Consider the following 238127-nt stretch of genomic DNA (forward strand, 5'->3'; position numbering starts at 1 on the left):
TTTATCCAAGTTTATAAGTAGCATTAAGTAGTTTACAAAAACACCTTAAAAATGATATTTCTAAAATTTGTTTTGAGGGCTTCCCTGGTGGCACAGTGGTTAAGAATCTGCCTGCCAATGCAGGGGACACGGGTTCGAGCCCTGGTCTGGGAAGATCCCACATGCCGCGGAGCAACTAAGCCCGGGTGCCACAAGTACAGAGCCTGTGCTCTAGAGCCCACGAGCCATAACTGCTGAACCCGTGTGCCACAACTACTGAAGCCCACCCGCCTAGAGCCTGTGCTCTGCAATAAGAGGAGCCACTGCCTACACACCTCAACGAAGAGTAGCCCCCGCTCGCTGCAACTAGAGAAAGCCCGCGCGCAGCAACAAAGACCCAATGCAGCCAAAAATAAATAAATTAAATAAATAATTTTTTAAAATTTGTTTTGAAATAGTTATAGACTTACAAGAAATTACAAAATATACAAAGTTCCCGAATACTCTTACTCAGCTTCTTCAGTGATATTATCTTACATAACCATAATACATCATCAAAACCAATAAAATAACATTGGTATAATACTGTTAAGTAAACTGTAGACCTTATTTGGATTTCAATAGTTTTTGCATGCATTAATTTGTATGAGTTTTGTTTTGTTTTTTGATATATAGAGTTCTAAGAAATTTTATCTCATATATAGATTTCTGTAAACCCCACCACAATCGGGATGCAGTATTGTGCCAACACAACATCCTCCTGCTACACTCTCCCCCAACCCTGACCCATGGTGACCACTGATCACACTCCATCACTCCAACTTTGTTATTTTAAGAATGCTATTAAAATGGAATCATACAGTGTGTATCCTTTGAGATAGGCTTTATTTCCCTCAGCAAATTGCCCTTAAGATCCATCCAATTTGTTGGGTGTATAAATAGTTTTACTTTTTGTTACTGACTAGTAATCTTTTGTATGGATGTACCATGGGTTTGTTTATCTGTTCGCTGTTGACGGATGTCTGGGTTGTTTCCGGTGTTTCACTCTTTTGAATAAAAATCTATGAACATCTGTGTACCCAATTTTATGTGAACATAAGAATTTGTTTCTTTGGGATAAATACCCAGGAGTCATATGTATATGTTACACTTGTGTTTAACTTTGTAAGAAACTGCCAACTTTTCCAGAGTGGCTGTACTAATTTACATTCCCACCAGCAGTGTATGAATGCTCCGGCTGTTTCATGTCTTTTCTAGCACTTGGCACTGTCATATTTGATTCCAGCCATCCTATCAGGGGTGTGGTAGTATATAATGATGGCCTTACTTTACAATTCCCTAACAGCAAATGATATTCAACACTTATATACAAATTGAGAACCATATCAGGTAAACTTGTCATGTTTGCTTTCAACCATCCAACATAATTTTTAAAACTCAGAAGGAGAATAGCCTATTATATTTGATGATATATTCACCCTTTCCATTCCTTTTTCTTCATTCCTGATGTCACATATGTTTCATATGTTTCCTTCTGTTATTTCTTTTTTGTCAAGAGTCTCCTTTATCAATTCTTTTTGAGAAGGTCTACTGGCAACAAATTCTTAGTTTTCCTAGCAGTAGGGCTCTTCTTCTCTTGTCTCTATCCAGAGTTATTTCTTTGATATAATAAGGATATTTAGTCCAGTTTACAAATGGTGAGTCCTGCTTTTGGGGAGGGGGGAGAAAAAGGACATCTGCCAGACAGTACTGTGGCAGTATTCAATCCCCAATTCTATGTTGAGTAATTCATTCCTTTAAAAATATTTTTTGAGCATCTAGACTGTGCCAGGCACTGTTTTTGTCACTGGAGACACATCAGTGAACAAAACAGGCAAAGCCATGGCCTTCATGGAACATACAGTCTAGTGAAGGCGACTGAGTAAAATAAACACACATCAGAATTTCAGTTCTGTTAAATGCTGTGGAGAAATATTAAGCCTAGTATACAGGCTGTAATGGAGGAGCTATTTTAGAAAGGTTTCCAAAGAAGGCTATTCTGCACAAATGTAATTTGAAACAATACCTAAGTGTACTGAGGGGAGCCAGCCAGCATAATATTTGTGAGCCAAGAACACTCCAGATCTGTTTCCAAGTGTTTTCTCTGGGCTTCCTGCCTCAGGATTCTCTGAGAAGCTTGTAAAGGATGCACGTTCTTGAGTCACACCACGACCTAAGCCAGAACCTGTGGGACTGGGACCCAGGGCTCTGGGTTTATAAAATGAGCTTTCTGATCTATATTTATTTATTTACTTGATCTATATTTAAATTTGAACATCTCTGCCCTAATTCCTGGATTAGTGCTCCCACCCCCACCCCACACTGTCACAGGATGGATTCTGGGCAGATATTCTACAGCAAAGAATTAGACATGAGGGCCCCAGCAACCAGGCCCTCAGATGCTAGTATCTTGTCCTTCTGTGAACCTACACATGCTGCCATGGCAAGGTCAGAGCAGCTCAGTCCTGAAACTGATCAGTCAGGATCCCAGAATGGGCTGCCCAGGCTGCCCTGAGTTCTCTGGACCACATGTGTAACTCTACTTTCAGAGCTTGACATCTCAGGTGAATGAGGCTTAAAATTTAATCCCTGAAGGGAATGTAATATTATTAAGAAATTATGAAAACAATAAATTCTTAATGTATAGAAATTAGAAAACATATATAAACAATAAAGAAAATTTAAATCACCCATATTGTACCTAAGAGCCAAACACTGTTAACAATACATTCTCCAAATTTCAAATGCATGTAAGTATATTTTTACAAAAGAAAAATGAGACTAGTCTCTTTATATTTACTATATTATGAACATCTACATCATTCAGTATTCTTCTAAAACGTTTCTAAAATCGACATTTTTATAATACTAAAGTAATACATAATTATTATACAAAGATATATTAACAGTGGAGAATTGCAAAAATTGGGAATGTGAAAACTTCTGATATGCTCTACCCATAAGCAAAAACCCTAAAGTAATCCAAGCTAAATATTTTATTTAACTAATCGCAATTTTCGAAAAGACAAACACTTATGGTTTGTTCCCATAAAAGGATCATAATATATGTACTATCCTGCAGATGCGTTTTATCCTCTGAAGAATATTTACCTTTCCTTATTTATACTGACAATCTTTCATTGTTATATACTGTTATGTTGAGTGGATGTTCCATAATTTACCAAAGTATTCATCTATCATTGTACATTTAAGTTATTCTTTTTTCTTTTTTATTACAAAAGCCTCTTGGTTAATATTAAGAAAACTTTCACCAAATAAATTGTTGGAATATAACTGCTGGGTCAAAGAGAATGAAAAATTTAAACTGGATCCAGGTTGCCTTCTAAAAATCCTCTTTAACTTAAATCCTCTACAATTAAACCTCCCACAGCTGCATAAAAAGAACATTTTAAAGTGTGCTCTATTTTTAATTTGTGAACTATGCCAAGTATGATAATTGCATTATCTCATAATTTTATATTCTCAAGTGTCCCACTGTCACCATTTATTTTTGGAAGGAAACATGTAGTTCACTCATTGGCACCTTCACTTCATCCCCTTACCCACTAGAGGTTGCTATGTAACGATCCCACGCAGGTATTAGCATTTTTATCGAACTCTGCCTTATTGGCTACGCCTGTACAAAGGCTGTCTTAATTCCTTCTAAACTACAAAGGCCTTACCCACTCCACACACAACCGCTCTCTCCACAAACCTAAGCTATTAAGTGACCACTGCTTTTGTCAATTCCGTGGCCCCCGCCTCTCCAGCGATGTCTCGGCTTCTACCTTTTTTAATCTTCCCAAGCAGCCGGGGGTCTAAGCCCTTTTCTGCCATAGGGACACCTGCCTTCTTCTAAGATGGCCGCGCCCATGGCGCTCCAGCGTAACGAAGCAGCTCTAAAGTGCACGAAGGGCGCCGCCATCTTTCTTTGTTCCTCAGCCGGCTGAACGCGCCATGTTGGCCTTGGCTGGGCATAGGTCTCTGAAATCTAACGCAGTTAGCACAGCATTGTTGACCATCCCTCGCAACCGGCAGGTATTGATAAAAGCATTGAGAGGGCCAGGAATGATTTCGATGTCTTCCTACAGCCGTTACGGCCCCCGCCCGTCGGAAACGCCGAGGTGGGCGGGGCCATGTTACGTCATAGAGCAGAGCGCGCGGTCGGAATTCGGAAATCCGGCAGCGCTCCAAGGTCCTTGCCAGATGCCCTGGTCCCAGCCGGTTCAGGAGGGCATCCGAATAGCAGGTGGGCTCAGCCTTTTGTCGCTGCCAGTGGTGTCTGGAGGGGTTTGGGATCAGGTGAGTCGGGTTGTGGGCTTGGATTCACGGCCTGTTGGGTCTGTGAAACGTGAGCGCGTGTGAAGGACCTTAATTGGGATTTTATTTAGAATCATTCCCAGAGACGTCTGGACGTTAGTGATGGGGCCTTTGGCAGTCAGTGATTAAGAGTCTGAAGAAATCATCGACCGAAAGTCCGACTCTGTCAGAGTTTGGAGTCCACTTGGAAAACTCTGCCTGTGGGACCCAGGGGTTGAGAGCTGTAGTGGAAAGTTTGTATCGGTGAACGCGGTGTCTCGTCCGGGTTCGCGATTTAACCTGGGACTCAGTGTTAGAGAGGCCCGGGCTAGGGAGATGTCCCTGTTGGTTTCTTGGGCATGCTTGGAGTTTAGACTGGCAGTTAAAATAGAACTCAGTCATAGAGACGCCTGGTGGGGACTCTCAGTATTTGAGGAGGTTCAGGGTCAAACCTTGAACGCCAGAAACAGACTTGAAGGCTGCATTTCCCCAGTTCATCCAAGTACAGTTCACTCCTTCTAGTCTGTCCTCACGGACCTTACTAACAACTTTGTCTCCTCACATCACCACTCTTCTCGCTGTCCTCACAAAATTCAGTGTGGTTCGGAGTGATCTAGTGCTAAGTTTACTATTTTTAATGAAATTTAATATAGTTTTCGTTCTTCTTGTCTCCAAGTTTACTATACTTCTTTTGGATATTTCCGTTTAGGGTCGTTCTTACTCAAGTAAAAGCATTTCCTTTACCCTATATTCTGTTCCACAGTGAGAACTTTTTTCTTAACGCTAGGTTTTTTTTTACATTTGGGATAATCTGTATAAACATAAGGACAGTTGATTGTATCACTTAATTTCTCCGATCTCAACATATTTGCATTTGATATATTTATACTTTTAAAAAATAGTTTCAGGGACTTCCCTGGTGGCGCAGTGGTTAAGAATCCGCCTGCCAACGCAGGGAACATGGGTTCAAGCCCTGGTCCGGGAAGATCCCACATGCCGCAGAGCAACTAACCCCCTGCGCCACAACTACTGAGCCTGTGCTCTAGAGCCAGAGAGCTGCAACTACTGAGCCCGTGTGCCACAACTACTGAAGCCCGGGTGCCTAGAGACCGTGCTCTGCAACAAGAGAACCCATTGCAATGAGAAGCCCTCGCACCACACCCCTCTTGCTGCAACTAGAAAGTCCGCGCTGCAACGAAAACCCAATACAGCCAAAAATAAATAAATAAATAAATTTAAAAAAAATAAAAATAGTTTCAATAGTATCAACACAGGTTGGTGAACCAGTGGCATGGTGTCTGGAATCAAATGTATTCATTAATGTAAGTAGTATTGACATACAATATTTTAAAGTATTCAATTATAATTTCAGTAACCCATTTTGACTTTCTGATTACTTTCTGATTCTACCACTCCACTTAAAAATTTATGGTACCTTTTTTGTTTTGTCCCAGAGATTTCTGGCTACCTTTATTTCTTGGTAAACTCTTTTCCTTGACCTTTTTTTGCAATTTCAGTTGGTGGGTTTTTTTGTTTTGTTTTTTTGTACTGTAGAAAAGGAAGTCTTTTATTTATTTATTTATTTTTGTCTGTGTTGGGTCTTCGTTGCTGAGCGTGGGCTTTCTCTAGTTGCGGCGAGTGGGGGCCACTCTTTGTTGCCGTGCGCCGGCTTCTCATTGCGGTGGCTTCTCATGTTGCAGAGCACGGGCTCTAGGCACGTGGGCTTCAGTAGTTGTGGCACGCAGGCTCAGTAGTTGTGGCTCGCGGGCTTAGTTGCTCCTCGACATGTGGTATCTTCCCAGACCAGGGCTCGAACCCGTGTCTCCTGCATTGGCAGGCGGACCCCCAACCACTGCGCCACCAGGGAGGTCCTGAAAAGGAAGTCTTTTTTGTTGTAGTTTTATTTATTATAAAATTCACCAAGTATAAGCATACATTTCAGTAATTTTAACTGAGTTTCTAGGGTTGTACAACCATCAGCACAATCCAACTTTAAAACATTTCCATCACCCCAGAAAGTTGTCTTGATCCTCTGTGCACTCAGTTTCCACCCCTACCCAGAGCCACACACAACCACTGATCATCTTCCTGCCTCTATTGATTTGCAATTTCTGGACATTTCATAGAAACAGAATAATAAAATATGTAGTCTTCTGGGGCTGTCTTTTTTTCATTTAACATAATATATTTGAGGTCTATCTATATTATAAGTATCAGTAAGTTTTCCTTTTCTCCCCCCAAGTGATTTATTGAGGCAAAATTGACAGACAATAAGCTGCGCATATTTAAATCGTACAGATTAGTAAGTTTGACATACATACTCATGAAACTATCACCACAATGAAGATAGTGAACATACCCATCACCTAAGAAGTTTCTTTGTGTCCCTTTTTAATCCATCCCTCTTATATTCCCCACACCTCCCCAGGCAACCACAAATCTATTTTTCATTACTATAGGTTAGTTTATAGTTCTTAAAAGTTTTATGTGAATGGAATCATACAGTGTACACTCATTTTTATTCTGACTTGTTTCACTCAACATTAATATTTTGAGATTCATCCTTGTGTGTATTCATAGTTTCTTTTTATTGCTTTGTATTCCATTGTAGGAACATTAGTTCATTCTATAGAGTTTATTAATTCACCTTTTTAAAAAAATTATTTATTTATTTATTTGGCTGCGCCGGGTCTTAGTTGTGGCACGCGGGATCTTTGTTGCCGTATGTGGGATCTTCGTTGCAGCATACGGGGTATTTAGTTGTGGCATGTGGGATCTAGTTCCCCAACCAGGGATCAAACCCAGGCCCCCTGCAATGGGAGTGCAGAATCTCAACCACTGGACCACCAGGGAAGTCTCTAATTCACCTGTTGGTGGGTAGTTGTGTTTCCAGTTTTTAGCGCTTACGAATAAAGCTTCTGTGAACACTCATGTTCAAGTCTATAGTTACATGTGTCTTCTTTCTCCTGCATAAATCACCAGTAGTTGAATGGCTAAATCATGTGGTAGGTGTATGTTTAACTTTTAAAGAAACTGCTAAACTGTTCCCCAAAGTGGTTGTACTATTTATATCTAGGAGAAGCAGATGGATGGCTGTTGGTTGGCTCCACATTTTGTATCGTCTGTCTTTTTCTTTTTTTTTTTAATAATTAATTAATTAATTTATGGCTGTGTTGGGTCTTCATTGCTACTCGCGGGCTTTCTATAGTTGCGGCGAGTGGGGGCCACTCTTCACTGCGGTCCGCGGGCTTTTTATTGCGGTGGCTTCTCTTGTTGCGGAGCACGGGCTCTAGGCGCGTGGGCTTCAGTAGTTGTGGCACGCGGGCTCAGTAGTTGTGGCACACAGGCTTAGTTGCTCCACGGCATGTGGGATCTTCCCGGACCAGGGCTCGAACCCATGTCCCCTGCATTGGCAGGTGGATTCTTAACCGCTGCGCCACCAGGGAAGTCCCAAGAGTATATATAGTTTTGTAAGAAACTGCCAAATTGTCTTCCAGAGTAGCTGTACCATCAGCAATAAATTAGAGTTCCTGTTGCTTCATATCCTCTTCAGCATTTGGTGTAGTCATTGTTTTGAATTTTGGTTATTCTAATAGGTGGGTGATGGTATCTCATTGTTTTTTTAATTTGTTATTTCCTAATTACATATGATGTAATTTCCTAATTACACATGTTTTCATTTGCTTATTTGCTATCTGTATATCTTCTTTGGTAAGGTGTCAGTTCAGGTCTTTTGCCCATTTTTCAACTGGGTTGTGTTTTCTTATTGTTGAGTTTTTAAGAGTTCTTTGTATATTTTGGATAACAGTCCTTTATCAGATATGTCTTTTGCAAATATTTTCTCCCAGCCTGTGGTTTGTCTTCTCAATTTCTTGAGGTAGTTTATATTTTTAGCTATTACGTTTAAATTTATTATCCATTTTAATTTAATTGGAAATGGATATTCAGTTGTTCCAGTATATTTGTTGGAAAGACCATCTTTTCCCTCATTGCTTTGTCTTGCACCTTTGTTGAAAATCAGCTGACCATACTTGCATTTATTTCTCAATTCTCAATTCTGTTGCACTGACTTATGTATCTATCATTATGTCAATAGAGTACCTATTTTATTACTATGGGTTTAAAATAATTTTTTTTCAATTTATTTTTATTTATTTATGGCTGTGTTGGGCCTTCGTTTCTGTGCGAGGGCTTTCTCTAGTTGTGGCAAGCGGGGGCCACTCTTCATCGCAGTGCGCCGGCCTCTCACTATCGCGGCCTCTCTTGTTGCGGAGCACAGGCTCCAGACGCGCAGGCTCAGTAATTGCGGCTCATGGGCCCAGTTGCTCCGTGGCATGTGGGATTTTCCTAGACCAGGGCACGAACCCGTGTCCCCTGCATTGGCAGGCAGATTCTCAACCACTGCGCCACCAGGGAAGCTCTAAAATAAATTTTGAAATAGATTAGTATAAGCACTCACCAACTTTATAATTCTATTTTACAATTGGTCTAGCTAATCTAGATTCTTTATCTTTTAATGCAAATTTTAGTATCAGCTTCTCCATATTTATAAAATTCCTTTGTACCTTTGATAGTGATTTCATTGAATCTGGGGAGAATTGCCATCACCATACTGAATCTTCCAATCTACAGGCTTGGAGTGTCTCTCTATTTATTTATATCTCTTTAAATTTGTCTCAGAAGTGTTTTACAGTTTTCAATATACAAGTCTTGCATTAGTTTTAATTTATTCTTAAGTATTTTTTTTCTTTTTGATGCTATTGTGTGTGGAATAGCTTCCTTAATTTCCTTATTGGCTGGATCATTGCTAGTATAGAGATATGCAATTTACTTTAATATATTGTTACTGTATCCTGTAACCTTGCTAAACTTATTTACTAGTTCTAATACATTTTTTTGCATGTATTTCTTAGGATTTTCTATATACAAAATCATATTGTCTATGAATAAGAACAGTTGTACTCTGTATTTCCAATACAGATACCTTTACGTTTTTAAAATGTATTTATTTGTTTATTACCTATTGAACTGGCTGGAACCTTTAGTATAGTAATGGTTAAAACGGGTTAAGGCAGCTATCCTTGCATTGTTCTCAATTCTAGGAGAAAAACATTCAGAATTTTACTATTAAGTATGATGTTGGTTTTGGTTTTTCATAGCTGCCCTTTATTAGTTTGAGTAACTTCCTTTCTGTTTCTAGTTTTTTGAAAGTTTTAATCATGAGTGGGTATTAAATATGGTCACATACCTTTTCTGTATCCTTTGAGAAAAACATGTGGGTTTTGTCCTTTATTGTATTAATTTGGAGTAGTACATTACTTTATTTTCCCATGATAAACCAACCTGGCATTCCTGGGATAAATCCCCCTTAGTTGTTATCTATAATCCTTTTTGTATTATGCTGCATGTGTTTTGCTAATACATTGTTAACAATTTTTCACCTATGTTCATGAAGGAGATTGGTCTATAGTTTTTTTTTTTCTGTGATGTCTTTGTCTTGCTTTGGTATCTTAGTAATCCTGGCTTTATACAGTGAAGCCAGTTGAGAGTAGGCTTTTTTTTTTTGTGATGATTTTTTTTTTTTTTAAAGGAACTCCTTTGTTTATTTATTTATTTATTTATTTATTTATTTATTTATTTATGGCTGTGTTGGGTCTTCGTTTCTGTGCGTGGGCTTTCTCTAGTTGCGGCAAGTGGGGGCCACTCTTCATCGCAGTGCGCGGGCCTCTCACTATCGCGGCCTTTCTTGTTGCAGAGCACAGGCTCCAGACGCGCAGGAGCGTCCAGACGCTCAACCACTGCGCCACCAGGGAAGCCCCTGTGTGTGATGATTTTTAATTACTAATTCAATTTCTTTACTTGTTACATAGGTATTCAAATTTTTAAAAATATCTTATTGCAGTTTTGTTTCTTTCTAGGCATTTGTCCATTTCATCTAAGCCATATATATATATACACACACAACATTTTATACAATTTTTAAAGGTTACACTCCATTTACAGTTATTACAAAATATTGACTATATTCCCCATGTCGTATACCTTGTAACCTACCTTTGCTTTGAACTTATTGACAGTTTTATACCCTAGTATATGGTCTTTCCTGGAGAATGTTCCATGTACTTTTGAAAAAATATATATTTTGTTGCTGTTGAGTGTAGTGTTAAATAAATGTCACTTAAGTTGATTGATTATATTGTTCAAGTCTGCTGTATCCTTGCTGGTTTTGTTTTTGTTTTTGTTTTATCATTATTGCCAACCAGGGAGAGCTCACCTAACTCTTAGTGTCCAGCGTTTTTACTGGGGCCCAGTGAACATAGACATGATTGGCTGAACTTAGTCTCCAGCCCCTCTAGAGGTCAAGCTGATACCATGTGGTCCAAGGCCCCTCACCATAAATTACATCATTAGCGTAGACTATCTTATATGGCCCAAGCCTCCCAGGTAAGCAAAGCCATTCTTATCAGGTGGGGCATTCCAAGGGCTTATAGGTTCCCTCTCAGGAACTGAGGGCAAAGCCAAACCTCTGTTGGGCAAGATTAATCCTTTAGTATACAAAGAGAAATAAGACAATCTTAATGATTTGCTTAGTACGGTGGTCTTCAAAGTGAGGTGTGGGGACTTCCCTGGTGGCCCAGTGGTTGGGACTTCGCCGTCCAATGAGGGGGGTGCGGGTTTGATCCCTGGTTGGGGAACTAGGATCCCACATGCCTCGTGGCCAAAAAACCAAAACATAAAAACAGAAGCAGCGACTTCCCTGGTGGTGCAGTGGTTAAGAATCTGCCTGCCAATGCAGGGGACACGGGTTCGATCCCTGGTCCAGGAAGATCCTACATGCCGTGGAGCAACTAAGCCTGTGTGCCACAACCAGTGAGCCTGTGCTCTAGAGCCCGCGAGCCACAACTACTGAGCCCACACGCCCAGAGCCCATGCTCCGCAACAAGAGAAGCCACCGCAATGAGAAGCCCACACACTGCAACGAAGAGTAGCCCCCACTCACCGCAACTAGAGAAAGCCCGTGCGCAGCAACAAAGACCCAACGCAACCAAAAATAAATAAATAAATAAACTTATTTAGAAAAAAAAGAAGAAACAATATTGTAAAAAATTCAATAAAGACTTTAAAGAAAATGGTCCACGTAAAAAAAAACTTTATAAAGAAAATACTTTTTAAAAAAAACTGCGGTGTGTGTACCTACTGAGCATATACTTTTGAAGTGGTACCTGGGCACACATACTTTTTAAAGGCACAATGTCCAGCTCCTTGGAAACTTCCATGTGGCCTCTTCTGGAAACTTGATCTGCTTGAGCTCTCACCCGAGGCATCATGTTCTGCTGATTCTGCTTTCCCTCCTTCCCTTTAATAGTCGTGCCATTTCCTCTTCACAAAAGAATGACATACCTTTCACACATTCAGAACCTTGTTTTATTGCCCCAGAGTATGAAAGCCTCTGGGGCACCAAATAAAGGAACAGTTGGAAATATTGGGATCCCTTATTTAAGGATAAGTGACAGCATCTGGGCCCAGAGGGAATGTACACTCAAAGTCAATTTGCTCTTCAGCCCACAGGTCCTGGCTCCCCAGGAGAAAGAGTGATCAAGTGAAGGAGTGAGGGGAGAAAGAGGAGATTCTTGGAGTTGGATATCATCATTTCTGAGGACATCTTTAACTGGACACCAAGATTTCTGTCTCTAAGAATTACATGGCAGATGCAGAAGAAACAAAAGACAGAATCCATGTTACTCACTATTTCCTGAGCGTAGAAGAAGATGATCAAGGTCCAGGTGATTTTTGGTTTGTTAGATCTTTCTTTTGTTGTCTAATGGATTTGTGGTGACCTGAAAAAAAATCAGTTCAACTAAAAGAAGTATAAATTGGGGATAATGGGGTTCTGGGGAGAAATTAACTTAGACTCTGAATTCAAAATCAGGACAAAGTGGGATCAGGAATATATCGTTCACAGGGGCCACATCAAGTGACTAATATTGGAAGATAATGTGTGACTGTGGTGGACCCTGTGGGTTACATCAGCTGTCACTTTGCATTATCTGTGGCAGACGTCACAACCAGAGAAACACGAAAAGCTCCGTGGTATGTGTTGACTATGAGGAAAAAGCAGACCAGCTCCTTGAGGGATTCAATGGTTTATGTCACTTAGGTGAATGGAATGATACTCCTAACAACATCGATAACTCTTAGGGGCTCCCCACTAGCCAGAGTACCACTGGCCTGGTACCAGTTGAGCATCTAAAAGAAAGATGAGTGCAACTGACTGAAGAACATTACCTATATAGCTATATAAAATTCCATGAGTTTATAGTCATACTCAAAAAAGCCGGTTACAAGGTAAATAAGTACTAGGGATGTAATGTACAACATATGACTATAGCTAACACTGCTATATGATATATAGGAAAGTTGTTAAGAGTAAATCCTAAGAGTTCTCATCACAGGGAGAAAATCTTTTTCCTTTTTTTCTTTTCTTTTTGTTGTATCTACATGAGAGAAGATGGATGTTAGCTGAACCTATTGTGGTAGTCATTTTGCAATATATGTAAATCATACCATTATGCTATACATCTAAAACTTATACAGTGATATATGTCAATTATTTCTCAATAAAACTGGAACAAAAAACCATTGGAGTTTGATAGGAATCAAATATTTGACCTTTGAAATGATGAAGTAACATAATCAAACCTATGTTTTGGGGAACAGTGGTGGAGATTCACTCTCAGTTTAAGAAATAGATTCAGTGTGAAATAATTCAAGCTTCACAGATAACAGATCAATACTCCTTGACCATGAATTACACTCATATACGAACCACCTCTGCAGGGTGAGCCGCCATTGTCATTTTCATGACATCCTCCAGCCTGTTTTCAGTGTACTGGAATTCTTTACATTTTGGTGTCTACAGGCCAGCTTTCTTCTTTTTTACGTGATGCAATGAACACCAAATGATATATGTGTGATAATTCAATAATTCACGTATTGATGAATATTTAGATATTCTTGTTATTACAAACCATGTGACATTAAACATTCTTGTTAATGGCTTTTTGTGAAGTTGTATCTGTACTGCTTCGGAGTGGCTACAGTTTCCACAATCCCTTCCTCAGGTTTGATAATTTGCTCAAAAACTCACAGAACTCAGGAAAGCACTTTTCTTAATTTACAGATTTATTTACTTACATTTACATGATACGACTCAGGAACAGTCAAATGGAAGAGACGCATAGAGCAAAGTATGGGGGTGTGTCACCCTTCCAGTACCTCACTCTGTTCACCAACTTGGAAACTTGCCAAACCTGTAGTTTTGGGGTTTTTTTGAAGGTTTCATTACTTAGGCATGATTGATTAAATCATTGGCCATTGGTGATTGAACTGAGTCTCCAGCCTCTCTCCCCTCTCTGGAGGTTTCATCACATGGTTTGTTCCTCTAGCAACCAGCCCCCATCCCAAAGCTGTCTGGGTGCCCTCCCCCTACCTGTCATGTTATTAGCATTCAAAAAACACTTATCGGTGTGGAGATTCTAAGTGTTTTAGGAGGTAGGGTACCAGGAACCAGGGACAAAGACCAAATGTTTATTTTTGTATCATATAATTGCTGAGTACTTTGTTTCAATGTCTATCGTGTGGCTGCAATCAAGGTGTAAGCCCTAGGGTGGGGTCTGATCTGAAGGCTCAAGTGGGGAAGGATGCACTTCTAAGCTCACTTACATGGTTGTTTGCAGAATTCATTTCCAGAACTCAAATGAGATCCTCAGTTTCTACCTGTCTGCTCATGTAAGACCACTGAGTTCCTTGTCATGTGGGCCCCCCTAACATGCCATCTTGTTTCATCAAAGTCATCAAAGGACAGATTCTGTTAGCAAGCTGGAAATCATATATAGCCTAATTTAAAAGGGGTATCTCATCACCTTTTCTCTATTCTTTTTTTTTTTTAGAAACAATTCAGCCCATGCTCAAGGGAAGGGTACCTCACAGGGGCATAAATACCTAGTATGTAATAAGGAATTTGGCTGACTTTTGTCTCTGATTCCTGGGAGGTAACCTCTAAACCCTTGGAATTACCCATGTGATAAGATTGTCTTTGTTTTTCATCTTGGACCACTGGGACCACACTTTATAGTTTATGCTATGAGGTGACTCATGTGGGCCCTAGATGATTTGTGCTCATGAGATAACTCAAGATGAGGGCTGTCCATGCCAAAAAGACCAACCATGTGATTAGAGGCTTGTGGCTTTCAGCCATATGTAACCAGTCTAGCCTCCAGGAAGGGGGAAGGACCTGTGTTCAGCCATGTGGTCAGTGATTCAATAAATCATGCATATATAATGAAGCTTCAATAAAAACTCTGGACACTGAAGTTCAGGTGAGCTTCCTTGGTTGGCAGTACTCCTGAGGACTGTCACACATTGTGGCTGGGAGAAGATAATGCTGTCCAGGACTCCATGATGAGAGTCATGTGTTTCAATACCAAGTGGCCTTCATGTCTGACCTTTCTGGCACAAAAATCAGAACTTTGAAGATAATATTCCATTTTTTTTCTGAGTTCTATTGTTTCTGTTGTAGGTAATCTGTCTTTTGTCTCTGGATGCTTTTATAGTTTCTCTTCATATTTTGTGTATTATAGTTTTAGTCTGATGTGCCTATATATAGACTTCGTGCTTGGAATTTGTTGGGATTCCTGAGTCCGAAGTTCAGAGTGTTTAATTAGTCTTGAAATTTTCACCTTTAGATCTTTGGATACTGCTTCTCCATTACTATATTTTCTCTTTGTTTTTGTTTTCAAATCTTCCTAATCAACTTTAATGGTCTTTTTTTTTTTTTTTTTTTTTTTTTGCTGTGGACGTATCTTGTATAGTTTCTGGGTTTTTTTACATTTATTAAAAACACTGTTGTAAATTCTGGATGTAGAGGCTGTTCATGGTTGATTCTCATATTGGCTGTGAAGTTTCATGGTAATGTAGGAATACTTTATTTGTCCTGGTGTCATTTGCATATTTTTAGTATTGCAAATGGAAATAGGTGCTAAAATATATAGATAGAAAGATAGGATTTTGCTTCTACTGAAATGTATTTGAGAAAAGTATATAGATGCAGGCTATACAGTGAAAATTAGAACAACTTCTCTCATGCTTCTTCCATATTGATAAAAAGAATTCCCATCATATTAAACTGGACTCTGTTATTACAGGAATTGCTGACACTGGAGGATGTGGCTGTGGAGTTCAACTGGGAGGAGTGGCAGCTCCTGGGTCCTGCTCAGAAAGACCTATACCGGGATGTGATGTTGGAGAACTTTAACAATTTGGTGTCACTGGGTAAGGACAGCTCCCTGTGTCACTTAGAGGTGCCCAGTCACTGGCCTTTTCTCCATCACCTGATGAAAGCTTTGCAGTCACTGTGGTCTTCCAAAGAGTTAGATTTTCAGTCCCCTCTCTGGCCCCAAACAAAAGGGTATAATCTCCTGTATGCTGAAGGAGAACTTTTACTTTGCATACAAGAAATTTTGTCTCTAAAATGCAATATTTTCCCATCTTGACATACTGTACCCCAGTCCCTGTATCTAAGTCTTCTATCATTTCTCACGAACAGGGTATCAAGCTACCAAATCAGATACACTCTCCAAGTTGGAACATGGAAAAGAACCATGCATAACAGAAAACGAAATCCAGAATAGAACCCGTCCAGGTGAGTGAGGGAGAACCAGCAAGGGGAGTGGTCAGGGAGGTCATATTCTAGTCATTAAGAGAAGGAGTCCCAGGTGTGAGGGTGACTGAGGCCCCCACAACAGCTGCTCCACATATTCATCTCCCCAGATGAGCACTCTTTCTTTGTGGGTATTTAGCTTTAAATATATTCCTTGTCTCTTCTTGGATCTGATATTTATTTCCTCTTACATCTTTATAATTTTGTACTGGGATCATATGGTAGACAATAAAGATCCAGTCCCCCCACTATATCATCTTTTAAGCACTTTCATTTCATACCACTCTTGTGAAATAATTTATCATTTCCTTTTTTTCCTAGGAATTGGGAAAGTTGACAGTCATCTGCCAGAGCACTCTCAAGACCAAAGATTTCCAAAGAGCCCGCAACAATGCAGTGAACAGAATGCATTTAGAAAGAGTGTTCATCTGAGCAAAACACGTTTAGCCCTAATACAAAATCATACGTTTGACTTATGTAGAAAAGCTTGGAAATCAAGCTTAAGTTTAGTTAACCAGAAGAGAAGATATGAAATAAAGAACCCTGTGGAGTTTAATGGAGATAAGAAATTCTTTCTACATGGTGATTGTGAACAGTTGTATTCTGGAATTGAATTTCCTGAAAGTATAAAACACATCATTGCTAAGTTCCAAGTCCTTAAGCATCAGAGGACTCACAAAATAGAGAAATCCCAGGCCTGCGTTGAAAGTGAGAAAACATGCATCAGGAAATCTCAGCTTATTTCTCATGAGAGCATTCATATAGGAGACAAACTCCATCGGTGTGATCTGTGTGAGAAATCCTTCTCCAGAAATATCACTTTCACTAAACATCAGAAAACTCAAACACAAGACAAACCCCATTTAACTAGTGAATGCAGAAAAGTCTCTACTGTGAAGAGCAGTCCCACTGTACATCAGCAAACCCAAACAGGAGAGAAATCCTACATATGCAGTGAGTGTGGAAAAGGCTTCACAGTGAGGCGCTATCTGATTGCACATCAGCGAACTCACAGTGGAGAGAAACCTTATGTGTGCAGTGAATGTGGGAAAGGCTTCACCGTGAAGAGCAATCTCATTGTGCATCAGCGCACTCACACAGGGGAGAAACCCTATGTATGCAGAGAGTGTGCGAAAGGCTTCACTATGAAGCGCTATCTTGTTGTACACCAGCGAACTCATACTGGAGAGAAACCATATTTGTGCAGTGAATGTGGGAAAGGCTTCACCGTGAAGAGTAATCTCATCGTACATCAGCGATCTCATACAGGGGAGAAATCTTACATATGCAGTGAATGTGGGAAAGGCTTCACTGTGAAACGCACTCTCATTATACATCAGCGAACTCACACGGGAGAGAAATCTTACCTATGTAACGAATGCGGAAAAGGCTTCACCACAAAGCGCACTCTTGTTATACATCAGCGAACTCACACGGGAGAGAAACCCTATGAATGCAATGAGTGTGGAAAAGCCTTCAGCCAGAAGATATGCCTCATACAACATGAGAGGTGTCATACAGGAAAGACGCCCTTCGTATGTACTGAGTGTGGAAAATCCTATTCCCACAAGTATGGTCTCATTACCCATCAGAGAATTCACACAGGAGAGAAACCCTATGAGTGCAATGAATGTGGAAAAGCCTTCACCACGAAGTCAGTACTCAATGTACATCAAAGAACTCACACAGGAGAAAGACCATATGGATGCAGTGATTGTGAGAAAGCCTTCTCCCACTTGTCAAACCTTGTTAAACATAAGAAAATGCACATAAGAGAAATGAGTAGATTTGGTCAAGTTGGAAATTCCTTTAACAGGGAGGCACAGCTCATTACTTATGATTGAACAAGAGCCCCATTAATGCAGTGACTGGGGAAACGCCTTCTGTGGCAGCTAAGACTTTGTTTAAACACCAGTGTTTCTAGCAGAGCAGAACGTAATCATGGTACTGCCTGTTATCAGATGTGTGCCCTGAGGAGATGAAAGGATTTGCGCAGGAGATAAACCTGGTGAATATATTGAATGTGGTAGTGCCTTTGGTGATCCTTACCTCACATTTTCTGTCAATGAAAACATGTTGGAAAAACTCTGATACATTCATTGTGGAGATGCCTTGGGCAAAACTTTCTGACTTCATTATATGTCTGAAAAGTATATACTCTATATTCTCCAACAAATTCTGTGAATGCAGAGACTAGGAAAGTCTTCAGTGGGAAGACAGACTTTATTATCAGGGATCTTCATTGATCATCAGTGAGCTCATTGTTCATAGAAATATGATTTTTTTTAAAAAAAGGAAATGTGATGACCATGGGAATGTCTTTCCCCCAGAAAGAAGACCTCAATGAGTGTCAGAGTTCACACTGGAGAAAAACTTTTAAGAGGATAGTGTATGTGGCAGGATTTCAGTGACACATTCTGCCTCATCATTTGTCAGGAAATCATATAGAAATTAAAACCTTTATGAACATGCTAAAGGTAGAGCATCTTTAGTTAAATATCAGAGGACTTAAAAAGGAATGAAGTCCTGTGAAAATGATAAATGTTTGAGTGCTTTTTGTTACAACTCTAACCTCATCATATATCAGATAATGCACCTGAATTCTCCTTTCTGGTTGCCTTGTCAGTAATTCCATAGTTTTAAAAAGAAGTCTGCTTTTCTCATCACTGATTTTTATTGTTATATACGATGCAAGAGTGTTCTTTGCTTACCTTCATATGTGATTAGCTCTTACTTTTCTTCAGCTATAAACATAATTGTAAATTTAGCATACTGAACTTTAAAAGGAAACTGAATATGAACACGTACTTGCACTTGCTTAGCTAAGTTTATAAATATGACCAAATATTTTATAAAACCACCTTCAAAGTTATTTTTATAAAATTTATAATTTGAAATCATTTTAACTTATAAGAAAATGCAAAAGTAGTCCAGAGAATTCCCTAGTATCCTTTCTGCACCTTCTTCCAGTAAAAACATTTTATGTAACCATATTTTATTATCGAACCCAGGAAAATGATATTGGTAGTATACTGTTAACTCCTAACCTTTGGAGTTTAGATTTCACTAGATTTTACATGAATTTTTTAATCATTTTTTTTGTAATTCTAAGGTGTTTTATTACAGATATAGATTTCATTGTAACCGTCATCCCCAGGATGTACAACTGTTTAATCAACACAGACACCCTCATGCTACCTTTTTATGCTCACATCCTCTATCCAAACCTACCTCTGGCAACCACTTGTCTGTTTTCCATCAATATAATTTTGTCATTTATGAATGTTATCAAAATAATTTTTATAACTGGATTTTATATAAATAAGTTGTATTTATACAAATTTACAATTTCTTATTAATGGGGGACATGTAAGCTTTTTTTTTTTTTGTCCTTCAGCAAATTGCTCTTAAGACTTATTTGAGTTGTACTGTTTTATTTTTATTAGTGAGTAGTATACATACTGGATGTATTAGTTTGTTTATCCATTCACTCTTCAAAGAAGTTTGTATTGTTTCCTGGTTTCAACTGTTATAGGGAAAGATGCTGTAAATCGGCATCCAGGGTTTTGTGTGAACATAAATTTTCATTCCTCTATAATAAATATTCAGGTGTGTGTTTATTAGGACATATGGTAAGTTGTGTTTAGCTTTAAAAGAAACTACCAAACTCCTTCCAGAGTGGCTATACCATTCGACATTCTCACCAGCAGTGTATGAAATCCACTTGTTCCACATCCTCTCCAGCATTTGGTATTTTCAGTATATTTTATTTTAGCCACTCTACTAGCAATAGATGAGAGATTCAATTGCTCTTCATCCTCACCAGCACTTGGTATTGTCCTATCTTACATTACTCATTCTATTAGGTTTGTGGTCATATATGATCTTGAGCTTAACCTGCATTTCCCTCATGGCTAACAACCCTGTTATTGTTGTTGTTATTATCATTATCATCATCATTTTTGGACTTACTTATAACTGGAAATTTGTACCTTTTGACCACCTTCACCATTTCCACCCTCCCACCCCCTTCCAGCCTCTGGCAACCACAATCTGTTCTTTGTTATCTACAAGTTTGGGGGGTTTTGGATTCTACAAATAAGAGAGATCATACAATATTCGTCTTTCTCGGCCTGACGTATTTCACTTAGCAAAACGCCCTCAATGTCGCAAATGGCAAGATTTCCTTCTTTTTATGGTTGGATAATATTCCATTGCATAAATACCACGTTTTCTTTATCCATTCATCTGTCAATAGACATTTAGGCTGTTTCCATGTCATGGCTCTTGTAAATAGTGCTGCTGTGAACATTGGGGATGCACGTATCTTTTCAAATTAGAGTTTTCATTTTTTTCTGGATATATATACCCAGGAGTGGACTTGCTGAATCATATGGTACTTCTATTTTTAATTTTTTGAGGAACCTGTATACTGTTTTTCATAGTAGCTGTACCAACAACAATCTTCTTCATTCTTTTTTTTTTTTTTTTTTTAGTCTTCAAATCTAAGTTTAGATCTTCCTTCCTGGAAGACTTCCCAGATGCCCTCCAAGGCTGAGTTGAATTACATAGCCTTTTTTTTTTTTTTTTTTTAATTTATTTATTTATTTATTTTTGGCTGTGTTGGGTCCTCGCCTCTGTGCGAGGGCCTTCTCCAGCCGCGGCGAGCGGGGGCCACTCCCCACCGCGGCGCGCGGGCCTCTCACCGTCGCGGCCCCTCCCGCTGCGGAGCACAGGCTCCAGACGCGCAGGCCCAGCCGCTCCGCGGCACGCGGGCTCCTCCCAGAACAGGGCTCGAACCCGCACCCTCTGCATCGGCAGGCAGATTCCCAACCACTGTGCCACCAGGGAAGCCCTTCTTCATTCTATGTCTGCATAGTGTTCATGAAGAGACATCCCATGCTTTATTTAACCCGTCACCTACTAATGTACATTCATGTTGGTATTAGTTACCTTTGACTGCATTACAAACCTACCTCTCTAAAACTTAATGTCTAAAGACGACAAACATTAATTATAGTAAATATTAATTCTCTTATGTGGGTTGACGGTTGGACTGTCTGGTGTGCGCTGTCCTGACTGGGGGCTACATGATCTAGGTGGTTTTTCTGATGTATCTGAGCCTCCCCTGGAATGGTTGAGGCCACTTTTCACATAGTCTCTCATCCCAAGGCTAACCTGGGCTCTATTACAATGTGTCAGAAGAGCTCCAAGAGACAAATAGAACATGCCTCAGTGGGCAAGTCTATTTCTGTCCTCGGTGTCAAGCTTGCTATTGTCCCATTGGACACACTGGTCACAGTTACTGTGCAGGAGCACTATCCAAAGGTGTGAATGCAAGATGCAAGAGTAAGTTTTTGTAACAATCACAGGATTATTTATTTCCTTAAAATTGTCAAAGTTGATGCCATGAATATCCTTGTACATGTTTGTTCTCACAAAAATAATTTCTACTGAATTTCAATTCTTAAAATTGATTGGTGGCTTTAAGACAAAAGTTTAAATTGGGTAAGTGCAAGTTGTACTCTAAAAACATTTTATTAATTTTTATACTCTAGACTCAATCCTGCCCCCCTAAAAAACATACCAAACGTCTAACACGTAAAATTTATTGGTGTGCATTTTTGGAACTAGATCTATGACAAGCTTGATAATAACATATCAATTCATTCAAAGCTGTATGTGGTGGGCACCTCTGTTATCTACTGTGCAGATGAGAGACAAAGCCCAATAGAATACCTTTATCCCATAGCCTGAGACTGAACATTATTCATCATTCACTCTTCATGAATTTGAATATTAGTAAGACTGGCATTTAAAAAATTAAGTATTTGCGATTTTTAGAAATAAGTGGCCAGTATATTATTTAGCTATTAAAAATTTTAGGTTGGCCTGGGCTTCCCCAGTGACGCAGTGGTTAAGAATCCGCCTGCCAATGCAGGGGACATGGGTTCAAGCCCTGGTCCAGGAAGATCCCACATGTCGCAGAGCAGCTAAGCCCATGCGCCACAGCTACTGAGCCTGCACTCTAGAGCCCGCGAGCCACAGCTACCAAGCCCACGCGCGGCAACTACTGAAGCCCGCACGCCTAGAGCCTGTGCTCCACAACAAGAGGAGCCACCGCAATGAGAAGCCCATGCACAGCAATGAAGTGCAGCCCCCACTCGCCATAAGTAGAAGAAAGCCTGCGCGCAGCAACGAAGACCCAACGCAGCCAAAAATTAAAAAATAATTTAAAAAGTAAAAAAAAAAAAATTTAGGTTGGTCATCTTTTTCTTATTCCTTTTAAAATCTCTTTATAACAAATCCTAGTGAGGAATCAGAGAAAGTGGATCTCATATATCGATGGTGGGAATGTAAAATGATCCATTGAGTCTGGAGTAGTTTAGACATTTCTGTTTCAATACACTCATATCTCTCTCTCTCTCTCTCTCTCTCTCTCACACACACACACACACACACACACACACACACACACGGCATTTCCTTTCCTTTTCCTCCATTCTTCCAACGGGTTTAGTTGGAACCACAGTTACGGTGTTACATTACTATGACTTTGTAACGCTATTTGCAACTGACTCACGTAGTGTAACACGATTACTCTCTTTTTTTTACACAACCTTTTATTCTTCTTTAAGTCACATTTCCCTAATTTTTGACCCTTGGTCTTCAGAGCCCTGCCTTTGTCTTTGGACCCCAAAGGAAAACTTCCCCCTTCTGTCATAGGTACCGCCCTTCACATTGGGCCCGCCTTCAGTGGCCTTTCCCCCATACATACGAACAGCTTTAGCACGTTCCAGCTGTTTTTATTTCCTAACCTATGGCCGCCATCCCTGTAACGTCAAAGCTTCTCCAAGCCCTGTGCCGTTCAAAAGTCCCTTCAGGCCAATTTCTCTAGAAACTTGGCCCAGATATCCTCTACCGGACGGTTCACCTGTTCCCAAACGCGAGTTGTGCTGTACGGATTCCTCCACTTCCTATAAGATGGTTGCGCCCACTGGGCCGTTTCCTAACTTCCGTACAAACTGGATCAACGTCACTGCCATTTCAATTTTCTTGCCAGCTCGCAGAAAGGGATTTACCCCCATGCCTTTCTTGTTTGGTGCAAGCTCGAGCTTATGCGCATATGTCCGTTTTTATTAAGGGTTCAGGTGCCCCAAAACTGACAGTTTCGGTGACCTTCCGTCTTCCCAGTCCTCCCCGCGCACGAGCGCAAAACGGGGCTCTTCGCTCTTCAGACGCCCGATCCCCAAACATGGCCGCGCCCACGGGGCCACGCTAGGGGGCGCGGCCAAGTTACCTCTGAAGAGAAGCCGGAAATTCGGTTGTCTTTTTGCGGCAGAAACGTCTCAGATCCTCGTTGGCCACCGTACCGCGGTGATGAGGGAAGCGACGAAGTTCCGCGAAGTAAGTTCAGCCGTGGATGGGTCGCTATCGTCCCTGGAGGAAGTCAAGTTAGTGGCTGGGTCTCTTCGTGTACAGTGGGGAGGGAGGGCCTGTCAGCGTCCGCGTTGGGTGATGCGTGTGGAATACAAGCGGGAGGACAGCGTGAATGGGTGTTCTTTTCCAGGGGAGCCCTAAAGGGTGGGTAACAGTGTATGTGTGGTTGGGGTACTTCTGGCTTCAGTCAGGAGATTTTCTTGTGGTTAGTGGTTAAAGATTCCTAGAGGTCAACGATTTACTCCCGAGGGCACGTGTTGAGGTCTTTGCCGTTTACTCTCTGTAGGGCTCAGTGATTGCGAACTGGAGGGTGGTGTTTGTCAGTGAATGCTGTTTATGGTTCGGGTTTTGTTTGGGGCTAAAAGATGGAGTATCTGTTTCGGGATTAATGGACAGGAGTCTCTGAGATTAATCCGGGTGGTGGTAGTAATCGTTTGGGGTCAGATGCGTGTACGGGCTGATACTTTGGAGGCCCGAGTACCTGGCCGCTGCGTGTGTTGAGCTCCAACCTCGGCCTGTGTAACAGATGTGATGGACGTTAACGTTACCCTTCTGCCGTTTAGGTCGGTCCGAGTCCCTTCTTCACCACTAGTTTTAAAATCCTCTTTGGCACCCAGCATCACCCCTTACTCTTAAACTCTCAGAAATGAAGGTTTTTGGCGAGGTGAATGATCCAGAGCTCCACCAGATGAATATCTAATAGCAGTATGTTTTACGATATTTAAGATGCAGCTTTTATCCTTTGTCCTGCAAGACTCCTGCACATTCCTCTTGGATATTTCTTTTCAGATTCTGTCTAAAACAAGTAAAATAACATCTCTGTCACCGTGAGTTCTGTTCCCAAAGGACAATGCTTGTAAAATTTTAGTGTAATTCAGTTTTAGGCGTTTATATTATGTCCTTAATATTCATAATTCAGATAAATTGCGTAAATGGTACTATGATTTTCTCTTTCACTTTATTTCATGGAATATAGATTTACAAATTATTTTAAATGCATGAACTGGTGGTATTATAAGTAGGTTTATATTAAGTGATTGCATACATTTATATAGACGTGAAATATTTAAAATACTTAGATGTCATTTTTTGGAACATTTTATGATTATGCATTTACCCATGGATTTGTTCCCTTGCCTTTCATCTCCAGCCTAGACTACGTATTTTTATTGCAATTGTAAACGTATTATTATTTGCTAACTCCCGTTTCCTTATAATTTTCTACAACATAAAAGAGCAGTTGACTTTATTTATTTATTTATTTTTGGCTGATTTTTTAAAATTTGAAGTATAGTTGATTTACAATATCGTGTTTCACGTGTACAGCACATTGATTCAGTTATACATGTATATATAGATATGTTTTTCAGATTCTTTTCCCTTCTAGGTTATTACAAAATATTGAGTATAGCTCCCTGTGCTGTACAGTAGGTCCTTGTTGGTTATCTATATTACATATAGTAGTGTGTGTATGTTAATCCCATCCTCCTAATTTATCCTCTCCCCACGGCCCCCAGCAATTAACTTTAAATATTTATGTTTGGTCACCTTACTAAATTCTTAAACCTACAATATCTTTCTTTCCACCCAACATTTTAGTGTGAAAATTTTCAAACATACAGAAATATTGAAGGGATTTTATATTAACCACCCATATACCTACCACTTAGGCTTTATTATTAATAGTACTAGACTTGCTCTACCAGTTAGTTACCTAACCCTCTGTTCATCCTTCTGTTCATGTATCAGTCTTTTGTTATTGTTGGTTTTGGTATATTTCCAAGTAAGTTGCAGACCTCTACCATTACTTTAAATACTTATTCAATCACATGATTCATTAAAGTTCTACTAACAGCCTTTTACTTGTTTCTTTTCTTTATGTAATGAACAGACATCTTATTTACAAATAATTTCGGCCTGGTGTAGAGTGAAAATTAATTTCGGAACGAGATGAATCTGGTTTTTCAATCCAAATTCTGCCTCCTGCTCATTGTGCAGTTTGTGTGACCTCTTGTCTGTTTCCTTCTTAGAAGAAAAGAAAAGAAAAGCAATTAAAATCTCTCCCTTAGAGTTATTTTGAAGATTCAGTGAAGTAAAATACCTTAAATAATGAACTGTGATGGCAGATGCATAGCATAGCTGAGTAAAAAAGCTGCTAATTTCCCCATATTTGTGACTTTGTGTTTTGTAAAATTTGTATTTATAACTCATTTTCTCTCTCCCTGCTTTCCTCCTTGTTTTCCCTCTCTATTTTTTTTTGGAAAGAAAACTTCGAGAGCCATGAACTTATATTAATGACCATGCTACAGCAATTTTATTTAAAGTACACTTTAATACTGATACTTTAATACTGCTGATATCTCTCTGATTTTTTTTTTCTTCTTCTTTTTTGGCTGCATCAGGTCTTAGTTGCGGCGCAGGCTCTTCGTTGCAGCATGCAGGCTTCTCTCTAGTTGTGGCCTGCGGGTTTTCTCTAGTTGTGGTGCGCAGGCTCCAGGGCGCATGGGCTCTGCAGTTTGTGGCATGCGGACTCTAGTTGAGGCGCACGAGCTCAGCAGTTGTGGCGCGCGGGTTTAGTTGCTCCGCGGCATGTGGGATCTTAGTTCCCTGACCAGGGATTGAATCCGCATCCCCTGCATTGGAAGGCGGAATCTTTACCACTGGACAACCAGAGAAGTCCCCTCTCTGATTTTTAAAATATACATGCTCTTATGAAAAATATAGTGAAGAAAGTAAAAATGACCTGTCAAATATCACACTTCTGCCAATATTTCCCTTTCAGAGATACTTAGAAATGGATTTTTAGGTTACCAGTTGATAGTTTCATTGATCATTTTCGCTTGAATGTTAAATTAGTCCCAGGAAACGTTCTTTTTAAACAGACATTTGACCTGTGTGTGCTTTAGAATCGTATAGAATTTTTCCATTTTAATTTTGTAACCAGCCTCCTGACTAAACAGATGTATAGACATATTAGGCAAATACAATTTGCCTCTCCTTATATTCAAAACTCACCTTTTATTATTATTTTTTCAAACTGCATTGCAGTGGGTAATGTATCCAAACTCAGATTCTCAACCCTGCTATTATAGTGTGAAAACAGCCTAAGACAATAGTCAACAGATGCGTCTGGCTGTGTTCCCATAAACCATGATTTGTAAAAAACAGGTGGTCCAGGCCCTGGACAGTCTGTTACTCACTCTTGATTTAGATGATCATATGGCTTTTCTGCTCCAATTCAGGGTTGGACACCTGGAGCCCATGGATTAACTCTGGTCCAGTGCCTGTTTTTGTTAATAAAGTTTTATTGGAACCTAGCACACCTATTTTTTTGTTTTTTAAATATGGCTGTTTTTTGGCCACATTGCATGGCATGTGGAACTTCCCCAACCAGGGATGGTACCCGTGCCCGCTGCAGTGGAAGCACGGACTCTTAACCACTGGACCGCCAGGGAAGTCCAAAAGTATGACTGCTTTTGAGGTACAGTGGTAGAGTTGAGTAATTGCCACAGAAGCCATGTACATTACATTTTCTGTCTCTTTTAACATAGAAATTATGTATGTTTTTAAAAGTTATTAGTTTTATTCTGACAACAGAGATTACAAATAATATACAGCCTTTATTTGTCAAAGTGTTACTGTAATTAGTACTTTTATACTCTATCTATACAGAGATCTTAGAACACTCATTCGTTTACCCACCTCATAATTTATATGCTATCATGGTAAATTTTAACTCTATTTTTTTTAAATTAATTTATTTTATTTATTTGTTTATTTATTTTTGGCTGCATTGGGTCTTCATTGCTACACGTGGGCTTTCTCTAGTTGCGGCGAGCGGGGGCTACTCTTCCTTGCGGGGCATGGGCTTCTCACTGTGGTGGCTTCTCTTGTTGCGGAGCACAGGCTCTAGGCACGTGGGCTCAGTAGTTGTGGCACGGGGGCTCAGTAGTTGTGGCTCACGGGCTCTAGAGAGCGGGCTCAGTAGTTGTGGTGCACAGGCTTAGTTGCTCCGCGACATGTGGGATCTTCCCGGACCAGGGCTCGAACCCATGTCCCCTGCATTGGCAGGTGGATTCTTAACCACTGCGCCACCAGGGAAGTGGTGGTTAACGCTCTATATTTTTAAAACCTCCTGAGATATGATCATTTTCCCAGCTGGTACTCATTTAGACTTAACTGCTTATTTACCAGTTTAGTTCCTTTTCATTCCTTGGTCTTCTGCTTACATTGGAGGACCCTTTCCTTTTGCTTGAAGAACATGTGCATTTGCTGTATTACAGGTATTCTGATGAAGAATTCTCTCTGGTTTTGCCTGAAAATGTTTTTTTTTTTTAATTGAAGTACAGTTGATTTACAATGTTGTGTTAGTTTCAGGTGTACAGCAAAGTGATTCAGTTGTACGTACATATATATCTATTTTTTTTCAGATTCTTTTCTCCTACAGTTTATTACAAAATACTGAATATAGTTCCCTGTGCTATACAGTACGTCCGTGTTGGTTATCTGTTTTATATATAGTAGTGTGTATATGATAATCCCAAACTCCTAATTTATCCTTCTCCCCCCCAACCCCTGAAAATGTTTTTATTTCAGTTTTATTCCTAAAGGATTTTTGGCTGAGTATCCTTTATAGGTTTATGTTTATAATACTCTTATCGAGGATCAAGAAGTGGATGGTAATGAGAAATTACATGACGGCGCTTCTTATTTGCTTAGCATGATGTTCTTCAAATTTGAGGGTGTGAACCCTGGGATGTAAAAAGACTTTTGAAGAGGTACGTGGACGCACGTGGTTTAAAAGAAGAAAAATGTGTATATCCTATCTGTGTGTCCTCTTTCCTAAAGTTGATCTACCTGTGGATTTCCCTGCCAGTGGGGCATTGTGCTGTGCTGGTTCTCCTTCCCACATCCCCTTTCACAGTCTTACTGCTTCCACTTTACAAGAGAAAGGTGTACTTCCCAAATATTCGGAATGTTGTGTTTTATTGGCCCAGATGTAAAAGCTTCTTAATAAAAGGACCGATCAATCTTTGGGGGCCTTAATTTAAGGTGAGTGGCCAGCAACACTGACAGGATCTGGGCCGAAAGAGAATGTGCCACTCAGAGTAATTTGCTCTTCAGCCCACAGGTGCTGGCTCCCCAGGAACAAGAGAGATCAAAGGAAAGAAGGAGGAAAAGATTCTGAGACTTAAGTACTGTCAGTTCTGGAGACATCCTTGATTGGAGACTGAGATTTTTGCACAGAAATTTAGAGCTGATCCAGAAGAGCTAAAGACAGCATCCCAGTTTGCAGCCATTTCCCAAAGTCAGAAGAAAATGATCCAGGCCCAGGTGACTTTTGGTTTCTTTTACTCTTTCTTTATTCCCCAGTGGCTTTGCCTGTAAAAATCAGTGCAGTTAAGTAGAAAAGTTTAAATGGATCCTAGCAGGATCTGGAGAAATCTTGGTAAAGTTGGATCAGGAATATATTATTCATAGGATTCATATTCCATGACTCGTGTTGGGATATAATATGTGAATGTGCAAAATCCTGTGAGTTATATTAGCTGTCAATTTGTGTCTAATATCTCTGACAGCCATCACAAGAGAGTCATAAGTTACATGATAGGCAGTACTACAAACTGTTTCTACTCCCAGCACTTCTGGCACCAAATGTGTGGGTCTTTCCGGACCAACAATCACGTCTCCAACTCTCTAGATACCAGCTGAGCGTCTACAATTTAATTCAATTCCGACATTAACTACTGCAGTTACTGTCAGTCTCCACAGGTTTAAGGGCTCAATCCCACAGGACTGCCCTCACTTTGGATGCCAAGTATTGGCTGCCCACAGTACCCATACTTCTGACTTGGTTGCAAATCAGGGGTTCCCGAAATCCCTTCCTCAGGTTGGATAATTTACTACAACGGTTCACATAACTCAGGAAAAGACTTTGCTTACCTATACTGGTTCATTATGAAGGATACAGCTTGGGAAGAGCCAAATGGAAAGATACTTAGGCAAGATATGAGGGAAGGGACAAGGACCTTCCATGCCCTCTCTAGGAGTGTCACACCCCCAGCACCTAGATGTGTTCACCATCCCGGAAGTGCTCTGAGCCCTGTAGTTTAGGGTTTTTTTATGGAGGTCTCATTGGGTAGGTGTGGTAGATTAAATCAACGGCCATTGTTGATTGGCTCAGTTTCCAGTCCCTCCCCCCTCCCTGGAGGGCTAGAAGTGGGGCTGAAAGTTCCAACCCTCTAATCACAAGGTTGGTTCCCTGGGCAACCAACCCCCATCCTGAAACTCTCTAGGGGTCCACCAAGACTCACCTTGCTAGCATAAACTCAGGTATGTTTGAAAGGGACTTGTTATAAATAACGCAGAATGCCCCTTACCTCTATTACTTAAAAAACTCCAAGGGTTTAGGAACAATTGTGTTAGAAACTGGGGCTGAAGACCAAATATATGTTTCTTATTATATCATATATCATAGGGATCAACTGTGAGGAAATAGCAGACCAGTTCCTTGAAGGATGTTAATGTTTCATGGCACATGGGTCTCAAGTTCACATAGGACTTTGACGGTTCTCCATAGAGGTGATGTGTTGGTCCTTAACTGCAGTCCTTGACTGTCCTTACTTCTTTCTTTTTTTTAAATAAATTTATTTATTTTTGTTTATTTATTTTTGGCTGTGTTGGGTCTTTGTTGCCGTGCACAGGCTTTCTCTAGTTGCAGCGAGCGGGGGCTACTCTTTATTGCCGTGTGCGTGCTTCTCACTGTAGTGGCTTCTCGTGTTGCGGAGCACGGGCTCTAGAGCTTCAGTAGTTGTGGCACGCGGGCTCAGTAGTTGTGGCTCGCGGGCTCTAGAGCACAGGCTCAGTAGTTGTGGCACATGGGCTTAGTTGCTCCACAGCATGTGAGATCTTCCTGGACCAGGGATCGAACCCATGTCCCCTGCATTGGCAGGCATATTCTTAACCACTGTGCCACCAGGGAAGTCCCTGTCCTTACTTCTTATAAATGTAAAAATATGTTTCCTACAGCTGTTTCCTCATTTCATCTAATATGATATTAACCCCGCCTAATGATATACACACATATATGTGCATTGTCTCTGTTCATATATATATATATTCTTTAAAGAATAGTTTTCTTATAAATTTGATCATCTAATCTTTCTTTTGGACTTTTTATTCTTTTTTTGTTTTTTAATTTTTTTTATTGAAGTATAGTTGATTTACAATGTTCTGTTAGTTTCTGGTGTATAGCAAAGTAATTCAGTTATATGTATTCATATTCTTTTTCATTATGGTTTATTACAGGATATTGAATAAAGTTCCTGATCATCTAATAATCTTTTATGCTTTATACGTGTTTTGTACAGTTTTTTTTTCTTCTTCTTCTTTTCTTTTCTTTTTTTTTTTTTTTGGCCACATGGCTTGCAGGATCTTAGTTCCCCAACCAGGGATTGAACGCAGGCCACCACAGTGAAAGCACCGAGTCCTAACCACTGGACCTCCAGGGAATTTCCTGTACAGTTTCTCTTATTTTGTTTAGTATATTGACCACTGAAATTAGTATGTATTGTCTTCATCTACTTGTAAGTAGCATATAGTTTGATATTAGTGAATGCTTGTGAGAGAGCAGAAAATATGTATTGATCTCTGCCCCCTGTTCCTGGCACAGAGCTCCTAAAACCCTTGTGATTCCCTAAGTGATAAGAACACTAGGGGCATCTCCTGTTCTAATATTGGTCTTTGACCTCTGTTCTTGGCACAGGGCTCCTGAAACTCTTGTCATTTCCTGGGTGACAGGAGTGACTTTGTTCTACCGAGGTGACTCTGAGTGAGCTCCTGGATGAGGGCTGGTAACCGGAAAGACCAAGCCATGATGAGAAGCTTGGCATTTATAACCCTGCCTTACGCATCTATTCCATCTGGAAGACTGCACCATAACATAGTATTTTACTAGGATTCTTATTCTATCACAGCGTAAGAAGGAAAAAACCCACCAATTTCCTATATGGCAAAAGTGAGCAGAATAATTTCCTTTACATTTTTCCATGTCACCCAAAGAACATCACTTGGCTAAATGTGACTGTGTTATGACAGGAATCCCTGACGTATGATGACGTGACTATGAAGTTCACGTGGGAGGAGTGGCAGCTCCTGGACCCCGATCAGAAGGACCTGTACCGGGATGTGATGCTGGAGAACTATAGCAACCTGGTGTCCGTGGGTGAGGACAGCTCCCCTGGGTCCCTCAGTGGGTGCCTGTCAGTGACCGTTCCATTCTCAGCCTCTTAACTCTTCAGACTAACTGCATTCCTCTGCAATGGTTGAGTCTCAGATCCTTCTCTTGCCCCAGACTAGAGGGTATAATCGCCCCTCTCCTGAGAGAAAAGCCTTGAGGTTACAGATGTGAAACCTGTTTATTCCCTCCATGTACCATTATCCCTTCCTGCCGTATCCCAGCCCAGTTCGATACGTCTAAGTCTTCTATCATTTTTCATGAACAGGGTATCAAGCCAGCAAACCAGATGCTGTCTCCAGGTTGGAACGAGGAGAACAACTGTGGCCAGTAGAAGATGACAGCCACGGTCGAATCTGTCCAGGTGAGTGGGTGAGACCCAGCAAGGTGGGCAGCCAGGGAAGTCGTACTCTGGTCAGGAGAGAAGGCGTCAGAGCTGTGATAGTGTCTGAGGAAACATAAACAGCACTATCACCTACCTCTCTTCCTGTATAAGAACTCTTTCTTTGTGGAAGTTAAGAGGAAAATATAGGGCTTCCCTAGTGGCGCAGTGGTTGAGAATCTGCCTGCCAATGCAGGGGACACGGGTTCGAGCCCTGGTCTGGGAAGATCCCACATGCCGCGGAGCAACTAGGCCCATGAGCCACAATTACTGAGCCTGCGCCTCTGGAGCCTGTGCTCCACAACAAGAGAGGCAGCGATAATGAGAAGCCCGCGCACCGTGATGAAGAGTGGCCCCCACTTGCCGCAACTAGAGAAAGCCCTCGCACAGAAACGAAGACCCAACACAGCCATAAATAAATAAATAAATAAAATGTTAGTTTAAAAAAAAAAAAAAAAAAAGAGGAAAATATATCCCTTTGTTTTCTTCTGAGATTTTATCCCTGCTTATTTCTAAACCATGAGTGTGTGTGGTTTTTTTTAATTGTCTTTATTATTTATTTATTTAATTTCAGTTTTAAATTTTTGGCTGCATGGGGTCTTAGTTGCGGCACGCAGGATTTTCGTTGCGGCACACGGGCTCTTCGTTGTGGTGCGCAGGCTTCTCTCTAGTTGTGGCGTACGGGTTTTCTCTTCTCTAGTTGTGGCGCGCAGGCTCCAGGGCACGTGCTCTCTGTAGTTGTGGCATGCGGGCTCCAGAGCTAGCGGGCTCTAGTTGAGGTGCGCGAGCTCAGTAGCTGTGGCACTCGGGCTTAATTGCCCCATGGCACATGAGATCTTAGTTCCCTGACCAGGGATTGAACCCACTTCCCCTGCAATATAAGGTGGATTCTTTACCACTGGACCACCGGGGAAGTCCCTGATCCCCGCTTATTTCATATGCATCTTATTTTTGTTTGTTTGCATAGTTTTCTTCTTCCTTGGATTTTCAAATCTTCCTCTCCTTCGTCTACCATCACAAGATCTCTGTCTGTATTACCGCCTCTCTTGCTGTGATATCCCACTTTCCAGGCCTCTCTGGAAAGAGAACTTTGAGTTCATCATACTCTTCTTACCACTGTACCTTCTTCCTGCCGTATGAGGAAATAACGATTTCCCACCATAACATGCAACCCCACCTTGGATGCTGTGTCCCCATGATAACCTGGTTTTTGCTGTGCATTTGTGTGGTTCTTTGGTCCCCACCCCCTTCCAGGGTTTTCCATACTTTCATTTCCATTTTCTTCTCAGTTCTCGTAAGTCTTAAAAGTTTCTTCCATTCCCATGAGTTAACCTCTTTCTGTTCTCTGAAAGAGACACCCCCAAATTGACTTCTCTCTTAATATTGTCTAATGTACAATTTCTTTCTACGTATTTTATTCTTCGTCATGGCAGCTGGCCTGTGACTTCCTATTTTGTGTGTGAGAACAGAAATCTTCTCTCCATCCTTTTAAAAATTGAGGTTCACTTTCAGTTCTACACATTTAAAAGAAAAACATGTCTTAGTGTAAAAATTGCTGTAAGGAAAATTAAAGCAGCTAATGGAAAAGTGGGTGTTGGGGCTTGGAACTGCCCTTTTGGAATGGGAGTGGCTCTCTGATAAGGTGCCTTTGAGCACATAGATGAGGGATATGAGTAATCTTCCTGGGTGAGGAGTTTTCCAAATGTGAGACAGTGGGAAGTTGAAAGACCTGAATCTGGAATGTGTTTGAGGAACTTCGAGGAAACCTACATGGGTAGAAGGGACTGAGCAAGAGGGAAAATGACTGGAGTTAAGGGTAACAGGGTAGTAGCTGGGGGTTTTGGTACATAGGTCACAAACTGCCTATCAAGGGCATTCAAGACCTTGACTCTTTTCTGAATAAGTTGAGAAAACAGGGGATTTTGAGTAGAGGAGTGGCATTATACAATTTTTAAAGTGGATCACTTTGCCTACTTTATAGAAGGTAGACATTATTGGGGAGGGGAATGTACTTTTATACTCTGGGTTACAATGTGTGACAATAAAATAATAAAGATTAAAGTCATCAAAGATGAAATGTGCATGGGAAAGACTCCAGGAGAGGCTGCACACAAGCTTCCCGGTTGTCCTCTACCAGTGGAGTCATGTGAACAGTGCTGAATTTTCCCAGCAATGATGTTTGAATGTTTGACAACATGTGTGAAGTGTTGCCAACCAGGGAAGTTCACCCAAGCCTGGTGCCTCTAGACCCCAGAATCAGAATGTTACAGTGTTGTCCAAAGCCTCAGGCATACAAAAACAGGCATCTACCACAAATCACATTGTTAGCATAAACTCTATGATATGTCCTAAGACCTCATGCCTAAAAAGACATTCTCATCAGGTGGGATATTCCAGGGACTCAGAGGTTATCCTCTGAGGGCCAGTCCTTTCTTTGCAATGTTCAGGGATGGAGTAACTGCATATCATCGTTCCCTTTTTGTGTAGGAACATAGGAGAGTATGTTCCAAGTAGAGTATTAGTTCGGAGTGTTGGTTACAGAAGATTTTATCTATATTTGATGTTAGTGTTAGTGCTTTGCTAGAGTTAGGTAAATGGTGGTCTGCAGAATGAAGAAGAGGGCAAGTTGTTGGAGTATGATAAACCTCAATAGTTTATCACATTTACCTTGAAATCAGATGCTAAGGAGACACATTCTTACTTGCCATTGTATTTGTTCTATACACCTGGGTCTGCAAGTTTGCACCTGATCACAATTGTCAATGTTTGGTTCTCTTCAATGGACTTGATTGAATTTTCAAACTCTACATGTTGAAATGGCTAAAGCCTTGGCCCTGTGCCTTGAGCTTTTATTATACATGTTTCCAAACATAGTCTTATCCAGTACTCTGTCTTTGAATACTCTGGTTCTTTTTAACAATTTTTATTTTATATTGGAGTACAGTCGATTTACAATGTTGTGTTAGTTTCAGGTGTACAGCAAAGTGAATCAGTTATATATATATACATATACATATATATGTTCTTCTTCAATAATCTATGTTGATGATATCCACATTGCTATTTTCAGATAAGACCTTTTGAAACATTTATATATTCAACGCGTTTCTTCATGTTTGTACTCAGACAAGTAATAACCTCCTTAAGCTTTGTTTCACAATGTGTGCTAGATTTTCCTCTCATTCTGGACTTCAGTAATATTCTTCACATTATTAAGAGGCATTCCACCTACCCAGTGGCTGAAACCACATAATTCTTGGAATAATCCTTGAGTCTGAACCTCTTCCGTGCTTCTCCCATTAAGTCCAGCAGTGAACCTTGTCTTTTCTTTGAACATATCCTGATTTCCTCCACCTCTTACATATTCATTGCTCCTTTAACCATGATTCACAGACTGCAATTGCCTTCTTTATTCCTTTGCTTCAGTTGTCTATGCCCAGAATTAAACCTGGGTGTCCTACAAATTTAACTCATTTCTGATACTATCTACGTGGAAATAGTGTCAGATCCTACAAGTTAAGGGTTCAGTCCCACAAGATTTTCCCCATGTCAGATGTCAATTGCAACTCCAGATTGTTACCTGTGCTTCTGACCAACTGGCTATAAATTGAAGGTTCTCATGACCCCCTTCTTGGGTTCAATTAATTTTCCAGGGTGGTTCACAGAACTCAAAGAAACATTTACTTATGTTTACCAGTTTACTATAAAGGATACAGATGAATAGCCAGAGGAAGAGGTACATAGGGCAAGGTCTGAAGGATTCCTGAATGCAGAAGCTTCTGTCCCCATGGAACTGGGGAGCACCACCCTCCTCGCACATGGATGTGTTCACCCATCCAAAGGTTGAGCAAATCTTGTTAAGAGTTTTTATAGAGTTTTAATCTCTAGGCCCTCTCTCCTTTCCCAGACGCTGCTGGGTGGAGCTGAAAGTTCCAACCTTCTAATCACTTAGTCTTTCTGGTGATCAGTCCCATCCTGAGGTTATGTAGGAGCCCTATGCTAAGTCACCTCATTAGCATAAACTCAGTATTGAAAGATACTCATGTCACTTAGGAAATTACAAGGCTTTAGGAGCTCTGTGGAGGAAGACCAAATATATTTATTATATCACACATAGAATTGTCACTAAATAGTTACTTCACATGAAGGCATTTTTTGAAACAGTTTTCTTTCCAAATTAAAATTATGAGAGATTGCGGAATGATTCCTTGTTCTCTTCTTTCCTAGAAATCAGGAAAGTTGATGACCCTCTGCACCATCACTTGCCAAATCACAGCATTCAAAATACTGTGGAACAATGCTGCGAACATAATACACTTGCAAATATTGTTAATCAGAGCAAAAGTCATTTCCTGTTAAAGCAAAATTGTGATATGTTTGACTTAACTGAAAAACCTTTAAATTCAAATTTAAGTTTTGAAAACCAGAAGAGAAGCTGTAACTTAGAGAACTCTGCTGAGTTTAATGGAGATGGGAAATCCCTTCTCCATGCTAACCATGAGCTATCTTTTACTGAAATTAAATTTCCTGTAAGTGCAAAACCCATCAACAATAACTCCCTGTCCACTAAGCAACAGAGAACTCACAACATAGAGAAAGCCCATGTATGCAGTGAGTGTGGGAAAGCCTTCTTCAAGATGTCTCAGCTCTTTGATCATCAGAGAGTTCATACTAGAGAAAAACCTCATGGATGCAGTCTGTGTGGGAAAGCCTTCTCCAGAAAATCCAGGCTCACTGAACATCAGAGAACTCATACGGGACTGAAACATTATGAGTGCACTGAATGCGATAAAACCTTCTTCGAGAGATCGCAGTTCAACGTACATCAGAAAAGTCATATGGGAGAGAAACCTTACACATGTAGTGAATGTGGGAAAGCATTCACCAAAAAGTGTCGGCTCATTTATCATCAGCGAACTCATACGGGAGAGAAGCCCCATGGATGCAGTCTGTGTGGAAAAGCCTTCTCTACAAAGTTCAGTCTCACTACACATCAGAAAACTCATACAGGAGAGAAACCTTACATATGCAGTGAATGTGGAAAAGGCTTCATCGAGAAGAGGCGTCTTATTGCACACCATCGAACTCATACAGGTGAGAAACCCTTTATATGCAATGTATGTGGGAAAAGTTTCACCTTGAAGAACAGTCTTATCACTCATCAGCAAACTCACAGAGAAGAGAAATTGTATATGTGCAGTGAATGTGGGAAAGGCTTTTCAATGAAGCACTGCCTCATTGTACATCAGCGAACTCATACTGGAGAGAAACCCTATACATGCAATGAGTGTGGAAAAGGCTTCACCTTGAAGAGCCCTCTCATCAGACATCAGCGGATTCATACAGGGGAGAAACCCTATGTATGTAGTGTGTGTGGAAAAGGCTTCACCATGAAGAGTGATCTTATTGTACATCAGCGAACTCATACTGCAGAGAAACCCTATGTATGCAGTGACTGTGGGAAAGGCTTCACTGTAAAGAGCCGCCTGATTGTACACCAGCGAACTCATACAGGGGAGAAACCCTACGTGTGCAGTGAATGCGGAAAAGGCTTTCCAGCCAAGATCCGGCTGATAGGACATCAGCGAATTCATACAGGGGAGAAACCATATGTATGCAGTGAATGTGGTAAAGGCTTCACAGAGAAGAGTCATCTCAACGTACACCAGCGCACTCACACAGGAGAGAAACCCTATGTATGCAATGAATGTGGCAAAGGCTTAACTGGGAAAAGCATGCTGATCGCACATCTGCGAACTCATACTGGAGAGAAACCATATATATGCAATGAATGTGGCAAGGGCTTCACCATGAAGAGTACTCTGGGTACACATCAGCAAACTCACATTGGAGAGAAACCGTACAAATGCAACGAGTGTGGTAAAGCCTTTAGGAAGAAGACATGCCTCATACAACATCAGAGAGTTCACTCAGGAAAAACTTCCTTTGCATGTACTGAATGTGGAAAATTCTCTTTGCGCAAAAATGATCTCATTACCCATCAGAGAATTCACACAGGAGAGAAACCATATGAATGCAGTGAATGTGAGAAAACCTTCACCACAAAGTCAGGGCTCAATGTTCATCAAAGAAAGCATACAGGAGAGAGGCCCTATGGATGCAGCGAGTGTGGGAAAGCTTTTGCCCACTTGTCAATCCTTGTTAAACATAAGAGAATTCATAGGTAGTCACTCTGGGGAAGCCTGTTGCCAGTTGTACGCAAGATAATAGTATGCAGAGAAGAATCACAATGCAAAGAATGTGGTGTTATCTTTAGTGATCAATTGCCTCATATTTTATGTTGATGAAAAAATTTACAAGACAACTTAGACACAATCAGCCATGGTGAAAATGTTTTAGGACATTTTATTGTCTAAAAAGTGTATACTGAGGGCTTCCCTGGTGGCGCAGTGGTTAAGAGTCTGCCTGCCAATGCAGGGAACACGGGTTCGAGCCCTGGTCCGGGAGGATCCCACATCCCGCGGAGCAACTAAGCCTGTGCACCACAACTACTGAGCCTGCACTCTAGAGCCTGCGAGCCACAACTACTGAGCCCACGTGCCACAACTACTGAAGCCCATGTGCCTAGAGCCCATGTTGCACAACAAGAGAAGCCACCGCAATGAGAAGCCTGCACACCGCAACGAAGAGCAGCCCCCGCTCTCCGCAACTAGAGAAAGCCCGCGCACAGCAACAAAGATCCAACGCAGCCATAAATAAATAAATAAATAAATATTTTTTAAAAAGTGTATACTGAGATAAAGCCTAAGAATGTGAAAGACTAGGAAAGACTTTATTGGTAATAGACTCTATCATATGTGGTCATCATAGATCATGAGTGAAAGAATATTTCTAATTGGTAGAAATATAATTGTGGGAAAGCCTTTGCCCAGAAGTAACACCTCAAGAGATGTCAGTTAACACTAGAGAAGTACTTTCCTATGGTGATGAATATGGCAGGGTTTGCAGTAATAAATATTGCTTCATCATTTGCCAGGAAATCTGTGCAATAACACATTCAGTATGGTGGCCTTTAACAAAATATCAAACAACTTAATGAAGGAAAGAAGCCTTGGAGAAATGATGAATGAGAACATTGTGTTACAGGTCTAAACTTAAGGGATAATACACCTCACCAACAACTGGGGAAAGGATACCTTCAGCCGTATTTCTAAATGCCTTGTCATTGATCTTATAAATTTTACATAGTGGCAGTTACTCTAATCATTGATTAAATTTTAATATATACGGTGCAGGAGTGTTCAATTATCTAATTAACTTTTGCGTTTCTTTGGTTCCAAGTTTAAGTGTTTCAATATTTGAAGTACTTCAAAATGAAACAATATATTCATTTCCTAAGTATAAGTCAACATATTTGGTGTGTTTAACCAAGTTTATAAGTAGCAGCAGGGGGGTTATAAAATTAATATAAATGTGATGTTTTTATAACTTTTAATTTTGAAGTAAGTTTAGAATCACAAAAACTGAAGTATTCCAGAGATTTCCTAAATCACCTTCAGTCCACTATTCCCAAAGGTAAAACCTTATATAACCACACAGTTTACTATCAAATAGAGGAAAGTGAAATTGTTACAGTGCTGTTAACTACAGGGTTTATTTCTATTGCACCAGTTTTAACATGGTTTTTAAATACCACCTTAAACTTTATCACATATGTAGGTTCCTGTAACCAACACCCCAGTTAAAATTCAGAATGCTTTGTCAACAAAAACTCCCTCATGCTACATCCTCATTGTCACATCCTTTCCCTGACACTAATCCTATAATTTTGTCATTTATAGAATATTAGAAAAATAGAATCGTTTAGGATGTATCCTTTTGAGGTTGACTATTTGAGCTTGTGAAATTGTAGAAAATAGACATATTGGTCTCTGCCCCCGGTTTCTGGCACAGAGCTTCTGAAACCCTTGTAAATTCCTGCATGATAAGAGCATGTGGAGCATCTCTTGTTCTATTGATGGGACTCTGGGTGGGCTCATGAATGGCTCCTGGATGGGTGCTCGTCCCCAAAAAGGACTTGGAATTTTCAGCCCACTCCCCATCCTCCGGAGAGGGGAGAGGGGCTAGAAATGGAGTTACTAATTGATCATGCCTAACGTGAGGAAGCTTCCATAAAATCCCAACAATAGTAGGGGCTGTGGAGAGCTTCCAGAAGGGTGAACACATTGAAGTACAGGGAGTGTTAACACACCCCCAGCTCTATGGGGACAGAAGCTCCTGTGCTTAGAACGCTCCCAGATCTCACTCTGTTTCTCCTCAGCTTGTTGTTCATTTCTGTCCATTATCATGTCCTTTAATAAACTAGTAAACACAGGTAAGTGTTTCCCTGAGTTCTGTGAGCCACTCTAGCAGATTAATCAAACCCAACAAGGGGCTCATGCAAACCTCCAATTTGGAGCCAAGTCAGACAAGTTGTAGGTAACTTGGGGACCAGCTATTTGCGATTAGTATCTGAGGTGGGGTGGGAGCAGTTGTGGGACTGAGCTCTTAACTGGTGGGATCTGGCACTATCTTCAAGTAGATAGTGTTAGAATTGAGTTAAAATGTAGGATCCAGCTGATAGGAATTGCTTGGTGTGTGGGAAACCCACACATTTGGTAACCAGAAGTGTTGAAAGTGTGTGTGTGGCAACAGGGTGAGAGTAAAGGAGAAAGACAGGAGGAAGTCTGAACTGTAGCTTTTCTCAATATAGACTTCAAGTAAATTCAACCTTAGATCCAACTAGAAACTCTGGGCATTTTCTCTGCCACAGAATATCAGACTGTAATAGAGGCGGGGCAGGTGCGTAGCTGTTAGTGCATGACCGGTAGCCGTCCCACTCAGCCATTGACTGGCATCGCAATGGGTCCCTCCTCCTTCCCTTCCTCTGTGTAAGCGGATCCCACATTCAGACTGAGGGAAGATGGTTTTTTTGAGACACTAGTCTGCCGTCTCTGTCGGCTGGCTTTCCGATTAAAGTCGTTACTCCTTGCCTCAACAAGTCATCTCCCGATTTATTGGCCTGACCTGCGGCAAGCAGAGCGAGTTTGGGCTCTGTCCGTAATAAGACTCCAGGCAAACTGGTAGTACCCAAGGTGTTCCTGCCTAACTGCACAAGGTCACCATCATCTTGCCACTTTTATCCAAAGTGATGACTAGAATGCATCTCACACCACGTTGGCCTTGGATTGGTTCTGGCCTCTGAAAACTTAAATTAGCTCTGTGACTGAGACTATCTCTTGCAAAGAGGAAGGCACTGGGGTGCCCAGAAGACATTTCCATGTCTTCTCACCCAGCAGTCTTAGCAGCTTTTATGGCCACTCCTGTTGGAAGCGCCAGAACCTCTATGAGGTCACAGAGCTGTGTGTCCTCACAGAACCTGTGCAAGTCTTCTGAAACAACAAGAGCCCTCTGTGTCCCTAGCAACAGCCAAGGAGGCATTGCGGGGAGAGCGCATCAGAATCAGAAATGGTTTTGGACCAGGTTCAGCCTTTGGCAGCTACTGGAGGAGTCTTCAGAGACTCAATATCTGCTGAGCCTGATTCTGGGCAAGGATCCCCAGTGAGGGGCCTGTGGGGTCAGTGAAGAGGGAATGTGTGTCAGTGACCGTATTTGGGGTTTTATTTGGCTTCAGTCACTGAGGAATCTGGGCGTTAGTGATGGGGCCTTTGATTGAGGCTTAACCTGAAGAGATTAATGATTGAAGGTCTTGTTGGTCAGGGTTTAGGGTCTATACGTTAGGTCTGCAAGACTCGGTAATTGAAAACTGGATGGAAGGTGTGAAACCAATGAGCACTGCTTCTCCCCTAGGTTAGCAATTTAACATCCAGCTCATGATCAGGAGAAGCCTGGAATTGCGGGAGGAGTGTCAATGGGCAAGAGTGTCTGTGGTAAATTTCAGATTGAATTTGAGGTCAGTGTTGTGTAGGGAGTGCAGAGTTTGTCTGTTTGAGAGCACAGGAGTCGGGAAGTTTTGAGACCCATAGTCCCAGGCTAGTGGGTGTTTAGAGACTTGACCTTTGGATGCTGGAAACATTTCTTTTCAGGTTTTCCAGTCCAAGTCCTTTCTCAAGGTTCTTATTAAAAATTTGTCTCCTACATACACTCTTCTCATTGTCCCCACCAAAATCAGAATAATTCACCGTGGTCAAGTGGTGTGTATAGGAATAAAGACAGGATTTTTGTTCATCTTACTGCAAAGTTTAGCCTTGGATATTTCCTTTCAGATTTCTTTGACACAAGTAAGAACAACCATTTTCCTGAGTTCTACTCCTCAGTGAGAGCCATCTCATTAAAAAAAATTTTTTTCAGGCTACCTTTCTAAAACTTGGGATCATCTGTACGAACATACATTCAGGAATCTGCCTATCGTCTAACATGGCTGTATTTCTTTTGCATTGTCTCTGGCAAATAATCGAAATTCCTGTTACTCCACCTTATCACCAGCATTTCATATTTTCAGTTTTTGGATTTCAGCAAGTCTAATACCTGGGTATTTGTATCACACTGCTGCTTTTTAAAAATTATTATTATTATTCACATTGCTGTTTTAATTTGCATCTCCCTAACAACAAATGATGCAGACCATCTTTTCATATGCTTGTTTGCCATCTATTATCTTTGATCAAGTGTCTGTTCAAGGTTTGCCTATTTTTGAAATAGGAGTTTCTTGTTGACTTTTCAGAATTCTTTCTATGTTCTGGATACAAGTCCTTTACCAAGTATAGGACTTATAGGATGAATGTGTTGAGATTCTTTTTTTTTTTTCTGAACAAAGTGTAAAGTTTTTTTTTTTTATTATGTGTAACATAGGCAAAATTATTTAAGTCAATAAATTTTTAAGGAATTTCACATGTTCTGATTCTTTCCACTGCCAATAACCTTAGTTCCTCCAAAGTAATAATATTCAAGATAAGATAGCCCTTTCAAAAAGAAGTTTTGCTCAATCCACAGCTGTCAGGTCAGTCAGTCCACAATCCTTTTAGTTGGGCTTCTTTGATCTCCGGTGGAATACAGACACACTTCAAAATTCCCCACCTGTAATCTCTGGGATCCAATTTCCTCAAGCAATTTACTTTAGGACTATGTTTAGGGTCAGGAGATGGATCTGCCTGGTTCTGAATTTGACACCCTCTAAAAATGTATTAAGTTCAAATCATATTCACTCCTAAGCTATCACACCCTAGAACAGTACAGATCATTGGGATATGCCAGCACCTTTTTAAAATCCTGACACTGTGTTCTTAAGATAAAAGCCTAAAAAAAGAAGCCATCTTTGTTTCATGTCAACATTAAAATTAGAGTATGAAATCAATATAGCTGATAATTTAAAAGCTTAATATATGAGGGAAATTATCAGCTCTATAGTCCTGGAAGCAATCTTTATGTTTATCAGTACACCCCCATCACTTGAATCTGTTTTAGGTATCATGTTCCTTCTTACCTGTATCAAAACTCATACTGAACAATGAGTTCTGGGTTGCAAAAGAGGATTTTTGCACCTGTCTATAAGGAGATTCTTTTGAGATTTTTTTTCTCTTTGTTTTTGTTTGTTTTTTGCCTGTGGACTTCCAAGTGTCCAGCAGCATCTGCTGAAAAAGTCTATCTTTCTCCATTGAATAACCTTTGTATCTCTGTCAAACGCTTGAGTATACTTGACTTATGTGGGTCTTTTTCTGGGATCTTTGCTCTGTTCCATTGATCTATGTGTTTGTCCTTTCACCAATACTACTAAAGGTTTATAAGTCTTGAAATCTCTTGGTGTGAGCCCTATATGATGGTTCTTTTTGGTCAGAAGTTGTTTTGCTATTTTCAGTGGAGAAACCTGGCAAATATTACCTTTGCCAGGAGATCAGTGTTGTCATTTTGATATTCTATACCCATAAATATGGTGTTATTAGAAAGGGACTTCAATTCTGTGGTGTCTTTTCCAAAATGCATAAATCCCTGTTTAATGAGGAAAACAGACCAACCTAAAAGAAGGTCAATATACAAAAATACCTGATCAGTACTCCTCAAAATAATTGAGGACATGAAAAAAATACTGAGGAATGGTCATGGAACAGAGGAATTCAAGGAAACATGATGTCTAAAGGCAGCATTAGGGTTGAATCCTAAGACAGAAAAAGGACAGTAGTGGAAAAATTTGTGAAATCCAAATAGAATCTGTAATTTAGTTGAGTGTCATACCAATGTTAATTTCTAAGTTTGACAAATGTACCGTGGTTACATAAAATATTCACATGAGAGGAAGTCAAATGAAGGTATATGTGCACTCTTTGTAGTACTTTGTCACTTTCGTGTAAATCTAAAATTTCCCCAAAATAAAAAGTTTATTTAAAATAGGTATAATCTATGTCAGTTATATCTCGGTAAAGCTGTAAAAAAAAAAAAGATGTAATCTAATTTTATCACTTACTTTCTCATTATAAACATTTCCATATTATAAAATGTTTTGTATATCTCTATATAATTAATATTAAGTGGCTGTAATAATATCATGGGTGAACTAGTAGGATGGTAACTTGAGTCACATATAAAAGGTATGCGTTAAAGTGGGGTATACTTGAAAAACATAACATATTCAACTATGTTCCCTTTTTATTATGATCCTCTCATTATTCAAATTCTTACATTCTCACTCCAAGATTTGTTGTACCGTTTTTCTTATAAGTCCCAGACATCTCCATTTACTTTTGATCCTAGATAGTTTATAATTTTGCAATTATATTTGATGTCTTTAAAAAAATTCATATGCTATAAATTTTGTACACAACAGAAATTCATTTTAACAGCTTTATGGTCAAAATTTACATGTAACATTTACCAGTAGTAAGCGTACAACTCAATGACATTTAGCAAGTTCATAGAGTTGTGCCACTATCACCACGATGCAATATTTAGAAATTTTCATAACCCGCAAAAAGTAACTGGATAGTTGTTTTGTTATTAAGTTTTGAGAACTCTTGATATATTCTGAATACAAGTCCTTTATCAATAGATGTTAAATGTGTCAATATTTTCTCCCAATCTCTGGCTCCACTCAATACTTTATTAAAGCTGTGCTTAGAAATACAAACGTTTTTAATTTTAATAAAGTCCAATTTATTATTTTTCCTTTTATGGCTCATACTTTGTCTTGTCACAGAACTCTTTGACTAACTTAGGCTCCTCTTCGCTTCTCTAAGTTTCATACTTCTACCTCTTAAATTTAGGTCTGTGATCTATTTCGAGTTAATTTTGTATATGGTTAGAGTTATGGGTCTTAATTTATGTTTTTGCAAATAGGTATACAATTATTCCAGCATCATTTGCTGAAACAACTAACCCCATGGAATTATCTTAGTGTTTTGGCCAAATAGCTATTGACCTTAATACTTTTGGACTCCATTCTGGTTGTGCCTTTCTCATTGGCTCCAGACCTTTACTGGCCTCATTTTTTTTTTTTTTTAATTTATTTTTGGCTGTGTTGGGTCTTCGTTTCTGTGCGAGGACTTCCTCTGGTTGCGGCGAGCGGGGGCCACTGTTCATCGCGGTGCGCGGGCCTCTCACTATCGCGGCCTCTCTTGTTGCGGAGCACAGGCTCCAGACGCGCAGGCTCAGTAATTGTGGCTCACGGGCCTAGTTGCTCCGCGGCATGTGGGATCTTCCCAGACCAGGGCTCGAACCCGTGTCCCCTGCATTGGCAGGCGGATTCTCAACCACTGCGCCACCAGGGAAACCCCTGGCCTCATTTTTAAAGTGGCCTTTCCCCGAGGCTCCAATCCCAATCAAAACTTAGGCTTCATCCCTGCCGCTCTTTTCCTCTTGAACGTGATGGCCTGTTCCCACACTGTGCCGGTTTCTCGAAATCGTATTCTGTCCTAAAAGCCGCTTCCTGCAAGAAATGTTCCTCCAAAGTTTTTTTTGGGGGGGGGGGGGAATGTCCGATTACCGGACGTATTGCCGTTTCTCTTTCCAGGAGTTCGTTCTCTGCTGGTATACCGACACCTGAACCCTTGGTCCTTTTCGACACCCGCCCCCCTCCTTTTTTAATACAAGGTGTAAAATAAAGGCCGCGGCAATGTTACTTGTCTCCCCAGTGCGTCGAACGCCGTTTAGGTAGCTCCATATTTGCCTCGCAAACCTCGAGTCTCTGAAAATCTGCTAATTTTCTGAAGAGTCGAAGTGACAGGTAATGAAATAATTTCAGCGGCTTCTCACCTTCCGGACCATCCAGGGCTCCCGGCCCCAAACCCGCCCCTTGGCCTTCTGTACGTCAGGTGTCCCAACATGGCCGCCCCGTGCGGCCGCGGAGAGCTGGGCGCGGACATATTGCCTTTCAAGGTAATACCAGAAATCCAGTCCGCGTTTCTTCAAAGGCTTCAGACCGTCTTCGGCCACCGTAGGCGGGCGAAAAATCTGGGCGACAGGGGCAGAAGTAGAAGCGGTTCGTGAAGTGTTAACGTTTTAGGCTCTGCTTGTGGATTGGAGAAAATCGGGTCAGTGTGTGCATTTGTCCCTTGAAGTTTTGTGGTTTTGTCCCATAGGAGGTTTGTCCCTGTGGACGTGTCGTCCACAGGCTGGAATGGTGTAGTGTGGACTTACGGAATTACTGAGGGTCTGGTGGGAAGCACGGAGGTGGAGGTATTTGAGAGGAACCAGGAGCGTTTGTGACGCGTGTGCCTGTCGTTGGGGTACCTTGGGAGCTGTTGGTTAAAACGATTAAGAATCTGTAGAGGGAATTCCCTGGCGGATTCGGCGCTTTCACTGTAGTGGCCCGAGTTCAGTCCCTGGTCAGGGAACTAAGATCCCGCAAGCCACGCGGCGCCCCCCCCCACGCCCCCCCCCCAAAAAAAATCTGTAGAGATCAACGATCGTGACCGGACCGGCCTGCGGACCGGCCTGGTATGGGGGTCTTTGCGGCTCACTCTATTTCTAAAGGATGCAGGTGGTGTTTACGATGGTAAGAGATTCAGATTCGGGGATTAATATGGCGCTCAGAGATGTTGGGGCCTGGCTGGATGGTCATCATATGAGGGTATCTGGCCCAGGTTTCGGATTAATAAGGAAGTGTGTAGTCAGTGTCTGTGGTACAGAGAGTCTTGTGAGGGCTGAGGCTTTGGTCCCCTAGGACGCCTGGCTGGTGGTTGCGTTGAGATTCCAACCAAGTACGCTGGGAAGGAAGGCGGTACAGCCCAGGACGGTAGTGTAGTTCTAAACCTTCTGCTTTTTAGGCTTTTATCCGCAGACCAAGGGACTAACCCAGCCTCGCCTATGTGTTGTGTATCGTGTATCGCTGCTTTCGCACTGCAGAGGCAGAATTGAGTCCTTGTGACAGATCTTAACCCTCAAAGCAGAAATGTATAATATCTATCCTTTTGTCACCGACCAGGGCTCTTGGCCTCCTTGGTCCATAGAAATTGATCAAAGGCCAGATAAGAAATTCAGGCCAGGCTTTATTGGGGCCCTGCTGCAGCAGGGGGAAGCGAGAACAAGTAAGAGGTTCCCTTGCCTGTTCTCTCTCTGAGGTGGGGTTGGTGGGGGGGGGCATCTGGTTCCTTATATGGGGTGAGGGTAGGGGTATGTCCAGGGGTTGGGCCGGAGGGACGGCTTAGATGGTTTGCCCACCCTTTAGGTGGTGGTGTGTGCAAGGGGCATGGCAGTACCCAGCTTTTGCTCCGGATCCCCTGCTTTTTTGCTCCTGGCTCTTCAGAAGTGGCAGTTGGGTTTCTTGATTTCTTTTTATCTTGTTGTCCAGAATTTGCCCCCTCTGCGCATGTGCAAAGTTATTTTTAGTCCTTTATAGTTTCTTTGGTTTTTGTTGCCGGAGGAGAGGTGTGTCCAGATGCAAGCACTGCAGCACTGCAGCAAAGGGTTCCAGGTCCCAGCCTGTCTCACCTTTGCAGAAAATGTTTGTCAAGGAAGGCTTGCTCTCACCAGCGGCAGGGGACACTTGCTTTTTTGTCTGACATGCACTCACACTTTCTTCTTTGCTAACAGAATCGCCGTTTTCTTTCGTTATCCATCGTTCTGACAGGGTGACCCATATCCCACTACTGGTTGGTCTTAGTTAGTCCTGGTGGTTCCACTTCGCGTTGCTAGTGATTGAATTAGTACGAAATGAGCTTAGGTACGTGGTGCAGTTCTAGCCAGCAATATATGTGAAAATCTGCTTGGGGGTTTCTGAGGGGAAATTTTGTTTTAAATAAGTATTATAATTCTTTGAATCTCTTTTTCCATGTCAAGGATGATATTGTCTGAATATAACCTTAATTTTCTGTCCAGTTTCTAATGTTTATAATTCATTCCTTTTTTTTTTTTTTTTAATTAGAAAAATTTTTTTTTGGCTGCCACCGCATGGCGTGCAAGAAACTTAGTTTCCCCACCAGGGATTGATCCTGTGCCCCCTGCAGTGGAAGCCTGGAGTCCTAACCACTGAACTCCCAGGGAATTCCCTTGCTGTATATGTTTCAAGGCTATAGTATTAGGTACCTAGAAATGGCAAATTTCTTAAAATGTGGTGAATTGAACCTCTTACTAGTAAGCTTTGTTTCTCTTTCTCTGTAGTAATTTTTGGGTTTTCTGGTGCTTTTTGTCAGAGAATATAGATTATCTGTGGTTACTCTTTACATGGTTTATCTTTTTCTAACCTTTTATTCTCCAGCTTTCCATATCACTATGTTTCAGGCATGTCACCTAGAGTAGCATGTTCTTGGGTTTTATTTTATTTTATTATTATTATTTTTTTGGCCACACTGGACAGCATGTGGGATCTTAGTTCCCCGACCAGGGATCAAACCCAGGCCCCCTGTATTGGAAGCGCAGAGTCTTAACCACTGGACTGCCGGGGAAGTCCTAGGTTTTAAATTTTAATCCAGTCTGACAGTTTCGAGGCATTTGTATTTGATGTAATTAACTGGAATCTTTGTTCTGTTTATACTGAATATAATTCATTAAAAAAAATTTTTTTATTGGAGTATAGTTGATTTAATATACTTAATATAATTCTTAGTGTTTTGTTTTAAAACAGTCATGTAAGTGCGCTGTATTTGCCCCACTTGTTCTCTAGTCCTTATTCTCTTTTTTGCCATGTTTTGAATGAATTTCTTCTTATTCTGTTTCCCCCTTCTGTTAGGATGGAAATTATATACTTTAAGACAATTGTTAGTTTTCATCATGACACTAGAGATTACATACAGCATGGAAGCTTTCTTTGAAAAATTCTTATGTTAGTACTTTTACACTCTTCTCCAACAATACAGGCGTCTTAGAGCATCTCAACTTAATTTACCACTTTCCAATTTATTTACAATATTGTGTGCTTTAAAAAATGTATTTAAAACCTAAGATATTATCATTATTGCTTATAAGGCAGTGCTTCTGGTTTGCCCAGTACATTGGTTTTCAAACTGACGTGTGTGTACTCACAAGGTGTATAAAAACGCTTGAGGAGGTTCCTGAGTGCACATTGTTTAAAGGAAAACAGTGCCCAGCACCTCTCCTCCCAAATGGTCCCTTTTGTATAACTGAGCTGCCCGAGAGTCTCCTGCTCCTGAGGCCTGCTCCTGGGATGGATCTCGTTTCCCTCATCTCCTTTTTTTTTTTAATCTTAGACTATTTTTTTAAATTAATTAATTAATTTTGGCTGTGTTGGGTCTTCATTGCTGCACGCGGGCATTCTCTAGTTGCGGTGAGCGGGGGCTACTCTTCGTTGCGGTGCGCGGGCTTCTCATTGCGGTGACTTCTCGTGTTGTGGAGCACGGGCTCTAGGCGCACAGGCTTCAGTAGTTATGGCACGTGGGCTCAGTAGTTGTGGCTCGCAGGCTGTAGAGTGCAGGCTCAGTAGTTGTGGTGCACGGGCTTAGTTGCTCTGCGGCATGTGGGATCTTCCTGGACCAGGGATCGAACCCATGTCCCTTGCATTGGCAGGTGGATTCTTAACCACTGTGCCACCAGGGAAGTCCCCCTCATCTCCTTTGACAGTCACCCCACTTCAACTTCACGGAATGAAGGAAAACCCCCACCACAGTCAGAATCTTAGCCTTTTTGGCCAGAGGAATAAAGTCTTCTGGGGTAAAAAAGGGACACTCAGCAATGCTGTGGGCATTGGGTTAAGGTGAACGCCCAGGAGCAGTGATAGCATCTGGGCCCAGAGGAAATGTACCCTCAGCTTGAATTTTCTCCTCAACCCACAGGTCCTGACTCCCCAGGAGCAAAAGAATCAGTAGAAGGAGGAAGAAGTTACAGGATTTGGTATCAGCATTACTGGGGACATGCTTGATTAAAGACAGAACAGAATTTAGAGCAGATCCAGAAGACACAGCGACAGAGCCTCCTTGTTGCCAGCTGTTTTTAGAGAACAGAAGAAAATGATCCAGGCCCAGGTGACTTCTGGTTTGTTTTATTCTTTCCTTTGTTCCCAAATGGGTTTGTTCATTGTCTGAGTCATTCTAGCTAATGATTGCATCTAAGGGTGTCTTGGGGACCCTGGGTGTCTTTGTAGCCTGCTTCTGAAGTGAGGGTGATCCAGGGGACCCCAGAAATTGCAGCCGGTGTCTGAAGCGAGGGCAGTTCTATGGGCACTGTTTCCTCAGGCTTTGCAATATGACTGACTCTTGGTTTCCATGTTCAAATCTGGATTCTTAATCTACCTTTTTTCTTATATTACTTTTATTTTTGTTCATTATACAACTGACTTAAGGATATATTTAAAGGCTGAAATCATAACAAAGTACACATATCAAAAAATAAGTTTCTTCTTCATACACTTTAAACATGCTTATTAAACATTTAATTTCTTATAATTCTGGCTTCTTGAGTCACTTCCCAGAAGATTCTGATTGACTGGCTGTAAAGATTTACTCATCCCAATTCCATTGACTTATGTGTTAGTCATATATATTTATAAATGTGGTGTTTCTAGGTTAACAAGAAGGTTTAATTTTTACACATTATAGAAACGTCTCATGATAAATGGATGGATGACTGACTGCACAGTTATATTTAGTTGGATCCTTGTATTTTATTAGGCTTTTGCTTATTCCATGTGCGTTAAAAACAAACAACCCGGGGCTTCCCTGGTGGCGCAGTGGTTAAGAATCCGCCTGCCAATGCAGGGGACACGGGTTTGTTCCCTGGTTTGGGAAGATCCCACATGCCATGGAGCAGTTAAGCCCGTGCGCCACAGCTACTGAGCCCGCGTGCCACAACTGCTGAGACCCGTGTGGCTGGAGCCCATGCTCTGCAACAGGAGAGGCCACCACAATGAGAAGCCCGCGCACCGCAATGAAGAATAACCCCTGCTCGCCGCAACTAGAGGAAGCCCGTGCACAGCAGTGAAGACCCAACGCAGCCAATCAATCAATCAATCAATAAACAACAACAACAAAAACAACCCCCTAGATAAATAGATCCAGCCTATAAAGTAGAAATGAGAAGAAAAACTTTTAACATTTCTTCCATATCATCAAAAGGACATCACTTCATTAAACACCACTGTTACTATAGGAAACCCTGACGTTTGACGATGTGACTCTGGACTTCACGTGGGAGGAGTGGCAGCTCCTGACCCCTCCTCAGAAGGACCTGTACCAAGAGGTGATGCTGGAGAACTATAGCAACCTGCTGTCTGTGGGTGAGGACGGCTCCCCTGTGTCCTTCAGAGGGTCCCCAGTCAGTGGCGTTTCCTTTCTCATCTTCTGAAAGCTCTGGAGTGTCTATGATGCTCTGAAGCGGTAGATTTTCAGTCCCCTCTCTGGCCCATGAGAAGTGGGTATTCTCCCTTCTCCTGAGAGAACAGCATTTACTCTGTAGGTCGTGAAATAGTTTTGTCCTCAGCTGTAGCATTCTGTGTTCACAGACCCCAAGCCCAATTCACTGGGTCTAAATATTCTATCATTTCCGGTGAATAGGTTATCAAGCCAGAAAGCCAGACATACTCTCTAAGTTGGATCAAGGAGAACCATGGACGATGGAAGATGAAATCCACTGTCGAACCCATTCAGGTGAGTGAGAGACCAGCAAGGTGACAGGCGTGGAAATCACACTGTAGTTGGTCAGAGAAGAGTCACAACAGTGAGGGGGTTGGACGCTGGGTAAGCAGTGCCTCCGTGCATCTCTCTCCTGATGTCAGACCTCTTTTTCTTTGTAGGAGTTTAGAGAAAAATATATCCATTCTTAGGGAAGACTCTGTCTTTTCTGGGATCTGTTTCTTCTTGATTTTACCCCCATATTGATTTTTGTTTGCATAGTTTTCTTTTCCCTAGGATTCTCATATCTTTTCCTTCCTCTTCATACACTTCCACCTCCCTTGCTATGAAATTCCATCTTCCAGGGCCTCTCTCCAAAGAGAAAAGTTTGAATTCCTCACTGTGTTCTAGCTGCTGCACCTTTCTGTCCCACTGGTAATGTTGATTTCCTTTGTCACATTCACCCCATGTTGGCTGCTGGCCCCAAAAGTAAACTGGTCTTCACTGTGCCTTATTCCAGCTCTGAAGTTCTCCAAAGATTTTGTTTTCCATTTTCTCAAATGATCTTCTAACCTTCAAAGTTTTCTTTACTGTAATAATCTAAGCTCCTTAGGGTCACTGGAGAAGACTCCCAAATTGATCTCTCCCCAGTGTGATCCACCACAGACTTGGGACCTATATAACTTACTCATCTTGATGGCATCTCTCCTGAGTTCTCAATAACTGCCAGGACCCAGGATCATATTCCCTCCCAGAAAACCACTATAAGTTTACATTCTCCCTTACTCTTATGCATCCTCCATCCTGGCCATTCAGGCATTACCTCATATGTTCCCCATCTGCAGAGCTCTCTTATGTAAATGCGTCTGATGTTCATGATGAATTTTTAACTAGAAACATTATCTTAACATCCTTCGTTCTCAGTTCCGGTCTCAACCTGATCATAACTCTTCCTTACTTCAAATTATTTCCTTTGTGTATTTATTAGTTTTGAACTTTCTTCTTGTTGATTGTAGACCTTACCGTCTTCATTTCCCTAAAATTTTCATTTTTCTTTCCATTGTATTCTGATGATATTTATCCCAGCTAATCAAATTACTTGTCAGTTAAAGTTCTTCTTCTGTCCATGAACTCCATGATATGACATCATCATACTCACAAAGAGATAGATTTCCACCCTCTTTCTTAAATTCTCCCTAATGTGTTCCATACATGTGATTGATTTTTTGATTCATTCCTCTACATTTTTTTGATAGCCTGTTGTATGCTGGAAGGTAAGAGCAGTGAAAAAAAGTATACATGTAGATCACAAGTTTTTAGTCTAAGAGAAAGGAGTCAAGAAATTAATCAAGTGTTTTGGGGGCTGGTGGTGTGGGATAAAAAAAATAAAAATAAACAAATAATATATCTAGGGGGTGAAAAGTGCTGTGATAAGTAACATAAATTATTAGAGAAATGAAAATCAAAACTACAGTTAGGTACCACCTCACACCGGTCAGAATGGCCATCATGAAAAAGTCTACAGGGAATTCCCTGGTGGTCCAGTGATTAAGACTCCGTGCTCTCACCGCCAAGGCCCCGGATTCAATCCCTGGTCGGGGAACTAAGATCTCACAAGCCTCGTGGGGTGGCCAAAAAAAAAAAAGAAAAAAAGTCTACAAATAACAAACACTGGAGGAGGTGTGGAGAAAAGGGAACCCTTCTACGCTGTTGGTGGGAGTGTAAATTGGTGCAGCCACTATGGAAAACAGTATGGAGGTTTCTCAAAAAACTAAAAACAGAGTCATCATATGATACAGCAATCCCACTCCTGGACATATATCCAGACAAAACTATAATTCAAAAAGATACATGCACTCCTGTGTTCATAGCAGCACTGTTCACAATAGCTAGGACATGGAAACAACCTAAATGTCCATTGAGAGATGAATGAATAAACAAGATGTGGTACATATACACAGTGGAATACTACTCAGCCACAAAAAAGAATGAAATAATGCTATTTGCAGCAACATGGATGGACCTAGAGATTATCATACTAAGTGAAGTAAGTCAAAGAGAAAGACAAATACCATATGATATCACTTATAGGTGAAATCTAAAATACGACACAAATCAGCATATCTACAAAGCAGAAACAGACTCACAGACAGAGAGAACAGACTTGTGGTTGCCAACGGGGAGGAGCGGTGGGGGAGGGATGGAATGGGAGGTTGGGGTTAGCATATGTAAGCTATTACATGTGAAATGGGTAAACAACAAGGTCCTACTGTGTAGCACAGAGAACTATATTCAATATCTGTGATAAACCATAATGCGAAAGAACATGAATAAGAATATATACATATATCTGAATCACTTTGCTATACAGAAGAAATTAGCACAACATTGTATATCAACTATACTTCAGTAAAACTTAAAGAAACAGAACTTTAGTCAGCATTATGGAAGAGTAGGTGCTGGGGCTCCTCTTTAGGCAGGGAACACCTCTCAGATAAGGTGCCTCTGAGCCAAGAAATGCGGGAAGTTAGTAGGCTGCCAGGTTAGGAGTTTTCCAAGTAGAGAGGCTAGCAGGTTTAAAAGGCTGAGCCACGAATGAGTTTGAGAAACATTAAGGAGCCCATGTGGACAGAGCAGAGTGTGCTTTCTGGAAAGTGATGGGTATAAGGCCAAAAAGGCAGTAGCAGTGGGGGTGGGGTGGGGTGGGAGGGTAAGATTGGTCACGTATTCCATTTCAAGGAAGCGTGATTTTACTCCCTAATAAGATGAGAAAACACGAGGAGAGGACTTCCCTGGTGGTACAGTGGTTAAGAATCCGCCTGCCAATGCAGGGGACACAGGTTCGAGCCCTGGTCCGGGAAGATCCCACATGCCATGGAGCAACTAAACCCGTGCACAACAACTACTGACCCTGCGCTCTAGAGCCCGCGAGCCACAACTACTGAGCCTGCGTGCCACAACTACTGAAGCCCACGCGCCTAGAGCCCATGCTCCGCAACAAGAGAAGCCACTGCAATGAGAAGCCCGCGCACTGCAAGGAAGAATAGCCCCTGCTCGCCGCAACTAGGGGAAGCCTGCACGCAGCAACGAAGACCCAACGCACCCAAAAATAAATTAATTAATTGATTAATTTAAAAAAAACACAAGGAGTTCTTGAGTACTGGAATGACATGAAATAATTTACATTTTTCAAGGAATCCTTTTGGCTTCTGTGTAGAAAGCAGACAGTAGTGGGCAGGGCGGCAAACAGGAAAGCCTCAGGAGGCTATTGCAAAAAACATGGTGACTGCGAGAATGGTTGGCTGCAGCATGTGTGGAGGGTTCAGTGTTGGTGAGGTTCTGAATATGCTGCTTGTAGAGGGCAAATGAGATTTGACATTACGTAAATACAGGCTGGGAGAGGAAAAAATGGATGAAGATTGTTGGTAAGGTTGTTACTGAACGCAAGACCTTGTGCCTGAAGCACAGTGAGGTCAAATACTGAAACGTCGGAGTTGGGAGCAGAGAAGGGTTTATTGCCGGACCGTGCAGGGAGTCAGGTGGCTCATGCCTTAAAAAGTCCGGAACTCCTTGAAGGCTTTCAGCAAAGCCCTTTTAAAGACAAGGTGAGGGAGGGACATTGTTAGTTGTTGCACACTTCTTGGTGGTGTTGGATTCTTTGTTCTTGCAGCTGTCATGTAGGTCAGGTCATGGTCAGGTCACCATGTTTTTGTAAACCTTGAACAAGACAAATGTTATTCTCTGTTCAGGTCAGGTCACGGATGTTCTTGTATATTTCAAGCTATAGGCAGCATTCTTTTACAAAATGTACAGAGCCAGCATGACTAAGTACAGGCAACAGAGCACAAAGGTTAAAGTGAGTTTAAAGTAAAAGGAACAGATCTGATATGGAGTCAGATTTGTTCTTCCCTATTACAAAAGCAGACCAGTTCCTCAAGGGATGTTAATGTTTCATGGCACATGAGTCTCAAGTTCGCATGGGTCTCAAGTTCACATAGGACTTTGATGGTTCTCCATAGAGGTGATGTGGTGAGTGAGGTCCTTAACTGCAGTCCTTACTGTCCTTCTCATAAATGTAAAAACATGTTTCCTACAGCTGTTTCTTCATTTTATCTAGTATGATATTAATCCTGCCTAATCTACACACATACATATGCATCAGTCTGTGTCCATATGTGTCCATATATATTCTTTAAAGAATAATTTCTTTACAGATTTGGTCATCTAATAACCTATTGTGCTCTATACATGTTTTATCCAGTTTCTTTTGTTTCATTTAGTATATTAACTACTGAAATTAGCATGTATTGTCTTGTGATTCTGGCATCTGGAATCTCTTCATTACTGGTTTTGGTATTGGCTCAACTGCTAATGGTGAATTTAGGAATCTGTATTATTCATATACTTATAAGAATCATATAGGTCAGTATTAGTAAGTAGATGCTTATGAGATAATAGAAAATATGTATTGGTCTCTGCCCCCTGTTCCTGGCACAGAGCTCCTAAAACCCTTGTGATTCCCTAAGTGATTAGAACGCTAGGAACATCTCTTGTTCTAATATTGGTCTTTGACCTCTGTTCCTGACACAGGGCTCCTGAAACTCTTGTCATTTCCTGGGTGACAGGAGTAACTTTGTTCTACCGAGGTGACTCTGAGTGGGCTACTGGATGAGGGCTGGTCACCAGAATGACCAAGCCATGATGAGAAGCTTGTCCTTTTTATCCCCACCCCCTGTTCTCTTGAGAAGGGAGAAGGGTTGAAAATGGAGTTAATGATTGATCATGCTTACATGATGAAGACTCCATGAAATCCCCAAACTATGATGTTCAGAGAACTTCTGGGTTGGTGAACATGTGGACGTGCCCTAAGATGGTGTGGAAGCATGGCACCCCTTCCCACATATCCTGCCCTACACATCTCTTCCATCTGGATATTCACCCGTATCCTTTATCATAGCCTTTAATAAAGTGGTAAACATAAGTGTTCTCCAGAGTTCTGTGAGCCCCTCCAGCAAGTGAATTGAACCTGAGGAGGTTCAATGGAACCTCTGATCTATAGCTGGCTGGTCAGAAGCACAGGTGACAACCTGGATTTGTGATTGGTGTCTGAAGTGGGGGCCGTGAAGTCTTACGGGACTGAGCCCTTAACCTGTGGGATCTGACGCTATCTCTGGGTAGATAGTGTCAGAATTGATTTAAATTATAGGACACCCAGCTGGTAGGGCAGAGAATTGCTTGTTGTGGGGAAAAAGTCTCCACACAGTTGGTGACCAGAAGGGTCAGAAACGAAGTGTTCTTTGTGGGTAATAAAGGAGACTCGCAGGGAAGAAGCACACAGTGGAGAAGAACTGGGTTTTTCACTACACAGGAAGGAGACGAAACTGGGTTTTTCCTTTACAAATGCTCACATATATAGAGATTGCAGATGTTCTTACATCAGCTAGAGGAATTAACGGTACATTACCGAAACTTCTTTGAATTTTCAACTTTAGTTGAATGAATGGAAGACTGCACAGTAACGTAATATTTTACTAGGATTCTTACTCTATCACAGCGTGTGAAGGAAAAAAACCCACTAATTTCCCATATGGCAAAAGTGAGCAGAATAATTCCCTTTACATTTTTCCATATTACCCAAAGAACATCACTTCGCTAAATAAGACCATGTTATGACAGGAATCCCTGACATGACGACGTGGCTATGAAGTTCACGTGGGAGGAGTGGCAGCTCCTGGACCCCGATCAGAAGGACCTGTACCGGGATGTGATGCTGGAGAACTATAGCAACCTGGTGTCCGTGGGTGAGGACGGCTCCCCCGGGTCCCTCAGAGGGTGCCCGTCAGTGGCCGTTCCATTCTCAGCCTCTTAACTCTTCAGACTAACTGCATTCCTCTGCAATGGTCGAGTCTCAGATCCTTCTCTTGCCCCAGACTAGAGGGTATAATCGCCCCTCTCCTGAGAGAAAAGCCTTGAGGTTACAGATGTGAAACCTGTTTATTCCCTCCATGTACCATTATCCCTTCCTGCCGTATCCTAGCCCAGTTCGATACGTCTAAGTCTTCTATCATTTTTCATGAACAGGGTATCAAGCCAGCAAACCAGATGCTGTCTCCAGGTTGGAACGAGGAGAACAACTGTGGCCAGTAGAAGATGACAGCCACGGTCGAATCTGTCCAGGTGAGTGGGTGAGACCCAGCAAGGTGGGCAGCCAGGGAAGTCACACTCTGATCAGGAGAGAAGGCATCAGAGCTGTGGTAGTGTCTGAGGAAACATAGACAGCCCTACCACGTACCTCTTTTCCGGTGTAAGAACTCTTTTTCCTTGTAGAAGTTAAGAGGAAAATATATCGCTTTGTTCTCTTTTGAGATCTGATCCCTGTTTATTTCATATGCATCTTGTTTTTGTTTGCATAGTTTTCTTCTTCCTAGGATTTTCCAATCTTCCTCTTCTTCATTCACCATCACAGGATCTGTGTTACCACTTGTCTTGCTGTGAAATTCCACTTTCCAGGCCTCTCTGGAAAGAGCGAACTTTGAATTCATCACTCTTCTTACTACTGTACCTTCTTCCTGCCCAGTTAGGAAATAATGATTTCCCACCATAACATCCAACCCCACCTTGGATGCTAGAAAAAATGTTTCTACCATGCTACATGTTAGAACTAGGTCATAACTTCAGTCTGCTTCAAATAACTTCCTTCATAGTTTTGCTAATTCAGATTCTCCTGTAGTTCTTAGATGTTCTCATTGTATTTATTTTCCTAAAGTTTCTGTTCTCACTTTATATTTTTTAACAGTTTTATTTAGATTTAATTCATATAATATCAAACAATTTATCCACTTAAGTTATATAATTCAGTGGTGTTTTATTATATTTGCATAGTTGTGCAACCATCATCACCATCAGTTTTGGATTATTTTATATATATATATATCCTTCTAGTAGCCTTTATTATTATAGCTTTGCAGTAAGCTTTGAAATTGGAAAATGTAAATCCTCCAACTTTTTCAAGCCTATTTTGAGTATTGTGGAGCCTTTGAATTTCCATCTGAATTTTAGAATCAGCTTGTGAAATTCTGCAGAAAAAAAAAATTTGCCTGGGATTTTGATAGGGATTATATTGAACTGTATGTCAATTTGGGGATTCATTCCATCTTAACCATATTAAACATTCTGTTCCATGATCATTGGATCTTTTTAAATCTAATTAGGCCTTTAATGTCTTCTAAAATGTTTTTCTAACTTTCAGAATATAAGTTTTGTATTTCCGTTCTTAAGTTTATTCCTAAATGTATTGGTATTCTTTTATATATTATAGTAAACGGAATTGTTTCTTGATTGCATTTTTAGCTTATTCATTGCTAGAATGTAGAAATACAATTGATTAATTTCCCGTCATATTCTGATGACACTTAGTCCCAGTTAACCCTGTTTCCTGCCATATGTAATTACACTTTCTCTTTCAATGATCCCGTTATATGATATCATCTTGATTATAAAGAGTAAAGAGTTTTTGTCCTCTTCTTTTTTTTTTTTTTTTTGGCTGCGTTGGTTCGTAGCTGCGGCACGCGGGATTTTCCTTAAGGCATGCGGATCTTTCATTGCGGCACAAGGCTTTTCTCTAGTTGTGGCATGCGGGTTTTCTCTTTCTCTGGTTGTGGCACGTGGGCTTCAGAGCGTGTGGGCTCTGTAGTTTGTGGCACGTGCGCTCTCTAGTTGTGGCACTTGAGCTCAGTAGTTGTGGCACGCGGGCTTAGTTGCATGTGGGATCTTAGTTCCCCGACCATGGATCGAACCTGCGTCCCCTGTATTGAAAGGTGGGTTCTTTACCACTGGACCACCAGGGAAGTCCCCTAAGTATTCTTAATATGTTCCATACATATGCTTGCCTTCTGCAGTTGATGTGATAGCTTTACTCCTTTAAAACTTGCATTTTGAGAGCCTAATAGCATAATAGTTTTGAAGCTAATAGCAATACAAAACAGGAAAAAAATATATATCTTGTCCCTTCACACGGAGTACGTTCTCAATTGAAATACTCTATAATGAATAATAAACAAATGCGTAACTAACATGTCTTAGTATAAAAATTGCTGTAAGGAAAATTAAAGCAGCTAATGGAAGAGTGGGTGTTGGGGCTTGGAACTGCCCTTTTAGGAATGGGAGTGGCAATCTGATAAGGTGCCTTTGAGCACATAGATGAGGGATATGAGTAGTCTTCCTGGGTGAGGAGTTTTCCAAATGTGAGACAGTGGGAAGTTGAAAGACCTGAATCTGGAATGTGTCTGAGGAACTTCGAGGAAACTTACATGGGTAGAAGGGACTGAGCAAGAGGGAAAATGACTGGAGTTAAGGGTAACAGGGTAGTAGCTGGGGGTTTTGGTACATAGGTCACAAACTGCCTATCAAGGGCATTCCAGACCTTTTCTGAATAAGTTGAGAAAACAGGGGATTTTGAGTAGAGGAGTGGCATTATACAATTTTTAAAGTGGATCACTTTGCCTACTTTATAGAAGATAGACATTATTGGGGAGGGGAATGTACTTTTATACTCTTGGTTACAATGTGTGACAATAAAATAATACAGATTAAAGTCATCAAAGATCAAATGTGCATGGGAAAGAATCCAGGAGAGACTGCACACAAGCTCCCCGGTTGTCCTCTACCAGTGGAATCATGTGAACAGCGCTGAATTTTCCCAGCAATGATGTTTGAATGTTTGACAACATGTGTGAAGTGTTGCCAACCAGGGAAGCTCACCCAAGCCTGGTGCCTCTAGACCCCAGAATCAGAATGTTAGTGTTGTCCAAAGCCTCAGGCATACAAAAAACGGGCATCTACCACACATCACATTGTTAGTATAAACTGTATGGTATGGCTTCAGACCTCATGCCTAAAAAGACACTCTTATCAGGCTGGATATCAGGGACTCAGAGGTTATCTTCCAGTCATCAGTCATGGCCACTCCTTTCTTTGCAAGATGCAGGGATGGAGTAACTGCATACCAACGTTCCCTTTTTACATAGGAACATAGGGTATGTTCCAGCTAGACTATTAGTTGGAATCTTGGTTACAGAAGCTTTCTTCTAAATTTGAGGTTAGTTGGGATTAGCAGATGCAAACCATTTTATATAGAATTGAATAAACAATACAGTACTATTGTATAGCACAGGGAATTATATTCAGTATACTGTAGTAAACCATAATGGATAAGAATATAAATATATATGTATATTTATGTATGTATAAATGAATGACTTTGCTGTACACCAGAAACTAACACAATATTTTAAATCAACTACGTTTCAATAAGAGAAATTCTAAAAAATTCAATTAGTGCTTTGGTAGAGTTAGGTGAATGGTGGTCTACAGAATGAAGAAGGATGGCAAGATATTAGACTATGATAACCAGTCTTTCAGTAGTCTGTCACACTTACCTTGAAATCAGATGCTGAGGATCCACATCTTACTCATCATTGTATTTTGTTCTATATACCTGGATCTTCAGGGGACCCGTGATCACAATACTCAATGTTTGGTTCTCTTAGGTGGGCTTAATTGAATTCCAAACTCTACATGTGGAATGGCTAAAGCCCTGGCCCTGTGCCTTCACCTTTATTCTACATGTTTCTAAACACAGTCTCATCCAGTTCTCTATCTTTGAATAATCTGTGTTGATGATATCCACATTGCTATTTTCAGATAAGACCTTTTTAAAGATTTATATATTCAACCTGTTCATGTTTGTATAGTACTCGGGTATGTAATAGTCATCTTTTTTTTTTAATTAATTAATTTATTTTTGGCTGCGTTGGGTCTTCATTGCTGCGTGTGGGCTTTCTGTAGTTGCAGCAAGCGGGGTCCACTCTTTGCTGCGGTGCACAGGCCTCTCTTGTTGCAGAGCACAGGCTCTAGGCGCGTGCTTCAGTAGTTGTGGCACACGGGCTTAGTTCCTCCGTGGCATTGGGATCTTCCCGGACCAGGACTTGAACCCATGTTCCCTGCATTGGCAGGCGGATTCTTAACCACTGCACCACCAGGGAAGTCCCTGTAATAGTCATCTTAAACTTTGTTTCACAATGCGTGCTAGATTTTCCTCTCATTCTGGACTTCAGTAATATTCCTCACATTATTAAGAGGCATTCCACCTACCCAGTGGCTGAAACCACATAATTCTTGGAATAATCCTTGAGTCTTAACCTCTTCCGTGCTTCTCCCATTAAGTCCATCAGTGAACCTTGTCTTTTCTTTGAACATATCCTGATTTCCTCCACCTCTTACATATTCATTGCTCCTTTAACCATGATTCACAGACTGCAATTGCCTTCTTTATTCCTTTGCTTCAGTGGTCTGTACATAGAATTAAACCTGGGTGTCCTAAATTTTGACTCATTTCTGATACTATCTACATGGAAATAGTGTCAGATTCTACAAGTTAAGGGTTCAGTCCCACATGGTTGTCCCCATGTCAGATGTCAATTGCAAGTCCAGATTATTACCTGTGCTTCTGACCAACTGGCTGTAGGTTGGAGGTTCCCATGACCCGCTCTGGGGTTCAGTTAATTTCCAAAGGTGGCTCTGAGAACTGAGAAACATTTACTTATGTTTACAACCAAGTGAAGAGGTACAAGGTCCAAAATGAAGAGGTACAAGAAGGCAAGGTCTGAAGGATTCCTGAATGGGAGCGCTTCTGTCGCCAGAACTGGGGTGCACCACCCTCCTGGCACATGGATGTGTTCACCCATCCAGAGGTTGAGCAAATTTTGTTAAGAGTTCTTATAGAGCTTTAATATCTAGGCCCTCTCTCCTTTCCCAGAGGCCGGTGGGTGGCCTCTAATCACTTAAGACTAATCACTTAGTCTAATCACTTAGTCTTTCTGGTGGTCAGTCCCATCCTGAGGTTATGTAGGAACCCTATGCTAAGTCACCTCATTAGCATCCTAATCACTTAGGAAATTACAAGGCTTTAGGAGCTCTGTGGAGGAAGACCAAATATATTTCTTTTTATTTCTTTCTTTTATATTTCTTTTTATACCACACATAGAATTGTCACTAAATAGTTACTTCACGTGAAGGCATTTTTTGAAACAGTTTTCTTCCAAATTAAGATTATGAGAGATTGTGGAATGATTCCTTGTTCTCTTCTTTCCTAGAAAGCAGGAAAGTTGATGACCTTCTGCAGCATCACTTGCCAAATCACAGCATTCAAAATACTGTGGAACAATGCTGCGAACATAATACATTTGCAAATATTGTTAATCAGAGCGAAAGTCATTTCCTGTTAAAGCAAAATTGTGATATGTTTGACTTAACTGAAAAACCTTTAAAATCAAATATAAGTTTTGAAAACCAGAAGAGAAACTGTAACTTAAAGAACTCTGCTGAGTTTAATGGAGATGGGAAATCCCTTCTCCATGCTAACCACGAGCAATCTTTTACTGAAATTAAATTTCCTGTAAGTGCAAAACCCATCAACAATAACTCCCTGTCCACTAAGCAACAGAGAACTCACAACATAGAGAAAGCCCATGTTTGCAGTGAGTGTGGGAAAGCCTTCTTCAAGATGTCTCAGCTCTTTGATCATCAGAGAGTTCATACTAGAGAAAAACCTCATGGATGCAGTCTGTGTGGGAAAGCCTTCTCCAGAAAATCCAGGCTCACTGAACATCAGAGAACTCATATGGGACTGAAACATTATGAGTGCACTGAATGCAATAAAACCTTCTTCAAGAAATCGCAGTTCAATAAACATCAGAAAAGTCATATGGGAGAGAAACCTTACATATGTAGTGAATGTGGGAAAGCATTCACCACAAAGTGTCTGCTCATTTATCATCAGCGAACTCATACAGGGGAGAAGCCCCATGGATGCAGTCTGTGTGGAAAAGCCTTCTCTACAAAGTTCAGTCTCACGACACATCAGAAAACTCATACAGGAGAGAAACCTTACATATGCAGTGAATGTGGAAAAGGCTTCATCGAGAAGAGGCGTCTTATTGCACACCGACGAACTCATACTGGTGAGAAACCCTTTGTATGCAGTGAATGTGGGAAAAGTTTCACCTTGAAGAAGAGTCTTATTCCACATCAGCGAACTCATACTGGAGAGAAACCCTATACATGCAATGATTGTGGAAAAGGCTTCACCTTGAAGAACCCTCTCATCAGACATCAGCGAACTCATACAGGAGAGAAACCGTATGTATGTAGTGTATGCGGAAAAGGCTTCACCATGAAGGGTGATCTCGTTGTACATCAGCGAACTCATATTGCAGAGAAACCATTTATATGTAGTGACTGTGGGAAAGGCTTCACTGTGAAGAGCCAACTGATTGTACATGAGCGAACTCATACCGGAGAGAAACCCTACGTGTGCAGTGAATGCGGAAAAGGCTTTCCAGCCAAGGCCCGGCTGATTGGACATCAGCGAACACACACAGGAGAGAAACCTTATATATGCACTGATTGTGGAAAAGGCTTCATTCAGAAGGGCAATCTCATTGTACATCAGCGAACTCACACAGGGGAGAAACCCTATGTATGCAACGAATGTGGCAAAGGCTTATCCGCGAAAAGGAAGCTCATCGCACATCTGCGAACTCATACTGGAGAGAAACCATATATATGCAGTGAATGTGGCAAGGGCTTCACCGTGAAGAGTACCCTTGGTACACATCAGCAAACTCACACTGGAGAGAAACCGTACAAATGCAACGAGTGTGGTAAAGCCTTTAAGAAGAAGACACGCCTCATACAACATGAGAGATTTCACTCACGAAAGACTTCTTTGCATGTACTGAATGTGGAAAATTCTCTTTGTGCAAAAATGATCTCATTACCCATCAGAGAATTCACACAGGAGAGAAGCCATATGAATGCAGTGAATGTGGGAAAACCTTCACCACAAAGTCAGGGCTCAATGTTCACCAAAGAAAACATACAGGAGAGAGGCCCTATGGATGCAGTGAGTGTGGGAAAGCTTTTGCCCACTTGTCAATCCTTGATAAACATAAGAGAATTCACAGGTAGTCACTTTGGGGAAGCCTGTTGCCGGTTGTAGACCCTCAAGATAATAGTATGCAGAGAAGAATCACAATGCAAAGAATGTGGTATTATCTTTAGTGATCAATTACCTCATATTTTATATTGATGAAAAAATTTACAAAACTACTCGGATACAATCAGCCTTGGTGAAAATATTTTAGGACATTCTATGTCTAAAAAGTATATACTGAGATAAAGCCTATGAGTGTGAAAGACTAGGAAAGCCTTCAGTGGAAATAAACCCTATCATATGTGATCATCATAGATCATGAATGAATGAATATTTCTAATTGGTAGAAGTATAATTGTGGGAAAGCCTTTGCCCAGAAGTAATACCTCAACAGATGTCAGTTATCACTAGAAAAATACTTTCCTGTGGCAATGAATATGGCAGGGTTTGCAGTAATAAATATTGCTTCATCATTTGCCAGGAAATCCGTGCAGAAACACATTCTATATGGTGGACTTTAACAAAATATCAGACAACTTAATGAAGGAAAGAAGCCTTGGGGAAATGATGAATGAGAGCATTCTGTTACAAGTCTTAACTTAAGGGATACTACACCTCACAAGCAACTGAAGGATACCTTCAGCCATATTTCTAGTTGCCTTGTCATTGATCTTATAAATTTTACATAGTGGCAGTTACTCTCATCATGGATTGAATTTTCATTATTTAACTTTTGCATTTCTTTGGTTCCAAGTTTGTGTTATTTCAGAAGATTTGAAGTACTTCAAAATGAAAAATGTACTCGTTTCATACGTATAACAACAGATTTGGATGTGTTTAACCAAGTTTGTAAGTACCATCAGGGGGTTATAAAATTAATATAAACGTGATGTTTTTATAACTTTTAATTTTGAAGTAAGTTTAGAATCACAAAAACAAATATTCCAGAGATTTCCTAAATGCCCTTCAGCCCACTACACCCAAAGGTAAAATCTTATAATAACCACACAGTAAACTGTGTGGTTATATAAGGTCAAATAGAGGAAAGTGAAACTGTTACAGTGCTGTTAACTACAGGGTTTATTTCGATTGCACCAGTTTTAACATGTAGTAGTTTTTGTTTGGTTTTTATATATCGCCTTAAGAAACTTTATCACATATGTAGGTTCCTGTAACCAACACCCCAGTAAAAATTCAGAATGCTTTGTCAACACAGACTCCCTCATGCTACGTCCTCATAGTCACATCCTTTCCCCGACACTAACCCTTGGCATCACAGATCTTTTTGTATCCATAATTTTGTCATTATAGAATATTAGAAAAATAGAATCGTTTAGGATGTATCCTTTTGAGGTTGACTGTTTGACCTTGTGAAATTGTAGAAAATAGACATATTGGTCTCTGTCCCTGGTTTCTGGCACAGAGCTTCTGAAACCCTTGTAAATTTCTACATGATAAGAGCCTGTGGAGCATCTCTTACTCTATTGATGTGATTCTGGGTGGGCTCCTGGATGGGGGTTGGTTACCAGAGAGACCCAGCCATGATTAGAAGCTTGGAATTTTCAGCCCACTCCCCATCTTCCAGAGAAGGGAGAGGGGCTAGAAATGGAGTTACTAATTAATCATGCCTATGTAAGGAAGCCTCCATGAAATCCCAATAGTAGGTATTTTGGAGAGCTTCTACATGGATGAACACATTCAGGTATGGGGAGAGTAACACACCGTAGCACAGGGACAGAAGCTCCTGTGCTTGGGACCCTCCCACACCTCGCCCTATTTTTGTCTTCATTTGGCTGTTCATCTGTATCCTTTATCATATCCTTTAATAAACTGATAAACGCAAGTGTTTCCCTGAGTTCTGTGAGCCATTTAGCAAAACTAATTGAACCCAAAGAAGAGGTTGTGGGAATCTCCAGTTTGTAGCCAGGTCAGACAAGTTGTAGGTAACTTGGGCACCTGCTACGTGTGATTGGCATCTGAAGTAGGGTGGAAGCAGTCTTATGGGACTGAGCCCTTAACCTGTGGGATCTGACACTATCTCCGAGTAGACAGTGTTAGAACTGAGTCACACTTAAGGACCCAGTTGGTGTAGTGGAGAATTGCTTGGTGTGGGTAAACGCCCCACCCCCGTTATTTGGTGACAGACATGTCAGAAGTGTTGCAAGTGTGGCAGTAGCATGAGTAAAAGAAATACAACTATGGATTTTTCCACTATAGACCTCAAGTAAATTCAACCTTAGATCCATCCAGAAGCTCTCTGCACATCCTTTCTGCCACAAGAATATCAGAGTTCATGCAACTGGCCGTACCCAAGGTATTCCTGCCTAAGGGTTCAAGGGCACCATCAGTTTGCTGGTTTTGCCCAAACTGATGACTAAAATGCATCTCATACCACGTTGGCCTTGGATAGGTGTCGGCCTCTGAAATTTTAATTTAGCTCTATGCCTGTGACCATCTCTTGCAAAGACAGGAAGGCAGTGGGGTGCCCATAAGACAGTTCTGTGTCTTCCCACCCAGCAAAGTGATAGCAGCCGTTAAAGCTGCTCCCGTCCTAAATGCCAAAACCTCTGTGAGGTCATGGAGCCATGTGATGTCATAGGACCTGTGCAGGGCCAGAACTCGGACTTCTGAAGCTAACCCAGAGCCCTCGCCAGACACAGTCCTTCCAGGCGCTTGGCTTCCCTAGCAACAGCTACAGAAGCACTGCAGGGAGAACACATCACAATCAGAAGTGGTTTTGGACCAGGTTCAGCCTTTGGCATCTTCCAGAGGAGTCTTCAGAGGCTCAAGATCTGCTGAGCCTGATTCTGGGTGAGGATCCCCAGTGAGGGGCCTTTGGGGTCGGTGAAGAGGGAATGCGTGTCAATGACTGTGTTTGGGGTCTATTTGGGTTGAGTCACTGAGGAATCTGGGCGTTAGTGATGGAGCCTTAAATTAAGGCTTAATCTGAAGTGTTTAATGATTGAAGGTCCTGTTGGTCAGGGTTTAGGGTCTATACGTTAGGTCTGCAAGACTCGGTAATTGAAAACTGGATGGAAGGTGTGAAACCAATGAGCACTGCTTCTCCCCTAGGTTAGCGATTTAATATCCAGCTCATGATCTGGAGAAGCCTGGAATTGGGGGAGGAGTGTCAATGGGCAAGAATGTCTGTGGTAAATTTCAGATTGAATTTGAGGTCAGTGTTGTTTAGGGAATACAGAGTTTGTCTGTGTTTAAGAGCACAGGAGTCGGGAAGTTTTGAGACCCATAGTCCCAGGCTAGTGGGTGTTTAGAGGCTCAACCTTTGGATCCTTCCTCAAGGTTCCTATTAAAAATTTGTCTCCTACATACTCTTCTCATTGTCCTCACAAAAATCAGAATAATGCACCGTGGTCAAGTGGTGTGTATAGGAATAAAGACAGGATATTTGTTCATTTTACTGCAAAATTTACTCTTGGATATTTCCTTTCAGATTTCTTTGACACAAGTAAGAACAACCATTTTCCTAAATTCTACTCCTCAATGAGAGCCATTTCAGTGAAAAAAAATTTTTTTCAGACTACCGTTCTAAAACTTGGGATCATCTGTATAAACATACATTCAAGAATCTCCCTATCTTCTAGGCTGTATCTTTTGCATTGTGTCTGGCAAATAATAAAAGTTCACGTTATTTCATCTTATAACCAGTATTTCATATTTTCAGTTTTTTGAATTTCAGCAAGTCTCATAGTTGGGTACTCGTATCATATAGCTGTTTTAATTTGCATCTCCCTAATAAATGATGTAGACCATTTTTTCATATGCTTGTTTGCCATCTGTTATCTTTGATCAAGTGTCTGTTCAAAGTCTTTGCTTATTTTTAAAATTGGGGTTTCTTATTGTTGACTTTTTTAAAAATAAATTTATTTATTTATTTTTAATTTATTTTTGGCTGTGTTGGGTCTTCGTTGCTGCGCGCAGGCTTTCTCTAGTTGAAACGAGCAGGGGCTAGTCTTCGTTGCGGTGCGTGGGCTTCTCATTGCAGTGGCTTTTCTTGTTGCGGAGCACGGGCTCTAGGCGTGCGGGCTTCAGGAGTTGTGGCACGTGGGCTCAGGAGTTGTGGCTCGTGGGCTCTAGAGCACAGGCTCGGTAGTTGTGGCGCATGGACTTAGTTGCTCCGCGGCATGTGGGATCTTCCCGGACCAGGGCTCGAATCCGTGTCCCTGCATTGGCAGGCGGATGCTTAACCACTGCGCCACCAAGGAAGTCCCTTATTGTTGACTTTTAAGAATTCTTTCTATGTTCTGGGTATCAGTCCTTTACCAGTATAGGACTTATGGGATGAAAGTGTTGAGATTCTTTTGAGAGCCTTTTTTTTTTTTTTTGCCAATGGACCACTAAGTGTTCCAGCATCATTTGCTGAAAAGTCTATTTTTTTTAAAAATTTATTTTTGGCTGAGTCAGGTCTTAGTTGTGGCGCGTGGGCTCTTCGTTGTGGGGCACGGGCTTCAGAGCGTGTGGGCTCTGTAGTTTGCAGCACACAGGCTCTCTAGTTGAGGCGTGTGGGCTTAGTTGCCCCGCGGCATGTGGTATCTTAGTTCCCCAACCAGGGATCAAACCCGCGTCTGCTGCATTGGAAGGCGCGTTCTTAAGCACTGGACCACCAGGGGAGTCCCTGAAAAGTCTTTCTCCTTTGAATAACCTTTGTACCTCTGTCAAACACTTGAATATACTTGACTTATGTGGGTCTTTTTCTGGGACCTCTGTTCTGTTCCATTGATCTATGTGTTTGTCCTTTCACCAATACTATTAAAGGTCTATAAGTCTTGAAATCTGTTGATATTAGCTCTATATGATGGTTCTTTTTGGTCAGAAATTGTTTTGCTATTTTCAGTGGAGATACCTGGCAAATATTACCTTTACCAGTAGAACAATTTTGTCACTTTGATATTCTATACCCCTAGATATGATGTTATTAGAAAGGGACTTCAATTCAGAGGTGTCTTTTCCAAAATGCATAACCCCTGTTTAATGAGGAAAAGAAGGTCAATATACAAAATACCTGGGACTTCCCTGGTGGCGCAGTGGTTGGGAATCCGCCTGCCAATGCAGGGGACACGGGTTCAATCCCTGGTCCAGGAAGACCTCACATGCCAAGGAGCAACTAAGCCCGTGCGCCACAACTACTGAGCCTGCGCTCTAGAGCCCGTGAGCCACAACTACTGAGCTCATGAGCCACAACTACTGAGCCCACGTGCCACAACTACTAAAAAAGCCTGCGTGCCACAACTACTGAGTCAGGGTGCTGCAACTACTGAAGCCCGCTTGCCTAGAGCCTGTGCTCCGCAATAAGAGAAGCCACCGCAATGAGAAGCCTGCCCCCCACAACCAAGAGTAGCCCCCGCTCGCCGTAACTAGAGAAAGCCCACGCACACCAATGAAGACCCAACGCAGCCCAAAAAAAAAAAAACCTGACCAGTACTCCTCAAAATAATTGAGGACATGAAAAAGAAAAGACCGAGGAATGGTCATGGAGCAGAGGAATTCAAAGAAACCTGATGTCTAAAGGCAGTATTCTTCCCTGGGTTGAATCCTGAGACAGAAAAAGGACAGTAGTGGAAAAATTTGTGAAATCCAAATAGAATCTGTAATTTAGTTGAGTGTCATACCAATGTTAATATCTCAATTTGACAAATGTACCATGGTTATATAAAATATTCACATGAGAGGAAGTCAAATGAAGGTATATGTGCACTCTTTGTAGTACTTTGTGACTTTTGTGTAAATCTAATATTTTCTCCAAATAAAAGTTTGTTTAAAATAGGTATAATCAGGACTTCCTTGGTGGTCCAGTGGTAAAGAATCCACCTTCCAATGCAGGGGACATGGGTTCAATTCCTGGTAGGGGAACTAAGATCCCACATGCCACGGGGCAACTAAGCCCGCGTGATCTATGTGTTTGTCCTTAGCTATAACCTAAGCCACAACTAGAGAGAGAAAACCCACATGCCACAACTAGAGAGAAGCCTGCGCGCCACAACAAAAGGTCCCGCATGCCTCAACAAAGATCCCGCATGGCACAGCTAAGACCCGATGCAGCAACCCCCCCCCAAAAAAAATCAAAGAAAATAAATATTAAAAAAATAAAATAGGTATAATCTATGTTAATTATATCTCAATAAAGCTGTAAAAAATAGGTTTGATCTAGGGACTTCCCTCGCAGTCCAGTGGTTAAGACTCTGTCCTTCCAATACAGGGGTTTTGGGTTTGCTCCCTGGTCCAGGAACTAGTGCCCCAGCCAATAAATGTTAAAAAAAAAAAAAAGGTTTGATCTAGTTTCATCACTTAATCTCTTATTATAAACATTTCCATATTATAAAATGTTCTTATATATATATAATTAATATTACGTGGCTGTAATAATATCCCGGATGTAATAATATGGCTGTAATAGTATCATAGTAGGATGGTAACTGGAGTCACATATAAAAGTTATACATTAAAGTGGGTATACTTGAAAAATGTAACTGATTGTTATGTTCAGTTTATATTATGATCCTCTCATTATCCAGATTCTTACATTATCACTCCAAGATTTGTTGTACTGTTTTTCTTGTATGTCCCAGATATCTCCATTTATTTTTAATCCAGGTAGCTTATAATTTTGCAATTGTAGTTGTTGTGTTTTAAAAAATATTCATACCCTATAAATTTTGTAGTATAGAACAGCAATTCATTTTAACAGCTTTATGGTCATAATTTACATATAACATTTACCAGTAGTAAGGGTATACTACAATGACATTTAGCAAGTTTATAGAGTTGTGCCATCACCATGATCCAATATTTAGAAATTTTCGTAACCCCAAAAAGTAAACTGGGTATAATGAGAATCTACCGTATAGCACAGGGAACTCTACTCAATGCTCTGTGGTGACCTAAATGAGAAGGAAATCCAAAAAACAGGGGATATATGTATACATATAGCTGATTCACCTTGCTGTACAGTGTAAACTAACACGATCCTGTAAAGCAACTATACTCCAATAAAAATTAAAATAAGATAAAATAAAATTCTATATAAAAAGAAAAGTAACTGGATAGTTGATTTGTTGAGTTTTGAGAACTCTTTATTCTGAATATAAGTCCTTTTATCACATGTTAAATGTGTCAATATTTTCTCCCAATCTCTGGCTCCACTCATTACTTTTCTTAAAGTTGTGCTTAAAAATACAAAAGTTTTTCATTTTAATTAAGTCCAATTTATTATTTTTTCTTTTATGTCTCAACCTTTATTGTCTTGCTACAGAACTCTTTGGCTAACTTAAACTTAGGTTCGTGGAGATTGTCTCCTAAGTTTCATATTTTTACCTCTTATATTTAGGTCTGTGATCTATTTCCAGTTAATTTTTGTGTATGCTTAGAGTTATGGGTCTTAAGTTATTTTTCTGCAAACAGGTATACAATTATCCCAGCCTCTTTTGTTGAGAAGATTTACCCCATGGAAGTATCTTAGTGTCTTGACCAAGTAGCTATTGATGTTAACACTTTTGGACTCTCAATTGTGGTTGTGCCTTTTTCATTGGCTCCAGACCTTTACTGGCCTCGTTTTTAGTGGCCTTTCCCCGAGGCTCTAATCCCAGTCAAAACTTAGGCTTCATCCCAGCAGCTCTTTTCTTCTGGACCTGATGGCCTGTTCCACACTGTGCCGGTTTCTCGAAATCGTATTCTGTCCTAAAAGCCGCTTCCTGCAAGAAATGTTCCTCCAAAGCTTTCTGGGGATGTCCGATTACTGGATGTATTGCCGTTTCTCTTTCCGGGAATTCGTTCTCTGCTGCTATACCGACAGCGGAACTCTTGGTCCATTTGGAAACCCGTCCCCCTCCTTTTTTAATACAAGGTGTAAAATAAAGGCCGCGGCAATATTACTTTCCTGCCCAGTCCGTCGAACGCAGTTTAGGTAGCTCCATATTTGCCTCGCAGACCTCGAGTCTTTGAAAACCTGAGAATTTTCTGAAGAGTCGAAGTGCCAGGAAATGAGATATCATCAGCGGCTTCTCACCTTCCGGACCATCCAGGGCTCCCGGCCCCAAACCCGCCCCTTGGCCTTCTGTACGTCAGGTGTCCCAACATGGCCGCCCCCTGGGGCCGCGGAGAGCTGGGCGCGGACATATTGCCTCTCTGGGAAATACCGGAATCCGTTCATCCGCCTTTCTTGAAACGCCTCAGATCATCTTCGGCCACCGTAGGCGGGCGAAAAATCTGGGCGACGGGTCCAGAAGTAGAAGCGGTTCGCGGAAGGTTACGTTTAGACTCTCCTTGTGGGCTGGGGAAAATCGGGTCAGTGTGTGCATTTGTCCCTTGAAGTTTTGTGTGTGTGTGTGTTTTCTCACGAGAGGTGTGTCCATGACAGCGTGACGTGACTCCTACAGGGTGGAAATGGTGAAGTGTGGACTCACGGAATTATTGGAGGGTCTGGTGGGAAACGCCAAGGTGGAGGTATTTGGCAGGAACCAGCAGAGTCTGGCACGTCTATCTGTGGTTGGGGTACTCTGGTGGGGAGTCGTTAAAACGGTTAAGAATCTGTAGAGATCAGCGACCGTGTCCTGACTGGCAAGGTATAGGGGGGTCTTTGCGGATCATTCTGTAAAGGATGCAGGTGGTATTTACGATGGTAACAGCTTCAGGTTTGGGAATTAATGTGGGGCTCAGTGATGTTGAGGCCAGGGTGGACGGTCATCATGTGGGGATATCTGGTCCAGGTTTCGGATTAATAAAGAAGTGTGTCGTGTCTGTGGTACAAAGAGGCTTGTGAGGGCTGAAGCTTTGGACGCCTGGCTGGTGGTTTCGTTGAGGTTCCAGCCTCCACCGCTGGGAAGGAAGGTGGTGCAGCCCAGGAGAGGAGTTCGAAACCTTCTGCTTTTTAGGCTTTTATCCAGGGGGATGAGTAACTGCAGACCGAGGGACTAATCCAGCCACACCCGTCTGTTACGTATCGTCTATGGCTGCTTTCGCAATGCGAAGGCAGAATTGAAACGTTGTGACAGATCTTAACCTTCGAAGTAGAAATGTATGGTATCTATCCCTTTGTAGAAAATGTTTGCCAACGCCTGCACTCACCACTTAATATATAGCAGTGGACACTGTTGCTTTTTTGCCTGACAAACTTTCCCTCCTTTTTCTTTGCTAATAGAATCTCTGTTTTTAGTTATCCATCCTTCTGGTAGCGTGACCCATATGCCAGTACTGGTTGGTCTTAGTTAATCCTGGTGGTTTCAGTTCCCGTTGCTAGAGATCAATTAGTATGAAATGAGCTTAGGTATATAGTGCAGTTCCAGCCAGCAGTATATGTGAAAATCTGCTTGGGATTTATGGGGGGAACGTTTTGTCTTTTACATAAGTAATTCCTTGCGTCTCTTTTTCCACGTCGATGATGATGTTGTCTGAATATAACCTTAATTTTCTGTCCAGTTTCTAATGTTTATAATTCATTCTTATCTCAATGCATTGTCTCTACTCTCCAGTACAAAGGAGGAAAGTGAATGGGGTGGTAGTGGACATCTGTGTCCTGTTGCCTACCCTAAAATTCACCTGCTAGATGGTCTGGAGTTAACATGTTTCCAGGATGGAAGGATCATAAAATTATGAGTTCATCCAGGATTTCAAATGTAACGAAATAAAAAAGTTCATTGTATTCTTTCAGGGCAAAAAAAAAAAATGTCTATTTTATCTGTTATGTCCCCTATTAATTCCTTATATTTTTATATTTGCACCAGGTTTCTTTCTATCTCACTACAAATGGATATGTGTTGTTGGTCTTTTTAAAGAACAGGCTTTTTCAAAAAGCTTATTTTATTGAAGTATAATTGATTTACAATGTTGTGTTAATTTCTGCTGTACAGCAAAGTGATTCAGTGATACATATATATACATATATATACATTCTTTTTCATATTCTTTTCCATTATGGTTTATCACAGGATATTGAATATAGTCCCCTGTGCTATACAGCAGCACCTTGTTGTTTATTCATTCTATGTACAATAGTTTGCATTTGCTAATCCCAAACTCCCAATCCATCCCTCTCCTAGTCCCCCTCCCCTAGGGCAACCACAAATCTGTTCTCTGTGTAAAGAACAGGCTTTTTCATCTCTTCCATTTATATATTTTTTAATACTTATTTATTTTGGTTGCGCTGGGTCTTAGTTGCAGCAGGTGGGCTCGTTAGTTGTGGCTCACGGGCTCCTTAGTTGTGGCACGTGGGCTCCTTAGTTGCAGCTCACCAGCTCCTTAGTTGCAGCTCACTGGCTCCTTAGTTGTGGCATGCAAACTCTTAGTTGCAGCATGCATGTGGGATCTAGTTCCCTGAACAGGGATTGAACCCAGGCCCCCTGCATTGGGAGCACAGAATCTTAACCACTGCGCCACCAGGGAAGTCCTCACTTACTTGTTAATTTAAAAGGTCTACAAGTTAATCAGTATAAAATTAATGGGTATATATAAAACAGTCATTGCCCAGCTTGAGAAACAGAACACTGCCAGCACCCCAGTGGTGTTCTGTGAGCCACTTCCCAATTATATTACATCTTCATATTCAAAGGTAATTACCATCCTGTTTGAGATACCAAGCAGTTTAAGTCTTTATAGTTGTATCATATAAAAAATTAATCATTCCTAATCATTGTATTTTATTTAGTTGTACCTATTTTAAACTACATGTCAGTGTTACTATACAGCTTTTTTTAACTGTCAGTCTTCTTTTACTCAATATTTTAAAGAATTATTCATGCTTTTGCACAGAGGTTTTTTGGGGGTTTTGTTTTGTTTTTTGTTTTTGTTTGGGGTTTTTTTCCCCTCTGTAACAAGGGTCAGGCAAACATATTGTATGAATATCTATACAGTAAACATATTAGGAGTTGCAGGACACAGAAGGTCTCTCACATTGCTTTTTGGTTTTGTTTTACAGTCCTTTGAAAATGTAGAAAGTATTCTTAGTTTGCAAGCTGGGTAAACATTGTTTTTTAATAGCATTCCATAGTTTGAATATATGTCAGTTTTTTCTACTATTAATTAAGCTTGTAATGCTTGCAGTTTGGGTTGTTATGAATAATGTTGCTGCGAAAATTCTTTTACATATCTTCTGGTTCAAATGTGTCCTTATTTTAGTGGGGGATAGATATATAACTTAGATGTATACCTCAGAGTGAGATTTCTGTGTCTTAGGATGTGTATAACTTCAGCCTAAATGGATGATGCCAAAATGTTTTCCAAAGTGGCTGTCCAGTTCCTCCAGCGGAATATAATTTGCATTATGTTGTGCTTCATTTTTCTTTTTTTTGAATGAGAACTCTTTTTTAAAAAAAATATTTATTTACTTATTTGGCTGCTCCGGGTCTTAGTTGCGGCATGTAGGATCTAGTTCCCTGACCAGGGATCGAACCCGGGCCCCCTGCATTGGGAGTGCGGAGTCTTAGCCAGTGGACCACCAGGGAAGTCCCTATGGTGTGCTTCATATATAGCTTGTTTAAAATATCTTTCCATACCCTAATATCATTGAGAGATTCTCCTATATTATCCCCTGAAATTTTTATTAATTTGCCTCTCCCACTGAAATTGACAGTTCTCCCCCCAAATGATTTTTGTGTATATTGTGAGATGGCGTTCAACATTGTTCTCTGAATCCCCCACCCCCCAGCATGAATATCTGATTGTCCCAGCACCATTTTTAAAGAGAGACATCCTTACCCTCTTCTCTGTAGTGGTACTTTTGTTATCAAGTCTCTATATATGCATGAGTCTGTTTATAAGCATTTGATTTTGTTCCATTTGTCTATCATTGTACTAATATTGTACTGTCATAACTAAAGTAACTTTAAGTCCTCATAATTGATAGATGGATATAGTTATCAGCTTAGGATTTTGATTGAGGTTTCATTGGATTTATATATATATATTTGGGGGAAATGACATCTTTATTTTTATTTTTTAAAAAGTTTTATTGGAGTACAGTTGATTTACAATGTTGTATTAGTTTCAGGGGTACAACAAAGTGATTCAGTTATACATATACATATATTCATCCTTTTTAAGATTCTTTTCCCATATAGGTTGTCACAGAATACTGAGTTGAGTTCCCTGTGCTATACAGTAGGTCCTTGTTGGTTATCTATTTTATATATAGTAGTGTGTGTGTGTTAATCCCAAGCTCCTAATTTATCCCTCCCCTCTATGTTTCTCCTTTGGTAACCATAAATTTGTTTTCAAAATCTGCAAGTGTGTTTCTGTTTTGTAAATAAGTTCATTTGTATCATTTTTTAAAAATTAGATTCCACATATAAGTGGTATAATATGGTATTTGTCTTTCTCTGTCTTACTTCACTTAGTATGATAATCTCTAAGTCCATCCATGTTGCTGCAAATGGCATTATTTCCTTCTTTTTCATGGCTTAGTACTATTCCACTGTATCTATGTACCACATCTTTATGCGTGCCTGTATCAATGGACATTTGGGTTGCTTCCATGTCTTGGCTATTGTAAATAGTGCTGCAGTGAACATTGGGGTGCGTGTATCTTTTTGTATTATGGTTTTTTCTGGATATATTCCCAGGAGTGGGATTGCTGGGTCACATGGTTGTTCTCTTAAAAAATATAAAAAGAGAACATACTGTTCTCCATAGTGGTTGTACCAATTTACATTCCCACCAACAGTGTAGGAGGGTTCCCTTTTCACCACACCCTCTCCAGCTTTTATTGTCTGTAGAATTTTTGATGGCCATTCTGACCAGTGTGAAGTGATAACTCATTGTAGTTTTGATTTGAATTTCTCTGATAACTAGTGATGTTGAGCATCTTTTCATGTGCTTTTGGCCATCTGTATGTCTTCTTTGGAGAAATGTCTATTTAGATCTTCTGCCCTTTTTTTTTTTTAAATACATTGTTTTTTTTTTTTAATTTATTTATTTATTTATTTATTTTTGGTCACGTTGGGTCTTTGTTGCTGCTCACGGGCTTTCTGTGGTTGCAGTGAGCGGTGCAGGGGGCAGTGGCTACTCTTTGTTGTGGTGCACGGGCTTCTCATTGCCGTGGCTTCTCTTCTTGTGGAGTACAGGCTCTAGGTGCATGGGCTTCAGTAGTTGTGGCACACAGGCTCAGTAGTTGTGGCTCGCGGGCTCTAGAGCGCAGGCTCAGTAGTTGTGGTGCACGGGCTTAGTTGCTCCGCAACACATGGGATCTTCCCAGACCAGGGATCGAACCCGTGTCCCCTAAACTGGCAGGCGGATTCTTAACCACTGCACCACCAGGGAAGTCCCATTCTGCCCATTTTTTGATTGGGTTGTTTGGGGGGTTTTTTTGACATAGAGATGCATGAGCTGTTTGTATATTTTGGAGATTAATCCCTTGTTGGTCACTTGGTTTGCAAATATTTTCTCCCATTCTGTGGATTGTCTTTTCTTTTTGTTTATGGTTTCCTTTGCTGTGCAGAAACTTTTAAGTTTTATTAGGTCCCATTCATTTATTTTTGTTTTTATTTTCATTACTCTAGGAGGTGGATCAAAAAAGATATTGCTGCAATTTATGACAGAGTGTGCTGCCTGTATTTTCCTCTAAGAGTTTTATAGTGTCCAGCCTTACGTTTAGGTCTTTGATCCATTTTGAGTTCATTTTTGTGTATGGTGTTAGAGAATGTTCTAATTTCATTCTTTTTTTTTTTTAATTTTTATTTATTTGTTTATTTATATATGGCTGTGTTGGGTCTTCATTTCTGTGCGAGGGCTTTCTCTAGTTGCGGCAAGTTGGGGCCACTCTTAATCGTGGTGCGCGGGCCTCTCACTATCGTGGCCTCTCTTGTTGCGGAGCACAGGCTCCAGATGCACAGGCTCAGTGGTTGTGGCTCACGGGCCTAGCTGCTCCGCGGCATGTGGGATCTTCCCAGACCAGGGCTCGAACCCGTGTCCCCTGCATTGGCAGGCAGATTCTCAACCACTGGGCCACCAGGGAAGCCCTAATTTCATTCTTTTACATGTAGTATCTAGTTTTCCCAGCACCACTTATTGAAAGACTGTCTTTTCTCCATTATATATTCTTGCCTCCTTTGTCATAGATTAATTGACCATAGGTGCGTGGGTTGACATGACGTCTTTAAAATGCTTGGTTTTCTGAATCGTACTCATAGTTCATCTTTCCATTTATTTAAGTCTGTTAAAATTTCTGTTAGTATTCCTACTTATCATATTTTTTTATATTCTTCAAAATGATTTTGTTTATAAATTTTGTTTGTTGGTGACCTATTTGTTCTGTCAGTTAATGGGATAGGCGTGTTAAGTCTTCAACCGTTAGTCTGGATTTATTTCTTCTTGGTTTTTTGGGTCCATTTTTGCTGTATATATTTCAAAGCAATATTATTAGATGCATAGAAATTGCAAATTTCTATCATGTGCTGAATTGAACCTCTTACTAGCAAGCATTTCTCTTTCTCTGTAGTAATGTTTAGGCTTTCTGGTCCATTTTGTCTGAGAATACACCAAAGTGTCTGTGGTAACTCTTTCCATGGTTTTTCTTTTTCTAACCTTTTATTCTCCAGCTTTCCATATCATTATGTTTCATACATGTCACCTAGAGTAGCATGTTATTGGGTTTTGTGTAATTAACTAGATTCCTTGTTCTGTTTATACTGAATATAATTCTTAGTATGTTTTATTTTAAAATAGTCATCTAAGTGTACTGTATTTGCCCCACTAGTTCTCTATTCCTTCTTCTCTTTTTTTGCCTTGTTTTGAATGAATTTCTTCTCATTCTGTTTCCCCCTTCCATTAGGATGGAAATTATGTACTTTGAGACAATTGTTAGTTTTTACCATGACACTAGAAATTACATACAGCGTGGAAGCTTTCTTTGTCAAACGTTTACATTGATTAGTACTTTTACACTCTTCTCTGACAGGGGTCTTAAGCATCTCAACTTTATTTACCAGTTTCCAATTTATTTACAATATTGTGTACTTTTAAAAAATGTTACCTTAAACCGCCTAAGGTATTATCATCATTGCTTAATAAGAGAATGCTTCTGGTTTGCCCAGTACATTGGTTTTCAAACTGAAGTGTGTGTACTCACAGGGTGTGTAAAAACGTTTGAGGAGGTTCCTGAGTGCACACGGTTTAAAGGAAAGCAGTGCCCAGCACCTCTCCTCCCATACGGTCCCTTTTGTATAATTGAGCTGCCTGAGATTCTCCTGCTCCTGAGGCCTGCTGCTGGGATGGATCTCGTTTCCCTCCTCCCCTCTGACAGTCACCCCACTTCAACTTCACGGAATAAAGGAATACCCCCACCACAGTCAGAAGCTTAGGCTTTTTGGCCAGAGGAATAAAGTCTTCTGGGGCAGCAGTCTTCTGGGGACACTCAGCAATGCTGTAGGCATTGGGTTAAGGTGAGCGCCCAGAACCAGAGTTAGCATCTGGGCCCAGAGGAAATGTACCCCCAGCTTGAATTTTGTCCTCAACCCACAGGTCCTGACTCTCCAGGAGCAAAAGAATCAGTAGAAGGAGGAAGAAGTTACAGGATTTGGTATCAGCATTACTGGGGACATGCTTGATTAAAGACAGAACAGAATTTAGAGCAGATCCAGAAGACACAGCGACAGAGCCTCCTTGTTGCCAGCTGTTTTCAGAAAACAGAAGAAAATGATTCAGGCCCAGGTGACTTCTGGTTTGTTTTATTCTTTCCTTTGTTCCCGAATGGGTTTGTTAGTTGTCTGAGTCATTCTAGCTAATGATTGCATCTAAGGGTGTCTTGGGGACCCTGGGTGTCTTTGTAGCCTGCTTCTGAAGTGAGGGTGATCCTGGGGACGCCAGAAATTGCAGCCGGTGTCTGAAGCAAGAGCAGTTCTATGGGGACTGTTTTCTCAGGCTTTGCAGTATGTCTGACTCTTGATTTCCATGTTCGAATCCGAATTCTTTCTTTTTAATTAATTAATTTATTTATTTATTTTTGGCTGTGTTGGGTCTTCATCGCTGCACGCGGGCTTTCTCTAGTTGCGGCGAGCGGGGGCTACTCTTCGTTGTGGTGTGCGAGCTTCTCATTGTGGTGGCTTCTCGTTGTGGAGCACGGGCTCTAGGCACACGGGCTTCAGTAGTTGTGGCACGCGGGCTCAGTAGTTGTGGCTCCCAGGCTCTAGAGTGCAGGCTCAGTAGTTGTGGCACACGGGCTTAGCTGCTCCGCAGCATGTGGGATCTTCCCGGACCAGGGCTCGAACCTGTGTCCCCTGCATTGACAGGCGGATTCCTAACCACTGTGCCACCAGGGAAGTCCCCAAATCTGAATTCTTAATCTACTGTTTTCTTTTCTTTTCTTTCTTCTTTTTCCCACACCACATGGCTTGCAGATCTTAGTTCCCTGACCAGGGTTGGAACTGGTACCCCCTGCAGTGGAAGTGTGGAGTCCTAACTACTGGACTGCCAGGGAATTCCTGGCAATTTATTTCCTGGCAAAATAAATATATTGCATTTATTTTTGTTCATTACACAACTGACTTAAGAATATATTTAAAGGCTGAAATCATAACAAAGTACACTTATCAAAAAATAAGTTTCTTCTTCATACACTTTAAACATGCTTATTAAACATTTAGTTTCTTATAATTCTGGCATCTTGAGTCACTTCCCAGAAGATTCTGATTGACTGGCTGTAAAGACACAGTCATCCCGATTCCACTGGCATATACGTTTGTCCCATACATATATATATATATATATATATATATATATATATATATATATATATATATATATATTTACACATACATGTATGTATGTATGAATGTGGTGTTCTAGGTTAACAAGAAGATTTAACTTCTACATATTATAGAAACGTCTATGAGGGACTTCACTGGCAGTCCAGTGGTTAAGACTCTGTGCTTCCACTGTAGGGGGCAAAGGTTCGATCCCTGGTCGGGGAACTAAGATCCCGCAAGCCATGCGACGCGGCCAAAAAAAAAAAAAAAGAAATGGCTAATGATAAATGGATGGATGACTGACTACACAATTACAGTTAGTTGGATCCTAGTATTTTATTAGGCTTTTGCTTCTTCCATGTGTCTTAAAAACAAACAACCCCCTAGATATACAGATCTAGCCTATAAAGTGGAAATGAGAAGACAAACTTTAACATTTCTTCCATATCATCAAAAAGAGATCAGTTCATTAAACACCACTTTTATTACAGGAAACCCTGACATTTGACGATGTGGCCGTGGACTTCACGTGGGAGGAGTGGCAGCTCCTGGCCTCTCCTCAGAAGGACCTGTATCGGGATGTGATGCTGGAGAACTATAGCAACCTACTGTCTGTGGGTGAGGACGGCTCCCCTGGGTCCCTGAGAGGGTCCCCAGTCAGTGGGGTTTCCTTTCTCAGCTTCTGAAAGCTTTGGATTGTCTGTGATGCTCTGAAGCAGTAGATTCTCAGTCCCGTCTCTGGCCCAAGAGAAGTGGGTATATTCTCCTTTCTCTTGAGAGAAACGCCTTTATTTTGTAGCTGTGTATAATGCTGTGATTTATATTAAGAAATATATATATTTGGTCTTCATCCCCAATTCTGGCAGAGCTCCTAAAATCCATGGAATTTCCTAAGTTATAAGAGGGTAAAGGAGAAATGGGTGTCTTTTGTTATTCATATAAGGGACCCTTACCACCGCATCTGAGTTTATGTTAATGAGGTGATTTTTGGAAGGCCATTTGATAACCTAAGATTGGGGGCTGGTTGCCGAGCTCACCACCCATGATTTAGAGGGTTGTAACTTTCAGTCCCACCTCCACCCCACCTCTGGGGAGAAGAAAGGGGCTGGAGATTAAATCATAATCACCAAAGCCCGATGATTTTTTTTTTTTTTTTGACAATTAGAACATAGTTTAATAAGTCCTTGGGCAGAGGAGTTTGATTCTTCTCTGCATACCTGTATATGCATCCTGCAAACAACAATGCTTTAAAAATGATTAACACAATGATTAATGTTTAACCACAAAATGATTAACCACAGCTTGTACCATTTTAACTACAATAATGAATAATTTCCATATCTGCTACAGCATATAAACAGTTTCTACAAAACAATCGGTCATTTATAACTAAAAATTAAGCAGCAACTGTGAGGGTCTCTTGTCACACCCATTTTCTATGCATTTACCATTTTCCAGCTCACTCCCCCATTAGGTCAGTGGTTCTCAACTGGGGCCAATTTGGTTCCCAGGGGACATTTGGCAATATCTGGAAATATTTCAAAGCCTCATGATTTAATCCGTCATGGCTATATAGTGAAGCCTCCATGAAACCCCACAGGCACAGTCTTGGAGAGCTTTCAGATTGGTGGCCACTTGGTGGTGCCAGGGGAGGGGTGCCCCCAGAGAGAGCATGGAAGCTCTGTGGCCTTTCCCACACGCCTTGTACTATATTCTCTTCCATCTGGCTGTTCCTGAGTTGTATCCTTTTATTTTTTTATTGATTTATTTTTAATTTTTTAATTTTTATTTATTGTTTTTATTGGAGTAGAATTGCTTTACAATGTTGTGTTAGTTTCTGCTGTACAATGAAGTGAATCAGCACTATGTATACCTATATCCCCTCCCTCTTGGACCTCCCTCCCCCTCTCCCCCGCCACATCTAGGTCATCGCAGAGCACCGAGCTGAGCTCCCTGTGTATCCTTTTATAATAAACTGGTAACCTAGTAAGTAAACTGTCTTCTTGAGTTCTGTCTGCTGCTCTAGTGAATTAATCGAACCCGAGAAAGGGAGTCATGGGAACCTCTGATCTATTCATGGTTGATCAGAAGCCCAGGAAACAGCCTGAATTTACAGTTGGTGCCAGAAATGCAGGAGCGGAGCCGAAGTCTTATGGGAGTGTACCCCTAACCTGTATTATCTGACCCTATCACCAGGTAGATCGTGTCAGAATTGAATTAAATCGGAGGACACCCCGTCAGTGTCAGCTGGTGTCGCAGAATTCCTTGATGTGTGGAAAACCCACATATCTGGTGTCAGAAGTGAAGTAGAAGTATTGACAAGAGAGGAGACTCACAGAGGGGTGTATTTTTCCTTCAAAATGTGAAAACTGTATTGTCCTCAGAGGTAGGATTCTGCGGTTTTCACGGACCCCACGCCCCATTCACTGGGTCTAAATCTTGTATCATTTTCCATGAATAGGTTTTCAAGCCAGCAAACCAAGTGTACTGTCCAAGTTGGGTCAAGGAGAACCATGGACGATGGAAGATGAAATCCACTGTCAAAGCCGTTCAGGTGAGTGAGAGACCAGCAAGGCGACAGGCCGTGGAAATCCCAGTGCCAAATCTCTTTTTCTTTGTAGGAATTTAGAGAAAAATGTATCCCTTCTAAGGGAAGACTCTATCTTTTCTGGGATTTGTTTCTTCTTTATTTTACCGCCATCTTGATTTTTGTTTGCATAGTTTTCTTTTTCCTAGGATTCTCGTATCTTTTTTTAAAAAATAAATTTATTTATTTATTTATTTTTGGGCTGGACTTGATCTTCATTGCTGCATGCAGGGTTTCTCTAGTTGCGGCGAGCGGGGGCTACTCTTCGTTGCAGTGCATGGGCTTCTCATTTCAGTGGCTTCTCTTGTTGTGGAACACGGGCTCTAGGCGCGTGGGCTTCAGTAGTTGTGGCACGTGGACTCAGTAGTTGTGGTTCGCGGGCTCTAGAGCACAGGCTCAGTAGTTGTGGCACACGGTCTTAGTTGCTCCATGGCATGTGGGATCTTCTCGGACCAGGGCTCGAACCCGTGTCCCCTGCATTGGCAGGCGGATTCTTAACCAGTGCACCACCAGGGAAGTCCCCGGGTTCTCATATCTTTTCCTTCTTCTTCATACACTTCCACCTCCTTTTCTATGAAATTCCACCTTCCAAGGCCTCTCTCCACAGAGAAAACTTTGAATTCCTCACTGTCTTCTGGTTACTACACCTTTCTGCCCCACTGGTAATGTTGATTTCCTTCCTCACATCCACCCCATCTTGGATGCCAAGCCCCAAAATAAACTGGTCTTCACTGTGCCTTGTCCCCGCTCTGAGGTTCTCCTAAGGTTTTGTTTTCCATTTTACTCAATGATCTCCTAACCTTCCAAGTTTTCTTCATTCTAACAAGCTAATAAACTCCTTCAGTTCCCTGGAGAAGACTCCCAAATTGATCTCTCCCCAGTGTGCTCCACCACAGACTTGACTTCTGTATAATTTACTCATCTCAATGGCAGCTCTCCTGAGTTTCCAATAACTGCAAGGACCTAGGATCATCTTCCCTCCCAGGAAACCCTAGAGGTTTAGGTTCTCCCTTACTCCTGTGCATCCTCCATCCTGGCCATTCAGGCATTACCTCACATGTTCCCCACCAGCAGAGCTCTCTTCTGTTAAGGGGTCTGCTGTTCATGATGAATTTTTAACTAGAAATGTTATTTTAACATCCTGTGTTCTCAGTTCCAGCCTCAACCCAATCATAACTCTTGCCTGCTTTGAATTATTAATTCCTTTGTGTATTTACTGATTTTGAACTTTCTTCTCGTTGATTGTAGACCTTACTATTGTCTTCATTTCCCTAAAATTTTCATTTTTCTTCCCACTGGATCCTGATGACATTTAGTCTCTGCTAACCACATTACCTGGCAGTTAAAATTCTTCTTTCCATTATCTCCATGATATGATATCATCTTGCTCAGAAAGAGATAGATTTCCATCTTCTTTCCTAAATTCTCCCCAATGTGTTCCATACATGTGATTGCTTCTTTGATTCATTCCTCTATTTTTCAAAATCTTTTTTCTTTTTTTTTTCATTCCACTGTATTTTCTGATAGCCTAGTTAATGCTGGAAGGTAAGAACAGTGGAAAAAAGTATACAAATGATCACAAGTTTTTAGTCTACGAGAAAGGAGTTAAGGAATTGATAACAATAAACAAATAATATACCTAGGGGGTGAAAAGTGCTGTGATAAAACTTTAGTCAGCATTGTGGAAGAGTAGGTGCTGGAGCTCCTCTTTTAGGCAGATAACACCTCTCAGATAAGGTGCCTCTGAGCCAAGAAATGCGGGAAGTTAGTAGGCTGCCGGGTTAGGAGTTTTCCAAGTAGAGCGGCTAGCAAACTTAAAAGGCCACGCCACGAATGAGTTTAAGAGACATTAAGGAGCCCGTGTGGACAGAGCAGAGTGTGCTTTCAGGAACGTGATGGGAATAAGCCGAAGAGGCAGTAGCAGTGGGGGCGGGCGGGGCAGGGCGGGGGGGATAAGGTTGGTCATGTACTCAATTTCAAGGAATCGAGATTTTACTCCTAATAAGATGAGAAAACACGAGGAGTTCTTGAGTACTGGAATGACATGAAATAATTTACATTTTTCAAGGAATTCCTTTGGCTTCTGTATAGAAAGCAGACCATAGCGGGCAGGGGGCAAGCAGGAAAGCCTTGTAGGAGGCTATTGCAAAAAACATGGTGACAGGGAGAATGGTTGGCTGCAGCATGGGTGGAGGGGTGAGTGTTGGTTGGATTCTGGATATGCTGCTTATAGAGGGCAAATGAGAGTTGACATTTAAATAAATATGGGCCGAGCGGAAAAAAATGGATGAAGGTTGATGGTAAGGTTTTGGGGTCAAAATTACTTTCGGGGACGTAAAGCAGCATGACTACATCATGAGTGCTTGGACTTGGCCCTGTGCTTTAGGAATAAGAAGTCTTGATTTTTTTTAAAAATTGAAGTATGGTTGATTTGTATTAATTTCTTTTTTTAATTAATTAATTTAATTTTTTAATTTTAATTTTTATTTTTGGTTGTGTTGGGTCTTGGTTGCTGTACGCAGGCTTCCTCTATTGTGGCGAGCGCGGGCTGCTCTTCGTTGCGGTGCGCGGGCTTCTCATTGCAGTGGCTTCTCTTGCTGCGGAGCTTGGGCTCTAGGCACGCAGGCTTCAGTAGTTGTGGCTCGCGGGCTCCAGAGCGCAGGCTCAGTAGTTGTGGCGCACGGGCTTAGTTGCTCCGCGGCATGTGGGGTCTTCCCAGACCAGGGCTCAAACCCGTGTCCCCTGCATTAGCAGGCGGATTCTTAACCACTGCGCCACCAGGGAAGTCCCTATCACAGGATATTGAATATAGTTCCCTGTGCTATACGGTAGGACCTTGTGGTTTATCCATTCTATATGTAATAGTTTGCATCTGCTAATCCCAGACTCCCAATCCATCCCTCCCTAAAATCTTGTTTGTTAAGGTGAGTTGAGCAGGTCTATGAGGGATGCAAGTAGGTTCCCTGGGTGAGGAGTGTTCCAAAATAAACCTGGAAAGTTCAAAGGCTTGAAGCAAGAGCGTGTCTGAAGAACTTTCGGAAGCCTGTTTGGATGGAACATAGAGAGCATGACTGGAGACATAGGGTCAGTGGGGTAGAGGCTGTGGGTTGGGGAGCAGGTCACGTAAGGACCTTTCAAGGACACATCAAGACCTTGATTTTTTAACAAATTATTTTTTATTGGAGTATAGTTGATTTACAATGTTGTGTTAGTTTCAGGTGTACAGCAAAGCAATTCAGCTATCTGTCTGTCAATCTATCTATATTCTTTTTCAGATTCTTTTCCTTTATAGGTTATTACAAAATATTGACTATAGTTCCCAGTGCTGTACAGTACGTCCTTGTTGTTTATCTGTTTTATATGTCGTAGTGTGTACGTAGTAACATATACACTCCCAAATTCCTAATTTATCCCTTCCCCCCACCTTTCCCCTTTGGTAACCATAGTTTGTTGTCTATGTCAAGACCTTGATTTTATTCGTAATGAGATGAGAAAAGATTAGGGAGTTTTGAGTAAAGGAGGCTTGATGTGATATAATTGGTGCTGAAAGGTTCCGTTTGGCTAATGTGTAGAACATAGACAGGCACTGGCAGGGGAGGGACAGGAAAGCCAGGTAGGAGGCTACTCCTGTGGTGTGAGAGAGAGTGATTGGCTTCGTGAGGGTGGAAGGAGTGGGTGCCGGTCCCATTCTGGGTGTATCTGTAAAGGAGGGCAGGCAGGATTGATCATTGTGTTGGATATTGTGTGTGAGCGAGAGAAACAAATGCTGAGCAGTTTTGTCGTGGTGAAGTAGAAGAGTGGATTTGGCAGCGACTGTGCTGGAGGTGACAGGTGGAGGAGACCTGGCCTGGGAAACCAGTTCTGTTTTGGAGATTGTAAGTTAGATGTGCTTGGAGTTCTGCGCTGTGTCATTTTCTTCATTCCCCTCATGGAGACCACAACAGTGGATCCATGGGGAGGCCTGTCTCCCTCCAAAATGAGCCCTGGTTTCCTCCACCTCTCTCCCTCTCCATTGCTCCTTCCCGCCAGGTTTCCCAACCTGCAGCTGTTTTCCTTGTGTCTATCTCTGCCCTGTAAAGTGGTTTTACCCACCTACAGTATAGGCTCCGTGAACACGAGGAGTATGTTTGTGAATCCCCAACACTAGCACCGTTCCTGGTACACAGAGGTGATCAGTAAGGATCTGTGGAATGCATGAGTCCATCCCTCCCCAGTTTGGATGAGGTGGCCCTGCAAACTGTGGTCTCCTGCTCACAGGAAATTGCTTGTATTTTACAGTCTCTCCATGTTTTGCAAGGCTAGTATTTAGAAAGTATTCAAATCTATATTTATTCATTTTGAATTATCCAACCCTGTGTTTTACACTAACTACTTTTACCTTTTGGTTGGTTTGTATTGTTTGTTCCAATGTGCAGGGAACATTAAACATGGAATTTTATTTACACTTACATAATAGGAACATCACTAAAAAGACTCCTCGCGTCAAGGTATTTTTTTTTAATTAATTAATTTATTTTGGCTGTGTTGGGTCTTCGTTGCTGCACGTGGGCTTTCTCTAGTTGCAGCTAGCGGGGGCTACTCTTCATTGCAGTGTGAGGGCTCCTTATTGCAGTGTCTTCTCTTGCTGCAGAGCATGGGCTATAGGTGCACAGGCTTCAGCATTTGTGGCCCGTGGGCTCAGTAGTTGTGGCTCGCAGGCTCCAGAGCGCAGGCTTGGTAGTTGTGGTGCATGGGCTTAGCTGCTCCGCGGCATGTGGGATCTTCCCAGACCAGGAATCGAACCTGTGTCCCCTGCATTGGCAGGAGGATTCTTAACCACTGTGCCACCAGGGAAGCCCCACATCAAGGTATTTTTAAGAAATTCATTGTTCTTCTCTTTCCTAGAAATCTGGAAAGTTGATGGTCACCTGCTGGAGCACTTACAAAATGAGAGCATGGAGAAGAGACTAGAACAATGGCATGAACAGAACCCACTGGAATATTTTGTTCATAAGAGCAGAACTCATTTTCTGTTCAGGCAAAACCATGATATGTTTGACTTACATGGAAAAAGTATGAAATCAGATTTAACTTTACTTCCCCAGAGCAGGAGCTATGAAATAAAGAGCCCTGCTGAGTTTACTGGTGATGGGAAGTCCTGTCTCCATGCTGACAGTGAACAATTTCATACTGAAATTAAATTCCCCAAAAGCCAAAAACCCATCAGCTCTAAGTCCCAATTCAACAAGCATCAAAAAACCCCAAAAATAGAGAAGCCTCATGTATGTGGTGAATGTGGGAAAGCTTTCATCAAAAAGTCTTGGCTCACTGATCACCAGATAATTCATACAGGAGAGAAGCCCCATCGATGTAACCTGTGTGGGAAAGCGTTCTCTAGAAAGTTCATGCTCACTGAACATCAGAGAACGCATACAGGAGAGAAACCTTATAAATGCACTGAATGTGGCAAAGCCTTCCTCAAGAAATCACGGCTCAATATACATCAGAAAACCCATACCGGAGAGAAACCGTATATATGCAGTGACTGTGGGAAAGGCTTCATCCAGAAGGGAAATCTCATTGTACATCAGCGAATTCACACAGGCGAGAAACCTTACATATGCAATGAATGTGGAAAAGGCTTCATCCAGAAGACTTGCCTCATTGCACATCAGAGATTTCACACAGGAAAGACTCCTTTTGTGTGCAACGAATGTGGAAAATCCTGTTCCCAGAAGTCAGGTCTCATTAAACATCAAAGAATTCACACAGGAGAGAAACCCTTTGAATGCAGTGAATGTGGGAAAGCCTTCACTACAAAGCAAAAGCTCATTGTGCATCAAAGAACTCATACAGGAGAGAGACCCTATATCTGCAATGAGTGTGGGAAAGCTTTTGCCTACATGTCTTGCCTTGTTAAACATAAGAGAATACACACAAGAGAGAAACGTGGAGATTCAGCCAAAGTGGAAAATCATCCCTCAGAGAGTCACAGCTCCTCACAGACTAGTGATGCTATGCAGGAGAAAACCCCTGTAAATTCAGTGACTATGCAGGTGCCTTCAGTGGCTCCTCAGACATCAGTAAACATAAGTGAACTCCTAGCAAATAGGAATGTAGTCATAGTGGGACAACCTGTGGCCAGATGTGCACCCGCAGGAGATAACAGAGGTTTTGCACAGGAGAGAACCCTTATGAATGCATTGAATGTAGTTGTGCCTTCAGTGGTCAATTACATCTTATTTTATGTCACAGAAAACCAGTAGGAAAAAAAACTCAGAGACATACTATGTGAAAAAGATATAAATTATTGAGCAAAAATTTCTAGCTTATGTGGTGGCTGAAAAAGTATATACTGAGAGAAATTGTATAAATGCTGAGACTGGGAACGCATGGTGTACTCATCCAATTAGATACATGCATTGATACAGAGGCATAATCTGATGTTAACCCAAACACATACACATCAATTGCTCTGTTGTGTCAGTCGAACGAATGAAGGAAGCCTGAGTTCAACTAAGTGGAGAAAATAAGTAGGTGAAGTTTTTAAACATATAATTTGTACGTGGAAGGTTGCTATGAACAAAAAACCACAACAGGGCTAATATTGGATTGGTGAGATACTGAGCGTATATATATCAATTCAGTTTCTGGAAGGCCAAGGTGAAGCATTAATTGAAAACTGGGATGTCTATCTTAAACTCTGAGAAATTTACATTATGCAAATGGACTTAGATTGAGCCAGTTTGATTGAGTCTCAGATTGAGTCATTTTGTTCATTTACTGAGTATTTGTCAAATACTTCCTTTTTACTGGGTCCTGTTCTAGAAGCTGAGGATACAGTGGTGACCAAACCAGAAAAAGCCCATGGTCTCCTGGAGAGAGATTTGAGGTAACTGGATTATCTTTAAGTGGTACCTTTACACACCAGGTAATCTAGTAAGAGGATGTAAATATGTACACAAGGTGAAATAGACATTTTCTTAGTCCCTTCTGGTTACTATAAGAGAATACCATAGCCTGGGTAGCTTATAAAAACAGAAATTCATTTCTCACAGTTCTGGAAGCTACAAAGTCCCAGATTAAGGTGCCAGCAGATTCGGTATCTAATGAGGGTTCCTGGTTCATAGAAGACAGTCATCCCATCCCACTGTATCCTCACATAGGGGAAAGGGCAAAGGAGCTGTCTGGGATGTCTTTTATAAAGGCACTAATCCAGTCATGAGGGCTCCACCCTCTTGAACCAGTCACCTCTCAAAGGCCCCACTTCTTAATACCATCATATTTTGGTTTTTGTTTTTAATATTTTAATTTTATTGGAGTATAGTTGATTTACAATGCTGTGTTAGTTTCAGGTGTACAGCAAAGTGATTCAGTTATACATATACATATATTCATTTTTTTTTAGATTCTTTTCTCCTATAGGTTGTCACAGAATATTGAGTAGAGTTCCCTGGGCTATACAATACGTCCTTGTTGGTTATCTATCTTATTTATAGTACTGTGTGTATGTTCATCCCAAGCTCCTGATTTATCCCTCCCACCCCCCCACATTTCCCCTTTGAATACCATCATATTTTGGATTAGGCCTCCAAATATGAATTTTGGGAGGCATAAACATTCAGTCCATAGCAGATATGGAGTATTGGTTCAAGGGGTTATGATAATTTCTTGTTTAAGTTGTATATTATTTTGAGGGACGGCAAGGGCTACTCTTAACGGATTTAAAGCACTTCAGGATACAAGTTATTTTTTTAATGCCCAAGTCTTATCTATTTTTAATGCCAAGTCTTTAATGCCCCAGTAGATTAAAAATTCCTTGATTTTGCTATTTAAATGTTAAAGTTTTAACAACAGTCTGTTCTTAGTTGCACTAAACCACATTTCAGATGGTCACAATGTGACTAGTGGGTACAACATTGGACAGCATAGACAATGAGCAAAACTTTGTAGCTGACTATGTGGCTGAAAAGTATATACTGAGAGAAATCTGTCATCATTTCCATCATCCTAGAAAGTTATACTGGAGAGCCCTGGTTTACATGATTTTATATTTCCCAGCACAGAAAAATAAAAACCAATTATCTATTGATTTGGAAAGTGAATGAATGAGCTAGTGGACTAATCAGAGTGTTCTGTCATTGAAGGGAATGAGCCATTGGAAGGCAGTCCTAAAGAACACAGCTGTCTTCCCCAAATTGTATTTGATTAGAGACCCAATAACAATATAAACTGGGCAAAGCAAAAACGAAAAAGGATCCTCAGAATACATAGAATAGAAAGGATAGGAATCTTAGTCTCTAAGAATGGAGGAGAAAATAGGAGATGGGAGGTGACATTCTTAAAGGATGTTGTGGAGAAGAACCTTTGTCCACAGGACTATCACTCTTGAGAGCTGCCACCATTAAAAAAATTCCAGCTGCACTGTTACCTGCTGAATTGAGATGTGTTTTCATTATTCTTTCTCCCTCCTCTGGGAGTGGGGCTCTTGGCCTCTCACTAGCCAGAGTACTTTTCCTTAATTTCCTAACTATCCTGTAGTTATCCTAACTATTCAAGTTATAAATAGCTGGGTCTTGTTAATAGGAAAGGAAAGGGAAATTTGCCATGTTGTGGCCGTCTCAGAATTCAATCTGAAATGCTGGGTTATTGGGTAATTCCCTCCTTCAGACGTATTTTAAAGCACCAACACTGTGTGAGACGCTGTATTCCACACTGAAGATACATCAGTGAACAACACAGGCAAGGGAACAGCCTTTATGGACCTTACAATATAGTGAGGGAGAGAGTCAATGGATTATATGTCAGCAAGTGATAAGTCCTATGAAGAAAAATAGAGCCTAGTAATGGTAATTTATAGTAATGTATTGGTAATAATGGGGGAGGCCCTCCCCCCAAGCTTTTCTGGATATAATTTGAGCCAAGACTGAAGTACTGAGGGGAGTCACCCATCATAATATTGGTAACCAGAGAACATTCCAGGACTGTTTCTAATGATTGTATATGACAGGCTTCCTGCCTCAGATTCTCTGAGAAACTTAATGCAAATTTCCCAGCCAAATCCCCCACCTCCTAAACTAGAACCTCTGGGGCTGGAATCCAGGACTGCATTTTTAACAATGGCCTGATGCACACCTAATTTTGACATTCTTTGCCCTAAATCTTGGATTACTATCCGCATCACCACCCGCAGGTTGTGCTTTTCCCAGCGACTCCATACCTTGAATGGCCTCACTGCTAGTGGCCTTTTCCTAAGTCCCCCCCGCCGCCGCCGCCGCCGCCGCCGCCCCCCATCACAACTTAGATTAGCCCCAGCCGCTCTTTTCTCTCGTTACTAGCCGGCCCCGTACTGTACCAGCTTCTGGGAATCTTTTTCTGTTCTTAAAAACAGCTTTCTACAAACTATTTTCCGATCACAAGCTTTCCGTGGCGTCCGTTTACCGGAGGTAACGGTAAATCTTTTCCCTTTCTACGAGTGCGTTCTCCGCTGCCATGCCGACAACTCCTACTTGTCCGTTTGGAAACTTTTTTTTTTTTTTTTTAATACAAAGATAATACTCGCCGCGGCCGTATTACTTGTCTGCCTAGCCTGCTGAAAGCAACTTAGCCTGCATCATTTTTGCCTCGCGAAGCTTGAGACTGAAAATTTACCTATTTTCTGCAAGAGTCGAAGTACCAGGAAATTAGACAATTTCAGTGGTTTCTCACCTTCCCCGCCATCCCTGGCTCCCGGTACCCAAACACGCCTCTTAGCCTTCTGTACGTCAGGTGTCCCAACATGGTCGCCCCCTGGGGCCGCGGAGAGCTGGGCGCGGACATATTGCCTCTCAAGGAAATCCCGGAAATCCGGTCGTCCTCGTTTCCTCAAACACTGCAGATCCACTTCGGCTGCCGTAGACGGAGCCGGACCGGTCTAGACGTCAAAGCAGTTCACAGAAGTACGACGTTTAGGCTCCTTGTAGGTTGGGGAAATCAGGTTAGTGTGTGTATTTGTCCCTGGATTTTTTTTTTTTTTTTGTCACAGTGGTGGTTTTGTTTCGCCCAAGGGTGACGCGTGGACTTGGTGCAATCTGGACCCATGAGATTTTTGCCGGAGGGCAGAGGGGGAGGGTAGAAGTGCGGAGGTGGATGTATTTAACGCGAAGCAGGAGAGTACCTGCTTTGAGGTATTTGAAGGGAACCGGACGCGGGTTTTGTCTATGGTTTAGGTTGGGGGGTGTCCTGGGAGTCAGTACGATTAGATTCTGTAGAGATCATTGCTCTTCCAGCTGTCAGGGCTTGCGGTTCTGGAGATCACTCCGCTTGCAGGGCGTACGAGTGGCATTGACGATGATCGCAGTGTCGGGTTCAGGCTGGGGATTTAATTTGGGGCTCAGTGGTGTTGGGGCCTGGCTGGATGGTCATCATATGAGGGTGTTTGGCCCAGGTTTCGGATTAATAAGGAAGTGTTTAGTCAGTGTCTGTGGTACAGAGAGGCTTGTGAGGGCTGAGGCTTTGGACGCCGAGGACCCTTGGCTGTACTTTTTGGGTTGAGGTTCCAACTTCGGCTGCTGGGACGGAAGACGGTACAGCCCAGGGCAGTAGTTCGAAACCATCTGGTTTTCAGCTTTTTTGTGTGTGGGTTTTTTCTTTTTTAACTTATTTTATTGAAGTATACTTGATTTACAATGTGTTAATTTCTACTGTACAGCAAAGTGATTCAGTTATACATATATGTACATTCTTTTTCATACTCTTTTCCATTATGATTTATCACAGGATATTGAACATCCCTGTGCTATACAGTAGGGCCTTGTTGTTTATCCTGGGCTTTTAGCTTTTAATCAAGGAGTTGACTACAGACTGAGGGACTAAACCAGCAATTTCGATCTGTTTTGTATCGTCTCTGCTGCTTTCGCACAGCAAAGGCAGAATATAGTCGTGACAGAGACATTTTGGCCTGCAAATTTGAAAATCTGTGTCTGTTCTCTTTGCAGAACATGTTTGCCAACACCTGCACTCACCTCCTAATATTGATATATTGTACCGGCACCGTTACTTGCTTCCCTGACATACATGAACACTTTGTTCTTTGCTAACAGAATCTACATTTTGTTTAATTATCTATCCCTATGGCATGGGGACCTATATCCCAGTTTATTAGTAAGTCCCGGTTGGTCTTAGTCAGTCATGTGGTTCGAGTTCCCATTGGTAGTGATTGAATTAGTACTGAGAAATGAGCTTAGGTATATGGGGCATTTCTAGCCAACTGTGTATGTAAAAATCTGCTTTGGGGTTTCTGGGGGAGCATTTTCTCTTTTAAATAAGTAATGCCTTGAATCTCTTTTTTCATGTTGATAATGATACTGATGAAAATTTTCTGCTCTATTTTCAAATGTTAACTTATTCTTATTTCAATGCATTGGCTCAACTCTGCAATACAAAATTGAAAAGTGGGGTGGTAATGGACATTTTTGTCTTGTTGCTTCCTTATAAATTCACTTGCTATATTGTCTGAAGTCAACATGTTTTCAGGAGGGTAAATCTAGAATTTCAAATTTAATGACATGAAGGTATTCATAGTATTCTTTCAGACAAAAAAAAATATGTATTTTATCTGAGTCATAACTCCCATTAATTCCTTTTTCTTTTTCTTTTCTTTTTTTTTTTTTGGCCACCTGTAGCATGTCGGATCTTAGTTCCCCGACCAGGGATCAAACCCGTGCCCCCTGCAGTGGAAGTGCAGAGTCTTAACCACTGGACCACCAGGGAAGTCCCTCCCATTAATTCCTTCTGTCCTTTATTTGCACTTTCTCTTTTGACCCTAAATATTTATATATTATTGGTCTTTTCAAACAACAGGCTTTTAGTATTTTTGAGCTTTTCCATTTCTTTGTTAAATTAAAAGCTCTACAAGTGAGTTAGTATAAAAGGAATGTATACATATAGGGACTTTCCTGGCGGTCCAGTGGTTAAGACTCTGCACTTCTACTGCAGGGGGTGAGGGTTCAATCCCTGGTCATGGAACTAAGATCTCACATGCCACACAGCACGGCCAAAAAAAAAAAAGGAATATATACATATATACAGACATTACCTACATCGAAAACAGAGCATTGCCAGCACCCCAGTGGTGTTCTGTGAACCTCTTCCCAATTATATTACATCCTCACACCCGAAGGTGAATACCATCTTGTCTATTAGCAAGCACTTTCAGGCTTTTCTTTATGGTGTTATAACAATCATTCCTCATCATTATAGTTTATTTAGTTTTGGGTATTTTCAACTATGTTTCAATGTAATTATACATCATGCATTTTTTAAACCATTTTTAAAAACTGAAGTGTAGTTGATTTACAGTGTGTGTTAGCTTCAGGTGTACAGCAAAGTGATTCAGTTATACAGATATATAATCTTTTTCAGATTCTTTTCCATTGTAGGTTATTATAAGACATTGAGTATGATTCCCTGTGCTATGCAGTAGGTCCTTGTTGTTTGTCTACTTTATACACAGTAGTGTGTACATGTTCATCCCAAACTGCTAATTTATCTACCCACCCCCCATCCCCTCTGGTAACCATAAGTTTGTTTTCTATGTCTGTGAGTCTATTTCTGTTTTGTAAATAAGTTCATTTATATCAGTTTTTTAGATTCCACATATAAGTGATATCATATGATAGTTGCCTTTTTCTGACTTACTTCACTTAATATGATAATCTCTGAGTCCATCCATGTTGCTGCAGATGGCATTATTTCCTTCTTTTTTATGGCTGAGTAATATTCCATTGTATGTATACATACCACATCTTCTTTATCCTTTCATCTATTGATGGACACTTGGGTTGCATCCACGTCTTGGCTATTGTAAATAGTGCTGCTATGAACATTGGGGTGCCTGTATCTTTTCAGATTAGAGTTTTCTCCACATCATGCATTTTTTATGTCAGGCTCAGTATTTGTGAGAATCATTCACGTTTTTGCACATAGGTGTACTTTTTTTTTTCTTCTGTAACAAGGGTCAGGCAAATATATTATATAAATATCTACACAGTAAATATTTTAGGATTTCTAAGCCACAGTTCTCTCACATATACTTCTTTATTTTTGTTTTACAGTCTTTTAAAAACAAAAAAGTCATTCTTAGCTTGAAAGCTGTGCAAAGACTGTAGTTTTTCCACAGCATTCCATTGTTGAATATTTGGTTTTTCCTAGTATTTATTAAACTTGTGTTGTTTGCATTTTGGTTTATTATGAGTAATGGTGCTATGGAAATTCCTGAGTGTGTCCGCTGGTTCAAATATGCCCATATTTTTGGAGGGATGTATTTCTTAGATGTATTCTCAGAGTGAAATTGCTTCTGGCTTGGAGAACATGTGGAGATGCAGGGAGAGTGACGCTCCTATAGGGGGCACTCCTTGCCCTTACACACATACCCTGCCCTAAGCATCTCTTCCATCTGGCTGTTCCTGAGTTACATCCTTTTATAATAAGTAAATATAATAACTAAAATGTTTCTCTGAGTTCTGTGAACGGTTCTAGAAAATTTTTGTTTTGTTTTTGTCTTGTGTTTCGTTTTTTTTTGTTTTTTAGGCCGTGCCGCATGGCATGTGGGATCTTAGTTCCCCGACCAGGGATCAAATCCATACTCCCTGCAGTGGAAGCACGGAGTCCTAACCACTGGGCCACCAGGGAATTCCCTGCTCTAGCAAATTAATCAACCCAAGGAGGGGGGTCATTGGAACCTGCCATCTGTGGCTGGTTGCTTAGAAGTACACGTGACAACCTGGACTTGTGTTTGCACATGAAGTAGGAGGTAGAAGCCAGTCTCATAGGACTGAGCCTTCAACCGGTGGGATATGATATTATCTCCAGGTACATAGTGACAGAATTGAGTTGAACTGTAGGACACCCAGCCGGTGTTGTAGTATTGCTTGGTGGTGTGTTCAGAAGACACACATATTCAAACTGGTGTCAGAATCGTACCTTCTTCTGGATGAGTTTCTTGTTACTAAATTTCCCTCGTCTGGTAGCACCGCAAATTATGTACTTTAAGAAAATTATTAGTGTTCATTATGACACTAGAGATTACACATCACATGTAATTATTCTTTGTCAAATTCTTACGTTAATTAGTACTTCTGCACTTTCCTCTGACAATACAGTCTTCTTAGAGCACCTCAACTTCATTTACCACCTTCTAATTTATGTACTGTTATTTTGTATTTTAGTTTTTTATGTATTTAAAACCTCCTAAGATATTACCATTATTGCTTACAAGACATTGCTTCTGGTTTGCCCAGTACATTGGTTTTTAAACTGAAGTGTGTGTACTCACAGGGTGTATAAAAACGTTTGAGGTGGTTCCTGAGCGCACACGGTTTAAAGGAAAACAGTGCCCAGCGCCTCTCCTCCAATATGGTCTGTTTTGTATAATTGAGCGGCCTGAGATTCTCCTGCTCCTGAGGCCTGCTGCTAGGATGGATCTCGTTTCCCTCATCTCCTTTGACAGTCGCCCCACTTCAACTTCATGGAATAAAGGAATACCCCCACCACTGTCAGAAGCTTAGGCTTTTTGGCCAGAGGAATAAAGTCTTCTGGGGCAGCAGTCTTCTGGGGACACTCAGCAGTGCTGTGGGCATTGGGTTAAGGTGAGCGCCCAGGAGCAGTGTTAGCATCTGGGCCCAGAGGAAATGTACCCTCAGCTTGAATTTTCTCCTCAACCCACAGGTCCTGACTCTCCAGGAGCAAAAGAATCAGTAGAAGGAGGAAGAAGTTACAGGATTTCGTATCAGCATTTCTTGGGACACACTTGATTGAAGACAGAACAGAATTTAGAGCAGATCCAGAAGACACAGTGACAGAACCTCTCTGTTGCCAGCTGTTTTCAGAAAACAGAAGAAAATGATCGAGGCCCAGGTGACTTTTGTTCTGTTTTATTCTTTCCTTTGTTCCCTGATGGATTTGTAGAGGCCTGTAAAAAATCACTTCCATTATTCTGTAAACTATAAATATATGTATCTTTTCTCTGTCATTCATATAAATATATATATATTTATACATATATATATATGAGAATGTGGTGTCTCTAGCTTAACAAGAAGATTTAACTTCTATGCATTATAGAAACTTCTAATTGGATAAATGGATGGGTGGCTGACTACACAATCAGAGAATATTGTATTAGACATTTGCTTCTTCAATGGTTTATTAAAATAAAAACCCTGCTAGATATCTCGATGCAGCCTATAAAGTGGAAATGAGCAGAAAAACTTTAACATTTCTTCCATATCATCAAAAGGATATCATTTCATTAAACACCACTGTTATTACAGGAAACCCTGACATTTGACGATGTGGCTGTGGACTTCACGTGGGAGGAGTGGCAGTTCCTGGCCCCTCCTCAGAAGGACCTGTACCGGGATGTGATGCTGGAGAACTATAGCAACCTGCTGTCTGTGGGTGAGGACGGCTCCCCTGGGTCCCTTAGAGGGTCCCCAATCAGTGACCTTTCCTTTCTCAGCTTCTGAAAGCTCTGGAGTGTCTGTGATGCTCTGAAGCAATAGATTTTTAGCCCCTTACCCAGATACGTGGGTATATTCTCCCTTCTCCTGAGAGAAAAGCCTTTACTTTGTAGGTTGTAACATTGTTTTGTCCTCAAATGTAACACTCTGCTGTCTTCACAGATCCCAAGCCCAATTCAGTGGGTCTAAATCTGTTGTCATTTCCCATGAATAGGTTATAAAGCCAGCAAACCAGACATACTCTCCAAGTTGGATCAAGGAGAACCATGGACGATGGAAGATGAAATCCACTGTCGAACCCATTCAGGTGAGTGAGAGACCAGCAAGGTGACAGGCATGGAAATCACACTGTAGTTGGTCAGAGAAGAGTCACAGCTGTGAGGGGGTTGGACGCTGGGTAAGCAGTGCCTCCGTGCATCCCTCTCCCGATGTCAGACCTCTTTTTCTTTGTAGGAGTTTAGAGAAAAATATATCCCTTCTTAGGGAAGACTCTTGTCTTTTCTGGGATCTGTTTCTTCTTTATTTTACCCCCATCTTGATTTTTGTTTGCATAGTTTTCTTTTCCCTAGGATTCTCATATCTTTTCCTTCTTCTTCATACACTTCCACCTCCTTTTCTATGAAATTCCACCTTCCAAGGCCTCTCTCCAAAGAGAAAACTTTGAATTCCTCACTGTCTTCTGGCTACTGCACCTTTCTGCTCCACTGGTAATGTTGATTTCCTTCCTCACATCCACCCCATCTTGGATGCCGGGCCCCAAAGTAGACTGGTCTTCACTGTGCCTTATTCCCACTCTGAGGTTCTCCAAAGGTTTTGTTTTCCATTTTCTCCAATGATCTCTTAACCTTCAAAGTTTTCTTCATCATAATAAGCTAAGCTCCTTAGGGTCATTGAAGAAGACTCCAAATTGATCTCTCCCCAGTGTGATCCACCACAGACTTGGGTTCTATATAACTTATCTCGATGGCAGCTCTCCTGTGTTCCCAGTAACTGCAAGGACCTAAGATCATCTTCCCTCCCAGGAAACCCTAGAAGTTTAGGTTCTGCCTTACTCCTGTGCATCCTCCATCCTGGCCATTCAGGCATTACCTCAAATGTCCCCCACCTGCAGAGCTCTTTTCTGTAAAGGGGTCTGCTGTTCATCATGAATTTTTAACTAGGAAAGTTATTTTAACATCCTACATTCTTAGTTCCAGCCTCAACCAGACCATAACTCTTGCCTACTTCGAATTAATTCCTTTGTGTATTTACTGATTTTGAACTTTCTTCTTGTTCATTGTAGACCTTACCATTGTATTCACTTCCTGAAAGCTTTCATTTCTTTCCCCTCATCTTCTGATAACATTAAGTCCCAGGTAGGGACTTCCCTGGCAGTCCAATGGTTAAGACTCCACGCTTCCAGTGCAGGGCACGTGGGTTCAATCCCTGTTCAGGGAGCTAAGATCCCATGTGCCATGTGGCACAGCCAAAAAAAAAAGTTCCAGGTAACCATGTTACCTGTCACATGACATAAAAATTCTTCTTTTAGTGATCGCCATGACATGTCATCTTGTTCACACAGAGATTTCCATCTTCTTTCCTAAACCTCCCAATCTGTTCCATACATGTGATTGCTTCCTTGATTCATTCCTCTATGAATTATTTTTTTGATAGTCTAGTGTAAGCTGGAAGGTAACAGCAGTTGATAAAACAAATAGACCAAGAGCTTTCATTCTAAGGAGACGAGACATCAATTTAATCAAAATTTAAAATAAATAATATGTCTAGTGGGTGAAAAGTGCCGTGATGGAATGAAGTTGCATAATGGATCTCTCTGAGGTGCACATTGTAAGTTAAATGTGCTTGGAGTTCTCTGCTGTGTCATTTTCTTTGTCTTTTTTTTTCCTTTCATTTTCTTTTTTTTTTTTTCTTTTTGTCTTCTAGTTTTTTCTTTTCTTTTTCTGCTGTGTCATATTCTTCATTCCCCTCATGCACACCACAACAATGGATCCATGGGGAGGCCTGTCTTCCTCCAAAATGAGCCCTGGTTTCCTCCACCTCTCTTCCTCTCCATCGTTCCTTCCCGCCAGGTTTCCCAACCTGCAGCTGTTTTCCTGTGTCTGTCTCTGCCCTGTAAAGTGGTTTTACCCACCTACAGTATAGGCTCCGTGAACACGAGGATCTATGTTTGTGAATCCCCAACACTAGCACTGTTCCTGGTACACAGAGGTGATCAGTAAGGATCTGTGGAATGAATGAGTCCATCCCTCCCCAATTTGGATGAGGTGACCCTGCAACCTGTGGTCTCCTGCTCACAGGAAACTGCTCGTATTTTACAGTATTTAGAAAGTAACCAAATCTGTATTTATTCATTATGACTGTTTTTTTCCAATGTATACAGAACATTAAACATGGAGTTTTATTAACATTCATACCATAGGGTCATCACTAAAAAGACACCTCACATCAAAGTATTTTTTAAAATACTTTTATTCCAAATCTGGGAGATGCAGGATTTCATTCTTCTTTTCTTTCCTAGAAGTCTGGAAAGTTGATGATCACCTGCTGGAGCACTTACAAAATGAGAGCATGGAGAAGAGACTAGAACAATGGCACAAACAGAACCCACTGGAATATTCTGTTCATCGGAGGAGAACTCATTTTCTGTTCAGGCAAAATCATGGTATGTTTGACTTACATGGAAAAAGTATGAAATCAAATTTAACTTTACTTTCCGAGAGCAGGAGCTATGAAATAAAGAGCCCTGCTGAGTTTACTGGAGAAGTCAGATCCTGTCTCCATGCTGACAATGAACAATTTCATACTGAAATTAAATTCCCCGCAAGCCAAAAACTCATCAGCACTAAGTCCCAATTCATCAAGCATCAGAAGACTCAAAAAATAAAGAAATCTCATGTATGTGGTGAATGTGGGAAAGCTTTCATCAAGAAGTCTTGGCTCACTGATCACCAGAATCTTCATACAGGAGAGAAGCCCCATCGATGTAATCTATGTGGGAAAGCCTTCTTCAGAAAGTTCAAGCTCACTGAACATCAGAGAACGCATACAGGAGAGAAACCTTATGAATGCACTGAATGTGGCAAAGCCTTCCTCAAGAAATCAGGGCTCAGTGTCCATCAGAAAACCCATACCGGGGAGAAACCATTTATATGCAGCGAATGCGGAAAGGGCTTCATCCAGAAGGGGAATCTTATGGTGCATCAGCGGATTCACACAGGCGAGAAACCTTATATATGCAATGAATGTGGAAAAGGCTTCAGCCAAAAGACGTGCCTCACAGCACACCAGAGATTTCACACAGGAACGACTCCCTTTGTGTGTGGGGAATGTGGAAAAACCCTTTCCCAGAAGACAGGTCTCATTAAACACCAAAGGACTCACACAGGAGAGAAACCCTTTGAATGCAGCGATTGTGGGAAAGGCTTTATCGAGAAGCCACAGCTCGTTATACATCAGAGAATCCATACAGGGGAGAAACCTTATAGATGTAGTGAATGTGGGAAATCATTCAGAGGGAAGTCAGTCCTCAATAAACATCAGAAAACTCATTCAGTCAAGGTGGAAAATCCTCCCTCAGAGGGTCACAGGTCCTCACAGAGCAGTGTTGTCCTCCAAGAGAAAAACCTTAATACAGTGACAATGCAAGTACCTTCTGTGGTCCCTCAGACATCAGTCAACATCAGTGGGCTCCTAGCAAACAGGAATGTAGTCATAGTGGGACAGCCTGTGGCCAGATGTGCACCCACAGGAGACAGCAGAGGGTTGGCACAGGAGAGAACCCTTATGAATGCAGTGAATGTGGTTGTGCCTTCAGTGGTCAATTATATTTTATTTTATGTCACAGAAAACCAGTAGGGAAAAAAATTAAGACATTCTCTGAGGAAAAGGGTTGAGCGAAAATTTCTAGTTCATATGGTGGCTGAAAAGTATACACTGAGAGAAACTGTATAAATGCTGAGACTGGGAACACATGACCTACTCATCCAATTACGTATATGCCTTGATACTGAGGCATAATCTGATGTTAACCCAAACACATACACGTCAATTGCTCTGTTGTGTCAATTAAATAAATGAAGGAAGCCTGAGTTCAACTAAGTGGAGGAAATAAGGAGGTGAATTTTTTAAACATATAATTTGTTTCTGGAAGGTTGCTATGGAGGAAAAATCACAGGAGGGCTAATATTGGATTGGTGGGCTATGGGGCGTGTATATATCAATTCACTTTCCCCAGGCCAAGGTGAACGATGAATCTGAAACTGTGATGTCTTCCTTAAACTTTCAGCAGTTTATATTATGCAGAGGTACTAATGAAACAACAGCCTTAGGCTGAGTCAGTTTGGTCTTTCACAGAGTATTTGTCAAATACGTCCTTGGTATATGGTTCTGTTCCAAAAGCTGAGGATACTGTGATCAGAACAGAGAAAGCTCATGGTCCCCTGGAGAGACCATTGAGGTAGTCGGATTATCTTTAAGTGGCATCTCTACACTCAAGCTAATTTAGTGAGAGGATGTAAGTATCCATAATAAGTGAAATGGACCTGGAGTAATTGGCTCAAGGGAATATGACAATTTATTGTTGAAGGAGCATATCATTTGGGGGATTGGGGAAGGAGTTAATAATGGTATTTAAGCACCATAGAACACAAATAAGTTTTTTTTAAATTTATTTTATTGAAGTATAGTTGATGTACAATGTTAATTTCTGCTGTACAGCAAAGTGACTCAGTTATATGTATGTATATATATTCTTTTTCATATTTTTTTCCATTATGGTTTATCACAGAATAATGAGTATAGTCCCCTGTGCTATACAGTAGGACCTCGTTGTTTCAAGTAAGTTATTTTTTACTTTTATTTATGTATTTATTTGGCCACGTCACACAGCTTGTGGGATCTTAGTTCCCTGAACAGGGATTGAACCAGGGCCCTCAGCAGTGAAAGTGTGGAGTCCTAACCACTGGATCGCCAGGGAATTCCCCAAATAAGTTATTTTTTTAAATGCCTATTTGTTATCTCCACGAGGAAATTATAAATTCCTTAATTTTAGTGGCTTTCTTTAAATTTTAATGTTTAAAAAAATTGAAAACCAATAAGATGAAAAATCAGTTCTTCAGCCACATTTCAAGTGCTCAGCAGTCATGTGACTTGTGGCAATAGAATTGGACAGCACAGACAGCAAAATGGTGAGACAATGGGAAGATGCTCTACCGTCATTTCCATTGTGCCAGGAAGTTATATTGGAGAGTGCTGGTTTCCATGATTTTCGGTTTCCCAGCACAGAGGGGGGAAAAAAAATTCTCATCATCTCTAGATTTGGAAAGTGAATGAATAAACTAATGGGCTAATCAAAATGTATTCTGTCTGTCACTGAAGGGAAAGACAGTTCTAAAGAACAAAATTGACACCCCAAACTGTTTGAGGTTAGAGAGACTTAACTGATTATAAAGGGACAAAGCAGAAAAGGAAAATGGTTCCTAGAATAAATAGAACAAAATGCAAAATGAGAGCCTTAGTCTTTAAGAATGGTGGAGTGTATAGGGAGTGGGGGGAGGTGAGATCTTCTTGGAATGTCTTGGAAATGAATCCTGAGATTTGTCCACAGGCCTAACACCTGTGAAGAGTTGCCATTTAAAGATCCTGGCTCCTCTGTGACCTGCTGAATTGAGACAGGTGTCTTCTATCTCCCTCATTCCTTCCTGCTGTCCTCAAAGTGGGGTCTTTGCTTTCTCCTTTATCCAGAGTTCTTTCCCATGATCCCATGAGGATATAAGATCCCAATTACAAACAGTCCTACTCATAGGAAAAGACATGGAAATTTGCCGTGCTGTGGCCCACTCAGAATTCAGTCAAAATCCTAGGTCTGGGTAATTTACTCCTCCAGAAACGCTTTAAAGCGCCATCACTGTGCAAATCACTGTTTTACACAGTGAGAAAACATCAGTGAGCAAAACAGGCAAAGGAACAGCCTTTATGGTGGACCATATAATCTAGTGAAGGAGAGAGATGGTGAGAGAGACTACAAAATGTCAGGAAGTGATAAATCCTATGAGGAGAAATGAAGTCTAATAATAGATAGTAATTTATAGTAATCTGTAGGTAGTAATGAGGGAGATTTCCCCCTCCCCAAGGAAAGGCTTTTCTGGATATAATTTGAGCCAAAACCGAAGTACTGAGGGGAATCACCCTTCAGAATATTTGTAACCAGAGAACATTCCAGGACTGTAATAATTGTCTATGACAAACTTCCTGCCTCAGATGCTCTGAGAAACTTAATGCAATTCCTGAGTCACACCCCACACCTCCTAAACCAGAACCTCTGGGGCTGGAGTCCCGGACTCTGCATTTTTAACAAGGGCCTGATGCACACCTAATTTTGAACATATTTGTCCTAAATCCTGGGCTACGGTCCCCATCACCACCCTCACATTATAATGGATGGATTCAGGACAGAGAGTCTCCAGCAAAGAATCAGTCACGAGGGCTCCAGCAACCTGACCCTCAGCTCCCCTCCACTTCCTGTCCTGTGACTCTCCACTTCCAGCCAAGGCATGGTCAGGCAGGCTCACTCCTGGAACTGATCAGTTGGGGCCTGGGATGGGTTGGCTGGGCTGCCCTGAGCTCTGAGGGCCACGTGCTGAGCTTACCTTTCAGAACTTGGCATCCCCAGGTAAAGGAGGCCCAGTGCATGCCTAAGCCTGCTTCCACACCCAGGATCCTTACGATTTCAATAAAGATCACCCGTCACCTCAAACAGTGGTTAGGAGTGGGCAATGAAGTCATACTGCCTGATTTTTTTTTTTTTTAAATAAATTTATTTATTTATTTTTGACTGCATTGGGTCTTTGTTGCTGTGCCCAGGCTTTCTCTAGTTGCAGCGATCGGGGGCTACTCTTCGTTGCGGTGGCGAGCTTCTCATTGCGGTGGCTTCTCTTGTTGCGGGGCACAGGCTCCAGGCATGTGGGCTTCAGTAGTTGTGGCCCGCAGGCTCAGTAATTGTGGCTCGCAGGCTGTAGAGCGCAGGCTCAGTAGTCGTGGCGCACGGGCTTCATTGCTCCATGGCATGTGGGATCTTCCCAGACCAGGGCTTGAACCTGTGTCCCCTGCATTGGCAGGCGGATTCTTAACCACTGCGCCACCAGGGAAGTCCCATACTGCCTGATTTGAATCCTGCCGTGCCAGCCCTGAGCTGTGTGCCTCTGAGCAAGTTACTCAACTCACCTCAGTTTATCTTTAATATCTGCCTGGGTAGGTTTATTGTGAGAAGTAGATGTAGTTAAAATAGTGCCTGCCAAATGCAATTAATAACAGTATTATCATTAGTCCTAGTGAGGGAGGACTTTCCTTTCTTTCCTCCTATCTTCTGGGTCCCTCCTTCATTCTTCATCATCTTCAACAATCATTTCTTCAGTGAAGCTTTCCCTCACTCGGCCAGGTTCCCCAATTTCTGGCCCTCCATAGAACGATGTTCCTCTCCTTATAAGCCCTTTATAGACTTGCAGTTTTATTTTTCCTGGATTTAGATGTGTATTCCCCATCAAGATTGGATTGAAATTGTTTGAATAGGTCACAGAGTCATGTGGTTCAAAACTTAAAACTATATAAAAAGGTGCATTTATGAGTCTCACTTTTACCCTGTTCTCAGTTTGTTTTCCCTTGACCTTCTGGCTCCCACAGGTAAGTATTATTCCCTCCAGTGTTTTTTTTTTTTTTTTTTTTTTTGGCAGTACAAGCAAGTAGATACTACTTTTTGTCCCTTTTCTTTTCAAAAAGCAGCACATATAAACATTCTCTTGCAACTTTGCTGTATTTAATTTTCACTGAGCAGCATAGAACCTTGACGAAGAGAATACTGTATCTTGCAAGCCAAATTCAGTTATTCATTTAATAGTCCGTTATTGAAAACTGCTCAAGTTTTTGTTCTGAGCACTGTGGATACAAAAATATTACAGAGTTTCTGTCTGAGGAACTCATAGTACATTTTGGAGGGCCGTCAAATTAACATATTATGATGGTCTAGAAAGATAAATGATCTTCAGTCATCCCTTGTATAGACATGTTTTCTCTACTGGATGCCTTTTATACTTCCTATCGTTAGCACCACAATACAGCTGCAATTTTATATTTAATAACTGTATTATTGTTTTTGAGACTGACCTGGAAGGTGTCCGAGAATGCTATCTGAAGAAGTGACATCTAAGATGACTCATGAAAGAACAGCCATAGTAACTAATATTCTCTCATTGCTTCCTGTGTGCCAAGGACTTCAATGGAGGGAAAGTATTTGCAAATTCCTGGTAGCATATGAGACCACAGGGCATTGGGAAGTGGAAGGCAGGGAGTAATGGAGGATGATAATGGAGAATCCGTTTGATGTTTGCTTGTATACAGTCTTAAAAGAATTCTCTTGAGATCTTGCTTTAGTCTGTAATCAGTATACTAATTCAGAGTTTCATGGAGGGTATGGTAATAAACATGGTGTGATACGGAAAAAAAGGAGGTGGTTGGAGAGACACCTTCTAAGAAGGGACCAGTGCGGTGGCAAATTCAGTAGTAATTCAGATAAATGGACTAAAGCAATGAGGGCGAGTACAGGGAGTGATTCAGAAGTTATTTCTGAGACAGCATAACAGGAATTGGTGGCCAGTGTGACGACATATAAGTTTTGTTTTGGTTTCGTCCTCTGACCTTTTCACAGCAACCTCCAGTAACCTACAATCCAGGTAACACATCTCTATTCTTAATTTATTGTGTAATAGTGACTGCTAGATGAGAAGCAGAATAAGGGAAAATTCAGTCTGGAAGGGAGAAGGACTTCCATTTTAGAGTTGTGTAGTTTGAGGAGCTGCGAGACTGGAGCAGGCAGTATGTTTTGATGCTGTGTTAATAAAATCTTTTGAGTTTAGTGGGTACTTAGTGAAGAGTCCATCTCCACGCCCAAACCCCAAATATAATCAAAATTGTAAGTTTTACTTAATCCATTCAAGAATTTGAAATGCATATGTTTATTAATGTTTGCCATGTGAGGATCACATTATAAATACTGGAGGTCAGTATTTCATCCTTTTGAAGTCACTTAAAAAATACTGGTAATTCTATAATTGGTTTTTTAATGGCTATAAACCGTTCTGTTGAAGGAATGTGTTTAATTTATCAAACTATTCACCTGCTGATTGTACATTCAAGTTATTCCTAGTTTTAAAAAATTTTACCAAAATTTCTGTGGTTAATATAAAAAGTTTTTAACAAAGATTCTTAGCATTGGAATTTCTACATCAACGAGAACGAAAAATTTAAATTGTATAGATAATTCTAATAAATTGCCCTCTAAAAACAATGTATAGATAATATCCTCTACTACCCCTTTGCCTGCATAAAATAATGGCTAATATTTCTTAAGTGTGTTTATTTTATTTGGGAATGATGCCAAACAGTATAACAGCACAGCTCACCATTTAATTACTCTGAAATGCCCTTCGTTTTTTAAGGAAACATTTGCATACATTTGAAGCCTCACCCCTCTCCCTTCCCTACTAGAGGCAGCCACATTCCCAGGCCCCTATGGGCATCGGTGTTCACAGAGCCCCGCTCTCAGCATCGGCCCCGCCCCTTCAACAGGTCTCAGACCAGCCGTACTCATTCCCATCCCCGCTTTACCTCTCTCCCAAATTTCACCAGGACTCGACGTTTCCGTGTTTTGTCCAGGACCTGACCGCCGCCTTTACAACGTGTCTCAACTACAAACTTTGTTGACCGTCCCAAGTCTCCTCCTAACGCTAGCTCCTCGGGTCTCTGCCGAACGGAACTGCACTTCCTGTAACATGGCCGCCCCCTTGGTGCTCCTCCGTCGTGGCTCACGGGCGCCGCCATCTCTCCCGTTTTGCCCAAAAGACAAAATAGAATCCAGCTCAAGCCGCCACGGCCTTGGATAGGGTCCAGCCTCTAAGAAATTATTCAGCCTAGTGCTTCTGACCGACAACGAGGAGGGAAAGGGAAGGAGGTGTCCAAAAGTGATTTCAGTTCTTCCCGCTCTGAGCCGTAGCCTCCATCCTGACCGTTTCCTCCCCGATCGCGGAGATGGGCGTGGCCACGTTACGTCATAGAGCTGGTCGTGGGGCCCGAACTCCAACACGCCGGAAGGCTCTGAGGTCGGGCCGGGCCGGAGGCGTCCCTAGCGACAGCCAGAGAGGGGATTTGGGCGCGACAGCGCGACAGTGGGAATCATTTTGGAAGTGAATTCAGTCTTTGGCAGCTGGCGGGAGCCTTGAGAATCTCAGCATCAGGTGGGTCGGGGTCTGCACGTGGTTCCGGAGTGAGGGGGCCTGTGAGGCCAGTGAAAGGCCTTCTGGGGGTGTCTTTAGGTTCAGTCACTGGGGAGGCTTGGCTTCAGTAGTAGGCCCTTTGGCGGTCAGTGTTATTAAATGTATGAAGAGAGAAACGACCGAGGCTCTGACTGAGGGTTTTTGGCGATGTGGGTATTTTGAAACCCAGCCCTCCTGAAAATGAGTTCCCCCGCTGACTTTGTATTTAACCTCTGTATCCCAAACTTTATTCTTTTTCTTGTCCTACCCTTGTTCCCCTCAGGATTGAGGAGTATCAAAGAAAGGGGGGGATTGAAACTGAGGACCCTGAAACACCTCTTGGGTACAAGAGCCCCTCTGTGTCACCCCCTTTCTAGTTTGTAGAAAAAGGCTTTGGTCTCTCTTGGGGTTTCCTTGAGTTCCAAAGATCAGACTAATTAGGGAAGTGAGGGAATGTAGAAACGGGGAAAAGCAGACAAGAAACAATAGTTCATAGAGTCCTAGTTCCTCCTCAAAGGATGTGCATAACGATCTGATGCATAACGATCTGATGCATACCTTTAAGTTGTTCTGCAGAAACTAAGACACCTGCCAGGGTGGAGGGTGGTGACTACTTGCTGAGCATACGCATGTAGACCTCAGACTGGTTGGAACCAGAAAGTTGATGATTAAGGTTCCTGAAACACTGTTATCTCACCAACAACCAATCAGAAGAAAGTCATCCCTCACCTGCGTCCCTCACCACAAATGTTGCCTTTAAAAACCCTTCCCTGAAAGCCATCGGGGAGTTGAGGCTTTCGAGCCTGAGCTGCCAGTTCTCCTTGCTGGGCCCTGTAGTAAACGCTGGACTTTCCTTCACACCAACCCGGTGTCAGTAAATTGGCTTTGCTGCTCAGCGGGTGAGCTGACCCAAGTTTGGTTTGGTAGCAATTTCTGCTCGTGAAGCTCAGTGATTAAGACCTGGAGTGGTAGGTGTAGATCAGTGAATTCGATGTCTCATGCAGGTCTGCGATTCACTGTGGGGCTCACACGTGGAGAAGCCTGGGATGGGGGACGGGTGCTAATGAATGGGGGTTTCTGGTTCAGATTTCAGATTTAACTTGGAGTCATTTTTTGTTGTTGTTGTTTTGTGGGGGAGGCTAGTGTATGTGGAGGGGCATGAGGCTGGCGCTTTGGAGACCCAGGGTCCCTGGAGAGTAGGTAGGTTGAGGTTCAGATGGCGATTCCTGGGCACAGACTTGATGATAGATTCATTCAGCTGATCCGGATCCAGTACGCTCCTTCAAGTCCATACCTTCATCAAGGCACTAATTAAAAACTCTTTTGTCTTGCCACATAAACACTCTTGTCATTGTCTTCCCAACCAAAAAAGTAGTTAGATATGATCTAGTGATGTGTTATAAAAGATACATTTTATTCTTCTTGCCTCCAACTTTACTCCACAGTTTTCTTGGATATTTCCTTTCAGGTTCATGCTACACAAGTGAAAACATCTCTGTTACCCGAAACGCTGATCTCCAGTGCAAACCATTGTGTGTGTTTAATATTTTTTTGTTACCTTTGCATATGGAATGACCTGTATAACAGATATAATTTGGTTTTATCACTTCATTTCTAATTATAAACACTTCCATAGTATAAAACGATTACACATTTTCTTAATGGCTGCAGTAGTGTCACATCAGGTGGATGAACCAGTGACAAGGTTACTAGAGTCACATTAAATGTATGTATACATTAATTTGGATAGGCTTGACTTATATATCTATACTTTTCTGCAACATGTTATGATTCTATGCTTATCCACCCACAGGATTTGTTGCCATTTACTACTGAATAATTCAGAGTTTTCATTTATATTGCCTTTTTAGTTTGAAGGTTTTTCATGTGTTTTTTTCCCTGGATATGCAGGGTTTTGTTTCTATTTTGATTAATGTGCTGAATTTCTCATTACTGTTGATTTCTAGTTTTGTTACATTGTGGTCAAGGAATAAGCCTCTTTGATATTGACTTGTGAAACTTATGAAAATGTCTTTCTATGGCCTACTTTGCTCTGTAAAGCTTTATTTTTTTATATTTACACATAGGTGTATTTCTGGAAAGGCAGGTGGCCCTTCTAGGGCAACACGGGTGATTCCATAAAGTGAATGGGTGCAATGCCAAGAAGTCATCAGCAGGGACATGAGGGCTCATGCACAAGGAGTCATGAAATTTGGACGTGGCCAAGATGTTGCATTCATGTTCTCCTCCCCCATGAAGTTTTATAGCTATAGTTTTATAGTGCTAGATAGTCCTATAAATAGTTTTATACCGTTTCTCTTGTCCAGATCTCTAGTTCTGGTGCCTAAAGTGATTCTAGGCTGGAGACCGAGGGGGACTGCATGTACTCAGAGGTCAAAGAACAGTTGCAGTAGGGGCAGGGTGGTGTCTGTGGGTTTGGGGGTTTAGAAAAGCTACTGGGAAATTATCTTAGAAAAATTTGTGGCCAGAAGGAGTGGAAACAAAAACTCACAGTAATCCTGCTGAATCAATGACCTTATAATGCGAGTCTTTCTGACTCCTTGTCTCTCTGATTTGCTGCTTTGGAGTGAGTATTGGAACTTGCTCCTTTTCCATTTCTCTGTTTGTGGAAGAAGGTTGCTGTCTGTGTGTATGCATTGAGTGTTCTAAGAGCTGTTTCAGAAGTCCAGTTTATGCACTGTGGTTATGTGCTACCTTCTGGTGTGATATTAAACTGCCTGAAAAGTAGTAAACTTTTCAGGCAGTTCTACAGAGAACTAAACTTTTGGAGGTTGTCTGGTTAAGAAGGTACAATAGTTAAGGTGATGAGCTTTGGAGAGAAAAGGCCTGGGCTTGAATTCTAGCCGTGCCTCTTAGAAAGTATGTGACTCTGGACAAGATACTTTATCTCTAGGTTTTAAGCCTTGACTTCCTTCGTTCTAGTGATTTGATGCTTCTAGATTGGTGGTGAGGATTAAATAAGAAAATGCTTAGGATTTGCTTAACACATTACTCTTCATAATGTTTGCTCTGCCTTGAGGTCTAGGTGTTGTGGTTTTTTAAACAAAAGAAAACTCTTAAGTATTGGGATTTGATGCTAGAGGACGCCTACATTAGTTTTTTTTGTTTTTTTTTAATAAATTTATTTATTTATTTTTGGCTGCGATGGGTCTTTGTTGCTGCGCGAGGGCTTTCTCTAGTTGCGCTGAGTGAGGGCTACTTTTCGTTGCGGTGCGCGGGCTTCTCATTGCGGTGGCTTCTCTTGTTGCGGAGCACGGGCTCTAGTCACGTGGGCTCAGTAGTTGTAGCTCATGGGCTCTAGAGCACAGGCTCAGTAGTTGTGGTGCATGGGCTTAGTTGCTCCGCGACATGTGGGATCTTTCTGGACCAGGGCTTGAACCCATGTCCCCTGTGTTGGCAGGCGGATTCTTAACCACTGCACCACCAGGGAAGCCCCCTATATTAGTTTTCTGTTAGTTCTGTGATAAAGTAACATCAATTAGTGGCTTAAACAACACAAGTCTATTATCTTACAGTTCTGTACGTTAGAAGTTTAACATGGATCTTACGGGGCTAAAATCAAGGTCTCAGCAGGAGTGTGTTATTTTCTAGAGGCTCTAGGGGGAGAATCTGTTTGTCTTTTCCAGCTTCTAGAGGCTGCCCACACTCCTTGCCTCCTGTTTCCCTTTCCCCCCATCTTCAAAGCCAACAATGGTGTGTAGAGTTCTTGTCACATCACATCTCTCTCTGGTCTCTTCTGCTTTCTTCAATGTATAAGGATCCTTGTGATTACATTGGGCCTACCTGAATAATCCAGGAAATCTATTTTTAGGTCATCTGATTAGCAACTGTAATTTCATTAGCAACCTCAATTCCCCTTTGCCTTGTGATGTAACATATTCACAGCTTCCAGGGATTAGAACGTGGATATCTTTGTGAGGGCCATGATTCCGCTTACTGCAGCACCTTTAACATCACTGACAAGGTGTATGGCTGAGGGGAATGTACAAATTAAAGCGAATTTGCTTTTGAGTCCTTAGAATCAAGTGAAGTAAGGAGAAGGAAGTTCCAGAACCAGGAAAGCGTCACTTCTGGGGATGCCATTAATTTGAGATGTGAGAGCTGTGACCAGAATTTGAGTGACAATCTAGCAAAGTAAAAAAAGAAGAATCCCAGTTCCAGTCATTTTCTAAGAACAGAAGAAAATGACCAAGGTCCAGGTGAGTTTTACATATTTATTTATTCCCTCCTTTCTTTTCTGTTGTATTTATAGAGGCTTATAAAAATTGACTTGATTAATTGGAAAATGACACATTGATAAGAGCCTGAATCTGAAGACAAATAAATATCAACCATAATGTTGATGTCATGGTAAACTAGGAATGGTGGGAATGCAGGTCAGAGATTCTGCTCAGAATTCTGAAGTCAGAATATTAATAAAAAACTGTAAGACCTGAGGGGTTATTTATGTTGCGCTACCAGATTATCTCCAATAATTTTGGCAGCCAGTGCCAGCAAGAGAAACACAAAACTTTACATGATTCGTGTTTTTGTACAGAGAAAGTAGATCATTTCCTCAGAAAAGTAAGTATTTCCTGGCACTGAAGTTTTAATAAATTTCTTGATGACTTTTCCTGCAGGGCGCAGTGGCCTCAATGGCAGCCTTCTGGTATATGCAAGAAGAGGTTCCCATTTCTCTGTTTCATGTGTGTGTGTGTTTTTACACTTTCTTATGGGGGCATAACATACATATAGTAAAGTGAATTTTTACACAGTTGTACACCTGTGGTTGTTTGTTATAGAGTTCCTTCAATACCCTTCTGGTATTCTGGCTTTCTTCAGATGTAAAAATCTAGATTTATCTAGACAAATGGATGGTTTAAATGGCCTCTCAAGCCATTTTTTGCTGAATTGGATTCCGGGTACAGACCTACCAGCAGAGTTTAAAATCACATTCTCTGCTAAAGACTTGGGATGTAGGGATCCATGATATTGTCTTTGTCACTGCATCCCAGTCTTAGAAATGTAGTATTCTTCCCGAATTATTCATTGTCAGTTCTTATCTACCTCCTTGTATTAGTTTCCTGTGGGTGCCATAATACATTACCGCAAAGTAGGCGGCTAGAACGACAGAAGTGTATGCCCTCACAGTTCTGGAGCCCAGAAGTCTGAAATCAGGTTGTCAGTGAGGCTGTGCTCCCTCCAGAACTCAAGGAGAAATCTATCCCTCGCCTAGTCCAGCTTCTGGTGGCTGTCTGCATTCTGTGGCTTGTGGCCTTGTCATTCCAATCTCTGTCTCTGTCTTCACGTTACCTCCCCCTCTTCTGTTTGTCTGTCTCCTTCTGTCTGTCTCTTATAAAAACATTTGTCATTGGGTTTAGGGCCCACCCGGACTATCTGGGACTATCTTCTCATTTTAAGATCCTTAATTACTATATTTGCAAAGACCCTTTATCCAGACAAGGTAAAATTTACAGGTTCTGGGGATTAGGAAGTGGACATATCTTTTAGGAGGCCACCATCCAACCTGCTACCTTCCACTTTTATCATCTTTTGTGGTTATTAAATGAGTCATATACAAATCATTTGTTTGTGAAATATACAGAAACAATATGGAAATAAATAGAGCAAAAAAAGAAAGTTGCCCTGTCGAACCCTTCTCTACTCATCACTTAGGAGAGAAATAATTCTGTTTTTATTAACACTTATATGCATGTAGATATACATACATTATGTACACTTATGTGCATATACACACATATTTTTTGTGAAAATATTTTTGCATTACTGAGATCATAATAAACACATTACTTGCTTTATTCCTATAGCAACCTGCACTGGAGAGCGTTCCATTCAAGTATTTATGTATCTATCTCATTGCATTTAGGTTTGCATGATATTTCCTAGCATGTATATGCCTTAATTTATGTACTCTGTTTATATAAAGGTACTTTTTTTTTTTTTGGCCCGCCGTGCAGCATGTGGGATCTTCATTCCCTGCAGTGGAAGCATGGAGTCTTAACCACTGGATTGCCAGGGAAGTCCCTAAAATACATTTTAGCCATAAAATTTCTTCACAATACACATTCTGAATATGTGTGAAATTTTTTTTAGGTTAGATTCCTAAAAGGGAAATCTATGAGTCAAATGGTACCTGGACTTAAATTTTTCATGGTTGCTACAAAATTGCCCTTTTTTAAAGTCTTCAGCACTTGCTCTCAGAGTTTATGAAAGTCTCTGTTTTCCCCACATTCTTGCTATTATTTAATATTGTATCAGTTTTTAAATCTTACAAATCTGAAATATAAAAGCTATATCATTTTTTTGAAGGTTGTAGAGCCTAGTGTTTAGTTTTTTTTAATTAATTTATTTTATTTTATTATTTTATTTTATTTCTTTATTGTTTCTGGCTGCGTTGGGTCTTCATTGCTGCACGTGGGCTTTTCTCTGGTTGCGGTGAGCGGGGGCTACTCTTTGTTGTGGTGCGCGGTCTTCTCATTGCGGTGGCTTCTCTTGTTGCGGAGCACGGGCTCTAGGCGCGCGAGCTTCAGTAGTTGTGGCACGTAGGCTCAGTAGTTGTGACTTGTGGGCTCTAGAGCACAGGCTCAGTAGTTGTGGTGCACGGGCTTAACTGCTCCGTGGCATGTGGGATCTTCCCGGACCAGGGCTTGAACCCGTGTCCCCTGCACTGGTGGGCGGATTCTCAATGACTGTGCCACCAGGTGAAGCCCCTAGTGTTTAGTTTAAGAGCACAAATTCTGTGGTCAGATTCACTCATTCATATCTTGCTTTGGTCTATAATTACCTGCTTGATCTTATTCTGGTTATTTAATCTCTCTGCAGTGCTTTCTTCGTCTGAAAAATAGGAATTATAATAGAATTTACATGAAAGGATTATTCTGAAGATTAAATAGGTTAATATATATCAGAGTTTTTCAACCTCAACACTATTGACTTTTTTGGCCAAACAACAAATTCTTTGTTGAGGGGACACCACAGGATTATAGAATATTTAGCAGTTTCCCTGGTCAGTACCCTTTGGATGTCAGTAGCACCCTCCCACCCCCAAGTTGTGATAACCTAAAATGTCATATGTCTGCTATTGTAAAATAATTGTTGGCCGGTTGAGAACCACTGATCTATGTATATATGTATATACATATGTAGGACATATCTTAGAACATTGCCTGTTATTTAATAAGTGCTATCAGAATTAGTTTTACTATTATTTTTACTTGCATTATTATCAGTGACTTTGAACATATTTTACTGTATTTGTTAACTGTTTGTATTCTGTGAATTGCCTAATCAAATCCTTTGTGCTGATTTTGTTTTTTCTGATCTCTAAAAAAAAAAAAAATAGGTTTCAGGGATATTAATCTTTATCTGTTTTTTGCAAGACATTTTCTAGTTGGTATTGTTAGTGTGCTAGTTCGTGTGAGTAGTAAACTACTCATTTCTACATATTGATCTATCACAGTCTATCTTCAAGTAATATTATACCACTTCATTCATAGTATGAGAACCTTAAAAGAGTGTGCTTCCATTTCTTCTCTACCAGCCTTTGTGCTATTGTTGTCCTACATTTTACTTCTTTGTATTTTAGAAATCCCACAATCCCACAATACATTATTATCATTGCTTTAAACAATCACTTATCTTCTAAAGGTGTATAAAAAAATAAGATTTTATATTACTCATAGGTTTTTCATTTCTGCAGCCCTTCATTCATTTGGGTAGATCTAGATTTCTATCTGAAGGACATCCTTTAACATTTTTGCTAGTACATGTATGCCGCTGCTGAATTACTTTAGCTTTTGCATACCTGAAAAAGGTTTCATTTTGCCTTCATTTTTGAAATATATTTTCACTGGGAATTCAAGGTTGACAGTTTTCTTTTTTCGGTACTGTAAAGATGTTTTTCCATTGTCTTCTGACTTGTATTGTTTACAGGAGAAGTCTGTGTTCATCTGCTCTGTTCTTGTGCATGTAGTAAATCTGTTTTCTCTGGCTGTTTTAAAATGTTTCTCTTTAGGTCTTTTTTCTGTTTCATGCTGAATAGTTTCTATTGCTATATCTTCAAGTTCACTAATCTTTTCTTCTGCAGTGTCTAGTCTGCTATTAATCACATCCAATGAGTACATTGTTCATCTCAGACATTTCTAGAGTTGGAATTGGGTCTATTTGATATCTTCCATATTACTCCATATCACGTTGATGCTTTCCTCCACCTTTTTAAACATATGTATGTATAATATGTATTTTACTATTCTTATCTACTAATTTTATTATGCACGTCATTTCTGGTTTTGTTTCTGTTGATGATCTTTTCTCTTTGTATGAGTCATATTTTCTCTCTTTGCATATCTTGTAATTTTGATTGAGTACCAGGCATTATAAATTTTTTATTGTTGAGTAATAGACTTTTATTCCTTTAAATATTTTTCAGTTTTATTCTGGGATACAGTATAATTTACTATACCTATGTTTTTCAACGAGAGGGAGGCTGTGGGTACTATTAACATTTTGAGCTTGACAGTTCTTCCTGTGTAGGACAGTCATATGCTTTACAGGATATATAGCACCCTTGGTCCCTGACCATTAAATACAGTAGGGACCCGGTCAGTGTGACAATCTGAAACATCCTCACAAATTTTCATATCCCTCTTTGGTTTTTTTAAAATTAATTAATTTATTTATTTATTTATGCCTGCGTTGGGTCTTCGTTGCTGCGCGCGGGCTTTCTCTAGTTGCGGCAAGCGGGGACTACTCTTTGTTGTGGTGCATGGGCTTCTCATTGCGGTGGCTTCTCTTGTTGTGGAGCATGGGCTCTAGGTGCGCAGGGTTCCCATAAATGTATATAAATTCCGTATCACATTTTCCCTATTTTATAAGGAAAGAAAATAGTTTTAATGTGTAAGAGGAAGAAGAGTAAAACATATTACTAAAAGGCAATTTTGCCATCGTCACTGCTCAAGAAGTACCACAGTAACCTTCTAGCAACTGCTGCCCATGCCCCAAAACATGAGATTAGGTGATTCTAAGTAAGCATGAGGAAAAAAATAACAACATTTTTTGTCCTCATTCATATTGCTCTCCCAGCCCCAGAAATTCAGATTAAATGGATTTTGCAGAGCATTTCTACCTAGTCTAACAACTTAATGTAAATAAAAAGCAACATTCATTTTTAAGTAAAAATCATAACACAGTTTTTGAAACTGAAAATGGGATTCTCATCATATAAGAGAATAAGCTAAACAGCAAATTCTTGTGTAGAGACAATTATTTACCATAATCAATTCAAGTGTAACTTGAGGTTCTCAAACTATTTATTTTCAACTCAAGTAAAGACAGTTAGGCCACTGCAGTCAGTTCCTCGTCTATGTCCCTTGATTCATCTTTCAGTTCCAATTCTCCTAAATCTCTGTCTACAGCTGTCACAGTTTTCTTCTTACACTTCTTAGGCACTGCATCATTAGCACAGATTTTTCTCATTTTAACGTTTGGCAGTTTCTTCAGATCAAAATCCCATTCCCTGCATTTAAAATGTCTGGAATCTCAAGGCCGCAGCCCCCGTACTGCTCTCGCTCCCGCTCCGTGGTCTGCTTGATGGCCGCCTCGGGAGCAGTGCTGCCTGCCCTGCCTGGCCTTGATGCTGTTGTGTAACTCGATCTGCTCCAGCTCACTGCTGAACTGATTTAAATACCTTTCAGTTAGTTCACAAGCGTCTCTCTGAATATTCTACTTTTGGGGGATCAAGATAATTTTGAAACCACTGCAGTTTTTCACCAATAAGGTTGAGACGCAAAGCCTTTTCATTCTTCAGTTTTTCTTTTTTTTCTAGTTTGTGGGCCTCTCTCGTAATTTGAGCCGCTTTTCTACTATATGGATGGATGACTTTTTTTTCTTGTCCTACGCTTTTTCCCTTTGGTGCTTTAGGCATGGCGACGTCCTTGTGGCCTGGGACCTCCGGACCTCTGACTCCACGCTGCGGGACCTCAGGGTCTGCGGCGGCAGCAGCTCACGAGGCAACTCCCAGTATAACATTCTTGATTGAAAGTTATTTCACTTGGCACTTTGAAAATACTATTTCATTCTTTTTCAGGCTTCCATCACTGCTGTTGAGAACTTAGAGGCAATAAATCATATTTGTTCTTTTGTTAGGTATATGTCATTTCCCTTTGGATATTTTTGAATTTTCCCTTTGAGTTTTGGTGTTCTGCAGTTTTACCTCCATGTGTCTAGGAGTGGATCTCTTTTTCCTGATCCTGCTTGAAATTGTGGGGTTCTCTCATCCTGAGGTTTTGTGTCTTTTACCAGCTCTAAAATATTCTCTGCCCTTACATCTTTGGTTTTTACCTTCCCTCAAATTTTCTGTTCTTCCCTCAGACTCAGAATAGGTGTAAATTCAACATTCTCACTCTATCCTTCATATCTCTCAACCTCGCTTTTGTATTTTCCATCATTGTCTTTTGCACTTCAGATCCGTTGTCTAGTTCACCATTCTCTCTATGTCGTATCAAATTGGTAGTCAATCTATAAATTGAAATTCCTAATTTCAATTACTGTATTTCTTGTTTTGAGAATTCATCTTTGTTTCTTCAAGTTAGCCCACTCATCTTTAAAACTCTGTTATGCCTTTGCACATATTAAACACTGTTTATATTCAGTGTCTTACAATTAACAGCATCATCAGGTTTTTCATGTTTAATTCTAGTGCTTATTGTTTCTGTTTAACTTGTGCACAGTGAAGGCTTCTTGAGAGCAAGAATACATGTGTTTGTTCTGATATCACCTTCATATAGTTCAGTGCACGCATATATGCACACAGATGGCAAATCTATCAAGGTTAACAAGAGGTTTTAATGACCACATTTCAGAAAACCTTCTGAATTATTGAGGGGGTGGGTGGCTGAATCACAGCAGCAGGATATCTGTATAAGACTTTCTATTCTTCCACACTATATAATGTAAATCACCTACATAGATACAGCCTACAGAGTAGAAATGATTAGAGTAGATTTCTGTACTTCTCTTCCAAACCATCAAATGATCATCCCAGATTAAAGAAGAATTCATTACTACAGGAATCATTATTATTTGAAGATGTAGCTGTGGAGTTCACCCGGGAGGAGTGGAGGCTACTAGACCCTGCTCAGAAGGACCTGTACCAGGATGTGATGCTGGAAAACTATAGCAACCTGCTGTCCGTGGGTAAGAACTGCTTCCCTGTGCCACTCAGGGTGCCCAATCAGCAGTCTTTCCTTTCTCAATTGTGCAGTGATTTGGGGGCAGGTATCTGAAGTGTGAATAATGTAAGAGAGATTGTCAAATTTTTTCTGCAAAGGGCCAGATAGTAAATACTGCAGGCTGTTTGGGCTACCTACTGTCTCTGTAATTATATTCTGGGGTTTTTTAAATAACACTTTTATTTTATTTTGTTTTTTCAGCACACATATAACATATTTTTATTTATCAATTATATAAGTATTCTGCTAAATTTATTATATGCACTATAAAATATACTTAAAAATAGAAACATCAAAAGGATGAAACATCAGTGAGATAAATATTTTTAAATGGTTTTAATTTTTAAAATTTAATGGTACAAAACACTTTTGCTATCATGTTTTAGAAGTTTGCCTTCACTTTTTGAATACTCTGTTTTGTAAGAGCACTTTATTCTGAATTAATAATGCTTTTAAAATGTAAAAAAATGCCTGAGTTACAGCCACCGACCATAGTTTGCTGACCCCTACATAAGACTTGAATTCTATAAGTGATAGATTCTCAGTCTCCTCTCGGGCCTCAGATAAAGGGAGTACATTTTCTCTACTCCAAGGGGAAAACTCTTTTCCAAGGTACAGTCACACAATCTATAAAAGGTATCATTTAACAATGTTCAGATCTCACGCCCAAAGATATTTTCCTAAATATTGTGTTATTTTTCGTGAATAGGTTATCAAAGTCCCAAACCAATTCAAATCTTCAAGTTGAAGCAAAGAGGCAAACCATGGTTAGAAAAGGAAAATATCCATGGTCAGAACTTTCCAGGTAAGTGAATGAGAAACATCCAGGTAGAAAAGAAGTAAATTCCTAGATTTGTGGAGGCCTCACACCTTTGAAATAGTGTTGAGGTGACTCATCTTCTGGTTTCTAACCTTTTGACAGTATCTAAACAGAGCCTCTGATTATTACTCTCCTATGTTAATATTCATTGCTTAAGCATTTAGAGGAAAATACTCCTGTGTTCTCACCCCTGGATTTGATACTGATTTATTTCATCTAGGATCTTGATTTGTTTTGCTTAGATATTTTTCTTTCTGAAGATTCTCAAATTTTCACTTCTTCATTGACTGCCATAGTATCACTGCTTGTTCCTTCCTCTTCCCTTGCTTTGAAAATTCAGTCTTCCACGCCTCTCTGCAAAGAGAGAACTTCAAATTCACCATCATCATCTTCTGACTACTGAACCTTGGGTAATATTGATTTGCTTCCTAACATTCAGCCCCACCCAGGGTGCTGTGTTCCCATGGTAACCCGGTCTTTTAATATACATCTGTCTGTTTCCTTTTTCTGGCTGGGCAAATATGAGCTAAAGCAAATGTAGCAAAACGTTAACTATAGAATCAAAGAGGTGGATATATGGCTGTTCACTGTGTAATTCTTAAAATTTGTCTGTTTGAAAATTTTTATAATAAAACGGTAAGGGAAGAGCTATAAGTATTGTAATTTTCAGAGTGAATTATGCCTCCCACATACATTGAAATAAAGGAATTCACTCAAATAAAAAAACAAAAACAGAAAATTCACAATCTTAGGCCCCACCTGAAATCAAACCATAAACGTCATGCATACTTTGCTGATTTCTCTGTATATTTGCTGGATCAGGTATTTATCTTGATTCATCTTAGTCACTCTCAGTTTAATTTCCCGAGTCTAAACAATTCTAGTTATAACCCTACTACCAACTATGGGATATTTAAATCCTTCTGTAATCAAGGGACTGCAAGATACAATGTGATGCTTACATAGAATTTTCTTTCCATTCCCTAAATTCAAAGTCAGCTTCATTTAAACCAGTCTCTACAATGCCTGCCACACGTATGATTGTTTCATTGATTCATTCCCTCAACAAGTATTTTTAATGCCTAATACACGCTGCTATGTAGTGTGCTTTATATTATGTGGCTACAGCAGAGAATAAAAGGGATTAAGTTATTACTCTCACAGAACTTGCATTCTAAGTGGGGGAGGTACACAAGAAATATACAAATTTTTCTGGTGGTAATTAGAACCACGGAGAACAATGTAGGGGGTAATGAATGTCAAGCAATAGGAGGGCCTGATGTTTTATACACAACGGACTGGGAATGCCTCTCTGCTCTGCCAGGGTGGCTGAATGGAGTGAGGGATGATCCATGGGTAGGCCTGGGAAAAGTGTACCAGCAGTGGTGGTCCTGAGGCAGAGGTGTACCTGGCGTGTTTGAGGACCATCCAGGAAGCCTGTGTGGGGAGAGCAGAGTGATCAAGAGCGGAAGTGATACTCATGAGGTGCGAAAGGGGCCCACACGATGCAGGGCACTGCAGGCCATTTTAAGGACTTAGGATTTTTTTTCAGAATGACAGTTACTGAATGGTTTGGGGCAGAAGAGTGACATGATCTGGCTTATGCCAAAGTCTCCTCCAAATTCCTCTCTCCAGTTGAGTTCTTCATGTCTGCACCGAGATATCCATCTCAAAATGTTTATGTCAAAATACACACCTGATTTTCCCACGTTCAAAACCTGTCTCCCTGATGTTCCTCAACAACTTAGCTGGTACGTCTAGTCATTTAAGCCAAATACCTAGGGAAAACCCTTGACTCCTCCCTTTTACTTACATTGAATTCAACACTGAATGTTGTTTTTTCCTTCTCCTAGATGTGCCTTGAGTTCATCCACTTCTCCACACGTACACTACTGTTGCTCCACACCAAGCCACCATTATCTCTTCCCTGGATTACTTCATTAACTTCCTCTCTCCTACACTCCTTCCTCTCCCATCACTATCCATGTAGCAGTCGGCAACCTCTTGGAAATATAAATCAGAACCCCCCACCTTCTCAAAACTTCCAGTGGCTTGCCACTAGTCTTAGCGTCAAATTCAGATTCTTCCTACCAGATCTACGTGATATGCCTTCTGTCTACCTTTTGAACTTCAACACTTCCTTCTCCCTATATAGCTGTTCCACTCAGGGCCTACTGGCTACCTTTCTATTTCTTGACCTGGCCAAAACCTTTCCTGTCTCAGGGCTTTTGCATTGCTGTTGTACTTGAATGAAAACTTGCAATTCTTTACATGAGGTTGCTTATTCTTTATTCCTGGTTTCTTGGCTCAACTTTTATTTTCTCACAGGTGTTCACCTATTTAAAGTTGGCCAACTCCCACTGTTCTTTTTCATATGCTAGGAACCAGTTTTCAGTCTGAAGTTGCCTTATTTCTTTGCTTCCATTTTGTTCTCTTTTGCCTAGTGGGATGCATTTGTATTCAAGTGCTAGGACAGTGAATGATACATAGTAGACATTCAATAAGCATTGGGGGAATGAATGGCTATATCCTCCATCATGCTAGATCAGATGTCTCTCCAACTTACTTTATCTTATGTTAATGAGACACAATTCTACTTCATCCTCTTTGCCTGTTTTGCAAGGATCTATTTGGAGAGCAGCAAAATCTTTACTAATTGAGAATTGTCTACCATTGATTCTGAATCAGCTGTTTTTTTTGAAGATGTTATGGCTTTATTTCATTGTGTTTCCCCACATATTCAAGAAGTAAATTTACACTTGATGGTTTCCTTCATATGACAGAATTGTCACAAAGAGCCAGCCCAAACCGTGGCATTTTAGAAGCAGTTTTATTACCTGATTTAGAAGCAGTTTTATTACCATAACCTGATTATGAAAGAATTAATTTTCTTTCTAGAAGTTGGAGAAATTGGTGATCATATGCAGTGGTCTTTGGAAATCCAAAACAAGCGTAAAGATATGGAAAGAGGCCGTGAACACAGTTCATCTGGAAATGTGTTTCATCTGCGCAGAAATCTTGTTACTTTAAGGCAAAGCCATGATAAGTTTGATGTACTGAACTCTAATTTAGATTTAGTTAACCAGAATAAAAGCTGTGTAGCGAAGAATCCTGACAAGTTTAATAAATATGAGAAATCGTTTCTTCGTACTAAGCATGAAAAACGTTACACTGGAGTTAAATGCAATAAATATGGAAACACCATCTTCACCAATTCGAAACTCAGTATACATCAAACTGAAAAACGAAAGAAACATGAGTGTATTGAATGTGGTAAAACCTTCATCAAAAAGTCTCAACTCACTGTACATCAGAGAACTCATACAGGAGAGAAACCATATAAATGCCTTAAATGTGGTAAAGCCTTCTGTAGGAAAGCAGAGCTCAATATACATATGCAAGTGGAAAGAGGAATAAAACCCCATGCATGTAGTGAGTGTGGGAAAACTTTCTCCAGGAAATCTCAGCTCCTTGTACATCAGAAAACTCATACGGGAGAGAAACCCTATACATGCAGTGAATGTGGAAGAGGCTTCATCCAGAAGGGTAATTTTCTTATACATCAGCGAATTCATACTGGAGAGAAGCCCTATGGATGCAAGGAATGTGGTAAAGCCTTCAGTCATAAGCCATGTCTCGTTGCACATCAGGTATTTCACACTGGAAATCCTCCCTATGTATGCAGTGAATGTGGAAGAGCTTACTTTCAAAAGTCGAGTCTCATTAGACATCAAAGAGGTCATACAGAAGAGAAACGCTATAAATGCAACGTATGTGGGAAAGGCTACTCCACGAAGTCAATACTCAGTAGACATCAGAGAGTTCATACAGGAGAGAAACCCCATGGATGCAGCAATTGTGGGAAAGCCTTCTGCCACAAGTCCTCCCTCACTAAACATAAGAAAACTCATATGAAAGAGAAATGTGTGGATTCAGTCAAGGTGGAAAATGATTTTCTTGGGAACCACAGCTCATTATGTACCACAGAACCCGTACAGGAGAAAAACTCTGTTGAAACAATGACAGTGCAAGGGCCTTCTGTGGCCGTGCAGACATCATTAAATATCAGTGGGTTCCTAGCCCAAGGGAATGTAGTCCTTGTGGGACAGCCTGTTGCCAGATGTGTACCCTCAGGAAATAACAGAGAATTTGTACAGGAGAGAAACCTCATGAATGCAGTAAATGTGGTAGTGCCTTCAGTTACCAATTATGTCTTATTTTATGTCACAGGAAACGTGTAGGGAAGATTTGGTACGTTCAGTGTGGAAAAGCCTTTAGATCAAAGTGTTAGCTTTTTATATAGTTGAAAACTTTCACTGAGAGAATGCTAATGAATGTAGTGATAATGGGAAGATATACCTCATTAAGTATCAGTGGCTCTAAGTAGGTTGAATTGTAATGAGCTTGACTTCAAAATCATCAATAAATTCACATCAGAAAGAAATTTTAGGAAGGCAGTTGTGTCAAGTCCCTAAGACCATCCTCACATTTGATTATTCTCTACAAGCAGTCACTAAACTCATAAAAGCTGCTATACTTAACTGTTACAGTTTATGACAGTGAAGAGTTACAAATTAAAATTAGCAAATGTAAAAGGTGCATGAGGCAGACTTTAGGAGAAACCAGGTGCATCCAGTTGTCCTCCCAGTGGAGTTGTATGGACAGTGCTTAATTCTCCAGCAATGACCTGACAACACATATGGCGTATTGCCAACCAGAGAAACTCACCTGAGCCTTAGTGCCAGGGGGATGGGAGGGGCAGTAAGGGGGTTAGTTATGGAGGCATGGAGAAACCACATGACTGACCTTAACTTCTCAAACTCTAGCCTCCTAAGGATCAAACTGATACAGAATGGCCCAGAGCCCCAGGCAAACAAAAGCAGGTGTTCACCAAAAATCATATTGCTAATGTAAACTATATGGCATGGCCGAAACCCCAGGTATACAAAGACGCTCTTGGCAGGCAGCATATTCCAAGGGCTTAGAGGTTCCTTCTCAGGTGCCAGTCAAGGGTCATTCCTTTCATTGGAACGTGCAGGGTCTGAACACCCCAAACTTGCCGAGTCAGCCCCTAATTTGCACAGCAGTGAATAGGACAAGGTTTTCAGTAACATGGTTCCTCATCATGTGTCAGAAATAAGGAATGTCTATGGATACACCAAATGTGTTGAACCTTTAGCAGAATGGCAGAGATCTCACAAAGGAGATAAGCTCGTGATTGCAATGGAAATTTGGAAACTTGTTGACGTAAGTCTACCCTCATTTTCCATCAGATTAACACCCTTAATGTGTATTTTGATAGAGAATGTCTTGAACTCTTTCTCATTGCTAGGGAATGACTCCATAACTCATTTGAAGATGGTTTATAGTCCGTGTCACATTGTACCTATTATATCTAAATCTTCTATCATCTTTGCCGTATTCTTTTAGAAGCAAGTTCCTAGGCCAGCCCACACTCAAGGGGAGAGTTGAGAATCTTTGAGGGCCTTCTTAGAGCCAGCCTACCAGAATAATGATTTTCAGGGAAAAAGACATTCTTTGCCGAGAGTTGCCATGGTTTCCTGCTTAAACAGTGCTTGAACAGAAGCTGGTGCTCGCCACCCCACCCCCTCAACCTGGCCATGCAGAGCCAGCCTTCTGCCTCCTCACAGCACCCTTGGACCACTCCCAAGGCGAGTGGGAGTGGAGTGACTGCTGTGACTACCACGTCCCCCTCACAGGTGCCCCAGCACTACCACCAGGACTTGGAGGCCACAAATAACTGCCAGATCCACCTGGAGCCTCTGACGTTTACCTGTCCGTGTCTCACTACTTTGATGGCCATGATGTGGCTTTGGAGAACTTGTTCTCTTCACCAGTCTCGTGAGGGGAGGGGACATGCTGAGAAGCTGATGAAGATGCAGAACCTGCCAGGTGGCCGAATCTTTGGTGTATGCTGAAACCAGAACAGGATGACTCGGAGAGTGGTCTCAAGGCAAGGCACGTGTGTTCCACTCAAAAGAGGGCATGAATCAGTCACTACTGGAACTGCACAAATTGCCTACTGTGAAAAATGACCCCTACTTGTGTGACAACCTGAATGAGCAGGTGAAATACATCAAAGAATTGGGTGACCACATAACCCACTTGTGCGTGATGAGGGCCCCCGAATCTGGCATGGCAGAGTGTCTCTGACAGGCTCACCCTGATGATGAGAGCTAAGCATCAGGCTGGCTTCCCAGTGGCCGTGGGGGTGACTTCCCTGGTTACCATGACAATGCATCCATTTTGGGTTTTCCTTTACCTTTTCTGTAAGTTGTACTAAAGCATCCACTTAAGTTTTTTTCATTTGTACTATTCCTTCAAATTTGGTACCCAGATTAAAAAAAATGACAGACACGTAAACACCCCAGGTTATACTAGGATTCCAGTGCCATTGAGAATACCCAGTCTCATGGTAAGAGGGCCCTTGGTTGATAAGAAAATCTCACAAATGTCACCCTGTTTTTTACGTAGGAGTGATTTAGCTAGAAGTCACTGCTCCTCGGTCATTCACTTGAAACTTTGTGCTGGCTTGAACAGGACAAATGACTGACTGGTGCAAGGAATTAGGAGCCTGGAGGATGGACAACACCCCCGCCCCCTGGTCCCCTGCTCCCCCGCCATGGAACTCTTCCTCCAGTCTCTGAGGAGAGCACATGGCTGGCTGATGCTAGAATGCCTGAGGGTGTGGGATGAAGATGATTCTAAGACTGTGGACGAAAACTGAAAACAGCAACCAACTGTTTCCTCTGCAGCAAGAAGAGAAAGCAAACAGAAAAAAGCAAGTCCCATCTCAATTTTCCTTCTGCCTACCCATTCTCTCTAGTGGCCCATGTTGGCAGAACTTAACGTGAAGCTGGCAAAAGAGAATCTGGTTTGCGCTATCACAAAGCAGACAGTGGAAGAATAGGTTGAGAGGTGAGAGACAATAGCTAAATAATCAGGCGAGCAACCTACTTCAATTGAGATTAGCTGTGGTGTGTGCCCCTGGCCCCTGCAATTTACAAATCTTACAGTCCACTTATAGACAAGTGCGGATTGAAAATATATTTGTGAATAAAATGATACTTATTTAAACAGTCCTTGAATATTTGCTCTGTATAAGACAACCTGTTAGTAAAGTTACTAGTCATTATTTGTGTGTGTGTGTGTGTGTGTGTGTGTGTGTGTGTGTGAGGGGGGGGGAGTTCGTTAGTAACTTTGATGGGATTTATGACCCAAAACACCAGTATGGTTTATGCCCCTAGAATCCATAACCTGTTTTGTATGTTTTGTACGGTTTTTTTATGTTCTTATTTTAGGGACAAATACACAGTCTGAAATCATGTAAAGTGGGGAAAGGGAAGAGCCTTTAAGGTGCTGGAATTACTGATTATTGATATGGAAAAAGATGAAATTAGATCCCTGCCTCACATTATATATCAAGATCCATTCTCAATAGATCAAAGACCTAAATTCGAAGGGTAATATTTAAAGAACATAATCTGGGGGAGGTGGTTGGATTCTGATCATTTCAAAAGCCCTCTTTCCACTGGCTTCCAACCATGACATCCTCACACTCCCAATAATTGACTCTTGGAATTGCGCCCGTCATGGACCACGAGGACCTTCCCATCACTGGCCTCTGCAGATTATTCTTGACTGACCCCACCCCCCCCCCAAAGGCCTACCAATCCTAGGCGACCAGGGGACCTTCATCTACTGACCTTCCATTTCATCGATTCCTCAAACCTTCCCATCCGCTGACCGACAGCCATCTCCACCAGGTGGTGAATGTAACAGCAATTTCAGTCTTCAGGCCGGCAGCTGGTTTCCTCTTGGTTCCACGGTCTTTTCATTGGAGAGCTGCAGGTGAGTGTGGATAAAGGACACACTAATTTCAGCAGGTGGGACTGAGGCCGAGTAGTAGTCATGTGAAGGTATGGAGGGGAGGGGTCAGCACGAGAGGGCATCTGGCCGGATGTTGAAGAAAGGGTGGGAGCAGTTGGTGAAAGTGCTTCCTCCCCTAGGGCTCCCCTCTGTCATTGGCTGAGGAAATTAAATCAGCTGCTTCATGGGAAACTGCTCACTGGGCAGGAGGCTCCCAGCTGATGAGTCATTTTTCTTTTTTTGACTCATTGCGTGATTTATATGGGTCCCTTACCCCTCTGAAGCTTCTTTTCATAAGCCGTGTAAACAAAGGGAGCAGGCTTGTCATAATACAAGGGAGTTACAGGATGGAGCGTAGAAAAAAGTTTATCCCCCAACTTCCACCTCTTTTGGCTTCTGATGCTGGTATTTCCCAGTCTTGGAGGCAGAAAAGCCCTGCCTCTGCCAGAGGCCCCGCCCATATAGATGAGAAGGCCTGCCCTCAACACGGACCCTCCCACAGTCTCGGGGCGTTCTTCCTATCTCATCTTTCTTGGCCCAGCTCCCTTTGACACTCCTACATAGAGCATGCCACCTCTTTTCCCCTGTTCCCATCCTCTGTACCACTGTAACCGAGAAGGGGCTTCTATGCTCACGGCACAGAAAGTGGGTGTTTGCAGCAAAGTAATGGTTTAATTGCAGGGTGCCACGCGGGGGAGTGGGAGACGAGTTTTAAAGGGGAATAAAAAAAAGAGGCTGGGATTAATCATCGTCTTCTGACATTTCTTAAGCATGGTTTCAGGAGTCAGAATATCTCTGGTTTATGATTTTTCTGGCCAGGTGGTCCATGGCTCGGGGTCTTGAAGTTCGTCCTGTCCTGGAGAAACAACCTGAGTTTGTACGTTAATGATGATGTCTACAACAGCAATTTTATTACATGAAGTATGTTATTGACAACAATCTGACTCTGGCCGATGAGTGTTCTGCTGGCTCAGGATTGAAGTCAGAGTGGGCAAGAAAGGGAATAAAGTTTTGGACAGAGAGATTAATCATAAACCCACTAAGGGAACTCAGTTTTAGGGGGACTTTGTTTCAATCCTCACTCCTGTTTTAACTTTCTCCAAATCTTTGAGGGAACAGGGCAGTGACTGCTCTGGCTATTTCCTACCTCAATTTGGGGAGTGGAAGTGTTGCATATTGAGTTGGGGACATTCCCAAGTTCCAGGTCTTGGACCCGAATCTTGCATGACTAAAATCTTAGTCCCTTGGTCCATCGTTTTGGTGCAGCAGACCCAATTAGATGTAGGAGATGGAGTGAAACCCAAACTTTAATAAACCTTGGAAAATATATCTTATTCCCTGAGGAATTCAGGAGAATAAGCCTGAAAACCAGTCTGGACCTGGCACTTCTGGGGAGATGTGTAGCCAGGTAGCCAGTTGCCTAATTTTATCGAAGTAGGTTTTAACTTCTGATGTGGTATTAACATATAACAGGAGCTATTGGTCACTACATATAAAATATGATCTAAAGCAACTTTATTGTCTAGTACAATTCTAGCTAAAGAATCTAGTGCTTCACACCTGTCAGAATGGTTATCATGAAAAAGTCTACAAATAACAAATGTCGGAGAGGATGTGGAGAAATGGGAACCCTTGTACACTGTTGGTGGGAATGTAAATTGGTGTAGCCATTATGGGAAATAGTATGGAGGTTCCTCAAAATCTGAAAACAGAACTACCATATGATCCTGGGTATATATCCAGAAAAAAATGAAAACACTAATTTGAAATGATACATGCACCCCAATGTTCATAGCAACACTATTTACAATAGCTAAGACATGGATGCAACCCAAGTGCCATCCACAGACAAATGGATAAAGAAGATGTGGTATATATATACAATGGAATATTACTCAGCCATAAAAAGAATGAAATTCTGCCATTTGCAGCAATGTGGATGGAGCTAGAGAATATTTATGCTTAGTGAATTAAGTCAGAGAAAGACACAATATGATATCACTTATATGTGGAATCTAAAAAATAATACAAATGAATGTACATGCAAAACAGAAACAGACTCACAGATATAGAAAACAAACTAGTGGTTACCAAAGGGGAGAGGGAAGAGGGGAGGGGCAAATTAGGGGTATTAATAGATACAAACTACTATGTATAAAATAGACAAGCTCAAAGGATATATTGTATAGCACAGGGAATTATAGCCATGATTTTGTAATAACTGTAAATGGAGTATAATCTGTAAAAATACTGAGTCACGATGCTGTATACCTGAAACTAATACAATATTGTAAATCAACTATAATTCAATTAAAAAAAATTTTAAGTGAAAAATGGTAGTTTGAGGTTTTAGCTTACATTTCTTTAATTACCAGGGCAAGTTTAAATGTTTTTCTATATATTTGTTTCAACTTAACTGCTTTCTGTTTAAAAAAATTATCTTCGATTGAGTTGCCTAACTGCACTGAGACTCAGTTTCTCCATCTGCAAAGTGCAGATAATATATATAGCACACTATTGCTGTGAAATCAAATACAGGCATACCTCATATTATTGTGCTTCACTGTGTTGCACTTTGCAGAAATTGCGTTTTTTACACATTGAAGGTTTGTGGCAACACTGTGTTGAGCCAGTCTATTGGCACCATTTTTTCAACAGCATTTGCTCATTTTGTGTCTATCGCACTTTAGTAATTCTCACAATATTTCAAACCCTCCATCAGCAGAAAGAGTACAACTTACTGAAAGTTCCGATGATGGTTACATTTTTAAGCAATATTTTTTAATTAAAAAATAAAAATAAAGACATGTCTATATTAGTTAACCCAACAAGCTTAAGCTAACTTTAATACCAGATATTAATTTAATATTGACTATTTCCCAGATCACACGAACCTGAAATTCATTTGGGTTAGTTTCTTTTACATTTCTGAGAATTTATATAAGCACTTAACCTCCTTTAAGCCAATTAAATGGAGCTCATTTATAAATTAATTTTAGTAAGGGTAAAGACATATATTTATAATACACATGTTACATACATACATACATCCAGACAGACAGAGATCGCATAGCTTCATTTTAAAACTTAGTCATGAATCAGGCATTATAATATAAAATTCACTAGCTTATAACTAACAGTTGGAATAATTTAAATTTAAAAGGCCTCTTTTCCCTTTTTTCCCCTCAATCTCAAGAACTGGAGATGGTCTAGATAAGATAGGACTTCCTGAGAGCCCTGGGAAAACATTTACATCTCACAGGGAAAGAAAAGCAAGTTCTAGAAGGACTTATTCCCTTAGGGTCAGAATTCTAAAAAAAAATGTTTTAGACTGGCAAAACCAGTTTTGGATTGTCAAATGAGGCTTGTCATGGGCATTTTTCTTCAGAGTCTAAAGAATGTGGCTAACGCAGTGTTACCAAAACAACAAACAAACAAAGAAAACTTTGGCTTTAGTCATGGAACCAGAACTAAAGGTGGTCCAATTTTGTAGGATGCACCCTAAAGGGCTATTTTTAGAAACTGAACCCCCCCCATATCCGCCAATTAAAATAGTGCAACTTGTTTAACACAAATATACACTCACATGCACACACAAGACAAAAGACAAATCAATTCCAAAAGATTTAAAGTCAAACCAGTTTCAAAAGGTTTAAAGCCAAACCAATTCCAAAAGCAACCTTAGGCTCTTTTATTAAACCCAATCCCTGCAATATGGGCAATGGGCCTAGGAGAGCATCAATATACAAGGATAAAAGTTTTAGGCTGGCACTATCGTGCGGTTGCTTACGTCTTCCAATCGAGAAACCGTTCCTTTATTGCAAGCCTGAAATATTGCCTAGGGTTGCTGATTCTCGGTTGAGAAGAGAATTCCCCAGCCAGATCCCTGGGCCAAAGTGGCTGGGCAGCTGCTGGATCCTCAAAAGCAAAGTCCTGCGCTGGCAGAGGGTCAGCAGACCACAGGCACTAGCCTCAGAGGAACCTTTGGGTTGCCACATTGTAATTGAGCAAGGGCTTGCGTGCCTGAGGCGCTGAAAGCCAAACTCTGACAGCAGGTGTTTGCAGCAAAGTTAATTTGCAGGGCGCCAAGCAAGGGAGGCGGAGATGAGTCTCAGATCCACTCTATCTTGGTCTTTGTGTCAGGGATGTTGTAAAGGTGAAGAACAAAGAAACTAGGATTAATCATCGTTTTGTAACATTTCTGTGACATTTCTTAATTATGGTTTTGGGAGTCAGAATGTGTTTATGATTCTCTGGCCAGGTGGTCCATGGCCCGAGGGTCTTTGAGCTCATTTTGCCCTAAAGAAACAACCTGAGTTAGTATGTTAATTATGATACCTACAACAGCAATTTTTATTTATTTATTTATTTATTTTTATTTATGGCTGTGTTGGGTCTTCGTTTCTGTGCGAGGGCTTTCTCTAGTTGTGGCAAGCGGGGGCCACTCTTCATCGCGGTGCGCGGGCCTCTCACTATCGCGGCCTCTCCCGCCTACAACAGCAATTTTATTACATTAAGGATGTTATTGACAACAGCAATCTCAGTCATTTGACTCTGGTGGATTAGTGTTCACTTAGGTCAGGACTGAGGTCAGAGGTCATAAGAAAGGGAATAAAGTTCTGGACAGAGAGATTAATCATAAACTCAGTAGTGATACCAAGCAGGAGTGGGGCTCCTGGGCACAAAAGCCTTTCCGTGTCCCCCACTTTTTTTTTTTTAATTAAAAAAATTATTTCTGGCTGTGTTGGGTCTTCGTTGCTGTGCACGAGCTTCTCGTTGCGGTGGCTTCTCTTGCTGCGGAGCACAGGCTTGCGGCTTCAGTAGTTCTGGCTTGTGGGCTCTAGATTACAGGCTCAGTAGTTATGGGGCTTAGTTGCTCCGTGGCACGTGGGATCTTCCCGGACCAGGGCTCGAACCCGTGTTCCCTGCACCGGCAGGTGGATTCTTAACCACTGCACCACCAACCCTGTCCCCCACTTCTTGATTACAGAAAATAGGCTTCATTTAGCCTTCAAAACCTTCCCTTAGTTCCAAGGGGCAGGTTTAAACAGATGCTAATTAGGGAAGGGAGGGGATGCAGAGACAAGGGAGGAATAGTCTAGAAACAATAGTGCTGCCTTGGGGCAGAGTCCTGGTTCCCCCTCAAGGGCTACACATAGCAGTATCTTTGAGCTGTTTTGCAGATACTGAAACTCCCTCCAGGTGGGAGAAGTTAAGGCATGCTGCTCACAGGCAGGGAGGCCCCACACCTGTTGAATTCAGGTTGCGGATATTGACTCCCACTTACCTCACCACCGACCAATCAGAAGAAGGTCCACGAGCTGATCACGCCCTCTCAGAACCATTCCTATAAAACTCCTCACTACCCCCTCCACATTGGGACTCGCAGTTTTGAGTGTTAGGTTGTTCTGGCACTCTTTGCCTGGCAAAGCAGTAAAGCTATTTTCTATTTCACCAGGAACTCTGTCTCCGAGATTAATTCGGTGTCCGGGTACAGAAGCTGGATTCGGCTTCAGTAGAGGAACTCAGTTTTAGGGGGACCCAGTTTCACCACCTTAGCTCCTCCATAACCCTGTACTTTTCTCTAGAGCTTTCTCCAGCCAAAAACATTCCCACGGTCTGCCCCTCGACCAGGCTTCTCTCTGCTAAGGATAAAAGTCTGTTGGACACGTACACCTCCTTCAAGACGGCCACCACCTCCTGTGACAAGAGACTCGGTGGCCACGGCCGTTTGAAGTCCTGGTCCCACATAACTGACGGGGAAGAAGACCAAGCTGCATTGTCAAGAGTCGGCACGTGTGCCACACGTTTGACGGCACTTGGGGAGATGGATGCTTCAGAGCTGAGACGTCCGGTGGAAGAGGCTACTTCTCTGTAGAGCACAACTTGGAAAACGGCTGCTCCCCAGCTGCCGCCACATTGCCCCGCAGAGCCGCCCCACTCCCGCCCACCCCACGTGCAGAATCCAGGTCCCTGGAGGTGCTTCACGTGACTGGCGGCCATTGGCGGCTCACAGGTAGTACTGAGCATGCGCAGCAGAGGCGCTGTGGCGTTGCCGGGCGACCTGCTTTGGAAAGTAGCCTTTGGGAACCTGTGGTTGTTCCAGCCACGTCGTGAGAAGACCCGGTAAGAGGAGAGACTTCTGTGGGGTGCAGTGTTGGATCAGTGATTTGGGTCGGTGGGGTCAGTGGCAGGAGTCTGTGAGGGTCAAGGAAGCAGGTGTATTGGGTTGATAGGCCGTTTGTTTAGTCCATAATCGGACAGTCTGTTGAAATCGGTGATCTGAGCAGTTTTTCATTGGGCGAATCTATGGTTCAGTGACGGAGGGAATGTGGGGTCCGCTATGGCATGGTGAATCTGTGGGTTCAGCATTCACGGCCTGGGGAATAAGGGATGAAGGTTTGTGAGGTCGCTGATTGGGAAGCCTGTGAGAGCTGGTAATTGGCGCAGCCTGTGTGGTCATTGATTGGATTGTAGGGTTAGCAATGGGGCGTCTTGAGGTCAATTATGGGAGAGTCTGTGGACATTAATAATGTGGAGGTTTGGGGAATCAAGGATGAGGTATTGGGGGCAGTGATGGAGTCGTTGGGGGACATTAGGAGCTTGGAGGGGTCACTGATGGGTAAAGGAGTCAATGTTTATGACTGTTACTGGTGCAGGTCATGGAATGGAGTTGGTGTCTGTGACTGGTGAGCTCATGGAAGTTGTTGATTTGGGAAGCCTGTGGAGTTAGTAATTGGGGAGGGACTCCCTGGAGATCCCTGATGTGAGTTTCCAACCTTTATTTCCAACCTTTATAACCGGAAGGAGCTTCATATTGTGACATTCCCCACAGTTCCTCAACAGCTTACCAGCTGTTCCCATCAAGCCATTCCTCAAACCCATTCTTCTCTTCACGTCCCTTTTTTTAAAAATAAATTTATTTCATTTTATTTATTTTTGGCTGCTTTGGGTCTTCGTTGCTGCATGCGGGCTTTCTCTAGTTGCGGCGAGCGGGGGCTACTCTTCGTTTCAGTGTGTGGCCTTCTCACTGCAGTGGCTTCTCTTGTTGCGGAGCACGGGCTCTAGGTGTGCAGGCTCAGTAGTCGTGGCTCGCGGGCTCTAGAGCGCAGGCTCAGTAGCTGTGGTGCACGGGCTTAGTTGCTGCACAGCATGTGGGATCTTCCCGGACCAGGGCTCGAACCCGTGTCCCCTGAATTGGCAGGCGGATTCTTAACCACTGCGCAACCAGGGAAGTCCCTCACGTCCTCCTTTACTTTGACCACATCCCTACAAAAATTTAAAGTGTTTTTAAATGATCAGAGCCTAAGGAAATCTAAACTGATATTTGCTTGTATATTCATAGAATATCACTGTGAGGATTCACAAAATTAGGAACAGAGGAACTGGGTGGTGGAAGGACCTCAGCTGTACCTTGTGAATGTTGAATCATGCGAACTGTTACTTGTTTTACAAAATACTTTTAACTGGTATGCCTAGAGAGTTTGTCTGATGTTACATTAAAACTGTATGTTACTTGCTGAAGATAAGACATATATCAAACATTCAATTATCCTTTTTCAGAACATGTTTTTAGTTTTCATGTAGGCAAGTGATATCTTTGGTGTGATCCTTCTATTGTTTCCACCTGGTAATCATAGAAATAATCACAATTATTCTGATTATATTCATGCTTATTCACCATAATTTTTCACATTTAAATATTTATTGTCATTTTACAAATATGCAGTGATTGCCAATTCTATTCTTACTTCACATAAGAGACATTTAGGATAATTTTTTTTAATTAATTTATTTTTGGCTGCGTTGGGTCTTCGTTGCTGCACGTGGGCTTTCTCTAGTTGCGGTGAGCAGGGGCTACTCTTTGTTGCGGTGCGCGGGCTTCTCATCACAGTGGTTTCTCTTGTTGTGGAGCATGGGCTCTAGGCGCACGGGCTTCAGTAGTTGTGGCATATGGGCTCAGTAGTTGTGGCTCACGGGCTCTAGAGCGCAGGCTCAGTAGTTGTGGTGCACGGGCTTAGTTGCTCCACAGCATGTGGCATCTTCCTGGACCAGGGCTTCAACCCGTGTCCCCTGCATTGGCAGGCGGATTCCTAACTACTGCGCCACCAGGGAAGTCCTAGGATAATTTTTAATTTTCTGATTTGTTTGGAATTTTTTGGTTGCTATCTATCTTGTTATTCCTAATTCTATTTTGAGGCATTTATCCCGCTTTTCATTGTGGTACCATATGTGGTTTTTTCTTTTAAGGCAAATATGAATAATTGAAAACAATGTATATTTTCAATATGTACATCTTTTATCTACTTTGATATATTGCTGACGTCAATATTAGTTTTAATATTTAGACCATATATATAATATTTTCCTACATTATCTGTCACAAAATTACAGTGGTATTTTAATAGCTTCTATCTCAGTGGTGTTTCTGTCAAACATCCTTGTTTTTGCTTTTGTTTTTATTTTTAAACAGCGTTTGTTTTATGTGATTTAGTTCCCCACTATTTGCTACATAAAGCAAGCACACTATAACTTCTAACTCATGTTATTCTATAAATTTCTACTTTACCCCATTTAATGGCTCTCATCTTAAATTCTTTTACCTGCTACTGTTACTATTACTCCTCCTGATTCCGTTATCTACATTTGCCTGGTCCTGATATACTTTGTTTCTTACATTTTGTCTCCCCTGGCAGGTTTTTGAGGATGTGGGTGTCTCTGAGAACCAGCCAATCACTGGATTTTGTTTTCGTTTTATTCATTCCAGTCAGCTTTGTCTTGTCATGGAGAGTTTTACTTTTTGCCTTTGCTGCCTCAACCCTGTCCTGTGTGTCTCTCACTCCTGTTTTACTCTTTTTTAATTCTCTTTGTTTCCTTGTAGTTTAATTTGCTTTATAGTTCCTCTTACATAGATTATGTATTTTTTAGCTTTTATGCCGTGGTTTAGAAGGCACATATTGTTTATATTTATCTACTGGAAGTTCCCTTTAAGTTTTCCAGAAATCTTGTTGAATTTGTTATCCTAATTAGCAAAGTGGCTAACAAAGATAATAGGTCTGTTGTTTTATAAGTGATCTTTCTACTTTCTATTCTAGCTACCTCAGTTTTAAAATAGGAATAATTGGGGAGGATGAAATAATGTATATTGTTTGTTTAGCTTATTAGCTTACACATCATTAGCCTATTACTAGAAATTATTTCTTGTGTGTGTGTGTGTGTTTTCCAATAAAGCTTTATTTACAGAAACAGGCAGCAGGCCTACCTCTTTCTCCTTTGCCTCTCCACAGCTGAGGTCCTGCTTGGTGTAAAATTCCATTCCTTCCACGCCTCTGCACAGGCTGATAACTTCATTCTCTGTATGGACTAGAGCACCTTCCCGCCTGTTAACAGTGTCCCTTTTCTTTCCTGACAACCAATCCTGTCTGGGTCCAGGTAACACCACCCTAACTAACCTACATCCTTCTGCGCTGATTCACTTTTTACTTGTCCGGTTTCTGGATCTTCATGCGGCAAGAATCTTCCAGTGTTTCTGTTCTCCACTTTCTGTTCTTGACTTTTATTGTAACTCCTTCAGTAATTTGAAAGCTTAAGCTATTGGTTCTATGCTGGTGTTTCCCAAATTGGCAAGTATTCTCACATTTGACTTCTAGCCCTGCATTTGCTTGCCTCCAGAATACCTCCTCTGTGATGTTCTTCTTTCAGTATAAATATCAGAAATGGAAATGGAAATTATCTTCTCTCCCAAATAGCTCCTTTTTTTTCCCTCTTTTATACTAGCTGCTCCTGTACTATTTATCCTGTAGCCTGGCTATGGTTATTTTTCCTCCCTAAACTTTATTTTTCAGAAGAGTTTTAGACTTACAGAAAAATTGCAAAGCTGGTACAAGGAATCCCACGTATGTCCCACAGCCAGTTCCCCTATTACTGACATCTGACATTAGTGCAGTACATTTCTTACCATGAATGAACCAGTATTGATACATTATCTTTAACTAAAGCCCATACTGTAGTTCTTACCTAACGTCCTTTTTCTGTTCTAGGCTTGAAGTAATATTGTAGGCTAATGACTCCCAAATGTTCATTTCCAACCTAGAACTTTGTGCTCATCTCTAGTCTTATTTGAAAGACTGGTCTCTTTACATCTTCACTTGAATGTCTACAGACATCTCAATCTTGATAGGTGCAAAGTTAAGCTCTTGATTCCACTGGTCTTCCCCTAGACCTGTTGCTCTCTGAGTATCCCCCAGGTTTGAAACAGCACTGCAATCTGCCTGGGTGCTTAAGCCAAACCCCAATCACTTGTCTTCCCCTCCATTCTTACAAGTATTTTTTCCATTTCTCCACATGCCAAATCCATTCCTGACTCAGGGCCTTTGCATCTGCTGTTCCCTATGCCTGGAGTTTCCTTCCCCCAAGTTTTTACACTGCTGCCCCACCCTCCACCTTTCTATGGGTCTTAGCTCAAATGTTTCACTTTCAGAGGTGATCAGTTTCTCTAAAGTTGACTTCCCTCAGCTTCTCTCAATTCCATCTCCTTGTTTCTTCCATAGCATTCATCATCACCTTGGTGGTTTTCTTTTTCTGGACAATTTATTTTAAAAATATTTTAAACTGTAAAACATTGAAGTATAGTTGATTAACAATATTATTTTTGTTTCAGGTGTACAACATTGTGATTCAGTATTTTTACAGGTTATACTCCATTAAAAGCTATTACAAGATAATGGCTATAACACCCTATGCTCTACAATATATCCTTGTTGCTTATTTATTTTATACATAACAGTTTGTATCTCTTAATCCCATATCCCTAATGTGCCCCTCCCCACTCGTAACCACTAATTTGTTTTCTATATCTGTGAGTCTGTTTCTGTTTTGTTATTATACGTTCGTTTGTTTGTATTATTTTTTAGATTCACATGTAAGTGATATCATACAGTATTTGTCTTTCTCTGACTTATTTCACTAAGCATAATATTCTCTAGGTCCACCCACATTGCTGCAAATGGCAGAATTTCATTCTTCTTTTATGGCTGACTAATATTCCATTATGTATATAATATATATATGTAATATGTCTGTTGACAGACACTTGGGTTGCTTCCATATCTTGGCTATTGTAAATAGTGCTGCTATGAACATTGGGGTCCATGTGTCTTTCTGAATTAGTGTTTTCATTTTTTTCCGGATATATACCCAGGAGTGGAATTGCTGGATCGTATGGTAGTTCTATTTTTAGTTTTTTGAGAAACTTCATACTGTTTTCCATAGTGGCTGCACCAATTTACATTCCCACCAACAGTGTACAAGTGTTCACTTTTTTCTACACCCTCGCCAACATTTGTTGTTTGTAGGTTTTTTGATGATGGCCATTCTAACAGGTGTGAGGTGATATCTCATTGTTGTTTTGATTTGCATTTCTTTAATAATTAGTGATGTTGAGCATCTTTTCATGTGCCGGTTAGCCATTTGTATGTCTTCTTTGGAAAAATGTCTCTTCAGGTCCTCTGCCCACGTTTTGATTGGATTGTTTGTTTTTTGATATTGATTTATACGAGCTGTTTATATATTTTGGATATTAACCCCTTGTCAGTGATATCATTCGCAAATATTTTCTCCCATTCTGTAGGTTGTCTTTCGTTTTGTCAAGTTCAGACTCCACAAGACTGTCCTCAGTTCAAATGTGAGTCTCAAGCATTGGGTGCCCAGGCTAACAACTCTTCTGTCTGACTTTGCTGTTACATCAGGGATTCCTCCACTCTCCCCTCCCCCCACACACTTCAAGTTCAATAATTTGCTAGAATGCTCACAAACTCCCGAAAACATTTTCCTTAAACCACCAGTTTATTATAAAGGATACAAAGGAATGGCCAGATGAAGGAGTACATTGGGTGCGTTCTGGAAGGAGCCCAAGCACAGGAGCTTCTGTCCCCATGGAGTTGGGTAACACCACCCTCCCTGCAGGTGGATGTGTTGCCCAACTCTGAAGCTCTCTGTGCCCCATTGTTCAGAGGTTTTTATAGAGGCTTCATCCTGTGGGCATCATTGATGAAATCATTGGCAGTCGGTGAATAAGCTCAATCTCCAGCCCCTGTTCCCTCTCTGGAGCACAGGGCTAAGCCTGAAAGTTGCAACCCTCTAGTCTCCTGGTTGGTTCCTCTGGCAACCAGCTCCCACCCTGAAGCTCTCTAGGGGCCCACCAAGAGTCACCTCATTAACAGAACCTCAGACGTGGTTGAAAGGGGTTTGTTATAAATAACAAAAGAGGCTCCTTTCACCTCTATCACTCAAAACATAACAAGGGTTTTAGCAGCTCTGTGTCAGAAACCAGGGACAAAGACCAAATGTATCACAGCTTCCATGACAGAAATTTGTTCTTTTATGTTGTACGTTGCATGTTTTGTGTATGTACAGTACCAGCCTTACACTTCAGCAAGCTGACTTTCCCTGGACCTCAAACTTTTCACTCCTGCTACCCTCTCCTATATCTTGGAGAAGCTTCCTTGAAATCAGCAATGCTGTGGGGAGAGGCTGCTCTGAATGCAGACCAGGTTCTGCATAGGTCTTGGTCATTGGAAACACCAACTTTGAATTATTTAAATGTCCCTTTCTGGGGGTTGAAACAGGCAGGGCCAGCAATTGTGTCTAGGTAATAATGTCCAAGGCCCTGTTTCTCCCCTTTGGGGCATTTGATAACTCTTTACTTGCCCATCCTTCTTCATGCATGGGCTCAACGCCATGGTTCAAGGGAGTTCCATCAGGGCCCATAGCAAGGTCTGGTTCTGCTATTGAACGCAAGTTCATGTGCCCAACACCCAGTGAGCCAAACAAACTGAAACGTCAGAGTTCAGAGCAGAGAAAGGTTTATTGCAGGGCCATGCAAGGAGACGTGTGGCTTATGCCCCCAAAGCCCCCAACTCCTCAAAGTTTCAGCAAAGCTCTTTTAAAGGCAAGGTGAGGGAGGGGCATGGTTAGTTGTTGCACATTTCTTGGTGTCAGAATCCACCTAGGTTCTTGTAGCTGTCCACTATCCACGTAGGTCAGGTCAAGATGTTTCTGAAACCTCCAACAAGACAACTTTTTATCCCTATTTGAATGGACTCTTAAAGGTCAGAGTCTTGAGAGTAGGCTATCTTGTATATTTCAGGCTATATGTAACATTCTTTTACAAGAAGTGCAGAGCCAGCATGACTAAGGACAGGCAACAGAGCACGAAGGTTAAAGTGAAAAAAGAACAGATCTAATATGGAGTCAGATTTGATCTTCCCTGTTATGGTTCTGGGAGGGTGTTTTATATGTGAGTGGGAATTTTTATGTGTTCAGTGTATGCATTAATGCCTGTGAGTGTGCAGCTGAAATTACATGAGTGCATGGGTGATTGTGTATTGTGTGTGTGCATATGTGTGCAAATGTGTGTGACTGTACGTTAGAGTGTGTGAGTATGCATGCATGTGTGTTTGCATCTGTGTGTAAATGAGCTTGGGGGGGGGATGGGTTGTCCACTGTTATGGCTCTAGCAACCGACTTGACATTGGGGAATCACTGCATAGTGAACCTCGATCAAAGAGTTGATTTGTGTGTAGGAAAACCTGAACAATTAATTTCAACCATAATATATATATATATTTTTTTCCCTTCTTGACTCATCAGATATGTATTTCTTAATTTAAGGGGTAATCATAATTCCTTACTCAAAGTTTTGCACAAAAGCAAGTGTGGAGGACTTTGTTGACCATCTGATGGTCTTGAATTAAGTGAGTAGCATTGACTTATCTGGCAGTAACAGGAATAGTAGAATCTCCCTCTTAAACCATCTGACCCTGGTGCTGTTATTTGCAAGGGTCTCTTTTATTATTATTTTTTTTTCCCCACCCCACCCCGCAAGGGTCTCTTTTAGAACCTTCTCTCTTTCTTCTATGGATATTAGTCTGCCTCTGCTTCCTATCATTAGTGAGGGTCGATGTCAGTAAAATTTATTTTCCTAACAATTTACAGATTCATTGATACTGAGTTGTACACATGAGTGCAATGATATCTAATGTAGACATTGGCATCATGTTCTTCTTGTTATTTGTATCTCTTTTTAGATCCTTCTCAGATACTTGGACAAATTCCATTTCATTGCTCATACCTTAATTGATGGTCCAGCTCAGTGTATGAGATTAGGAAGGAATTGTCCTGGGTAGAAAGAATTTCTCAGTGAAGCAGAACCTGCATTGAGACATGTACTTGCAGCCAGTCCCTTACGTGTCAAACCTAAGTACTTCCTGCTCCCTACATTTGAGCCCTGTCTGCCTCCAGGGATCATGGAAAAGTAAGCATCTGTCACAAACACGCCAATAGTCTCTTAAGATATATTAGCAGAAAGTGATAATTGGTCTTGGTAATTAGCAACTGGGAAAATGTTTTAAAAAATAATCACAGCTCCCAAGCCTGTTCGTGCCGGTGCTGCTTCAGGTGAAGTGATAATTGCAGTTCTGAGGGTAGGTGAGGTCACAGGATCACAAACTCATATCTCAGGGTGGAGCTACTCCTCTTGCACGTGTACCGATTGCTTTGACCTTCGCATTGAGCCCACCATCCAGGCAGCAGGCAAAAGGTGGTGGGTTTTCTCTATATTCATCAGGGAGGTGGAATCTATAAAGGAAGGATTTGTGCAGGAAATTGGGAAGTGAACATATTGGATAAAGGGAATGTCCCGTGTATGAACCTGGTCCAGCACCAAAACCATACGGGACGGTGGGATAAATCCTAAGGCGTGAACTGAGACAGTCAAGAGAGATGGGGTCCTAGACCTTTCACCAATCCCCGATGGCTCCTAACGTAATGTATGTAGTTCTCACTGACAGTGATTGTTGTGGTTTAATGCAAGTGATGATGAAATCTGATTTTTCTTGTGCTTAAGGACTGTATTTCCCAATTCAGTCTGCTGTTCAGTCTACTTTACAAAAATTGCAGACATAAATTTCAGGTTTCAGAGGTGAGCCCGTAATACCTCCATACTTGTAACAAACACTGGGATGAATCTACAGGACTCAGCTGATCCTGTGCAGAAACAGTGTGTCTAGCAGCCATTGTTGGAATGTAAATGCTTTCTCTAACGCTGGCTGTATGAATTGCTTAGCAGATTTATTTATTTATTTTAAAAAATCTTTATTGGAGTATAATTGCTTCACAATACTGTGTTAGTTTCTGTTGTACACCAAAGTGAACCAACCATATGCATACATATGTCCCCATATCCCCTCCCTCCCAGAGGATTTAATAATTGTGTCTTTATTGATTATGGAGAGAGTCTTCTCACTAAAAGTTAGGGAAGTAGCATTTAAGAAAAATAGAACTTTGTAAGTTTCAGATACCATTTTTAGGCTCAAATGTATCCTGTGATATTTCTGCTGCTTTTAAATATTATGATACTGATCCAAAGAATGTATGGCATTTATACAGTACACAAGTTTCTCGCCTTAACATTCGATTTTGCATGTGTCTTGTATTTTCATACCTTTCACAAATCTTGCCTTACTGCTAATACTTTTATTTGACTTGGATATTAATAAATAGTTATGCATATGATCTGAAATTAGTAATAATTTGTTTCTACTGTGCACTATTAATCAGGCATCAGTGTTTCCCATAGTTCCAGTGACTTGTGACATTGTACTTTTGTCCTGGAATGGAAGTAAATGAATCTTTTTGTTTCCATCCTAATATTGAGCCATTCTTGCATTTATTAAATCCAAATTGTCATGGGTGGGTACCTGCAGTCTTATACTGTAGTCGGTGCATTTACATTTTTTTTTTTTAAGATTTCTATTTATCTATTTTTTGGCTGCGTTGGGTCTTTGTTGCTATGCGCGGGCCTTCTCTAGTTGAGGTGAGCGGGGGCTACTCTTCGTTGCGGTGCGCGGGCTTCTCATTGCGGTGGCTTCTCTTGTTGCGGAGCACGGGGTCTAGGCGCGTGGGCTTCAGTAGTTGTGGCATGCGGGCTCAGTAGTTGTGGCTTGCGGGCTCTAGAGCACAGGCTCAGTAGTTGTGGCACATGGGCTTAGCTGCTCCACGGCATGTGGGATCGTCCCAGACCAGGGCTTGAACCCGTGTCGCCTGCATTGGCAGGCAGATTCTCAACCACTGCGCCACCAGGGAAGCCCCCGGTGCATTTACATTTAAGTAAGATTTCTACAGCTTTATTCAAAGTTTGTATTTGGCAATAGAATAAGTCTTAATGACAAGTTTCCACTTGTTTATTCACTACATTTTTTAAATAAAATATCAGCAACCTAAATTGAAATGACAAGGTGTAAAAGCAAAACTAAATTTAGATCTGGTTTATTTGAAGAACGCAGGTGACTAGTATTTGAGTGTATTCTGGATTAAATGCACCCCAGCCAGGGTCAAATCTCCACTAACCACCTGCTCCCAACCAGTGAGTCAATTTAGACCAAACACTTAACCTCTATGTGTCAGTGTTTGCCTCATCTTTATAAGGAAGATAAGTTTCTGCTTCAGGAATTTGTGAGGAATAAAGATGTTACCACACGTGTGACTTTCATAACAGTGATTCATACATTGTAAGTGTTCTTTAATGGTTATACGTTCAACCCTTGGATGCCTTGACATGACAGGAAGACTATATTTCAAAGTAAGGCTATTGTTAAGTGCCGAATGTTGGATTTCAGTTGACCTGGTACATGTGGTCCATGCCTCATATTCGCATTCAGGATCTTCTAGCTCAGAAGACAAGCATCAGTCAGTGAGAGCTGACAACATGGCTGCCAGGGATTTGGCAGCAGGATCGGTCTTATTATTACCAACAGTATTTGGAATGCTGGGGAATTTCCCTCTCTCTCTCTCTCTTTTTTTAAAAACATCTTTATTGGAGTATAATTGCTTTACATTGTTGTGTTAGTTTCTGCTGTATAACAAAGTGAATCAGCTATACATATACATATATCCCCATATCTCTTTCCTCTTGCGTCTCCCTCCCACCCTCCCTATCTCACCCCTCTAGGTGGTCATAAAGCACGGCTGCTTCCCACTAGCTATCTGTTTTACATTTGGTAGTGTATATATGTCAATGCCACTCTCTCACTTCGTCCCAGCTTACCCTTCCCTCTCCCTGTGTTCTCAAGTCCATTCTCTACATCTACGTCTTTATTCCTGTCCTGCCCCTAGGTTCTTCAGAACCTTTTTTTTTTTTTTAGATTCCATATATATGTGTTAGCATATGGTATTTGTTTTTCTCTTTCTGACTTACTTCACTCTGTATGACAGACTCTAGGTCCGTCCATCTCACTACAAATAACTCAATTTCGTTTCTTTTTATGGCTGAGTGATATTCCATTGTATATATGTGCCACATCTTCTTTATCCATTCATCCGATGATGGACACCTAGGTTGCTTCCATGTCCTGGCTATTGTAAATAGTGCTGCAATGAACATTGTGGTACATGACTCTTTTTGAATTATGGTTTTCTCAGGGTATATGCCCAGTAGTGGGATTGCTGTGTCATGTGGTAACTCTATTTGTAGTTTTTTAAGGAACCTCCATACTGTTCTCCATAGTGGCTGTATCAATTTACATTCCCACCAACAGTGCAGGAGGGTTCCCTTGTCTCCACACCCTCTCCAGCATTTATTGTTTGTAGATTTTTTGATGATGGTCATTCTGACCGGTGTGAGGTGATACCTCATTGTAGTTTTGATTTGCATTTCTCTAATGATTAGTGATGTTGAGCATCCTTTCATGTGTTTGTTGGCAATCTGTATATCTTCTTTGGAGAGAATTTCTCTCTTTTTTTACCGTTATCTCTTCCTTTATTGCAGTGGGTATAGGCTGAGGACCATAGGTTTGATTGTCAAGAACCTGATTGTAGCCAAAATCTCGGTTCTGTTCTCTGACGGATTTCACAGTACAGTGAGAAATTATGGGTGGCACCACATGGGCAGTGATTTTTGCCTGCAAAATTTTCCCCTATGTTCGCGGAGTGGGCAGGGGTGTGTCCATTGCCACCACCTGCTTCTTGAGTATCTTCCAGGCCATCACCATCAGTCCCAGGACTTCTAGGTGGGCAGAGCTTAAAGTGAAAGCCCTCAAGTGTGTTATCGCTTCAGTTATCCTGTGCTGGATCATGAACGTGCTGGTAGATATCATTTATCCCCTCTATACGACTGGAATATTGAGCCACAAAAGCATCACAAACAGAAAAAGTTTCATTGTCTTGTCGTTCGCCATGACCAAACCGGAGACTTATTATATGCAGCATTGCTATCCTTCCCTGATGTCTTACGTTTTGTATTCATGATCTGGGCCGGTGGCTCCATGGTTTTCATCCTGTACAGACATAAGCAGAGGGTCCAAAACATTCATAGGATCAACGTCTCCTCCATATCCTCCCCTGAGTCCAGAGCCACGAAAACCATCCTTCTCTTGGTGATCACCTTTGTTAATTTTAACACTCTTTCCTCCATCTGTTTATATTATTTTGGGTCTTTTGAACAATCCTAGTTTGTTCATTTTGAACATGTCTGCAATAATCGCTTTGTTTCCCAGCTATCAGCCCCTTTCTCCTCATGAGTCGTGACTCCAGAATATCCAGGTTCTGTTTTGCTGGGAAAAGGAACACAAAATCCCCTACCTTTATGAGAAAGATGTAAATTGTATGTATTTGCACTATATTCATTTGATAACTAACTCTCTTTTCTCAGAGTCTTAAGTAGAATTGTCAGTGGCTTACCAGAAGATGGTAAACAGGACGTGGTGAACATCTTCTTCAAAGTAAACAATGTTATAATAGTAATTGTAATGAAGTGTTATGTAATTATCATGTAAATACTTCTGTAATGGATGTTTTACTAGTGTTGCAGTGGAGGAATTCAGAATTTATGCAGTAATAAACACCAGGTCCTCAAGCAATCTGGATGTTATGGAGAAGTGTATTAGTGTGTAACTTAAAACTATCACCATAAATTTCCCAGAAATGAAGTAGGCATGAAATATTAAGAAAAGGTTCGTGAAAATGGAAGAGCATGGGGCAGGTCATTACTGAAACTGAAGATAATAGTGCTGGAGGGGGAACTCAGTCCTTGAGTAATGCTTTTGGAAGCTGGTTATGAGTTTTGTCCATTATATCCTTAGAATGAAGACAGTTATTGATTTGAAATATGATGTTTTGTGGCGAGATGAGCATGTTTAAATATTTTCAGGTAGAAATGGCCAGATTGAACTAAAGTAGGGCAAAGTAGAGCATACAATTACATTTTACTGTGTTTTTAAACAACATCAGGTGATTGTGACAATTGAAAAAGATGTGAATTTTACCTAACTGGGATCTGTAGAAGGCAGAATTTTCTCTCTTTTGTGAAGACGACTTGGACATATTGGTAAGAAAGAGGTTGACAGGTACCTGCTCATGTCTCCAAAGCCATGAAATTAGTTTACAGTGGAGACATCCATTAAATTCAGAGCACCGCAGGAAGAGCCATTTGAAAGGGAAAGACATTCTGTGTATGTGGAGTTTGTGGCTACTCGATTTTCAAGGAGTAAAGTGGGGTATTGCCTCAGTTTTAGGAGAGATTTTTACATGGTTTTCTCTGTATTGACATTCTGAAGCCAATGAAGGTATTGAGAATTCAACAGTTTGAAAAAGAAAGTAATTATTCTGACCCAATGGATATACAGATTGAACCTTGTACCCCAATGAGAAACCAATATTTTTAGCTCACGTGAAACACTTCAATATTTACCACAAAGTAGATCATGAAACAAGAAGAAAATGCAGACACACACATACCCACTAATGTGCATATATGTCTGCTTGTGACCTGTGTGTATATATACAGACATATAAATATAAAGTCAGTCATGTCTGTTATTTATCAATAACATTGGGAAGTTGTACTTTGAGAAAAATTTAAAATAGCACTAACTACAATAGTGAAAAATCTTAAAGTATACGTTATCTGAAGAGTATATTGCCATGCTAGTTTTTTGTTACCATTCCATAAAATGTATTTTTCATTTTCCTACTTTAATCCTATTATTTGTCCATATCTTTTGAAAAAACATCTAATGACTATAGTTACAAAAGTTTGATTAAGAAATTAGTCTACTTACATTTACTATAATAATTGATATGTTTGTGTATCAGTAGAGTTTTTCTTTTTTATCTGTAACTTCTTTTCCATTAATTTTTAAATATAATTCTACCTTATAATTGATCTTTTCTTTGAAAGCTGTGTACTTAGTATGTGTTAGCTTTTACCTAGAAATTTAGCATACATTTAAAAGCTAATCACAGTGTCATTTTATGTAATATTGTTATCCCACCTTTACGATATAAGGACATTGAGACAGTAATCTATTCACTGCATCTCTTCTTTTTTTCCAGAAGGCTCCAAAGAGGAATTTATTTATTTACTTGTTTAATTTTTAATTTACTTTTGTTTCAACTTCTAAATTTTTAATTTAATTTAATTTTTAAAAATGAAGTATATTTGATTTATAGTATGTTTGAGTACAACATAGTGATTCACAATTTTTAAAGGTTATATTCCGTTTATAGTTATTATAACATATTGACTATATTTCCTGTGTTGTACAATATATCCTTGTATCTTATTTATTTACACATAGTAGTTTGCATCTCTCAATCCCCTATTCCTGTATTGTCCCTTCTCCCTTCCCTCTCCCCACGGGTAACCACTAGTTTGTTTTCTGTATCTGTGAATCTGTTTCTTCTTTGTTATATTCACTAGTTTGTTCTAGTTTTTAGATTCCACAGAGAAGTGATATTGTATAGTATTTGTTTTTCTGTGTTTGACTTATTTCCCTAAGCATAATAACCTCCATGTCCATCCATGTTGTTGCAATGGCAAAATTTTATTCTCCTTAATGGCTGAGCAGTATTCCATTGTATTCAATATATATACCACCTCTTCTTTATTGATTCATCTGTTGGTAACTCAGTTTGGATCCATACCTTGGCTATTGTAAAAAATGCTGCTATGAATGTTGGGGGGCATATTACTTTTTGAATTAGTGTTTTTGTTTTGTTTTAGATATATACTCAGGTGTGTCATTGCTGGATCATATGGTAGTACTATTTTGAGTGTTTTTGAAGATCTTCCATAGTGTTTTCCATAGTGGCTGCACCAATTTACATTGCAACCAACAGTGTACAAGGGTTCCCTTTTCTGTATAAACTGGCCAACATTTCTGTTTGTAAACTTTTTTTTTTTGATATTTATTTATTTGGTTGCACTGGGTCTTAGTTGCAGCACGCGGGCTCCTTAGCTGGGGCATGCATGTGAGATCTAGTTCCCTCACTTGGGATTGAACCCGGGTCCCCTACATTTGGGAGCACGGAGTCTTATCCACTGCACCACCAGGGAAAGTCCCTGTTTGTAAACTTTTTAATGATAGCTATTCTGACAGGTATGAGGTGATATCTCGTTGTTTTCATTTGCATTTTTAATGACTAACGATGTTGAATATCTTTTCACGTGCCTGTTACCCATTTGTATGTCTCCTTTGGAAAAATGTCTATTCCGGTCTTCCACTCATTTTTTGTTTGGGTTGTTTGTTTTTTGATATTGAGTTCATATCATTTGGATATTAAACCCTTGTCAATCATATCATTTGCAAATATTTTCTCCCATTCTGTAGGTTTTCTTTTCATTTTGTCAGTTGTTTCCTTCCCTGTGCAATAGCTTTTAGGTTTAATTGGGTGTCCTATTTGTTTATACTTGCCTTTATTTCATTTGCCTTAGAAGACAGATTCAAAAAAATATTGCTGAAATCAACTAGATTTCAACAAAGTTAAAAAAAATACTGCTGCAATTTATGTCACAGAATGTTCTTCCTATGTTCTCTTCTGGGTGGTTTTCTTATCGGTACAGGACTTATTTCCCAGAGTCACATGAAACTGGTGCTGACCAATTTCACATGCAGAATGGTACTGACACACGGATTTTGAATGTCTTACATCGTTTATATTGACGGGAGCCCCATAAAGAAAACATCTCTGTATATCCTAAATGTGTGTGTGTGTGTGTGTATTTTTTAACCCCCTAAGATGCAGAATACATTCACTGTTGAATTTTTTTAGCCTGGGATCCTAGACTTGGTAACAGAGCTTGTTACCACAGGATGACATTGCTGAAGATATTTTATTATTTAACATGTTTGGGTCAGAGGTCTCCAAGGCCCTCCTCAAGCTTGATGATGCATAGAGGACTCCCAATGCACTTTATTACAGTGAAAGGATACAGGCTAGAATCAACAAAGGGAAAAGGTGCACGGGGTGAAGTCCACAAGAAATCAGGTGTAAGTTTCCACATGTCCCCTCCCAGTGGAGTCACAATAAGGTGTGCTTAATTCTGCCTGAAAAATACGTGCCAATACATGGGAAGTGTTGCCAACCAAGGAAGCTCATCTGAGCCTTTGGTGCTGGGTTGTGCTGGGGGTCGTTCATGTAGCCACGCAGCTCTCCTGTGACTGACGTCAGCTACTCATGTTACCGACCCAGGGTTCTTGGACTCCTGAATAGAAATAGAGGCCAGACAAGAAATTCTGGCAAGGTTTTATTTATTTATTTATATTTGTATTTATTTTTATTATTTTGGCAAGGTTTTATTTGGACTTGTGTTGCAGCTTGAGGGGGCCAAAACAAGTAATAGGTTCCCTTGCTTGCTCCCTGAGGGGGGGCGAGCTGGTTCCTTACATGGGATGAAGGTAGGGATGGGTCCAGCGCTTGGGCTCGAGGGTGGCTTGGGTGGCCTGCCCGCTGCCTTGGTGGTACATTGTGCAGGGCACACAGGCAGGACCCTGCTTTTGCTCCCAACTCCTCAGAAGTGGCAGTTGGCTTTTGCTCTTCTTGTATCTTGTTCATAATTTACCCAACTGCCCATGTACGCAGTTATTTTTAGTCCTTTATAGCGTCTTTGTATTTTGTTGCTGGAGAAGATGTTTGTCCAGGTGCAAGTACTGCAGCAAAGGGTCCCAGGTCCCAGGTTTCAGGTCCCAGCCTGTCTCACTCAGACCCCAGCCCTCCAGAGCAAAAATGGGCCTTCACCATTGTTAGGGTAAACTTACTTGATCTCACTGGTCCAGTAGGACCCAATGCCTCAAGTATAAGAAAACACTCTTATCCAGGAGAATATTCCCAGGGCTCAGAGGTTATCTTCCAGGAGTGAGCCAATCCTGAAGACAGCCCTTTGTTTAAAATTTGCAGGTTTTGAGCAACCCAGGTTTGTTGAGCGAACACTTTCCTGCATGGTGATAGTGGATGGTTTTGTTGGTCTTTTTCTAAATGAAGATTGGGAATTTGCTGATAAGGTGAAGTGACACCAAGATAAGCAAGATAACCTGAGCAGTATGGAAAGCTGCCGTGAATATGATGATTTGGGAGAAATATATTGTCTAAACATAAAGCTTGATTCTTTAAGAGAAAGGTGCCAGAAATTTGACTCACAAGGGATGTTTCTTGAGGGAGGGGTACAGAGGGAATGGGAATTGGGCCAAGGTGAAGTAGAACAGGGGAAAATATAGATCAAAGGGGAAGGGGGAGGCAGTGGAAGACAAGGCTGAGGTGCAGGGAATGGTGCAGGTATAGAGTTGACAGAGGGAACTAAATTCAAAGTAGGTGTAGAATGGAGGTGGGGTATGGAAGTAGAAGGGTCAGGTGATGGTGGGTAGGTGAAAATGTAGATCCCAGGGTTTGAGTGTGATGGGGCAGGTGCTAAGAGGTGGATAAAGACCTAGGGAGTCATGGAGTAAAGGTCTCTGGGCCATAGTGGTGGAGAGGGATTCATGATGGAGATAAAGGCTATGGAGTATCAGGGGCAGATTGGAGGTCACTAATTCGTCCCCCATTATGAATACCCTCGGTTACGGGGGAGTCACAAATCCCTCATGGATCGTTTTTTACATTCAGCTCATGAGGCGAGAATCTTGCTCATACAAAATACTCCTACAAAATTTTTAACGTACAGTAGGAGCACAGATAGAGTGCGTGACACCATGCATCTCTCTGTCACCCTTCCAGCGGGCTCTCGGGCGTGGGGAGTGACTGGGGTGGGTCTGACACTGGTCCTGGGCCCTCAGCGTTGGCAGCGGGAAACCTGACCCCTTCCCAGTACTGTGGCTTCAACAACTTTTTTTTTTTTTTTTTTTTTTTTTATTCAAACAGAAAGTCACAAAAATTATAATCATCCTCATCAGTTCACTCAGTCCCGTGTAATTAATTTTCTTTTTTCATCTTGATCTTTTGTTAGCACTTTTATGAGTTCATCCGTTTTCCATTAGAGTTCTGAAAATGCTTATTCATTCAGTTCAGCAGTATAGTCAGTTACCAGAAACCTGTACTTGTCAGTCTTTTCCATGAATTCCTTGAAGATGAAATGCTTTTATAGGAACGTATTTGCAAAAGCATCAGAGTACACCCAGAACTGTCTGTATCTTCAACAACTTTTATGCCCCAAACTGATTTGATGAAATGCCCCTTATTTATTGTAGTATTTCTAAAATGTAATACGTGCTTTATATAAGAAATAAAACATAACAATAGAAAAATGTGTAGGTAATGTTTATTTCTCGTGTGAAACTGTCCTGAGAAGTAACCACTGGCAATAGTTTTATGGATATGATCACAATTAAAAATGCTTTTCATTGAAAAAAATCCTAGTGATGTAGGCAGATCTGCATCCCCTGGTGTTAACCCGTTAGTGGTTTATATTACATTACAGGCAAAAGGGACTTTGCAGATGTACCTAAGGTTACTAGTCAACTGACTTTAAAATAGGGAGCTTATACGCATTATCTTTGTAGGCCGTGTGTAGTCACATGACCCTAAAGAAGAGAAAGGCCCATTAGATGCAAATGAAGAGGAACAAATAGAAAACAGGAGGAGGAGTCAGTGTGCTGACGCTGGCTTTCAAGATAGAGGGAGCCGCATAGAGATTGTGAAGAATTCTGCCAAAGTTGTGAATCAGCCTGGAAGGAATTCTCCCCCAGAGGTTCCCGTTAAGAGCCCAGGACAACTTGATTTTGGCCTTCTGTCTTACTGACCTGTGAGAAAATGAATGAGTGTTGTTTTGGGCTGCTAATATCATAGGAATTTGTTTCAGCAACAATAGAAATCCAGTCCGCATAGCAACACAATAATAAAATCAACAATAAAGTTAAGTAAAATTCCCATTTATTCTCCCACAACTGATGCCATGTTGATCTTCACGTGTAACAGTTTTCTTCAGTTTTATGTTTACTTTTTTTTAAAATGTAGTTTTAGAGTATACTTAATATTATATCTGAAATGGCATAAAAATGAATTTTTTAAAGTATTCTGTTTTGGTCAGTGTTTACACATATATTGTCACACTGGACTTATTTTCCAATTAAATTGCTCTCCTCAATCACTGATCTATGATGAAGATATTTTTAGTCCAATATAAGTAGATCTACAATATTGTCTGAAACATCACGATTTACTCAATGGAGATTATTTTTCAATTTAATTTTCATTTTTTAATTGAAGTATGGTTGATTTAAAATGTGTTAGTTTCAGGTGTACAGCAAAGTGATTCAGTTATGTATATAGGTATATTTTTTCAGATTATTTTTCATTGTCAGTTATTACATGATATTGAATTTAGTTCCCTGTGCCATGCAGTAAATCGTTGTTGCTTATCTATTTTATGTATAATAGTTTGTCTGTTAATCCTATACTCCTAATTTATCCATCTCCCCACTTTCCCCTTTGGTAATCATAAATCTGTTTTCTATGTCTGTGAGTCTTTTTGTTTTATATATAGATTCAGTTGTATTATTTTTAGATTCCGCATATAAGTGATATCATATAATATTTGTCTTTCTCTGTCTGACTTACTTCACTTAGTATGATATTCTGTGAGTCCATCCATGTTGCTGCAAATGGCAATAATTCACTCTTTTTTATGCCTGAGTAATGTTCCATTGTATATATGCCACATCTTTTTTTTTTAATTTTTCTTAAAATTTATTTTTGGCTGTGTTGGGTCTTCATTGCTGCACATGGGCTTTCTCTAGCTGCGGTAAGCGGGGGCTACTCTTTGTTGCAGTGCGCAGGCTTCTCATTGCGGTGGCTTCTCTTGTTGGCAGAGCACGGGCTCTAGGCATGCGGGCTTCAGTAGTTGTGGCTCTCAGGCTCAGTAGTTGCGGCGCACGGGCTTAGTTGCTCCGCGGCATGTGGGATCTTCCTGGACCAGGGCTCGAACCCGTGTCCCCTGCGTTGGCAGGCGGATTCTTAACCACTGTGCCACCAAGGAAGCCCACCACATCTTCTTAAGCTGGTCGTCTGTTGATGGAAACTTGGGTTGTTTCCATGTCTTGGCTGTTGCAAATAGTGCTGCTGTGTACATTGGGGTGCATGTATCCTTTCTAATTAGAGTTTTCATTTTTTCTGATTATATGCTTATGAGTGGGATTGCTGGATCATATGGTAGCTCTATTTTTAATTTTTTAAGGCTCATCCATACTGTCTTCCATAGTGGCTGCACCAGTTTACATTCCCATCAACAGTGTTGGAGATTCCTCTTTTCTCAGTGGAGATTGTTAATGAGACATCTTTGTCAAAACACTTCCTGTTTATACATTTAAAGAGTTGAATGTCAGCTGTCACATCATGGGATGTGGATAGTTGGCCATGTTGCCTTGTATACACATGGATTATCTCAGTGGTTCTGAGGGATGGGACTGCTTCACCACCATGATTCACAGTCTCACTGTGGGTGCATAATTGCTAAATTGCTCTTGCAACTGGCTGTAAAATGTAATACCCTACCATCTGTGTACCCACATACTCCCACCTTTCTTTTAATTATCACTTTTCATTTTGAAAATTTTAAACATATGGAAATTTAAAAATACAGCAGGAAATACAGACCTACAGAACCTTGAACCTACAGCATACTCTTCGTCTAGATTCACCAAACATTACTATTTTTTGCAAACATTACTGTTATCACAAGTTTTTTTTCACCTGTTTGTTTTTGCTGTTTCATGTGAGAATAATTTGTAGACATTTTGACAATTTGCCTCTTGATATCTGAATATTTACCTCCTTATTTCGAGGTCATTCTCTTATCTAACACAATAGAACCATCATACTTAACAAATCAACGCTATTGTGACACCATCATTGAATAGCTAGTCCATAAACAGATTTCCCCCAGTGAGACAATGATGTGTTTTCTGTCTGCTTTCATAAATCTAGGATCCAGTCATGGTACGAGGATTGCATTCCATTGTCTTGATTCTTTAGTTTCTTTAATCTGGAATACTTGCAGCTCTTTTTTTCTTCAGTGATACACTTTTGAAGAATACACGCTCACTGTTTTGCAGAACATCCTTCAGTGTAGATTTCTCTGATCGTGTGCCTCATCGTGAGACTCAGGTTTAACATTTGAGTAGAACCTCTACACCCAGATGATGGTGAAACTTCTTGTTGCATCACCTTGGAGGCACAGATTAGGGATATTTTCTGTTATTGGTGATGGGTTCGATTATTTGGTTATGACTGCATACTAGGTTTACTTTTTTTAGAGGTGACTTTTCCCCGTGTAATTGATAATAATCCCTGGAGTGATACCTTGAAGTTGCCTGAACGGCTTAAATACTTTGACCAAATTATTCTAGCATCCACTGTAGAAATTTTATCTGAATCAATCATCAGATGATGATTGCAAATCATTTTTTTAACATTCTCCTATCTCATATGTGTATTAATTGCCATTGCTTGGTAATGAAGAGGTTTTTCTTTTATCTTTTGATAGTGGATTCAAGGATTCCTTTTCATTTGAAGTGATATAATATTACTGTAATTTTCCTTTTTGGTGCTCTAATTTTCCTAGGTTTTTCCACTGGGAGATTCTTCAGCCTGGCTGTATCTTGTCAGGATTTTTTTGTAAAATTATTATTGAGTTAAAATACACATAACGTGCAGTTCACCATTCTCAGGGGTACAATTCAGTGACCTAGAGTACATTCACAGTATTGTGCAACCATCACCACTGTCTTGTTGCAGAACGTTGTCATAACCTCAAAAGGATATCTAGTTCCCTTGAGCCATGCACTCCCCCGTTTCCTCTGTCACCCTGCCTGTCCTGTCAGACCCACTGTGTTTGATCTGATACACGGTACCCTGAGAGAAAAGAGAAAATACTGTTGAGTGGTGTTCACCCAAAATTTTAGATGCTGTCCTCTCTTGTAGATTCCATTGAAGGGTACTGAGGGACATTTTATCTGAGCAAGATTTTTGCCCATGAGCTGAAATTAAAAACCATAAGAAACGAAAACAGCTTATTGAAGAGGTATCTGCAATCCCTTGTTTATTACATCATTTTTACAGCCTCCAAGATGTGGAAACAACCTAAATGTCTGGCAATGAATGACTGAATATATATTTGTATAATATATACACAGAATGCAATATTATTCAGTCATGACAAAGAAGGAAATCCTGCCATTTGAGACAACAAGGATGGATCTTGAGGACATGCTAAGTGAGATTATTCAGACAGAGAAAGACAAACACTGTGTGATAGCATTTATATGTGGAATCTAAAGAAGCCAAACTCATAAAAACAGAGTAAAATGGTGGTTACCAGGGGTGGGAGGTGGGAGAATAGGAGAGTTGTTGTCTAAGGGTACAAAGTTGAAACTAGTAGGCAACTAGGGCCTGGAGATCCAACACACAGTATAGTGAACATAGTCCACAGTGTAGTGTTTTACTCGTCCAGTGTAATCATTCTAATGACCTAAAGGAAGTGATCATTATGTGATGTGTTACAGGTGCTATCACTCAATGGTGATTAGATTACAATTTATAAAGACATGAAATCAACACGTTGTACACCTTAACTCTACACAATGTTATATGTCAAATATAGGTCACTAAGAAAAGGAACCAGGACTTCCCTGGTGGTGCAGTGGTTAAGAATCCGCCTGCCAATGCAGGGGACACGGGTTCGAGCCCTGGTCTGGGAAGATCCCACATGCCGCTGAGCAACTAAGCCCGTGAGCCACAACTACTGAGCCTCCGCGTCTGGAGCCTGTGCTCCGCAATAAGAGAGGCCGCGATAGTGAAAGGCCCGCGCACCGCGATGAAGAGTGGCCCTCGCTTTCCGCAACTAGAGAAAGCCCTCGCACAGAAACGAAGACCCAACACAGCCAAAAATAAATAAATACATAAATATTTAAAATAGTGTGGGGGAAAAAAAAAACTTTCAAAAAAAAAAAAAAAAAAGGAACCATAGATGACTGCTGTGATTTGATCATAAATGAGGGACTAGATGGAAGGCGTAATCAGTTAGAGGCCTCCAGTCTCCCTCTGCCACCTACATCACTCCTGACTCATCCATGCTCTCACCCTACCTGTCTTCCCCCTGCTACATCCTTCATCTCCACCCTGTGATGTTTAGGCCTCCACTCAACTTCCTCCTGCTCTCTGACCTCCATCCACCTCCTTTAGGTTTCCGTATTGCCCTCTCTACCTCCATTCTGGGACCTTTTTGATGTCCACCCCTCCATGACCATTATTCTAGGGACCTCAGTCTAACCCTCGGCAGCTGCATCACCCCAGCAAAGTCCATCGTCCATGCCCTCCTTCCTCTTGCTGTCCATCTGTGCCCAGTTCAGAGATCTCATCCCATGCCCTGTGCCTTCTGTGCCTCTGCGCTCTCATTTGCCTTGGCCCTCACCTCTCATCAGCACCCCACGGACCGAGTCCGCATGCTGCATCCTTGGTCCTCAGCCCTGTAATCCCTGACCCTTTGTCCTGGACTCCTCAGTTCACTCAGTGCCCACTGTCCTATCCAGTTCTCTCATGTGCTGTGCCCCTTATTTCCCCTGGGCTCCATCCCCTTTCCCACACTCTATCTCACTGGGACTGTTACCTTCTACCAGGACCTGCCTACCCCATCTGAAGTCACCTTCTCCCCACACCGTGTTTTTGAAACCCATCCCACAACTGACCTTTGCTCACTTTTGCCCATTAACTTCTCATCCCCATTGGAACTTTTGCTCCCATGACTGCACCCCTTATCCCGCAGGTCCCCATATTCCCCATATCTTAACTTCCTTGCCCACTTTGCCCACTTATATTTTCATCCCTGGCCTTGCACTTTAATACTTAACCAACATTAAAAACTCTCTGCCTTTTTTCTCTCTGCTTTCTCTCTTCCCCTGCACTCTCTATAACCCCCTGCCCCCAGGCTCTCTTCACCACCCCCTTATCCTTATGGCTCCTTTTCCCTGTGGCCTGTTCGTACTCCACTCTATCACATACCCTCACACAGTCACTCCCCCAAAGACTCTACGTTTCCCAGAGTGTGTCTTGACATTAGGTGGCAATGTTCACTGCACATTTTAGGTGCTGTGCATTATAGTAAATATCGTCCTTGTGATTGTTGCAGGGTTGGAAGAAATGTAAATTGTAGGAAGGCTCCCCCTTTCAGGCATCCAGAAGTTTGGAGATACAACTATTTTTCCATGTAAGATCATGTCATTCACACACACACGTGCACGTTGACTGTGCTTTTATGAAAGAGTGTAATTCTGAGTCTCTGTGTATGTTTTTGTATTTATGAGTATTTGTACAGGTGAGAGGGAATTTTCACGTATTCAGTGTGTGCATTAATGCTCGTGAATGTGCAGTTGAAATTGTATGAGGACGTGAGTGATTGTGTATGTGCATAAGTATGTGAATGTGTGTGACTATATGTTTGAGTGTGTGAATGACCCTGCATGTGTGTGTAAATGAATTTGTGTGTGTGTTTGCATGTAGGATGGGTTGTCCACCATTGTGGCTTTAACAACTGACTTAACAATTGGGAGTGAATGTATAGCGACTCTAGATCAAAGAGTTGACTTGTGTGTAGGTAAAACCTAAAGAATTAAATTCAACTCATATAAATATGTTTTCCTTGACCCTTCCAGAATGTATTTCTTTTTTTTTTAACTTAAAAAAAAATACATTTATTTATTTATGGCTGCGTTGGGTCTTCGTTGCTGCGCGCAGGCTTTCTCTACTTGCGGTGAGCAGGGGGCTACTCTTCGTTGAGGTGTGAGGGCTTCTCATTGCAGTGGCTTCTCTTGTTGCTGAGCACGGGCTCTAGGCACACCGTCTTCAGTAGTTGTGGCTCGCAGGCTCTAGAGCGCAGGCTCAGTAGTTGTGGCACACGGGCTTAGTTGCTCCGCGGCATGTGGGATCTTCCCGGACCAGGGATTGAACCCGTGTCCCCTGTATTGGCAGGCGGATTCTTAACCACTGTGCCACCAGGGAAGTCTGGGAATGTGTTTCTTAATTAAAAAAGCAATCACAATTCCCTAATGAAAATTTTGCACAACAGTAAGTGTAGAGGACTGTATTGACCTCTTGATGGTCTTGAATTAAGTGAGTAGCATTGGCTTATCTGACAGTTATGGGAATAGTAGAATCTCCCTGGTAAACCATCTGATGCTGGTGCTTTATTTGCAAGGGTCTCTTCTGGAACCTTCTCTCTTTTTTCTATGGATATTATCTACTTCTGCTTCTAAAACTACTGTAGGTCAATATCAGTAAAGTTTATTTTCCTAACAATTTACATATTCACTGATATTGAGTTGTGCAAATAAGTGCAGTGATATCTAATGTAGAGTGTTGGCATCATGTGCTTCTTGTTACTTGCATCTGTTTTGAAAACCTTCTCAGATATTTGGACAAATTCCATTTCTTTGCTGATACGTTAATTGATGGTGCAGCTAGCTCAGTTGTGTGAAATTAAGAAAGAACTCTCTTGGGTAGAATTTCTCAGTGAAGCAGAACCTCCACTGAGACACATACTTGCAGCCAGTCTCTTACCTGTCAATCCTAAGTACTTCCTGCTCCCTACATGTGAGCCCTGTCTGCCTCCAGAGATCATGGAAAAGTAAGTGGCTGTCACAAACCCTCCAATAGCCTCTTCAGACACATCAGCTAGAAACTTATAATTGTCCTTGGTAATCAGCAACTGGGAAACTGTTTTCAAAAATAATCGCAGCTCCCAAGCCTGTTCCTACCAGTGCTGTTCCAGGTGAAGTGATAATTGCAGTTCTGAGGGCAGGTGAGGCCACAGGATCACAAACTCATATCTCAGGGTGGAGCTACCCCTCTCGCACGCGTACCGATTGCTTTGACCTTCGCCTTGAGCCCACCATCCAGGCAGCAGGAAGAAGTTGATGGTTTTCTCTGTATTCGTATGAGAAGTAGCATCTATAAAGGAGGGATTTGTATCAGGAATCTGGTAAGTGAACATATTGGACAAAGGGAATGTCCCGTGTATGAACCTGGTCCAGCACCAAAGCCGTGCAGGAAGGTGGGCTAAATCCTGAGGTGTGAACTGAGATAGTAAAGTGAGACGGGGTCCTAGACCTTCACCAATCCCTGATGGCTCCTAATGTAATGTATGCAATCCTCGCTAACTGATTTTTGTGGTTTAATGCAAGTGATAATGACATCTGATTTTTCATGTGCTTAAGGACTGTATTTCCCCAGTCCATCTGCTGTTCAGTCTACTTTTCAGGAATCAGACATAGTTTTTAGGTTGAAAAGTACGGCCATAGTACTCCAGACTTGTAACAAAGAGTAGGATGAATCTATAGGAATCATCTGATTCTGTGCAAAAACAATGTGTTTAGCAGCCATTGCTGGAATATATTATAAACGTTTTCTCTAACTCCTGGTGTATGAAGTGCTGAGTAGATTTAATAATTGTGTCTCTATTAATTATGGAGAGGCTCTTCCCACGTAAAGTTAGGGAAGCAGAATTTAAGAGAAGTAGAACTTTATATGTTTCAGATACCATTTTTAGGCTCTGAAATATCTTGTGATACTTATGCTGCTTTTAAATATTATAATACCAGTCAAAAAAATGTATGTCATTTATACAGTACACAAGTGGCTCACCATAACATTCAATTTTGCATGTGTCTTGTAGTTTCATATCTTTCACAAATCTTGCCGTACTGCTAATATTTTTATTTGACTTAGGTATTAATAAATATATATACATATGGGGCTTCCCTGGTGGTGCAGTGGATAAGAATCTGCCTGCCAAGGCAGGGGACACAGGTTCGATCCCTGGTCTGGGAAGATCCCACATGCCGCGGAGCAACTAGGCCCGTGAGCCACAATTACTGAGCCTGCGCGTCTGGAGCTTGTGCTCCCAACAAGAGAGGCTGCGATAGTGAGAGGCCCGCGCACCGTGATGAAGAGTGGCCCCCACTTGCCGCAACTAGAGAAAGCCCTCGCACAGAAACGAAGACCCAGCACAGCCATAAATAAGTAAATAAATAATTAAAAAAAAATATATATATATATATATACACATATGATCTGAAATTAATAATAATTTTGTTTCTATCATGCACTATTAATCGGGTATCAGTGTTTCCTTTCCCATAGTTTCTGTGACTTGTGCCATTGTACTTTTGTCCAGGAACGAAAGTAAATGAGTCTTTCAGTTTCCATCCTAATACTGAGCCATTCTTGTATTCATTAAATCCACCTTGTCATGGGGGCAGGTACCTGCAGTTTTATACTGCAGTCAGTACATTTACATTTAATTAAATCTCTAAAGCTTTATTCAGAGTTTGTATCTGCATATAGAATATGTCTTTTTCAATACGTGGAAACATGTCACTACCAAAATTTTAAAATAAAATACCACCAACGTAAATTGCAATGACAAGGTGCAAAAGCAAAACTAAATTTAGATCTGGCTTATTGGAAGAACACAGGTGACTAGTATTTGAGTGTATTCTGGATTAAATGCACCCCAGCCAGGGTCAAATCTCCACTAACCATCTGCCCCTAACCAGTGAGTGCATTTAGAGGAAACACTTCACCTCTCAGTGCCGAAGTCTGCCTCATCTGTATAAGGAATATAATAGCGTCTGACTCATGAATTTGTGAGGAATAAAGAAGTTAACGCATGTGTGGTTTCATCCTAGTGATTTGTACATTGCAAGTGTTCTTTACTGGCTATACGTTCAACCCTTGGAAGCATTTACATGACAGGAAAACTTTAAGTAATTACTTCAAAGTAAGAACTATTGGTAAGTGGAGAATGTTGGATTTCAGTTGTCCTGGTACCTGTGGCCCACACCTCATATTTTCATTCAGGATCCTCTAGCTCAGAAGACAACCATCAGTCGTTGAGACCTGACAGCATGGCTGCGAGGGATTTGGCAGTAGGAACGACCATTTTATTACAGACTATATTTGGAATCCTGGGGAATTTCTGTATTCTTTACCATTGTTTCTTGCTTTATTGCACTGGGTATAGGCTGAGGACCATAGATTTTATTGTCAGGAATCTGATAACAGCCAACATCTTGGTTCTGTTTTCTATTGGATTCCACAGTGAGAAATTTGGGGTGGCACCACACAGACAGTGGTTTTACTTGCAGATTTTTCCCGTATGTTCGTGCGGTGGGCAGGGGAGTGTGCATTGACACCACCTGCCTCTTGAGTGTCCTCCAGGCCATCAGATCAGTCCCTGGACCTCCAGGTGGGCAAAGCTTAAAGTGAATGCTCTCAAGTGCTTTGTTCCTCCAGTTATCCTGTGCTGGATCCTGAACATGTTGGTAAATGTCATTTATCCTATGTAGAATATTGAGAATATTGTAGAATATTGAGAAACAAGAACATCACAAACAGAAGATGTTTCAGACACTGTTCGGCTGTTTGTCACGACCAAACCAGAGACGCATTAAATGCAGCATTGCTATCCTTCCCTGATGTCTTATGTTTTGTGCTCATGATCTTGGCCGGTGGCTCCACGGTTTTCATCCTGTACGGGCATAAGCAGAGGGTCCAAAACATTCATAGGATCAGTGTCTCCTCCGTATCCTCTCGAGTCCAGAGCCACCAAAACTGTCCTCGTAGCGAGCACCTTTGTCTATTTTAACACCCTTTCCTCCATCTGTTACATTATTGTGGGTCTTTTGAGCAATGCTAATTTGTTCATTTCCAACATCTCTGTAATAATCCCTTCATGTTTCCCACCTGTCAGCCCCTTTCTGCTCATGAGTTGTGACTCCAGAATATCCAGGCTCTGCTTTGCTGGGAAAAGGATACGAATTCCCCTGCCCTTAGGAGAAAGATGTAAATAGTATGTATTTTCACTATGGGTCCAAAACATTCATAGGGTCAACGCTCTGTATCCTCCCCTCAGTCCAAAGCCACCAAAACTGTCCTTCTCCTGGTGAGCACCTTATCTATTTCAACACCCTTTCCTTCATCAATAATATTATTTTGTCTTTTCTTTTAACAGTATTGGGTTTTTCTTTTTGAAAACCTCTGCAATAAATAGTTCATGTTTCCCAACTGTCAGCCCTTTTCAGCTCATGAGCTGTGACTCCAGAATGTCCAGGCTCTACTTTGCTGGGGTAAGGAATAAAAATTCTCCTAATCCTATGAGAAAAATGTAAAATGTATGTATTTGGACTGTATTCGTTTGGTAATTCACTCACTTCCCTCAGAGTCCTTAGTGAAATTGTGAGTGGCTTACCAGAGGATGGTAAACAGGACATGGTGAGCATCTTCTTCAAAGTAAACAATGTTATAATAGTAATTGTAATTAAATATATAATTATCATGTAAATACTTATGTAATGGAAGTTTTACTAGTACTTTTATTGGAGGAGTTCAGAATTTATGCAATAATAAACATTAGGTCCTGAAACAATCTGGATATTTTGGAGAAGTGTAGGAGTGTGTAACTTAAATGTATCATAGTACATTTCTGAAAAATGTAGTAGACATGGCATATTAAGAAAACGTCTGTGAAAATGGAAGAGCATGTGGCAGATCATTACTGAAACTGAAGGCAATAGTGCTGGAGGGGAAATTCGGTCCTTGAGTAAAACTTTTGGGAGCCAGTCATGAGTTTTGTCCATTACGTCCTTAGAGAGATGGCAGTTGTGTATTTGAAATGATATGTTATACAGGGAGGTGAGCATGTTTAAACATTCTCAGGTAGAAATGGCCAGATTGAACTGGAGTCAGCAAAGGAGAGCGTAAAATTGCATTTTACTGTATTTTGAAGCAATATCAGGTGGTTGTGACAATTAAAAAAGATGTGAATAGCATGGAATTGGGATCTGTAGAAGGCACATTTTTCTTTTTTTTTTTTTTAACCCTTCAATGTCACACAAAGGGCTTCTTTTTTTTAAAATTAATTAATTAATTATTTTTTTGGCTGTGTTGGGTCTTCGTTTCTGTGCGAGGGCTTTCTCTAGTTGCGGCAAGTGGGGGCCACTCTTCATCGCGGTGCGCGGGCCTCTCACTATCGCGGCCTCTCTTATTGCGGAGCACAGGCTCCAGACGCGCAGGCTCAGTAGTTGTGGCTCACGGGCCCAGTTGCTCCACGGCATGTGGGATCTTCCCAGACCAGGGCTCGAACCCGTGTCCCTTGCATTGGCAGGCAGATTCTCAACCACTGCGCCACCAGGGAAGCCCACATTTTTCTCTTTTGTGAAGATGACTTGGGCAAGTTGTCAAGAAAGAGGTTTGTAGGTATTGCTCATGTCCCTAAAGCGATGAAATTAGTTTCTGCTGGAGACTTCCATTAAATTCAGAGCATTGCAGGAAGAGCCATTTGAAAGGGAAAGACATGGATCCATTTTGTGTATGTGGAATTTGTAGTTTGGGGCTCCTTGATTATTTTTTTCTTGCCCCGTCACTCAGTTTGTGGGATCTTAGTTTCCGGACCAGGGATCAAACCCGGCTTCCCTGCAGCGGACACACAGAGTCCTAACCATGGGACTGCCACAGAATTCCCTGGGGCTTCTTGATTTTCAATGAGCAATGTGGATATTGCCTCAAAATTAGGAGAGATTTTTTTATATGGTTTTCTCTGTATTGATACTCTGAAGCCAATGAAAGTATTGAGAATTCAACAGTTTGAAAAGCAAAAGAGTTATTTTGACCGAATTGATATATAGATTGAACCTTGTATCACAAAGAGAAATCAATATTTTTATTTCACATGAGACACTTAAATATTTACCAGAAACTAGATCACAAAGGAAGAAGAAAAAAATATAGATCGACACATACCTACAAATGTGTATATATGTGTCTGTGATCCATGTATATATATGTATGTTTGTGTGTGTATATATATACACACACGTATATACACATATAAAGTCAGTCATGTTTGTTATCCATCAGTCAGTATATTGGAAAGTTGTACATTAAGAAAAATTTAAAATAGTACTAATTACAATGGCAAATCTCAAAGTGTATGTTATCTGAGGAGTATATTGCCATGCTAGTTGCTTCTTAACACTCCAGGAAATGTTTTTTCATTTTCCTACTTTAATTCTATTATTTGGCCATATCTCAAAAAAAATTCAAGAATATAATAAAAATTTTGATTAAAAAATTATGTAAATTTAATACAATAATTGATAGTATAATAATAGAGTATTCTTTTAAATTAATTTATCTTATTTATTTTTGGCTGTGTCGGGTCTCAGTTGCCGCATGCAGGATCTTTGTTGCGGTGCACGGGCTTCTCTCTAGTTGTGGCCTGCAGGTTTTCTCTTCTGTAGTTGTGGCGCGCAGGTTCCAGGGCATGTGGGCTCTGTAGTTTGCGGCACACGGGCTCTAGTTGAGGCTCGCGAGTTCAGTAGTTGTGGCGTATGGGCTTAGTTGCCCTGCAGCATGTGGGATCTTAGTTCCCTGACCAGGGATCGAACCCGCGTCCCCTGCATTGGAAGGCAGATTCTCTACCACTGGACCACCAGGGAAGTCCCCCCTAGGGTATTTTCTTAGTTTATCTATGCTAACTTCTTTTCTATTAATTTTTAAAAATAATACTACATTATAATTCATATCTTTTCTTTGAAAAGTTGTATACTCATTATTTGTTACCTTTTACCCAGAAATTACAGCATATATTTAGAAGCTAATAACAGTGCCATTTTTACAATATGAGGACATTGCAACAATAATCTATTTTCTGTATCTCATCTTTTTTTTTTTCCAGAAGGCTCCAAAGAGGGATTTATTTATTTACTTATTTATTTGTTTACTTATTAACTTTTGTTTCCACTTTTTATTTTTTAAATTTAGTTTAGTTTTTTTAAAATTGAGGTATATTCTGTAATATTTACAATATTATATAAGTTTCAGGTCTACAACATAGTGATTCACTGTATTTAAAATTTATACTCCTGTTATTGTTAGTATAAAATATTGGCTGTATTTCCTGTGCTGTACAGTATATCCCTGTACCTTATTTATTTTATACATAGTGGTTTGCAGCTCTTAATCCCCTACCCTCTGCTCCTTTACCTCTCCCCACTGGTAACCTCTAGTGTGTTTTCTGTATCTTTGAGTCTGTTTCTTTTTTTTTTTTAATCTATTTGTTTATTTATTTTATTTTTGGCTGCGTTGGGTCTTTGTTACTGCTCATGGGCTTTCTCTAGTGGTGGTGAGCGGGGGCTACTCTTTGTTATGGTGTGCGGGCTTCTCCTTGCGGTGGCTTCTCTTGTTGCGGAGCACAGGCTCTAGGCGCGTGGGCTTCAGTAGTTGTGGCACTTGGGCTCAGTAGTTGTGGCTTGCAGGCTCTAGAGCACAGGCTCAGTAGTTGTGGTGCACGGGCTTAGTTGCTCCATGGCATGTGGGATCTTCCCGGACCAGGGCTCGAACCCGTGTCCCCTGCATTGACAGGCGGATTCTTAACCACTGCGCCACCAGGGAAGTCCCTGTTTCTTTTTTGTTATATTCACTAGTTTGTTCTATTTTTTAGATTCCACATATAAGTTATATCATGTAGTATTTGTCTTTCTCTGTCTGACATATTTACTAAGCATAATACCCTCCAAGTCCATCCATGTTGTTGCAAATGCAAAATTTCATTATTTTTTACTGCTGAGTAGTAGTCTACTGTGTGTGTGTACATATATATCTGTATATATATCACAATATTCTTTATCCATTCATCTGTTGGTAATTCAATTTGCTTCCGTACCTTGGCTATTTAAATAATGCTGCTATGAACATTGAGGTGCGTATATCTTTTTGAATTAGTATTTTCATTTTCTTCGGATATGTACCCAGGAGTGATTTTTTTTTTTTTTAATAAATTTTATTTATTTATTTATTTTTGGCTGCGTTGGGTCTTCATTGCTGCCCACAGGCTTTCTATAGTTACGGCAAGCAGGGGCTACTCTTCGTTGTGGTGTGCGGGCTTCTCACTGTGGTGGCTTCTCTTGTTGTGGAACTCGGGCTCTAGGTGTGCGGGCTTCAGTAGTTGCAGCACACGGGCTCAGTAGTTGTGGCACATGGCTTAGTTGCTCCACGGCATGTGGGATCTTCCCGGACCAGGACTCGAACCCACGTCTCCTGCATTGGCAGGCGAATTCTTAACCACTGTGCCACCAGGGAAGCCCAGGAGTGATCTTTTTGATGATAGTCATTCTGACAGCATATCCTATCTTTTTGATTGGCAATATGTATTTTAAAAATGTAAGGACACATGCACAGTTTATACGTGCAGAGCTCAATGAAAATTCAGAGTGAACACATTTTGGTACTCAGTACCTAGATCTGTAAATCGAATATTGTCAGGCTCCCAGAAGCTCTCTGCACTTCCTTCCTATTCACTATTCCTCAGGGTAACCACTGCTCTGACATCCAACAGTATACATCACTTCAGATTGTTTGAATTTTATGTAAAATAAGTGATGAAGCATAAACTTTTTTTGTATTTGGCTTTTGTCATTTCTTCTGTTGTTTGTGAATTTATTGCTGGGTGTTGTTATTGATCATTCGTTTGCGTTGCTGTGTAGGATTCTATCATGTGAACATAAAACAATTACTTTAATTGTTCCACCGTTAGTTGGCATATGGGTTGTTTTCAGTTTGGGACTATTAGGAATAGTGCTGCTATGTAAATTGAGAACATGTTTTGATGAGGCACATACTAATTTCTGTTGGCTATATATGTAATAACAGAATTGCTGGGTGACAGATTTACATCTTTACCTTTTAGAGACAGTGCCAAAGAGGTTTGGAAAACGTTTGGCCCAGTTTCCACACTCACCGGCAGGGTAGGAGATTCTTGGTTTACCCACATCGTTGTCAACACTTCCAGTTTTTTATTTTCATTTTTATTTTGGACTTCTGATTGGTATGTGATGGTATCAAGTAGTGATTTTATTTCCTTCACTGTTATGGAAGTTGAGCATATTTTCACATATTTCTCTTTACTGGGAAACCTCTTTTTGAAATGTATGTTTTAGCTTAGTTTATCCATTTTTTTCTATTGTGTTGCTTTTTTCTTATTGATTTGTAGTAGTTCTATATATCTGTTGGACATGATGCCGTTCTTGATTTCCTTTATCTCATGTTCTCTCTGTCTTCCTGTGTGCATGTGTGTGTGTGTGTGTCAATGAGGAGAAAGCCTTAATTTTAATGTAACTTAATATTTCCTCCTTTATAATGTTTATTATTCTGTTTAAGAAATATTTCCCCTTTCCAAGACTACAGAGATGTTTGCCTTTGTTTTATTTTAAAATTTTTATTTAGCTTTAAAATTTAGATAAGCAATCCATCCAGAATTGACTTGTTGTATGTGTGGACAGTGAATCATACATTCTTCTGATAAGCCAGCAAATTTCAGTTCATTCAGAATATGTGACATTATTCTTTCATTTGCTCTCACCTCTCACTGCTCACCCAGGTTAATGTCACCTCGCCCACAAAGTCTCCTGATAAATCTGTCTCTTTCTTACTTGTCCAGTCTTTTAACAATCGCACAGCACCACACAACCAAGGTCAGTCTTGGTATCAGAAATCTTCAGTGAATCTTTTTACGCACTTCTTCCCACAAGTTGAAGGGGAAGGTGCACCTTATCGGGAGACAGTTCTCCATGAGCCTCTCAATTTTTTTTTTTTCATGTTTTATATCAGCTTCTGTTCTGGACTATTTTGAAAGGGTTTTTGTATAACAGCCTTGGAAGATAGCAGTAGTGTCTGTCTTGGGGGCAAGGGCAGATTCATTACCTAACTAATATAATAAAGAGAATGCCTTCCTCACAGGCAAAGGTTGGTTGGTGTACTTATAATCCACATTAAAAGATGAGGATTTCTTAGGCATAATGTTCTCCGTCTGTGACACGAAACCCCACTTTGTGTGTGGCATCCACTGGGACCTCTTTGCATGGCCCCCATGGGGCTTGTAGGAGCAGTGGGGACAGGTGTGACCTTGAAGCTCTTGCTGCCTGTTGTGCCACAAATAATAATATTCTGTCTCAGTCCCAGGCGTCTCACGTCTTGTGCCAGCATCTGTGAAACTGGCAAGTAACTTGGTCTGCAAATGGGGTAAAATCTTACACCCTTTACATTTCTTGAAAGTCTTGGCAATGAGGATGGGGTAGTGACTGAGCCATACAACAAACAGCCTTAGTGCATTATCACAATTGCAGAGGGAAGCTAAATCGATGAGGTAGTTGGGGGTCTATCTCAGTCTGTTTGGGCTGCTATAAAAAAAAGTCCACAGGGCTTCCCTTGTGGCGCAGTGGTTGAGAATCTGCCTGCTAATGCAGGGGACACGGGTTCGAGCCCTGGTCTGGGAAGATCCCACATGCCGCGGAGCAACTAAGCCCGTGAGCCACAACTACTGAGCCTGTGCGTCTGGAGCCTATGCTCCGCAACAAGAGAGGCTGCGATAGTGAGAGGCCCGCGCACCGTGATGAAGAGTGGCCCCCACTTGCCACAACTAGAGAAAGCCCTTGCACAGAAACGAAGGCCCAACACAGCTAAAAAAAAAAAAAAAAAAAAAAAAAAAAAAAAAAAAAAGTCCACAGACTGGGTGGCTCATAAACATCAATTTATATCTCCTAGAGGCTGGAAGTCTGAGATGAAGGTGCCAGCATGGTCAGGTGAGGGCCCTCTTCTGGGTTGCAGGCTTCTTGTTGTATCTTCACAAGGCAGAAGGGGGGGCAAGGCTCTCTCAGACCTCTTTTGAAAGGTCATTATAATCCCATTCATGAGGGCTCTGCCCTCAATGACGTAATCACCTGGCAAAGGCTTCACCTCCTAAACCATCACCTTGGGGGTTAGGTTTCAATATATGAATTTTGAGTGCACACAAACAGACCACAGCAGGATCCTTTGGAAAAATTCAACATTCTACATCAGAATATATCAGGAATTGTGTTACATGCTTGTGTTTCCCTATCCCACAAGGGCCAGAGGTGAGTATTCCAGTAAGGGTGAGATGCTGGTAGACAAGTGTTAGTGAGACAAACTACCTTTTTACTTGTCACCAGAGGTAACAGAGGGTGGGTAAGGATTTCAATCAAGTGCCACTAACCTCTGATATACAAAGTTTTCATTATATAAATGATATTCTCTTTGTTGGCAAGTGAGAGGCCCCAGTCTCCACAGCCCTGTCTAACTTGTCATTGCATCTCTGCCAATTGGGGCAGCTGATATAACCTGACCAAATTCAAGTCCTGTTTTCCAGCGAAAGTTTAATGGGACTCAGTGGGACTCATTACAATGCTCAATCCTTCCAGCAGTGAAGGAAAAACTGTTGTCTTTGACTCCCCGTTATCCAAAGGCGGCTCGGCCCTTACTAGACTCCTGGGACATGGGAGACAGTGTCCTGATGATTTTGTCAGTTAGAGCCTCTGGCAAAGGGATGCAGCCTCCACCTAAAAGTCCCCATTGCTTTATGAACTCAGGGCCACTCTGACACTACTAACGGGTGCACTGCTTTTAAAAAGCAGTAATTAGCTTGCTAGTAAATGCGCCTCAAAACTGAAGCCTGATCTGTAGAAGCCTTGTGACTCTCTGGCTTGATAGTCCAAATTTGGGGATGAATCAACTTGGACTCCACTACCAGCAAGGTAGGAAGGGCCCCCAAAGTCCTGCATCTCATGCAAAGCACTTATTCAAGAATGAACCCAGACTGGCTCCAGCAACATCCTGGCTTTACAGGAATAAGTGGTACCTATCCCTTTGGGGGAAATTTTAAGCTCTACACTGTACCCAAAGCCACTGGCACTACCAACCCTCAGTCCTCTGAGACTTCCCTAAATGCGTGGTCTGACTATACGGATGGTTTAAGTAAGCTGAAACCTAAAGGTGTCCCCTGGGCCACTGTGGCTCGTTAGTCTTAGTGCCAGCTCTGCAAGAATAGAAAGCAGATGTGATTGTTCTTATCACTGGCCAGAGACCTGGACTGCTGCCACTGTGTCCAAGGGGCACACAGGTGTTTAGTGTGCCACTTGGACATCCCTCTTTTAGGATGTGAACTGTGGAGACAAATTGCAGTGCTGAGAGAATTGTCTGGGTCACTCATGTAGATGCTCACGGTCAGGGCCTGTTCTTTGAAGAGTCTGACCAGAATCAAGCTGCTGACTGCATCTGTCCAATGCAGAGACTATCTCTGCAAGGCACACTTGGGACGTTTTTTTTGGGGGGGGGGGGTCTTTACTGAGGTATAACTGACAAATAAAATTCTAAGGTATTTAAAGTGCATCTTTAGCTAAGGAACCTGTAGTCTCAGTGGGCTGGCAGGGTTGGGTTGGGGGAAAGATCCTGGGAATAAGGAGGGCAAGGATTGAAATAGGCAACGTCTCCCCCCCACCCCCCGCCCCCTTTTATAGGGAGTAGTTTCCTAACTGGAGTGGGTAAGGGGTCTTTGGAAAAGATGCCTGGACCTGTCCTGGAGTCCTAGCTCAGCTGTGCCCTTGAAGTGACACGATAAGGGGGAAGGTGCATCCCAGGCCTCCCCATCCCCCAACTCCGTTAGCGTGGTTCTAAAATTGCGGGTGAGGGGCTGTGTTGAGGCAAGGAACAGAGATTCGTCAGCCCCAACCCTGCTCTCACGCTGTGGGAGGCGACAGACGCCAGTGTACGGTCACAGCCGCAGCCAAGGGATAGGAATTTTGAGAGAGCGAGCGAGCGAGATTTCATTATGTGGCTCTGGGGCTTGAGGACCAAGCCTAAAGAGAGGAAGGGAAGGGGAGATATTTACGTAGAGATCGGACAATTTAATAGGAACTGCTCTCCAAATAGAACGTACGGTTTGGGCAAAGACTTGTTGGCATAAAAAAGCATGATGTGCTCAGGTAGCTAATTTTCCAGAACCGCTGAAGAGTAAAAAGGGGAGGTGGGAGACGTGCGTTCGGTAAGCAGATCCACATACCAGCCTGAGGGGCGTGAGTTTTATCCAGAGAGTAAGGCAAGTCGCCACCCTTCTCTGGGCCTCGGCATAATAAGGCAGAAATGAAAGACTCACTCTCCCCTCCTCCCGCACAAAGGCTCTGGGGGTCCGCCCGCCAGCCGGAAGGGCCATTGCCTCCCAAGCCGAAACCTGCAGACTGTTCTGGTTCCCCCCCCATGACGTCACGCACTCCTAGCAACGCACTCGCAGAAGCTTTCTCCGGCACTCGGAGAACGGGCTTCGCCACCTCCCAATCCTGCCCCTCATTGGCTAGAAACAACTGCTCGTCTAGGCCGTTGTTAGCGGCGACGTAGGCGGGCACAATCTTTGTCGCTAAGATGCTACGTACTTCCGTTTCCTCCTCCCCCTCTTCTAGGCGCTGGCAAACTTAATGTCGTCCCTTCGGCCAATGGCAAATAGGCGGTAGGCGGGACTTCATTTGTTCGGACCAAAGAAACGCAGGCTTGGCCCGGTCATTGTGCAATGACTGTGGGGCAGCCCCTGTAAAGTGGCTCGGTCGTCCCCACGCCCTCTTTTCCTCCTCCCAGCCCAGCCCCTGCCTACTCCCGTTTTAGTAAGGCGCTGGCCGCAGTCTGACAGGAACAGGACGGAGCCAAGATGGCGGCGGCCGACGGCGACGATTCGCTCTACCCCATCGCGGTGCTCATAGACGAGCTCCGCAACGAGGATGTTCAGGTCCGGAGGCAACGGGGCACTTGGGGAAGACTGGAAGGGGGACCTGGGAGCACGGGCGTCCCTCGGGGAGAGGGTTCAGTGTTCGCTGAGAGTGGTGGAAGGGGGCGGCGGCCAATCAGCGTTCCGCTCTCATCTTTCTCGGTCCCCGGACTCAATGAGACGGCGCCTAGGATTGGGTGTCGGCCCAGCGGCGGGCGGGAGCGAGGGCGAGCTTGGAGGGTCCCGGGCCTGCCAAGTGCGCGCGGCGGCCCCGGGCCTTGGGGGCCGCGGCCCAGGAGGGGCTCGGACGACTGGGTCGGGGAGAGGCGAGGGGAGGGCTCGGTGATTGGCGGCGGCCCTTGAATGGCCCCTTGGGGATGGGGTGGGCGCGTGACTTGTTCCGAGTTGGGGAGGGGCCGCCTGGTTGATGGGGACCCGGGTAGGTTTTCTCCCTGCTGGGGCTCAGCGCTGGGGGGTAAGCCCTCCAAATGGGGACTGAGATGTGAAAGCTGACTTTCTAATTTCTGCCCTTCCACCCGCCTCCACTTGTGGTGTAGATCCCCGAAGGGGAGAGGGAGGCGAAAAGCCCATTCCCGAGGGGGCAACTAGCTAAATTCAGCAGCAAATTACGAGGTGGAAAGTCGCCCCCCCTTCTGGGAGCCTCCCGTTGCCTGGGGGGTGGGCAGTGTACTAAACGGGCTAACATTTCTGGTGAGGGGGAGAGGGGGCTCAGGGCCCTGAGGCCAGCCGGCGAGGGATTGAGGAGAGGTAGGGTTCTAGGGTTTGCCCATCCCAGCCCCGCCTCTCACCCGCCGAGTGCCCTTGTGCCGATTACCTCACGGATCTGGGCCTCTGTTTTCCGTAAACTGTGGTCTAATAATAGTTCCGGCCTCATTGGGTGGTTCTGAGGGACTGAACGAGTTAATAATACGAGTCACGTAGAATGGCGCCTGCTCTGTTGTAAGGGTCCAATAAGTGCGAGCTGTAATTATGGGGAGTGGTGACTGAAGAGTTCGCATCTGGACCTCAATTTCCCCGTTTATAAAATTGAGTGGGTTGCAGTGGCCCAGCCTCTGAGGTTCCGGCTCTGTGACTCTAGTTCAGTAGTTAGACAGGCAGAGGGTGTGCTCTTGGCTCTTCCACTGCTTGTTGATTGACATGGGCAAGTTAATCTCTCCAAGCCTCGGTTTCTTCTTCTCTCAGATAGAGGTGATTGTCTAACTCATAGGGCTGTTGTAGGAATTCGTTTGTTCAATAGACACCTGCCACATACCAGCTATGGTGCTGAGGATGTGATTGATGGTGATGCCAGTTGTTATACGAGAGACAGATGTGAAACGGAACCGAATACATTATTCACACGTATGAGACGTGGTAGACAGGAAACAGCAGGATGTTGTGATAGTGAGTCAGCAAAAATTATTGGGCCTCTGCTCTGTGTTGGGCACTGTTCTAGGCACAGGTATACAACAGGGGAAAAGTCAGACAAAATCTGGCCTTGTGGAGCTTACCTTGTAGAGAGGGGAAAAAGACAATCAACAAGGGCTTCCCTGGTGGCGCAGTGGTTGAGAATCTGCCTGCCAATGCAGGGGACACGGGTTCGAGCCCTGGTCTGGGAAGATCCCACATGCCGCGGAGCAACTGGGCCCGTGAGCCACAACTGCTGAGCCTTCGCGTCTGGAGCCTGTGCCCCGCAACGGGAGGGGCCGCGATAGTGAGAGGCCCGCGCACCGCGATGAAGAGTGGCCCCCGCTTGCCGCAACTAGAGAAAGCCCTCGCACGAAACGAAGACCCAACACAGCTAAAAATAAATAAATAAATAAATAAAGTAGCTATTAATTAAAAAAAAAAGACAATAAAGAAGACAATACGGAAAATACATATTATGTTAGATGGGGATAAGTGCTATGGAAAAAATAAAGGAAGCGGGTGGAGAATGCGGCTTCAGAGGGGTCATGGAAGGCCTTGCTGAGAAGGTGGTGTCTGAGCAAAGATGCGAAGGGGGCGGGGGAAGGAGCCTTGAGGCTCTCTGGGCAGAGTACCCAGGAAGCACAGAGTGGGGTGGGGAAGATTCATCTTAAGAAGGTCAGTTAGGGAAAACCCCTCTGAGGATGCAGAGTTTAAGACAAGACCAGAAGAAGGAGTCAGCTCCCAAAAGAAGATGGGGAAGAGCCTTCCAGGAAGAGAGAGGAGACAAATAATGGCACTAGCTCTCAACCCAGGGTGATTTTTGCCCACGAGGGGACATTGGCAATGTCTGGAGACATTTTTGCTTGTCACAACTGGGGAAGTGCTCCTGGCGTCTAGTGGATAGAGGTCAGGGATCTGCTAAACGTACAACGCATAGGACCGCCTCCACAGCAAAGGATCATCCAGCCAAAATGTCCATCGTGATGAGATTGCGAGAAGCCCTCTATGGGAAAGTCCTGAGGTAAATGCAGTGGTTTAAAAGAACACAAATTTATTATCTTACAGTTCTGGAGGTCAGTAGTCTGACACAGGTCTCACTGGGCTAAAATCACAGTGTTGGCAGGATTATAGTCCTTTCTGGAGGCTCTAGAGGAGAATCCGTGTCTTTACCATTTTCCAGGTTCTGGAGGCTGCCCGCATTTCTTGGCATATGGCCCCTTTGTCCATCTCTAAAGCCAGCAGCGTTGTGTCTCTGTGACCGTTCTACTGTAGTCACATCTCCTTCTGACCAGCCGGGAGAGGGTCTCTGATTTTAAGGATCCATGTGATGAGATTGGGCCCACCTGGGTAATCCAAGATACTCTCCCCATCTCAAGGTCCTTAACCTTGATCACACCTGCCAAATCCCTGTTGCCATGTAAAGTGACATACAGCTTCTAGGGCTCAGGATATGGACATCTTTGGGAGGCCATTATTCTGCATACCATAGTCACTGGGTTGGAAGGTAGAGATTGAAAGCGAAAGTGGTAGGAGTTAGAGGGTGGTGGTGAAGTGCCCTTTTTTTTTTTTTTTTTAACATTTTCAAGTAATTTAATTTTTCTTTTTGTTTATTTGTTACTTTTATTGCATTAAAGTCTGAAGGGGAATTATTTATTCAGGAAATATGTAAGGAGTGCCAGGCGCGTGCTGGCTCCCTGAGATGGGAGCATGCTCAGTGCGTTCAGAGAACAACAAGGCCAGCGTGGTGGCTGCAGCTCAGTGACTGGCAAAGTGGTGGCAGGTGAGGACTAATCCAGGGCTAGATCAGGTGAGGCCTGTGGACCAGCAGGGCAGAGACTCTGGTGAGGTGGGGGAGCCAGTTCAAGGCTTTGCGTAGAGAAATGACACGTTCTGACTTCTGGCCGCCGAGTAGGGGCCGGGCAGGAGCAGATAGACTTACCAGGATGCCATTGCAGAGCAGCCAGGACCAGCGCTGGCAGGCAGGTAGGGGGAAGTGGTGAGATTGGGGATATCTTGAAAAGGAGGGTTGTTGAGATTTGCTGATGGATTGGATGCGCTGTGGTGAGTGATGTGGAAGGAGGAGTCAGGGATGACTGAGGTTTGAATCCCAGCTCTACCAGTTTGCTCCCTTTGTGCCCTGCACCAGTGCCTTCCCCTTTTTTGGGTCCAGATTCCTCATCTGTAAGGAATAATGATGAGGAAGCAGCATCTACCTGGTTGGGAAGTTGCAGTGGAATTGGCATGTTAAGTGGCTGCCTCAGAGAAGGCGTTCAGTAAGTGATGACCTTGTTCAGTTGTTATGGTAGCTTGTGGTTTCGTACTTGGGAAAGTGAGCTGCAAAGAGATCGCCTCCCCAGCTGGTAAGAGGCAGTGGCTGGACTGCATTATCTCAGGGGTGTTTGGGGCACCATGTTTCTTAAAATGTGGTCCACTGGTTGAGAGACCAGATTTCTGTGTTACTAATACTGTCTCTGCCTCAGTTTTCTCATCTATAAAAGGGAATAGGGAATTCCCTGGCGGTCCAGTGGTTGGGACTCAGCACTTTCACTGCCGTGGGCCCGGGGTTCAGTCCCTATTTGGGGAACCAGGATCCCTCAAGCTGCGCGGCTTGGCAAAAAAAAAAAAAAAAAGAAAAGGAAAAAAATGGGAATAATTTTTAATTTAGCAGTTCAGAGGGGTGTTGCGAGGATTAAATAGGTTAGTACATGGAAAACGCTTAGAACAGTGCTTGATGTATTTTAAGTTTTCATTAAATGTCTGCCGGTGGTGGTGAAATAACGAGGGCCTCAATTGTCCGCGGTGAGGTGCTGCAGCAGGCATTTTAAAAACTATTCTTCTAATAGTTACTCTAGAGCAGCGGTTCTTACCAGGGGACAAATGTCTGGGGATATTTTTGGTTGTCACGACTGGTGGGGGCAGTGCTGCAGGCAGCTAGTGGGGGAGAGACCAGGGATGCTGCCCGACATCCTGCGCTGCCCGGGCCTTTCCCCGCCGCAGAGGATGGCCCAGCCCCAGAGGTCAGTGGTGCCAAGGTTGAGAAACCCTGCTGTATGCCAGCCTGCTAAGTGTTTTGTGTGCATTCGTTGAGTCTTCACAAAAAACATCTGAGATAGGTGCTAGTTTTCTTTCCAGTAAATGTTTTTTGATTGTCAAATTTCAAACAACAGAGAAAATAGTACCAAATCCAGATTCAGAAGTTTTTTAAAAGTTTTACCACAGTTTTTCATCTGTTCCTCATCCTTCTCCCCGCCCCCCCCCCCGCTTTTTTTTTTTTTGGCTGAGTGTTTTAAAAATAAATCCCAGGCCCCAGATATTTTCTCCTACGTACTTCGTTATGCACCTATAAAACAACAGAGATTTAATAACCACAATGCCGTTATCATAGCTAACAAAGTTTTTGTTTTTTTATCATAGCTAACAAAGTTTTTACAGTGATTCTTTGGTATCATCTAGTAGTCGGTTCATAATCAGATTTCTCTGATCGTTCCAGAATTGTTCTTTTACAGTTAGCTTGTTTAAATCAGATTCTGAATGTGACTATGAATCTTCAGTCTGAAATTCTTTCCATTTTTTACGTAAGGCTACTCAATCATTGTCACACCACCCAGTAAATACTGAAACTAGGACTTAGCCAAGGGCACTGGGTTTCAGGGCAGCGCTCTTCACCACCGAGCTGGGCCCCTGTGGGGACAGCGTGTAGGCCCAGAGGAGACACAGAGGAGGCAGTGCCCTGGGTGGACGCAGTCCAGGATATCAGATCCTGGACTGGCCACTTTACAGGTTACTCAACTCTTCTGGGCCTTGATTTTCTTGTTAAATGAGGAAAAAGGTGGAAGACCCACTTGGCAGGGCTGTTGTGAGGATTAAATGAGATAAACTGTAAAGACAGCAGGTACTCACCACGGTCAAAGATATCACGGCAGCATGTGCCCCTGCGTCCTCACCTTAGAAACATGACAGCACGGCCTCCGACTTCTTTTCAGGGAGTACATGGGGATTTGAAGCAGAACTTAGGAATAAGGCTCCCCTCTGAGAGTTTAAAAAAGAGAAGTTGGTATAGGGTGATGGTGAAGAACGTGGGTTCAAGTTCCAGGCTCTGCCATGCCTTCACTGGGGGACCTGCATTTTTAAAACCTTGAAAAGTATTTATATTTTTGCTTTTTGATGTGCCCAGCCCAGTACTAGGTTCAGGAATCACCAGTTGGTAATAGTCGTGTCCCTTCCTCATCCCAGAGACAAGTCACCTTCCAAATGGGGGCACAGGCACATCCATAAATAATTATAACACCAGGCAAACTGCTAGGGAAGTATTTGTTTGTGCCGCAGTTTCCAGGGAGGTGGTGAGATTACTTTTTCTGTTTCAATTTACCTTTTTCTTTCCCCTGCTCAAGAAATACAAATACATGAGGAATAACGATGAGAATAATGGTTAACACTTGGGTGCTTGCTACGTGCCAGGCTCTGTCTCTGTGTCTTCCTTATTTGATTATCCCAGCAATCCTGTGAGGCAGGCATTGTTGTAATAACCATCTTACAGTGAGGAAACTCAAGCTTTGAGGGGCCTGGGATTTATCTGGAGACCCTTAGCTGATTGGTGAAGCCAGAGTACCTGCTCATTCGTTACTTTAAAAAAAAAAAACAAAAAACCTCCAGAAATAGAGATTGTGGTGCCCATTTCATTCTTGGGTGATGCAGAACTTTTCACACCCATCCACCCACACATACCCACACACATTATGTTCATTTAAATACATGATTCTTCATGGAATGAGGTGGAAGGATGTTTAGGACATTTTTTTTTTTTTTTTTTTGGCTGTGTTGGGTCTTCATTGCTGCGTGCAGGCTTTCTCTAGTTGCGGCCAGCGGGGGCTACTCTTTGTTGCGGTGCGTGGGCTTCTCGTTGCGGAGTGCGGGCTTTAGAGTGCAGGCTCAGTAGTTGTGGCGCACGGGCTTAGTTGCTCCGCGGCATGTGGGATCTTCCCGGACCAGGGATCGAACCCGTGTCCTTTGCATTGGCAGGCAGATTCTTAACCACAGTGCCATTAGGGAAGTCCTGGATGTTTAGGACTTGATAGGAGGTGAAGAGGCACTTGTGTCCCTCACTGAGCCTTTCCCCGGGCTGAGGCTCACTGTTAAAGCACCCACGTTGCAGACCCCTCCACGCTGCTCATCATCAGCCACCAGCTCCACCAAACAGTAACAGTTTGGAGCAGATTCCTCCAGATTCCTTTGGACTCTTACTCTTTGCCAGGCGCTGTCCAGGGATTTTGGGGCACAGAGTGCAGAAGACAGAGTCCCTGCCCTTGTGAAGCCCGCATTCTAGTGGGGAAGGAGAAACAGTGAACAAAGAAGAACAGTTGACCCTTGAACAACACGGATTTGAACTGTGCAGGTCCACTTATGAGGGTTGTTTTCAGTAGTAAATACTACAGTGCTACATGATTTGCACTTGGTTGAATCCACAGATGTGAAACTTCAGATACGGAGGGACCACTATAAGTTATACTCAGGTTTTCAACTGCGGAGAGGGTGGGCACCCCTCACCCCCATGTTGTCCAAGGATCAGCTGCATATGTCGGAAGTGATGAGTTAAGATGTATAGAGAGTGACGGGGGCGTGCTGGTTTACCCAGGGTAGTCATTGGTGAGGATTAAACAGGGGCCTGAATGCAGTGAGAGGGGCCCTGGGCTGTCTGGGGGGAAGGGTGTCTCAGGCTGAGGAAGCAGCAAGTCAGCAAGTGTGAAGACCTGGGCTGACAGTACGTTTGCATTTTAGTTACTGTCAAGGGAACCACTGTGACAGGAACCCAGGGAGCAAGAGGAGGGGGTGGGGAGTGAGAGTGGATCCGCGGACAGGGACCCCGTCATGTTGGGCCTTGTAGTCCATAGGAGGGCCTTCGGGTTTTACTCAGCTTGTGGAGGGAAGATGTACGACCTGTGGGCTTGTACTGTACGTCGTCATGTCAGGGAAGCTCCATGGATTGAACCTGACGTGGGTTTTAAAAAGTGAGTAGTGTTTCTATGTGGATGTAGTGGTGGGAAGGGGGATTTTATTTATTATTTATTATGTCTCATGTGCTAGCCTGAGGGCTGCTGGGGACGCAGGCAGCCCCAGCCCATGGTGGTAAGTGTGGCCATGGAACCATAGATGAGCATTGTGGTAGGTCTTGGTGGGGACATGCGTGGGGACAGTGCACAGTGAACTCTTATGGCTACAACGTGATGAAGGGACAGTAAAGGTTTCTTATTGATTTTAATAGCTGCTCTCTCAGGAACGTTCCAGAGAACTCAACCAACAGTCATTTAAATAAGGGTTCACTTTTTCCTCATGTGACAAGTTCAGCAGCTCAAGGATGTCACAGAACTGGGTCAGAGTGTGCAGTTCTTTTGGCCTGCCTCGTGTGGTCACGAGGTTGCTGCGTCATCTGCTGTCCTTACGTCCTCGCGGAAGCACCCCGAAAGCAGGGGCCGGCCGCGACAAGGGGGTGGTTCTTGTCCTCCTCCCTTTGGTCAGAGAGGAAAATCTTTCCTGGAAGCTCCTTGGCCAGTTTGTCCTTATGTCTCTGTGTCCAGAACTAGGTCATTGACTGGGTTAGTTGGGATTAAGGTTGGCTGTAAATAATAGGAAAATTCTATAAATATATGAGACTTAAATGAGCTTGAAGTTTATTTCTGACTCACAATCAAAAAGTCTGGTGGCAATCCAAGCTGGTGTGACACTGTAGGTGTTAGGGTCCCAGGCTCTTACACATTGTTCTCTCTTTGGCCTCCATCCTGCCCTCCCCATTCCCAGGTTACCTCAAGGCCCCAAGGTGGCTGCTGAAGCCCCAGCCATCATAGCCCCATTCTAAACAGGAAGGAAGCTTGAAGGATGTGACCCCGTCTCCCCGTAAGGACACTTCTAGAAGTCACACACACCATTCCCACTTGGATTTCACTGGCCAGACATTAGTCTCATGGTCATATCCAAATGCACAGGTGATTCAGAAATACCTTTACCGGGGGTTCATGTGCACAGATGAAAACCAGAGGTTATGAGCGGCAGTATAGCCCAGTGCAGGAGCTCTTAACCTGGGGCCCATCTGGCATTCAGGGCAGGTCCATGAATTTGGATGAGAAAAATAACATCTTTATTTTCACTAATCCCTAACTCAAATTTAACTTCTCTTCTATTATGAATTACATTTATACATAATAGTATATATTACAGCGTATTATAAATAGTGTTAGCAAAATCTACGACTCCGTCCCCGGTGGTAACGATGACTCTTCAGAGCTCATTTCAGCTGTTGCAAATGCTTCTAGTGCTGTTTCTACTCACCTCTGTTTCAAAGTTGTCATTTAAAAACCTGCTAAGGGGTTCATAGTGCACCCCCCAGCTGAAAAACACCAGAAAACAGAAATACGAAGCCAAGTGGCTGGGGTTCAAATCTTGCCACCGGAGAGCTGTGTGAGGTTTTGTTTTCTCTGCCACAAAATGGGTGATCCTGTGGTTACCTCACAGATGTTGTGAGGATCAAATGAGTGAAAACGTTGGCACCTAGAACACTGCCTGGCACATAGTACCAAGGAAATGTTTGTAATTATTACTCTGTCACTGTGAGAGAAGGGAAAAGAGACGTGGGTGGACAGCTAGCCAGCTGCTGCACATGTCCTTGAAACCTGAACGAAAATCAGGGTGCTGTCAACCGAGCGAGGTTGCCATGGCTGCCATTACTCTTCTTCCTCTGGTGCCAGGCTGTTCCCAGTATCATGTCACTTTGTACTCACAAAGTGCAACGGATAGGTATTATTACAGTCCCCCAGTTCACAGATGAGAAAATTGAGACTCAAAAAGGTACAAAGAGTGGCCCAAGATCCCACAGCTAATGTGAAAAGCAGCTTCGCCTTGAACCCAGGTAGTGTATCTAAAGCCTGCCCTGTTGCTGCCTTTCTTAAGTGTTCACGGTGCCATTTATGCTGAAGAAACCAGCAGCTATTCTTTTTTTTTTTTTAATTTTTATTTATTTTTTTATTTATGGCTGTGTTGGGTCTTCGTTTCTGTGCGAGGGCTTTCTCCAGTTGCAGCAAGTGGGGGCCACTCTTCATCGCGGTGCGCGGGCCTCTGACCACCGCGGCCTCTCTCATTGCGGAGCACAGGCTCCAGACGCGCAGGCCCAGCAATTGTGGCCCACGGGCCCAGCCGCTCCGCGGCATGTGGGATTTTCCCAGACCAGGGCTCGAACCCGTGTCCCCTGCACTGGCAGGCAGACTCTCAACCACTGCGCCACCAGGGAAGCCCCCAGCAGCATTCTTAAAACCAAAACCAGAATCTCCAAAGACAGCAGTGGAAGGAAGGGGGCTCTCCACCATGGCAGAGTTGGCCTGATTCTCCTGGGCCGATTCCCTGGGCATCGTTCCTAAATGACAGTGTGATGCTGAGATTAATAAGAGTCCGGGCATCTGGCTTCTGGACACGGCTCTGCACCTTCCACCAAGTGACAGCTTCTCTGTGCATCAGCGTGCTCGCCTTTAAAAGGGAGGGTTCTTGTAACACTGCCAACCTCAGAGCACGGTTCTAAGGAGTGAATGTATTAATTATCCGTGTCAAGCCCTTGAATGCTGCCAAGCACATAGTAAGCAATCAGTAAATGCTAGCGGTTGTTGTTACTGTCATCATGATTATCCCCTGCCAGCATCCTGTGCCCTGGCCCACGTGTACTTTTCCCTGTAGCCCAGCTGAAGAACACAGAGATTCAACTTGGAGGGGACAGAGAAACAGGCAACTAAGTCAATACTTACTCCGATATATTCTTGAGGAAAATTTCAAACATACAGAACATCGAAGGACTAGTACAAGGACCAGAAAACTACAGCCTGTGGGCCAGATTCTGCCCCGCAGCCTTGCAGGTGTAGTTTTATTGGAATGCAGTCATGCCCACTTGCTTACACATGGTCTGGGTCTTTGGCTGTTTTTGTGCTACAGAGACACAGTTGAGTAGTTGCGATAGAGACCGAGTGGCCTGCAAAGCTGAAATTACTTACTTCCTGGCGATTTACAGAAAGTCTGCCCACCTCTAGACTGGTACAGTGGGCAGCTGTGTGCTCACCGCTCAGACTCACTGGGGGTTTGTGTTCACCATGTTTAGTCGTTCATCTGTTTCTGTAGGTCTGTCTTTATATACATTTAATTTGGGGCTAAAAATAAGATGCAGGCCTGTAGTCCTTGATCTGAAGATCCTTTTACTACCAGGATGGTGAGTGCTTGGACTGCCTCAAGCCCAGGTGGTCCAAAAACCCAGTGACGGGGTATGAAAAGTGCGGTGTGTGTGTTTTTCTGAGGTGAGGACACCATAGCATTTCTTGAGGTTCTCATCATTGTGATTCCCAAAGAGAGTCTTAACCCCTTAAACCAGAGGGGATGCAGGACGCCAGTCACTTGCAGACCTCTTCGCAGCCGCGTGGGGCCTGGGAAAGAGTAGGCTGAGGGAGCCCTTGCTGCTCTCCCTGACCTGGTCCCTCCTTATTCTTTCCTTCCTTCCGGGAGGAGGATTCCCACTTGGCCTGGCGCGGCTTACTCACCCTTGAAGGCGTCGCCTTCCACTCACACACGAGCTCACTGCGTTCCGGCCGCAGCCCTGGGGGCTTGGCAGGAGCGGCCCTGTTGTCAGGATGGAGACACAGGAAGAGAGCTTTCCCAGTCGCACGGCCGCAGCTGGGGTTGGGTCTCAGCGCGCTCAGTGCTCGCTCGGGCAGGTTTCTGTGCCTCCGTGGTGGTGGAAAGGTGGCGCTACTCATGCTCCCGGGGCCGAGAGGGTCAAACGAGGTCCTAACGCCAACAGGCTGAGCCTGAGACCCGCTGTGTGTCAGCGGGGTGTGTGAGGTTCCGAGGGTCACCACAACAAAGCATCACATCTTTGGTGGCTTAAAACAGCCAAGAGTGTTCTCTCTCAGTTCCGGAGGCCAGAAGTCTGAGATCAAGGTGTCAGTAGTGTTGGATCCTTCGAGAGGCTGTGAGAAGAGCTGTCTGAGCCTCTCCCCGAGCTTCTGGTGGCTGCCGCCATTGTAGCATTGTTTGTTCTGTTATCACTGTTAGCCAGCAGTCCTGGTTACGGCCCCGCTCTACACCGTCTGAGCTGTGTGACCCTTGGAAGGGACTTGCGTTCCCTGAGCCCGTTTCCTCCTCTCTGCGGCAGGGCTTGTAACCCTCTGCTGGTCGTGAGCGTTAAATGAGGCAGTGCAAGTGAGTGCTTGGGCTGGGACTGGGCCCAGAGTAAGCTGGGGACGTGGCTACCGCTGTTAGCGTCCAGGGCGCAGGGTGTTAGCCTTGCTGAGCGCAGGAGGGAGGGTGGGGACGGTGGGGAGGCGGGCGCAGTGTCGGACAGAGTGGTCCTCCAAAGTGCCACGGGGGGTGTTGGCTCAGTGAGACCCCACGGATGCTTTTGCTGAGGCTGCCGCTACCATTGTAATTTAAATGACTCAAGGTCACAGAGTGACTTGGTAGACTTTCCAAGTTATTACTCAGCACCCCACACGTGCTTAGCGAGGCTTCCAGGGCCTGACTGGGTCCCGAGGTGTCAGACTCCCTTAAGTCTGGGCTTGCTAACATTCTCCCTTCCTTTCCTTGTTCTCTCATTAGCTTCGCCTCAACAGCATCAAGAAGCTGTCCACCATCGCCTTGGCCCTCGGGGTCGAAAGGACCCGCAGTGAGCTTCTGCCCTTCCTTACAGGTACGGGGGACTCCTGGGGCCCAGGTCGAGTGGGGGCTTCCGGGGGTGGTTCCTGCCAGGTAAGAGAAGCCCCTCTGGATATAACAAGCTGTTTGTAAGTGCCGTGTGCTGGGTGCTGGGGCTGGGGCAGGGACTGGTGAAAAGCGCTCTGGAGGCAGATAGAGCCAGCTTTGAATCCAAGCTCCAGTAGTTAGAAGCTGGTGACTTTAGGCGAGTTACCTCACGGTTCCATAGAGTTCTTATGCGTAAAATGGGCATAGTCGACATGCGATGTAGCATTGATGTGCACATTAAATAATAACAATAACAGCCAACACTTATTGTATATACACCATGTGCCCGGTGGTGTTCTAAACCCTTTCTTGTGAGGATTGAGTTCGTTCACCATAGAGCTGTGCTCAGCAAATGTACACCACCATCGTTGTCCAAGTTAATCTCACAGTAACTCCTTAAGGTAGGTAAGACTGCTGCCCCCATTTGATAGATGAGGAAACCGAGGCATGGAGAGGTGAGGTAACTTATTTGGTCCTACAGTTAGGAGGTGCCCCAGAGGGGATATTTATCAAGTCACGCTGGCTCCAAACTCGACAGTGTTGGTTAATGACTCATAGCACAGACTTGGGCCCCAACTACCTGGGCTCAAAGCCTAGCTCTACCACTTTCTAGCTGTGTGACCTTGGGCGCGATATTTCACATCTGCCCGCCTCCGATTCTTCACGTGTGAGAAGGGCGTTAATAGTGCCGCCTCGCATGAAGACGAACTAAGCCCCCCGTGAAGTGCTTAGCGTGTGGTAAGTGCTGCTCCCGTGTTAGCGGTTAGGCTGTTCCTGCGCCCTCCTGTCTGTGGAGATGTACTTAAAGCGCTTGACACGATGTCTGATACAGACTGGATCACCGGTTAATGGTAGATCCTCTGTTCCCGTCGTTCTTATTATGACTTCGTACTTCATACTAATTAAAATCGCCAGTAAAGGCTCAGAGTTAGCTGTGCTTTGTCCCTAGTGAAACTCTCATCTCCGATCCTCTCACTTGGGCCTAGTGATGGTGCTGGGCGGGGGGAGCGAGGCAGGGAGTCTCACGCCCTCATCATTTCACACTGGGGGAGTTGAGGCTTGAGGGGGTGTGCGGGGACTTGCCCACGGTCACAGCGGACGACTGAGGAGCTCAGGGGTGTCTGCCTCTGGACACCCTGTGGGGAGGAGACATCTGCACACGTGACATTGAGCAGATGACCTCAAACCAGTGGCTTCCACTGGTGAACTGTGGGAGAGACCTGAAGGCTTTAGAACGCTGAGACCCGGACGGCCTCGGGGGCAAGGGGTACAGGGAGTGTGGTACGGCAGCGTGAAGCAGTGGCTGAAACGTTGTAGAGAAAAGAGTTGGAAGGACCTGGGTTTGAAACCCTGCTGGGCACACGTGGCTAAGCCATCCCACCTCTCCCAGCCCCGGCTCCTTCTCCGCAGAGGGGGATAAAGCGGGCCCTCACTCCCAGGGTGGCCGGAGGGTCCGGAGGTCCGCGCAGCACCTGCTGCTGGTAGCTCTTCGGTGGAGGTGGCGGGGAGGCTGCCTGGGGGGGAAGCCGGCAGGAGTGAGCGGCCAGCGGAGCCAGGATTGAACGTGGCGCTTTGCCTGATGAGGGCCGCAGGGAGAGACGCAGGGGCAACGTTAGGGTGGAGGTTGGCAGGTCTGGGCCAGAGAGGCCGGGAGGGCAGTTGTGTAGAGGTGGGAAGGGTGGAGATCTGAGGTGCTGGCAGCTCCCGTATATTTGGCCTTCAGGGATGCAGCTTGGCCAAGGGGTCTGGACTGGGGGTTGAGTTGAGTAGGAGTTGAGGGTGTCCTAAGGTCTCCAGGAAAGGAACAGAGCAGGGAGGCGATCTGAGCCGTCCACAGGGGGAGCCGGCGAAACCGAGGCTGGGAGGGAGCCTGAGAGCAGGACACGCCGGAGCCACGCCGGCCGGAGTTTACTAAAGCACTAACTCTCGTGCTGGGCCCCACGCTGAGCTCTTCACAGAAAGCAGTTATTTCCCTTCAGTCTCAGAACAACGCTGCTGTTGTGATTTGGGGGATGAGAAAAGAGTCTCAGGCCAAGTGAGTTGCCCCACACCCAGCCAACGACAGAGCAGGATTTGAACCTACCACAGGGTGGGCATATGCCTCACGTAAACTCAGGGAGCTGAGATGCCAGCCTAGACGCGAGGGATGCTAGCGTCTTCTGCCATAGTCGTTCTCATCGCCTCAGCGAAGGGAGGATGGAGCTTGAGAAGGGCCTTTGGATTTAGGTGTTGGGACGGAGCAGTTCTCTCCACGCACAATCATCCCTTCTTTCAGGAGTTGAGCAGACTGAGTGTCCACTGTGTTCATCTCTGGCAGAAGCTGGGGCACAGAGAGGAGCCAGTCCTGGACTTGGGTGGTCATAGCCCATGGTGAGGTCTCTGAAGGGTGGCCTGGTTGGGCAGTGAGCCTAGGTAGAGAAGGGACCTGACCTGTCTGGGTGGCATCCTGGAAATCTTCCAGGAAGCGGTAGCTAAGCCAAGTGTCGAAGGACAGGGAAGACTTTCTCAGGCTGAAGAGAGCGAAGTTCCTGGCAGCGAGAACAGTGCTGAGGGTAGAAGCAGAAAGCGCTCCCGTTTACCAGGCTCTGCGCTCGTACACGTGGTCTTATTCGCTCCTCACTGTGACCGTCACTGCAGGTGGAGGTGATTGGGACCATTTTACAGGTGTGGAAACTGGGATGCAGGGAGGTGGTCTCACTCCCCCAGCGTCCCACACCTAGTCACGGGCACTCTGTCACCTGCCCCCAGCCTCTGCCTTCATCTCTGCCCACCCAGGTGGAGGGTGGCTGCCAGTTTGAGGAAGCAGAGTGGAGCCTGCTTGTTCCCAGCTTGGGTTACTGAAGGCTGGGGTCATACTTGGGGTGGAACCGTAACCCAGTCTGTCTTGTCCCACAGACACCATCTACGATGAGGATGAGGTCCTCTTGGCCCTGGCGGAACAGCTGGGCACCTTCACCACTCTGGTCGGAGGCCCCGAGTACGTGCACTGCCTGCTGGTGAGTCTGGAAGGCGGGGAAGGCCCCTGCCTGCCCCTGGCGGGGTCAGACCCATGGTCCTGGCAGCCAGGGCGGGGAGGGGAGAGTGCAGGAGAGGCTGGGGTCATCTTCTCGGAACAGCTGGGCCTTGGACATTCACTTTAATCCGGCAAGTCAGCAATGACATTTAATACATCAGCACGAAAACGCGGGTGTCTTCCTTACCGTTGACTGGGCGTGCCTGACCAGCGCCAGGCCCCCCCTGGCACTCCACGCATGAGGCTTTCAGTTTGGAGTTAGGCTGGGTTCTTCCACTGATTGCTGTGTGACTTGTTAAGTTACTTAACCTCTCTGTGCTGTACTTTCCTTATCTGTAGAGGGAGAATCATTAAAACTTACCTTGAGAATCGACTCAGGAAGCCCTTAGCACAGTACTTGGCATGTAGTGAGTACTCACAGATCTTAGCTCCGTTGTCATGAATGCCATATATTGTGAGGTCGTGTCCACCCTTTTGGGTAGAGACCGCCACCTGGAGCAACGAGAGGTTCAGCGTCGAAGGTCGCACGGCTAGCGAGTGGCAGAGCTGGATTCCAGGTGTGTCCGGCTGACTCTCCCCCAGGCGCCACCCACTTCCTGCCTGTGTGACCCTGTGCTGGGTGATGGCTGGGGACAGAGATGGTCAGATACTGACAGCAGCTGCTGTTTGGGAGAAGAGAAGGGAGGAAGTGCTCCAGTCCTGTGACCTGGGTTGAAAGAACCTTGGAGGTTGCTCAGTTTTCACTGTTCTTCAGAGCCGTGGAACAGCTCTGCCTCCTTTTTTTTCCTCCCAATAATTCTTTCATGGTTCCTGAAGGCATGTTATCATACTCTGGCATCTGCACTTGATGGTGTTTTACAGTTGCTGTCAGCAGGCTTTGTTCCTTTTAGTGGTATGTGAAATAATGTGCTGCTTATTGGGGTCTTGGATTTGAGCAAATATGGTCATTGGTTTTCTTCCAAACATGCATTAAGCATTAACTCTAAGAAACTGTGATAACTATTATTAGATTCTGGTATCCTGTCTCTCATCTGAGTGCACATGTATAGTTTGTATATGTACACACAGAAAATTGTATGTGAATGAGGTCATTTCATACATTTTATACAGAACAGGACTGCTTAACACCAGGAACGTGATGAGGTCCCTGGACCTACCTGGAAGGGGTCCCTTGAACTCCATGGAACTATCTGCAGCCCGTGGTGTCTATCAGTCTTTCTGAGGAGAGAATTAGTAGCTTTCAGCGGCTTCTCAGAGGACTCAGGAGCAGAGAACACTGTTGAGTACCCCGCAGCTTCAACCAGAGCCACAGGCCTGCAGACAAACGGCTGGAACCCGGGGTCCTTCCCCTGCCGAGTCAGGGTCTTCCGCTGATCATTCCCAATGAGGGAAGCCCCTGTCACCCCATGCTTCTGTTTGGGGAGCAGGCACGTGCGACCTCTGGGACTGGTGTCCGTGAGGATCCTCGGGGCCAGGCAACGCCGGGAACCCGCGGGCAAGTCAGGTCAGGATAGCTTCAGCTCACTCAGCACCCGCAGCCTGTGTTCTCAGTGCCTCACGCACAGTAACGCATTGTGTCCTGCAGCGACCCCGTGAGACTCGTGCTGGTGTCCCTTCACAGATGAGGAAACCGAGGCACAAGCTGGGAAGAGGCAGAGCCAGGGTTTGAACCCAGGCCCCCAACTCGTCGCCACTACCACTCTTCTGTACTATCTTCAGAGGGCTCCTGGTTGCCCCGCAGGCTGATCCGAGCTGGAAAAAAGGGAAACCAGGGGCCCTTAGAACCCAGAAGAGGCGGCTGATCTGGGTTAGATGGGATGGGGGAGCTGTTGAGGAGGAGCTCCTGGAGGAGGTGGAGTTTGACAAGTTATGGGAAATGGCTCTTTTGCAACCTGTTCATCCATGAACATGAGCAAGGACTGTGGGCTCCGGGAACCCAGAGGTGTGTCAGACCCGACCCCGGCCCTCGTTCTCTGCGGTGTGAGTGAGATGGAATTTCACAGAGATCCGTGTAGCTATAGTGTGAGGATTATTTCTGTATCAGCAGCTCTTAACCCTTTTGGAATCGTGGGTCCCTTAGATGAAAACTCCAGGCCCGCTCCTCAAACGAGTATAGATGATTTTAGGAGGTTCACGCCTTTCCCCCTCCCCAGGTTTGAGAGCCCCACCCTCCATCGCACAGAGGCCTCATGGCAATGGGTCTTCGTTATGCAAAAGCATCATTTGGGGTTTCCTCAATGTGCACCTTCCTGGGCCCTGCCCCCAGAGTCTGATTCTTTACGTCTGTGCTGGGAGAGGCCTCCTGGGTGATCCTGCCGTGGGTGGTCTGGGAACCACACTGTGAGAACCTCTCCCTGCAGTAACCCACTGGGGCAGAGGCCCTTGGGTGATGTAACTACTGCTTAGCCTTGGTCCCCACCCCAGGCCTCTGTGATCGTGACAGGTTACCATAAGTTCCACTTAAACAGTCACTTGCTAAGTATTAATCAATTATTACTCAATATTTACTGAGTGACCCTAAGTGGAAGATTGAGTGCCTCCTGTGTGCCAGCCTGGGTAGTGGGAAAACAAGGAAATAAGAGGAAACCGGTCCCTGCAGTACCCGTGATACCATGTCTGCAGCCACACCTCTGTGAGCCAGTCGTGCACCCAGAACCCTACGACAGTGTGTCCCTGTGACACAGGCTGCACACTGAGGGTCCCCAGGCAGGCATGGCATTACGGTTTCCTTTTGAATCATTGCCCCCTCCCTCCCTCCCTCCCTCTCATGGCTGTGTTGGGTCCCCGCCACTGCACGCAGGCCCTCTCCAGCTGCGGAGAGCACGAGCCACTCTGCGCCGTGGTGCGAGGGCCTCTCATTGCAGTGGCCTCTCCTGTTGGGGAGCACAGGCTCTAGGCGCACGGGCTTCAATAGTTGTAGCACACGGACTCAGTAGTTGTGGCTCACGGGCTCTAGAGCGCAGGCTCAGTAGTTGTGGCACACGGGCTTAGTTGCTCCGCGGCACGTGGGATCTTCCCGGACCAGGGCTCGAACCCGTGTCCCCTGCATTGGCAGGCGGATTCTCAACCACTGTGCCACCAGGGAAGCCCCCATTGCCACCTTTTTAAAATGAGTTTTTAAAAATTCTGTTTTTGATTTTTTTTATCATGGTAAATTATAAATAATATTTACCATTTTAACCATTTTTAAGTGTACTCTTCCGTGGTGTTAAGTACATTCACGTTGTGGTGCAGCTATCACTACTGTTCATCTCCAGAACTTTCTCATCTTCCCCAAAGAAACTCTGTACTCATTAACCAGTGACCCCCAAGCCCCTTACCCCAGCCCCCAGCAACCACCATTCCACTTTCTGTCTCTGTGAATCTGACTACTGACATACCTCAGAGATATTGTGGGTTTGGTCCCAGACTACCATAGTAAAGTGAATATTGCAATAAAACAAGTCACATGAATTGTTTTGTTTCCTAGTACATATGAAAGTTATGGTTACACTTTAGTCTATTAAATGTGCAATAGCATTCTGTCAAAAAAGGTACATAGACCTTAGTTAATACTTTCTTGCTAAAAAATACTAACCGTCATCTGAGACTTCAGCGAGTTGTAGTCTTTTTGCAATAGTAACGTGAAAGGTCACTGATCGCAGGTCACCATAACAAGTACATTAATAATGAAAAAGTTTGAAATATTGCGAGAATTACCAGAATGTGACACAGACTTGAAGTGAGCAAATGCTGTTGGAAAAATGACATTGATAGACTTGGTAGACGCCACAGACCTTCAGTTTGTAAAACAATGCAGCGTCTGCAAAGTGCAGTAAAGTGAAGCGCAATAAAACGAGGTGTGCCTGTGCTCTGGACACCTCACATAAAGGAATCGTTCAGTATGGAGTCTTTTGCGACTGGCTAATTTCATTTAGCATAATGTCTTCAAGGTTCATCCATATTGGACCATGTGTTAAATGAGGTTTTTTTCACAGATAAGAACCTGCCCCTTTTGGCTGCTTTTGGGAAACCAGATTTGCTTTTACCAGCCATGTTTCCCCGTGGTGACAGCCGACAGAGCTGGAAAGCAGCTGTACTCCCTAACTGTATGCTCTCCAGTTTGCCCCAGTCTCTGCCTCGGTTGTCCCCACCTGTCACCTTTGCCCATTGCTTCAATTCTGTTCCCTGCATGGGCCCTGGTAGCGTTTCCATTTATCATTTCTGTCTACTTTCTTTACCTGTCAGAGCAGGTTGGACTTCAGACCGCAGACCTCCACATCTTTGTTTGAACAGATTAGGGTAAATTGAGTCTCCCTTCATTAGGTCAGTAATTCCCGAGTTGCTGCCCTGTGCCGAGAGGTCTGCTGGGGTCGGGGGACACGGTGGTGAGCCAGTCAGATGTCCGTAAAGGAACGTGATCCCTCCAGGCCTCACAGTAACAGACCCGTGAGAGTCACGAGCCTCAGAGTTCCCCTGTCAGAAACCACACCTTTGCTTTTCAGCCCTTTGGAGCTTCTGGAGCCAGCTGGCCCGGTTTAGATCCTGGCTTGTGGCTACTATGCTCGGGCAAGTTACTTAGCCTGTCTGTGCCTCAGTTTCCTCTTCTTAGGACCTGCTTCCTAGGATTCAGTGAGTTAGAACCAGTGCCCCCCTAGAGTTGTGGCCCTGCTCGGAACACGTAGTAAATAGATGTTCCAGTCAACATCAGTGACGATTCCTGCACTTTGAGAAGCTGATGACAGTTGTGGCCCTCTCCTCAGAAAGGGACGTGTGTAACTTTGAGGTGTGTGGACCCCACCGAAGCGCCTTCAGGGACCTGTGAATGAGGTTCTCCAGGGAAGGCAGGCTGGGTGCAGGCTGGCTTGGGGGGTCAGGGAAGGCCTGTTGGAGGAGCTGAGCAGCGTGGGTGGGGCGGGGGGAGGGCGCTGGGCGGTGACCTCGTGTTCTGCCCCCCAGCCACCCCTGGAGTCGCTGGCCACGGTGGAGGAAACGGTGGTGCGGGACAAGGCGGTGGAGTCCCTGCGGGCCATCTCGCACGAGCACTCGCCCTCCGACCTCGAGGCCCACTTCGTGCCGCTCGTGAAGCGGCTGGCGGGCGGCGACTGGTTCACCTCCCGCACGTCGGCCTGCGGCCTCTTCTCCGTCTGCTACCCCCGCGTGTCCAGTGCCGTCAAGGCGGAGCTTCGACAGTGAGTCCCTTGGCAAGAGCCAGCCTCCTGCCTCTGCTTGGTCCCCTTCTCTCAAGCCTCGGCCCCCTCTAGGCCCATCCAGGGCCCAGAGGCCCCTGAGCTCTTCCAGCCCCCACTCCCCTCTGCCCACCCCTCAGAGACGTGGTGTCTGGACACAGCTGGGTGTGAACCCAGGCGCTGCCTCTTGGTCACTGAGGAAGTGGAGATAATGATGGTTCTTCCTCCCATTGGTTATTGTGAGGATTTAAAAGAATTGCTACATATAAAATGCGTAGAACAGAGTCTGATACACAGAAGCCTCAACAGCTGATGTGTGATGCTATCTTAGGCCTGTTCCCGGTTGGCAGATAGGAGGCCTCCTCCTCCACTACCCTTCTCCCCTTTGGCTTGATACCCCAGGGAATTGCTTGCATGTAAGACTTGGCTTCCAGAAGAATCAGTGAAAATATGTTTAATTGGATTAAAATTTTCCATTAATGTGTGTTTCCCCTCCCTCTGGACTTCTGTCCATCCACCATCTTCATGAACCGTTGAGCAGCAAGCCCAGGCCCTGAGCCATCACTCCTGCCAGAATACTGGTTTACAGCTGCCTGCAGGCACTTAGGGGGCTGCATGTGCCCCCGTGCATCTCTAACTGGAGCAGTCACTGCTGGAAGGGAAAATCTTTGAGTAGCCTCAGCCCAGCACCTTAGCCAAGCAATTTTATGTGGTCATAATAATATAATCAGTACCTGCCATTCACTATAGACTTATGTGCAGAAAGGCTGCTGATTGTTTCCTGCACATTGTCTCATTTAAACCTCACAACGACCCAGTAGGGTGGGTACTGTTATCAGCTCCATTGTGTAGGGCTGGGAAGATTCAGAGGCCGTCGCTCGCCCAGGGTCACCCAGGCACAGCCAGGAACTGCGTGACTGCAGAGTCTGTGCTCGCCCTCCGTGGTGTTGCCTGCTGCCTTGGGATCCCAGGGATCCCTCCTCCTGAGCCCCATCCCAACCCCCAGGTACTTCCGGAACCTGTGCTCAGATGACACCCCCATGGTGCGGCGGGCCGCAGCCTCCAAGCTGGGGGAGTTCGCCAAGGTGCTGGAGCTGGACAACGTCAAGAGCGAGATCATCCCCATGTTCTCCAACCTGGCCTCTGACGAGCAGGTGGGGTCTGCTCCACAGCCCTCTCCTCTGTCTCCCTCCGGTGGACCCTGAGTCTGAGAGGGAGTCCCAGGGCTGATGGGGCCTCTGCTGCCCTCTCCTTGTTCCCATCCTCTTCTCAGGACTCGGTGCGGCTGCTAGCGGTGGAGGCGTGTGTGAACATCGCCCAGCTCCTGCCCCAGGAGGATCTGGAGGCCCTGGTGATGCCCACCCTGCGCCAGGCTGCTGAGGACAAGTCCTGGCGCGTCCGGTACATGGTGGCCGACAAGTTCACAGAGGTACGTGAGGGGGCTGTTGGCAGCGTCTCACAGATGGGGAGACTAAGGCCTCAGGCAAAGCGGAGGGCCCACATATAGGAGCTGGGGTTTAGTGAAGCCCAGGGGAATCGTCGGGTGTTTAAGCAGTAGGATCTCGGTAATCATCCATTTGGATCTCACTTCACTTGCCAACCCTGATTGAAGGGTTCTGAGGCCAACTTAAGGTTCTGTGGGAGAGAACCACAGGAGGAGAGAAAGGGTAGCATGTATGTGTTCCTGACCTAATCGAACTTTATCTCCTTTTACAAAAGGGAAGACATAGTCTGTTTGCTGGGGCTGCTGTGGCAGAGTACCACAGGCTGGGTGGTACTTTATTTCCCCACCGTTCTGGAGGCTAGAAGTCCAAAATCAAAGTGTCAGCAGGGGTGGTTTTTCTGAGACTTCGTTCCTTGGTTGTAGATGGCTGTCTTCTCCCCGTGTCTTTAATTGTGTGTCTGTGTTCTCATCTCCTCCTCTTATAAGGACTTTAATCATTTTAGATTAGGGCTCACCCTAATGACCTTATTTTACCTTATGACCTGTTTAAAGACCCTGTCTTCAAGTACAGTCACATTCTGAGGTTCCAGGGAGGTGTGGGGTGTGTTAGGACTTCAGTGTATGAATTTCAGGGGAGATACAGTTCAGCCCCATAACACAGCCCAGAGGTTAGACTGGTCAGAGTGACACCATCAGGCTGGCAGAACAGGGACAAGATGCCACGTGTCCCAGGACAGTGCTCTTTCCACAGAAGTCTCAGTTTGCTTATCCCACAAACAGGTTTATTGAGCACCAGCTCTTTGCTGGGCATTGGGGGTACGGTAAGTTCAGTACATCCCTGGCCTTCAGGGAACAGGCAGCCTGAAGGGGGAGGCCAGCTGAGATAGAGGGAAATGTAATGTTAAAGTGTGACAGGCGCGGGGCTGGCGGGTGTTCCCGGGCCTGGAAGCACTGAGGCAGGTTCTGGAAGATGAGTGGGTGAGGGCTGGGGTAGGGACGGTGTCTGGCATGGGCAGCGGACCCTGGGCGGTGAGGGCAAATACGAGCAAGGACATTTGGGACTGGCTTTGCGGGGAGGGGACACTGGGGAGATGGGCACCAGGCCCCCGGGGTCCTCACCTCACCCGTTAGTCAGGAACTGCCCTGTCTCCCCCCAGACCTCCAGAAGCGGCGCGCCAGCAGGACCCGTGCGCTTCTTGCCTGGTGTCATGAGATGCGGAGGGCCTAGCGTGCCTGCTTCCCTCTTGACCTTTAGTATTTCATCTTAATTACAAAAGTCACACGGGCTCTGGTAACCAATGTTAGAAAACACAGAAATATTTAAATCAAAAAATGAGAGCCAACACACATCATTAGACTGTTTTTGGATCACGTAACAGAAAACCCAACCCTGAATAGCCTGAACAGGAAGGAGATCTGTGGTTATTTCTAATGCAGACAACAATGCTGTGCAGTAGGTACCCTCGTGGTTTGAGGAGACAGAGGCTCAGAGACGTACAGGGACTCCCCCAGGGTCACACAGGTGGTAAGTGAGAGCAAGAATTCGAGCCAGGCAGTTGGACTCCAGAGCCATGCTCGTGACCACTGCACTACCCAGCCCAACTCGGCACCATACAACAAGGAAACCAAGGCTCAGAGAGGCTCCGAGACTTGGCCGAGGTCACCCCCATGGCCCTGGCATTACATCTCAGCAGTGATTCCAAGGGCTGTTTTTGCCCCATCCCTGGTGCCTTTATCTTTGATTTTGTTCTCATTCATTTAGAATACCTGCCAAGCCCTTTGACCCACCCTGACCTTCCTTTTCTGCAGCTCCAGAAAGCAGTGGGGCCTGAGATCACCAAGACGGACCTGGTCCCTGCCTTCCAGAACCTGATGAAAGACTGTGAGGCCGAGGTGAGGGCCGCAGCCTCCCACAAGGTCAAAGGTTGGTGCTGGTGATCAGGACACAGCGGGTGGGTGTCCGGGAGGCTGAAGGCAGAGCTAGGACATCGGGTCTTACCTCCCGCCACCTCCCTTTCCCTGCCCACAGAATTCTGTGAAAATCTCTCAGCTGACTGTCGGGAGAATGTGATCATGACCCAGATCTTGCCCTGCATCAAGGTAACAGGGAATTTGGTGGGAGGAATAGAGCAGATCTGAGCCTTCTGGAAAGAAGGGATGGAGATTGGGCATTAGGGGCAGCCAGGTGCAAACCGAGTTCCCAGCCTTCCAGGACCAGGCGGTCTTGGGTTTGGAGCAATTAGGAGCCCTGAGTGCAGGCAAAGTCTGAGGCTCGGGGCTGAACGTGGAGGTGGGGAGTGCTTCCCCCTCGAAGCTCACTGGATCTCCTCATCCAGAGAGCTTTGGGATTGGGGTGAAAGCTGCTGGGAAACAGGGGTCGTTGAACTCTAGGCAGGCCGGACATGTACGGACCTGCAATTCCCCGTGTACACTAAGCCTGCCCTGGATTGAGATGGCGAGAGCAGGCTGTGTCTCAGGGCTTCTTAGGAGTTGGAGTCTTCTTGGCCACTGACCCTGTGGCTCCCCCATTCCTTCTCCCTCCCAGGAGCTGGTGTCAGATGCCAACCAACATGTCAAGTCGGCCCTGGCCTCAGTCATCATGGGCCTCTCTCCGATCCTGGGCAAAGACAACACCATCGAGCACCTCCTGCCCCTCTTCCTGGCTCAGCTGAAGGATGAGGTAAGGGCACCGGGAGGGCTCTGTGCTCTGGCTGTGACAGGTGGGGCAGCTGCTTTCCCAGCTTCGCCAGGATCTTCAACAAACACCCAGGTTGCCAAGGAGTTGAATGTTTGTGGGCATGATGGGGACTGCACGTTAGCTTATTTGTTTATTAGGCATTTGTTTTGCATGCCCTTATTCTGTACTAGTCCTTTTTTCCTGGGCACTAGGGATTCCAAGAAAAAAAAAAAAAGAACGAGACACTTTTGATCCTCAAGGACCTTCGGAGACTGGCAGTGGAGAGGGACAGATGGGCAGTCCCGTGAGGCCCTGATCATACAGGTGCTGTGATCCATTCCTGGTGGTCAGAGTTCAGGCTAAGGTGCTGTAATAGAGACGCCAAAATACAGTGGCTTAAATAAGGTAGAGCATTCTCTCTCTCACAACAGTCCAGAGGTGGGGTGGACTTACACTGGGGGGTTGGCCCTGCTGACCTGGGCACTCTGTGGTCTGAGGTGGCTGAAGGGAGAGGGCACCGACCAGCAGCAGGCCCAGTCCTCTCAAGAGTAAGACCCCAAAGAGGGTACCCATCCTGTCTGTTCACACCCTGTTGGCCAGAGCCAGTCACGCGACCGACCTCACCTAGCTGTTTATTTGGCTTGGAGCACAGAAGATGAGAGAGAGCACCGGGCGATGGCTGGAGAGGCCGTGGGGTGACAGCCGGGGAAGGAGTGTGGATTTGACTCTGAGGTGGGGGAGGTGGAGCAGATCTGGGTGTTAGGAAGGAACCCTGAGACTAGTGTCGAGGACAGATGCAAGTGCTGCAGCCCGAAGAGCTGCAAGGAGCCCTGACTGGAGGCTGCTGCTGGAGTCTGGGCGAGGGGGTGCGGCTGCAGGGGTGCGGCTGGTTTCGAGAGGCAGGAGGGGCTGTGCCGGGGCCTGGGGGCTCGCAGGCTCCCCGGTGTTTGCCTTGGTGGTGACCGGGCAGATGGTGATGCCACAGGCCAGCGTGGGCCCTGTTAGTGTAACTTCCGTGTTCGCAGAGGCCTCACCCTGACGTACATGCACGTGCACACGAGCGTGCGCACACTACACACACACACACACACGGCACACAGGGCACACATATGCAGTGCTCTAGGAAGTCGGAGGGAACATTGTAACAGTTCATTTCTTCACATGTGAGTCCCCTGCTGTGCACACCCATCTCCCAATTATGACAGTTGAGGCTTTTATAATCATTGGATATAATGTCCTTTTAAGAAAAGATAAGTAAGCTTAAAATTAAATCACTTATGTTATTTATGTAAACAGTGTTTCATGAACATTTGCAGCAGCTATATCTAGTGGAAGATTCAAACGAATGTAACAGAAAAAGAATGAAACTAACAAGTTGATGAGCCCTGGGACAGTTCCTTCCCTCTCCCTGTCTCTCTGAGTATCCTTGGCTTTAGGAAGAAACACATTAATCCAGTGAAGGGGAGGGAAGGTGTGTTGGCTCTGAGAGTCTTCTTCAGCTCTTAGACTAGGTAGTAGGAAATTGGCTGTCTTTCATTCCTAAAGGAGACTCTATTATTTTTGAAAAGCGGGACTTACGTGCTTTTCTCAAAGGATTTGTTGGAGAGGCCTTTTGGGAAATCTCACTTTGGAGCCAGCAGCTGAGGCTGTCGTGTCTTTTCAGCGGTTGCCATTACTCTTCGTCATTGCTTGCTGGGTCTTAGTCCCCATGGCCACCCTTAGCTCCAGTGATTTGCCTGAACAACCTTCGGAACTCAGAAAAGCGGTTATACTCATGGTCACTGTTGATTACGGTGAAAGGATACAGATTAATATCAGCAAATGAAGAAGGTGCATGAGACCAGGCGCCAGTTTCCAGTTATCTTCTCCCAGTGGAGTTATACATAGTGCGTTTAATTCTCCCGGCACCAACGTGTGACAGCACATGAGGAGACTGCCAACTAGGGAGGCTCGCCGAGCCTTGGTTTCCAGGGTTTTTATTGGGGGCTGGTCACGTAGGCATGGAATGGAGCCGTTCGCGTGGCTGACCTTAGGTTACTCTGTCTCCAGCCCCTGTAGAGGTCAAGTTGATGCCACATGGCCCAAGGTCCTCACCATAAATCACATTATTAGCACACTCTATCTGGCATGGCCCAAGGCCCCCAGGTAAACAAAGATCCTTTTATTAGGTTGGATATTCCAGGTGCTTAGAGATCATCTCCCAGGAGCTGGTCAAGGGCCAGTCCTTTGGAATGTGCCATGTTTGAACAGCCTAGACCTGTCTAGTTAACCCTTTACTGCACACTTGCTTATTTGGTTCACTGGTTCATTTCAGTGCTTGCTTCCTTACCCGACAGCTCCCAGAGGGAGATGTAGGAAAAACTAACTGTGGTGTCTGCCATTCAGGAATATATGATGTTGGACAAGGAATTAATTGTGTTTATGTGCCTTTTCTTAAAAGTTGCTTCAAAGGTTTTTAGAAGCAGATGGGGGCACAGATTTCCCTGCTATCCGAACGTAGAGCGTTCTTATGAACCTGTCATAAGTCGAAATGGTATAGAGCAAAGAAGCAGTTTTTTTCTGTCGTAAAAGCAAAAATCCTCTTTGGGTTTCTTTTGGTTAGCAAAAGCAGGCACCAGTGTAGGTCTTTCATAAACTCAAAGTGGTGTAAAGCGAACTTTCGAAAAGTGGGGGTACCTGCATATGTGCACATGTTGTAAGTCAGAGCTCATAATATTGGTAGTCACCTAGTGGCTCAAAAATATTTTATTCCTTCGTTTTTTTCTTTCAGCTGATGTATTGAGCACTTACTATGGTCCAGAAACTCTGCTGGGTACTGGAGACATAAGGATAAATGAGACGTGCTCCTTGCAGAGCTCAAAGACTAGCAGAAAGAGTAAAAGTAACAGAAATGATAAAAGTAATAAACTCCCACATGCCAGGCCCTTTGTGGATCAGGCAGTTCAGTAGCCTCAACCACCCTTTGGGATTAGATGGCCGTTTCCGTGTCACAGATTGATATCCAGAACTGTTAAGTCCCTTACCAAAGGGCTCCCAGCTAGCAAACGGCAGAGCTGGGATTATTATCTTGTCTGTTTTTCCCAGGGTACCATGTTTTTGCACTGTGGTTCCTGCATATTCTTCAAAAGGACTAAACATTTTTTTTTTTTTAATAGTAATCTTTTTTATTTATTTATTTATTTATTTTTATAGTTATTTTTGGCTGTGTTGGGTCTTCGTTTCTGTGCGAGGGCTTTCTCTAGTTGCGGCAAGCGGGGGCCACTCTTCATCGCGGTGCGCGGGCCTCTTCACTATCGCGGCCTCTCTTGTTGCGGAGCACAGGCTCCAGACGCGCAGGCTCAGCAGTTGTGGCTCACGGGCCCAGTTGCTCCGCGGCATGTGGGATCTTCCCAGACCAGGGCTCGAACCCGTGTCCCCTGCATTAGCAGGCAGATTCTCAACCCCTGCGCCACCAGGGAAGCCCCAGGACTAAACATTTTTTGTGCTGCTATGATGAGATTTGAAAAGCTGTTCCATCCATGTTGCTTGCATTGTGTGTGCTTTTAATGTGTCCCCAGGGTGGCGAGCTGGGCTTGGGCAGTGGTAGTCTGCCCTGCAGAGATGTTTATTATACGAGGTTGGTGTGGTTGAGCTCTTTTCACCCTGCCCTGGGTTCTGTGTGCATTGCCTTCTCTGAGAACCATCCTCTCCTCTCCTCAGTGCCCGGAGGTGCGGCTGAACATCATCTCCAACCTGGACTGCGTAAACGAGGTGATTGGCATCCGGCAGCTGTCCCAGTCCCTGCTTCCCGCCATTGTGGAGCTGGCTGAGGATGCCAAGTGGCGAGTGCGGCTGGCCATCATTGAGTACATGCCTCTGCTGGCTGGACAGCTGGTGAGTGCGGAGGCCTGGCGCCAGGCACGCTGCCCTGGGAGGGGTGGACGGTGGAGCCTCGTCACGGTGCCGTGTGTCCCGGGCTGTGCCGGTGGACCTGGCGGCCGTGAGGGCTCAGTGGAAGGTGTGAGGACTGTCCGGGGAGTCGGAGGAAGGTACACAGGGGGAATAGGGCCTTATAAGATGGATAGAATTAAATGAGAGAGAGGAGAGAAGAAAGCCCCTCAGGTGAAGCTGAGCAGTGCCGGCTGCTTGGGGTGGCTGTGGTTTCCCTGAGGTTTGCTGGTAACTACCCGGTCTCCCGTGATCCCTTACTTCCTTGTCTTCTGCAGGGGGTGGAGTTCTTTGATGAGAAACTCAACTCCTTGTGCATGGCCTGGCTTGTCGATCACGGTGAGTACTTCTGGTATCTCTGGGAGGAGATTGGGGCTCCAGGAAGGATGCAGGGGTGGATTGTCTGGGGCAGGTGGGGGGAGTGGGGGAGGCTAGAGTCACTCTCGCATGCTGTCAGATGCTCACGTGGACCAGCTCCCTTGCTTTTTGGAGTCCCAGAGAAGTGCAGGGGTAGGAGGCGGACCTAACAGGTCACCCAGGGGCTGCCTGCTACAGTCGAGAGTCCTAGGGCCACCAAGCAGACAGCCTGGGTTTGAATCCCACCTCCTGGCTGTCGAAGCTTAAGCAAGTCACTTGCCGTCTTTCAGCCCACGCTCATTGTGTGAAACATGGGGCTTCTCATCCCAGTCTTTCAAGGCCGTTGTGAGAACTGCTCATTGTTTTCACTAAGAGTGGCAAAAATAAAAGTTAACGTTTTTCTGTAACAGGCAGGCTCCATTCCATGTACTAAGTACTAAATCATTTGTTTGGGCAAATCACTTCTCAGAGCCTCAGTCTGCCCGTCTGTATCTCGGAGCTCTTGAGGAGGTACTGCGTGGAAAGAAAACCCTACATTTAGCACACAGCAAGCCCTTTCTTTCTCTTGGAGTTTCTTGGTTCGTACGTGGCCCGGTACCTAGGGCTGCTCGGTAGGCGGTAGTGAGTGTGACTGTGACTCCCCACCCGGGTCAGTCCTTCACCTCTGAATCACCGCCCCCCGCCCCTCATCCTTCTGCAGTCTATGCCATCCGCGAGGCGGCCACCAGCAACCTGAAGAAACTGGTGGAGAAGTTTGGGAAGGAGTGGGCCCATGCTACTATCATCCCCAAGGTCTTGGCCATGTCTGGGGACCCCAACTACCTGCACCGCATGACTACGCTCTTCTGCATCAATGTGAGCACGCCCACCTGCCTCCGGCCTGTCCCTGAGGGATGGCGAGTACCTAGGAGAGGAGGAATGGCAGAGGGTCCTCGGGAGAAACCTGGCTTGGGGGTGGGGAAGTGATGGGATCTAGGGTTGCAGGGGTGAGTCCTTGGGGGACTGCAGGCCAGAGGTTGGGGCTCCCCAGTTGGAGTCACAGGGCCTCTGGGGGTGGGGACCTGTGTTGTGGGAGGCCCAGGACTAGGGAGACGTGGCCTCTCGGAACAGTGATTGCCAAACCTTTCTGAGCACCCTCTCCTTCCCCACAAAATGTGTATATATCTATTTATGATACAATAGTTAAATGTGCAGTTTATAGAATCAGATCTGCTTTTTAATTCTAGCTCTGCCATATATTAGCTATATTTAATCACTTAAATAAACCATACACATAACTAGAAATTACAGGATAGGATTTCAAAACTAACATAACTAAGTGTTCTGATAATTTCTTCCCATGCCTCACTTTGGAGACCACTGCACTAAGGAAGGGATCCCAGGGGTCAGGAATCAAGTCCCATCCCAAGAGGATGAAGGGAAGTCTGAGGGTGGGGAGACGGGATGGGACAATGTGGGCTGGGAGTTTGCAGGGCAGGGAGACGGTGGTGTTAGGAGGGTGTTAGGGGAGATGGGAGCTTCCAGAGCATAAACTACCCTCAGGGTGGGCGAGTCTGGGCTCAGAGCCCCCCTGTTGCTCAGCTTCGCCCTCTGGCCTGACGATCACCAGGGTGGCCTGGTCAGAAAGGGAGGAGATGGGAGTTAGCCATGAACTCTGGGTGGTCACCCTGTGCTGCGCACTGACCTCCAGGTGCTGTCCGAGGTCTGTGGGCAGGACATCACCACCAAGCACATGCTGCCCACGGTGCTGCGTATGGCTGGGGACCCCGTCGCCAATGTCCGCTTCAACGTGGCCAAGTCCCTACAGAAGATAGGGCCCATCCTGGACAACAGGTGAGGCCTGGACCCTCCTTCACACACCAGCAGCGCTGCTTTGGGGCATCTTAATCTTTGACTTTTGAAGGTAGAGCTTAGGGTTTGAGGCCCAGCACTGCTGTTTGCTTGCTCTGTGACCTCGAGGTCTTAGTTTCTTCAAATGTAGAATGAGAATTCACATGACCTGCCTCACATAGTGGGAGGGGGTGAGAAGGTGGCAGTTCTATATAATAGCAACAAATCATTAGAAAATAAAATTAACAAATGTGTGTGTGTGTGTAATTTACAATTGCACCAAAACCATCAAATACCAAGTAATAAATTTAATGAAAGATGTGTAATACCTCTAGTGAAAACTATGAAATGTTGCTTTGAGAAATTAAAGAAGACGTACATAATATTCATGGATGGGATGGTTCCCCAGACTCATAAGTTTAGTATAATCTCAGTTAATCTCAGCAGGTTCTTTGTTGAAAAATTGACAAGTAGATTCTGGAATTAACGTGAAAATGCAAAGATCTGGAATAAGCAAGGTGATCCTAAAGAATAACAGAGTTGGAAGACTTATCCTACCAGATACCAAGACTTAACTATGATGCCACAGTAATTAAAAAGTGAGGTGTTGGCACAATAATATTCAAATAGCTCAATGGCACAGAATTGAGGGCACAGAAACAGACCCTTGTGTATACCACAGCCGCTGCTACTGCAGTTCAGTGGGGGAAATGGATCGCCATGTCAGAATGGCTAAACTAAAAAAGCTCAGTGGCGCAAGTGTTGGTGAAGAACTCTCTGGTGTTGGTAGACGGCTGGAACTCTCATATCTTGCCGGTGGGGCTGTAAATAATAAATGGGCCTAATCATTGAAAATTGGTGGAGTTGAGTGAAGCTAATTAGACGTACACCCCATGAGCTGGCGTGTCCTCTCCCGGGTGTATCCTCTCCCGGGTGTATCCTCTCCCGGGTGTATAGCCAAGAGAAAGGAGTGCTTGTTTGTAACAAAAGAAGGTTCATGGTAGCTTTATTCATATTAGCCATGAAGTGGAAACAGCGCAAGTGCCCGTCGACAGTATAGTGGATAAGTTGTGGTTTATTCATATGGTAGGAGACTGTATTTAGCAATAAAAAGACTCCTTCCTGCTGTATGCAGCAACCTAGGTGACTCTCAGAGACTCACCTGCGTGAGAAGCCAGGCCCAAGAAAACCTATCCTGGGATTCCATTCATATCAACTTCAAAAATGGAGAAAGGGGCATGTAGGATGAGAATAGTGGTTATATTGGGGGGGAGGGGGAGCTCTGTCAACTGGAAGGGGACACGTGACACCTGCACCTCTGACTTCTGTCTCTGTCCACGACACAGCTTCGTACCTTTAGTTTCTCTCTGAAGTCCACCTTCGTTTCCCCAAACAACTGAGTGTCGGTGCAGATGCATTTCCCTGGGCCCCTTACCTCCGTGGGCTCCTGTAGGGCCAAGTCCCTCCCTTGTGGCACTTGCCTCTCCTGTTACTCATCATCAGTTTGGTCTGTGTCTTCCTCCCAGCCCAAGCTCCACGTGGGTGAGAATCAAGAGGGTTGGATTTTCCACTGTTCACACCTATCACGCAGTAGGCCTCAATAAATATGTTAAATGAATGGAAGGTATCCGATTGCCAAGGCTCAGAGACTTGTGGGTTCTGGATTCCACTTTTCCACATTGTCTGACCTCCCTGTACCTATTCTGGGCCCCAGAGGCCTCTGTCCTGGTTTGTCAGACTTCCAACCTTCAAAGTAATTGTTTCTCTGGCCCCTGAGACTCTTAATTCACTTGTGTGTCTGTCTGTGTGCACACCTTGTGCCCCCGGCCCCACCTGGCTGACCCCTTGCCCTCCTCTTCTCCTCCCAGCACACTGCAGAGCGAAGTCAAGCCCATCCTAGAGAAGCTGACCCAGGACCAGGACGTGGACGTCAAGTACTTTGCCCAGGAGGCTCTGACTGGTAAGGCATTGAGAACTCCGAGACCCCAGCGGCAGGGTGGTCTGCAAGGATGGCGCTAGGCCTGGGAGCAGCCGCTCCAGGCGGGGAGATGCAGGAGCAGCTGTGGGCAGAGGGCTACCTGCTGTTCTGACTCCCAACTGTTCCTGTTCCCCCAGTTCTGTCTCTCGCCTGATGCTGGAAGAGGAGCCAACGCCGGCCTCTGGTGTCCATCCTTCCCCCCCAGTCCCTCCCTCAGGGAGACATTGGGGGGCCTTTGGCTGTCACTCCCTGTGCATGGTCTGACCCCAGGCCCCTCCCCCAGCATGGATCCTCCCCTCCCCAGCCTGGGAATCCGACTTCTCACCGTCCACCTCCCGAGGGGCTGAGGGGAGCGCAAGGTGGGACAGGGCAGAGAGACCTTGGGAGGAAGGGGCCACTCCCACCCACGCTGGGGGAGAGATGTGAGCATCCCAGGTCACTGGCTTCTGCTGCTGTAATGGGGACTCCCTCCGTCATCTACTTCTCCACCTCCCTTCCTTCCCCTCGGTGGTTTTTTTTGTGTCAACTGTGTCGTTTTTATTCCTTTTTTTCCCCTTTTCACAGAGAAATAAAGGTCTAGAAATAGCTGGTCCTCTGGTCTTAGTCACTAGCATGGAGAAGAGGGCACCACCTCAGTGCCACTGTCTTGCCCTTCTCTCTGAGGAGGACCTAATTACTGGGCTCGCACACCCCTGTGTCCTGCGAGTGAGGAGGATTCTCTGGGAAGCCGACGGGAGTGCAGCTGGCCCACGGGGTAGAGGGTCCACGAGGTGTCTCTGGCCAGCACCGTCCTGAGGTGCAGTTCAGTTTCACAGACGTTGGCTGAGTATGTGGTGGTTAAGAGCAGGTGCCTTGGAGCCAGACTGCTTGCATCCAAATCCCAGTTCCTTCACTTAATGGCTGTGTGGCCTTGAGTGGGTTGCCCAGTCTTTCTGAACTCAATGGGGATAACTGTAGAACCAGATTGAGGGGCTGGGTGTGAAGACTCGATGAGTTCATACACATAAGGTGGATACTGACTCGTGGGGCGTGAGAGGAGTCAGTCAGGGGAGCTGTAACTTGCTGGAGAAGCCCCTGTGGTTGGGAGGTCTCGGGATAGTCAAGGCTGTGACGGGGCAGGCCGGGGACTGTGGCTGCACAGAACCAGTTATCCCACAACATCTGTCCGCCTATTTCTTTACTAAGATAGACACCCTGATTTTTAGCTGGGCACATGACTGCCTGGATTCAAGGCATTTTCCCAGGGTCTCTTGAAATTTGGTGTGGCCTTGCGACTGAATTCTAGCCAGTAATATGTGGACAAAGTGGTATGTGCAGCTCCTAGGAAGTGTTCCTAAGCAGGGAGGAGATACGCTCCCCCTCTTTTCCTGCTTCCTGTGCTCTGGAATGTGGAACAGATGGCCGGAATGGGAGCAGCCATCCCAGGCCAGGAAGTGATCTTAGACGTGTGGGCCCAGCAAGGCAGCAGAACAAGATAGGCGGAGCCTGGGTTCCTGATGCTGTCGAGACCCACACAAGTTACCAGTCGCCTGGGAGAGTTAAACTGTTTAAGTGACTGTTTGGGGTTTCATCACTTGCAGGTCACCCGAGTTCTAACTGGTGCAGGGGCCGAAGAGCCCCGGAGAGAGGAGCCGCAGACGTAGTGGATGGTGGTGCGTGTAAGGTTTCACAGAGGACGTGATACCTGAGTGAAGTCTGGCTCCGCAGGGTGGAGGGGAAGTTGGCGTTGGGTGGCAAGGTGCTTGCACCAGCTCAGCCCTCATGTTACTGAGTCCCTACTGTTTGTTAGACCAAATCGAACCCTGGGGGGTGAGGGTGAAAGGGACTCTGTTCCTCCTGTGATTAGCTCACCTTCATTTCCTAAGGGCAGGGCCTGTGGTTAAACGCAGTCCCCCCACCCCACCCAACCCAAATGTACCTTTCCTGGGGTATAAATATTTGAAGGGCTGAACGAGTGAAGAATTCGTGAGGTGGGGAGGCAGGCAGAGTAATAGTCACTTGCAGCATGGTGTTGAATGTTCAAGCTTAGTCATCAACCTGCCAGTAATGGTTGGAGGAACGTTCAGATGAATGACTGTGGTGTCCCGCTTAACATTTTACTGCATGACCACCCAACCCCCCCAAACTTAGTGACTTGAAGCAATGAAATGTGTCATTCCTCATAGTCCTGTGGCCTGGGCTTGGCTCAGCTGGGAGGTTCTCCAGCTCCGTGTGGTGTCTCCTGGGGCTGCAGTGTTCAAGATGACTTCTTCACTGCCAGAACCCCTGTGGTTGCTTCTGCCTTCCAGGATGAAGCTCCGGTCTTCAGCTTGCTCCGGAATACTCTATATGCCCTGGAGTCAGCCTCATCTCTTTATGCTGTTGATGCATCCGCACGTCAGCAGCGGAGCTAAGATGTCTCTGGACCACACGTGGTAGGACTGTTACATTGGCAGCCTCCAGTGGACCACACTCCAGGGCTCACATCTTGAGTGGCCCCCTCCCACACTGGCTCTGGGCTTGGCCATGTGACTTGTTTTGGCAAAGGAGTGACAGCCTCAGAATTGAAGTGGGGGAGACTTGAGGCTAAGAGATCCAGGAGGATTCTGGTCTAAGCTGGAGCAGGTGGAGGTGGGGAGGTGGCAGGTGACGAGGGTGACAGGAGGATTCCATAGGAGACAGATTGGGACTTGGTGGCACCTGCATTAGGGGAGTAAAGGGAAGGTTGCGGTCTCCTTGGCACCCAGGATTCAGATCTTCCCAGTCTCGCCACCCACCACTCCCTGGCAAACATTCTTGGCTCCTGCAAACCCACACACGCTTCAGCATCTCCAGCCTTTTGCCTGTAACATGAACCTCTACCTGGAAAGCTTTCTTCCTCCTCCCTCATCAGGGAAACAAGGAATTCGGTATGGAGAGTGGGGAAATGGGACGGAGTTACCCAGGCAGCATGGAGGAGTATGTAGGGGCCAGATCCCGAGGAGCCTCTAAATAGCAGGGTGCAGGGCTTGAACTTGGCCCTGAGGGACGGGGTCCAGTAAGACTTGGGGAGATCCTTCTGGGGTCAAACAAGGCCAGGAGGCCAGGGAAGAGGCTGGGATGGTGGTCCTGGAGGCTGAGGACCTCAGCTGGGCTGTGGTTGAGGACAGAGGGCAGAGAGATTGAGGAGGTGGACCTGATGCCACTTCCCCTTTTCAAACCCACGAGAAGTTACACAAGGAGCAGCCGGAAGGAAGGCCCGGTCTCTCTGCTGTCCTTGGCTCTCATCAGAATATCTGAAGTCTCAGCACATACCTGTCATCAGCCCTCCCGTGTGGAGGAAATCCCCACTCCAGCCACCCCCTTCAGTTCTTCCCTGTCCAGCTGTGTTTCCCAGATGGGGGAACAGACCCAGAGTGCGTTGGGTGTGTGATGTGGGCCCTTACGGACCGACCGACCAGACCAGAACTCCACAAATCTCCCAGAAGAAAGGAAATGCCTTGATTTCCTCTTGTAGCTTGAGAGCCTCTTCAGCCCAGCCAAAGAAGGAAGCTGGCCTGACAAGCTAGACGAGGAGGGACACGGCGTGGCTGGCTTAGTAGCACTACAGGAATACAGGTCCTCATCTCTTAGCCATGATGCACGTTGTGGAAATCCTTTTTAGTGAGTCAGGGGGCAAAACCTGATCTGACCTGAACTGCTCTAGTGACAAAACCTGACTTTGACTGTTAATGTAGAGTTTTATCCCTTTTCTATGGAATATAAAGCCCAGCAGAAATGTTCTTGTGTTTGGAATATATGGAATATACTGAATTAGTAATCAAAGAAACTATCCACAAAGAGAAGCCCAGACCTAGATGGCTTTGCTGAATTCTACCAAAACATTTAAATAATTAATACCAGTTCTTCACAAACTCTTCCAAAAAATAGAAGGGGAGGAAACACTTCCCAGCTATTCTGAGGCCAGTATTGCCCTGATACCTAAAACCAGACAAAAACACCAAATGAAAGAGATCTACTAGACCATTATCTCATAAGAACATAGATGCAAAAATGCTCCAAAATACTGACAACCTGAATTCAGCAACACATTAAAAAAAATTATGCACCATGACCAAATGGAATCTATCCCAAGCATTCAAGGTTTAACATCAGAAAAATCAACGTAATACACCATTAGTAGAATAAAACACAAAACCACATAATCATCTCAGTTGATGCAGAAAAAGCATTTGACAAAATCCAACACCTTTTTGCGATAAAAACAAACTAGGAATAGGGGGGAACCTCCTTAACATGATAAAAGACGTCTCCAAAACCCCACAGCTAACATAATACTTAACGGTGAAAGACTGGGTGCTTTCCACATAAGGTCAGGAACTTACAAGACACTCTTGTCCCTTCTACTCAACATTGTACTGGAAGTTCTAGCCAGAATATTTAGTCAAGAAAAAGCGAAGGCTTGCAGATTGGAAAGGAAGAAGTAAAACTGTTTGCAGATGACATGATCTTATATATAGGAAATCCTAAGGAGTCCACTAAAAAAAAAAAAATGAGCTACTAAACATGTTTGGCAACATGGCAGGATACAAGATCACAAAAATCATTTGTATTATTGCAGACAATAACAAGTGTTTGGTGAGGATGTGGAGATAATTGGAACCCTCATGCACTGCTGGTGAGAATGTAAAGTGGTGGACCCACTTTGGAAAACATTACCAAGCAGTTCCACTGCTAGGTATATACCCAAGAGAATTGGAAACATGGCCACATAAGAGCTTGTACACGAATGCTGCTAACAGCATTGTTCACAAGAGCCAAAATGTGGAACCCACTCAAGTGTTTATCAGCTGATGAATGGACAAATAAAATGTGGTGTATCCATATGATGGATACTACTTAGCTATAAAAATGACCGAAGTACTGACATGTGCTGCAACATGGGTGAACCTGGGGAAAAAAACCATTATGCTAAGCGAAAGGAGCCAGACACAAGCGGCCATATATTGTGAGCTTTCATTTACATGCAATGTCCAGATAGGCAGATCTATAGAGACAAAGTAGATAAGTGGCTGAGGTCGAGTGGTCGGGGTAGGGGGTGGTGGGCAATGGAAAGTGACTCCTTAATGGGTATCAGGCTTCTTTTGGGGGTGATGAAATGTCCTGGAACTAGTGGAGATGGTTTCACAACTTTGTAAATATACTAAAACTCATGTAATTGTACACTATAAGAGGGTAAATTTGGTGATACATGAATTACATCTCAATGAAGAACAGTCACCACTAAGCCCTATCTGGCTACCCCGGTCTAGGTAAGTAGGTTTGTAAGAATAAAACAGAATTTTCTTCTGTCCTCTCCACAAAGTTATTTATACTCCAGTTGGCCCCCTGCACCCTCGGGTTGAGGGGAAAAAAAGTCCAGAAAGTTTCAAACACCAAAACTTGAACTCTCTGCATGCTGGCAACTATTTACATAGCATTTACATTGCATTAGGTATTATAAGTAATCTAGAGATGATTTAAAGTATATAAGAGGGTGTGCGTTGGTTATGTGCAATTACTACGGCATTTTATATAAGGGGCTTGAGCATACGTGGATTTTGGTATCCATGGTGGGTTCTGGGGTTAACCCGCATATACCAAGGGATGACTTTTTTTCTGGTGCTGTTTAGAAGAGGACTTTCCTTATATTTGCTATCGATTTCTATCTTCTTTGCACTATAGTTAGAGAATATGTTTGATATTTTTAAAATCCTTTGATAACAGCTGAGACTGACTTATGGGGCCCGGTATATGGTCAAGTGTTGTAACTCTCTTTGTGTCATTGAGCAGAGTCAGCAGATGTGAGCAACATTCTGCAAGGTCCAAAAGACCAAGTTTATTGTTTGTGGTAGGCAGACCTGCTATTCATTTCTAAATTTAGCTTTTAACAAATTAATACTAAGAAAATTGCTAAACTCCCACTTTAATTGTAGAATTGCCTGCTCTTTCTATTAGTTTTATAAATTTCTGCTTTATGTATTTTGAAGCCATGTTTATAGAGGCATTTTAAAATGAAGACTATATTTTGGTGAATTCAGTCTTTTATCATTATGAGATTACTTCTTTACATCGAGCAGGATCTTTTCATGTCAAGTTTTATTTCTCTGATACTAATATAGATCCTTCAGCTTTCTTTTGATTAGTATTTGCACGGTACGCTTTTCCCATCCTTTTGTTTTCAAACTTTCGGCAGCCTTAGGTTTTATATATAGCGATCGTAAATGGCATATTTTTAGAAAATCCAGTCTGACGATCTTTGTTAACTGACATTTAGTTCCAATTATATTTAATGTACTTAACTAAAATATTTGCACCTAAATCTGCCACCTCCCTTTATGCTTTCTATTTCTTCTACTCTTCTGTTTTTCTTTTTCTCATTGCCTCTTTGTGGATTGACTTAGGATTTATTTTACCAATTCATTTCTCCCCTCTTCCTAGTTTGGAATCCACAGATTCTGTTTTTATTCTTTTAGTGGTTCCCCTGGAACAGTGTTCCCCCACCTGAGTACTGTTGATATTTTCAGCCTGATAATTTCTTGTAGGGGCTGTGCTGTAGTAAGTTTATTGGCATCCCCAGCTTCCACTAGCTAGCAGTAACACCTCCCACCTCCTCCATGGCCAGAAATGTCTCCAACATGGCATATATGCACTAGGAGGCAAAATCCCTCCCAGCTGAGACCGCTGCCCTAGAAATTAGCACACGCATAACCAACATGTCAAAGTCTAACCATCAAAACCTTTATCCTCCTCGTGTTAATACAAGAACCTTAGAATCTTTTTTTTTTTTTTAATTATTATTTATTTATTTTGGCTGTGTTGGGTCTTCGTTTCTGTGTGAGGGCTTCCTCTAGTTGCGGCAAGCGGGGACCACTCTTCATCGCGGTGCGTGGGCCTCTCACCATCGTGGCCTCTCTTGTTGCGGAGCACAGGCTCCAGACACGCAGGCTCAGTAGATGTGGCTCACGGGCCCAGTTGCTCCGTGGCATGTGGGATCTTCCCAGACCAGGGCTCGAACCCGTGTCTCCTGCATTAGCAGGCAGATTCTCAACCACTGCGCCACCAGGGAAGCCCAGAATCTTTTTTTTAAATAAATTTATTTTTATTTTATTTTTGGCTGCGTTGGGTCTTCGTTGCTGCACGTGGGCTTTCTCTAGTTGTGGCAAGTGGGGGCTACTCTGTTGTGGAGCACGGGCTCTAGGCGCATGGGCTTCAGTAGTTGTGGCACGTGGGCTCAGTAGTTGTGGCTCACAGGCTCTAGAGCGCAGGCTCAGTAGTTGTGGCACACGGGCTTAGTTGCTCTGCGGCATGTGGGATCTTCCCGGACCAGGGCTCAAACCCGTGTCCCCTGCATTGGCAGGCGGATTCTTAACCACTGTGCCACCAGAGAAGCCCAGAGCCTGCGGAATAGACCAACAGCCTTGGCATCCCCTGGGAACTTGTTAGAAATGCGGAATGTCTGATCACAACCCAGATCTGTTTGATTTTATATTTATGGTACTTCTTTTGTCTTTTATGCTGAAAATCTTAGTTTTTAATGACATTGACATAATCATTTGTTTTATTCACATTGCAGGATATGTATATAATTATATAATACTTATAATTACATTTTAGGATATTTGGAAACATTAAATATAATTATATAAAATATATAAGTATCATAAATAGAGTATATGTTATATAGTTATACATTCCGTATATCAGGAAGGCACATAAAATATTTGTAATAGTTCCAGAATGACTGACAGATTTACTAATAGTCTACTGAGTATAGCTTAACATTTCTTTATGGCTCTTTTTTTCTTTTTGTTTTTTTTGAAGAAATTTCCCACTCAGTGTGACCTGAGGTCAGTCACACGGCCCTTCTAATCCACCCACTCTCATTTGTTGAGAAGTGCCTCAGCCATGGAGTACATGGAAAAGGTCACTGGCCCTGGGGGCCCATCCTCTGAGTTCTCCAGTCCTATCTTTTCCACCTGGAGGGTGACTTGGTTTTTATGAACTTCAACGTGGGAGAATCAAATAAAATGATGACTGTGTGATATTAGGTGTATTGTTACGAGCAGCACTCCCATGCCACAGGCTTTGCTTGCTCTGTAAGCCGACCCTTTCTGTAAGAGCTGACGTTTGCTGCTCCAAGTCCTTGATCCGGTCAGAGTGAAGAGACCGGGATGGAGCCGGAATGAGCTACGTGGCCCTGATGTCTCGTCCCCTGCAGGCTTAAATCAGCAGTGGTGCATCACTTGTCTCCAGTGGCCTCTTCCATAACACCATTCATGAGAACCCCCCACCCCAAAGTAACATTGTCTCCCTTTTTGATGACTCCACTTCTTTGGCTGGATTTTTTTTTTTTTTTTCTTTTAACCACCAGCTTCTCCATTCAGCCCTTCAAATGCTTCGACCTAGATGACCTAGAAGTGGATGAGTTTGAGGAGCCATTTGGTACCTTTGGCTGCTTTAACTTCAATAGTCTGAGTAGAGGTCCTAGCAGAGCCCTAGAGTTACTGTGTTCCCATGAGGTCAACCTGTGGTGCATGAAATGCACGTTGTTTCCTCGGAGGAGAATTACCATGGCTGCCCAAGCAGATAAGGGCCACAAGGGGGCGCTTTGTTCCTGATGTGCAAACTGTTCACAAGAAGGACAAGATTCTAAATATTGTCATCAAGTATGGATGGAAGGAAGGCACCGGGTTCATCTTCCCAAACGGGTGATGACAGGCCTGAAGACATCTCTCAGACGTCTTTGTGCTTAAAGACAAGTTCCATGCACATTTCTGCAGGGATGCACCAATGTGGCCTAGAGTTCATCCCTGAGCCACAAGGATATGGGACCTGGATCTGTTTGTGTGTATGGGTGGGTGGTGAAGATGAAGATGATGGGGGTGTTTTCATTCATTCCCACCAGGCTGGCTGTTCTTCTCCCCCTTCATTCATTTCCTACTCATTCTATCTCAGCTGCTTTCTTACTCTCTGCTTCATTTTCACTACGGCAGCATGTGGTTACCTCATGAACACTCCCACCATTACCGGAGGATTTCTTTACACTGCAAGGAAGTCATCAAGACAGACATGTAATCTCCATAGGGAGAGTCTCCTATTTCCCATAGTGCCACTGAGGGCGAGGTGTCAGTGTCAAGTTCATTTTGTTTCCAGACAGAGTAACATCATAAGACAGACCCTGACATGTTTCTAGGCCTTACCTGCTCTTCCCAGGATCCATATTAAAAAAAAAAAAATCTCCAAATAGATAGCTCCACTCAGTACCCTTCCAGAATTACTTCTGTTGGACACTGATTTTATTTTCTAAACTGCAACAACAACAATGCCACTGATTCTAGGAAAATGTTCCTGTCCCTGAATGTCTTTGGAGTGGTGCTGCCTTGTAAAGGGAGGGAATGGGGAGAACTTGCCCAAGTCAGGGGTCAATGTCTGTGTCCCTAGGTTGGAAGCCATTTCCATCCAGTGGCTGGAGAGAGACTTGAGTGCTGCTCGAAAATATGAAAAGATTTCTTGCCCAAGCCTGCAAATAGCATGTCTTCTTTCCCTTCCAGTTTTTTAAGGCCTGCCCTCTGCTCCTCCTTCTGGCCAGTGTTCAACAGTAAAATAGCTGGGGCTACTACAGACATACTCATGCGTCATTACCCTTCTCACAGAACTGTGTGCCCAGACTCTAGGTTGAGATATTAAGGGAAGGGCAGTAACCTCTCAACACTTTTCATTTGGGGCAGGGAGCTGAGCAAAGCCCACACCAGGGTTCCTAATAGCTCCCCTGCTTCCCCACGCTTGGAGCTGGAAGGTCTATTTTTCCTAATACTCTAGAGTATGTACACACAGGGTAGGGGGACAGCAGAATGGGAACTGCTCTTCATTTTCATTAAGGTTAAACTACAGGGTGGGGAGTAGATTCCAGCTCCTCAGCCTCCATTGGGAAAGTAAGGAGCTCTTGGGGGCAGGGGGCAGCTACTCACCGTGAAGAATACCAGGGTCACATGTTTCTCTCCATCCATCTGAAATCAGAGTCTAGCCAACTCAAACTTCTAGTTTCTGATTTTGTGACATGTGGAGCTACTTTTCTTTTACCCTCCTGGAGGCTGAGTGGGGAAAATCCAGCTCTACCAGGCCTGTAACCCCACTCACCCACAGGTATGTGATGTTTAAAATATTGAGGGAGAAGGGCTGCTTGAGCCAGGTCCTGGGGTTGGGTCTTTATTAGATTTTCTCATTTGAACAAGTCCCTGGATTTTTTTTCCAATTTTTAAAATTGTAGCAAAAATACTCATAAAATTTACCATCTTAACCATTAAAAATTGTACAGATCAGTGGTATGAAATACATCCATAATGTTGTGTAGCCATCACCACCATTCAGCTCTGTAACTCATTTCATCTTGTAAAACTGAAACTCTATACCGATTAAACAATAACTCCTCATTTCCCCCTTTCCCCGGTCCCTGGAAACCACCACTCATACTTTCTGTCTCCTATGATTTTGACTACTATAAGTATCTCACATAGTGGAATCATACAGTATTTGTCCTTTTGTGACTGGTTTATTTCACTTAGCATAATGCCCTTGTTAACCTAAAACAGCCAGTTGTTTTACCAGCAAAATGGGTTTATGCAGGAGCTGCAAAGAATTACAATTTGGGACATGCACCTGTGAGGAAACACATGTGTGAGTCCAATAAAGCAAAGAAGAGGAAAATTTTATAGAGGAGAAAGGGCAGTTGGGAGGGGCTGTCATAAACAAAAAATCCATTGGCGGAAACTGGGAGTTCAAAGTACAATGGTTTTTCATTGAGTTGTGACAGTCTCTCATTGGCTGAACTGTTGCTAGGCAATGAGAAAATCTTGCTTCCTCTTGCTGGTGGTAGTAAAGTAGCGTCACTTACTGCCGGAGATGCAAGGTAACATCTCTTCCTGCTGGGATCTGTATTGAGATCCCGTGGTACGCGTGTGAGAGCTCCCCCTGCTGGTCTCCCGACACCGTCTTGGTGAGGGTTCCCTTTATTAATGTTCACATCCTCAAGGTTCATGTTGTATTATATGGCAGAATTTCCTTTCTTTTAAGACTGAATAATATTGCATTTTATGTATATACCGCACTTGTCTGTTCATCTGTTGACGGAAAGTTGGGTTGCTTCCATGTTTCAGCTATCAAATATCTCTTTGAGACCCTGCTTTCAATTCTTTTGTATAGGTACCCAGAAGTGGAATTGCTGCATCATATAGTAATTTTATTTTTAATTTTCTGAGGAGCTGCCATCCTGTTTTCCAGCGGCTGTACCATCTTACATTCCTACCAACAGTGCACAGGGTTCCAGTTTCTCCACATTCTTGCCATCAAGTGTTGTTTTCTATTATTTTGATAGTAGCCATCCTAATGGCTATAAGATAGTATTTCATTGTAGTTTTGATTTTTTGATTTGCATTCACCTAATGAATAGTGATGTTGAGCATCTTTTCATGTGCTTATTTGTCATTTGTATATCTTCTATGGAAAAATGTCTATTCACGTCCTTTGCCAATTTTTAAATTGGGTTATTTCTGGGTTTTTTTTTTTTGAGTTTTAAGAGTTCTCTCTGTATTTTGGATATTAATCTCTTATCAGGTATATGACTTGCGAATATTTTCTCCTGTTCAGTGGATTGTCTTTTTACTCTGATGATTCTGTCTTTTGATGCACAAAAGCTTTTTAAATTTTGTGAAGTTCAGTTTGTATTACCTGTGCCTTTGGTGTCAAATCCAAAGAAATCATTGCCAAGTCTAATGTCATGAACCTTTTGCCCTTTGTTTTCTTCTAAGAGTTTTATTGTTTTAGGTCTTACATTTGATCCATTTTGAGTTAATTTTTGTATAAGGTGTTAAGGGTCCAACCTCCTTCTTTTGCATGTGGATATCCAATTTTCCCAGCATCATTTGTTGAAAAGGACTGTCCTTTTCTCACGTTGCCCAGAACTTGGGTGAGAAAATTTCCACTTGTTCTAGGAAGCATTCTCCTATCCCTTAACTGGGATTCTGAAGGATCTTTGTAATTTTCTCTCTGAGAAAATCTTGTCTCTCTCGGCATCACATCCTCATCATCATGACTGTTAAGGAATGTGAAGAAGTGTCTTAGATTTTACCCTACTGGCAAGATACCAAATTATCCTGTCAACTTCATGGATGCTGTCAGAAGGCATGAGACTCTGGGGTCTGAGAAAGAAGATTTTATTATTCATGACATAGTAAACAGCAGAAGCTTCATGTTTGCCTTTGTTCTTGTCCACCTCAAGTTCCTCAGAGGTGATATAAAGAGGCCCAGGTGGATGCATCACAAGTGAGGATGTTGTCAAGGTTAAGAAATCCAAATATTTCAAAGTTGGTCCTCAACAGACCTGCCGAAATTTTGCCTCAGAGGAAGGCACTATTTTTATTATGTTGGTCCAGTAATTAATCTGTCCTTTTCCCTGGAGGAGGTACTGCAGACATTATCTGAAACTGATTGTTATACAAAAATTCCTTGAAAAGATAATTTAGGACAGAAGCTGATACAAGCTGTGAAAAAACATAAGAGACCAAAAATTGTCTCTCAACATGGTGCAATTTTCCCTTTAAAACATGAGAATAATCAATGCTGTAAACAAAAATTTCCACTGAAGATTTCTGGTACCAAGACTAACCTTGATTGTGTGGCACACTGGGGTTGTAAAGATTGAAAGAGACAAGAAAAGCCTGAATCACCAGGAGACTTGACAGAAAATCAGCTCCGAGGGTGAGGTGATGTTAAACTGGATGAGGCAATGATACATGACAGCAAATAAAAAGAAAGGCAAACACAACATTTTCAGAATAAATGGGAGTGTGTTATCTTGATGGATAAAAAGACTTAAGTCACTACTAACACATATAACAAATTATTCTGAATAGATTGCTGATGTAAAATTTAAAGGTATAAAATGATTTTTTTAGAAGAAAACAACATTTTTGAGATCTTATAATAGGAAAAGACTTCTTAAACAGAACAAAAATATTGACTATAAAGGAGAACATGACAAATGATGTTGTATTGAAGTTAAGAGCTTCTACTCATCAAAAAACAACAAGATAGAAAAAGAGATAAAGAGAGAGATAGAGCCAAGAAAGGCCTCCTATTTAGTGTATATAGAGAACTTTTAAAAATTCAGTAAGAAAAGAACAGAAAACACACAAAAAATGACAAAGCAACAGACTCTTCAAGAAAAAAGTACTCAGTCCTCTTGATCAAGATGGCGGAGTAAGAGGACGTGGAGCTCACCTCCCCCACAAACGCATCAAAAATACATCTACTTGTGGAACAATTCTCACTGGAAAGTAACGGGAAGCTGGGAGAAAGACTCCTGTACAGCCAAGGCTGTAAGAAAGATACACGTGTAATCAGGTAGGAAGGGAAGAAAAGCAATTGGGTCAGGACCTGTGTCCCACAGTGCACTTTAAACACACTGCACTCTTCAACCCCTGTGTACATTTTAACCCTCTACAGTCTCTCTCTTCCTGCACTTTATCCCCCAACCCCCATGCTCCATGAATCACCACAATCTTGCTCTTATATCCCCCTTTCCCTGTGCCCTCTTCCTTCCCACCTCACTTTATCACGCCTATTCTCAGTCATACCCCACTAACTCCAACTTTCTCATCAAACTCTCCCCCGCCCTCACCTCTTGTGGCAGTGCTCAAAGACTTTTTTTTTCTAATTTTTTATTATGGTAAATAAAATATAAAATACAATTTTACAATCTTAACTCTTTATAAGTGTACAGTTTAGTGTTTAAATATATTCATATTTTTGTCCAACCTAATTACCACTATCCATCTCCAGATCTCTCCTTCTGCAATACCCTGACAACCACCTTTCTACTTTTATTGCTGTGATTTTTATTGCTGTGATTTTTACTTCTATAAATATCTCATAAAAGTGGAATCATACAGTATTTGTCTTTTTGCATAATGTCCTCAAAGTTCATCCATGTTGTGGCACATGTCTTTATTTCCTCCCCTTTAAGCCTAAGTAATATTCCATTGTAAGGACTTCCCTGGTGGTCCAGTGGTTGAGAAGCTGCCTGCCAATGCAGGGGACACGGGTTCGAGCCCTGGTCTGGGAAGATCCCACATGCTGCGGAGCAGCTAAGCCCATGTGCCACAACTACTGAGCCCACGTGCCACAACTACTGAAGCCCGTGCGCCTAGAGCCTGTACTCTGCAACAAGAGAAGCCACCACAATGAGAAGCCCGTGCACCACAGCAAAGAGTGGCCCCTGCTCGCTGCAACTGGAGACAGCCTGCACGCAGCAACGAAGACCCAACGCAGCCAAAAATAAAAAAATATATAATAATAAAAAATTAATTAATTATTAAATAAATAAATAATATTCCATTGTATGTATATACCAGTTTATTTTTGTATATGGTGTGAGAAATTATTCCAGTTTGATAGATTTGCATGTAGCTGTCCAGTTCCCCAACACCATTTATTTATGGAAGAGGCTGTCTTTGTCCTATTGTATCTGCTTGCTTCCTTTGTCATAGATTAATTGACCATGTAGGCATGGGTTTATTTCTGTTCTATCTATTCTGTTCCACTGATCTATATGTCCATTGATCTTGTGCCAGTACCACACTGTTTTGATGCCTGAAGCTTTGTAGTATAGTTTGAAATCAGGGAGCATGACACCTCCAGCTTTGTTCTTCCTTCTCAAGATTATTTTGGCTATTCAGGGTCTTCTGTGTTTCCATACAAACTTTATAATTATTTGCTCTAGTCTGTGAAAAATGCCATTGGTATTTTGACAGGGATTGCATTGAACCTGTACCTTGTCTTGGGGACTATGATCATTTAATAATACTAATGCCTCCAATCCATGAATATGGTATTTCTTTCCATTTATTTGTGTTGTCTTCAATTTGTTTCATCAGGCTTATAGTTTTTAAAGTACAGGTCTTTTACCTCCTTGGTTAGATGATTTCTTAGGTATCTTATTGTTTTTAGTGCAGTTTTAGGTGGTATTACTTTCTTAATTTTACTTTTTGATAATTTATTGCTAATGTAACTCATGAATAACTTTATTGCTTAACTATTTTATCATTAAAGTTCTTCCTATGTTTTTTACTTTTATATTACCACAAACATTTACCAAAAACTTAAGCGTCTTATTTATTTTATTTTTTATTGAAATATAGTTGATTTACAATGTTGTGTTAGTTTCTGGTGTACAGCAAAGTGAGTTAGTTTTATATATATACACATATATATATTCTTTTTCATTATAAGTTATTACAAGATATTGAATATAGTTTCCTGTGCTATATAGTAGGACCTTGTTTTTTATCTATTTTATATATAGTAGTTTGTATCTGATAACCCCAAATTCCTAATTTATTCTTCCCCCCACCTTCACCTTTGGTAACCATAAATTTGTTTTCTATGTCTGAGTCTGTTTCTATTTTGTAAATAAGTTCATTTGTATCATATTTTAGATTCCACATACAAGCGATATCATATGATATTTGTCTTTCTCTGTCTGACTTACTTCACTTAGTATGATAACCTCTAGGTCCAACCATGTTGCTGCAAATGGCATTATTTTGTTCTTTTTTATGGCTGAGTAGTATTCCATTGTGTATATATACCACTTCTTCTTTATCCATTCATCAGCTGATGGACATTTAGGTTGCTTCCATGTCTTGGCTGTTGTAAATAGTGCTGCTGTAAACACTGGGGTGCATGTATCTTTTCAAATTAGGGTTTTCTCCAGATATATGCCCTGGAGTGGGATTGCTAGATCCTATGGTAACTCTATTTTTAGTTTTTTAAGGAACCTACATACTGTCTTCCGCAGTGGTTGTACCAATTTACATTCCCACCAACAGTGTAGGAGGGTTCCCTTTTCTCCACACCCTCTCCAGCATTTATTTTTTGTGGATTTTAAAATAATGGCCATTCTATACAGTGTCAGGTGATAGCTCATTGTAGTTTGGATTTGCATGTCTCTGATAATTAGAGATTTTGTGCATCTTTTCATGTGCCTGTTGCCCATCTGTATGTCTTCTTTGGAGGAATGTCTATTTAGGTCTTCTGCCCATTTTTTGATTGTTTTTTTTTTTAATATATTGAGCTGTATGAGATGTTTATACCTTTTGGAAATTAAGCCCTTGTCAGTCGCATCATTTGCAAATATTTTCACCCAGTCCGTAGATTGTCTTTTCAATTTCTTATGGTTCCTTTGCTGTGCAAATGCTTATAAGTTTGATTAGGTTCCATTTGTTTATTTTTGCTTCTATTTCTTTTGCCTTGGGAGACTGATCTAAGAAAACATTGCCACAATTTACGTCAGAGAATGTTTTGCCTATGTTCTCGTCTAGGAGTTTTATGGTATCCTATCTTATATTTAAGTCTTTAAGCCATTTTGAGTTTATTTTTGTTTATGGTGTGAGGGAGTTTTCTAACTTCATTGATTTACATGAGGCTAATAAACAGCCTCTTTTGCATGACCTATGGAAGTCACATCCTTTAGGTGGTTTCCCAAATGAAGAGTGAAATGCTATTGTGTTGTTTACCCCAAAATTTAGCTTCCATCCTACATTGTATGTTCTATTTAAGTGGTTTGGGGGGCATTTTATATAAGCAAGATTTTTGCTCCCCGAGCTGAAATTAGAAACTATCCATGACTGTTGTGATTTGACCATAAATTGGAGAATTAATGTATGGGAAATCAAATAGTGGCCTCCAATCTGCCCATTGCCACTTCCATCATTCCCAGTTCCATTCCTCCCCTCTTCTTTCGTGTATTTCCTCTCTCTCAGATACATCTTCTGTGCCTCCACCCTTGTGAGCTTAGCCATGCACCAAACTCCATTCACTCAACTTTTTTTTTTTTTTAAACATCTTTATTGAAGTATAATTGCTTTACAATGGTGTATTAGTTTCTGCTTTATAACAAAGTGAATCAGTTATACATATACATATGTTCCCATATCTCTTCCCTCTTGCATCTCCCTCCCTCCCACCCTCCCTATCCCACCCCCATTCACTCAACTTTTTCAGACTCCTATATTGCATCCTCCCTCCTGTCACTTTTTGGACATCCATTCCCATGTGATTCTAGTCTGGCCCTCCTCACCTTCCAACCCCCTGCAAACCACATCATTTGAGCCTTTATTTTCTTACCCTGCATCTACTTCCAAGCCAGATGTCTCAGCCCATTCCCTGTGTACTCTACACCCACACCATCAAGGACCCCAGCCCCAACTCTCAGGCATCCTCAACTAATTCATAAACCAAATCCACAACCCACAACCCTCTTATCCCTGACCCTTTCTCCTGGGCTCCTTGGCTCACTCATGCCCAACGTTCTCCCAGCTTCCTCATTGTCATGTGCCCATTTTTTTTCTCTTCTCTTGGTCATTGTCTTCACCAGGCTTCATGTCCTCTTTCAATTCTCTATTTCTGCCTTGGGCCACACTATATTTCCAGCATCTGCCTACCCCACACATATTCCCCTTCCTCCTCTCACTGTCATTTTTTTTTTTTTTTGGCTGCGTTGGGTCTTTGTTGCTGCGCTCGGGCTTTCCCTAATTGCAGCGAGCGGGGGCTGCTCTTCGTTGTGGTGCGCGGTCTTCTCATTGCAGTGGCTTCTCTTGTTGCAGAGCACGGGCTCTAGGCACGTGGGCTTCAGTAGTTGTGGCACGCGGGCTCAGTAGCTGTGGCTCGCGGGCTCCAGAGCACTGTGGCATGCGGGCCCAGCTGCTCTGCGGCATGTGGGATCCTGGACCAGGGATCAAACCCGCGTTCCCTGCATCGGCAGACGGACTCTCAACCACTGCGCCACCAGGGAAGCCCTCACTATCATTTTAATCCCTCAAAGACAGTAAGTCTCTTGGGAGTTTTACCAACCACTGACCTTTAACATTTTTGCCCCCAAACTCCTCATACCCTTATTTCCTTCATTCCCACGGAATCCCGCACCTCTGTTTCCCTAGAACCCGGTATGCTTCATACCCTTCACTTGGCCGCACACTTTGCCTCATTGTACCCTCAAAACTGGCAATGCACTTTAACCACCCTGGGATTTTTCATACTCCTTTTTCCTTATCCTTCTGCCTTTTCTCTTTCCTTGTACTCTCTCCCACACTCCAGGCTTTCTTCACCGTGGTCTTATTTGTGTACCCCCTTTTCTATGCCCTCTCTCTCATACTGATCTATCACATACCCATTCACTGCCATGCCTCCAAGCACTCTACCTTTCTTACCCTCTGACCCACCTAAGGAGGTAATACGGATAGCAATTTTAAGGCTGCATATAGCAAATATTGTCTGTTGGTTGTTGCAGCATTGAAAGGATTACAAACAATGGAAAGGACCCCTTTTTCCTGCATCCAGAAGTCTGGAGATACAACTATTCTTCTGTACATGAACATGTCGTCCACAGATACACAGGGACTGTGTAAGTTAATTTTATGAAAGTGAATACTTTCATATGAATGTGTCATGTGTGTTTATGAATATGATGAGAGTTTATATGTGCTGAGCATGTGCATGAATGTGAGTTTGCACCTGTAGTTGTGTGAGTATGTGACTTATGTATATGTATATGTATGTGAGTATATATGAGTACATGAGTGTGAATGCACATGTGTGTTTGCTTCTGCCTGTAAGTGTTTAAATGAGTTCGTGTTTGTGTGCAGACATGGTTGACCACCAGTATGGCTCCAACTCCTGACTTGTAAATGGACAATGATTGCATCATGACTGTGCATCAAATGTGGATTTATTTGTAGGGAAAACTGAAAGATTACTTTCAACTCCTAATTTATATTTCTTAGTTATCAAAGCATCAAGTGCTCATTACTGAAAAATAGCACAATTAATTAATTAATTAATGTAGAGCACTCTGGTAACTATTTGATCCCCTTGAATTAAGTAATTGAGCATTGGTTCATCTGATATTTACAAGAATAGTAAAATCTGTCTGTTGAGCCTTCAGAACTAGGTGCTAATTTGTGAGACACTCTTTTTGAACCTTCTCATTTTTTTCTATGCATATTGTTCTGCGTCTAAGTCTAATCACTAATGGAGGTCGGTAATTGTAAAGTATATTTTCCTACAACATCTCCATATTAATTGGCATTGATTTATGCAAATGAGTCCAATTCATTGGCTTTGATTTGTGCAGACATTTTCTATAATGAGTGATTTATCATCTTCTTCCTTTTACTTGTGTCTCTTTGAATATACTTCTCAGGTATTTTGTCTCATTCCATTTCTCTACCAATACTTTAACTGGTGGTTCAGTTCAGTGGTCTGAAGATTAGGAAAGTACTAGTTTTAGGATAGAGAAACACCTCAGGGAAGTGAAGAATCCAGAGGGACACACATACTTTATGCCAGTCCCTTATGTGTGTGATTTCAGCATTTCCTACTCTCCTCCTTGTGAGACCCTGTCTGCCTTCAGGGATCATGAAAAAGAAAATGCCTCTCAAAAATACTCCAGTTGTCTCCTAAGGGGGCTAACTAGAAACTTGTAAATGATTTTGGTAATTAACAACGGAGAGAAAAGTGTTCAGATCCCAAGCCTACACTCCCATTGCTGCTACAGGTGAAATGATAATTGCAGTTCTGATGGGAGGGGTGGGGAGGACACAGAATCTCAAACCCATATATCAGGCTCTGGCTGTCTCCCTCCCACACAGGTACTGGCTATAAAGACCATCACAGGGAGCCCACTCTCCTGGCAGGAGGAAGGAGTCAGGTAAGGACGTTCTTTTTCAGTCTGAGCGGCAGAGCCTGTAAGATAATGGCAGATCAAGATTCTGAGTAAGTGATCATATCAGAAAGGCAGTCTTCTGTGCAGTAACCTGATTCAGTGCCAACACCATGCAGGAAGGTGGAAAAATTCTGAGGCATGAGCTGAGCTAGTAAAGAGAGATGGGGTCCTAACCCTACACCAACCCCTGCTGGCTCCTCGGGCAATGTAATTTAATCCTCACTGGCAGTGATTGTTGTGGCTTAGTCCAAGTGATAACAAAACCTGGTTTTTTAAGGCGCTTAAAAATGTAGATGCAAAAGCAGTTTGCTCTTCAGTCTACCTTATAGGAATCATAGACTAAATGTTCAGGATGACTAGAGGTGCACCAATAATAACTCCAAGTTTGCAGTAAAGAGTATGATGAATGTGCAAAAAATCATGTAATCCTGTGCAGAAAGTGTATTCAAATGGAAATGACTTGAATGGAAAGGTTTTCTCTAACTCTGGATGTTAATGGAGACAGTAATTGTGTCTTCACTGAAAACATACAGAGTCTATTGATTATGGTGAAATGTCTTCACTCTTAAAGTTAGGAAATGAACCGTTAAGGAACATTCACATGATAATCGTGAGTTTCAGGCAGCAGTTGTCAGTCATATATCATATTGTTTCCGCACATTTAAAAAGTATTTTAATATCAATCCAAATATCTAGTATTTTAATTTATAAAATGCACAGGAATACATGCCTTGCGGGTGCTAATTTGCATATATTTCTGGTATGTTATATTCTCAAATCTTTATTCATTGCAAATTTTCAATTAAGTCTAGCATTAACAAATAGACAAGTATATCATCTGAAAATAATAATAATTTAGTTTTTCCTTTTACATGATTTCATCATGCATGAGTGTTTTATGTCTCAAAGTTTATGGAATTACATGTGATGATTAAACAGTTTCTGTAACATACACTGTTATACTTGCTTTTCTGACACAAAAGCAAGAGTCTTCCTTTTTCCGTCCTAATATTGAGCCATTCTCATCTTCATGACATGACCTTGTCATGGGGCAGGTTCTGCAATATTCTACTGCCAGCAGGGCATGTACATGTATTAAGATATCTAAAGCTTCATTCATAATACATAGTGCCCTACAGAGTAAAACTTTACAAAAATGGAATCTTATTATAATGAAAGTTATAAAATAGTACCAGTCTAAAATCAAAGAACAAGCTGTGGAAACAAAACTAAATATAGATCTGGATTATTATATGAGCACAGCTAATTAGCTTTTTGGCAGAGCTGGTGGCTCAATGCACTATCTTTACCGGTCCAGTGGATTTCAAGTTCTCACTCTGCCCTACACAGGAGATTTTGACAAATCCTTAACCTCTCTATGTGTACATCACCCTCCTCTGTATAGTTAAAGTTCCATAAGTGCCTGCCTCATAGATTTGTGAAGAATGAAGAAGTGATCACATGTAGTGCCTTCAGTGATTAATTTCACATACAAGTGCTCTTTCAATGTCGTACAGTCAACCCTTTAAAAGCTGCTAGTAACAGAAAAACATGAAGTAAATGTTTCCAAGTGGGAACAAATGGTAAGTGGAGAATATTGAATTTCAGCTGACGTGATTCATGTAGCCCACACCTGATATTCCCATGCAGGACATTCTAACTCACAAGACAAGTATCAGTGACTGTGAACTAAGAGGATGGCCAGCAGCAACTTGACAATGGACGTGATCTTCTTAATACAGACTGTGGTTGTAATCCTGGGGAATTTCTCACTTCTTTGCCATTGTATAATCCTTTCCTTCACTGGCTACAGGTTAAGGTCCACAGATTTGACTCTTTTTTTTTTTTAATTAATTAATTAATTTATTTATTTTTGGCTGCGTTGGGTCTTTGTTGCTGCGAGCAGGCTTTCTCTAGTTGCGGCGAGCGGGGGCTACTCTTCGTTGCGGTGCGCGGGCTTCTCGTTGCAGTGGCTTCTCTTGTTGCAGAGCAGGGGCTCTAGGCATGGGGCTTCAGTAGTTGTGGCTCATGGGCTCTAGAGAGCAGGCTCAGTATTTGTGGCGCACGGGCTTAGTTGCTCCGCGGCATGTGGGATCTTCCCGGACCAGGGCTTGAACCCATGTCCCTGCATTGGCAGGTGGATTTTTTATTTTTATTTATTTATGGCTGTGTTGGGTCTTCGTTTCTGTGCGAGGGCTTTCTCCAGTTGCGGCAAGTGGGGGCCACTCTTCATCGCGGTGCGCGGGCCTCTCACTGTCGCGGCCTCTCTTGTTGCGGAGCACAGGCTCCAGACACGCAGGCTCAGTAATTGCGGCTCACGGGCCCAGTTGCTCCGCGGCATGTGGGATCCTCCCAGACCAGGGCTCGAACCCATGTCCCCTGCATTGGCAGGCAGATTCTCAACCACTGTGCCACCAGGGAAGCCCATCCTTTAATGTTAATTGTAGTTATGATCACTTTGACAAAAATTTTTGGATTGTTTTTTAATCTATTTACTGGCTCAGTAAGTGTCCTTCAATCCTTTTATATATTTGCCTTTCCTATTGTGATTTTTCCCTTTCCTGTGGATTCTTGCTTCTTTTCTTTTTAGAGAAGATCCTTCAATATTTTTTTTAGGTTTGGCTTAGTATTGCTGAATTCTATTAGTTTTTGCTTGTTTGAAAAATTATTTAACTCACCTTCTATTCTTAATGATAATCTTGCTGGGTAAAGAATTCTAGGTTGCAGATTTTTCCCTTTCAGCACTTTGATTATATCATGCCACTCCCTTCTGGCCTGCAAAGTTTCTGCAGAGAAATCAGTTGATAGCCCTACGTAAATTCCGTTGTAACTGACTCTTTGTTTTACTCTCCCTGCCTTTAAAATCCTCTCTTTATCTTTAACTTTTACCATTTTAATGATGATATGTCTTGGTGTGGGGCTGTTTGGTTTCATCTTTTTGGGGACCCGCTGTGCTTCCTGTACCTGAATATCTGTTTCCTTCTTTAGGTTTGTGAAGTTTTCAGTCATAAGTTCTTCAAGCATGTTTTCAATCCCCTTCTTTCTCTATTCCACTCTCGATCTCCTATTATATGTTGTTTGACATGTTTTATATTATCCCATAGATCTCATATGTTGCTTTCATTTTTTTTTTTTTTTAATTTTATGTTTGTCTGCTATTCTAGTTGGTTGATTTCCATTATTCTATCTTCCAGGTCACTTATTCCTTCTTCTGTGTCATTTAATCCGGTATTCATTGCTTCTAGATTGGGTTTTTTATCTCAGCAGTTGAATTATCTATTTTTGATTGTTTCATCTTTATAATTTCTAGTTCCTTGTTACATGGATCTGAATTTCTATCAATAATCTTTCTCAATTTTTTTTAGCATTTTTATTAACTCCTTTTTGAACTTAGTGTCTAGTAGCCTGGTGAGCTCAGTTTTATTATTTGTCCTTTCAGAGGATTTCTCTTGGTCTTTTGAATTGGGAGTGATTTTTCTGCCTTTTCATTTTACTTAAATTTTTCTCCTAAATACACAGAGAAAGTTATCTACTGTGGTCTTGAAGGGGTGTTTTTATGTGGGAGCATCCCTGTGTAGACTGTGTGTGTCCAGTGTTTTTGGTGTGAGGGCTGGTTTTGGTATTGACGCCAGCCATGTCTTTCTTCAGGGTGTGCTGGCCTTTATCCCCTTGATAGTGAATGTGGTTGGTTTTGTAGTATTTAGATCCTGTGTTGGGAGGTGGGGCTTCTTCTCTACTCTGTGTCTGTCAGTGTGCTGTGAGGGGTGGGGTCTGCTCCCCAGTTGTTGGAGTAGAAGCCCTCAGGTTCATTCTGGCTCTATTACCCTTGAGTGGGTGCCCTGCCCCAAAGGAGGTGATTGATGAAGCAAGTGAGGCCTGTGTGGTCACAGAGGACCTATGACTACCTGTATAGGGGTCTTTGTTTCTGCTCTGAAGCAGCCCAAGTTTGCAACCCTTTCTCTGTTAATGTTGTCCCAGATCTAGTGCAAGGCTGTCCTGTGGAGTAGGCTGGTACTGGGGGTTGTGGCATTGTGGATGCAAGAATTGAGGTAGCTCTGCTGCAGCCTGGGATCTGGGCTGCCTCTGTGGCAGACTTCCCCCAGGACCTGTCTGCCCCTGATCCAGTGCTAAGCTGTGGTGTGGATTGGGCAGAGCTGGGTCATTCTTGCTGGGAGACGAACTGCTGCATACTCCTGAGTAAGTTGACGGTGGCCATTGATGCCCCACCCAGACCACACCCTGGGCACTCCCAGCTATCTCTGTGTAGCTAAATGAGTCCTATCCCAGGGCCTGAGCACCTGAGATTGAGCGCTTAGTCACTACTTGCTCTTGTGGCACGGCCCCATGTGCACACTGTCCCCCAGAGCTACACCCTTCACCCGTACACACGCTGACAATGGCTTCTGTGGATCCACCCAGATCACACGCCAGGCATCCTGGTCTGTCTCTGTGCATCTAGACTGAGTCTCTGCCCAGATCTCATGCCAGGCTGTGGTGTGGAGTGAGCAGGGCCAGGGATTGCACTCCTTCAGATTGGGGAGTGTAGCAAGGTAGCAGCCACCAATGCAAGACTCTCTCTGCCCTGACTGTCACCAAGCCAGCAGGTGTGTGCTCCTTGCAAGTAGAGTCTAGGCTTCTCCATCCCTTCTAACTGTCTCAGTGGATTTTCCAGTGGGCAAGAGGGACTGTCTTCTCTACACAGGACCCCAAGACTGGGATGCCCAGTTGGTGGTTTGACCTGCTCACTCCCCAGGGCAAGGATCTGCTCGTGCAGACTTTCTTCTCCTTACAGATCCCTCCCTGGTGTGCAGGTCCCAGCTCGATGCCTTTTTTCCCCATCCTACCAGGTTATGTGGAGATCTTTCTTGCAGCTTTGGTTGTGTAGGACTTTTTCTGCCAATCTCAAGTTAGTTTTCTGTGAGAATTGCTCCACATGTAAATGTATTTTTGATGTGTTTGTTGAGGGAGGTGAGTTCTATGTCCTCCTACCGCCCCATCTTAATCCTCCCCAAGACTCCACCCTTAAAGGGCACACACAAAATATCACACGCTCAGGGACTCAGGAAAGAAGCAGTAATTTGAAAGGAACCTGAGTCAGACTCACCTGCTGATTTTGGAGAATCTGCTGGAGAAATAGGAGGCAAATGGAACTCACTCTTGGGACATAGACATGGGCAGCACCCATTTTTGTGAGCTATTTCTACCACATGGACACTGGTGCTAGCCTGCACCATTTGGAATCCTACCTCTAGCTTATTAGCCTCAGGACCCAGCCCCACCCCCACCAACCAGCCTGTTGGCACCAGTATTGAGATGCTTTAGACCAAGCAAGTAGCTGAGCAGGGACACAGCCCCATCCACCAGCAGGCAGGCTTCCTTAAGGCTCCCTGAGCACACAGCTGCCCCTAGACATGGCCTTGTCTACCAGAGAACCCAGGACCAGCCTCACATACCAGTGGGCAGACACTAGACTCAGGCTCTTCAGGACCCTGAAGTCAGAGACCCTGGGACCCATCTCAGACCACTGGTGGGCAGGTACTAGCCCCAGGACCCACCAGGCCCCAGCCCCAACAACCAGCAGGCAGACATCTGCTCAGAAATACCTTGGACTCCTCAGCCAGCCATACTGGAATCCAACCCCACTCACCAGCAGGCCAGCACCAGCTTTGGCACACCCTAGAATGCACAGCCAGTAATGTCAGGAACTGGGTCCACCCACCAGCAGGTCAACACTGAATTCAGGAACCCCAGTCCCACAACCACCCACCCCAGAACCTGGCTCTGCCCACCAGTAAGCTTGCACTAGCCCCGGGACCCCCCAGGTTTCTGCAGGCAACAGCCTCATAACCCAGCCCTGCCAACCAGTGGCCGTCAGCCTCTCCACAAGGCAGCACTTGGCAACAACAATACTGCGGCCTAGCCACGCCTACAAGATTGCCCACAGTAGTCAGGGTGCTACAACAGAAGGACAAAGGCATCCCCCATAGGGGGCAACCCTAGAGCGTATAGCACTAATGACCAGAGGGGAATGTGGTGCTGGGACCCATAGGACATCTAAAAAAGGCCACATCTCCAAAGTCAGGAAACATCACCAACCTACTAGATACACAAATAAAAACAGCAAATTAGGCAAAATGAGGTAACAGAGTAACATGTTCCAATCTAAGGAACAAGATAAAAACCCAGAAGAACTACATGAAGTGGAGATAGGCCATCTACCCAAGAAAGAGTTCAGTGTAATGATCATAAAAATGATCAAAGAACTCAGGAGAAGAATGGATGGACACAGGGAGAAGTTTTTTTTTTTTAATAAATTTATTTATTTATTCATTTTTGGCTGCATTGGGTCTTCGTTGCTGTACGCGGGCTTTCTCTAGTTGTGGCGAGGGGGGCTACTCTTTGTTGAGGTGCGTGGGCTTCTCATTGCGGTGGCTTCTCTTGTTGTGGAGCACAGGCTCTAGGTGCACGGGCTTCAGTAGTTGTGACACGTGGGTTCAGTAGTTGTGGCTCGCGGGCTCTAGAGCGCAGGCTCAGTAGTTGTGGCACACGGGCTTAGTTGCTCCGTGGCATGCGGGATCTTCCCAGACCAGGGCTCGAACCCGTGTCCCCTGCATTGGCAGCTGGATTCTTAACCACTGCGCCACCAGGAAAGCCCCACAGTGAGAAGTTTAACAAGGATTTAGAAGATATAAAGAAGAACCAAACAGAGATGAAGGATACAATAGCTGAAATGAGAAATATACTAGAATGAATCAATAGTAGATTAAATGATACAGAGGAATGAACCTGCGAGCAGGAAGAGTAGTGAAATCACTGATACTGAACAGGAAAAAGAATAAAAATAAATGAGGACTGTTTAAGAGACTTCTGGGACATGATCAATCATACTAACATTTCCATTATAGGGGTTGCAGAAGGAGAAGAGAGAGAAAGGGGCAGAGAGTATATTGAAGATAAAATATCTGAAAACTATGCTAACCTGGGAAAGTAAACAGACATCCTGGTCCAGGAAGCACAGAGTCCCAAACAGGATCAACCTGAAGAGGAATGCACCAAGACACACTGTAATTAAAATGGGAAAAATTAGGGCTTCCCTGGTGCGCAGTGGTTAAGAATCCGCCTGCCAATGCAGGGGACACGGGTTCGAGCCCTGGTCGGGGAAGATCCCACGTGCCGCGGAGCAACTAAGCCTGTGCGCCACAACTACTGAGCCTGCGCTCTAGAGCCCGTGAGCCACAACTACTGAAGCCCGCGTGCCTAGAGCCCGTGCTCTGCAACAAGAGAAGCCACAGCAATGAGAAGCCCGCGCACCGCAATGAAGAGTAGCCCCTGCTCGCCGCAACTAGACAAAGCCCGCACACAGACAAAAATAAAAATAAAATAAATAAATTAATTAATTAATGAGGATAGGGTCAACTAAGGGCTGGTGCCATTGTACTAGGGAAGTCATTCCTTAAAATCCATCTTACTGGTGAGTGGAGTCTAAAACTGGAGGTAGAGCCCCAGTTTTCACAGTTGGCCACTACAGTGTCCTTGCCACAGAAAACTTGGCTTTTAATGTCTCATTGCCCCCTCTGCAGACTGTTTGGTTATGCCAACAGCAATCCTGAGCAGGTGCCTGTGGGAGGGGCACGTGGCTACGAGCAAAGCACATGGCTTTTAGGACTCAACTTCCAGGTAGCAACCCCCAGGGCTCAGGTCCGGCCACTCACAGGAGTCATGGCCAAAGCCTGTGCCCATATGCCAGAAAGTGCCATCCTGCCCCCCGATGCATCCTGCTCACCTGGTGCATTTCTTAGCCTCTACCAAAAATGCTCATAAACTTCGAGGCTGTGCACTAAGAATATCCCATCATCATCTGCACGCAGAAGTTTTACTCAGATGTTGTACCTGACTCTAAGGATGAGGGACACAATCACAGAGGCCTATGCTAAAGGGCATTCTGAAAACAATTGGTATGCCCTCTTCAAAACTGTCAGTATTGGGGACTTCCCTGGCGGTCCAGTGGTTAAGACTCTGTGCTTCCATTGCAGGGGGCGTGGGTTCGATCCCTGGTTGGGGAACTAAGATCCTACATGCTTCGGGGCACGGCCAAAAAAAACATTATAAAAAAAAAAACCTGTCAGTATCACTGAAGACAAAGGAGTGGCAAACCATCTAGTTTAATTTTTTTAACTTTATTTTATTTTTTAATCTACAGAAGTTATTTTTTTAATTGAAGTATAGTTGATTTACAATGTTGTGTCAATCTCTGCTGTACAGCAAAGTGACTCAGTTATACACATATAGACGTTCTTTTTTATATTCTTTTCCATTGTGGTTGAGGTTAGTAGATGCAAACTATTACGTTTAGGATGGATAAACAACAAGGTCCTACTGTATAGCACAGGGAACTACAGTCAACACCCTGTGATAAACCAGAATGCAAACAATCTAGTTTTTAAAAACTAAAGAGTCAAGACAACTAAATGCAATATTTATACCATGACTGGATCTTAGATTTATAAAAACAGAAAAGACATTATTGTATCCCTGGGGGACGGGGGGATCTGTATATGGACCGTCTATTAAATGGACTGTCTAGTGTTAATTTTTTGTGCGTGATAGATTTATTGTGTTAGAGAGATAACCTTGATGTTAGGTGATCCAAGATCAAGTTGCTTACAGATTCTGTGTCTCTGGAGCATCCTCTTACTGGTTTTTGGACAGCCACCTTCGAGCAGTATATTTACATGGCTGGGATTTCAAGGGATGAATTTTTGTGGGGGAAACAACATTCAGTCTAAAACATAGCCCACTGATTAGTAAACTTATTTACATCTTCAAAGGCTCTTTTCTCTGTGCTTCCACGGCAAGGGGTGCGGGTTCGATCCCTGGTTGGGGAGCTAAGATCCCACATGCCATGCGGCGAGGCCAAAAAATAAAAACAAAGACTCTTTGCCATGTAGTGTAATATAACGAAGGTATTAGCCCCAGGGAGTGGAGATCGGCCTACCTCAATATGAGACCAGTGGATTTCTTGCAATGAAAATTTATTTTTAAAATTGTTACAATCATGAAACTATTACCAAGGATTACTTCTTGGGATGGTTTCATAGAAGGAAAAAAAACCAGCACTTGCAAATTGATAGTTCTGCTTTGTTATATTTTATTTCTTATATAAAGTGTGGATTATATATTAGGGATACTACAGTAAGAAAGGGACTTTCTTGTCACTGTTGGGTCATCAAAGTTCTTCAAGACATAAGTAGTTGGTAGGGGTCAGGCCTCTTGCCAACACTGAATGCCAGGACCCTATGGGCACATCTTCTACTTCGAACTCCAAGAGAAGAGAGAAATAGTGGTAGAGTGCTGTTCACTAAAATTCTATCTGTGGTCCTACAGTGTATAAAGTGTAAAGGTTTTCCGGGCATATTTTATATGACTAAGATATTTGCATCATGGGCTCAATGTAGAAACAATCCATGAGAACCTACTATATAGCACAGGGAACTCTACTCAATACTCTGTAATGGCCTGTATGGGAAAAGAATCTAAAAAAGAGTGGATATATTATACGTATAACTGATTCACTTTGCTGTACAGCAGAAACTAACACAGCATTGTAAATCAACTCTACTCCAATAAAAACTAATTTAAAAAAAGAAACAATCCATGAGCAAGTTCTAAGTCCAGTTTAGATGAGGGCATTTTTTGTTTGCTTTTTGTTTTTGTTTGTTTTTTGAATTAAGATTTTTTTAAATTGAAGTGTAGTTGATTTACAATGTTGTGTTAATTGCAGGTGTACAGAGAAGTGATTCAGTTATACATATATATTTTTCTTCTTTTTCAGATTCTTTTCCCTTATAGGTTATTACAAAATATTGAGTATAGTTCCCTGTGATATACAGTAGGACCTTGCTGTTTCTGTATTTTATATATAGTCATGTGTATATATAAATCCCAACCTCCTTATATACCCCTCCTCCCCGCTTTCCCATTTGCTAACCACTACTATCCCTGTAGTAGTGATGGTGATAGTGTTCCCTGAAGTTTTATTTTCTGTGCTCACAATCTGGACCAGTGGCTCCATAACTGCCACCCTGTACAGGCACAAACAACGAGTCCAACACATTCACAGGAATAATGTGTCTCCCAGATCCTCTGCTGAGTCCAGAGCCACCCAAAGCATCCTTGTTCTTGTGCGCACCTTTGTATCTTTTCACACCCTTTCCTCCCTCTTTCCCATTTCTTACGTTCTTTTTCATAATTCCAGTTGATGGTTCATGAAAACTGCTGCCCTAATTTCTGTGTGTTTTCCAACTGTCAGCCCCTTTCTGCTCATCACCTGTGACTCCACTATACCCACGCTCTGCTTTGTATGGATAACAAATACAAAATCTGCTACTCTTAATCAGAAATATGTACATTGTTAGTTTTGGCACAATAATCAGTTGTCTATTCACTTATCACCTGAGAACGTTGATTCAGAAACTTATGGAGAAATCAAAAGTCTTTCTTCAGTACCTGCTAGTGGGTATTGGGCTTTTCAGTGGGTTGAATGTGGCACCTACATTGCTATAGTATTAAGCAATTAAGGTGAATTAAGCCTCCACCTGATACACAGGATCCTGTAGATAGTAAACCTAATCAAATGTTGCTTGAAGCAAATGAATAGATCTGGTCCTACCTCCTGTCAGAAAAAAAGCATGGTTGACCAACTGGTGTACATATGGGAAAATTTGCCAGTAGTGAATACGGTGAAGAAATGAGTGGTAGATATTGTTGGAAGACAATTAATTATGGATTTCTCATGTATGTGTCTGTCTTATGGA

At 42.9% G+C, this 238127-nt stretch overlaps 5 protein-coding genes, 1 non-coding gene and 1 pseudogene across 28 annotated transcripts; 5 read left to right on the forward strand and 2 right to left on the reverse strand.

Moving 5' to 3' along the window:
- Positions 1-4180: 4180 nt before the first annotated feature.
- On the forward strand, positions 4181-18607 carry ZNF614 (zinc finger protein 614). Of its 3 annotated transcripts, XM_061173802.1 has the most exons (5): positions 4232-4320; positions 11880-12101; positions 15522-15648; positions 15923-16018; positions 16358-18607. In XM_061173802.1, the coding sequence occupies exons 2-5, from the start codon at positions 12087-12089 to the stop codon at positions 17878-17880; spliced, it is 1761 nt and encodes a 586-aa protein (XP_061029785.1). In that variant the 5' UTR covers positions 4232-4320; positions 11880-12086; the 3' UTR covers positions 17881-18607. The 3 variants fall into 3 exon arrangements, with proteins under 3 accessions (XP_061029786.1, XP_061029784.1, XP_061029785.1); XM_061173803.1 differs by lacking the exon at positions 11880-12101 and having other exon boundaries at positions 4181-4267; XM_061173801.1 differs by lacking the exon at positions 11880-12101 and having other exon boundaries at positions 4213-4320.
- A 4802-nt stretch (positions 18608-23409) lies between these two features.
- On the forward strand, positions 23410-91660 carry LOC133078651 (zinc finger protein 615-like). Of its 15 annotated transcripts, none has more exons than XM_061173777.1 (6): positions 23420-23443; positions 28073-28254; positions 28601-28810; positions 31574-31700; positions 31981-32076; positions 36322-39336. In XM_061173777.1, the coding sequence occupies exons 3-6, from the start codon at positions 28796-28798 to the stop codon at positions 38280-38282; spliced, it is 2199 nt and encodes a 732-aa protein (XP_061029760.1). In that variant the 5' UTR covers positions 23420-23443; positions 28073-28254; positions 28601-28795; the 3' UTR covers positions 38283-39336. The 15 variants fall into 15 exon arrangements, 14 of the variants coding, with proteins under 14 accessions (XP_061029761.1, XP_061029760.1, XP_061029762.1 ...); XR_009697915.1 differs by lacking the exons at positions 23420-23443; positions 28073-28254; positions 36322-39336 and adding exons at positions 23465-23620; positions 50271-50459; positions 51033-51085; XM_061173780.1 differs by lacking the exons at positions 23420-23443; positions 28073-28254 and adding exons at positions 23465-23620; positions 31242-31493.
- Positions 43523-43614, reverse strand: LOC133079205 (small nucleolar RNA SNORA40). Its single transcript, XR_009698087.1, has one exon. It is a non-coding gene; the product is annotated as a small nucleolar RNA SNORA40 (small nucleolar RNA).
- LOC133078681 (zinc finger protein 350-like) lies at positions 73268-104165 on the forward strand. Of its 6 annotated transcripts, none has more exons than XM_061173825.1 (6): positions 94206-94264; positions 98605-98915; positions 98995-99183; positions 99600-99726; positions 100003-100095; positions 102307-104165. In XM_061173825.1, the coding sequence occupies exons 3-6, from the start codon at positions 99169-99171 to the stop codon at positions 103641-103643; spliced, it is 1572 nt and encodes a 523-aa protein (XP_061029808.1). In that variant the 5' UTR covers positions 94206-94264; positions 98605-98915; positions 98995-99168; the 3' UTR covers positions 103644-104165. The 6 variants fall into 6 exon arrangements, with proteins under 6 accessions (XP_061029813.1, XP_061029810.1, XP_061029809.1 ...); XM_061173829.1 differs by having other exon boundaries at positions 102310-104165; XM_061173827.1 differs by lacking the exons at positions 94206-94264; positions 98605-98915 and adding an exon at positions 84227-84276.
- Positions 104166-114129: 9964 nt separating this feature from the next.
- On the forward strand, positions 114130-129238 carry LOC133078680 (zinc finger protein 350-like). Of its 2 annotated transcripts, none has more exons than XM_061173824.1 (4): positions 114130-114309; positions 121177-121303; positions 122048-122143; positions 128720-129238. In XM_061173824.1, exons 1-4 carry the CDS (start codon positions 114295-114297, stop codon positions 128824-128826), a joined length of 345 nt encoding a protein of 114 aa, XP_061029807.1. In that variant the 5' UTR covers positions 114130-114294; the 3' UTR covers positions 128827-129238. The 2 variants fall into 2 exon arrangements, with proteins under 2 accessions (XP_061029807.1, XP_061029806.1); XM_061173823.1 differs by lacking the exon at positions 128720-129238 and adding an exon at positions 125057-126432.
- LOC133078800 (translation machinery-associated protein 16-like) lies at positions 119444-120033 on the reverse strand (annotated as a pseudogene).
- A 45592-nt stretch (positions 129239-174830) lies between the features above and the next one.
- On the forward strand, positions 174831-208121 carry PPP2R1A (protein phosphatase 2 scaffold subunit Aalpha). Its single transcript, XM_061173807.1, has 15 exons — positions 174831-174992; positions 186999-187089; positions 190038-190138; positions 195094-195326; positions 196330-196477; positions 196597-196752; positions 198577-198691; positions 198797-198867; positions 199313-199447; positions 203144-203317; positions 203650-203710; positions 204429-204583; positions 205419-205561; positions 207427-207518; positions 207674-208121. The coding sequence occupies exons 1-15, from the start codon at positions 174915-174917 to the stop codon at positions 207688-207690; spliced, it is 1770 nt and encodes a 589-aa protein (XP_061029790.1). The 5' UTR covers positions 174831-174914; the 3' UTR covers positions 207691-208121.
- The last annotated feature ends 30006 nt before the right edge of the window (positions 208122-238127 follow it).

The sequence above is a fragment of the Eubalaena glacialis genome, chromosome 18 (assembly GCF_028564815.1).
Source record: "Eubalaena glacialis isolate mEubGla1 chromosome 18, mEubGla1.1.hap2.+ XY, whole genome shotgun sequence".
NCBI classification, from domain to species: Eukaryota; Metazoa; Chordata; class Mammalia; order Artiodactyla; family Balaenidae; genus Eubalaena; species Eubalaena glacialis.

What these genes read in the sequence shown, in the direction of transcription:
- ZNF614 (XM_061173801.1), top strand. Translation starts at nt 4,225, where the DNA reads ATGCCCTGGTCCCAGCCGGTTCAGGAGGGCATCCGAATAGCAGGTGGG. An exon ending in CTGGAGGGGTTTGGGATCAG is followed by an intron (nt 4,321 to 15,521) that starts GTGAGTCGGGTT and finishes CTGTTATTACAG; the next exon opens with GAATTGCTGACACTGGAGGA. An exon ending in TAACAATTTGGTGTCACTGG is followed by an intron (nt 15,649 to 15,922) that starts GTAAGGACAGCT and finishes TCTCACGAACAG; the next exon opens with GGTATCAAGCTACCAAATCA.
- LOC133078651 (XM_061173778.1), top strand. An exon ending in TAGCAACCTGGTGTCCGTGG is followed by an intron (nt 31,701 to 31,980) that starts GTGAGGACAGCT and finishes TTTCATGAACAG; the next exon opens with GGTATCAAGCCAGCAAACCA. An exon ending in CCACGGTCGAATCTGTCCAG is followed by an intron (nt 32,077 to 36,321) that starts GTGAGTGGGTGA and finishes CTTCTTTCCTAG; the next exon opens with AAATCAGGAAAGTTGATGAC.
- LOC133078681 (XM_061173827.1), top strand. An exon ending in TAGCAACCTGCTGTCTGTGG is followed by an intron (nt 99,727 to 100,002) that starts GTGAGGACGGCT and finishes TCCCATGAATAG; the next exon opens with GTTATAAAGCCAGCAAACCA. An exon ending in CCACTGTCGAACCCATTCAG is followed by an intron (nt 100,096 to 102,306) that starts GTGAGTGAGAGA and finishes TTTCTTTCCTAG; the next exon opens with AAGTCTGGAAAGTTGATGAT.
- LOC133078680 (XM_061173823.1), top strand. An exon ending in TAGCAACCTGCTGTCCGTGG is followed by an intron (nt 121,304 to 122,047) that starts GTAAGAACTGCT and finishes TTTCGTGAATAG; the next exon opens with GTTATCAAAGTCCCAAACCA. An exon ending in CCATGGTCAGAACTTTCCAG is followed by an intron (nt 122,144 to 125,056) that starts GTAAGTGAATGA and finishes TTTTCTTTCTAG; the next exon opens with AAGTTGGAGAAATTGGTGAT.
- PPP2R1A (XM_061173807.1), top strand. Translation starts at nt 174,915, where the DNA reads ATGGCGGCGGCCGACGGCGACGATTCGCTCTACCCCATCGCGGTGCTC. An exon ending in ACCTGGCCTCTGACGAGCAG is followed by an intron (nt 196,478 to 196,596) that starts GTGGGGTCTGCT and finishes TCCTCTTCTCAG; the next exon opens with GACTCGGTGCGGCTGCTAGC. An exon ending in AGCCTCCCACAAGGTCAAAG is followed by an intron (nt 198,692 to 198,796) that starts GTTGGTGCTGGT and finishes CCCTGCCCACAG; the next exon opens with AATTCTGTGAAAATCTCTCA.